The sequence below is a fragment of the Artibeus jamaicensis genome, unplaced genomic scaffold, assembly GCF_021234435.1.
Source record: "Artibeus jamaicensis isolate MK-2021 breed Jamaican fruit bat unplaced genomic scaffold, CSHL_Jam_final contig_777, whole genome shotgun sequence".
Classification (NCBI taxonomy): domain Eukaryota; kingdom Metazoa; phylum Chordata; class Mammalia; order Chiroptera; family Phyllostomidae; genus Artibeus; species Artibeus jamaicensis.
This window is the reverse complement of record NW_026521966.1, coordinates 1607421-1816878: the sequence shown is the minus strand read 5'-3', so window position 1 is coordinate 1816878 and position 209458 is coordinate 1607421. Positions and strand designations below refer to the sequence as shown.

The 209458-nt window shown below is 52.5% G+C and overlaps 3 protein-coding genes and 1 long non-coding RNA gene across 8 annotated transcripts; 3 read left to right on the top strand and 1 right to left on the bottom strand.

Annotated features, from left to right (window-relative positions):
- The first annotated feature begins 11935 nt into the window (after positions 1 to 11935).
- On the top strand, positions 11936 to 97535 carry PITPNM3 (PITPNM family member 3). 4 transcript variants are annotated; one of them, XM_037126743.2, is made up of 21 exons: positions 11936 to 12085; positions 24302 to 24436; positions 25027 to 25122; positions 38827 to 38934; positions 53952 to 53999; positions 68927 to 69003; positions 69446 to 69681; positions 72639 to 72828; positions 73334 to 73456; positions 73888 to 74072; positions 76569 to 76741; positions 77952 to 78122; positions 79421 to 79615; positions 80125 to 80273; positions 82675 to 82791; positions 84578 to 84694; positions 85033 to 85181; positions 85441 to 85590; positions 88532 to 88715; positions 91934 to 92062; positions 93462 to 97535. In XM_037126743.2, the coding sequence occupies exons 1-21, from the start codon at positions 12064 to 12066 to the stop codon at positions 93762 to 93764; spliced, it is 3057 nt and encodes a 1018-aa protein (XP_036982638.2). In that variant the 5' UTR covers positions 11936 to 12063; the 3' UTR covers positions 93765 to 97535. The 4 variants fall into 4 exon arrangements, with proteins under 4 accessions (XP_036982638.2, XP_036982639.2, XP_053528595.1 ...); XM_037126744.2 differs by lacking the exon at positions 24302 to 24436; XM_053672620.1 differs by lacking the exons at positions 11936 to 12085; positions 24302 to 24436; positions 25027 to 25122; positions 38827 to 38934 and adding an exon at positions 46975 to 47031.
- A 173-nt stretch (positions 97536 to 97708) lies between these two features.
- PIMREG (PICALM interacting mitotic regulator) lies at positions 97709 to 102657 on the bottom strand. The gene is made up of 5 exons (XM_037126740.2): positions 102580 to 102657; positions 101727 to 102052; positions 99846 to 100141; positions 99234 to 99329; positions 97709 to 98632 (listed from the first exon to the last, which is right to left on the bottom strand). Exons 2-5 carry the CDS (start codon positions 102015 to 102017, stop codon positions 98599 to 98601), a joined length of 717 nt encoding a protein of 238 aa, XP_036982635.2. The 5' UTR covers positions 102018 to 102052; positions 102580 to 102657; the 3' UTR covers positions 97709 to 98598.
- A 5011-nt stretch (positions 102658 to 107668) lies between these two features.
- On the top strand, positions 107669 to 116879 carry AIPL1 (aryl hydrocarbon receptor interacting protein like 1). The gene is given in 7 exon segments (XM_037126741.2): positions 107669 to 107717; positions 107858 to 108036; positions 108635 to 108814; positions 114349 to 114537; positions 115346 to 115522; positions 115608 to 115749; positions 116463 to 116879. Coding segments are annotated over 6 exon segments (1131 nt in total). The 5' UTR covers positions 107669 to 107717; positions 107858 to 107940; the 3' UTR covers positions 116810 to 116879.
- Positions 116880 to 130134: 13255 nt separating this feature from the next.
- Positions 130135 to 137020, top strand: LOC128628480 (uncharacterized). 2 transcript variants are annotated; one of them, XR_008392876.1, is made up of 3 exons: positions 130135 to 132825; positions 133947 to 134109; positions 135242 to 137020. It is a non-coding gene; the product is annotated as an uncharacterized LOC128628480 (long non-coding RNA). The 2 variants fall into 2 exon arrangements; XR_008392877.1 differs by lacking the exon at positions 135242 to 137020 and adding an exon at positions 134537 to 135213.
- Positions 137021 to 209458: the final 72438 nt, after the last annotated feature.

The window sequence follows — 209458 nt, the reverse complement described above, 5'->3', positions numbered from 1 at the left end:
AGTTAGAAAGTGGTTGTCATTATGTCTGACTACATATTTTGCCCTTCCCAGTATACCGCAGCGGCTGCCCTGGGCCCGGCATCCACCCCGCTGCAGCCCGGCTCTTCCTCCCAGCGCCTGCCACCTGGGGCTGGGCTCGCCTGTGTCCTCGCCTCCTGGGCCAGGGCCATGTGCTGAACTGGATGCACATGCTCGTACCAGCCCCGGTCCGGGCGGTGCCTGGGCTTGCGGGGCCTGCCCAGCCCCGTTTTGCAGATGGCCTCTGCTCCATGCAGGCCAGCCTTGGGGGTAAAGCCAGTGTCCCGGGCCCTGCAGTCGAGTTTCCTCCTGTCTCCTAAAGGCACTGTTCTCTGGCAGCCCCTCCCCACAGGGTGGCCAGCTGGGCCCAGCAGCCCGGCCTGACAGTTTGAAATTCCGCAGCCACAGCAGAGAGAAGCCCCTCACTTGCAGGAGGATCAGCCAGTGCCACTGGCTTGCCGTTCGTTGGTCTTACCGGCCCAATTTGGGCAACAAGCCTGGCCCAGACCTAATCCCCGTGCTCTGACTGGTCAGACGTGAGACACATGCCCACCCCTGGTATTCAGGTTAGATCAGTAGCGTTTAACCTGACTGGACCGAACGCAGAAACTCAGGCCAGGGTACCTGAAACGGAGTGAATACTGGACAGGCAAAACCTGCCGGTGTGTGCCGCACAAAGTGGCTTGTCTCCTTCAGACTGGGTGATAAGACATATTTTAATTTGCACTAATAATCATTTAAGGTTCACTACATGCTATGAAAATGTAGAGACAGTTAAGTAATAGACCCTTCTGAGGCAGAATGAAAACAAAGGCGAAATAGAGCAAAAAGCAACCTCATTTTTACCGAGTGAGGATTGCAAATTTTGGCAGTCTTCCTGGAGGAGGTGGCATTTGAATTACACCTTGGAAGATAATTGAAACTCTGCTAATTGAAGAAGAGCGGGGAGGACCCTTCAGGCAGAAGGCACGGCACAGACAAGGCTAGAGGTCTTGAACGGGGAAGGGTGTGTGTGTGAACACAAGGTGCTGGAGGGGTTGAGCCAAAGCTCGGACAACCTCCCCATCATCATCTTGGTCCCCAGGCAGGTGAGGAGAGCATGTGTGCCTGCCGGGGACTGATGCTGCTGGGGCGGTGAGATGGCTCTCTGCAGCTCATTGCCCCTCCCAACGCAGAACCTTTGTCCAGCTTCAAGAAGATGCCCTTGAATGGGAATAAGCCGATTTTTCCATCACCACATCCACCCTCCCTTCCCTTGAAAGAATGATTTGCCCCAGATTGCCCTGCTCAGGCTTCCTGATCTTTATTCTGTTTCTGAACGGGGGAGTCTGTGGGGAGCCCCGGGTCCCTGCCAAGCCCTCCATCTGTAATCAATCCCGCCTCTGAAATCCAGTCCGTCAAAAATCCCAGCCTCGGTAAATGGTAAATGTGCCTAGCGGTCTGCAGGGACGAGCCTTTAGAGTGAATGAGAAGCAGCATTGCTGCCCGAACTATTGAAATGAGAACAATGGGAATCGGAGGGAGGGGCTCCCAAGAGGGCCCGATCCTGAGGCCGGAGCAGCTGCGGTGGGGCTGTGGCTCCCTGCCAGCACCTGGCCTGAGCAGCCCTCTCAGCCAGTGGTCTCGGTCCCCAGCCTGGCCCCCATGCCTTTATTAGCTCTTGGTAATGGATTTTATATCTGCTCAGTGTGACGGAGGAGTCTTGGCAATCTTCAAAGACTTGCAGAATTTCCTCCGGGCCTGCCAATGGGAAGCCAGCAGCCTTCGTCAGCCGCGTAGGTGGCTCTCCAGCCAGCACTTACTTTAACGTCAGAAAGAAATCCCAGGCGTGTTTGAAACAGCTGCGAGGCCCACTGAGCGGTGGGGTCTTCAGGAGGACAATCTGAGCTGGTCCTGGCGTCCAGGCCTGGCAGACCAGTCCCTTGCTCTGTGCTGGGGCCAGAGACCCATGTGGAGCACAGCTGCAGCCCTGTGACCTGTGGCATGTGTGACAGAAGGCCACCTGCCTGTGGGAGGGGACAGAGATGCTGGCTTGGCTCTGCCATAGCGTTTAATTAACTAGGATAATCGTTCACAGCTTTAGACACCGACAAGCCCCAGACTCCCCACGCTCACTTAGGGGGCCTGTTTCCTGTCCACACACAGGGATGGACTAAAATAGCAGTTCTTGCTATTTTGAAGGGTCGAGATCTCTTTCAAAATCTGTAAAAAGCTGTGGATCTTTTCCTCAGAACACACACTCGTGTGCACACACCCACACACGTGCACATGTGCACAATGCACAGGTATATGGACGCACATAACACACACCTGCATGTACGCGCACGGGCACGTGTGCACACACGTGCAGCTCCACACCTGGCTGTGGGAGCCCCAGGACTTTCAGGTCCAGTGGGCCCGGACACCAGGCGAAGGAGCCCTGACCTGAAGGGCTCTGAGGCCCCGCCTGGCCTGGCCCCTGCTGTGCCCCCTGGAGTTGCCTGTGCACACAGCAGTGTCCCCACCGCAAAGCACCGCCCAATCCCTTGCTCTGGGGACTAAGAGGAAGATTGTTACCCCCTTATCCACAGATGAGAATGACACAGGACATCCATCAGAAACCAAAGTGGGTCAAGACCCCAGGGCCTCTCCGGCCCCATCTGGAGCTCACCGACTCCAGCACTGTTCTTTCTCCCTTTCCTTAGGCCAGGCACCCTTTTCTTGCATGAAAAAAATCTTATTTCCCTCACCCCAGAAATTTCTAATAGCTCTCTGTGGGGAGGAGAGCAGAAATGTACCTCTCAAGTTGGGGATCCTGTATCAGAGGCTGAGAAAGCATTGGCTACATTTTATTTTCTATAGCTTAAAATATAATTTGAACTCTGAAAATTGTAGTTGTTCTTATTTCCTAAATATGCAATATCATCGTGTTGAAACATTGCAAACCGTACGGGCCTGTGGCAGCCCCAGCGAAAAAGCCTCCTCTGGTAGTGTGGCTGTCGGTCTAGCCCCCTGCAGAAGTTGCCTGGGGTGGGTGCCCCCGGACCCTCACACACTGAGGAGCGCCCACCACAGAGGCACTCAGGAGTGCCCCATTCACACACCCCAAAACAGTGGACCGCGGCACTTTCCTGGAGGTTCCTGCAACCTTTACTTTGTCAGGCGCTCAGGAGTGAGCTTTGCGGGGAGGGAGTTGCAGGATCTGTGAGATGATGTAGCTCCCAGATCTAAGTAATTTGCAATTCCATGATGCAGTCAGTCGTGAAAATTGTCCAGCCCTCGGAAGTGTCTGAGACTCTCAGTGCCCTGAGAACGTCGTCCTGTGGGTGTGGGAGCCCACGTCCTACAGCACGATCCTCCGAGGCCCCTCGCCAGCTCCTGGAAGCTGGGGCACGTCCAGGTGCCCCAGGCGTGGCCCATTGGGCCTGACTGGAATGAGTGGTGCGAAGACAAGCTTCCTCTAGAATCCATTCTGTGGTGGGGGTTTCATGGTGACCAGAGAGACCATCAGGCCAGTCATTCTGCTACAAGTTAGTTGTTGCACTTCATGGTTCTTGACCTTGAGCCACCTCAGGTCTTGTCTGCTCTGCAAATCTGTCCTTGCAGCCTCCTTGGAGTCTCTGAGACCCCTGATCGCCTGCCAGTAAACTCCCTTTTTGCTTAATAGAGCCCACGTCTCTGCTTGTTACAACAGGAAGCATCCTTATTGCATGCACAGTGTCCGAACCTTGTTTCATTTCTGCGAGCTGGTGCTGCCCATGGCCCCGCAACACTCACTGCTTCGCAGGGCGGTCAGCGGGGCAGGCCAAGGAGACAGAGTAGAAGAGACTCCTTGCCATGAGCCACCCTCCATGGGAGGGTGCAATGGGACAGCCCTGGCCAGGATCCTGGAGATCCCCTTTCAGCACATTCTGTGCCACCAACATCCTATTTTGGATGCCAGGACCCGGGGCCCCGCCTCCCTCTCTATGTAGTGAGGTGCAGGGTCCACTGAGCTGGAGCTGCCTCTTGCTAACCCCAACAGATCCCGAGTCTATATACACTTCTAATTATTTCACTTCCTCATTGGCATAAGGAAGCTCCCACCCACACAAAAGACGCTCCCCAGGGACTCTGAACTTGACAACAAAGAGCCGCCGGTGCCCCCTGCCCAGCATCTTTTCCATCATCCTTAGCGCTGCTCCCGGTGTGCCCGCCCCTCCCTTTCTCGGCCATTTCAGGACTGCAGACAAGGCTTCCCAGGAATGCTGTCCTCCAATCTTTTGCCTTCCTGCCTTTGGAAATGGATTTACATAAAGTAATCGGAGGGGATTTCTAGAGCTGCCTCTTTATTCACCCCGCAGCCCTTCTGGGCCAGGATGTTTTCTTGACGGACTGTGAGCAGCCGGTAATTTAATTGGCCCCTGCCTGGTGAAATGTCTGCCACTGAGGCTCACTGGGAGCCGCTCTGAAAGGGATGTTTCTCTTGTCGTGAAAGGCTGCGATGCCTGGAGTCCCCAGAGTGTCCTTACACTCAATGAATAATCTAGCATATCTTTAATAAGTGGAGTCAATTCACTTTCAAAACCCTTGTAAAATCCAGTCTTTTAGTTATTCTGACCAGAAGCATTCAAATTCCAGTACTAACCGCCAGCCAGAGCGGTGCAGGAGAGCTGCCCGGGGGTGGGGCGGAGTGGGGGGCTGGGTTGGCAGCTGGGGAGGAGGGAGGCGTTCGTAGCCCCAGGGGTCCTCTCGTGGGATGAGAGCTGAAGCATCTGTGCCCTGGAGAACCCTGCTGACTCAGCTGTCTACCTGCCAGGACACCTGGCAGGGAGCTTTGGGAACCTGAGGCTGCAACCGAGCTGCAGAAGCTTTGGGCAACTTGCAGGTCGCGGCAGCCAAGGCAGCGCAGCGTCAGGGCAGGTGGTGCATCGTTCCAGGTTGCACCCGGGGATAGTGGTAGAGCCTGAGCTTCAAGTTACCAGTGCCTTCTGTTTTTACTTATTTTATAGAGGGGAAGTGGGGGAGAAAGAGAGGGAAAGAAACATCAATGCATGGTTGCCTCTCTCATGCCCCCAACTGGAGACCTGGCTCACAACCCAGGCATGTACCTTGACTGGGACTTGAACCAGTGACCCTTTGGTTCACAGGCTGGTGCTCAACCTACTGAGCCACATCAGCCAGGGCTCCTGCGTCTTGTTTTTGTCTTATTTTTCTTGTCTTCTTCCCTCTGTCAATTAAGGAGGGATCCTGTGCATCAGAAGACTTGGGCTGGCACACTTGCTTCACCACATATTGGCTATGTAACCTATAGAAAAACACCTAGCCTTTCTGACCCTCAGTTCCTTATCTGTCAAATGGGAGTGGCCAGAAGAACGCCTCCCTCCTTATGTTGCTTTAAGTATTAAACGAAGTAACATGACAAGCGCTTAAAACACTTCCAGGCACATAGCAGATATCTATTACTGTTCCGAGTATTGTGCTGTTACTGCCGTAGGAGAGACCAGAGCAGACACAGGAAGAGCTTCCCAGCTAGCCTCTCTTGTCAAGGTTTTAGCAAAGCCTGGAGGCAGGAGGATGGAATGAACAACCCTTCCTTAGGGGTTCCTTCCCCCCAGTGACTCGGTCTTGGCATTTATTCAGCAGCTGCCTGAGCCCAGAGCAGCGTGGGGTCCTCGCTGGGGAATTAAGACTAATACACTGTGCAGAGCTGATCGGGAGGAGGGGGGAAGGGGGGGCTGTAGCTGAGCTTTCATCACACGTGGGCCGTGGGGCTGCCAAGACTCATCCGTGTAATCCGTGTAGTTGCCTTTCCACGCTGACTCCAGGTCACGCCTCCCACCTCCGCTGCTCTCTGCTGCCCCCTGGGAACGTTTGTGGTAGGTACCTCTGCACTTGGCTTGGGAAGAGAGGTCTGAGGTTCTGGATCCCTGAGGCGACAGCTGCAGGGCTGACTCCACGGGAGACTGCCAGGAGCCCCAGGAAATGCGATGGAATGTTCTGAGCAAGCAGATTCCTGGCTGGAAGTCAGAACACTCAGGTTCTGAACTAGGACAAAGTCACTGCCCTGCGTGGGCCTCAGCCTCACTGCAGTCACTCAGCTCTCAAGAGCAATTTGGCTTGTTGTATTTAGGGGAAGGTGCAGTTCTGACAGGTCCAGGGTCCGACGCAGAGTGAGCCCCAGTGAATCCCTCCCTCGGGAATACAGGAAGCACCGGGATGTTTGTTGTAGCGGCGCCTGTGGCAGCCAGGAGTGGTGAGACCGAAGGGGCCATGAAGAGGGACTAGGAAGGAAAGATGGGGGGCTGCCACCCTCCGTGACTGCCCAGGTGTGTGGGAGATGTCAGGGAGTGAGGAGTAGGACAGTAACACCTGTGATGTGCACGTCTGGTTAAAACAAAATAAATAAGAAGATTTAGGTCTGGAGCAGGGGTGGCAAACTCATTTTCACCGGGGGCCATATCAGCCTCACAGTTGCTGCCAAAGGGACCAATGTAATTTTCGGGCTGTGTAAATGTAACTATTCCTTAACTGTTAAGCAAGAACTCAGAGCTGCCACCGGATAGAAACAAGGTGCCGGGCAGATAAAACAAGGTGGAGGGCGGGATTCGGCCCGAGGGCCTTGCGTTGGCCACCTGTGGGCTAGAGGCGCCTCGGGACCTTCCAACTCTGCCATCCGGTGTTTCAGTGTGCTCAGCCACCACGGCCAGAGCTGGAAGCTCGCTGGCGTCTGGAGCAAGGACCTTGCCTGAGCAGGAGGCACCTGGGGCAAGGCCGGCTGTACCTGAGGCAAGGTGTGCAGGAGCCATCCCGGTGAGACTGTATCCTGGGTGCAGATTAAGCCACAGTCTCTGTCATAATCGGAACAGGATTTCCTGCCCTTGTCAATACGGCTGCATTCATAATCAGGACCACAGGTGATTTTCCCTGCAGATCTGTTGCTTTTTTAGTGCTGTATCATCTACAACTGTTTGTTTTTGTGAGTTCTGGCATCTGCCATGAATAAACAGTGTTGTGTGGGGGGCTGGGAAGGGGGGCCGGGGAGGCTGACTCCAGCCCCTGGCGCTGACCAGGTGTCACAGACAGCAAGGGCTACCTTTGATGCGGAGTTTTCAACTGTCACCTAGTTTCTAACTTGTATTGGTCTAAGTATAACTTGAAGACAACTGAGTTTGCTTGGGGCCAATCTCAACAGTCTTGACATCAAACAAACAGAAAACACAGCTCCTACAGCAGAAGCTGAAGCCGGGGGAGGAGTAAGTTGTTGCAGCTGGCCGTGGGCAGTGGCAGGCCAGCGGCCCACTCTCCGGTACGTGGCACGAACCACTGCACAGCCTCCCTCCTCGACCAGCCCTTCTGCACGGTCCCCTCCTCAGAGCGGCTGCTCTGTCACTACCTCCACCCAACCACCCCTCGGCCTCTCCAGACCCTCCCTCCCAAATTCCTCGGGTAAGACAGAGAAGCCAGCGAAACAGCAATTGATCACATGGAATCTGGGCGTGGGGCTCAGGGCACCTCAGCACTCAAGCAAAAATCTGATGAGACCCGTTTAACAGGTTCTGCAAGGTGTCCTAAATAGCTTTTGAAAACACTGAGCATTGCCTGGATTCCGCAGCCTGCCCTGGCTGCCGAGCAGAGCAGGCGGCTTGGTGGGCTGGGGGTGGGGGGGTCTGCTTTGGAGGGGGGGGGCCCTTACACATGGGTGCCTGGGGATTCCCTTACAGGTCATTCGTTGATCTTAAGGGAGCCTTCCTGCCTCTGCAGGAGACCACAAATGAGCGCCCCCTTTATTGCATCTGCTGTGGGCACGAGGCCATGGTTGACCACGTAACTGCCGGGAAGGGGCTCTTGACAGAGGGGATGAGGACCGGCAGGGTCCTAACCCATGTTCCTGTTGAAGGTGGAGCACAGGCTAGATTAGCCGCAGACTCCAGCCAGGAGGAGAAGAAACGCCGTGCCCAGGGAACGGCCTGTTCCACCCAGCGTCCTGGCTGGTGGGCAGAACTGGGGGCAGCCTGGGGCAGGAAGGCAGCAGTGAGAACACACCAGGCACTTCAGAGCTATTCTGGAAGGCTCCAAAGAAGAGCATCTGTTTCTGGGGCTGCTTTTGTGATTGGAGGTGAGCCCCCTGGTAGTGCACAACCACCAAGGGAGTTTAAAGTGTGGGAACCAGTGAGAGGGGCTGAGAAGGGTAGAGAGCCAGGCCAGGGACACTGCAGGGTGGGAGGGCACCTCCAGTGGCTCAGGGGAGGGGCGACAATGTGATGCGGGTGGAGGCCATGGGACTTTGCTGTCACGGCATCTTTTGCTGAAGTGCTTGAGTTGGTTGGCCCAAGTCCTGCCCAGGCCCCCTTCCCTCAGCAGTGGACGGGACAAGTCCCTTGACTGGCAGTTGTCTTGTTCCTGAGGCTGAGGCAGAGGGGTGAGCCAGCACCCCCATTCCAGGAGAGGGGTGACCTGTCAGGGCAGTGAGGAAGAAATCCCACCTTTGGAGCCGGGAGAGTCCAACAGAGCTGGCTCTGCCCGGCCCTCTGGGCCACCTTGAGGGAGCTATTTCTTTGAGTACCTGTGTCCAGATGTTTTAAAGAGGGAGTCACATTTCCTACTTCCCAGGGTCCTTGTGCGCGTTGCCTGGTGCACAGTACAAGCAGTGAGTGGTCCCTGCTATTGTCACGGCAGTGCCCTGGAAGGCGCTCCGTGCCTGGCAGTTCAGAGGGTCAGTACCGGGGAGCTGGGCAGCAGCCACGCAGGGCCCAGTGGGCAGGGCGATTCCTAACCCTGCCAGTCGTAATGTGTCCAAAGAAAAAGTGCGTGCGGCCTGGCATGGTCGGCTTCCCACGGGGCCATGTTGGCTCCTGTGGACTGTCACTTCCCTGTCCAAATGCTTGGGTACTACCTGTCCAGGATTGATATCCCGGCCTCAGGTCTGTTGCATTGAGGAGTCATCCCAGCTAGGGCTTGCTACCTGCCTGGAGCTCCCCCATCTGCCCACATCTGTGTGCACACTCTACCAGATAATAGCACTGGCTTCTGAGCATTTTCCCCCCAGGTTCTCTGGGCTGTAATGCCTGGCTGGGCCTGGGAGCAGCTGGCCACCTGGAGGCAGAGACAGAACAGACTGCGGTCAGAGGAAAGGGCCTGGGCCGCCGGTCCCAGAGAAGGTGTTTTGTCTGGAACCCTGACACTGTCACTTTCATCACAGAGCTGGGAGGCCCAAGCAACACCTGCTGACTCCTGCTTCTCTCTCCTGCAGTCAGCCGAGGTCAGCATCTCTAAATTGCTAGTTATTCTTTTCTTCAATTAAGGGAGATTCTACTGATGCAGGAAGTTAACTCCCGCCGGTTGATCTAATGGCCTTGAGTCCTGACGTATTTGCTCTGTCCGAAGGCAGGGCTGGACTTCCTTGGCAGCCCGTGACAGCACATTCAGGAGCTGCCTTGGGGGCGGGGGTGGGCCAGGGCCCCACATTCTCCGCATCCACACAAGGTGACTGCATTTCCCACCAGGCTGGGCCGGTGGTGATGAGCGGAGGGGAAGCAGTGGTGGAGCCTGGAAGTCCACTGTCGGTGGTGAGTCCCGTCTGGCCTGCTGTCTTCCCATCTGAGAAATGAGGGTGTGGAAGGGGTCTGGCTAGATGGGAACTCTGCAATTCCCACCACCTCGCACCTCCCCTGGACGCCCTCCCCCCCTCCAAGGGTTTGTGGTGACTGGGCTGAATGGAGGGGAGGGGTCTCCGTGACCCCCTCAGGGTTCATCTTCCCTGAGCAAGATGTGTTTACCTGTATGTATAGGTGTGAATACATGTGTGTGTGCACATACAATACACACACAGACGTGCCAAGAAATAGCAGGGCCCGGGCCAGGCTACGGCCATTGTTGCTGCCATGAGCCCCAGGCTTGGGGAGGTGCCCAGACCCGGGTGTGTAACCTGTGAAATAGTATATTGCTCCTCTGTGGCCACTCACCCACAGACCAGGTGGCCAAACCTGGGTGTATTCCAGGTGGTCCGGCCTCTGAGCCCCACCTGCAGGGAAGGGTGAGGGCAGGACTCAAAATCTAACACCGCACATCCACAAGCGCCAGGCCTTCTCGGCCTCTACTTCCCTACGAGTAAACTGGGGGTGATACGGTGGACCTCAGGAGTGCCTGAGGGTGGAATGACAGGACATGTGTACGTCCGCCAGCGCCCTGCCTGTCCAACAGCCATGCGCTGCTATTCCCATCCCCGCCTCACGCTGCCCTGGGAAGGCAGGGACCCATTCCCCTGTCTCGGCTGGTGACCAAGGGCACACACTGGAGAACAGCTCTGGCTTCACAACCCCAGACCCCCTGAGATTCTGTCTGCTGGAGTCAGCGCTGCCGTTCAGAGTTCTAGGGGCTGCAGGGTTTCCTGGAACGTGGGACTTCCAGGATTTAGGCCAGCACAGTCTCTGGCACACCAGGATGGTTCACGAAGCCACACTAGAGATTTGGGACAGGGCCCTGGGGAGCCTCGGATTTGTTGGGTGAGGCGTAAGAAGGACTCACAGGTCATTAACAGAGACAGAATTCAGCTCAGTTGAGGGGAAACATCCTCAGAGTTGGCACTATCTGAAAATGGAAGAACTCTCCTTTGAGTTGTTGAGCTCCTTGTCCTCGGATGCAGTCAGCCAAGAGCTGAAGGGCCACTCGGGAGGAGTTCTGTGGGTGGTGGACTCGGAGCCCTAGAGTGGGTGCCAGGCTAAATGTCCACTGAGGCTCCTTTTTGCCCAGTTTCTGCAGAGGGGCTGACCGAACCCAGGAATCAGGACCGTGGCTAGCCCCAGGATGAGAGGATCTGACGGACTTTTGCCAGGGAATGTTGCGGTGGGACAGGGTGGCTGGGGTGACTGGCTGAACATCGTAACTGGGCGTTACCCCTTACCAAGTCTTCAGAAGGAAGCAGAGGTCACCTTCTCCGGGGAAGGCTTGGTGAAAAGTTATTTTAGGAGTAACTACCCTCTTCCCTTTTCTGGCTTGGGGTGGTTTGGGACCTGCCAAAGCCTGGTCAGATATCTGTAGGGCCCCCAGACCTGGCATGGCCCTGACCAGGGAGAGGACTGCCCTCCCCTGGGGCCTCTACCTGGCTACCACCCACGCAGCACCAGAACAGCCTGCCATCTGTTGCTCCCTGCTGGGGCTGGACTGTGGATCCCTGGCTGCAGAAGCCACAACCTCCCCCGGGACTGTTCACCAACACATCCCGCGTCCCAGGTTTGGGAGGTGGATGGGGTACTGCTCACAGCTAGGCTCCTGGCCTCCCCAAATTCTGCTCCAGGCTGGAGTCCCAGGGGGATGTGCATACATTGTACATGTTGCTTCAGAGTTAAGGGCATAGACATCTCTTCCCCTCTGAGCCCAGGTCAGCCCCCAGAAATGACCCAGAGTTCTGGGGGAGGGCCTGATGAAGGGGTCCATCTCTTTTCTCTCATCTCTGGAGCCACCTCCTTCTTGGCCTCGTGGGAACCTCCCTGTGTCCCTTCTCCCTTCCCCTCTCCTCATCTCTGCCGGCTCAGTTACTCTCCTGGCGCCAGGCTCTGTGTTTCTAGTCTCTGAATTTTTATCTCTGAATTTCTCTCCCGCTGGCGGTTCAGCCCCAGGAGGGTATCTCTAGCGCGGTGTCTCTACACCCCTGGCTCCCAGTTCCCGTCCCCATCTCAGTCTGGACCGCAGTATCTCGTGTCACTGCGTGGTCTCGCTCGTCTCTGCACCGGGCCGGGTCTCGGTCGCTGTCGCGCCCTCGCGCTGCAGTGGCTGCGCGGGCCGGAGCGGGCAGGAGCCGCGGCTGCGGCCCGGGCGGGGTGCGGGCCCGCGGGGGCGGGTTGGGCGCCTTCCTCCGTCAGTCCCTCCCCGGCGGCGGGGGGGCCGGCGCGGCCGCCGCTCGGCGCCTTTAAGGGAGCGGGAGGGAGCGGCGAGGCGGTGGCTGCGGTGGCGGCTGGCGAGCGCGCGGGGTGGGGGCGCGGGGCGCGGCGCACGGAGTCCACTCGGGTCGGAGGCGGCTCTGAACCGGGGCCGAGCCCCGGAGCCGTGAGGAGCCGGGCAGCTCAGCCGGAGCCCGCCGCCCGGGACATGGCCAAGGCGGGCCGTGCAGGTGAGGGCGGGCGGGCGCCGGGAGGGCAGGGCCGGTGGCTCGAGGGAGGGACCCGCACTGCTCCGGGAGGGGCTGCTGGCCCAGGTGAGCCCCTCGCGCAGGTGGGCGGAGGTTCCGGGAGGGCTGCAGTGGGCGGTGTTGAGGCCGGACCCCCGGCGCGTGCAGAGAGGGTTCCGCGAGCCCCGCGTCCTTCCTGTGCCCAGAGTCACCTCGTGGGACACCGTGTCCCCCTCGCCGTGGCCCCACTGGAAAGGGCCAGGGCTGAGGCGCCCCTGCCCAGTCAGGCTGTGGGAGTTCTCACCACCCTCTGCAGGCCCTGGGCAGACCCAGGTACGGGGACCAAAGGGGCTGTCCCGCGGCTGCCGCTGCGTCCCACGCCCCCTAACCAGGACGCGCCTCCTGGTCCTGCCTCTTGCTCTATCCAGTACGCAGCAATCCCCCGCCCCCAGGTCAGGGAGGCGACAGAGATTTCTTCTTGGCAGGGAGGGGTCCTCTACACCCCACCCGCTAGTGACCATTCCTCCTCCTCCTCCCCCGACCTGGACAGAGAGGCAGAGCCTCAGGTTCTGAGGTCTGAAGGTGCGACCTCTTCTGGGGTCCCGCAGACTCTGGCGGCGTAGCCTGCGGTGTGAGGAAGTGGGCGTTAGTCATCCGCTCATTCATTCATTCAGCCAGCCGTTCATTCACCAACATCTGCTCGGTGCTAGGTCCTGAGCTGGGCACTGGGCATCAGGGTATGGACCAGACTCTGCCCTGTTTGCCCCTGTGGGCCTGCTGGTGTCTTGGGGGGTGCGAGTGGAGGAAAGCTTAAAGGGCTGACCATGCAGTGGGGGCAGCAAGCCTGGTGTCAGCAGGGCTGGCTTGTGAGGCTGGCACGTGTAAATAAATCTGCCATGAACTCATATCCAACATGTGACATTGGCAGGTGCCATGCCATCCCCTGGGACTAGGCATTGGCTTGGTACAAACTCCACCCACCACTACCCATAAGCGATGAAAGTGCTGGAATGAGTGTGAATTCACGTGTACACACACTGGGCGTGAATTCCACTGGGCTGCGTGTGAGTACACTGCCACCTGACAAATGCTGCCCTGGACCCTGAACCGGGTTCAGACCCCCCTGTATAGGACCTGGGTATATGATTCAGGTGCCTAAGAATCTATTTCCATTCTGTCCCTGCGGATCCTTTTGGGGTGGGGCTGATTGTGTGAGACGCGGCAAGCACCGGAACACATCCAAACACCCCCCTTCTCACTTCCCTCCCTTCTGCCCTCCCGGGGGAGGCACAGTGACATGACACCATTGAGGCTGGAAAAGAATCTCTCTCTCCTTCCCTGACTGAGCTGGGTCCTTACTCACCTCCACTCCTCCCAAAGGGCACAAGACACGGTGTGTGCCCACCTGCTGCCCCCTACTCTGTGTGGGCGTGTGCGTGTGTGTGTGTGTGCCCACCCCAGGCACGGAGCGCCTTCCAGGGCACTGCCGTGACAATAGCAGGGAACACTCACTGCTGGTACTGTGCACCAGGCAATGCGCACAAGGACCCTGGGAAGTAGGAAATGTGACTCCCTCTTTAAAACATCTGGACACAGGTACTCAAAGAAGTAGCTCCCTCAAGGTGGCCCAGAAGGCTGGGCAGAGCCAGCTCTGTTGGACTCTCCCGGCTCCAATGGTGGGATTTCTTCCTCACTGCCCTGGCAGGTCACCCCTCTCCTGGAATGGGGGTGCTGGCTCACCCCTCTGCCTCGGCCTGTGGGTCCTTTGGTCCTCAGCTGAGAGTCCGTGGGAATTTGTCCAGTGGCAGGTGAAAACACTGCCCTGCTCCGAGCATCAAACAGTTTGTCTTTTGTGCTGCAATTTCACGCTTGGCCCTTCCCCTCAGGGCAGTGCCGACTCCCCTCCTCTGTGGATGGAACGGGCCTGGCTCTTCTCTTCTACTCTCAGCTGCCACCCCAAGGAGCCCTGGGGATTGACCACAGCAAAATCCGATTACTCCTTTTCTCAGCTCATCCAGGCCACTTTGCATCTTGCCAGTGTCCTTCTTCTTCAGGCTCTTAGAGCCGCAGAAGTGAAACCGGCCTGCAGTGTGTATGGGGGTCACACCTCCCCACTGGCTGGGTCTCCGCAGGGTAGACTGGTGAGCTTTAGAGCAGAGGGGGGTCCTTAGAGAGAACCTGAGGCCCAAGGAAGGGATGTCACAGAGAGGGGTTAGCCATTCAGGGCCATCTGCCTCTCCCGGACAGACTAATGGTCAGAAAAGAGTGGGTCTTCACCCTGGGGACCAAGGGGTGCTGATGGCCAGGGGCAGAGACTGTGGGAGCCTGGCCTGTGAGTGAGGGGTCTGCTTCATGCTTTGTGAGGCATTCCCTCTAAAAACTGGCAAGGGACCACCTGCTAAGGGAAGACAGAAGAGTTTGGGCCCCAGGGCCACCGTGGTGCATGATGCAGGGCCACCCCACTGCAATCTAGTGGTTGGTGACCTCAGGCTTGTGCCCCAGCAGCCAGGAGCCAAAGGGGAGCAGCGAGAGCACCTGTGTGTTGCCCAGAGACCCCAGGTACAAGCGAACCTGTAATCAGGTCCCAGAAAGTGTTGGCTAGCTCATGTAGGGTGGGCCCCAAGGGCTGCTACCAGTGTCCATCTCTGGGGAGATTTCTGTCACACAGGCCAGGGTCATTATGGGAAGGAGAGCCCTTGCTGTGGCCCCGAGGGAGTGCTTGGTCTGGCAGACAAAGGGGGAGACAGGGCCTGCCTCTGGGATGAAAGGCAGCTAGCCTTAGGGACCTGGGGGCCGGTGGGGAAGGATCCAGGAGGTCCACTGTGCCATGGTCACTTACAAGGAGAGCTAGGCAAGGGCAGGCCTCCGTGCAGTACAGACAGAGAGGAGGCCAGTGGTGGCTTGAAATGGAGAAGGCTGGATTTCTCTAGGAATTGGGCCTCAAAGACTAGCAGGGTTTAGACAGGAAGTGGGGGAGGGCGGGCTTCTAGGTGGGGCTTGAGCAAAGACTAGGGGGTTGGAACAATAGCTTGGTCCATGCGCTGCTGCTGGCTAGGAATGAGGTGGGTGGGCAGGAGGTGCCCGAGGGTGCAGAAATCTGGCTGACATAGAGGCTTCCTAGATGGTTGCCGAGGGTTGAAAGGCACTTGGGAGAGCGTCGCAGACGGAAGCAACACGGTAAGGTTTGGGTGTTTCGACAGGTCCCTTCGACAGCTTCTGGGAGGGTGGAAAGAAGAGGCCTTGCCAGACTGGGAAAGGTTTGTCCTGGTTCTTGCCAGCTGCTGCCCTGCCCCTCCCTTCCTCTCCATGCCCCTGAGCCCACCCCATTCCCCCGCCCCTACACCCAGCAGGACGGCTGTGGTGTCTGCCAGCTGCAGGGCAGCGTAAGTGTGAGGCACCCCAGCCAAGCAGGAGTAGAAGGAGAGTACAAGAGGGTCTTGGAATCTCTCAAGCTGGGGCAGAGCCATCTGGAGAGGCGGGGCTGGGGCTCCAAGGCTGGGCCTTCCAGGCTGGAGAAACCAGTTTATTTGCTCCCAGGTGTTGGCCTCTGTTCTGAGGGGAGGAGCCAGCAGGCTGGAGGATATCAAACCCAGTAATTTGGGTCAATAAAATACTGATCCCACAGGGACAGGGCTGGAGGATGCTCCCAGATACCCATTTGCAAAGCCCTTGTCAGTGGGAGGCCCCCGGAGCCTGGAGAGGGGAGGTACTCCCCCAAGGCCACAGAAGTCGGTGGTGGCAGAGCTGAGCCCGAAACCTGCCTTTTCCAGAGCCTGTCTGGACCTTGCTCAGCTGAGTCAGCTGCCACTTCACCATCCCAAAGCCAGACCTCCTCCTGAGCCCCCTGCTCCTTGGTTCCAGAGCTGGGGACAGTGGCCCCGTCTCAGCGGAGGGGATGTTTGGAAGCGAGGGAAAAGGACCAGCACGGGGATTCTCAGCACTCTGGGTTGGTGCCAGGGGATTTGGCGCAGGACTCTTGAGAATCCCCCAGGCCCAGGGCATCAGGATTGCTTTGGGATGTATGTTGGGAAGATCACCATGTTCTGCCAGAAGGCTGCAAATTCACCTTCTCAGGTGCTCAGGGGAAAGGCTGGGGCCCAATCAGATGCCCAGGTGCCCCCTCAAGGACTTCCAAAAACACTGCTTCCAGGAAGCCTTCTGGACATCCCTGCTAGGGCTCGGGCAGGGCTCTCATTCCTCAGATGAGTTACTGGTCACAGCAGACCTGGCAGACCACAGCAGGCCCTGGTGTGGGACCCTGTACTGCCTCGCAGCCCCTACTGTGGTGTGGTTACATGACTTAAAGACAGTGCAGGTCCCACAGAAGCCCTGCCTCAAACGTGGGACTCTGAGCCCAGAATCCCATCCCCGCTGGAGGTCCGGTGACCTGGCTGATGTTTGGAAGTCCAGTGGTAGATGCGGAGAGCTAGACCACGCCCCCTACCCTGCCCCCACCCCCACCCTTTTAGGGCATTGTCTGTGTTGCATTGGCTAGGTGTGATGTTTTCTTGTACGGTATATTGTGATAGTTCATGGCTGAGCCTCTGAGAGGCTCAGAGGTCTTCCAATTCATCACACGGGGCGGGAGACTGAGGCCAGAAAGGCAAAGCCTTCTTCTCCGAGGTTGGTGCCTTTGAGGACAGAGGCTGTGAGCTACCAGAGACCAGTGAGACTCAGGACCAGGGACTTCCTGGTAGGACCCGGCTGCCTTCTGGGCATTCTCTGGGATTCCGGGCTTGTGAGAGGGGGTGCCAGGTCAGGAATGAGCATCCTGAGGACAATCTGGCTCATTTTTTTTTTTTTTTAGCAGTCCTCAACATGCTTCCCTGTCCAATGGATCGACCGCATCTCTTTGGGGTAGGGCCAGCATTGTCCCATTTTATGGGTAAGAGAACCGGGGCCCAGGAAGGTGAAGGGTCTGGCCTGGAGTCACACATGATGTGAGAGGCAGAGCTGGATGCAGCACTTGGGTCTCTTCTACTCCTGGAGGCAGCTTTTCTAAGAGTTAAATAGTGTAACAAAGAAGAAGCAGCCTGGCTCTGTCACTGGTTGGCCTTGAGCTGCTCCTCTGCGCCTCAATTTGCTCATCTGCAGAAGGGGAGGGGCAGGGGGAGGTAGGGGTCAGACTGAGCTCTAAGTCAGCTCCAGCTCTCACCCTGCTCCCCCCGCCCCCCACTGGCTTTACTGTGTCTTGAGGGGATCTCGCTTCCTCCCATCTCTTACCCCACGAGGACCCTCCCAGAAGGCTGGCAGGGATGGGGGAACACTTGGGGCGCTGAGGACTGGGACACGGAGAGCACCTGCCCCCTGGGGGTCCCGGACCTCAGCCCATCATCAGGTCTCCAGCCAGGAGCCATGTGGAAGGGGGTGTCCAGAGCCCCCAGGGGAAGGGCTGGGGGGAGGAGGGGCAGGAAAGAATGTGTAACAAATGAATTTGGAAATCAAGTGAGGTCTGAGCTCTGAGCTCCCCCCACCACCCCTCCGCCCTCGAATCTCTCTACACTCTTGCTTTTAAAATTCCTGTCTTCTAAGGAGAAAGAAAATGCTAAATTGCACCCCTTTTCACAAAGGAATGGGAGCCTTAGTGAGTCACTCCGGAGGTGAATGCCACCTCCAGGGCCCTGCGTCTGCCTGCGGGGCCTGCCCCTGCCTGCGGGGCCTGCACAGCTGTGTGGCCTCCGGCCCCCATGGAGATCACGCGTGGAGAGGGAGGCTGGGTGGAGGACCCTCCTGCCTGTCAGTGGTTCAGGGGTGGGGGAGCTGGGCCCTTGTAGGGGCCCCACCCTGCTTCCTCCAGGCTCTCTCCAGGGCTGCGTTTGTGAGGTTCACTTGGGAATGGTGAGGTTCCCCGGGGCTCAGGCTGGGGCCAGGCTGAGAGCCTGTGTGGCCAGCTCAGGGCTTGGTTCAAGACTCAGGGGTGGCGTGGAGGGTCTTGGGTTGTAGCCTGTCTGTGGGGTGAATTCAGGACACTGGAGGGAGGCTTTGAGGCCGTGGGGAGCAAGGTCAGTGTGTGCAGCCAGGGCTGGCAGGGAGCAGGTGCCTTTGCATCCGGAAAACGGAGTCCTCGGGGGTCAAGCTGTTCTCTGTAAGTGTCTTAGCGCGGCTCCTCTCCAGGGCTGGCGGTCAGGCGAGCTGGGAGCTGAGGCTCTGCCAGGGGAAGGGGCCTGGGGTGGGGGTCTCGGGAGCCTTTTCTGCTGGGAGGGTCAGCCTGTTTATTTGCAGGCATGGGGCAGGGGACGCCAGTGGGGAGGTGTCTCTCCTCCCCCAGACAACCTGTTATTCGGAGGGAAGGGACGCAGCCAACAGTTAGCTGGGGATGCCGAACCAGCGCTGACGGCAAAAATAGAAACGCGTCGGGCTCTGCCCGGGAGGGGCTCCGAGTTCTGGTGGATCGAGAGGCCTCTTCTGAGCCGGTTGCGGCTGATGCCATGTTTGCTTGGCTCTCAGTGTTTGCCGAGCGCCTCACGCCCTGTGCTCCGGACCTCCTCTCCTGAAGAGAGACGTAGGTGTGCGGGATGCAAACCCCAGCCCTCAGGGGCTACGGCTGCTTTGGCAGCCTGCCTTGGAGAGGTTTGGCGCATCCAGGGCCGCCCATCACTCACACACTTCTGACCTTTTCTGTGCTGCTCCAGAAGGTTCGGATCACTGCCCTCCTAACCAGAGCTCCCCTGGGCCTCCGCTAGCCTGTGGCTTCCTTCTCCTTTCCCCACCCCCACTTCCCGCCTCCTGCCTTCCTCGAGGCCGGTCCCAGCTGAGCAACCCTGGAATCATCCCTAGTGGTAAAAAAAAGCTATTTTCAGCTTTCCCATTGCTGCCCAGTGTGGGGGAGGTGGTGGTGCTTACCCCTTGCTGCCTGTTCGTTTCCATCATGTGCAGTGTGGTCTGAGGCAGTCAGGAGAGCATCGTGGAGCCCCGCTGCTGGGGGCCCCACTGGCTGCTGATTCTCCATTGCTGGGGTTTGGAACAAACGGGGAGCCTGTGGACAGAGGCAGCCCAGGCCCCATACTTGTTTCATAGCAGCCTGGAGTGGCAGGTGGTAGGAGGGTCCAAGAGGAGTCCTCTAAGGCTCACTGGCAGGGGCGGGGGGTGGGGTGGGGGGAAGCTCTCCTGCTGCTTGCTTCCTGGAAAGCTGGCCCAATCATTGAGGTAGGGGGTCTCTGGAAGTGCCCCCAGCATCCTGCATCAAATCTGTGACCCCAGCTAGGCCTCTCTGTTGGGTATGTGGGTCCCTAACCTCTGATTTGCACTTCCTGCAAGGGGTCCTGGAATGGTCAGGAGTGCCTTCTTGTGGATGCTGAGGCGCCTGCTATCCCCTCTTTTGGGGCTCCCCTTGCTCTCAGCTGCCCCTTGGAGGAACCTGCTGGTGGCGAAGCCATCAGTGGCAGACGCTATGGGAACTCCCTTTGGAGGGATGAGAAAGTTTCTCCCTTATGGAGCAAGAGTCTGGAGGGACGATGGGGACATCTGGGGCTCGGGAGAATTGTTCCAAGCAACTCAGAACTGTCGGGAGCCAACTTGGCAGAGCAAATGAAAGTACAATAGATAGCCAAAGCTATTAATCACTAATTAGTTCCTAAATGAGGGAAATAATGGGTGTTTAAATGCCATATTTATGAGATACCAGCAGGCAGGTCTTCAAAAAGCACATCTTTCCCAAAGCAACTGATTTGGCCAACAGTGTCCCGCTGGGAGACCAGGATTCTAATCCCACTCAGCTTCTGCCCCTTCCCCGCCCCTGGCCCAGGAGCCTGAGAGCGGGCAGGTCGGCCTCCTCCCTCAGCTTCCCTTTCTCACCTGCAACCAGGGACCAGGGCCCTTCTGCCCTGACCTCACTGGGCTGTTGTGAAGACAGGAAGAAGTGAAGGCCATGGGAATCCCTGGTAGTGGCGGAAAATGCTGCACAGAATTGAGTAAGAGCCCTGAAAACATCCTTGAAGTGGTGAGATTCGGCCCCTTGATGGCACGCAGTGCGATTTGTAGCTGGGGCCAGGTGGAAGCTGGAGCTGGAGCTGGAGCCCTTGCTCGGCAGGTGAGGGGTTTGCACTGGGGCTGTGCCTGGGTAAAGGCTCAGTTTTTGGCTTGGTCTGAAATTAGCGCCCTAGCTTGGTTTAAGATTAGGGTGGTCACCCGGGCTGCAGCTGGGTCTCAGCTTGTCCGGTGATTGTGGCTGTGACTGGGTCTGTGGTGAGCTCAAGGTTCAGGCTGTGACTGAGGTCAAGGTTGGTGGCTAACCTCAGGATAATTGACAGCCTGGAGACACAGCCTTAATCCTCAAGTCCAGCCCCGGACTCATGGAGCTGCCTGGTCGCCTCAGAAGCTGGATTTCTTTCGAGCCTTTCTGGACCTGGGCTCCAGGTGCTGGGAACCCCAGCAGGCAGGCCCTTCTGGGACTCCTGGCATGTCCGCTGAAACAGCCTAGCACACAAGCTCATTAGTGGTGCATATACCAGTTTGGGAGATAGTTAGGAGGTGTTTCTATAGCAACCAACCCCCAACCAGCACTGGTTTTCTTCAATAATGCCTTTTTCTGGAAGCCGTGTCTGCTGGCCTCTCCGCCCTCCCTGGGCTGGTCCCACAGTCCCCTGAAGCCTGAGCATGGGCTGGTTGGCCTGGGTCGGTCTAGCTCCCACACTCATCCTGACCCAGGGAGGGGGCCCTCCTGAGGTCTGCCCCGTGTGTGCAGGACTGTGCTGAACATAACAAGAGCTCTCCCCGTGCCCCTCCCTGGACTCTATGGGGCTGCGGGCCTGGGGGTGGTCCTGCCAGGCACTTGCCGGCCTTCAGGGAGCCCGCAGCCCAGTGGGGCAGGCGGGCCTGGACCCGGTCTGGGGGTAGGTCTGGGGGTAGACACTCTGGTGAGCACAAGCAAAGGGCGTGTGGCAGCACGAATCCAGGTTTGGGGGCACATAGGACATGGCCCCAGGAAGCTGTGCTGGGAGAGAGGAGAGGAGGACTGGCCTCGAACCAGGAGCAGCCCGTGGGCCCCGGGGGACAGACACTCCCCGCCTCAGGAGAGGAGGGCGGTTCCAGTGTTGCCCTCTGAGCTCCCATTCCAGGGCCCTGAGGAGGAAAGGGGATCACCCCTGGGAGCTTCCATATAGGGAAGGACCAAGGAAAGGCCCGTGGGTTATCATGATAATTTGTGTTATTTAACAAACCCTCTTATAGCCTGAGTGCCAGGCGTTATGCTAAGCCTTTTTCAAGTATTCATTCATTTAATCCTCATAGCAACCCTATGTAAGGACTGTGATTACTCCCATTTTACAGAGGAGGAAACTGAGGCACGGGGTAGTGTAGAGTGACATTTACTGCGATCATCAGTTGATCAGTGGCAGAGCTGGGATTTGAACTAGCTGCAGGTTGGGGTGGGAGTGGCCCACGTGAGAGAGGATGTGGGCCAGGCGTTTGGAGGAGCGGTGGAGAGGAGGAGGGCCGTGGGGTCGCCCTGCCTGCAGGAGCCTCACACAGATGCCAGGCAGCTCACAGTCCACATGCTGCGTGTGGGCCGCTGGGATGCCAGGCCGGACTTGGGAAGCAGTGAAGTGTGATCTGAATGTGCGCTGTGAGGCTGTGGATAAATGTGTGTGTCTGTGTGTGAGGTTCTTTGTGAGGCTGTGCGTGAGCTTGTATATGTGCTGCGTGAGGTTGTGTGTGTGGCTGTACATGAGGCTGCGTGTGTGAAGCTGTGTGTTCCAGGCTGTGTGTCTGCATGTGAGGCTGTGTGTGCGTGTGTTGCTGTGTGTGACAGAGACAAGAGAGGAGCTGTGGGGCCTGCCCGGAGGAGCCTGCATGCGAGCAGCCCCGCGCTCTTCGCCCTCCCAGCACCGATCCTCCTCTGACGCACACATCACTTGGGTCCAGCGGGCCTGCCAGGATGTGGTTTCCGACACAGCCTCAGGCAGGGCCCGGCACAGAAGCTGTGGCCACTGTCACAGGGGGCAGCCTAGCGTGGGACACCCAGCGTGGCCCCTTCAGAGGCACCTTGTGGCCCTTGGCGGTCTGGGAATTGGTGGGTGTTACCGGAGCCCCTCAGGGTTGTGGCTGTCACAGAAGACACCCCTGTTGCCTCCCTTGCACTGATGAGCCAGGCTTCTTACTTTACTCTCAAGGAGAAAGTTCTAGATCCAGCTTCTCCTGGAAGTGACCTGATTGCTTTGACCTGTGTCTGTTCTCGCTTCCACCCTGCCCCAGCCTGGCCAACCCTGCTGGCCCTTTCTTTGAGGCTCAGCTCGCCCCCGCCCCCGCCTTCCCTCTGGCAGGGTGTCTGCCCAGGGAGGTGCCATCCCCGCCTGTGGGGTGCAGGGTGTGTGTGCCTTTGAGCTCAGGGGTCAGGCTGTCTGCTTCTTATCTGTCCTGTGCTCTGTGCAGGGGTGGCACAGGACTGGGGCCCAAGGCTGGCACCCCAGGGGCAGGGACTGATCCAGTTCAGCTCTATTCCCAACTCTCTCCTCTCACACCATCTGGCCCAAGGTCTGGCCCAGGAAGAGTCGGCCAATCCCTGCATCCCCCACTCTGCTGTGCCAGGGCCTTTCTCACTGTGCCGGAGCGGTCCCCTCAGACTGGACTCCTGTGAGCAGGCTGGCGGCCTCCTCCTGCTGAGGCTCTGGCCCTCAGGCTGGGGCTTCCTGGGGTCCTGGTCCAGGGCACAGCAGCCACTGTAGGCTCCTGTCCGCTGGTCCACCTGCCTGTTCCCATGTGCCTGTGTGCCAGGGCTGCGTTGGGGAAGGTGGGCATGTGTGGTGGGGGGCCTGGGCCAGGACCTCTAGCTGCCCCTTCTGTGGGTAGGCCCAGGCCTGTGACCAGGTCCAGGAGACCACACTGGACCTGCAGGCGGTGGGTGCGTGGGCCAAGAGCGAGAGGGGTGTCTCCAGCTTGGAGCTCCACGGGAGATTGGAGGACCGTGGGCTGGGAAGGGTCATTTGTTTCTTTCTGGACTGCTGGTCAGGGTTGGAATAGTCCTCTGTTTCTTTTATCCTGATTTTTGAGTTTTAAAAAAGTGGGGTGGGGAAGGTGGGACAGAAGGACAATCTGCTAGAGGGCGGAGCTGGACCTCTGAAGGTACAGAAGGAACTGGAGCCGTGGGGCAGGCCCGCGGGGCGCAGGCAGCCGCCAGAGCCCTGCCTAAACCTGGATCCTGCAGCTGGCGGGGGGGGGCGCTGCCGCCTCCCGAGTTCCAGGCAGTGCTGCCCGCTTCAACTTCCTAACAGTGAGGCGAGAATTAGGATACCTACTTTACAGATGAGAAGAGCAAGGCACAGAGAGGTTAATTGCCTTCGGGTCACAGACTAGTAAGTGGCAGCCTTAAATCCAGGTTTGTGTTGCTCGAAAGCCCGTGTCCTCACTTTTCTGCTAAATTTTCACCCACGGCCGGCATCTGATTTGTGTGTGTGTGTGTGTGTGTGTGTGTGTGTGTGTGTGTGTAGAAGAGCGGGGATGAGGGAGAGAGTACCTGGGCATGTGTGTGTCTCAGGGGTGGGCTTTGGAAGGGAAAGGGGTGGATTGGGGAGGCTCATACTTGCTAAAAAATGTGGACACACATTTGGATTTTCACACAGATGCCAGGATAATCAGACACTAATTTTCAGACATGCCGGGTGGATGGTTCTAGAACTGGGACAACTGCCTCCCAGGGCGAGGGCTCTGGAGAACAGCCAGGGGCAGACCTCCGGCCCCTTGCCCAGCTGGCCAGCAGCAGGTGGGAGGGTTGGTTTGGCCAGTAGCGGGGAGGATAGCTGGGACGCCCGTGCGGAGCAGCGATGCAGAGCGCCCGGCACGGCGGTCCTGAGCACAGACCTGCAGTCAGGCGGATCTGGGTTCAGATCCTACCTCTATCACTGACTAGCTTTATGACGTTGAGCAAAAGACTTCCCGTCGGTGAGGCTTTGTCTCCTCAGGTGTGAGATGGGGATTCATGACATCCAGTCCAGAGGGCTTGGTTAGGATAGATAATACCTGTGAAGCAACGGGCAGAGTGTACTTACCCAGCAGATCATTTTTATTAACTTGCTTGTCTGCCAAAAACACTTCTTGGCCCTATTCCCGCTGGGGCTGCCAAGTGGACACAGAAGAACCAGAGAGATGGAGGGCAGGGGCCCACCTCAAGGGGACTGAGCTTCTGGACCTTTCCCTTGCTGCTTGGGGATTGTAGTGCCCACCTTTTCTGATGCTCAAGACTGTGTGTGGCCTTTAGCACACCTGACCTTGTCCCCTGCCCCTCAGGAGAGTTCCTGACCCTCTTGGGCATCTGTGCAGCATTTTCCGCCACTACCAGGGATTCCCATGGCCTTCACTTCTTCCTGTCTTCACAACAGCCCAGTGAGGTCAGGGCAGAAGGGCCCTGGTCCCTGGTTGCAGGTGAGGAAAGGGAAGCTCAGGGAGGAGGCCAACCTGCCCACTCTCAGGCTCCTGGGCCAGGGGCGGGGAAGGGGCAGAAGCTGAGTGGGATTAGAATCCTGGTCTCCCAGCGGGACACTGTTGGCCAAATCAGTTGCTTTGGGAAAGATGTGCTTTTTGAAGACCTGCCTGCTGGTATCTCATAAATATGGCATTTAAACACCCATTATCTCCCTCATTTAGGAACTAATTAGTGATTAATAGCTTTGGCTATCTATTGTACTTTCATTTGCTCTGCCAAGTTGGCTCCCGACAGTTCTGAGTTGCTTGGAACAATTCTCCCGAGCCCCAGATGTCCCCATCGTCCCTCCAGACTCTTGCCCCATAAGGGAGAAAACTTCTGCTGCCCCACTGAGCTCCCTCAGAAAGGTATGGGGGCCGAAATGAAACCACAGCTGTGGGAGGCGCTGGGGGGCGCTGAACCCCAGGAGGGAGAGGACAGGAGTGTGCAGGACACTGACTGACCCTCGGTCCAGGGGCCGTCTTGGTTTACCTCCTTTATGCCAGGACAAGGTCTCAGGCTTGGTTAACAGATGTGTTCTTTTTGGCAGGTGGCCCTACCCCGGGTGGCGGTGCCCCCTGGCACCTTCGAAATGTCCTCAATGACTCAGTGGAGAGCTCGGATGATGAATTCTTTGATGCTAGAGGTGAGTGAACACCATCTTCCCATCACTGGCTGGCTGATCTTTCTGGGAGCCCCAAGAAAGAATCCCCACTGGGGGTCATCACGTCTCCCTGCTCAGACACTGCAGTTCCACTCTTCACGCTTGTTCAGGCTGGGGGCTCCCTGGCGGCTGGGGCTCAGCGCTTGCTCCCGCACTCTCTGGGGTGTTTGCTGAGCCCCCAGTATGTTCCAGGAGCTTTGCGAGGCGTGCCTGGTACTGCAGTAAACCTGTAGGCACCCTCCGCACCCTCGTCCAGCTTGTAGTCAGGTGGGGGGAGAGGCAAGAGTTAAACAGGTACCCAAAGGGGGATGCAATTACATATGAGGAATGACGCCACCGAGTAACAAGTACTCGTAGAAAGAGTGAGGCAGGGGTCACCTAAATGTGGTTAGGGTGGGGACATTGTCAACATCCTCTCTGCAGAACGGAGGGAAGGAATTGGCTAGGTGAGGAGTGGGAGAAAGCGCCTTCTAGACAGGAAATAGGTAACATGGCGCTGAAGCAGGAAAGATGGGGGCATCCCAGGAACTGAAGGGGGCCCTTGCGGCCGAGGGGAGAGGAGAAATGAGGGTGCCTGGGATCCAGTAGGTGACTTCAGAGGTGAACTGTGACAGAAGTGGGGAGCAGTTGGAAAGGCTGCCGCAGCTGCTCCGTGAGAGAGGATAGGATGGTGGGCAGGATGTCCGCTCTGTGCCCCCGGGCTGAGTCCCGGCCGGCACAGAGGACTTAGCCAGGGGCACTCTTTAAGTGGCTATGGAAGAACAAGAAGCGCTGTGGAAATTGGAGGTCCCCAGTGGGGTGCTGCCAATGGGGCAGAGCAATCAGCCTGAGCAAAGGCTCTGAGGGGAGAACATGCAGGGCAGGGGGTGGGGACCGCGGGAAGCTGAGTCGGTGTGGAATTCAGGAGGACCCTCCCGGCTGTGCTCCCTGGGCTGTGGGAGTGGCTGAAACGAACTAGGGCACCCGCTCTCTGACCCAGGAGGTTCCCGGTTCTCACTTGGCTGGCTTGTTCACGCTCTGGGAAGTCGACCTATTTGGGAGGTTCACGTCCTTCCGAGGCAAAGCCAACTTTGAAATGCCTGTCAAAATGGGGTCTTGAAAGAGAAACAGACTGTGCTGGGGAGACGTCTGGACCCAGAGAGGCATGTGGGGACATGGGCTCATCCACGCCATTGACTTGTTTGTGATCTTGGGCAAGTCTTTTTCCCTTCTCTGGGCCTCAGTTTCCCTAGTTGCTCTACGCCTCCAGAAATGGAGAATACCCAATTCAGGTGATTTTTGGGAAGCACAGCTGGATGGTAGGATGCTGTCTGGCTCCAGCCTCCCTCATCCCTGGCTCTGAGAAGAGAAGCCCCTCCCCAGTGCCAACCCTGAACCAGCCCACTGGGGCTCATTTGCTGTCTCCCATTGGAGGCTGCCAGGGCTGAGTTCCTCCATAGCAACTAAGCCACAGTGTGACAACAATGGCTCCAATATTTTGATGCTTCGAGCACATTCATTTAAATATTTGTGCAGTTCGTTAAGGCTCCTCATTCCCAGATGATGGTGATGGCTCGCTGCGGGCGGCCTGTGTGGGTGGCACGGGTCAGCCCCATCTCCGTGCCTGGGGCTCTGCTCACCTGCTTCCCCTGCGAGCAGCTGTGGACACACATGTCTGCTCTCCTCCCTGCTGACGGCTGCCTCCTTGGGCTCTCTGTCCTCCCCTCCTCCCGTGATCTCAGTGCTCGGTCTGCGGTTCCCAACTGACCTCATCCCTCACTCCTCTCTTGTTGGAGGCCCCACCATCTCCCTCCTTTTATTTCACCTCCCATGCCCCTCTCCACCTCTGGCGTTCTTTCTCTTCACTGTCCCAGGATTCCAGGCTCTCCTGGCTCTTTCCCTACCTTGTACCCCTCTGCACTCTCCACCAGCCTGGAGTCTCTGCTCCCTCCTCCCATCTCATCCCTTCCAGAGCATCGGTGGCCCCCAGCCACAGGAGCTGCTCCACAGGCTGCTGGAATCCTCGTTAGTTCCCAGTTGCCAGCTCCAGACCCTTGTCTGTTCCATGCGGCCTCCCTGTGCCAGGCCTTTGTGTGTTTTCTTGGCTCAAGGCCGTAAGAGGTGAAGCAGCCATCTTCCTCTCTGCTCCCAGGAGTTGGTACAGGCTCCACCCTCTTTCAGCATCAGGACTGGGTCATGGGTATCCAGCTTCCCAAACATTCTTTGAAGGGCCACCTCCCTGGCCTCTTTTCTCTGGCCAGGCTGAGCCCCAACCCTGGCCGGGGGGGTGGTCTCTGTCCCCTCTGTCCCCACCTGAGCACGGCCCTGCATCTTGTGGCCTCTGGGATTCCCACTCCCGCCGTGATGGAGCTGCATGGTAAGTGTCGGCACTGAGCCGGTCCTGGAGCAGCGTGTCCTTCTCCTCGGTGCCCTGCTGGGGAAACTGAGGCCAGGCCATGGAAGGGACCTCCCAAGATCACACATCAGGGTGGAAATGAAAAAGCTGGAACCCAGGACTTGAATGTTCAGGTCTTATTACTGAAAGAAAGACTTTTTTCCCCGTTCTTTTCTTTTTAAAAAAATTTTTTTTTAAACTTATGCACTTTATTATTTTTTTAAAGATTTTATTTATTTATTTTTAGAGGGGAAGGGGAGGAGAGAAGGAGAGAAATATCAATGTATGGTTGCCTCTCATGAGTCCCCTGCTGGGAATTGGCCTGCAACCCAGGCATGTGCCCTGACTGGGAATCAAATCTTGATTGTGTGGTTCACAGGCCCGTGCTCAATCCAGCTACACCAGCCAGGGCCTTTCCTTTCTTTCTTAAGCACCAGCCTACTGGCCCAGCATTGGGTTTAACCTGGTGATATGCGAGACCCTCATGGCTCCTGATCTGGCAGCAGAGGGAGGCTCCGCGGCTCTGGGGCTCTGGCTGTGTATGGAAGGCGGAGGTGGGGTGGGGGTTAGTCAGGCAGGAGCATGGAGCTGTCTGCATGATCGCAACCCCGGGCAGCATGCTGGCTCCTGAGGCCGAGGCAGCAGGCCTGGGGCCTCAGGGAGGCTGACTCCCCTGGTTGGGTGCTGCAGGGCGGGCAATGGGGTCCAGGGTTTGGGGTCCGGACTCAGAAGAGGTGTCACTCTCCCTCCTGTCAATGTAGCAAAAGGACATCTGGGGAGCCATGGCCTGGTCTACCAAAGTTGGGGGCAGAGTGAGTACACGTGCCTCAAACCCAGACCATGTCAGAGCTGGGGGGCCCTCAGGTTTTAAGTTCAATGTCCCATCCCATTTACAGGCTGGGAAACAGGGACCAGAGAACTGGGAACTTGCTCAGGGTCACACAGAGTCAGAGGGAGCAGGGGCTAGAATTCCGACTCTTTCATTCACTCGTCAGGTGTTTGCTGTGTATCTGCCCATCAGGCATCAGGCAGTGTTCTAGGGGTTGGGGATCCAGGGGCCGAGAGCTCCGGTCCCAGCCCTCAGGGGGCCTGCCGTTCAGTGTGATGGGTGGTGGGTGGTAAGATAATGCCCAAGTACGTAAGTTATGTTGATAATTACTATAAATAAAATAACATAAAGGAACAAACATCTCAACAAAGAAGATCTATGAATGACAAAAAATCAAAATAAACTCAACATCATTAGTCATTAAATGCAAATTAAATGCAATTAAAACCACAGTAAGCTACTACTACACACCTATTGAACAGCTAATTTAGTTAACGAATCAGGATATGGAAGAATGGAACTTTCAAACTCTGTGGATGGGAATGCACAATGGTACGGCCATTTTAGAAAGTTGATTTTAGCTTCTTAAAAAGTTAATCGAAGTTGCCCAGGCCAGGTGGATCAGTTGGTTGGAGTATCGTCCCATTCACCAGAAGGTCATGGGTTCAGTTCCTGGTCAGGGAACATACTAGGTTGTGGGTTCAATCCGGAGTCAGGGTGAATACGGGAGGAAACTGATCGATGTCTTTGTCTTTCTCTGAAAGATCAATAAGTCATATTTTCAGGCGAGGATTAAAGAAAAAGAAGTTAATCAAAGTTAAGTAACACATCAGCCAGCTCTCCACTCCTAGGTAATTTACTCAAGAGGAAAGAAAGCATCAGTTCACCTGAGACATGTCCATGAATGCTTATATAGCTGCTTTATTCAATACAGCCCCAAACCGAAAACAACTCAAATGTAATCAAGGGGCGAACAGATAAACAAACTGTGTTATATGTTCATGCAATAAAATACTACTTGGCAATAAGAAGGAATGAACTACTGATACAGGCACCGTGTGGACGGATCTGAAAATAAGCAAGCTGGATAAGGAGTCAGGTGGGGAAAGAGTACGTGTTGTTTGGTTCCAGTTCCGTACGGCTCTAGAAAATGCTGATGAATATGTAGTAACAGCTGCAGGTCAGTGCTGGCCGGGGGCAGGAAGGGGGGCAGGGAGGGGAGAGGTGGGGCCAGGAGAGAACTTCTGAGGGTCATGGATACACGTTCCCTGTCTTGATTGGGGCGATGGTTTCACGTGTGTGTACATATGTCAAAACTTACCAAACCGTACATTCTATGTTTTATTTTATTTTTTAAATTTGAAGATCTAATTGGTTTTATTGAACAATTCATGAATTGGGCAGCCCATCTAGTAAGTAGGAGAGAGGTGCTCCCTCAAAGTGTGTGTTTTAAATATGTATACTTTACTGAATGTCGATCACATGTCAGTAATACTGTTTTAAAAATGGAGGACCTCCCTCCACTGTAACACAAGGGAGTGTGGTAGACTGGTGACTGTGGGAGGCCCCCAGATGTGGCCTTGAGCAGAGAGCTGAATAACAAGAAATGAAGCGTGTGAGCACCTGGGGCAACCAACACTGTTCTGGACAGCGGGACCGGCCAGCACAAAGCTTTCACCAGGAGTGAGCAGGAAGGCGGGTGTGCCAAGAGTGAGCAAGGGGGCGCCCACTTAGTGCTGCTGGCCCGCCGCCCCAGTAGGAGAGAGAGCAGGCCGGACCCACTGGCCTCAGCGTATGCTTTCCTGCCCAGGCTCAGGGGTGGCCCTGGGAACCCCTGCCCTGCAGGAGGCCAGACTCCGAATTCAGGATCACTGGTGCAGGAGGCGCCTGCACAGTGGAAGCAGGCCTGAGCCTCGAGGAGCTGTGTTCTCGTGGGTGAAGATTGCCGGGTGACAGGTGGTCTGGCCGGAACCTGGGGAAGAAGAGCGCGTGAGCCGAGGAGGGTCAGCCCAGGCGGCGTATGGTTCCTGGCCGTGAAATGCTGAGTTCCAGAGAGAGAATGAAAATGTCCTTTAAAAATATTTTATTTATTTACTTTTGGAGAGCGGGGGAAGAAGAGAGGTAGAGAGGGAGAGAAACATTGACTGGCTGCTTCTCACAGGCGTCTGGGAACCTGCCCCGTAACCCAGGCGTGTGCCCTGACTGGGAACTGAACCCATGACCTTTCCGTTTATAGGATGATGTCCAACCCATGGAGCCAAACCCAGGAGGACCCTCCCCCTGCCTTTTTTTAAGATAGTTTTTTCAAATATAAAGCAATCCATTTTTAAATTTTTAAATTCCTGACATTACAGAACTAAACTGGAATTTATTAACATTCCACTCGTACATTTCTTATTTTTTAAAGAATTTATTTATTTATTCTTAGACAAAGAGGAAGTGAGGGAGAAAGAGAGGGAGAGAAACGTCAGTGTGCGGTTGCCTCCCATGTGCCCCCTACTGGGGGACCTGGCCTGCAACCCAGGCATACACCCTGACAGGGAATTGAACTGGCGACCCTTTGGTTTGCAGGACCGTGCTCAATCCACTGAGCACACCAGACAGGCCTCCACTCATATTTCTTATCAACAAACAGAAATAGAATTCATGAGCCAAAAACCCACAACAAAACTAAAAACAGAGGAAAGCTTATAACAGTAAATTTGGATCCTAGCATTAACAGCTGAACAGAGAATGTGAGTTTTAAATTCTTAGTGGATGATAAGTTGTGTAGAAGCTGAACACTTACAAATTATTTTAAACCTGGAATCACTGACCAGAAATTACGCAGTTGGATCATGGGAAAATAGCAGAAGGGGTTATGAGTGGACCTACTGTGTTCTAGCTACACTCTATGCCCTTCTCCTGTGGAGTCACCATCCCTACGAGGGTGTGGGATGAGGCTGAAATGACGACTGTGGCGTCAGATGAGTGTACATGACCTGTTTCTATAGCAATGTGTGTGTCTTATGCAGAAAATATCAGGTGAACCCTTCACTTTAACCTTCTACTTAGATGCAATAAGTAGTTCAGTTAGAGAAATCTTGAAAGTCACCAAGCATCTGAGTTTAAACAAAGGCTCTGCTTTACCATGAACTCAGCTGGCAGAAGGCAGTGTCAGTGGGAGATGCCTTGAGCTAGCAGGCCAGACACTTGAATTCTTGTGACCCAGGCAAGCTGTCAAGTGAGGATGCTGGACTTTACCTTGATGGCTCCTTTCAGCTCTGAACATTCCAGGAGGCTCCTATTGGCTTTATAAGGACCTGTTGGCAATAGTGCCCAGGACAGTTTTCTGCATCTAAATAACAACCTCTGGGAATATGCATGAGCAGACCAGGACCCTCATCCCTCCCCCCACCCCCCACCACAGGGGGGAATGTTGGCGGGGTTGAGAATAGGGGTGAGGAGGGAGTGGGGGGCACCAGGGTTTATTTTCAGGGCACATCTGGCCCTGGACAGCTTGATAGAGTGCAAAGCGTGGGGGTCCCTCCCTTGGTGGGGGAGGGGAGTCCTCCTGGGTGGGAAACTGGAACTTTTGGGCTGTCCTGTCCTCTGCGTCCTTTGTTCTCTTGCTCTCTCCAAGCTCACCCTGCAGGAGGCTGGGGCCCAGGAGCTAGTCTCTGTCTTGCGGAGACTTTGCTTCTCACTCCAACTCCTCAGCTGCCCAGAGCAGCCAGGAGAGGATGAAGCATCCCAGTTTACAAAGGCGCTGAGGCAGGGCCAGCCTCTGAGAGAATGAGGGCTCATCCCAGCTCTTCTCCTCCTGTCTGGGCTTTTACTGTGATAACACGGCTTCTGGAACCTCACAGGCAGGGGAGAAGAGGGGAAAGCAGTGCAGGTCACAGGGTCAGAAGACCCAGGTTTTCATTAGGGTTGGGCTGCTGACTGACTGGGCACTGTCTGCCCTCAGGCAAGTCGTGAGTCTCTGGGTCCCGGGGTCCCTAACACACAACCCGAGGTAGGGTTTTTTCCTCTCGTGGGTGGAGTGGGAGGATGTCCCTGTGGGAAGCTGGGCATAGGAGCCCTCACTAAGGCTAACCACAGGTGTGACCCTGCTCCTGGCCCTCCCTCTCACTGAGGGTGGGGAGTGGAAGAAAATGGCATGGAGCAGGCCCAAGGGTTTCTGGGAGTGGGCTGAGTGGGGACCCTCCACTGTGTCGGGGCCAAAGAATATTAAAACTTTCCTCCCATCTTCTAAGTTTTTCCAGGCTGGACTAATAACCAAATGAACAGGAGAAAGATCAGAGTAATCCATGTTCATGGAGAATTTACGTAGGCGTGATCATCCCATGAAAATTCCAAAGACAGTGAGGCAACACTGGGTGTAGAAGACACTTTGAACAAAGGAAACAGGGGGGTGGGAACAGAGTATTGGATGCAGAAGTGAGATTGGGTACATGTGCATGTCACTGAGGGGGAGTGGAGCACATGGGACAGGTGCTTCCTTGCTAGGGGCTTAGGAACAGTGGGCCACTGGGTGTCTGGCTAACAGGCACCTGCCTGAAGCCTTTGTTTACCATACTTAATGCAGATTAGGCTAGGGTGACATCCTAAACTCTCCTCCCAAAGTAGGTTTGTCTGTCTGAATCTCTTAGGCAGGAAAGGTGGGTAGGTCAAAGGTTTTGTCTGCATTTTGTTTAACAGTTTAAAATCAATACTCCAAACAGCAGCTTCATTCACAGTTGGTCCTTCACCTGCAATGAGAAAGGGTGGTGGTGGTGACTGTCATGGTGGGTGGGATGGGATGGGCCAGTGTTAAATAGCACCAGGGGAGGGTTAGCATTCTTGTCCCCAGGGGCCCCAGAACTAAGCTAATCCAGGTCCTTGGAAAAACTGGCATCACGGGCTGGATGCCAAGGGTGATGTGCAACATTGTGCCTGCCAGCTGCAGAAGGAGCCATGCTCTCAGCTTCATGGGCTGGAGGCGGAGTCTTCCTGATACAGGACAAGGAGGTTCTCTGCTCTGAAGCCCCATGGATCCTGCAGAAACAGAGGCCCGGGGTAGGAAGAGAAACTTTTCTTGAGGTTCTGGAGGTCATGCTTAAAGGGGTGTATCCAGGCTTTGGTCAGGGTCGCAGTCAGTCTGGAGTCAAGGCCAGGGTTGTGGTGCCTCTGGGTGGAGTTCAGCCTGACACCTAGCCTGGGCAGGGACTGGGGCTCAATTGGGGTGATGTAGATGCAAAGTCTCTGTCCACACCAGAGGTCTCAGGGGATGAGAATTAGCATGCAGGAACAGTCACCAGAAGTTGAAGAGCAGAATCAATAACCAGGACATTTATTCGAAGAAGCCCTTCGTGGCCTCTGTGGGCCCTGATGGGAGGCACATACCACTGTGAGGGGAAGTCGAGCAGAGAGCAAAAGTCTGGTTTGCCTGAATGACTCCAAAGGTGTGTGTGTGTGTGTGTTGCCAGAGTGAGAATCTGAAGGTTGAATGTTGAGAGCCGGGGCAGAGGAGAGGCCCTTAGAAAGCATGTCTGGGAGGCGGGGGGTGGGGAGTAGCTGGAGAGCAGCAGGGAGTGCAAGGATGTCAGGGAGAAGATGAGAAGGCAGAGGGAGAGAGACCCAGAGAGGATGGGAGAGAGGGGCACGTACACACACCCAACAGAGACCCAGAGAGAGTGGAAAGAGAGGCGGTGAACCAGGAGAGAGAGAAGCCCAGAGGAAGTAAGAAAGACCTGTGTGGATAGAGGGGTCTTGAGGGGCAGGATACGGAGAAAGGAAGAGAAACCCAGAGAGTGGGAGAGGTCAAGAAAGAGACTTCTCTGCCCAGAGAGAGGAGAGACACCAGTGCTGGGATAAAGAGAGAGGGAGAGCAAGAGTGTGGAAGCATGACTGAGACCCGCCCAGACAGAGGGACGGATGTGGCTGAGAGCCTGAGAGACACGAGAAATACAAGGACCAACAGGGACAGAGATCAGTGAAAAAGGGATCTGGCAAGATGAGATCTGAGTGGGAAAGGGCCAGATGTCAAGCACAGAGGAACACGATAGGAGTCAGAGAGGAAAACACATTTACTAGAAAGAGAGACAAAAGACCAAAAGAGGAAGATGGAGGAAGGTCATGCCCAAAACTAGGAAGAGAGGAAAAGGTCAAAGATGGTGCAGAAGTAGGCGCACTCAGACTTCAGAGCCTGAAGGGACCCTCGGGGCTCTGATAGCCTCATGTGCACCCCAGGGACAGGGCTCACACATTGTAGAAAAAACAGAAGCTAGGATGTATGAGCACCTGTTGAGCACCTGCTGCATACTGGGCACTGGGCCAGGAGCCCCTGCACACTCATCTTCTTGCATCAGAGTTGTTTACTGTTGTGTTTTTTCACAAATCTTTATTCTCTGAGAATAGAGGTGAGGTTTCAAACTGCACACAGTAAGTGTTCAGGAATCCATTCATTGCAGAATGAACTTTTGAATGAACAAGTAGATAGCTGACTGCTTGTGCAACTGAGCCAGCAGACACAGGCACTCAAACGTGGCCTACAGGCTGACCCTGACTACCCCACTCTGGAGCAGGGCCAGAGTGTCGTGGGGGTGGACAACAGCATTAGTGGTGAGGGCTGGGGCTTGGGTGGTGGGGTCATGATGGACCGTCACCTTAACATTCTGTGATCATTTTTCCACTTCTGTGATCATTTTTAAAATATATTTTATTGATTATGCTATTACAGTTGTCCCATTTCCCCCCTTCATTCCTCTCCACCCTCCACACCCCTTCCCACCCATATTCCCCCCTTTGGTTCATGTCCATGTGTCTTAAGTTCTTTAGCTCCTACACTTCCCATACTACTCTTGCCCTCCCCCTGTCTATTTTCTATCTACTGTCTATGCTACTTATTCTCTGTACATTTTCCCCCATCTCTTCTCCTCCTGTTCCCCTGTTGCTAACCTTCCACGTGATCTCCATTTCTGTGGTTCCGCTCCTGATCTAGCTGTCCTCTTAGTTTGCTTTTGTTTTAGGTGTGGTTGTTAGTAACTGTGAGTTTGTTGTCCTTTCACTGTTCATCTTTTTTATCTACTTTTTCTTAGATAAGTCCCTTTAACATTTCATATAATAAGGGCTTGGTGATGATGAACTCCTTGAATTTGACCTTATCTGAGAAGCACTTTATCTGTCCTTCCATTCTAAATGAAAGCTTTGCTGGATAGAGCAATCTTGGATGTAGGTCCTTGCCTTTCATGACTTGGAATACTTCTTTCCAGCCCCTCCTTGCCTGTAAGGTCTCTTGAGAAATCAGCTGACAGTCTGATGGGAACTCCTTTGTAGGTGACTGTCCCCTTATCTCTTGCTCCTTCTAGAATTCTCTCATTTCTTTTAATCTTGGCTAATATAATTATGATGTGCCTTGGTGTGTTCCTTCTTGGGTCCAACTTCTTTGGGACTCTCGGAGCTTCCTGGACTTCCCGGAAGTCTATTTCTTTTGCCAGATTGGGGAAGTTCTCCTTTATTATTTGTTCCAATAAGTTTTCCACTTGTGGCTCTTCCTGTTCCCCTTCTAGTACCCCTATAATTCAGATGTTGGAACATTTAAAGATGTCCTAGAGGTTCCTAAGCCTCTCCTCATTTTTTTGAATTCTTGTTTCTTTCTACCTTCTGGTCCATTCCATTGATTTGAGTCCCAATTTCTTTCCCATCACTATTGGTTCCCTGTGCATCTCCCTTCATTTCAGTTAGTGTAGCCTTCATTTTTTCATCTAATTTGTGACCAAAATCAACCAGTTCTGTGAGCATCCTGATCACCAGTGTTTTGAACTGTGCATCTGGTCGGTTGGCTATCTCTTGGTCACTTAAAAGTATTTGCTCTGGGGCTTTGATTTGTTCTTCTGTTTGAGCCATAATTTTTTGGTCTAGTTGCACCTGTTAGGTATGAGGGGTGGAGCCTTAGATGTTCACCAGGGCGGGCAACCCAGTCACTGGGTTGTGATGCTGTATGTGGGGGTGGGGTCAGAGAGGGAATAATGGCATTTGCTTCACTCTCTCTCGGATTTTAGTTCCTTCTGCCACTTCCCACAGGCAAAGTGGCCCACAAGCAAAGGGCCATGGTCCCTTCTGGTGCTGGTTCCTGGGTGGGTGGACTTGTGTACATTCTAGGACCTTGTGGGTCTTTCCAATGGATTCTCCTGTGAGGCTGGGAGTCTCTCTTGGCACCTAACCCCCCCCCCCAAGTTTTTTCAATCAGTGCTTTGAGGCTTTATTTCCCATTACTGGGGCCGTGGTCTGTCTCACTGCCTGTTTTGGCCTGGTTTATCTGTCATGAATGTGTGACCGAGGTCAGCCAGCCGCCTTGCACGCACCTTACTGGGTCTGACCATTGCCACCCCGTGCCTGGGGTCTGCCAATGGCCACCTATGCACGTGGGTCTGCCAGCCGCTGCTTTTTCCTTCTGTGACCCCTTTTCACTGGCCGCTGACTCCGCCCCTCTTACTGATCTAGATGAGTGATTGTCAGACTTCTGTACAGTTTAATTTTCTGTCAGTTCTGGTTGCTTTTTTTGTTTCTAAATTTTTTGTCCTTAATTTTGATTGTGTGAGTAGGCACAGTGTGTCTACCTATGCCTCCATCTTGGCTGGAAGTCTCCACTTCTGTGATCTTATTGGATGTTAGTCATGCTTGCAAACACTTTACCTTCATTGCCTCACAGCAATCCTGTGACATAGCCATGAGTATGATCTCATTTTATAGAGGAGGAAACTGAGGCTCAGAAAGCATAAGTTACTGTCAAAGGTCAGATATCTAGCGGGACTGAAGAGTCAACATAACACTAGAACTGAGCTCTTATGTGATCCTGTTTCCTCCAGAGTAGTGGTACCTGGTATTTGTCCATGGCATTTTGGCTGCTGTGGCTTTTGCAAATGTAGCATATCATTGTCCTCCTGACAGCTTACTAGAAAGAGTTGTAGGACCAGAGCTGTTATTCCCATTTAAGAGATAAAAAACAGGAAGAATGGAGGGGTGTGTGTAAAGCACATGCTCACGTGGAGCAGACTCCCAGCTGGAACCCGGGAGCTTAGCCCAGAACACAGTGCTGGTAAGAGATGTCCACTAGTGTCTGGATGGACCACACCTCACTGAGAAAGTTGTCTGGGGGTGAGTGGTGCCTGGCTGGAGCCAAACAGGATGCCCAGGGAAGGACATCAGGAGGACAGATTTCAGGACTCTTGAAATAGTGTATATGAGTTTCAACACGGGCCCTAGACATTGACATTGGGCAAGTTACTGAACTATTCTCTGCCTAAAGTGGAGATAATAATAATTGTATCTTTTTAGTATTTTATGAGAATTAAATGAATTAACATTTCTAAACCACTTACAACAATCTCAGTGCGTAGTAAGAATTTGATGTGTTGTTAAATAAATAAGTGAAATAAGGCAGGAACGATGATCGTCACCATCATTATCCAGAACCCAGCCAGGAATGGGCCCTGGACTACTGAGCTCTAGAGGAAATCAGAACTCTGGACAGCTCCCCGAGCTTCAGCTCCACCCCATTGGTTCACCTGTCAAGGTCTTTGGCAGTGAAATGGATCCCCTCCCTTTACTTCTGGTTGTCATAAGCTTGAGGATTCTCCTTACCATTCTTTAATGTCTATTCTATGAGGGACGACACAAAGCTGTACCAGGAAGCCCTTCAAAGAGAGAGGAGGGCACATTCCTGGGGGGATTGTTTTTGAGGAAATACCTCTTTCTGGGGTGAGAGACTTCACCTGATGTGTGGGACTGAGGGGCTTGTATTCAGTTTGGCTAGGCAACGTGGCCGGCCCCAATGATTTCTCTCAGAGTAATCACTAAGCTCAGACTGGGAAAGAGCCAGGATGGAGACAGGGGTGAAGGAGGGTTAGGGGAGGGGAGTGAAGGCATTGATAAGTTCATAAGATTGCAATGTGGGCTAAGGGTCCCACAGAGCTCGGGGCTTGCTTAGAACCAGAATTCTTCTGCTCTTCCAGTTTCTCTAGAGCTGCCCCTGCCCCACAAAATCCTGGCCACTTGGTACTGATGGCAACTCCCTTCTCACATGAGGAAATAACCATGCTGTCTCTCATTTATGGCCACCTCCGTGCACCAAGACCGTCATACCCATTATTTCTTTTAGTCCTCACAGCTCTGGGAGTGAGACATTTCCAGTCCTATGATAGAAAAACTGAAGCTCAGAAGGCAAGTAACTTACTCAAAGAGACATTGCTAGCCGTGGAAAAGATCCCCCCTGCCCCAAACACACTTCTTTTTAAGAAATACTGTTCTCAAGGATAACAGTGGAAACTTCTGTGGGTTTTTTAGCCTCTCTCATGACTTTACTGCAGTGGAAAATTCCTGAATATCTTTAAAAACCTGTCATAACTATTGACGCTTCAACTCAAAGAGTGAAATACGAACTTTCTCGGATGTAAGCTTCTGTCAGGGCTTCCTGTACCCAGCCCTCCCTGTTCATGCCCATCTCTGCTCCTTTCCCCAGAGGAGGTGGCTGAAGGGAAGAACGCCATCCTCATCGGGATGAGCCAGTGGAATTCGAATGACCTGGTGGAGCAGATGGAGACCATGGGCAAACTGGAGGAGCACCAAGGTGAGGTTCTGCTTCTGTCATGGCCGGGCTGTGTACACGTGTTCCTTGCAGGGCGGGTTGAAGGGCTGGCCATTTGGTGCTAGGACTTGGGTCTTCTATGAAGAGTCATTTGTCTGGGCACTTCCCCTCCCTGAGCCTGTGACCCCTGAATTCTGGGACCTGCAGGAACCCTCGTGGGGACCTCTGTGGGGTTTTCTGTGGCAGAACAGTTCCAGGGGACTTCAACAGAACATCCTTTGTCTCTAGGAGCATGAGTAACTTAGGGTGGGTGGTGGGATCTAAGCCCTGCCAGGCCGATGATGTTGGAATCTTTATTGAAGTGAGGTGGCAACTGGAGGAGCCTTTGAGAGGGCACAGAGGAGGGAGGCAGCAGTGGGGGTTGTGGCTTTTGGGGCTGAGTTGGTGAAGAGGGAGTATGTGGCTGGAAACTAATCCCTGAGGCTTTTTATGGAGAAGAGTCTTGACCAGGAGATTAATCAGCAGACAAAGCAGGCATATCCTGTGAGGCACCCACCCATCTGTCCATTTGCCCACACTGCATCACTAACAGAACGTCTGTTCAGGATCTACTGGGTGTAAAGTGCTTGTAGGAGGGACCAAGGGTGACTAAGCCAAGACCTCTGACATGTGATGTGTCTCACAGTGTAAGTCAAGACATAAGGGAGTTGGGCTTCACCTGAGGGTTATTGGGCCCAGAGGGGAGAGGCAGGTATTTTGGAAGAAGGGAGGAGAGGGGGACTCAAGGAAGGTCTTGACAATGAAGCCATAGACCAGGCTTTGAAAGGCAAGTGGGGGATGTAACTGAGGTGACATATGGGGAAACTGAGGCTCGGAGAGGATCTGTACATGATTGTAGTGCACCTGGAATGAGGCACAGAGCTAGGGCTAGAACTGCTCAGGATCTAGGGTGCTAACCTCTGTACGTGCTGTCCCAAGGCCAGTTTTTTCTCTCCCTCCTCCCCACCCTGTGTATCACTCCTCTCATTTCTCATCTTCTTCATCTCTCCTTTTCTTCCTCTCCTGGCCCTGTAATTCCTCAGTCATGGTCTGGGAAAGGCCAGCCTATCAGGAGCTGTTCAGTGAGACGGTCCGGGCCCAGCCCAACAGAGAGACGCATCTCGATGCTGGCCCCCTGGTTGCCGGCTGTCTTAGCTGTAGGCTCTGCTTCTTTCCTCACCCCCATCCTGCCTCCTTGGTTTTCAGCCCTCCCCACGCCGAAGCAAGTGCCCACGCTGAGAAATGGACAGGGCGGGGATGAAGGTTCCATTTTACAAATGAAGAAACCCAAGGCTCAGAAAAACTCTGTCTGGCCCGAGGTCCTCCAGGTTGGTGGCAGCACCATGCTGAGATCCCCCGTCTCTTGATTCCCAGACCAGGGCTTCCCCTCCCATAGTTCTGGGCCCCTGCAAAGTCAGATCCAAGAAACCCAGAGTCTTCAAGGAAACTCTCTGCAACCCCCGGCCACTGCCACATTCAAAGGAAGGGCAGACTCTGAGTCCGGTCATCAAGGCGAGTCCAGGAACAACTGCCCAGTCTTCACAGGCACATGTTTGCAGATGGACTCTTGTCTGCTCTTTCCTACGCCCCAGGATCCCTGGAAAGGGCCCAGAAGGGGTGCTGAGTTCCAGGTGCTTCCCCAGAGCGGTGCCTGGTAGCCATGAAAAGACAAACCCAGACTTGTATTCGGCACCCATCTGGTCATCCATTTCCCACCACCACCCTCACTTGTCTGCCAAAAAATGTCTGACTCAGACACAGTGTTAGATAAGGAGTGGGTGATGGAAAGGCACTGTGACTGGGAGAGCAGGCGGGCAGGAGGCAGAGGGAGACTGTGGGAGAGGCTGAACAATGGCAGCTTTGGAATCAAAGAGGTCTGGGTTTGGAGGCTCACCCTGTCAGTCTGTGGCTTCAGGGCCAGGGAAAGTCACAACACCTCCCTGAGCCTCAGTGTCTTCATCTGCAGAGTAGGGCTAGTACAAAAGCTGTGAGAATTTGAAGAGCTAAACTTGCAAATTGCATTCGATAACAGGTCGTTAGAATGCTGGAAGAGGGAGAGGAGAGTGGACGGTTGTGCACAAGTATAATTCTAGCAGATGCTTCCTGGTCCTCATGAGAGGTTGGGTCAGGGGCTGCGCTCTCCTGAGCTGAGAACTGTGGCTGTTTCCTCCCAGCATGGAATGGGGAGCAGGAGGGAGAGAGAGGAGAGTGGGAGAGGAAGAGGGAACCAGAAGTGTTTCCAGCTCCTTCTGAATCTCATTCCCTGGGGCATTCATAATGTGAATTCCCACAACACGACGGAGCACACACATTAATTTCATTCATTTCAGCAGTCATTTATAGAGTCATGACAGAGGCTCAACCCTGTGCTGGAAGTGGAGTGGGGGAGAATAAGCAGGAGTGGGCTGGCATTGGCACTCTCTCAGGAGCTCACAGCAGAGAGGAAGACGATGTAATCAGGCTGAGGAAGGGGCCCAAGGAGAGGCTCGGGGGCTCTTTGAGGGAGAGGAAGGTCTGCAAACACTTAGTGGGAAAGGCTAAAATCAAAACTGGTGGTGTAGATAGAGCTCTGCCCCTGCCTCCTTCAAGTTTTCTCCTCTGAAGCATGGGGCTCGACGCTCTTTTATGGCTCAGGCTCTGGCCCATCACAGCCCCTTCGGCACTGAAGCCCAAGCCCGTGTCCGGCTAAGACCTCTCTCCTGGGTCCTGGACTTAGATTTCCAGGATCCTCCCACTTACCTTCACCTGGGTGTTCCAAGGACTCTTCACGCTCTACAAGTTCCTGCTAAACCCTAGTTATATTTTAGTCCATCTTTTATATCCTCAGCCATTTAAAGCGTATGTTAGCGTATGGCGCTTTGAGACTGTTCTGCTTTCCTCAGTTTTGGAGGGTGCTCATCCTGGCTGTTTGTGTATGTGTGTGTATGTGAGTGCATGCTGTGTGTCTTGGATTTTGTTTCACTTTTGTATTGTGAGCTCACCCAGGTCCCTCCTTTGTTCGTGGGAGTCGCGTGTGCTCTAGGGTATGGACGCGTACTTCTAGGAGACTGGCCTCGTGTGTCTGCTGCGCCCGAGTGTCTCTCTAACCCTGGGTATGCTATATGCTCAACTTACAGTTTAGTGTTTCCATTCTAGAGGAGGGCTATAGATTTAGACCCCACACCCGTATGTGGCAGAAGCTTAGGGTTTTAATTACTCACGTGTGACTTCTTTCTTTTTCGCCATCTGTGAGAAGTTTCTTTGCTGCATCCCCAAAGGAGCGGTACTTTTCTGAACTGCCTTTACAGATGGAGCAGACCTTCAGCAATCCCTGCTGTTCTGGGGGCTGCACTTTAGCTCCTCGCCACCTCCCACAGGCTGAGGCCCAGTCTGTGGAGTTAACGGTGTGGGTTTCAGCCTCTAGTCCTCAAGCCTCTGCCCATCTGGATCTTCCATGGGTCTCCTCCAGCTCAGCTCCTGCTTTCTTCCTGGGTAGCAATTCCCTCGTTGCTTCTGGCACTCGTATATGCTCCATTCATTATTCTGAGCTTGGTTATATATTTTACATTTTGGAGTAATGTATTTCCCAGTGTACGTGTGGTTTAATGAAGGGGATCCTGTAGCATCGGTTCAGTTCATTTTATTTATTATTTTACAATTGCATGTGTTGTTATTTTTATTTAATGTTTTTAATTTGGTAAAATATACACAATGTAAAACTTAACACTTTAACATTTCCAAGTGCGCAGTTCAGGGACATTAAGTATATTTATCTTGTTGTGCAACTATAAATCATCCATTTCCAGGACTTTTTCACCATCCCAAACTGAAACCCTGCACTGCTGAACGTGAGTCCATTCCCTACTCTCCCTGAGCCCATGGTTCCTGCCCCTCCACAGTCTGTCCTATCACTTTTACTGCCCCGGGACCTCATGGAAGGGCAGTCGTCCAGTGTTTATGCTCTGAAGTCTGGTTTGTTTCACTCAGCACAGTGTCCTCAAAGTTCACCCATGTTGTAGCACGTGTCAGAATTTCCTTCCTCTTTAAGACTGAATAATATCGCTTTGTGAGTATCTGCCATAATTTGTTTATTTAGTCACCTACTGGGGGCCATGTTTCCGCCTCTAGCTATTGTGGATAATGCTGCTATATAGTACACACTAGTGCACAAATAGTCACCTTATTTTTGAACACAAAAATTCTTACTGCAAACAAAGTCTCCCTTCTCTACTTTCCATTTCAGACCTTACTGCTGAGTTTAGCAACGTGGAGGGTGTCTCTCTAGCAATAAATCGTATTATGTGTTATTGCTGCCACTTGGCTTTTATTTTTCATTAATAGTAGATTTTGGAGAGCTTTTCCTGTGGACATATAGATTCAACTCATTCTTTTTACCTGTACTATAACCTCTACAATGGATGGACCACCATTTATTGAACCATTCTGTAGTGATAGACATTGGAATTTTTCATTATTTAAAAAAAGCTAGGTGGGTTGAAAGCATAAGCATCGGCAGCTGTAATAGATACTGCCAAAGAGCTTTCCCTGGAGACGGTGCAGATTCACGTTCACACCAGCTGTGGACCAGGTTAGCCATTTCTCCACGGCGTTGCCACATTTGATCTCATCACATTTGAACATTTCACCTGATTGGTGGGTGAAGATACTTTTCTGTTGTTTTGTTTTGTCTTAGTCCGATTGCTAGTGAGATTGATCATCTTTTCATAAGTATGTTGAGCAAACGCCTTTTCTCTTTTCTGAATTTCTTAAACATGCTTTTTTGCTCGTCTTCTGTTGGATTATGTCTTTTTCTTATTGCTTTTTTAGGAGTTCTGTACATATCTCCTGGATATAAATCAGTCGTCTGCTATATATTTAAAATATTTGTCTCTTAAGTCATGCCACTTGGCTGAATTTTTCTTAGGGCTAATAGTTCGTCAGTTGGCTGTCGAGTTTTTCGGAGTGTCGTATCGTTCTCAAATCTTCACAGTTCTATTCTTGCCAATACATGCAGTGCTTGCTTGTTTTTCTTGTTAGATTGCATTGCACAGGATCTCCAGAGAGATGCTGAGTAGCGGGAATGACAGCAGGCTTTCTTGTTTGATCCTGATTGTAATGCTGCAATCCCTCCCTCCTCCTCCTCCTCATTCTTCAGTTAAGCATACTGAGGTATATGAGTTACATTCCATAACATTTGCCGTTTTTAGTGTATAGTTTTCACTGCTGTTTCTTAAATTCCATGACCTCCTCTTGGGTTTACTTCCTCTTTGTACTAGACTATCTCTTTTCAGATATTCTTCCAGACAGGAACTGTGAGAGTAACTTTCCAAGTCCTTGCATTTCTAAGCATGTCTATATTTTGCTTTCTCATTTGAATGCAAATTTGCCTGTGTTCATAATCATGTTCCCAACTAGCTCTAAAATTCCTCACGGCCCTGGCTGGGTAGCTCAGTTGCTTAGAGCGTTGCCCCCGTATGCCACGTTTGTGGCTTTGGTCTCCGATCAGGACACATATAAGAATCAGCTGATGAATATATAAATAAACGGAGAAACAAATCGATTTCTCTCACTCTGTCTCTCTCTCCCTCCCCCCACTTCTTCTCTGTCTCTAAAGTCAATAAATACAAATTTCAAAAAAGATATTCCTCATGGCCTTCTTGCATTTATTGTTGTTGTTGAGAAGTCTGAGGTAAATTTGTGAGTAAACTGATTTTTTTTCTTTTCTTGAAGCTTTACATTTTAAAATAGTTATTCTTTTTCTGAAGTCACCAACAATGTTTGCAGATGCGGTTCCATAGCTTGTGATGCCTGTATTAGGTGGACTGTTTCTTTTTGTTTCTTCACATATTTCTGTATGTTTCCTCCTTCCGAAACTGACCTTAGTTAGACGCTGGAACCATGTCTCACCCTGCCCCAACTGTTCTGATTTCTCGTCCTTGCTGCGATCTAGAACTATTCCTCTTTTCTAACCTAACAAACTGCTCATCAGTTTTCTCCTTTTCAGCCGTTTCCATGCTTCTGGTCAGCTCTTCTGTGGAGGGTTTTGGTTTTTTAAAACAATCTTTGTGTGTGGGTAACCAGCTGTACTAGCACCATTTATTAAATGGCTATTCTTTCCCCCATTGAATTGTCTTGACGGCCTTGCCAAAAATCAATTGATCATAAACATATGGGTTTATATCTGGACTCTCAGTTATATAATCAGTTCTGTGCTGCTGATTATATATGTGTATATATATATATACACACACATACATGGATATATAGTGATATATATGAATATATATGATATCCATATATATATCTCCTTCTGTCAGTACCACATAGTCTCGATTAGGCCCTACATGTAGTAAGTTTGAAATCAGGAAGCGGGAATCCACTAATTTTGATTTTCTTTTGCAAGTTTGTTTTAGCTACTCTGTATTCCTTCCATTTCCATTTGAATTTTAGAATCAGTTTGTCAACTTCTGCAAAAAATCATCTGGGATTTTGATAAGGATTGTGCTGAACCTGTAGATCAATTTCAACAGTATTGCCATGTAGACAATATTAATCTTCCAATCCATGAACATTGGATGTCTTTCCATTTATTCGTGTCTTGTTTAATTTCTTTCAGTGATGTTTTATAGTTTTCAATGTATAAATCTTTTTGTTTTGTTAAATTTATTCTTGAGTATTTTATTCTTCTTGATGCTATTTTTATTTGAATTATTTTCTTAATTTTATTTATGGATTTTTAATTACAAGTTTATAGAAACACAAGTGATTTTGTATGTTGATTTTGTACCCTGAAACTTTGCTGAATTCACAATAGCATTTTTTCATTTTTTGGAGTGAATCCTTAGGATTTTCTGTATGTAAAACCTGTCATCACCCTGGCTAGTATGGCTCAGTGAATTGAGTGCCGGCCTGCGAACCAAAGGGTTGCTGGTTCTATTCCCAGTCAGGGCACACGCATGGGTTGCAGGCCAGGTCCCCAGTAGGGGGTGTGCGAGAGGCAACCCCACATCGATGTTCATTTCCATTTCTTTCTCCCTCCCTTCCTCTGTCTCTAAAAATAAAAATAAATTAAAACATCTTTTTAAAAAAGAGCCTGTCATCTCCAGATAGAAGTAGCTTTACTTCTTCTCTTTCAATCCAGGTGCCTTTTATTTCCTTTACTCACCTACTGGCTAGGTCAGCAGGTATAATATTGGGTAGAGTGAGGAAAGGCAACATCTTGTCTTATTTCTGATTTGAGGGGAAATGGCTTTAGTCTTTCACCTTTAAATACTCTGTTAGTTTTTGTAGTTGTCTTCCATCTAGTTGAGGAAGTTTCCCCTTATTAGAAGATTGTTGAGTGCTTTTTAAAAAATTTCTCACCTGAAGGATATACTTATTGATTTGAGAGAGAGAGAGAGAGAGAGGAGATAGAATGAGAGATATTGATTTGTTGCTTCCTATATACACCCTGACTGGGTATCAAACCTGAACCCTAGGTATGTGCCCTGACTGGGGATTGAACCTGTAACATTTTGTATGTTCCGTAACATTGGTGTATGTAACGACATTCCAACCAATTGAGCCACCTGGCCAGGGCTGTTGAGTGCTTTTATCATGAAAGGGTGCTGGATTTTGCCAGATGCTTTTTCTGCATCAGTTGAGATGATCACATGGCTTTTGTCCCTTAGTCTATTAATATGATATATTGCATTGATTAATTTTGGTATGTTGAACAACCTTGCATTTCTGGAATAAATTCCACTTGTTCTTTGCCATGTCACTAATCTTTTATGCTCAGGTTTACATATCTCTTCCAGAATAATTTATACTCACAGTCTATGAGCTGTCACTTATGGGACTATTTACAATCAGTGCTCTTCTCGTTTTTGAAACAGTCAAGGCCACATTGTCATTGAGGAGAAGGAAGCAGCCACTGCCTAGGTGTCCCTGATCATTTCTTCTGACTTCAGCTTTCCAGAGAGCTCTTTTTCCTTCATTCAGCCCCTGACTCTAGCTTATGTCCTTGTACCTAGATACGTGGTTCTCAAGGAGTGGTCCCTGGACCAACAGCATTGTGTCACTCCGAAACTTGTCAGGAATCTAGACTTTGAAGCCCCATCCCAGTGAATTAGAAACTCCGTGAGTACAGCTCTGAACCTGCATCTTACCCAGCCATTTCGGTGATTCTAGTGCTTGCTAAAACTTGCCAATCAATTATTATGACGCTAAGTTGGTTCAAGGAATCCACAGGTCCATTTCCCTGTGCTCCCTTCAGTCATCAGGTTCAATCTTCCTCCCACAGTGTTGGTTTTCCTTTGCTATTTAGCAATATTTGGATGTGTACTCCACTTTATATTTGCAGTTCCTTTTTAGTCTATGTCTGACTGATGTGATGTGTCTGTTCACTGCAACCTGCTACCATCTAATTATTGGGGAGGGTAAAAAAATTACTGGGTAAGGTAGAAAATGGTGCAGGGCAAATTGAGTCATTAACTCCTGCTTTATTCCTCTTGGGTATGTTCAGCCTTCCGGGGTGTCCCGCTCCTCAAACACTCATCCTTTCTCACACCTGGGGACACATGCCTCTGCAAAGAGGACACAGGCAACACAAGCCTAGCACAAGCGAGGGTTGGGGGAAGGGCCATAGCACCTGGATCCTCTACAGTGGAAGCCCAGGCAGTTTCGAAATCTTCCTTTGCTCCTGTATGGTCTCCACCTATGAGCCTGCTGTTCCTTCTGAGCTATGCACACCTTGGGCACAGACCTTCCTATGCAGGGTGGAGGCTATGGTTCTCTCTCTCTTGAGTTGGCTTTATGGGCACTTGACTTTGGCAGTCACACAAGGCTCCATACATCATGGGGTCTCACACTTGCATTTATGTTCTGCCATCTTAAATTTTTTAAATAATTTTAAGCAAGGGCTCCACATTTTCTTTTTTAAAATAAAATGCCTTCTGCCTTCTGCCATTTTTGGGGATGCCTTATAATTTCTGGTCTGCTAAGGATACCCCTTTTTATTTTACAATGCTACAAAAGATGAACTAATAGAAAATGTACAATGTCATTTTCTAGGGATTTGGGGCAGGAGAAAATGGCTGGATCAGGTTACAAGTTTGCCATCTTTATCCAGCCCTAATACTGGAATGCTTCTAAAATGTACATGTAGTCAGATCATTCTGCTATGGAGTTTGTAACTAGGTCTTGATTGCCTACAAAGTGAAGTAAAAATCCCCAGCCTGGCATGAACCCCATCACAATAGCTCTTTCTTCTAATACTTATAATTGCCCGGGGACAATTATAAATTAAGTTTGGCATCACTACAAAAATCAAACAGCCCCGGAATGGCTACCATGGGGATATTATCAAGGGTCTGTCTGATCATTGCTAAATCCAGTGATCCCAAGGTTATCGCTGACTCTGGTATTCATGACTTCTGGCCCATACCTCTCCTCCTCTTCTGTTCACCCTGTGTGCCAGATGAATGCCCAGGGGCTGCTTGCTCATCTTCGGGCCCACTTGAGCTATTCTGTTTTCTGCCTTCACCCTGCTTTTCTCCCGATTTCATCTATAGCCCTCGCAATCCTAGGCACTTTCTCAGGGAGCGCCCTGATACCGCAGCCTCTTCCAGACCAGCTCCTCCATGCCGAGCACTGCTTAGTTGGGCTGTCCTCTGTAGTGGCGACCTACCTGCTCACAGTTTGTCTTCCTGGGTGTGTGCTCTGCCTCTCTTTCTGAACCTGAAGAGGTGAGGGGCTCATGGTGCATCCATGCATGCATTCTCTCCCTCAATTACGCATTCAGTGCACACGTGCTGCTGCTTACTCTGTGTCAGACCCTGTGCCGGCCGGTGTTAGGGGCGCATCGATGACTCAGAAATAGACTCAGAATTGACCAACTCCCAGACTCCGGGGCGGGGCAGATATGGCCCAGTGAGCAAATCGTTCTAACAAGAGTGGAAACAAAGGGTAGAGGGATCCAAGAGGATGTGAAGCTTGAGCCGAGACATGAGGAGTTAAAGAGGCTTTCTGGGTCTCCAGAAAGACCCATGAGGGTGTAGCAGGCAGAGAGAGCAGCAGGTACAGCAATGGAGAGGGAGAGACGAGAAGGCAGGAGAATTTGGGGAACCACACAGAGTTCATCTTGACTGAAGTTGGGGTGCGAGGTGTTGGCCTGGGTGTTGGTGAAAGGGGTGGGGAGGTCAGGGAGAAGAGGAAGAGTGGGAAAGCTGAAGGTGAAGGCCTTGGATGTCAGGCAGAGGAGATGGGCTCTTCTCAGGAGCACCCCTAGGGATCTACGGGACAGTGCGAACAGGGGAGTGACAAGTCATTTTTTATTTTCATGTTCAAAAAGACTTTATTTATTTATTTTTAGAGAGAAGGGAAGGGAGGGAGAAAGAGAGGGAGAGAAACATCGATGTGTGAGAGAAACATCCAACTGGGGACCTGGCCCACAACCCAGGCATGTGCCCTGACTGGGAATTGAACCAGTGACCTTTCAGTTTGCAGAATGATGCCCAACCCACTGAATCACACCAGTCAGGGCCAAGCCAGTTTTTAGAAAGATTATTCTGGAAGCCAGTGTAGAAGATCATAGCAGGGGCCAGAGAATGAGTGTAGAGGGGGTTGTGATGGGCTGGGTGAGGGGCGAGGAGGGTGACCCTTGACCCTGCAACTCAGCAGGGGCTCAGTGTTTGGGGAACAGTCTGAGCAGGGGGCAGTGGGGGTGTTCCCTTATCAGCCTTACTCCATGAACTGAGCTAGCAGGCTGGGCCAGAGCCTGGCTGGCTGGGCTCCCGGAGGCCTGCAAATCCTGGGTCCCACTACTCCCATCCTGCCAGGCATGTGAGTACCTGGTATATCAGGGGAGGAGTCCCAGTTTCTTCTTCCTGAATTGCTGCCCCAGCAGCCACCCAGCCCGCCCTTGGGGGCAGGAAGATGCCCCTGTTTCAGGTGTTTGGTGAAAGTGCTTCTGATCTTAGCTGCTCATTTCGCCTCTTGGGTAGCTCCGATTATTGGAAGGGGATTGGGAAGAGGAAACATGAAATCGCCCAGGAAACCACTAGAGGAGATGATGCGGCTCTGATGCACAGGGCTGTGGGAGTTTGGGACATGCAGGATTAGCGGGCTGAGCCTGGGGCAGGCGACCAGGGCCCTGCCCCCATTCCCAGCCTTCTCTGTGTAGCTGCCCTGGCAGCTTCAGCCTGTGAAGAAAGCCCCAGCTGAGGCGAGGCTGTGGGGCCCAGAGGCCCTGGAAAGTTCCAGATCAAGTGGGGTCTCATTTAGGCCGTAGCTGAGCCAGTTGCACATTTGGTTAATCACCCTCGTCCTGGGAGCCTGCTAATCAGAAAGTCGGTTCTTAGCTGACTCCTCCGCTCACTCCCTCACTCCACTCAATTGCTGGCTGGCAGCTGGAGGGAAGCTCAGGCTGGAAGCACGGCTGGGGCTGGGGCTGGGGCTGGGGCTGAAGCCGGGCAGGGAGGCAGCTTCCTGCTGTGCTGGCTCCACACTCACCTTGTCAGCCAGCAAGTTCCTTCCTGCGCAGTTGGTGGCCTCAACAAGGGGGGGGCAGCCCTGCCATCTGGATGCCTGGCCCAGGCTTCACAGCAGCAGGGACGGAGCTGAGGAAACACAGGCCAGTCCCGGCCTCAGGACGCATGTCACCGGCACTCCTTGCAAGCACCCCCGTCTCCACACCCATACCCCCCGCTCCTCGGCCCCTCATCTGCCTCCGTGACTCCCCAGTTCAGGAAACATGGCCCAAGCCTCCTGGGCCATCCCAGGGAGCCCTTGCTCTGGGAAGCTCCGTACCCGCACCAAATAGGGGCAGAGGCGGGGTCATGGGAAGCGTTCTCGGCAGAGTTGGGGGGTCACAAGGGGCTGGATCTAAATAGTGGGTAAGTGACTTTGTCCTCCCGGGCCTCCGTCTTCTTACCTGTGAAGGGGCCTCTTCTGCACAGGTGTGAAATCGCAGGGACCCAGCAGTGGAAGCACAGGGGGACATGAAGCTCCCACATGCCATAGACGGCCTTGCCTGCTCGCACCGCTGCGCCCAGCTCCTGGGCCAGCACCCAGCCTGCTTTCTAACGTGGCCCCTTCTGTCTGTGTAGATGCCGCCGTGTGAATCCTGCACACTGACCTCACAGGGGCACTCCCTCCTGGCTCCTTCCTCGGAGAACTGGGGTCCTTGGAGAAGCCACGGACACCTACATGTTTTAGGGAAACTCAAAATTGCTGAGGAAGCTGGGGAGGCCCGACCTGGTATCTGTAGATTCTTCAGAAGAGATGGTGTTACGAGGCAGGAAGATTTTATTTGTTTTTATAGAGAGGGGGAAGGAGGGAGAGAGAGAGAGAGAAACATCAGTTGGTCGCCTTGCATATGTGTGGCAGAGTTCAGCCTCCACTGGGCAGGTGTGAATATTCAAGGCCCAAAACATGCAGTGCACTGGGACCAGGCCAGGACTCCTGGTCCAAGGGGCTCCTTCAGGCTGCCGGGCCTTGAGGGGCTCTGACGGAGCTGCTGACCGATCGAGTTCCCAGTGGCTGGGGTCTCGTGAGGGGGGCGTCTGGGGCCTTCACTCCTTAGAGTCCAGCCTCACTGTGGACACAGGGAGCTTTCTAGAGGTTTGGGCTTAGGTCCCTTTCTGAGGTTCTCAGTTGGGTGGGGTGAGCACCAGGCGGGCATCTGAGAGGGAAGGGAGCTGACCTTCATTGAACCTGAGTCTGTGCTGGCCCTTGGGACCCAGAGCTGACTTTTGAGGACAGGGGTCCTTAATATTGAGGTTTCTGGAGAGGAATTAAAACCTCATGAGGGGGGGGGGTGCCAGGGTTGGTTCTGAGCCCAGTCTGCAGGATACAGTGAATTCGAAAGAGGAGAGTGGAAGGAAGAACAGGTAAAGGTGGGCAGGCTGTGCTGTGAGTGCAGATCCAGAGACATGGGTGTGGCCACTTCACGGGGATGCTTGCTTGTCAGGCTGAGAATTTAATGACCGGGCTGCCCTGGAGTGCTAGGTGTAGAAGGATTGAACTGAGGAAGCCAGAAGCAGAGAAATTCAACAGGCCAAAGTAAATGCCAGGGAGGTGAGTATCTGTAGATTACTGTACTTATCATTTGCTGCGGTGGGTGTGCAAATCAGAAGGTATACCTCACAGGAAGCAATCAGGCAACATCAGGAAGCCTTGAAGGTTCCTGTCCCTTGGTGCGGAATTCTCCTTCTGTGGACGTATTTTAAGGAAATAATAGAAAATGCAAAAAGAGCCCCAACCACAAAGATGTTCAATGAAGCAGTAATTACAATGGTGCAATTTAGAAACTTTCCACCAGTGGATAATTTTAAAGTCAGCAACCCTGCCTTGTGTAGCCCAGTGGCTTGGGCACTGTCCTGCAGACCAAAAGGTCACCAGCTTGATTCCTGATCAGAGCACATGCCTGGGTTGCAGGCCAGGTCCCTGGTTGGGGCACATATGCCAGGCAACCAGTTGATGCTTCTCCCCCTCTTTCTCCCTGCTTTCCTTTCTCTCTAAAAATAAATAAAATATATTAAAAAAAATTTAAAGTCAGCCATGATGTAGCCACTCCATAGCAAATGATGTAGCCACTGGAATGATGTTTTAAAGGTTTTGCAACTTTATTAGAGAACCATTTATGCTTCGACTTGGAGTACAAAATGTGTATTTTGTGATTCTTCATTGTATACGATGCCTTCCATGAGTCAGCTGTTGATCTATTTTTTGGAAATGCAGAACATAAATGACACACGGTTGCTGCCTGCGAAGAGCTGATATGATCTCAGCAGGCCCCAGAGTGCCCACGGAAAAAAGACGGAAGGAACGACATAAAGTGGGATCAGCGGTGGCATTATAAGGGATTTTCCTTATTAATGTTTCTTACTGTTTTCCAAATCTTCAATGCGAAGCTTATACTACTTCATAATTATAGGAAAAAAGCTTCCCATTAGGAGGAAGAAGCTATTCTGATACTCCAGGGAGATAGGACGCAGTTCTGTATCTGGGTATGTGCGTGTGTATACGCAGTGTGCCGCTGCGTATTGGGCCCTGTGTATGTGCTCCACTCATTTATTCACTCAACAAATATTGGGAGGCACTGTTCTAGGCCCGGGACACGGCCGTGAACAACACAGAAGTACCTTCCACTGTGCAGTCTGTATCTTGTGAAGAGGGAGGGGGTGTTGAGGAGAGAGGAGGCAGACCCCCAGCACCCTGTGACTGATCACACGTGGGGGCAAAAGAGGGAAAGGGCTGTGGCCATCTCCTAGGCAGGGGTGGGGCGGGGCGTGGGAGTGGTGTCTTCATTCAGGTGGGGCCTGGGGAAGAGGGCAGCTCCAGACCCTTCCTGGGGGCCTGGGGAGAGTGAGCTACCTAGAATTGTCCAGAGCGGATGCCCAGGAGGCAGTGGGGGGTTTGGATCAAAAACTTAGAAGAGAGGGCGGGACCAGAGATGGAGATCTGGCTGTTGTCTGCATGGTTATGGTGTTCAGTGCTGCCCGCTGTGGGGAGAGCAAGTGTGCAGAGGACAACACAGGTAGGCAGCTGCTTCCTGGAGGTGGGAAGGGAGGAGGTGCCGGAGAAGGCCGAGGAGAAAGGCAGCCGGTCCCCACCTCCCCAGGCAGTGGGGTCACGGTGCTATGCTTTGTCTGGCATGAAGAACCAAGAGCTTGTCCTGGCCGGTGTGGCTCAGTTGGTCGGAGTGCCGTCCTGAAACCAAAAGCTTGCGCGGGTTTGATTTCAGGTCAGGACACAGACCCAGGTTTGGGGTTTGATCCCCCGTCAGGGTAGGTATAATCCTGGTCTCGGCATGTAGAGGGAACAACCAGTTGATGTTTCTCTCTCTCCCTTCCTCTCTAAAAGCAATGAAAAAAAAGTGAGGATTTTAAAAAGAACAACAAAGAGCTAAGTGTGGCAGAATGGGACAGGTTATTAGAAGGTGGGAGACGCATTGCCCACCCCCAGCTCGGGGAGCGAGGGTGTGGAATGGAGGGGCAGAGGCGGTGTCTGGCCAACGGTGGTGGGGCGTCTGCTCACGTTTCTTTCTTTCTCTGCAGGAGAAGGGAGCATGCCGTGCACGTCCAGCATCCTCCAGGAAAAACAGAGTGAGTTAAACCTGTCCCCAACCCCAGGCGTCTTTTCTTCCCCTTGGATGGGTCCTAGTTCCATGGGCCTGGGGCCTCTCTGTCCACTGAGAGCCCAGGGGGTGGTAGGGTCTTCACCGCTGGGCCTGCAGGCAGGATTGGCGGGCCTGGGGCCTCTCTCTTCCCCTGCAGCTGAGCCCCGTGGAAAAGTACCCACACACTAAGGCATCTGTGCGGCAGAGCCAGAGTGAGGGCCTGAGGCCAGTGGCTGGAGGCTGAGCCCAGCAGAGCAGATGGGCCCTTGGAAAGCCTCACGTGTTGTTGACATGTGGGTAGAGCGAGGGGAGAACGGGAATGGAGAGCAGGCCCTCCGGAGCCTTTGATGCCGTCTCCTTCGGTGACACAACTACCAGGTACCACTGACGGCGACACTGTGGTGACAGGTCAGGGGCCCCTCACTGGGGGTTATGCCGGGGTGAGGTCCTTGCATCCCATCACTCATCCCCTCCCAAGGCCTTGTCATCGTTCACGTCAGACAGATTTCCCCAGGCTCCTTCCGCCTGCGTTTTCTCAGGGTGACCAGTGCAGTACTCACGCAGCAAAGACTTGGGGAAGTTGTCCGTTCGCTGGCACAGTAAACTCAGGACATAGTTCTGGAGGTTTGGGATGAACGTGGTGGGCACCGAGGCAAATGTCTTTGTTCTGGGCAGAACTGAGTTTCACGTGAAGCTGGGAGAGGGGTCTGTGCGTGTGTTTGGGAGGAGGGTGCAGGCTCAGAACTTCCCTTACTTCTCTCTCCTATTTTGATCTGTGGTTGTAGCTTTGGGGGTAGAGAAGAGGAAAAACGGTTTCCCTTCTGCCCTTGTCAGTTCTTCCAGCTGGACTAATGATGAAATTGACATGAAACAGATCAAAAAGAAAAACTGACCAAATTTATTACATATGTACCCACAGGGCATCCTTAAGAATATGGGACCCCAGGACACACTGGGCAGTTGAGGCTTATATGCTATTTTGGACTAAGGAGAGGGAGGCGGGGTCTGGGACTTTAAAGGGAAGGTAGGCAATTCTCAGGCAGATGATAATGAGCAAAGGTGTGGTGAACAAATTCTTGAATTCTTTCCGGACCACCCAGAACGGGGGGGGGGGGGGCAGGGACTTGGCCGGTTCCTCCCTGTCTCCCACCGAGTTCGCACTACGCTGAGGTGATGGCTCTCTCCCTTTAGGCAGGTTTTCTATTTAAATTCCTTTAGGCAGGTAAGTGAGAAGTAAAAGGCTCTTTCTGAGTTTTTGTCTCTTAAAAATAACCAGCTTAAAATAATCAATATCCCAAAAGGTATATTTTGGGGTGGCAAACTCTGCTTTTCCTCAGGGGGCCCAGCCCGCTCTGCCCGCCCCCTCCCCCCAGGTGGGGGAGGCCTTCCTGTGAGCTCTCTGTCCCTCTGGTGCAGGAGGGCCACCCGCCCCGCCAGCCTCCCCGGGCCTGGCCTCAGCGCTGAGTAGGTGCTCAGGCCTCCTAAGGAGCTTTCTCTGTGTCGAAGATCCAGTGGTGACTCAAGACAAAGCCCCTCAGGGGCTGGAAGGCAGGACTGTCGGTGCCCCGGGCATCGCCCCGGTGCAGGGCACAGGCTGCAGGCACACTGTGTCCTTGTGGGGGGGGGGGGCTGTGTTCAAACGTGCAGTGCCCTGGGATTTCAATCCATAGCAGCGACTGAGTGGCAAATCACAGAGACCAATGCCATTGAAGAAATTTATTATGTACAGTTCCCAAGTGGAGGGGACACGCCCTGCCATGCAGGGCCCCGGGGAAGCGTGAGGTTTGGTCAGCAGACAGAGGAGTGAGGGGAAAATCAGAGCCTTCGTTGTGTTTTCCAAGGGAAAGGAAGGTTGGGGAGAGGAAACTGCTTGGCACTGGCTAGTTGGGATGACCCTGAGGCTCCGGCCTGCAGGGGTGGTAGTCTCTAGTTGTCAGATGCCTGGCCCTGGGTGATTTAGGGCAACTTGGCTTGGCCTGGGAGAGTCAGATAAAGGAGGTGAATTGGTCAGTTCGCATATGAAAGATGAAGTCCAAGTTTATTGCCTCTAGGAAATAGCATGCTCTGGGAGGGGCAGGCTCCCCTTGGCCAGCTAGGTGTCCCCACGATGCCAAAACAACATAAAATTTAAAAATGTGGTTAATACAGGGGTGTCGGGAAAGGAGCCCAGATAATCCCTCTGGAAACTCTGGGAGCTGCAGCCTCAGCGGGGAAACAGCCGCCGTTCCCACGGGGCCGAGCCACCACTCCGTTTGCCACAGGCATGACTGAACTTGACCAGGTGTCTGGTGTCTTCTGGAGCTGGCTGAAAAAAAAAGCCTGTTTAGGTAGAGGCAAACTGTTTGTGTTTTTTTCACCATGGGTACGGATTTTAGTTAGGATTATGTTGCTTAAGGGTATTCTTATTTAGTAAAGAGTAACAGTAGGAGTGTGGAAGAGTTCTGGAGCCTCGGCGCTCACGAGTCAACGGTCCCCAGGACAGACCCATTTTCAGCGGTGAATGCCGAGCGCACTTGTCAGGAAGACCGCTTTTTATTCCTGCCTGCAAACCGTACATTCAAATATTGTCTTCTATGAAGTGATGGTGGTAATTGATGCTGATTTGTTTATTTTTATTCCAAAATTGGTAAAAATAAAATTCTGTAACCCCTAATAAAAACAGAGTAACAGCCACGCCTGATGTTAATAATGGGATTTACTCTTTACAGTCACATCCCTGGAGACCATCCCGATATTCCCCCTTGGTTTTCAAAACCTCACTAAAAACAAGGTGGGAGGCCATACAAATTGCCCTGGGGGAGTCAGAAATCGCTGGGCCTGGGTAAACTCCGACAGCATGAAATCTCATGCCATCTGGGCTCTGCCGGTGTCAGGCTTGGGGATGAGGCCTGCTCCTTCCTTTACTTGCTGTGCCACTTTGGGCAAGTTACCCCTTGTCTCTGAGCCTCGGTCTGCTCTGCTGTGGAGGGATGACCGTAATGGCTACTTCCTAGACTGGCTGAGGCGGCAGAGATCGTGTATGTGGTGCCAAGATCTGCACTTCTCACGGAGGAAGCATTTAATGGTCTCACTTATTATTGGCTTTTGGATGAGACCTGGGGACTGGAACTCCTGGCTCAGGTGTGGGGGTGAATCTCGTCACCTCACAGAGCTTGGTCTTTTCTACACTCGGCTGCTGCTGTGGCTGCGGCTGTCTCCGGGGTCACTGTCAGAGGTGTTTCTTCAGGAGCCCGAGTCCCCAGGGAACCCTTCTGAACTGGCCACAGGAGTTGGGGGTGCCGGGGAGGAGGCCTTCCCCGGTCCATCTGCAGGGCCTTGGCGGGGGGGGGGGGGGGTCGTCCTGGAATCCTCCCTCCTTTGTGGCTGTCAGGTAGTCCCAGCTCTCATCTCGCAACTGCTTGGGCTTTCTGTTTGAAACCAGAGTGGAGAAAGTGTGGGGAGCTATTGCATGTGGGGGGCTGGGTAGCAGGCCTAGGAGAGAAAGGGCCAGGTGGGGGTGGTCAGGAGACCTGGGTCCCTCCCACTGACTTGCTGTGCAGCCTGGGCCCCTGCCTGTGGCCCAGCCCGTCTGGCTTGTACTTGGAGCCCCTTCTAGCTGCTCTGGTGTTTTGGCGCTACCTCTTTGTCTCCTGCTTTCCTTGGTCTGCATGTCTTTCTGTCCAGCTCTGATGCTGCTCCACAGCATAGCAAACATTTACAGAGCACTTCCAGCCACTGCCGCAGTGCTGGGTGCTGCCGCGGTGCTGGGCGCAGGCACTGGAGGAACTCCGCACCTGCTTCTCCAACCTCGCTCCTGTCCCTCCATCCGAAGCAAATGGTACCATTTTCCACAAACTCAAACTAGACATGTGGGGTAGTACTAGACTTCTCTATTTCTGTCACCTTCCAGAGCCAGATCAGACCCCTGAGAGTATCCACTGTACCTCCAGCAGACCTCAGTGCCTCCGCTGCTCTCTACCCCCATGCCTCCTGTAGTTGAGGCCATTATCTTCTCTCTCCCAGACGGGCTGCATGCTGCCCTCCCTGCCTCCAGTCTCCACCACTCCGGTGCTTCCTCCAGTGTCAGAGAGACCTTCACAGGAGTCAGATTTGTCCTTGTGGTCTCCAGCTGCCCCGCTGGGATCGTTCTCCAGGACAGGATGAATCTGACCCACCTGTTCACTAGCCCACTGGCTCTCCCCCCTTGCTGTCCACACCGGCTTCTAGAAGGAGCATGGAGACTCTAAGCACCGTTTTCTCATAAGCTAATTGGGAAGCTTGAGCATTCCGTCCATCCCTATGGAGGGGACCCACGCGGCCCCCTTTGCAGAACATTGTAGGAAGGACTTGGGTTTCCAAGTTGCTCAGTGGTGCAGTAGCTCTCCTTCCTGGGCCCCCCAGGCCCAGCTCCAGGGAGGAGCATGACTCTCCCGGGAGACTTGTGGCTGCCTCACTGTCCCCTTCTCGTCACAGCAGCCCTACCGTGTGCAGGTCCCTCTGACTTCCACAATGACCTGGGAGCTGGGAAGGGCTACAGCCTTCACAAGCACATCAGGAGGAGAAAAGGAAGACCCGGAGTGAGCAGCCTCCTGGGGAGGGTGCGCAGACCCGGTCTCTTTGCTCCTCCATCTCCAGACCTTGGTCCCATGCTGGTCTGAGCTCCCACTTTCCTGCAGTTTCTCCTTTCCTTGGCCACCCAGGCACCTGGGGAGGTGCCCCTTTGTCCCCCGTGTCATGCAGGTGCCCAGGTCCACTCCACCCCCGAACACCCTGGGGTCCAGAATGTGCACAGGAAAGTAAGAACTGAAGGGGCTTCTCCTGTCTCACCCCCACCTGATGGGGGAGCTTCCAGGAGAGGGGCACTTACTCTGGGCCGGCCCAGCCAGTGCGGAGTATGTGACCTGACACGGGGGGCCCACCTCCTGTCTGCCAAATGGCTTTTCCGGGGCCAGTACCTGACTTGGGGGTGGGGGGGTGGAGGCAGCAGGCAGCTGCCGAGAGTGTGGGAAGGGTCGGCCCGATGGCTAAGGCTGCTCATTAGAGTGGGGTGCTCAGTGGGACTCTGAACTCTCTCTTGTCCCAAGACCAAGACCCAACAATGGTGCAGACTGAGTCCCGATGGTTCCAGACTGAGCCCGGACCTTCATCCCCACCGAGTGGCTCACCTTGCCACCCGTGGAGCCCTGATTTGTCCCAGGCTGTGTCCTGACTCCAGCCCCAGGCCCTGGACCGAGCTCTGCTTCTTGACCAAATTAACTGTCAGACAAACATGTGGTTGTCCCCAAGGGAAACAGAGAGAAGATGGAGGTGCTCAGCATCATGTACCCCATTGTGGGGCTGTGATTCGACCCCTTGTCCCACTGCCTTCGGTCGGTGACCGGGGCTGTGAATGTCCAGCCATGGACAGGCTTCCTTCCTGCACACGCTGAGCCCTGTGCCTCCCTAGGGGCAGTGTGGGGACAGTGCCCTCACAGGGACGGTGCTGAGCCCCTGGCCCACAGCTGGCCTCCCTGCTCCTCTGCCTGGTAACTGGTGTCTTTTCCCGGCCTGTGTGGGCAGCTTGCTGAGCACAGCTGCAGACGAGCTATATTTAGCCAGCTTTAATGAGCTCAGGATGGCAGACGTCTGCCTTGGGAGCACTTTTCTTGCGTGTGTGTGCGTATGTCTATGCTTGGCACGGCCCGTTCTAGTGTGTATGTGCATGTGTGCCTGTGCATGTGTGTGTGTGCATTAGCGTGTATGTCAATGCCTCAGTGTATGCATGCACATGAAGGTGCGTGTGTGTCTATGTGAGTCTATCCGTGCAGTGCCTGTGCTCTGCTGGGGACATGTACAGCTTCTGACACTCACAGGGGTGCAGAATGGAAACACATTATTTGTTCATTTATCCATTTGTTTGAAAAGTGTTTAATGAGTATCTTTTACATGCCAGCACCTTGACAGGCTCTGGGAATACAATGCAGCAGAAAGAGCTGCGGCCTTCACTCTCCCAGGTTCCCCTTGGGGTGCCTCCCCCCGGCCAAGCCCAGCCCAAAGCAGGGGAGTCTCTACCTCAGGCCCTCACTGGGCTGGGAGGTGTAGGAGGGTCTGGAGAGGCAAATGGAGATCATCCTGTACAATTCACTGCTTACCCATTAAGGACCTTTCCTTCGTTTTTCTAGACTTCAATTTATAATTTTCTCTCTGGTTACCCATGCAGCTATGCACGTGAACTCCCCACCTGTGGTCCCAGGGGCTTCTCAAAGCCCTGGGCTCTTCCCCAGCACCTGCAGGGGGTCAGTGTGTACCCTGGTGCAGGGGTGTGCCCTCGTGAGCACCGAGCATCTGGGCCCCAGCCTGGGGGTCCCTTCTGTCCTGGTTTGCAGCTCTTGGGCCAGAGGGTGGCCAGGCCCCCTGAAGTTGTCCGTCTTCCTGGAGTTGCGATGGCACCCCAAGTTGGGAGGGTGCCCCGCATTGGTCTCTGTCTTCCTCTCAGTCTAGGGTGGAGGTAGGGATTTCTTTTCAGCTTAAGAGAATCCCTATTCCCTCAAATCCTTTTCTTCCGGGAATAAAGGTGCTTTTGGAAACAAAAACCAGGGAGCTCTGCCCAAATCTCCCACGGAGGCAAAGAATCCAGAGCCAGGAGAAAATTGATACCTCAGGGAAAAAATCACCCTGCCACACGCCCACCGAAGAAGTTCTGAGTTTTAATCTGTCTTTGGGTAGGTAACACAGGTGCGTGGTATAGCACTTAAAGGAACGAAGGGTGAGGCGCGTGCCTTCTCCTCCCGTCCTCCAGCTCCCCCCGCCTCTCTCCCCGGAAGCAGAGGTTATGACGAGTTTCTTAGAGACCACTCCAGAAATATTCCCTGCGTGCGGGAACATCTCCATAAATATTCATTTGTCTATATTTTTATGTACACCCCACACAGATGGGAGCAGACGGTGCATTCCACCTTGCTTCCCTCAGATGAACAACACTGGGGTTATCTTACTGTCTCAGCGCACCCAGAGGCCTGGGCCTTCGCAGCGGTCAAGTCTCACTGCAGTGTCTTCCAGCAGCGAGCTCCCCTGTTGGCAAGCACTGAGGTCTGCTTTCTGGCCTTTGTCTATATTATCAATACACTGTGGCAATGGTCAGCATTGTACATATGTCATTATGCACGTGGACTTGAACTTGCTGGGTCCAGGGCATTTGGTATTTTGAATGGCATCGTCAACTTGCCCTCCCCAGAGGTTGGACTGGTTCTCGCTCTCACCGCAATGAATGAGGAGGGTTGTTTTCTCACACCCCGGGTAGCGTGGGTTTGATCATCGCTAGTCTGAGAAGTGAAAAAAAGGGTGTTTTAGAGTAATTTCAGTGAGCGTTCCTCTAGTTAAGGGTTCCAAGGTTGAGTACAACTTCCTGTATATTTAAGAGCCGTTCCCAACCCCTCTTCATTTGGAACCCACGTCCCACTTCTGGAAACCACATTCGTTTTGAGGGGTTACTAGGGTGAGAGGCAATGTGTGGGTTGGAGTGGATTATTGTATTTCTTCGTTTTTATTCCAGCTTCCAGGCAGAGCCAGGGTGGGCTTGACAGAGGTCCCCTGGTGGGCAGGCCAAAAGGTCCAAGCAGGTTCTTGTTCCTGATAACAGCCTCTGTCCCTCTGTGGTCCCTGCCACTCTGCAGGGCAGGCGGTGGTGTGGAAGCATTTGAAAGAGTGCTGGCAACACCCTCGTCTAATACCTCATCTTTGTGGGCACTGCTGCAGGAGGGTGAAAGAGCCCTGGCCTAGTGACCTGGCTGAAGTCCCTCTTCCTCACCTACATATAGAGATAAATCACTTAACCTTTCTAAGCCTCAGTTTTCTCATCTGTAAAATGGGGAGAGCACTCTGGCCTCTCGGGATACATGTGAAGATTGCCCGAGACACTGGATGATGATTAGAAACTCAGGACAGGTCTTGGGAGGGCTGCCTTTACTACAGAAGAGTCACCAGACCAGGAGGTGCCAAGCCCTTGTGGCATCACAGTGCAGTGCGGGGTGGGGGGGGTCCTGCAGCTGAATCGAATCTCTGGACCCTTCAGTGGACCTGATGGAAGGTGGTGCTATTCCTGATCTGAGCTGGCGTCCAGGGGAAGCTGCTCCCGGGAACTCTCCTGATGCTCACTGTGGGTGGCCGGTGGGTTTTCGAGAGGCAGGACCGGGGCTCAAATCCTGGCAAGGGTCAGGCCTTAGTCTGTGTCTCTGTGGAGGGCTCATTGACTCACTGGGGTTTTGGCCTCTTAGCCAGGTAAGTCCAGGCTGACCTGATTGGATGTTGACACTGAAAGGGTTAAGGAGCCAGGGGAGGGGCCTCAGCCTCTAGATCCCCCAAGCCCTGTTGGAAATTCCTGCCTTAGCCTCCCTGCTGAGTGGCAACTTACATAACTTGCTTGTATAACCTGGTGAAGGAGAACTCCCTGCCTTCTCCAGGCCGGTGGGTTATCCTGGAGCTGTTGGAAACATTTCCTAGGTTGTGTTGAAACTTGTAACTTTCCAGACACCATCCCACACCCATTTATCCTGGCTGTGCTCTGTGCTCCTGTGACCTGAGCAAAGCCCTGCAGGGATCTGCAGGCAGCTACCATGGCCCCGGGAGCCTGCTTTTCTCCAGGCTGGGCCCCCTTCCATACCTTCCTGCCCCATTACTGGTCTTCACAAACACCCTCAAAGTGGCCTGAGGTGCAGAACAGAGCAGGAATGTCTCCTCCTTATTCCAAACAAAAGTCTCTAGTGCATGCAGCCCTAAAGGCCGAGAGGTACCTTTGGCAGCCCTATTGCCCTAGCTTAGGCTGTCGGCAGCCTTTGGTCATGTGTCTGAGGTGTTTGTCACGTGACTTGACCTGGATCATGTGACCTGAGGCACCTCCTGGGGATCCTTGAGGTATGCTATATCTGAGTCATCTTGGTGTTCTCAGCCCTGACACTAATTTGGGCAATAATCAATAGAGTAGGAATTGGCAAGTGATGCCGAGATTTCTTTTTTTAGCTCAAACCCAGGATTGTAAGTCACTCAGTGTGTTTTGCGTGTATTTGTTCCTCGCACAAGCCTTTCTTTTCCTTTTCACATTCCCTCATTAACCTGTCAGCTCTGAGAGGGCAGGACAACGTTTTGCTTGTAGTGTTCACAGGCAGTAAAGTAGGGGCTGTGCTGGTTTAAACATGTTCCTGTCGTCACTGTGACATGTGCTTGTATTGTATATTCAATAGATACATTCATAAAAAGTGTTAAAGTATGTACGAATGTGGGCTCACTGGAGAAAATTTGGAAAATAGAGACCAATAGAAGGTTTTAAAAAGGTATCCTCTATGGTCCTATCATTTAGAGAAAACTACTCAGTGAATATTTGGTGTGTTTCCTTCAAATATACAGGCCCAGCCCCCTACCTCTGGACTTAGCTTGCTGGTTTTCACCAGGGGGTGGCTGGGCCACCGTGGAGAAGGGTGATGAACTGGGTGACGGCTTTTTGGTCGTGCTCTGGGGCAGGGACTGCAGATTGGGCTCCTGAAGAACATTTTATGGGCTCAAAGAGTTCCCTGTTTTTAAAAAGTTTTGAAACAGTCAGACGAGGCCCTGTCCTTCCCCTGCTTCAGGCCATGCTGCCCGCGTCCCGTCCTTGTGCTGCCCAGTCATGAACTGGTACCCTCGAGCTGCTGCGAGGGCTGTGCATTCCCTCCTAGTCTGTCGTTCTGCTGGCGTCTCCCTCCTCCCCAGGCCCTTGGTGCCCTGAGCCCTCGGTGCTTCCTCAAGTTCCCAGGCCAGTGACCCTACTCGACAGGCACTGAAGCGGGGCTGGCTAGATACATTGCGAGTGAAGCTATCAGAGCTCGCTCCTTTCTTTGCCAAGGACTCCCCAAACCCGTGTTTGTGAATTTGCACCAGGACTTGCATGGACATTGACGCCAAGCTCCCTGGTTGGAACCGACTGCTTTGAAATCCAGGTACCTTTTGCGACCTGCAGTTTCCTGGCTCCTCCTTCTCTGGCCATAGCCCTCAAAGACTCTTGCAGGTCTGCGCAGGCCCGAGGGATGGTGCTGCGGGGCATGGAGGCTGGAACTTATGCAGGACAGGGTCTCCTCCTGCCTGGATCTGAGAATCTCCCACTGCCCGATTCAGCAGAGGGAATGTAGGCCAACCCCTTACTCCGCAGTGGTGCAGAGAGGCTGTCCAAGGTCACCCTCTGCCTTGGGTCTTCATTTCCCACCGTGTGACTCCTCCCATGGCCCACCTCCTCCAGTGCGTATGCCCTTCTCTGTGTGGGTTTACGTGGGGGCTCTGAGACCCCTGCTTGCTGCTGAGTGAGGCTCTAGATCTTCCCAGATCTTCCCAGGTATGTCTCTCACTTCCCACATCAGACCAGTATAGCAAAGTCATTGGGTTCAAGCACGAGATGTATGTCTGCACCAGGGCCTGTGCTCCCGCCTGGTCCCAGAGGATTGGACACTTCTGTCGGTACTGCCCAGGGCACGCCCCACGGCCTCAAGCTGGGCCCAGCTCTGCTCGGTTGACCCCGGTGGGGACGAATGGAGATGGGGGTGCCGCTGCAGGGGCTGGTAATGTGGAGGGTGATACTGAGTGATCAGTTTCAGCTAGGGGGGACCCCTGCATCCACCCCTCCTGCGTCCTGGCAGCAGCTGGCAAGACAGAATAGAGACCGCCACACCAGGTGACTCTGCTGAGGGTGCGTGGGTGATGACCTTGGCTTTTGTCTCCAGAGCAGTGTGGTGCATCAGTAATTAAGAGGGATGATCATGATTTGTGCCTTTCCAAGGTGGTGATTAAGCAAAAATAGCCTCCATTCTTCAGTTGCCAGGAGGAGCCATGGCGCTCCGGGTGGGCCACCCGGGCCCGTGCCGGGACTGGCAGGGGCGCTGGAAGCAGGCACTGTGGTAGCTGGCCTGCCTCAAAGTTTGTCACAAAACGTTGTCACAAAAACAGCTGTGGGCTCCCCCATCCTGTATTATCTGGGCGTGACAGGGACCAACCTGAATAGGGTTACTCAGACAGAAATGAACAGGAAGCGGGCCTGGTATGTGGCTCCCCACCAACCAGGACCCCTGCCAGTGGATCTCGTCACCAGAGGCTCATGGGGGCCTGTAGACATGGAGCCACCAAGTGCAGGCCAAGCTGTTCCAGAATTCCCAGAGGTTCCCTGATACGGTTTCTGCGGGGACGTCTAAGAAACGTGCTTCCCAAGGGTGAGGCCCCCCAGAACCGCCTGCTCCCGGGGCATTGGCCGCAGAGAGCTGTCTCACAGTCGCTGAGCCCTGGGTCTTCACTTGCAGTGAGTTGTCATCAAAATGCCACACAAAGCCCCAACAGCCCCAACCCTGCTCCCAGGAGGCCACAGTCTGATGGGGAAATTGACAAGTCACCTCCCAGCAGGGAGCCAGGCCCTGCGCAGCGTGCTGTGGGGTAACCATCTCTAAGGAAGTAGATCTGAGAAGGCTTTCCAGAGGTGGTGACGGCTGAGCAGGGTTTTGAAGGACAGGTGGGAATTTGCCGGTCTGCGAAGGGAGGAAGGGCTTAGCAGGCAGAGGGCTCAGGATGAGTAAGGGCACAGAGGAGTGGAAGAGTAATGTCTTGTGGATGAGTCAGAGCCGTGGCCTTAGTCGTTGAGGTGATGATGTCTGGTGCTTGGAGAGCAGGGCCCTTGTGGGCATGGCGCCTGCGGGAGCCCCCTAGGCTGCCTCTCTGCTTGTCTATGGAGGGTCCAGCCAAGACCAGAGAGTACCTTTCAGTGGGGCAACTTGGTCCTGTCAGTTAACTCTCTAGGGGCCAGAATCTAGATCTGGCTGGCTAGGGCTCCCCTCTTCCCTTTCCCAGCGCAAAGCATCTCTGGCTTTTGTTCACTGAAAGGAAGCAAGGCTCCTCCCCAAACAGCACAGGAGGCCAGACCCTTCCCTCTGCTAGGGAAGGGGGAAGGGGTGCTGAGGACACCCTGCCAGTCTCCCATCCCCACTGAGCCAGGAGCTGCTTCAGCATAACTTATGGCCAGGATACAGCCCTTGTTCACTGATTTGATGCCCAGAGCATCGCGCAGGCCCCTGGGAAACTGGCCGCAGGTGGATTAAGGATGTGGGGGCTCCTTGGTCTGTGTAATCAGAGGGGGTGCAGGATGAGGCCCCCACCTAATGGAGGGCTTGGTGCCCGGGAGATGGCAGGACCCACATGTCTTCCCTGCAACTTATTTATAGCCTTGCTATGGTAATTTGTGGCAATCACAGTATTTAATCCTGTAATCACGCTGCGAGCAGGCTCCCCGGTGCAAGTAGGCACCCAGCCCAGCGAGGCCGGGGAGCCTGCCAGGGCTGAGAGAGGACTTGGGGACAGGGCCGGAGAGTGTGGAAGCGGCAATGTCCCCAGCAGCCTTGGGCCAAATATTATCATCTGTGGCCCTGTGTCCCTCAGTGTACCCTGGATGATGATGAAGAGGAGGAGAAGGAGGAGGAGGGTGAAGATAATACTTATATAGTGTCTACTATGTTCCAGGTCCCATTCTAAGCCCTCCCTATATATGAACTCATTTATTCTCATCACCATTCCAAGAGGTGGCTGCGGTAGTTATCCCCATATTCCAGATGGGGATACAGAGCTGCAGATAGCTGATAAGAGCCACAATTTGAACTCAGGCATTCTGGCTCCAAAGTCCCTGGTTGGTACTTGGTCCCTCTGAGCCCCAGAAGTCAGGGGCCTTCCTGGCTCCGGATCCACGGACACGGCCCTGCCAGCTCTGGGTTCTCCTGGCCCACCAGCCCCGCAGCAGCACACGCAAAGCCCTGCTCGGCTTCCCTCCTGGACGCTCACTTTCCTGCTTGCCACCTGGTCTCCATGGCAGACCTGGACTTCAGTCTATTAGAGGTCCCTCATCAATCTGCCCTGTTTCTTCTGCAGAATGAGGATTTTTGTGTCCAGTTCCCCAGGAAGCTGCGGAGGTCGGGCGGATAAGGGAGCACTTTGTCAAGCATTGTCTTCTGTTGAGTGTGGGGCACTCTTACCTGGTCCCTGTGCCAGCTCACCAGTCTGCTCATCTGTGTTGCCTGGGCCCAGTGACTTAGGTTGTGTGGGCCTCGGTTTTCTCATTTGTAAAATGGGGTTAATAACAAGAGGACCAACACTCAGAGGCTTCTTGTGGGGACCAGATGAGAGGACACCTGTGCAGCACGTAGTGCCCGGGACACGTGCACTCAGTAAAATGGAGCCATCTGTTGTTGTTTATTTGGATCCTGCCCTGAGGGCAGGGCCTCTTCTAGCCAAGTCCAAGGCAAGGCCTACAGGATGTCAGCAGCAAGGCAGAAAGCCTGGGCTGCTGGAAGGAGAATTGGGAAGTGCTGGGCAGAGCCAGGCCTCAGTACAAGTTTTCCCTCTTCCTCCTCCAAGCCAGAGTCCTCCATCACTCAGGAAACGATTTCCTGTCTGTGTGGGAAGCAGCTGCGAGTTTATCAAGCAGTTACCCTTAGACCAGGGTTGTGTCTGTGAGGACAGACGGTTTCAGAGATGCGCCCCCCTGCTGAGGAAAGCTTCTCACTCGGAATTCCTTCAGAGGCACCCTCCCCTGGGGTCAGCAGTGGCCGAGGGCTGTAGACTCAGGCACCCGTGGGCCAGGGCTCCCACCCACACCTACTGCAGGGTTGCCTGCAAAGCCTGTTGGGAGAACCCTCTCCCAGTGGGCTTGCTGGCAGGGTGCAGCGGGCACCTGGCAGGGGGTGGGTGTGAAGTGAGAAGAAGGAAAGGGCCATCCTCACCTGGAACTGGCTGCTTTAAGAGATGAGTTCCCTGTCACTGCAGGCAAACAAGTGTTTTACAGTGTAGCTGTGAGGTTTAGCCACACAGAGAAAGTGGTACCCTTCTCATGGGCAAAGAGGAGAGGAAGCAAGGTCAGCTCAGCTGAAGGGTTCCTCACTTTCTCATGGTGGCAGCATCATTGGGTAGGCAGTGGGGGGCCATCAAGTGTCTTTGGGGTCTCTCTCCATCCGAGAGTCCAAAGCGGCCTTGCATCACCTGGTCCAAGTTCAAGTCCTGAGCTGTTGCTTGACCTAGGTCCCGGCTGCTGCTGGGGCTGCCAGGTCCCAGAGAGGAAGCCTCTGGCCATAGGTTTTCTGTGGTGGGAGAAAACTCATCATCTTTGATGACAGGCCAGGTATTAGATCGGGGTCAATAAGCTTTTCTTTAAAGGGCCAGATAGTAAATATTTTAGGCTTTGTGGGCTATAAAAAGTCTCTGTGATGCATAAGCAGCCACAGATAATGCGTAAATGAATGGGCATGGCTGTGTTCCAATAAAACTTTATTTACAGAAACAGGCAGTGGGCCAGATCTGGTCCATGACTGTAGTGTCTGTGTTGAAAGAATATGAGCTCAGGGAGGGTTGGATGCCAAGAAGCACTTCCTGGAGGTGGAGGCGGTGAGCCCAGGCAGCTGAGAGAAGCGAGAAGAGCATTTCTGGCAGCTGGCTGGCCTCGCCCCAGGGCTCGAGGGGGATGAGTGATGAGGAGTGCGGTCCCAATGCCCGCCGTACCGCTGAGGGCCCACCTTCCCCTGGATGGGGTGCCTGTAATTCAGAGCCTCGCTATGTCTGATATCTCGTAAACATATTGAGTGATTTTTTTAAAATCTGGCAACTGTAGTTGTTGGATGCTTGGCCCAAATTTCTCCCATTACTGGAGGTGGAAGCCGTTCGACGACCCTTGTACTGTGGCCACTGTTGAAGGGAAGCAGGACCGGTCCTTTCTAGGATGCGCCTGCTGGCCCCCAGGACCGCATCCCTGATGGCCTCATCCCGCATGTCTTCTTTTTTTAGGCGGAGAAAGGGTTTCACGTGGCTGAGTCTGGAGGCAAGGGCCCGGCCGGGTGCCTCCACAGCTCTAGAAGCTGTCGTTTTGTGGGCCGTGCTTCTCGCCAGCTGAGTTCCCCTCTGTTCCCACCACAGGAGAGCTGTACCGAGTTTCCTTGAGAAGACAGAAGTTCCCGGCCCAGGGCAGCATTGAGATCCACGAGGACAATGAGGTGGGCTGGCTTCCCGGGGTCGTGGGGGCCCCTGCTGCGCTCAGGGTTTTAGGAAGAGCCCGGGGTGGGCAGGCTGTCTGGTTTCCATCCAGCTCCTCCTCTGACTTGCTGTGTGACCCTGGGCAGCGTCCGGTCCTGCTCTGGGCTTCTGGCTCCCATAGGAACAAGGAGGGCCTCTTGGGACCCCTCCTGCTGGGACACTGAGGGGCTTCCCTCCTGGCAGTCTGTGTCCCCATTCCAAATGCACAGGAGGTCCCAGCCCATGGGGGCTGAAGAGGTCCCCAAGGCTGGGCATGGTACCTGCTTCTCTGGCCACATCGTGTGAGTGTGTGTGTGTGTGTGTGAGTGTATGTGTGTGTGTGTGAGATTCACTGTGCTGCTCCTCCCCCACCCTATCTCCCTGCTGCCTGGGTCTTTCTGTCCCCGCTGGCGTCCCTTCCAGGAAGTCGGCCCTCAGCGCTCCTGCAAGACGCACGTCCTGCTGCTGGTGCTGCACGGGGGGAACATCCTGGACACCGGCTCGGGGGACCCATCCTGTAAGGCTGCCGACATCCGCACCTTCAGCTCCGTGCTGGAGAAGGTCACGCGTGCCCACTTCCCTGCGGCCCTGGGTCACATCCTTATCAAGTTTGTCCCCTGTCCTGCCATCTGCTCTGAGGCTTTCTCACTGGTCTCCAAGTGAGTCCCTTTCTGTTTGCTGGGCCTGAAGGGCACTGGTGGTCGGGGCACTAGGTGGAGGGACTGTTCCTGCCGTATGGGCACCTGGTGGGTAGGGGCGTACCTGTCCCGCCTCTCTGACCTTGAGTGTCACCGGTGGGAAGTGGTCAGCAAGACGTCACCAGCACTGTGCCCTGAGTTCTCCCCGGCCTGGGACCAGGTGGTGCCCGGCCCCTGTGGCAGCTCAGATCCACTTCAGTGCTCAGAGGCCCTGGTCTCGCTGGTCCAGGTGAGGGAGCTGGGGCCCTGCGGGATGAGTGGGGTTTTCTCCAGGGTTATCCAGCAACTGGCGCCAGGGGTCCCGCCCGGGCAGCCTCACTCCCAGGCCACATGATTATGGCCCAGGAGGCCAGTGTGCTCCGACGGAGCTGGCACAGGGTGCTGAGGACACTCGGGGCCCAGGAGGCTTCCCGGAGCAGTGACGTGGTGTGTGCTGCGAGAGTAGCAGAATGAGGTGAAGTATGTGTCAGCCTGGATCTGAGCTCTGGCTGTGCAGCCTGGGGGCAGCTATGTAGCCCTCCCCTCTGTTTCCTTGTCGGTGAACACTCAGGAGGTAACCGCCTCCTAGAGGGTTTTGTGGGGTTTTTTTTTGAGGATTCTGGGTGCTAGCCTATGGGAAGCACCTGGCATAGCGTGGGGCACAGAGAAAGCACCTCGTGGGGATTCTCTGTGACACCTCATTGTCCTCACAGGGGAGAAGGTGCTCTCTCCATTGGGGGACAGGGCTGGGGAGGGAGGTGTTCCTGGTTTCCAGTGGAGAACCTGGATGTCAGGGGTGAGGCAGCATGCTTACCACGTCCGGGTTCTCCATCCAAACCTGCCCTGGTCCCTGTGGGGGTTAACTGGGAGACCAGGGGCCCCACCAGCACCTGGGGGCCCATGGGAGACCCCACCCACTGCTCCAGGATCAGTGGGCTCTGTGCTCCCCAGGTCCCTGACCTCTTAAAATAGCCGGGAGCCAGAGGGGGATGTCAGGAGCCAGGGGGAGCCCTGGCTGCTCACAGGTAATGAGGGCAAAGGAGGCCCGACCCCTGCAGAGGGTGTGTCTCAGGGAGCCTGCGGCAGACACGGGAAGACTGGAAGCCGGGAACTTTCTGCAGTTAGGGAGGAAAGGGAGGCCAGAGACACCTCTGTCCTGCCCCTCAGTCTCTTTCACGTCGACATTGCCAGAATCTTGAGGCTTCGAAGAGAGGAGCCCTTATCCAGGTGGCGGCTGGGGCAGGGTACACAGGGCGTCCCAGCTGTGGCCATGGACAGGACTCAGCATTGCTGGGGGGGGGGGCAGGTGCAGGAGGCCCATCCTCAGCTTCCTGCTGGGTGGGGGAGCTCAAGTGGAGGGCCCGCCAGGCCTCACTTACTTTTCTGGTCTGTGAAAGGAAGGGTTGCCTCTGCCCAGGGAGCAGAGACCTGCCTGCGGTTTATCTGTGCCCCAGGCCACAGGCAGGACAGATCTCAGTCGGAGCTGGAAGCAAGGAAGGAGGTTAGGTTAGTAGGTCCCCAGCCTGGCTAAGGGCCCAAATGCCAATGGGATTCTTGTTAAACCACAGGGCTGCAGGCCTCACCACTAGGGTGTCTGCACCGGGTGGGGCAGTCTAGGGCCAAACCGCCCTGAATGCCTGCTCTCGTCTGAATTGGGCAGGGTGGGCAGGGCCCTGGAATCTGCTTCTTATCAGGTTGATCTGCTTTGTGTGTCTGCCCTGCAGCAGGATTCGGGAGCTGAGCTGGTGTGGCTCCAGTCCCTTCACACTCCAACAGCCGGAGTCAATTGGGCTCATTCATAATCTGTCTCGGGATCCCCCTAACGCCTGGCCCCCGGGACATCTGACTCCCCGAGCTGGGTCACCCAGTCCAGGCCCGATCTCTAGGAAGATGGATGGCCTGACCACTGAAGGGGACAGCGAGGGGATAGCGGGAAGGCGCGTACTCTCCCCCAGGCAGAGCCTTGCCAGGCCATCCGTCAGCCCTAATCACTGCTGGGAGGGAGCTCTTTCTCCGCTAATTAAAACCTCTCAGCAGCAATGGAGGCCTGTTTCCTCTAATTTGTGCTCTGTGGAGACGAGGAATGGCTGTTAGGCTGGCCTTGAACACCACGAGGTCTCTGTCACCTGCCCAGGGTCCCTGAGCCCTGTCACCTGAGCTTAGGCTGTGGGGAAAGGGCAGGCTCTGGGCAGAGGTTGGGCAGTCTGTCCCCCTGTGGTCCCTCCTGGCCAGCAGGGTCTGATGCCCTAGGGGACACAGGTAGGACGGGTGAGGCGGGCAAAGGGGCAGGCGGCTGGGAGCTGGGCCCTGGTGCGTCTGAGCCACCAGTGGGGAGGCAGGGAAGTGAGGGCGGGGGTGCGTGCAGGGGCTGGACAATCCACGAGTGGTGGGAATGGGACAGGGCAGGCTCTCCTCGTCCTCTCCCGAGCCACAGATCTTCCTGCAAGTCCCCTGAAGGCTCTAGGTCCTGGTCCCAGAAAGACGGGCACGGTGCCCAGCCACAGCTACACGCCTCCTGAGACTGCAGCACCCCTGGCACACCCTCCCCTCCTTCCCACTTTCCCCACGGCCTTCCCTGAGGCCTGGTTCAAGCCCCACCTCCTCTAGGAAGTCCGTCATGACCCCACGTCCCCTCCCTGATCCATACCAGTGGCTTCCCCCACGGTCGGGGTGCTCTTCGGCGCCACGCAGAACAGGGCAGGAGAGAGCTGCTGTCACAGGGACTCCAGAGCCCGCCTTGCGGGCTGGTAGGAGGTGGACACGAGGGAGTCAGCACTGGCTCATCGCCCCATGCCTGTGCTTTGTCTGCTGACTGGGTCCTCAGGAGGGGTCCGGAGCGGACGGCCCAGCTCCCTTTTGCCCAGTCCGAAGGCCCAAACCCTCCCAAACCCACTGCCGTGCTGACCCCAGTGGGGCTCACCTTGGTCCCCTGTCTGCAGCCTGAACCCCTACAGCCACGATGAGAGCTGTCTCAGCAACAGCCAGGACCACGTCCCTCTGGCCGCGCTGCCCCTGTTGGCCATCTCCTCCCCACAGTACCAGGATGCAGTTGTCACCGTCATCGAGCGAGCCAACCAGGCCTACGCAGAGTTCCTCAAGTCTCCTGATGGCATTGGCTTCAGTGGGCAGGTAGGACAGCCTGCTCCCTCCACCTCGTCTTGGCCCCACCTGGAGAGGGGCTTGGATCTGCCCAAAGGATCTGGACCTTTGGATCTAGACCAAAGGATCTAGGCTGTTCAGGATCCATGGTTTCGGAGGCCCAAGGAGGCTTTGGCAATCTTTGGCTTTGTCCTCGTTTTACAGATAGGAAAATGGAGCTCAACATCTCCGTTCTGATTGTCAGCCCAGACTGGCTCCCTGGCCCCCGTCTGACCCCTGACCCTGGCCTGGCTCCTGTCCTTGGGTTGACCCTGGCCTTAGTCTGACCCCAGCCCTAGTCTGACCCTTGACACCAGCCTGGCTTCTGTCCTCAGGCTGACCCTGGCCCCAGAATAAGCCCTCTGCCCGCTGCAGGGGCTCTCTCAGGCCTCCTGGGATAGGCTCCTCGTTCTCCAGGTGACCTGTGCTCTGGATGGGTGTGGGGGTGAGGGGTCAGCAGAGGCCAGGCCCGCAGTCCCAGCCGTGCCTTCTCCAGGTGTGTCTCATCGGGGACTGTGTGGGGGGCCTCCTGGCCTTTGATGCCATCTGCTACAGTGCGGGGCCCTCAGGCGACAGCCCAGGCAGCAGCAGCCGGAAAGGGAGCGTCAGCAGCACTCAGGTGCGGCCAGGGAAGGGTGGGGATGGGGGAGGGGTTTGTCCTTGGGAGCAGGGGCCTCTCGGGGGTGGTTAGTGTTAACCTTTAACACTGGCACCGTGAAGTCCAGGTTACAAAGTGTGGCATCATGATCTCACCAGAGGAGCAAGAGATTACTACCACAGTGAGGAGAGCGAGGCCCAGAGGGGCTAATTTGGGGTTGGGCCCCCAGACAGCTGCCCCGGGCCCCACCGAGTCGCTGGTCTCTGGGGATGCAGGAGACAGCCCTGTGACCAACCTCAAACTGCGACTGTGTTGTGGCTGTCATGCTTCTTTTGGAAGAGGTGTCGTCTCTCACGTCTAGAAGAAAGGGGTCACTTGTGACTGGGGGAGGAGGCAGGGCCCCAGAGTCTGCAGTGACTGCAGTGCCGCCCGTTCTCCCCTCGGTCCCAAAGGACAGCCCGGTTGTGGGGGAGGAGGAGTGCAGTCTGGCCGGCAGCAAGCGGCTCAGCAAGAGCAACATCGATGTGTCCACCGTGTTGGAGGATGAGGAGCCCAAGAGGCTGTTGCCACGGAAACAGAGTGATTCTTCTACCTATGACTGTGAGGCCATCACCCAGCATCACGCCTTCCTATCAAGGTAACCACTCCCTGTGTCCCACCGTCCTGCAAAGTGTCTAGAGCAGAGAGCACCTTGGCTTAGAATCACATGAGTGGCTTAGGACCAGCCCTATGTCCCGAGTCCTTCTATGGGAGCTCCTAGGCAAGTGCTGAGACCAAGGCCACTCCCCATGGGCCCTGGGCTGAGACCCAGGACCCTGCACTCTGTCTCTGCTCGCCCAGCTTTCAGAGAGAGGGGTCAGTCAGTCTCACATCCCCGAGCCTCAGTTTCACCTTCTGCAAAATGGCAAATGCTGCCCAGCCTGCTTCACTGCTGGTTTTGGGAAACTAGTGAAAGAAGAGGTGTGTTGTAAGTGCGTTTGTGAGCTACTCCAGGTGTGTGTTCCTATTATTTTCTCGGATGAGGCAATACAGATGAGCTAAGTCAGGACCCTTCCTGGGGCCACATAACCAGAGCTGGGACCAGCACACGCACACTTGTACTCGAAGACCAGGCAGGACCCTCCACGGAAAGTCCACTCTTTAACCTCCTGAGGAGACTTGCTCACCAATACGGGCTACCTGAATTATGTGCACATTCATTCAGGGTGCACAGGGGCATTGGGCCTAGACCGGAACCAGAAGGGGTGCCTCCCAGTTCTGTCCCCCTCCTTTCTCACCCCGGCGGTGAGCACCATGAGGTTGGCTCTGCATGTGGAAAATAGACCATCAGTATATGTATTTTTTACATGCTTTGCATTTCGTTTTGCTTAAAAAAACCCTTATATGGTGATCTTTTCCTCATATAATTAAAAATACTTGGTAGATATTCTTAACAATATTTTGTTGAGTAAATGGAGAACATTTGGACACTTTGGCTGTTTCCCGTTCTTCAGAACTATAAATAGCACTCTGGTGGCCATCTTTGTGCACAGACACGCACGCATGTGTCAGGGCTGTTCTGTTTGTGTGGATTTCCGGAGGAGGAATCATTAGGTCAAGGGCTCTGCTTGGTTAGATCTCTGACTATTTGAAGCCCCTCTGACAGACTGTTCTTTAGAAAAGTGGCCACATTTCAAGTCCGGGGTGCAAGGTGTGATCTCCACATTTCTGGTTCGTCCTTGCAAAAACCCTTTAAGAAAGCCCCAGATTTGGGTAGTGACAAGAAGTTGGAGGCTTTTAGTGGCAGGTCCAAAACAGCCAGCTTTCCCTCTGGTGAAGGGACAGATGGCTGTTTCTTTGGCAATTAAGTAGTTGGCGTGTGTTTGGGGACCAGGCTGTACACGAAGTATGTATTGTTTAACACCAGAGTCATCACCCTCACGAGAGATGCTCCCACCACAAGGGGCAGAGGGGGTGGGATTCAGGACCCTCGCTCACACACCGTTTTGATGGTGATTTCTCCCTTTCCTTTTCTCCTCCAACTGGAGTGTGCTAGTTGAATTTGCTTTTAGTTGATTCATAAATCATGCAATCCTACCCTGGCTGGTGTGGCTCAGTGGGCTGGGTGCCAGCCTGCAAACTGGAAGGTCGCCGGTTCCCTTCCCAGTCAGGGTACGTGCCTGGGTTGCAGGCCAGGTCCCTGGTTGTGGGCGTGTAGGAGGCAATTTCTCCATGTATCTCTCACACATTGATGTTTCTCTCCCTCTCTTTCTCTTTCCCTTCCCCTCTCTCTAAAAATAAATAAATAAAATCTTTAAAAAAATTATGTAATCCCACTGGATTGTCTTAAATTCAAATGCCAGTTGGAAGGTAAGGGAGGTCCCCAGTTTTTCTGCCCATCCCAGGCAGCTTGGTCCCGGCCTGTGGCTAAACATCAGCATGAGCTCTCTGGGGCAATGGGTGCCTGGGATGTGAATGACTGGATCTCCATGTCTTGTCATTTTCTCTTTAAGCTCTGCTTCATCTGCAGGCTGGCGGGGAGGGAAGACCAAGCTGTTTGCATCTGTGCCTGCGGGTGGCCTGGAACATCAGTTACAATGAAAGGCCTAATCCTGGCAGGACTGACATTACCCAGCTGGTCTGTGTATTGGCCAGCTGGGCTTCTGTGGTAGATAATGCCGGAATCCCCAGTGCGGCCATCACAAACCCAGCACGATGGGGCAGGCCCGACAGTGTGGAGGACGCTGAGGTGTTCTCGGGTTCTCAGCCGGTTTTAGTAAATCAAGCTTTACTGGCCATGCGTAGTCGTTTAAGTATCACCTGTGGCCGCTTGCGTGTTACACAGCAGAGTTAAGTAAACATGGTGGGGACCATATGGCCCTCAAAGTCTAAAATATTTACCACCTGGTCCTTTATGGAAGACGCTGGCCGCCGACCCCTGCCTTAGCCAAACGTTGGCCAGGCCTTGGTGGCCAGTGTGGAGATGGTTGCCGATGCGTATGATGGTGTCCAGCGAGTGGACTGTGGCTCTGGGCCCTGCCCACAGAAGGAGGGCTGGGCTCTCTGCACCCAGACTTGAGGCCCCCTGCTCGGTGAGTACTGCATGTCCGTGGTCCTTCCCTGACGCGCCCCCTGTGTCCTCCCGCTCCCGCAGCATCCACTCGAGCATGCTGAAGGACGAGGCCGAGCCCCCTGCGGCGGGGGCGCCCCAGCTCCCTGAGGTCAGCCTGGGCCGCCTGGACTTCGATGTGTCTGACTTCTTCCTCTTCGGCTCACCCCTGGGCCTGGTCCTGGCCATGCGGAGGACGGTGCTGCCAGGGCTGGACGGTGGGTGTGGCTTGGCCTGGGGCCTGAGGGGCCTTGTGTCCTAGGCCTCTTCGTTAGCACCTCAAATCAGGGAGAGTGGGGGTGGGGGCAGGTTCGGGGAGGGCCCCAGAGTTGGGGGTGGTGGACGGAGAGAAGAAGAAGCAGGGGGAGGGAGAGGAGGAAGAGTGGGGTAGTTTCCCCAGGTGGAACAGAGCTGAGCTAGCCTCTGGTAGATTTCACTGTGAGTGTCATGTGTCCCCGGACGGTTTGTGGCCCTCTTCTTCAGCTGTCATGCTGTGCGGGAAGAGGAACTACCAGCATTTACCCTGTTGTACCCACCCCTGTGTCCCCAGTGTCCAGGTGGGCACACTGCAGCCCGGCCTGTGTTAGTGACCCTGGCACACAGCTAGGCTCACGCTGTGCCTCTGCTTGGGCAGTGCCCGCAGCCCTGAGTGCCATCCTCCACCCTCTAAAATGCACAGAGGCGATCTGCACCAGCAGGCCGTTAAGCAATGATTCTGAGAATGCAAGAGTCTGGAGGCACCTTGGAGATGAGCGGACCAGGGCTTCTCAAACTTGTACCGCAGCTTACCCGCGGCTTACAGTACAGAACAGAGAAACAGGGAGAGGCTCTGCTTGAAGTAGGGGGAGGAGGCAAAACCTCGCCGCTGCCCCCATGTCACTAGGGAGCCCTAGGGCTCCCTGGATGCTGGACAGTCCAGTCCCCAGAGGCAGAGGGACAGAGAAACGCACTGGTGAGGTGCCTCAGTGGAGACACCTGCTGGTCTGTGAGAGAAGTGTACTGCCGACTCAGGCAGAGACCTCTGCTGCTGGCCTAGGAATTGCGTGAGGGCTGGAGGAAGGGGCAGCTGATCTTGACGGAAAGACCTGCGGTCGGCTTCAGACATCAGATAGCAACTAGGTGAAAGCTGGAGAATTTATAGGAGTTTGACCAGTGGAGAGAGTGGAAGAAGGACCCACTGGAAGGAGGGGCAGTTTGAGCAAAGGCACAGGGAAGGGAACACAGCAAGATTGTCAGGGCGTGTTGGACGGTTGCCAGGGCAGCAGAGCTGGGTGCATAGGCTGGGAATGCCAAATCGAACCTGATGGTAGCAGGGAGCCATGGCATTTTCGAACAGAGGAGTAGGCCACTGAGAACTGCGCTAACAGAAGCCTTCTAAGGCCAGGGGAGCAGGTACCAGCAAGGGGCTTCCCCTGTGTATTCTCCCAGGATTCCAGGTGCGTCCCGCCTGCAGCCAGGTCTACAGCTTCTTCCACTGCGCAGACCCCTCTGCCTCACGGCTTGAGCCACTACTGGAGCCCAAGTTCCACCTGGTGCCTCCCGTCAGCGTGCCCCGCTACCAGAGGTTCCCACTGGGTGATGGACAGTCCCTCCTCCTTGGTAGGCTCCCAGGGGTGAGGGAGAGTGTGCTGAGCTGGAGGCTGGGCCCCAGCCAGGAGGCACTGCAGGGCCACCACCTCTGGTCTAGCCTTTCCAAGCTATCAGCCGATGGGGTGACTAGACCCAACTGAACAGGGGCCGTGTGCTCTGGGGGGCCAGAGCAGGCAAACAGCTCACTCACCTGCTTTCCGAGCAGCCCACCTGTGTGAGCACCTGCTCTGTAGGGGGCTTCTTGGGGCTCAGAGACCTAGGCTCTGCCTCCGGTGAGCTCCTGGCTAACCTCTCAGCCAGCATAATACTTGAGCTGTAAGACCTGATTGAGAGCCAAGGGGTCTAGCTGAGTGCTATTGCCCAGTGGCTAGCCTAGATTCTGGAGGTGCAGAGCAGGGAGTATCTCATCCTGGTTGGCTTCAAGGAAGAGGGGGCTTTTGACCAAAGCATTTGGACAGGTGTCGAAGAGCTGGAGGATGGGGGTTGGGGAAGATCTTCTAGGTGGAGGGAATAGCAGAAGCAAGAGCAGGTGGGTTTAGGAGATAGCCAGTGGCTTCTGGGGCTCAAGTGGGGTGAGCTGGGCATAAACTGGGATGAGGTAAGGGGAGGCCCCTAACAGACAGTCAGGGCTTGGAGGTGAGAGCCTTGGCTCCATGCACCAGAGCCTGTTCAGAGGTTTGGGGCCAGATTGCTGGCAGAGGTGGGGTGGGGGATGTGGCTCAGGATTAAAAACCAGCCCCAGCCCATTGTGATGAAAACTTAATTTCCAAAGTTCTGCTTTGTCAGGAGCCTCCTGACAAAGGCTTTAAAACCTCCCCCCCCCCAAAATGGGCCCCCGTTTGCTCAGGACACTCCTCTGCTCCCAGAGAGCACCCCGGCTCCCGGGCGGAGTCCCCATTTGCTTCTGGGCTCAGCCACAGTCCTTCGTAGCATAGGAGGGAAGTTCGATACAAGAGCACATGGTTATGGGCCACCCTGTAGCCTCGGCTAGGCCTTGAGGACACCCTCCCAGAGGCCCCTTGGCAGCTGTGTCAGGGGTAGGAGTGACGGTAGGGACCCCGACTTGTGCCTGCATAACCCACAACACAGAGGATGTGGAACCCAGCAATGCACCATGGTGGGTTCCGGAGGTGTGAGAGTGGGCAGGTCGCCTGTCAGGCAGGGGAGTGAGCAGGGCCGGGGGTGGGTTGTCTCTGAGCGCCCGGCCTCCTGCCCAGCATGGGGCTGGCACGGCATGGGTTGGGGGGCAAGGGGTGGCTCCATAGGAGGCGTGCTATTCAGTCCTGACTGTGAGATTCCCCCTCCAGCTGATGCCCTGCACACCCACAGCTCCCTCTTCCTGGAGGGCAGCTCCCAGGAAAGCCCGCCGATCATGGACGCCCCTGCCTCGCCCCCTCAGGCCCCGAGGTCCCAGCGCCGGGGGCGGAGGATGAGCCAGGGCAGCTCCCACAGTGATAGCTCAGAGTCCTCAGACAGCCTGGCCCCCGCTGGAGCCTCCCGCAGTGAGTGAGAGTCTTCTGGGGCCTTCCTTGGGACCCTCCTCTGGGTGGCTACTCGTCCACTGCCAGAGCTGCTGAGGGCAGGGGAGGAGGGCTAATGGAAATCCAGGCTGAACTCTGACCTCAGAGTGAACTTTGACCTTTGACTGTGGACTGAGCTATGACCTCTCCGGGCATAGACCAAGTTCTGACCTCAGCCAGAGCTGTGATCCCAATATTCAGGTTTCCCACTGGGAACCCTGGCCGACCAGCTGCCCTGGGGTGAGACTGTGGGTGCCCCCATGGGTCCCTGTTCCTGGGGACGAGTTGACAGCACATGTCCCCTCCTGGGGTGGGGCAGGAGGTGGGAAGGAAGCAACTTAGGTCCCAGAGCTCATTTTGAGCTGGGTGCTCAAACTCGTACCCCGAGCGGGACACCCACCACTGTGTCTGGTCAAGAGGGTCCTGCATGGCCCCTTGGGTACGGGCCCCAGGCTGGCTGCTCTGTCCTCACCCCCCTCTCGGCCCCGCAGTCACGGCCAGGTGGTGGGGCACCAAGCGCATCGACTACGCCCTGTACTGCCCTGAGGTCCTCACAGCCTTCCCCACCGTGGCGCTGCCCCACCTCTTCCATGCCAGCTACTGGGAATCCACGGACGTGGTGGCCTTCATCCTGAGACAGGTACTCGGCCCTTCCCGGGTTCCGCCTGCAGGGCCCCTAGGCAGGGCCCGGTCCTTCCGTGTCCGGAGAAGAGGCTTGCTCTGCAGGTCACGTCGGCCATTGGGAAGTCACTGGAGTCCTCAGCCAAGTGTATGTGTTGGGGGAGGGTTGGCACAGTCAGACAGTGGGTTTCATAAAGAGCACTGGCTTCCGGGTAATGGCCCGGTACTTTCCAGAACATTAAATAGAAACTACACAGGAGAATGTACCCATGTTTCAACTCGAAGACTGGAGTAATAAATGTCTGCTCCCCCGTGAGTCTCCATGTCCTCCGCTGTGAAAGGGGGCCAGTGACTGAGCAGAGCCTGGGGAAGAGGAGAGGTGCGGTGGTGGTGCAGCCTCCACGGCCAAGGTCAGGAGTTTGTTGTTATGCGGGGTCCAATCAGAAGCTCTTGCAGGATTTTGAAACAAGGAACAGATATCAGCTTACACGGATTTTTACAAGGAAGGCTCACTGCCATCTGGGGGAGAAGACATGAAGCCCGTTATAGGAAAGCATAGGAGCCCAAGTTCAAGATGGTGGCTTGGGCTGTTGTGCTGGCGGTGGAGGTGCTGAGGAGCTCGAGCTGGGCGAGGGTTTGCGTGGTGGTGACAGGACTCATTGGTGCCTGAGCTGCAAGGGAGAGGGGAGGCCAGCGGGTCCAGTTACACTTGAATACTTAGGGCCAGGAGAGAGCAGGGCTGGGGCGGGTGTGGCAGGAAGGTGAGATGCTGTGAGATGTTGAGAAGGAAGGTGAGTGGAAAGTCTGAAGCTTGGAGGAGATGCCAGGATAGAACGTGGGGTCATTGGTGCTTGGATCACATCTAAAGCCAGTGACGGGCACAATGCTCCGATTTTGACACCAGTTCCGAGGTGTGGCTTCTTCCCCACACCGTGCAGTTCAGCACCACCAGCCGGGTGTCTTACAGTTCAACTCAGATCCCACAGGGTAGTGGTTTAGACCCACAAGTGTGACCCCACCCCCCTCAGATGGCAATTGCAAGTCTAGGCTGTTACCCGGGCTTCTGACTGAGCGGAGGTTCCGATATACCCCCTCCTTGGGCTTGATAAACTTGCTAGAACTCTGTGAGCTGCTCTAGCAAATAAGGAGCATAAGGAGAATAAGGGGAAACATTTTCCTTGTTAGATTACTGGTTTATTATAAGAGGATGTAGCTCAGGAACAGCCAGATGGAAGAGATGCACGGAGCTTCCCTGACCTCTCTTGGGACGCTTCTCTCCCCGAATCTCACCTGCTCACCAGCCAGAAGCTCCGTGAACCTCCTTTTTGGAGGGTGTTTTATGGAGGTTTTATTACCTAAGCACGGCTGGTTAAATCCTTGGCCACGAGCGATGGGTCCAGCCTCCAGCTGCTCTCTGCTCTCTGGAGGTTAGTGGTTGGGACTGAAAGGTCAAACCCTCTCTTCACCTGATTGGGTCCCTTGGCAACCAGTCCCCCAAAATTACCTCATTAACATACCAAGAGACACTTTTGTTGCTCTCACCACTTAGAAGATTACAAGGGTTTTAGGAGCTCTGTGCCATAAATGGGCAAAAAACCCCCCCCCAAATATGTATTTCTTATGATGAATCCTAACACCACACCTAGCGAGGAAATTTCCATTGGGTAGAGAAGTTCAAGGATGAGCCTGCAGCCCCACAGGGAGACAAGAGTAGCACCAGAGGGAGGCGCCAGTCCCCCAGGGTCGGAGAAGACCTGAGGGAGGACGGATGGGACTGGACCTTTGACGGGCAGAACGGAGTCTGGGCGGGGCTGTGGCTTCAGTGGAGCCGTGGGGACAGAAGTGGGGACAGAAGCCCGACAGGGGTGGGCAGTGGGGGAGAGGCAGGTAGGGAGGGGGTGGCTGAGCTCGGCGTAGGGAGAGCAGAGAGGGGCGGTGGTCACTGGAGAGGCACTGAGGGTCCCAGGGAGGGTTTTCTTTTTTAGGGTGAGCACGATCACTGCATATTTTTATGCAAGCGAGAATGGTTTGGTGGCAAGGGACTAATCTGTCCCTTCAAGGGAGAGGGTAATGCTGCAGGAGCGATGATCTTGAGTGGGCAGGAGGGGCTGGGGTCAGGGCTTCAGCTGGCCTTCGGGGAGGGTCACCTCGGGTAGCGGGAGGGAAGGCAGAGAATGGGTACTGACTCAGGGAGCTGTTAAGTCTGGGTGCCAGGGCCAGAGTGCATTTGTGGGACTGTGCTCTGGCCCCGGCTGTCAGGACAGGTGGGCAGGGACGTGGGTCCTGGGGTCTCCAGCCTCCTGGGAGGTGGGGAGGCTCAGAAGAGGGCCTTCTGGTCACAGGCGGGTGGGCCCGACACCCTGGGAACGAGGGGAAGGGGCTGAGGTGGCCTGACCTGGAGCCCTGCCCGCCTCGGTCAGGTGATGCGCTACGAGAGCGCGCACGTCCAGGAGAGCACTGGCCTGGATCCCGCTGCACTGAGCCCCGCTAACCCCCGAGAGAAGTGGCTTCGTAAGAGGACCCAGGTCAAGCTGCGGGTATGTGCTGGTTGGAGTCACCTGCTGGTTGGGATGTGGGCTGGGGAGGTGGGGCTGCGCCTGGGGCAGGCGCAGGCCCTGGAAGGGCGAGGGGGATGGGCGCCCTGTGAATCGACTCTTTCTTTTGGATACATATAGTGAGATATAACTCGGGTTTTAATCATACAAGATACTCATTTAAAATTCAGTGGATTTCAGTGTACTCGCAGATGCACGCACCCTCACACCACAGTCAGTTTTAATGTTTCCATCAGCTCAGAAAGGAAGCTCCCTTCCCTTTGGCTGTCATCCCCGCCCCCGCCCCCGACCCTGAGCAACCAGTGATCTACCTTCTGTCGCTACAAACCTGCCCGTTCTGGACGTTTCATGTGCGTGGAACAACACTGACCACCTCCGTCGCCCCAGCAGTGCCGAGGGCCGGCCTTCCCCACCCCCTGGCCCGCACTCACCCCCCACCTCTGATTCCAGTCACCCTCGTGGGCCTGGGATGGCATCGTGCGTGCTTTTGGTTGGCATTGCCCTGATGACTGCTGAGGTCCAGCACCTTGCCACAGCTTTGCTTCCACGAATCAGCCCCTCCCGCTCCGTGTTCCTGCAAGGGGGCCGGTGTCCCGCACTGGACAGAGCAGGGTCTCCAGGGCAGGGTCAGTGACTGGTTCCTCTATGTCTACAAAGCCTGGCAAAGGGACCTGCAATGAGGCGACTGCAGATGTGTGTGGACTTGCTCCAAAACACCACAGGGCGGAGGGGAGGTAGAGCCCCCTTTGGGGGGCCCAGGCAGCGTTTCTGGGGGGACAAAGCTGAGCCAGCTCCCGGTGGAGGGGCTGAGTGCGGGTGCAGGAGGCCAGCAACGGCATGTGCAGTGGGGGCCCGGTGTGCGCCAAGGCCTGGGCGCTGCCACTGAGCCGGCCTGAGAGGCCGGAGGGGCTCCGAGGGCGGCAGCGGAACAAAAACTGAAAAGGTCGTCGGCAAGTCTTGGGTGCTGAGCTCGGGATTTGGGCTCCAGCCGGAGGGCGCTGGGTGTCAATGGCTTTGTGCTTTGTAGAGATGATGGGTCTGCCTTGGGGTCCGTTTCTGAATAAGGAGCTTCATTAAGAAGCTGTTGGCAGAGTGCAGGCAGGAGGTCACACAGGCGTGTGGGGAGATACCAGGCGGGCGGTTCTGTGAAGGAAGGGCCAGCCGAGGCCTTGGAGCCGCAGGTGAATTGAAACCAGAAGTGAAGAGGGGCGGGGGTGTTGGGATGGTTACAGGTAAAGTGAGGCGATGTCCGATGTCTGGAATGGCTCCAGAATCACCTGGGGTGGGGCTGGCGCGGGGACTCAGCAAGGGCAGGATGCTGCAGTGGCCGTGAGTGGCTGAGCGGAGGGGCTGGTGTTGGGCACACGAGACGTGGTTACACTGTTCCCTCTACTCTTGTACGTTTGAAACCTTCCGCTAAGAGCAGGCGGGTGGCAAATGGCTGTCGGGTGTGAGTAGGGGTGTGGAGGGAAGAGGCGAGGGTGAGAGTCGGTTTCCGGCCCAGGGAACAGGAGGATGACAAGCTGTGCAGACCAGAGGCTCCCCGGGGCCGTGGGGGAGAATCGAGAGCAGAGAACGGTCGCATTAGGGTCTAAGGGTCTGCTTTTCTCCCAGGTTCCATGGGCACACGCCTCAGAAGTGCTACAGGAGGTTAACAGGAAGGCATGACCAGGCAGCTCCACGCTGCCCGCCCCCCCAGTCCTAAGGACAGTGTAGTGCAAATGCAGGGCCCCGTGTGCCAAAGCTGAGCTGCTTTCTGTGCTTCTAGAACGTCACTGCTAACCACCGGGCCAACGACGTGATTGCTGCTGAAGACGGCCCCCAGGTCCTGGTGGGGCGGTTCATGTACGGGCCCCTCGATATGGTGGCGCTGACAGGAGAGAAGGTACAGAGGCTGGGCCGTCCCCTCCTTGACTGACCACAGGTGCACCGGGTACCGCGTGCCATGGCGGCGAGGACTCTGGGAGGGCCGAGCTGGGAGACACTTGCCTGGCCGGGGCAGGCCAGGGAGCGCACTCGGGGAGCAAGGGATGAACTCGGTGTGTGGGGGAGGCCGGTGTGGCTGCAGGGGAAAGAGAGAGGATGGGAGGGGCCAGGAAATGTCAGGCAGGACCCCACGCTCTGGCAGAGGGTTCCCTGGCCGAGCCCCTAAGCCAAGCCCACAGCCACCCACCGCCCCCAGCCGTCAGTGACTCAGTCCCCTGGCCACCTTGCTGCCTCCAGGTGGACATTCTGGTTATGGCGGAGCCATCCTCGGGCCGCTGGGTGCACCTGGACACGGAGATCACCAACAGCAGTGGCCGCATCACATACAGCGTGCCTCGGCCCCGGCGCCTGGGTGTGGGCGTCTACCCCGTCAAGATGGTCGTCAGGTGAGACCCAGCATACCTCTCGTGGTGGTCCCACCGTTTTCATGGCCCTCCCAGCCCAGCCTATCCAGACCACAGCATTCTTGGCGCTCTCTGTGGGGCCTCGTCCTGTCTGTGGGGACAGAGAGAAATGGACAGGTCGTCACCAGATTCTCTTCGGCCCTGGGCCCCAGACAGAGCTCCGCCCCCAGTGGTGCTGACCTCTGGCTTCAGGCCAACACCGGACCCGGAGCGCACGCTGACCCTGGGTGGTGCCTTCCAGGGGCGACCAGACCTGCGCGATGAGCTACCTCACGGTGCTGCCCCGTGGCATGGAGTGCGTGGTGTTCAGCATCGACGGGTCCTTTGCAGCCAGCGTGTCCATCATGGGAAGTGACCCTAAGGTCCGTCCAGGGGCAGTGGATGTTGTCCGGTGAGTGCTACCCCCTGCAAGGGACATGTCCCCCCTGAGCAGGGGCCAGCAGACCCAGGGGGCACGGCTGTGCTTCCTCTGGCTTCCTCCAGGAATTCCACTGGCCTCTGGGCCAGGAGTGGCGAGGCCTGGCTTCATCTCCGATGTTAAGTTACTGAGCATCCTTGGGGTCCAACCCGCCGCTTTCTAGACCCCGGCTCCTCATTTATTCTAACACTAGTGGAGCTCTCTCTGCAGTGAGCCAGTCCTGGTCTCTCGCATTCTGACCCCAATCAGGATGAAGTCGGCGTGTTCTGATGATCTCTTGCTGTGTAACAAATGGCTCCAAACTTAGCAACTTAACATAATAATTTATTATTCTGTCTCACGGTTCTGCAGATTGACTGGGTTCTTTGGAAAGGTTCTCATGTGAGGTCTCTCTAGCAACTTCAGTCAGAAGGGGGTCTGGGTTGGGGATCAGCTGGGCTCCACTCGGCAGGGTGGGTGTTCAAAAGGCCTGGCGTCTGAATGTGTCTGTTGGTCCTCTGGGTCACTCTGTCTCTCCCTGTCTCTCCACACGGCTGCTCCCTGGGCCTAGCCTGGGAGCTCTCAGACTACTCTGACATCCCCTGGCTCCTAGACACCCGCGTGGGAGCTGCAAGCTCCCTTATGACCCAGTCTCGGGAGTCACAGTGCCCTTTCCACCATGTTCCATTGGTTATAAGCTAGTCACAGGATCAGCCCAGATTTAAGGGCAAGGGGCCACACACAGGTCTGAGGACCTGTGGCTCGCTGAGGGGCCATCGTTTGACTCGAGCTAACGTGCAGTGCTAACTGAGAGATGAGAGCTATTCCAGCTGGTTGGAGAAAGCAGAGTGAGCTTCCTGGGAGAGGTGGCATTTGAGATAGCCCCTGAAGGAAGAATCTATATGTACGTATTTTCAATCATTCTATTGTACAAATATGAGCAAATGGAGAAAGGTAAAAAGGAGAACATTGATTGATTTAGACAGGCGGAGAAGGAGGACACAAGGTGGCAAGGTCAGGGAAGAGCAGAGCATGTGTGGGGAACAGGTGGGACAAGCTCAGGGAGGTTGGGCTTTGGAGGACAATTTAAGGCAGGGCAGGAGTGTGGCTGGAAACACAGCCTCCCAGGCTAGTGCACTGCCGAGAGGGGGAGGGGTGCAGAAGGTTTTGCCAACAGAAAAGCAAGAGGCGCCACTTTAGTTCCTCCTGCCCTCCTTGCCCCCTCTGCCCCTGCCCCCATCTGCCCCTTCCTAAGCCAGGCTCTGTGCTGGGCACTGGTGCAGAGAGAGACCCCAGTAGGAGGACTCTTACGGTGCTGAGGGGAAAGCAGTCACAGGCGTGGGAAACTGATCCAGGATTCCACGTGACCCGAAATCCCAAAACGGGACGGATCCTGGGTCCTGGGAGCTCCTGGTGCTGGGTAGGGCTGTCCTGCCTCACCCAGTCGTGGTGATTGCTCTGGGGAGGGAGGACGAGCCTGGCCAGGGGCCCCTAGGAGGCTGCTGACCTCATGAGGCCCAGTGGCCCTGTGGGGACAGGTCATGGACAGGCTCAATCTCATCTCAGGGGTCAACTTTCCCCCTGTAGGCTGGGCCGTTTATTCCCATTACAACATCTTCTCCCAACCCCTCCTGAGTCAGCAACCACAGCTGGGAAGGGAGGCTGTGGCTGGCCCTTCCTCTCTGGGGACCCTTCCAGTGCCCTCATCTCCTTCCTGTGGGCTCCTGGGGCCACTGCAAACCGTGCTGCTCCTCAGAAACTGCTTTTTGTCACCACCGATCACTGGACCCCACCTCGGAACTAACCAGGATCCCTGGGGGTGACACCTGGGCCTGTGCATTGTTACAAAACCTCCCCAAAGCTCTCAGGTCATCTTCTAGATTTGGAAGCGCCCACTCTTTAGTAGCTGGTTGGTGGCTAGTGCCACAAACTCCCAAACAGGTCTGGGCTTATCTGACTTCTTGCAGCCAGGATGCTGCGTGACGTCATCAGAGAGCACTTCCAGCCATGCTGTAAGAGCACAGAAAAAAGGGGCTGATTCTGCTTGGGAAGCAGGGAAGGCTTCCTGGAGGAGGGGGCCTAGAAAGATGGGAGGATGGGAACACAGGAGACAGAGCCATGAAGGCTGTCTAGGGGAGGCGTGTGCAGCAAGAATTGCACCACCATGCAGCTCCCTGTGACTGGGGTGGGGGTCAGGTTCGGGGACACAGCATGAGGAGAGAGTTTGTGACCTCAGGGCACCAGAGAGCCAGGGGATAGCTTTAGGCAAAGGAGTAATCCTGTTAGATTTGTGATTTACAAACATCACCATGGAAACGGTACAGGGGGTAATAGTAAAGCAACTGAATAGAGCACAGCATGCCAGGGACATTTGGGATTAATTCAATTCCTTCTTAGGATGACCTGCCTGGTGGTTGCTAGTATTATGCCCATTTCACAAAGGTGGAAACTGGAACCCTGAGGGTTGAGTAACTTGCCCAAGGTCTCAGGCCCCAGGTTGGGTTGCAGTGGGGGGAGTGGAGGCAAAGGGGCCTGCCAGGAGGCTCCTGTAGTGGCCCGGGTGAGGTACGGGGCCTGAGCCCAGAAGGGATTAAAGTGAGCGTGTGGAGGACAAGAGTAAAGATCCTGATGGGGAGGAAAGGGGAGGAATCCAAGGCGCTCACCGCTGGCTCCAGGAACTTGAATTCCATGGGCTGCATCACAGAGAAGGGGACATGAACAGAGGGGGCAGGAGTGGGGGTGGCAGTGCCTGTGTGCTCCAAGAGAGACATCCAGGACCCACAGGGCCCACCTGGGAATGTGGGTTCGAGGGTCCCTCTGGTTGTCCCTAGTGCCCCTTGGAGCAGTCCCTCCGGCTTCTCAGGGAGGCAGCTGGGCAGTGGGCAGCTGGCACTGGGCTGGGGCTGGGCTGGATGCTGCAATGCCCTCTCACCAGGCACTGGCAAGACCTGGGCTACATGATCCTCTACATCACGGGCCGGCCGGACATGCAGAAGCAGCGGGTGGTGTCGTGGCTGTCCCAGCACAACTTCCCACAGGGCATGATCTTCTTCTCGGATGGGCTGGTGCATGACCCACTGCGGCAGAAGGCCATCTTCCTCCGCAACCTCGTGCAGGAGGTCAGTGTCCGGCCCTGGGGTGGGGCTTCAGCCTGGGAGGGCGTGAGACCTCCAGGACACCCCTCCTCACTCCTTCCTTCCTCCCGCAACCCCAGCGGGCCCTCATCCATTTTCCCACCATCTCCCATCGTGCAAGCAGTGGCCAGTGTGCAAAGCACGTTCAGCAGATCTCAGTGGGCCCTTTATGACCCTCAGGGACAGGTGAGAAAGGTGAGGCTCACAACTTGCCCAGGATCTCAGAGTCAGACTTTCATCCTTCATCTCCCGACCCTGAAGCCCCCTCTTGTCTCTGCATTTGGTTGTTTGTTCAGCAGACACCGAAGTGCCTGTTGTGCTTTATGCCCTGTCCTCAGAGACAAACAGAAGGAGGCACATGTTCTTTGGAGCTTTGACCCAGAGCTGTGGTGTGGTTCTCACACTGTGTCCCCAGGCCCCCAGGCGCAGCACTCCTGGGAGCTCATTAGAAACGCAGATTCTCTGGCCCTCCCTCAGATCCACTGAACCCAAACCTCTGGGGAGGGGCCCAGCAATCTGTGTTTTATGCAACCCTCCAGAGGATTCCGGTGCTCACAACATTTTGAGAACCACCGAGCTAGAGCAGGGGCTGACAAACTCTGGCCTGGGGGCTAACCCTGGCCTGCAGCCTGTTTTATATGACCCCAAACTATAAGTGGTTTCTATACTTTTAAATGGTTGGTGGGGGGGGGAAATCAAGTGAAGAATAATATTCCCCGACATGTGAAAGATAGATGACACTGAAATTTCAGTCCATAAACAAAGCCTCGTTCCAGCACAGCCGTGCACATTCACTATGTGCTGTTCGTGGCTGCTTTTGAGCTGCAGTGGAACAGGTGCGGATCTGCAGCAGAGTGCTGAGCCCAAGACATTTATTGTGCTATCTGGTCTTTCACATGAAAAGTCTTCCAATCCCTGATCTAGAGGAGGAAGGACATGTAAATCCAGTGTAATTAGAAAAGGCCCATGGGCAAACAGGAGAAAGGACCTAGCTTTGCCTGGGGAGAGCAGGGAGGGCCTCTGGGAGGTGGGAACTTGTGAGCTGAGTGTTGAAGCACGAGTATGAGTTTGTCAGGTGGCCAAAGAAACAGCATGTGCAAAGGCCCTGAGGCAGGAAGAGCCTGGGATGTTCTCAGAGCTGTAGGATGAGGTGCAGGGTCAGACCCAGGCCACTTGTGAGCTGAGCCCCAGAGGTCTTCAGAGATCTGAGGTTGGCAGGTCTTGAAAACCTAGAAACCCGGCCCAGATCGTGAACTCTCTGCTGAGGGCAACAGGCAGCTGTGGAAGGGTTTACAGCCCCAGAAGAGCTTAAAGCGGCAGCGTCTCATTCGGGCTTTAGAGAAAGCCCCTTGCAGCTGTGCAGAGACCAGACTAGTGGGAAGAGCAGAGGCAGGGGGGTCAGTTAGGCAGCCTCTGCCCAGACAAGGGACAGGAAGATGAGCATCTGGGCGGCAGCCACGGGGTGGAGAGGAAGGCATGGGCAAGTCCAGGGGTAGAATTGTCAGAACTCCCCAGTGGTTTCGTGGAGGGAGTGAGGAGCTCTCTCCCTCTGTCTGGAGTAACCAGGAGGAGTCGAGGTGCTGTTAACCCAACTGACCGTGGTCTCCATGGAAGCAGAGCTGGTGTCTGTTTTGCCATCAGTACATTGCCAGCATCTCAGGCAACAATGACACAGGATGGGCAGCCAGAATACAGTGAACGAAATGAAAGGGGACCAGGCTGGAGGCAGATGGCCTCATTTGTGGACACACTGAGGCTTGCATGGCCATTGGAGTTGAGCTACGCCAGCCCCAGCTGAAGCAGGTCGATGGAGCCCTGGGAGGGGCAAGAAGGGGCTGCGCTGGGCCCCCAGGGAGCCAGAGGTGGAGTTGCACAGGAGCCACAGCTGGGTGGGGGGAGGCCAGGAGGGAGCAGCTTCCAGGTACCAGGGAGGAGGAGATGAGGTTTGGTGAAGAATGGTCTCAGGATGAAGGCTGGATGCTGATGACCTCAGTGAAGAAGGGTTGCCTCAGGGGGCTGAGGGGGCAGAAGCAGTGGGGGGCGGGCAGAGAAGGTGGGGCTCAGAGGGCAGTGTGGGTGGGACTGGACTCACAGGATGGAAGTTGCTGGAGTGAGCTGGGGTGAATCGGGGTGGGACAGAGAAGCTGCTCCTTCCTTTGGGCTGAAGGCAGGTTGGGGACGAGCTGACCAATGAGGAGATGGCAGGTGGGCCGAGGAAGCCCTCCCTTAGCTTGGACAACCAGGACTGGGTAGCAGCTCAGGGAGGGAAGTGAAAGTCGGGAGAGGTTTCTTTGGAGGGTTGGGCCAGAGCTGCCTGGTTCTCCAGAAGCTCCCTGCAGCCAGTTTATAGAGATGGAGAAGGCGGGTGTGGAGGAATCCCTGGCCGGGGTGGGAAGCAGGAGAGGGGCTGGAGAATGCAAGATGGAGGAGAGGGGACACACGGAGGCCTCGGGGAGGCCAGGCAGGGTGAGGAGGGGCGGGCCAGGAGAGGTGTGCAGGGGTGGATACCGCTGGGGAGGCTGGAAGAGACCCGGGAGGGAAGGAGCGGGGTCAACGTGGGAAAGCAACCATTCAGAGTTCAGAGGGGGTGGTACCCGGTTCAGTCTGGGAGGTGAAAGTCCCTGTGGACTTTAAAGAAGGTATCCTGGTGACGGTGGGACTTAGGAGGAAGCAAAGCTGTGACTTGGGGCCAGAAGTCTCCAGTGAACTTGGGGGAATGTGGGTGGGAGAGAAGAAGATGACATTGATGGGGGGGTTCACAGTGAGGAGCCCAAGATGGTGAGCGCTTTAAGCGAGATGGGGTTCCACCCCAAAGGTCTGGAGGTGACCCTGGAATGCCGGGCAGTTCTCTGAACTGGGACGAGGCTTCTGAGGAGGCACCAGGCTGGTGGGGTGTGCACAGCGCAGGGTTGGGTTGGAGACCAGACGTCCTGGCCCTGCGATGTGGAAACCTGGCACTCAGGCTCCTGGTCCACAAAGGGACGCTTTGCCCCATGGTTACATGACCTATGATATTGGACATCCGTGCTGGTCAGCTGACAGTGTGGGCTGGGGTGCAGGGCGGGGGTGGAGAGGGCAGGCCACTGCAGGCCAGGCCCCCCCTCGGGTTCTTTAGTGTGCAGTCTCCCGCGGGGCTCCCTAGGGGCCCTGTGGGGTGGTTTGACAGGCCTGCCTGTCCCTCCATGAGCTGCCCTGTGTTTCAGTGCTTCATCAAAATCAGCGCTGCCTACGGCTCCACGAAGGACATCTCTGTCTACAGCGTGCTGGGGCTGCCCCCCTCGCAGATCTTCATTGTGGGCCGGCCCACCAAGAAGTACCAAACTCAGTGCCAGGTGGGTGGAAGCTGGCTGGGGCTTACCGCAGGGGAAGGGTAAGAGGGAGTAGGTGGTTATTCCTTAATTTGTTCATTCCTTCATCTGCTTCATTCATTCAACAAATACTACGAGGCACCTGACTCGAAATGGGTTCTGTATTGGGAGCAGGGGAGAGAGAGTCCCTGGTGGAATCGGGTGTCATGTCATCCAGTCTAGTAGGGAGATGGAAAAACCTGTGGACAGTGACAGCACAGTGTGGCCAGAGCCGTCATAAGTGACAGGGGAGTGCAGAGGACTGTGGGGCCCCAGCCAGGAGCAGCTAAGCTGGATGCGGGCAAGGCTTGCTTCCGGGACTGTGAAGGAACTGTCCTAGAAGGGCCCGAGGTTGGAGAAGCAGTTATGACAGGCAGCAGCGAAAGCAAAGGTCAGGAGGTGACAGAGAACGTGTATATTCTGGGAACTGCAAGTGACAGCTTGTCTGAGTGTGATGTGGGAGGGTGCGGTGGGTGGTGGACAGCACTGAGCCCAGCTGGGACTCTGAGTCTCTGTGATGCAGAGAGGCCCTCAGGCTGCAGAGGGGAGGGGTGGGAGGAAGTGGCAGGGCAGTGGAAGAGAGGAGAGAAGTCGGAGGGTCTGCGGGGCATTTTCAGGCAGGATGGGCTGGATTTGGTCCCTAACGGGTCAGGTGTGCAGGATGAAGGGATGGAAAGGCAAGGATGGCACCCTGCTGCCGGCTTGGTGACCCGGTGCCATTGTGGACATTGAGAAGCAGCCTGAAGGAGATTGAAGGGAAGGTGATGATCTTTGAGGGCATGTTGAGTGTGAACTCAGAGTGACCAGCAGGTGAGGGTCAGAAGAGGGAGGAGCCCAGGGGGGGGATCCCTGGAGCAGCGCTGACCTCACACTTGAAATGCGCTTGCTTGCGGATCACGTGGGACCTTGTTTAAACAGAGATTCCAATTCTCTAGGTTTGCAGTGAGGCCTGGGTGGGAGTCTGCCTAACGGTGGTCCAGATCCCCACTTCCGGCAGCATCCGAGCACCCAGTGGGAAGGCGTGGCAAGCAGGGCGGCTGTGGGGGCCAGGAAATGGCTAAGTTCCATGGAGTAGAAGGTGGATGGTGGACGGGAGAGACTTACTTTATGGAATTTCAGTGAAAGTGACAAGGATGGGAGTTTCAGTCCCGTCTACAATCAGAGAGTCCTGGAACAACCCACGGGTACAGACAGAAGTGCTCAGTTGTCCAAAGCAGGAAGGGGAGGCTAGAATGCTAGTGGCTTTCCAGTTTCCTGGGGGCGCCATGGAGCATCTGGAGACCCCAGGGTGGCGCGTTGCCGAGAAAGGGTGGTGTTGGGGTGTGGGCAGCGGGCCCAGAGGCCTGCCCCTGACCTGCTGGCCTGACTCCTGTTCGCTCCACAGTTCCTGAGCGAGGGCTATGCTGTCCACCTGGCAGCCCTGGAAGCCAGCCACCGATCACGCCCCAAGAAGAACAACTCGCGGATGATCCTGCGCAAGGGCAGCTTCGGTCTGCACGCGCAGCCCGACTTCCTGCGGAAGCGCAACCACCTGCGCAGGACCCTGTCCGTGCAGCAGCCGGACCCGCCCGCCAACCCCAAGCCGGAGCGGGCCCAGAGCCAGCCGGAGTCCGACAAGGACCACGAGCGGCCCCTGCCGGCGCTCAGCTGGGCACGTGGGCCCCCGAAGTTTGAGTCGGTACCCTGAGGGCCGGGCTGTGCTCGGAGCAGGGGGGCCCTACCAGGCTGCTTGTGGGGACCAGAGGGGCTGCCTTCTCCCCAACACAGGCCTTTTCCTGCTTTTTCCCTCCCGTGTCTGTCCAACAGTGTCCGACCTCAGTGGGGAGGGACCCTACCCGGCCTTGGGGGGCTCCTTAGGCTGCAAGGAGGTGAGATGCCGGGGTCTCAGTGCAGCCACTGCTGCCTCCCCCGTGCCTGCGACTTCAGGCCCCAGTCAGGGCTGACGTCAGTGTCATCTGGGGTGCAGGCCTGCCAGGAGGTTTGACGAGTCAGTCTCCTTTCTGAGGAGTCAGCCTCCGGGCTTCTGCAGCAACGCTAGGCAGGCCCTAAAGGGAGAGGCCCCAGCCCAGGGGCCCACGGCGGTCGGCTTCCTGGCTGACAGGTGGAGAGGCGAGTGACGTTGGTGACATCCCGAGTCACCGTCTTGGGCCTGACTCTCCTATGGCAAAGTGGCCACTTTCTGGGAGTGAGAGGACGCCCCCTGGGCTCGTCCTGCGTTCAGGCGTCTGTCCACAGCCCAGAGTGGGGCGGGTCTGGTGCTGGCGGTCCATCCTCCCAAAGTCGTTCGTGTCTTGCCTTCTTGTCCTCAGAATCTTCACCATTCTTCTGTGGCCCTGGAGGACCTCTGTTCTCTCTGGAGTCCTGCCTGGGGCCCTCCCCTGTGAGGCTGCACCCTGGGCTGCGGCCTGGCTGGGCTAGCTGGGAGCCCTTGAGCCCATTGCTTGCTCTCTCTGGGCCTCACCTTCCTTATGTCATCCAGGGCTCTCTCCAGCTGCAATTAGATTGGTGTGAGTTTGTGACTCCTAGACTGTCCTGCTGGTCTACCCTCTGAGGCTTTTCAGGCCTAAGAGCTCCTCCGAGAGCCCCGTGAGCTCCACCTCCCCCACAGTCAGGGAGGTGGGCTGGGGGAGCAGTGATTGCCCCGCCACCTCAGAGGAAGCCCCTGGAGGTACGGGAAAGGGGCCCCGCTCCATGGACAGATTTATTTTGCACTGATGCCCGAAACCAGTGTCCCAGGGACAGAGATGTCCTCCCAGCGCGCACTGACCGGCTCCTCCTCCCCAGCTCTACCCAGACCGATTTCTCCCTTTTGGCACCTGGAAGATATAGAGCTGAGGTCCTGGAGTTTTGGGGGTTCATGTAGTTTTGGCTCAAACTGTTGTATTCTCGTTTCTTCCCTCCGCCACTCAGCTTGGTTTGGTGCCCATAACTTCCTCCTGGGCCATCCCGAGGTTGGTGGGGCTTAGCTCTCCTGGGGACCTTCAAAGCCTGTCCAGTGTCCTGGGCTTTGTTCTCCTGTAGCCCAGGCCAGCCTCTGAACCCCACCCCCAACCCTGAGGCAGCCTGGTTCTTTCAGCCCTGGCTCTGTGTCATGGGCCAGTCTGACCATGGGGCCCAGACATCTGTACACACAGCAGGCACCTGTGTCAGCTCAGTGTTGCTTCTGCTCAATGTCTACCTCTTGCAGTTCCCATGTGACCAGTGTCCTCCTCCATGGCAGCTGCTGGTGGGGGCGGCTGGCACCACTGGCAAATGGGGCACCCTGCCAGGGCCGGAGGGGTTCGGGCTCCCAGCCCCCAACCCTGCTCTCTCTACAAGAAATGTGTCTTCTCCAGTCTGCCCGGTCCTGCCACATCTGCCTGACAGACTGGTCCGCCGGTCTATGCTTCACTGTCAGTCCTGCATCTGCATCACAGCAGCGCCCAGTGCTGCTGGGGAGGGGCGATTGCCGGCCTCCTCTCTGGTCCCGCCTCCTGGTGGTTCGGTCGGTCTTTCTCAGCTCTCTGTAGGCACTGCTCATGTGGCATAGCCACCTCACCCCGAATCCTTCCCTTCCTTTCCGAAATATGCCTGGAATTACACCTGGGCAGACTTAATCTGATTCTCAGAAACTCCACCATCTCCTTTTTGCAGAAGCCACTGATGTGTTACTCTCTAGTGCTGAAATAATTAGCCTGAGATACTTCTCCTCTCGTCCGATCCCCTCTGCCTTTTCTGAGAACCCCAGGCTTGGATCAGGAGAGAGAGAGAGAGAGAGAGAGAGAGCGAGCACGAGCACACCAGGGCCCTGGGGAACTCTGAGTCCACAAGAGCAGGATTCTGTGATTGTGGGGGTTGGAGCTGGGGTGCAGGGCCTGGCAGGGGGGCCACACCCCTTCCCTTCTGGAGCCCTGGACTGGGGTTCTAAAGACTCACACCTGTGAGGCCGACGGGACACAGTGAGACCCTGTGAAGGTTCGCTGCAGATGCATCAGTGGGTGTGTGAGTACGCGTGTGCAGCTCTGTGCAGTGACTGGACTCAGAGCAGGGTTCAGGACTGCTTTCATGGCAACCGTAACCAACATGCACTTTCTCTGCTACTGGTTTGTTCAGTTCTGTGCGTCCGGTTATGTTGGAGAAAAACAAAGTCGTGTTGTTTCCTGGACGGGCTGCTGCCTGTCTCCACGCGGTTCTGTGACCCCGACTGGCTGTCTTCCAGAGGGCCCTTCCTTGGGAGCTGGAACACAGACCTCCCCGCCTGACCAAAGCCCCCTGTTTCTCACGTGGCATGTTTGTTGTTCTCGCCTGGTGGCTGTCCTGCAGGAGGGCCTGCCTGCCACCTCCCTCTCCGTTTGCCCTTTTGGGGGTCAGGGTGCAGCTGCAGCCAGTGCCTGCTCTACTGGCATCCTGGGTTTCTCCTGAAGAGCTTAACTCCTTCCTTAGGCTCCACAAAATGTTAAAAGTGAAAAAGGAGACTTTTCATGTATTTGGGTGAATGGTCCTCCTGCCTGGATAGTGGGCCAGAGAAAACAAACATGTTAGGGTCCCAGTATCCAGAAATTATGGGGAGTGGGTGGGCTCTCTGAAAGCTGGAAGGTGGGGTCTCCTGGCTTTCTAACTCCTTTGCCCACTTGGAGCCCATGCCCATGCCCAGAAGTGTCCTGCAGACCAAAGGTGGCACCAACGTTTAATGACAGCTGGGCCAGGGGCAGAGTCCAGCTGTGGCTTGGTTTTGCACAGATGCTCTGTGGCCCAGCCCAGGTGCAGCCCCACCTGGAGGGTGTCGCCCCAACCCCACCCCACCCCTGACTAACTGCGAAGGAGCCTCGCAGCTGACCCCGCCTTAAACAGCCAACTTTCCTGCCCAGCCCCGGGGGTTTGGGTGCCAAGTGCGCTGGAAACCTACTCTCTTTAGCTCAGCCACCAGAAGTCACCTCCCTCCTTCCGCTCCCTCTGGGCTCGGGAGGACTTTCTTAAAAATTATACTTAGGATTATGTGCAAGCAGCAAGGCCTGGTCTGGGTCCTGCTTTCTTTGCTAGGAAACCAAGAAGGTGGTTGGGAGAAATATCAGTTGAACCCCACTCTCGTGGGGGACAAGGAGTGGCAGGCGACACCAAGGAGGTGCAGGACAGGAGGGTGGTTCGCTCATGGGGACCCCTGCCCTCGGACCCCATGTCTTTTCTTTGTTTACTTGGTGGTGGCAGCCCGTCCGGTCTTGTCTGTGGTCTGACTGTTCCTAAGTGTGTGACTCTCAGTATTATCTGTGGTGGCTGGTTCTGTGGTGAAAAAGGTTTATTATATTCTTCATGGCTGCCTTGTACAAAATCCGTTAGAAACGAAAACATGAAATATCAGATTTCTAACAAGACAAAAACAGCATTATGGAGTTCAAAAGATTTTTACAACTGGTCTTGATTTTGATGTGAGCTGGTTTTTAACTCTCAAACATTGTCACCGAAATAAAAACCTTATTTGCCTTTAAAACGTGCTTTGCTCTGAATGAAGCTGAGAAGACTTTCCTGTCCCTCCCGTTCTCTTGGAGCTGGGGCTGGCTGCCTTGGATCAGGGTGGGTGAGGGGAACGGGCTTGGCTCCACACCGTAGACCGGAGCAGCGTGGGGGGTGGTGGTGACAGAGAAGAGGTGCCAACTATATAGAGAGAGTCTTTATTATGAAAAGCAAAGCTGCGGAGGAAAGTTACACACTGGTTTCTTTCTAATAAAATGACAAAGCAGATTTCTTAAATAACTTACGAAGGGCAGAAGCTGCTGTTGAGCAGAGCTGCTCCTCTCTGCCACCCACGGTGCTGAGAATAGAAATAGGTACCCGTGGGCCTCGGGTCCCAGAGCCGGAAAGTCTTTCCCACCCCTTCTTTTGGTACGGGGACATGGGCTGGCTCCCAATAGCCTGGGACACTGGTGAAACACGGAGTGACTCCTTGCAGACCCCATTCCTGGGTCCACAGCTCAGCGCTTTCAAATACCTTCTGTAGCCTGCACTTCGTGTTGTAAAAGGGACAACCATGAGGCTCAAGTTTGGGGTGCATCTCGAAGCTCAAAAGGGGAGCAGGATGATCAATCCCCCTACCCTTCCTGGGCCTCGCTGAGCCACTCTTGGGCTGGGGCAGGTGGTCGCTCTGGGCTCAGATGTGGCCAGATGTGGGGACTTCCTTCAGGAACTTGAGGGGAGCATGGACCCTAGGTATGGGGATGTAAGGGTGAGGTATGGCTTGCTTCCTGTAAGACAGAGCTCCGTTCATGCCCCTCATTGTGCTCAGGACAGGGGAAGCGAGGACACTTCCCCCCAGATGAGGGGCCGGAAGGTGGCGGGTTGGTAAGGAGAGCAGCTCCGGCTCCAAGGTGGCGGGAAGACTGAGCGCTTCCAACTCTGCTGGCCATCAGCTCTGTGGGTTTTTCCAGAAGACTCAGTTCTTTAACATGCCTCTAAATACTTGTATGCGCTCATGTAGGAGGAGGAGAGGAGGAAGCAGAGGACACTGAGAGAGATGCTCGGGTGGAGGGCATTACCTGAAGGTACTGTCCTCAGTCACGGATGAGAGACACGGTCATGTCACCGCTGGAGATGGGAAAGCAGGAGAGACAGATGCCACTGGGTGCTGCAGGCTCTGAGGGGCCCTCCCAGCTCAGGCCAGACAAGACCAGACCCGGCAGCATGGTAGGAACTTGGCACGCTCGCGTGTAGTCAAAGCTGACAGGGCCTGCCTAAGAGCCCGTTGCGGCCATGTACAAATGGCTCCAAGATAGGGCAGCTCTAGACCCAGGCTCTGCCCTCAGGAGGGGTCCTGGGCATACAGACCAGGAGCTGCAAGCAGCCATGCAGCTTCTCCCAATTCCATTGGTGGGCAGGGCATAAGGGAGCCATGGGGGGCACTGGAGGCAGGGCAGGCCTTTCAGGAACCAGGTACCCAGCCTGGTGAAGCTCCGGTGAAGCACAGGTGGGGGGTGGCCCAAGGCCCCGAGGACCACATGTATCCAGGGTGCATCCTAACCACTGCCCCGATCTGGGTCTTTTGTGCCTCCTCGTGTTGCAGATGAAGAGACGGAGGCTCACAGAAAGGGAGGGACTGGCCAGGGCCGCACGGTGGGCAGAAGCCAGAGGCCTGCCTGAAAAAGGACCCTCCCCACCATCTCGCTTTGAAGCCTGGGAGCCAGCTTACCTCTCTTCAGCCACGATGGCTGCATCTAGCTCTTGGGACAGCTTCTGGAGATGCTTGATTCCTGCCCCCACAGGCTCCAGGTCACTGTCAGACTCACTGAGCAGAAGAAAAAAGCCACAGGCACCAGTGATTAGTTGGAAATCTGTGGCAGGAGCCCCTTCCAACCCAGCACTGCAGCCTGGGGTCTGTGGGGGCTGGTCATCACCCTAGAACCTCTCTCCAGGGAGTAACATCAGAGCAACTTGGAGCAGCTGGCAGAGGACGGATGGATCAAGGCTCATGAGGTAAAGGTCAAGGGTAGGTGACCTTGCAAAAAAGTGAGCCCTGCTGTTCCCCTCTTGAGTCTCAGCCTCAAGATGGCTCCCCAACTGGCTCTTAGGCTCATTAGGAAGCTTGAGAGATTGTGACACAGCAAAGCTAAGCCCACCTCTTCCTTTTATAGGTGGGGAAACTGAGGCCCTGAGGACTTCCTCTGGTCCCTGACTAGCAGGGGACAGAGCTGGGACAGTACATGGATGTGACTGAGATCAGGGTGCTCCAGCAGCCCCAGGAGATGCTCAGAAGCCCCTGAGGCCTGTTCATGTTTTGGGGGCACGGTGCTCTTCCACTTACCTGGAGGAGCACAGGGGCTCTGTAGAGGAGTAGGGGCTCCGGAAGGCAGCCTCCCTCCTGGACCTCCGCAGCGGGTGGGCACGTGGGCCCACCTGGGTGGAGAGGCGGTGATACTCCCGATTCCAGGGGCCAGGAGTTGAATGGCCCAGGGTGGGGCCGGACAGCCGGCTGCTCCTCTGGCTCAGGCTGCGACCTGGGGGGCTGCTGCGCTTCTGTGTCTCTCTCTTCCTCCTCCTGCCTTTCCCCTGGGTTCCCACCAGCCACTTGGTGCCACTTTGGCAGGACTCCTGGATTCTCTGAGACAGGTACATGGGAATGTGAGCACAGACAAGCCAAGGGTGAGCCACTCTGGTCTCCAAGCCATCCCTCGGACCCTCCACCTGTCAGCTGTCCTACACACACAGGCAGCTTTTAGTTTCCAGGGTGAGGGGTGTGGGTGATGCCATGTGACCTGGGCTCACTGCAGGGACCCCGTTCAGAGCCTCAGGGTAGGGGTGTAGGGGTCAGCAGCAGAACCACTCTGGCTCGTAGAGACTCCTTTTGCCTAAATCCAAACCCTCTTTTGGGACACGGACTGACCCAGAGACTTAAGGGCAAAGCCTACCCCCCAGGACACTGTGAGGTAGGTTGTCCCCTGCTCCTGGTCTTACTCTATCCCATCCCCCACACTGATCAGGGATCCTTCTCAGGGGCTGTTCTGATCACGAGTCAGCTGCCCAGTCCATGGTTGCTCATCGCCCACAGGATCAAGGCCTAACTCTTGAGCCTTTCGCAGCAGCGGGGTGGCTGTGAAGGCTCTTCCTCAGTGGGGCTCTGGGCACTGGCAAACCAGAGTCCAGAGTCCTTACAGCAAGACACGGGTTACCCTGGGCGAATGATGTGACCTTGGACAGGTGACCTTGTCTCATCTGTGACCCCTGGGGATAAAACAGTCGTAAGGGTTCTTCTGGACAAGGGCTAACATTTGGCTCAGGGGCCAGAAACATCTTCCTCCTCCTATTACTTCAGATTCCCAATCAGACACTAAGGAGAACCCGCCTGCTGCCCCCAGTTCTCTCCTTGGAGGTCTCTTCACTCTCACGGCCCCTGTCCTTTCTAGGTGACACCTCCATACATCCCCTACTCCAGGTTCAAAGGCACAGCCACTTGGGAGTCCGTCTGCTGGACACTTCTCCCTGCCCACATGTCCCATCTGACACCAAACCCTCCCAAATCTATGTTCTGAGCAGCTCTTAAAGTTGCTCACTCCTCTGCAGTCCAGGCCTCCAAACTCTGCTCAGGGGAGAATCTGCTTCTAACTCCTTTTCCATCAAGTGGCTAAAGAGCAAGGTCTGATATGCTAATTCGACCTGATTCCTACCCGGTTGTAAGTTTTCCCACTGGCTCCCAAGATGACCAGTATCTCTTGGGAGTGTCTAAGCACCTTGGGCACGCTGGACCCCTCTCGCTGCCCTGCCCTGCCCTCTGGCCACTCCCAAACGAAGCTCCTGCTGCTCTCTTCAGTTTCTAGCGCTCCCTCAGCTCTGGGGCTGGACTCACACTATTCCACCTGTCTCACATGCTCCGCATTCTTCCCCTTTCTCGAGTGAGTTCCACGGAATCACCTCATCTGGGAAGCTTCACTGACTGTACTTGTTTTGGGGGCCCTCCCACCATTGGGTACTTGCTTGCAATTTCATCTGGGGATGATTTTTCCATGACACTGTTTTTATTCACTCACTCAATGATTTGTCGAGTGCCTACTAAATGCCAGGAACTATTTGTGGTGCTGGGAACACAGCACTGAACAAATAAAGCCCTTGTCTTTATGGAGTCTATGTGCTTGGGGGCCCCTTAGGGCAGCACTTGTCCAGCAGTTGACCTGGACGTGGTCAGCGTTACCTGGGACACGGCACCGAAGGCATTCTTAGCTGAGCGAGCTGCAGCTTGGAGGCCCTGCTGCCCTGGCTCTGGGGCTTCTAGGCGTTTCCAGGAGGGTCCTGCCCTCAGGTTGAGGCTGACTGTTCTCAGGGGCAGCCTCCTTTGAAACTGTCTGCAGAGAGAGCCTAGGGTTCCCCGGGGGGTCTCCAGATGGCCGGTCGCGGGCTGCACCTCATCCTCCTCCAGCTGCTCCTGGTCCTGCAGAGATCTCCTGCGAATGGAGGCCTCCACGCCTGGCCACCGAGAGGCCATCTGCCTGGCCAACGGTCTGTTCTGTCAGGCCGATCCTGGGGAGGAAGTCAAGAGGCAGGTCAGCAAGGCATCCTCCACCCCTTTCTCAAGCTCCACAGAGACCCTGGGTACAGGGGAAACAGGGTGGGGGTGCCCTTGGCAACTGTGGGTGTGAGGAGGGTGCTTCCTGAAAGGTGGGGACAGTCAGCGAGACCCAGAAGAGGGCAGAGGTTGAACAAGGCTGGTCAGCATTTTCTGTGGTCCCTTGCCGTGTCTAAAACATCTGTCTCTTCATCTCAGCCTCCTCTCCGACTTCGCCTCAGGTGGGGAGGGAGGCAGAGTTTGGATCAACCCCTCCTGGAGCCTCAGCAGTGAGCCCAGCAAAGGATCAGCGTCTTTCACAGCTCTCCCTCACCCAACGCGCTCCCGCCCAGACCCTGGCCGGTTGGCCAGAGTCCCCGATTTCCTCCTTGCAATACCCAGACCCCCCACATGCATGCCTGTCCTAGCTAGACACCCACTCGCCCCCGCGGTCCAGGTCTCTTCTGAACAGAAGCTGCACTACGCCCCGGCCTGCACTCACCCAAAAACTCCCACGTTCACCAGACGCCAAGCACAGATGCGCCTTGCCCACCCCAGCCGATTTTTGAAACTCTGTGCGGTTCCGCCCCCTGACTCTGTCCTCATAGCTGATTGGCTCCGTCCCCGCCTCGCTGTCACACCAGGGATCCCATTGGCTCTCTGCTCCTGCTGCGGTGAATCCAGCTCTCAGATTTGCTCGGTTGTTCCCATTCATCCCTTTTACTAAAGGATGTCCTCTGGGCTGGATGTCTCGTGACTAAGCCTGCCACTCAGCGTCCCCGGGTCCGCACTACTGCCGGAATCCACCGTCCCCCTAAGGCCATGCCCTAGCGCCACCTCCCGGACACCTAGTCCCAGACCGCCGGGCCCCTCCTGGAACTGCGGAAGGTTCCAGCTGGTCTTACTGGGCGGGGCGGAGGGCGGTCTGTTTAGGGACCCCCTCCCATCCCGCCTGAAGGTCTCGGTGGTTTTGTCACAAAGAACTCGGGGCCTGAGTTCCCGGGGAGGTTTTGCTTCAAACTTCCCTCTTGACCCTCTGCCTTCCTAAGACAAAGCTTCATGCTTCTGTGTTCCCCATACGCGCCACCCACGTTCTGCCCCCTAAAAATCCGTGGGGGAAAAGGGGACAGATGGGAGTACACCTCCGCACCCTCCCCCAATTAAGCACCGACACTGATCCCTTCCCTCTCTCCAGTCGAATGCCTTTCTCGCTTCCCTTTGCATCCAAGCGAGCTAAAAAAAATATGCCCTTTAGAAAGCTTCCCCCTCCCTGTTCCTCCTTCACGGAACCTCAGAGCCACGCTGGCCACTCCTCCCCTCGGCGGCCTCTGAGCCATCTTCCTCTGGTTTCCCCTCTCTGGCCAGTCTCCTGCTGATGGGCTCCTTGAAGCTCTGTCAGTAACCTCTTCATCTCTCGGTGATCAGACCCACTTCTCTGGCCTCAGTTCCCCCTGTCCCCAACATGCGCGGGGTGGTGAGAATCAGGAACACGTTACGGGGCAGTCACTAGGCTCCAGATGGCTGTGTCAAGCACTTTATATCAGGAACTCCTCTGACCCTCTTTGCAGCCTGACCTAATGTGGAGACTCGGGTGCAGAGAGTTAGGTTTGCTCCCAGTCTCCCTCAGTCAGGGAGTTAGCATGTACCTACAGCCTGCCACTGTGGGGTGGGTCCGTGTGTCTCACCACCACACCCACTGCCCTTCCCTGCCTGCACCTCTCCCAGACAGGTGCACTGCACCTGCTGCTGGATACCCAGCTCCTCCTGGGCTCTGCATCACCTTAAACCAACAGCCCAACAAACGTCACCCTGGGGTCTCTCCCAGGCCCTCATCCTTCCCATGTCCCTGCTCTCGGGCCTTCCCAACACCTCCGGGTGTCTGCTAGATTAAACACTGTGGTAAAAATGGGTCACACTGAAGTCAGCAGGATGGGTGCATGCTCAATGTCACAGCGCGCAAACCCAGTGTGTGGGGAGAGATGGACGTTGCTGGGTCAAGTCACAAATAATCAAAGAAAATTATGACACTAAAGTTATCACTTAAAGCTGAGCCTTAGAGAATGAGTTAACCAAGCAAAGGATGTACACGTTTGAGTGTGTTTGTGTCAGTAGGTGGGGGCGGCGTGCCCCGGGCACGGGGGTGTCATGCTCCAGGGGACCTGTGCCCAGTGACACCCAGCACACACACACACTCGCATGTGTGACAGAAACCAGCATTTCCTGGAACAACACTCCACGATGTGTAATGTCCTTTGATATTTTATCTATTTTATTTTAAAAAATACGGTGGCCACTTACTACATCGACTTTCAATGGCTCACCGCTCCGTTTGCCTGCTTCACTGTGGTCCCCTCGTTGAGTTGTTTGTTCCCCGTGCATTGCAAGTGTTTGTTCCCGAGCCTGTTCACAGCAGCAGTGTTTGTTCTCACACTGAGGGAATTTAATTCATGCTCTTTCCCAGTGAAATACGAGGGGTGGAGAGCAAGGGTTGTTATTTTTAGGAAAACTGAATTGAAAGTGAGGGAAGGGGAAACGAGTCTCTCAAATTAGATCGTCTTGCCACAATTTTCTCTCAGTACCTGTCGCAATGCCTGGCACTTCCCATTCATCGACACAACAGCTTATACCGTCCAGCCCTTGTGATGCGTGTGCTAAGTGTATGGTTTTATGTTTCTTTCACCCTCAAGGCAACTCTGTGAAGTGGACGCTATTTTTATCCTCCTTTCAGACAACAAAACTCAGAGTCCGACGGGTGAAGTGTCTTGCTCAGGATGGAAGGAAGAGTCAGAGCAGAACTCTAAGGCCTGATGTCTAACTCTAACACTGAATTCTTTTTATTATTATTTTAATCCATTTTTAAATTTTTTATCCTCAGCTGAGGACAAGGAAAGGAGAGAGAGAGAGAGAGAGAGAGACAGAGAAAAACATAGATGAGGGAGAGAAACATCAATCAGTTGTCTCCTGCACTCACGCCGACCTGAGACTGAACCTGCAACCTAGGCATGTTCCCTGACTGGGAATCGAACCTGCTCCAACCAACCGAGCCACAGTGGCCAGAGCTAACTCCTGAATTCTCAACCCTTGGTTACGTGGTCTCATCAAGCATCAGGAAGGGATGAGTGAATGCCCTCCCTGCTTGTGGCTTTTCGCCCCCTTCCTTCAGAACCATAACTGACAGGCTAGGTGGAGGAAGAGCCGTTTCCATGGCAATGAGAAAAAGGAGGAAAAAACATTTTCTGCTTAATGAAAAGGCTCTCTCCTGCCTTTGCGTGGAGTCGTGAAGCTGTGTGTGTGTGTGGGGGGGGCGGGGTGGAGGATGTGCTGAGGTGAGCAGGCTGCTAGTTGGGGGGTGGAGGGTGCAGGGGCTCCTGCTCCTTTTTGTAAGGAGAAGAGCCAACCAGCTGTTCCGAGCTGAGGCTTTCTGGGGTCCAGCTGCAGCCCTGCCCTGCCCTTGGGGCTCCATGTCCAACAGTAAAGCTTCCACCTGTTCCCTGGTCCTCGTGGATCTGTCAGTCTGAGGGAAGCAGCAGACATGACACCGTGCGCAGTGCCACGAATGCGCAGATTCGGGGCGTGGCGCTGGGATAGAAAGGGGCTGGGAGCCACCCCTGAGCTGGGGCTGGAGCAGGCTGCCTTTAGCCGAGGAGCTCAGGGGACAAAGTGAGGGGACCAGGCCGATGCTGGGAGGTCAGGGCACTGCCAGGTTCCAGGACAGGAGAAGGCTGAGCCAGACAGAGAGGGCAGGGGCTCGGCTGGGAAGAGCCAGGAGCTGCGGGGCTCCTTGGCAGGAAAGGAGTTTAGAATTCATCCCCGAAAGCAGTGGGACACCTTGGCTGAACTTGAAGAGGGGGGTGAGGTTATTAGAGTTGCATTTTAACGAAGTCCATTAGGAGGTTGGTGTGGGGGCCAAGTGGTGGTGAGGGTGTGGGGAGGGGGTTCTGTACGGGGGCTGTGGCCTGAGCACCTCATTCTTCTCAGCAGTGAGACCGAACCCACTGACATCAGCTTTAACACCCCCTTCCCCTCACATCCCGCACCTCCTCCTCCTGCCACCTGGGGGATTAGTGTCTCATTTCCACCTCCTCTCAATAACTCTGCAATCCCTGCATGTGCCCTTTGACCCTTCTACAAAGGGAAGCAATTGAAACAATGGGAGAGTTTAAGTGTGAGATGTGATTAGATCTTCCTCTTCCACTGCGAGTTACATCACGGACAGAAAAATGGTTAAAACATGAAGCTTAGTGTAATGGGCATTTGCCGAGTGAACACCCGTGGAGCCATCGCCCAGATGAGCAAACAGAGCATAGTTGGGGGTCCAGAAGCAGCCCCACCCCCACTGCGTGTCTCCCCTCCCTGGACTTTGTGGTAATCACTTTATTTTTCTCTGTAGTTGTTCATCTGGGGATTCATTTTACTTCCTATGCGTGCGGACAGCTCCAGGTTGCTGTGTGGCCAGAGAAGGGATGGGACAGAACAGGCGGACCTCCCCGCTGATTCCCTGCCCCCAGAGAGCCGTGGAGCTGGGTTCTTCTGACAGAAGAGGAATGGGATGGATCCCCTCCCCTCAGAGAGGGATGAGCACCCAGGGAGGGGCTCTGGAGGGGCCGATTTGCTGCCGCAGCCTGGGTTCTCTGGGCCTCCTTTATGCTAACAGCAATTTATGGGAGACTTTCAGGGGTTCAGGGTTTCGAGGTGCAATTCACTGCTCAAGAGAGGCCTCTCAACTTCCAGGAGAGGGAGGTAGGAAACACTGATTTTCCCATTTCAGTTGGGAAGATGGTTGGAGTTAGGGACAGGTCAGGAAATGAAGTGGGGTCAGCCTTTGAATGAAGCTGTATCTGGTTCCTCCAGTATTCTCACCTCTCCCCGGGCAGATTCTGTGCTCCCTCTGTAGGAAACAAGTCAATCTTGGGTCAAGAAGAGAAAGGTTTTGTGTTCAGAATCCTCATCACCCTCAGGATCTTGGAAAGCCCCGGCACGCGCGCGCGCGCACATGCACACGCACACACACACACCCCCAAACCAAAAAACTGAACTTGCCACAAGGTGGCGCCAAACCCCAAGTCTTCACACGATTTTCTCTACAGACCTGAATGAGGATTTGTGATGCTACGTAGCTCCCCCGAAGACCCAGGGCGGAGGGCAGACCCTCCAAGGGGGACGGGAGAGCCCCGCTGCTGTCAGCCAGACCTTGTAGGGGAGGCAGGATTGGGGCTGGGGTAGGGCTCCTCAACTTTCCAAGCCTGCCCCCCTTCTCATATTCCGTTTTAGTATTCTCCCAAGCTAGAAACTGACAATCTTTCTTCCCTCCAAATGTCACATACTCTTGTGTGTGGATAGAGTTTGAGGAGGAGGAGAGGGGGAGGGAATAGGAAATAGGGAAGGCAGGAGTCACAAAGGCCACAGGGCCCCGGCCTGGGGTTCAAAGGCACTAAAAGTTTGAGACCTGGGCTGGCACCGGGGACCAGGCAGGGCAGAGTGGCTTTGGGTCTCTTCTGCGGCAGCCTGAGGCGTCTGTACTGCCTCCTGCTGGCTTCCTCTCCTGTCCTCTTTAACAAAGCTCCTGCTCACTTCCCGTCTTCTTGAGGTGAGACAAAACCAAAGCTGATGCCATAATGTCAGGCAGGGCCTTGCCTCCAGGTGAGAAGCAATGGACAGGTGGCAGAGAAACTCTGGCGCTGGCTAGATTGCTGGGAGTGGCCCTGACAGCAGGCTGGGGCCAGCTTGGGGCACTGTCCCGCTTTTTGCCTCTAATTCCCACCCCTCCCCCACCTCTGCAGGGCAAATCTCTGTCTGGGCCTGAGTACCTTCCTCCCAGTGGGGATTATCTCAGCCCGGCCGGACATCTCCCCGCACCGGAGCCATGGACGCTGCCCTGCTCCTGAACGTGGAAGGGGTCAAGAAGACCATTCTACACGGGGGCGTGGGGGAGCTCCCCAACTTCATCACCGGATCTCGAGTGAGTGGGACAGCCGCCAGACCAGACAGGGGCCCTCCACGGCAGCCTCTGCATCCCCCTGGGCCACGGGGCGCCTCAGGCAGGTTTTGGCCTTGCCAAAACACGGCCGGGCAGGGGCTTCCTGGAACTGTCAATGCCGAGGCATCGGGGCAGCTCTAAATGGGTGTCCTGTCACCGAGCAGGTGACACTTTGGTACTTTGCAAATTAAATTGCAGTACAGGATGGGGAAAGGTTTGGGGAATTTTCTGGAGTCCCAGATGTTGTGTGAGAAGGAAGGGCCCTCAGGGGTCACGGTGTTTGGCCACAAACCTCAGGTGGGCTTCCCCGGGGGAGGGATGGGTTGTGTCTGTGTCTGTTTGCGGAAGGACGGCCTGACCCACAGAGCTGTCAGGAGTGGGAGGGGTCCCATGGGAGGGAATGGGCTCCTCGTCGCTGGGGCAGTGCAGGCAGGGTGGGGCTGGTCAGGGCGTCCCAGGCACCAGAATGGGGGTGGGTGAGCCGACCCTCGGGGACCGCCCTGAGAGTCGGTGACAGTGGGGTGGCCTTGCTGGGCCTTGCGAGGTGTGTCTAGACCAGGGTGCACTCTCCTGTGACCAGGTGACCTTTCATTTCCGTACCATGAAATGCGACGAGGAGCGGACGGTGATAGACGACAGCAAGCAGGAGGGCCAGCCCATGCACATTATCATTGGGAACATGTTCAAGCTGGAGGTCTGGGAGATCCTGCTGACGTCCATGCGGGTCAGCGAGGTGGCCGAGTTCTGGTGCAACACCATCGTAAGTAGGCCATGCCGGCCCAGCCCCTGGCTGTGCTTTCCACAGAGCCCACCCACCCACACTGCAGTGCTGCTGTGTTTCAAGGCAGTACAGATAAGGAAAATCTCTGGCCCTGGCTGCTGTGGCTCAGTGGATTGAGCGCCGGCCTGTGAACCAAAGGGTCGTTGGTTCCATTACTAGTCAGGATGCATACCTGGGGCGTGGGCCAGGTGCCCCAGTTGAGCGCATGTGAGAGGCAGCCACACAATGATGTTTCTCTCCCTCTCTTTTTCCCTCCCTTCCCCTCTGTCTAAAAATAAATAAATAAAAGTTTTAAACCCCCTGCAAGGCAAATCCCACATTCTCACTCCCAGCTATTGTGAAGGTGGAGAGGGATTCATCCAGAAGAACAGGCCCTGAAGTGACAGTGAGTGCCACGGCCGGCCGGCGGGACACAGGAGCATGGGGTGAGCCGGCCCACCCGCAGCCCTCACTTCTGTGCGGGGTTGGTACAGTGTAGAGTCTTTTGGCCACTGGTCCTCCCCACCGCCTGCCCCCGCTTCTACCAACACTGCAAAATTGTTCTCACATTTACACATCACCCGCACAGGTCAGCCTTCTGTTCTGTGGCTCAGATAGAAATGGCAAAAGTCGCTGACCTTTAAACAACATTTCTTATGAAAACTTTCAAACACATAGAAAAGTTCAGAAGTATCCTGAACTTGCAACAGTCCGTCACCCAGTGGCAGCCACCGGCACCCCGCGGCCATTGTGGTTCGTCTTCCCATCCACGTCCCCCCTCACCCCACATGGGTACACCTTCCTCCAGCCACCACACCGCTTCTTCTGTAGACACTGAAACATATCCCCAAAAAGAAGGCTACTAAAAAAAATGACCTCAGTATCATCATTACATGGGTTAAAAACCCCAATAATTCCTTAGTGCCAACCACTTTCCAGTCACTGTTCAAATTTCCCCAGCTGTGGCCTCATTTACCCTTTGTGCTTGATTTGTTCACATCAGCATCCCAAGTCCAGGCACAAAGTGTTGCCTTGGACTCTCCTCCGCTTCCCCCCCAGACCTGGGTTTGTTGGAGGAGCTGGGTCACTCCTCCGTAGAAGTTCTCCTATTCTGATTTTGCTGGTTGCTTCACTGTGGAATGATCATCTAACGCGTTCCTCCGTGTGCACGTATTTTCTAGAAATTGTGCCGTGTGCTTCCCACTGGGAGGGGCTCCACGCCGCTCACCTCTCTTCCTGTGACAGTGGGACTAATGGAGGGGCTCAAAGCTGGGCAGCCTGACCCGGCTGCTGCAAAGCCCCCTCTGACTGTCACTGAGTGGACTGAGCAGCCGTCGATGGTGGATGCCCAGGCTCACTGTTTCACATGCTTCGAAAAGCATTTAGGGGAGGGAGGGGGTGGGACGGGGAGACAGAGAGAGAGAGGGAAATGACAACCGAGTTGAACGCTGCTCTGTCTTTATTAGCTGTGTGACCCTGGAGAAGTCCTCTGTCCCTTCTAGAAATTTAATTTCTCATTTATGAGTAAAAAGTCCCTAAGTCAGGGGCCTGTGTAGGGATTACGAGATATGATGTATATCAGGGCTCATCATGGAATGGGGCAATCGAAAGGTAGAAACGATTATATTGAAGTAGAAGATTTTTAGAGACCAACATTCTCATTTTACTGATGAAGAAACTTAAGGCTCAGAGAAGGAAAGTGACCTTCTCTGGGTGGAACAGTTAAGGGGTAGAGTCAGGGTGGGGACCCTGGGCTCTTCCCTCCTTCCCTCCTGGGTTTCTTCATGACTAGTAGAGTCTGGTTGCAGTGCCGTCCTCTGCCACTAGGGGTTCCCATCCAATGCATTATCTATTTCTTCACTGAGTGGATATTAACTTAGCATTTTTCCTTTGTACCAATCCCTGTGTTGTTCTTCATCTTGATGTTTTAGTTTTTTTTAAAAGATATTTTGTTTTTAACAAGTCAAGCCTTCAGAAAATTGGCTCCTTTGTGGTTTCAGTTCTTTAAAAATGCTGTCTGTTGACTTAGCTGACAATGAGGAGCTCCTGCACTTTTCACACCCACATGCACCTGTAAACTAGGCCAAATGTAAGAGGCTCAGTCATCACAAGGGCCCCCTTCCCTATATGAATAGTCGGTACCACGGGACTGCTGGGTGCAGAGAAAGTGGGTTCTTCATTGGCTGATTAATTTGTTGTTTACAAAGCCACAGCGGCTGCTGTTCCCACAACATGGGCACGACTCTTAGTTCTGTGGTGGCTGTGTTCTTTCAGCCACATCAGTAGTCGCAGGAAGGCGCGGGCATCTCACAGGCTGGTAACTATTTTTATGCCACAATGACCGTTGGCTTTGCCAGTACCCCCACATCTCCTCTACGCCCACGGCTGCCGTGATCCTGCCGGCGCGCACACGCACACCCCTCCCTTCCTGAGTCATTTACCTTCTCACTCATCCCCGGTCAACCCCCTGCTGTGCATCCAGGCATCCAGGTCCCATCACCCATCCCTTCTTTCAGCCAACGTTATTCACAATTCAGTCTTCCGTCATTAAGCATCTATCTATCTATCTATCTATCTATCTATCTATCTATCTATCTAACTGTTTATCTATCTATCAGATATTCACTGAGCCCTGGGTTTGTCCTGTTCTGTGTGTTAGGAATAAAAAAGATAAAGTCCTTGGACTTCAAGGAACTCTAATTGTGGAGGAGGAGCAGACACCTCAGCAAACACAGTGAAGGACGGCCAGGGCCACGGCGTGATTAAGTAAGGGCAGGGTGCTTTGGGGCCACAGGAGAGGAGCACTAACTGCTTTGGGGGCTTGGGGGGACTTCTTCAAGAAGATGACATTGAACTGGGTCTTGAAGGATGAATAGGAGTTCGCCATGTCTAGACAGGGGGCCCAGAGGCAGTGTCCAGGCCAGGAAGTGTGAAACAGCTGGCCAGCTCTCACTTCGTTGGCCCCTCTCTTTATGGGGCGTCTCTTCACTTCCGATCTGAGCTTTGCAGGGACTCAGCAATCAGTGGGGCAGACACGCACCCCCCTGTGACAAAGGACCTGGGAGGCCTGGTCTCCCTCGACGGTTGCTGCTTGTCACCGCCTTTGAGTGCTCTGCTTGCACAGTCCTCACAGGGTCACCTGCAAGTGTAGGTCTCTGCAGGAACAGGGGCCTTCCCCCTCTCTCCCCAGGCTCCAGACCAGAGGGACAGACTGAGTCAGGGGCTTTGGGACCTTCTGCCCTGAAGTACACTGTCCCTTTCCCTCCCCGCCCCCCGCCCCTGAGGGAGGACACTGGTCTCTATGTGGAAGTTTCTGCTGCTGCTGTTTCATGAGGCCAGGGTTGCAAACTAAACTTCCACAAGAGGCCAGAACGCTGGTCCACTGGAGGTCATCTGCCCCTCAGCTCCCACTGGCCTGTGGCCATGTGACAGAGGCAGGCCCACTGGTGTTTGAGACAAGCCAGAAGTCTTCATTAGGATGTAAAATCTCTCTATGTTTAAATGCTGGCTGCTAATTAACAAAAGCCCTCACATCCGAGGGATGAAACGTACCAGTTTGTAACCTCTGGCACAGATATCGCCTCTCAGACAGAGCCAGGCTCTGCCCTCCAAGGCCCAGGGAGGGACAATGGTTGTGGGCGCTCCCTGCCCTAGTCACAGCCACGCAGGCTGAGGGAGGTCCCTGGGCTGGAGTCGAGCTGCAGGGAGACTCTGCTGTGACTGGCTGCCTTGCTGGCTTGTAGCTGGGCGAGCGGGGCCACAGGAGGAGGCACAGAGCTGAGCTCTCCACCCTCCTTCCTGCCTCTGGGGTGCTGCCCAGGGGCAGGTGGGATTCTGGAGTTCTGCCCCTTCTCTGGCCTTTATCTTCCTTCCTGAGATTTCCCTGCTCCTGGTGGCGCCCCACAGTCTGCCACGCTGACCGGGCCCTGCCCCTGTGTCCAGGCTCGGGCAGCAGGTGTCCAGCGGCACGAGGCCTTTGAGGGCATAGCCAAATGCCACCTGACCTTGGGGTCCAGAACTCGAAGGTGACTTGCCTCTGACCTGTAGCCAGCTGACCCTGGGGCCTCTCCCTCCCGCAGTCCAGCCTTAATCCCAACAGGCTTAACCACCATCTGGTCACTGTCTCCCAAAGAAGCTGAGGGCATTCAGGGCTCATCCTGGCTGCTGGGGGTAGGGAGAGGGTGACCTTCATCCTCATGCTGGTGACTTGGAGCCAAGCTGAACCACTTCTACCCCTTTACGTCCTAATAGCGTGTCTTAAAAAAAACTCACCCAAGGATATGTTTATTCATTTTAGAGATAGGGAAGAGAGGGAAGGAGGGAGGGAGTGAGAGAGAGAGAGAGACAGACAGACAGACAGACAGAGAGAACCATTAATATGAGAGAGAAACATTGATTGGTTGCCTTCCATATGTGTCCCGATGGGGGATCGAACCCATAACCCAGCTGGGTGCCCTGACTGGGAATTGAACCTGCAGACGTTTGGTGTATGGGACAATGCTCCCACCAACTGAGCCACACAGCCAGGGCCCGGTAGTGTGTCTTTACTGGAGTTGCCACTCGGGAGCCTGAGATGGGCCATGTCAGGACCCAGCCCAGGGAGTGGGGCTCTCGCTCCATCCCGTGGAGCTTTCCGGCTCCCAGATGGGGCAGTGGAGGCCCAGCACCGCACAGGCCTGGCCTGAGGCTGGTTGTTGCCCATATTTGCACCATCTTTTTTAAACCCTGCAACAGCCTGCTAGTGGGCAGGTACAGTGGGGGGAAGGCTCCGAGGGCAGGGGGACCTGGGCTCACTGCTAATCGGCAGCACTGTTGGGAAGCCAACCTGGTCCTCTCAGGCCTCAGGCCTCCCCTCCCACTGCTTTCCTTCCACGCCTCCCTCCCTGCGAGTCACAGGCCTGGTGCGGTCTCCTGGGGAGAGAAATGCATTCGAGTCGACTCCCAGGGCCAGCAAAGGGCAGCCTGGCATGGCGTTGTGGCCAGTGTGTGGCTTCTGCAGCTGGGTTTGAACCCTGGTTCTGTCATTTCCTAGCTGTGTGACATTAAGCAATTTTCTTAACCTTTCTGGGCTCCAGTTTCCTCATCTGTAAAAGGGTCTTCATAGTAGTGCCTTCCTCGTTGGGTCATATTAACCAGGGGTCCCCAAACCCTGGCCACCAGCCTGTTAAAAACCAGGCCACACAGCAGGAGGTGAGCGGTGAGTGAGTGAGCAAAGCTTTGCTCACAGCACCACTTGAGCTCCACCTCCCATCTCCCCCTCCTGTCCCCTATCTGTGGAAAATTGTCTCCCATGAAACCGGTCCCTGGTGCCAAAAAGGTTGGGGACCACTGATCTTAGGGGCTGAAGGAGCTCACAGACGTGGACTGCTTTGCCTGGCACAGTGATGCACAGGTCTTAGCAGGGGCCTGCTGGGGACGATAGGTGGCCACAGCTGTGGGGCAGGTGTGGAGGGCAGCAGGGTACTGCTGGGGACTCTTTGAAACCCAGCTGGCTCTGAGCAGACCACCCCAATGGATCACCGCCTTTCCCCCAGCACACGGGGGTCTACCCCATCCTGTCCCGGAGCCTGCGGCAGATGGCGGAGGGCAAGGACCCCGCCGAGTGGCATGTGCACACGTGCGGACTAGCCAACATGTTCGCCTACCACACGCTGGGCTACGAGGACCTGGACGAGCTGCAGAAGGAGCCGCAACCTCTGGTCTTCGTGATCGAGCTGCTGCAGGTGGGGCCCAGGGGTGGGCGCGGGGGGCGGGCTGCCCCGCATCGGGGGGCCTCACGGAAGCCAGACGCACTGGTACCTGGCCACCGCCCAGAAAGGTCCCTAAACCGCAGGAGGGTTGGAATCTGAACGCCCTTCTGCCTCCCCACAGAAGGCACTTTGCTTTTTCTAAAGGCAAAGCCCCCTTGCGACCAGCTTTTAAAAAATGTCATTTGTTTTTATTTTGGAGACATTTTACGTCTACTGGTTTTCTACTTCTATTTCTGTCTCTGAAAGGTTAGAATTGCATCCTCACCCCCAGTCCCTGGGGTGTGTGGGTCAGGCCTGGTCCTGCAGTGTCGGGGTCCCCCCCAGTGACTGATGGCCAGGTTTATGGGATGGCGGGGAGGGTCAGGTCCGGTCAGGACTCAGCAGGAGGGCCGCGTGGGTGAGTACAAATGAGAGCTGCTGTGGCCTAGGCGGACGTGGTGTGTCTGTGCTTGTGTCAATGCAGTTTGCCAGCAGATGGCAACACCGGGTCTTGTTCCAACACCCGAACACCATGGAAACTTTCTGAATCTTGGAAGTAAAGTGTGTTGACAAAGAGGTGCCTTTTCCTGACTTGCACAAAAACGCTGGTTGAGGGTTGGGCCCCTGGGGCCTTGTTGCTTCCTTCCCAGTGTCTATGTCTTTGATGAGCAAGCGTGGTTTTGCCCGAGGAACCTCACCCCGGGAACTGCAGAGCTGGCCTCAGTGCAGTGTGCTGGGGTCCCTGCCCGCCAGGGTGCAGGCACTGGGGCCCCACCTCACTGCCCCGCTGCCCCTGGGCCAGGTGGAGGCCCCGAGCGAGTACCAGAGGGAGACCTGGAACCTGAGCAACACGGAGAAGATGCAGGTGGTGCCCATCCTCCATGGAGAAGGAAACCGGCTCTTCAAGCTGGGCCGCTACGAGGAGGCCTCCACCAAGTACCAGGAAGCCATCATCTGCCTGAGGAACCTGCAGACCAAGGTGGGAGGCGGCCGCCATCGGGGATCAGCCCCACCTGGAGCCAGGCAGCAGCCTGAGCTCACGGCAGCTCTTTCTCCTTGGGCAGGAGAAGCCCTGGGAGGCACAGTGGCTGAAGCTGGAGAAGATGATCAACACCCTGGTCCTCAACTACTGCCAGTGCCTGCTGAAGAGGGGGGAGTACTACGAGGTGCTGGAGCACACCGGGGACATCCTCCGCCACCACCCAGGTGCGTGCGGGTGGGTGCGGGTGGGGGTCGGGGCTGGCTCAGGGCTGCGGACTCATGGCACAGCCCTCGTGCACACTTCAGACGCCGCCACCCAGCAGTTGTCCAAGCCTGTGCCCGTGTCACGGGTGATGGGCGAGCAGTGCTTAGTGTAGAGGCATTCTAAGTTAATGTGCATCAGGGCAAATCCATAAGTAGCTCTCCAAACCTGTGACTGTGTGGAGCAATCAACAGAATTTTTAGAAAAGGGGCCATGGACACAGAGAACATGGTGAAGTTAATACGTACCGGTATCTGTGATGCCCAGGTCAGTCAGCACCAGGGTGCTGTGTGTGAAGGGGGTGCTCGAATGAGTAGGAGCAACACCGAACACTTGCGTGCAACAGGCACCGAATTCTCTGCATTTGTCCTGTCACTCCTTCATGGGATCGCTGTGCGGGCCAGGTGCAGGGGGCAGAGCCTCTTGTGAGAAAAAGGCTACAAAGTGATGAATACAAAATCAGTTATGAGGCCTTGGAAGGGTCTACACAAGGGTGGGGAGATACAACTGTTGCTATTATCATTCCCGTTTTACAGTCAAAGACACAGGATGGGGAGGTACAGAGTAGTTCAGGTTCATGGTCAAGGTTTAGGGCTTTGTAAGCTGGTAAGGGCCAGCCAGTGGTGGGGCTGCCTCTGGGCCTGGGTGGCGGGTCCAGTCAGATCCTTTCTGGCAGGCATGGTGAAGGCCTACTATGTGCGGGCCCGGGCTCATGCGGAGGTGTGGAATGAGGCAGAGGCCAAGGCGGACCTGGAGAAGGTGCTGGAGCTGGAGCCGGCCATGCGGAAGGCGGTGCAGAGAGAGCTGAGGCTGCTGGAGAGCCGCCTGGAGGGGCAGCGGGAGGAGGAGCGGCTGCGCTGCCGGCACATGCTGGGCGAGGGCGGCGCCGCCTGACGGCCTCCCACGTCCCTGCCTCCCACCAGGGCTCCCGCCGGACGGACGGCGGGCCCTGGGCGCCGGCAGATGGCCCGGCCCCTTCTGGTTCAACGGGCCAGGGGGGTGGTGTCACATTTTACAATTTAAAACCAATGTTTAAAGTCAAAATACTACATATGCGTGGTAAAAATAAAAGCCTGGAAGGGCTTACGAGTAACAGAGAAGTTTCCCGCCCCGTTTCCCATTCCCAAGCCAGAGCAGCCGCGGAGCCTGCTCTCACCCCAGGCACCCTTCTCTCTCCCCAGATAATAGGTTGACATCGCAGTTTCCCCACGAACCCTGTACCTGTGTCAGTGAAAACTGAGAATTTGATGCTTTTCGTTCCTCCTTCCCCTCCCCCAATGTGGGATAGTTCTACTTTCAGTTCTCTGCTTGGTTATTTTTTACATTTTTTCCACTTCCTGCAGAACTCTCTATCAAATCCTGCGGACTCTCCTCCGTGCAGGTGGGGGCGGCGGCCACTGCGCCCTCCCCGCTTCCCTCCGCCTCCCGCCTCACAGCTGGATGCCCCTTCCCTTTCCATCCTCCCAGCTGTGAACGTCCGTGCTCTGCCTGTGTCCCAAACTCAGGCTTCTGTGCTTTGGCCAAAGGCTGACTCTAAGATTTGGAAGTCAGTGACCGGCATTGACAGGAACCAGGCCCGTGAGGTGCTTTCTCTGCAGTGGCGCTGTGACGGCATTTCTATTTCTGTGGTTCCAAAGTCGTGCCCCCTGGGCCTTGGCATCAGAAGTGTAGCAGCAGGTACTTTAAGGGGGGAGTGCTTTAATTTTTGTTGTCTTCCCTGCTTTGGCCGCACTAGATTTGAGGTTTAAGTCCTCCTCTTCCACCCTGGAGGTAAGAGGGGTCACGTCCAGTTGATTCTGGCTCCGTGTTGAGTGGACTATCCAGGTGTATTGAGCGAGAACCCAGGGGAGGTTTTAGAGGCGATTAAAGGAAGGGGGCTCCACCTGTGACCTGCAGAAGCAGGAAGAGAGGGTCCTAGGGCCTTTACTTGGAGTGGCCAGCAGGGGGCAGCAGGAGACATTCCGCACCCCACCCCCATCCTGCCCCCAACCCGGCTGGCTCCTCAGTGTCCTTCCAGGGGCGAGCCATGCTAGGCTCCGCCCTGGCTCAGAGGGAGACAAAGGGCATTATCCGAGGACCAGGAACTATGGCCTGCAGACTCTGCAGCCTCCACCGTCCTTTCCACCTTTCCATGCTCTGTCTGCAGTATTCCCACCGGCCACCCCCTTTCTGAGCACAGCAAAGCTCTCACACTCCATCTGTGGTCTTTCCAGCAGGACTGACGCCTGAATATGTCCCGGGACCCTGCTCGGTCCCATCCGACTCATCCTGTGGGCAAGTCTCTGCTCCTGATGCCACAGGACACTCATGAGCCCAAGACTAAAGAGGGGTAGGGGCCAGCACCCCTGTGGAGCCTGGCGGCAGGAGGGCTTGAGGAGGTGTTGTAGTACCTGGAGACCCCCTTCCCTGTCCCTAACTGGGGCAGTCGTTAGGGACACTTCTGTTTAACAGAAAGCCCCAGGAATTCCTTCCTACACGCCATCCGGGGAATTGAAGTGAAGCCATGTTTTGGTTCAGGACTCTCCGTGCCAGCTTTGCTCCAGCCTCACCGGGCCCCGCATTTCCAATTACCCGTCTGTCTTTTCGGTGGATGTGTAGGATGCTGAGGCTTCGACAGCCCCCAGCTTCCTCATGGTCCTGCACAGTCCCTCTTCTTGCCCCAGAGGCGGCCCTCTGGAGCCTTGCCGGTGGAATTCTCGCCGGTAATTTCTGCCTTGTCAAGCATGCTTCTTACTTATTCATGCACTTCTCTTCCAGAAATGTATGTGCGTGAGTGAGAGAGAGAACGGGCACCTCATCTGATCGTTACTATCACCCAAAGGCAGAGAGCAGGACAAGCCAGGGTGTTCCACGTCCTATCGGAGCCCATTTCACTAGTGCAGAGGAGGCGGATGCCAGAATGGGGACCCCCAGGGCCTCCAGCAGGCAGCCTCCCTCCCAGGCCTCTGGACCCCGCCCTGGTTTCCTTGTGGGTTCTGACAACAGCCTCCAAGGAGGTCTTGGCTGGCCAGGTCTGGGCAGGGGGATGCAGGAGGTTGCAAGGGGCATCTCCTGAAGGTCCCTATCAACCACTTCCAAAGGATCTAGCTGGAAGACTTTGTTTTCTGCGTGTCCAGCAGGGGGCAGCAGAGAATAAGCAGACTGTGGCCCATGCCCCAGGAGTTGGAGGTTGGTCAGCTGGACCTCCCTGAAAAAGCTTTAGGCTCTGAAGGTGGTGGCTCTCCATGAACCCTGGACGCCCCTCTTCCAACAGGGTAGCCTGGCTGGCGACAGAGAAGGAGGTGTTTAGGACCCTGGAGTCAGAATGTGGGTGGGCTAGGGCCTCAGTCCTACCTCCTTGTGCAGGCGACAGAGCTGAGGCTCTGGAAGGTCTCTAACATCCTAGGTCCTACTTGAAAGCCGAAGTAAAGCCAGGGTTAGTAGCATCCGGGTTAGTAGCATCCAGGTTAGTAGCATCCGGGTTTCCAGACTTGCGGGCTGAGGCTGTTGGTCCTGCACTGTGGCACCGTGATGCCTCCCTCCCCAGACAGTCCCTGCACGGGCATAACGTATTGCCAGAAATACATACGTAAGTACAGAAGAGGAAGGAGCAAAGCGGGAGCCTTTGAGCAGGGAGCCACTCAGTGCACGTCTGCAGCCTTTGTCCGAGAGCTGCCGTTTGCCCAGGCAGGAGACACTCTTCTGACGTCTGTCTTGCTGGAGCTGACAGGGACCTGAAGGTTGGAGAGGAGCTGGGTGGCCCGAGGGGTCCCCCTGGGAATTGTGCGGGTGTCTCAGTTCCCTAGGGCTGCTGAGGAATCGCCACACACTCAACGGCTTAAAACAGCAGGGGTTTATTCTCTTACAGTTCCAGAGGCTCTAGGGGAGAGTCTGTTTCCTTGCCTCTTCCAGCTGCTAGAGGCCCCTGGCATCCCTCAGCTTGTGGCGACGTCTCCATCTTCAGAGCCGGCAGCGTGGCATCTTCCAGCCTCTCCCAGGTCCCCCTGCTTCTGTCTGCACACCCCCTCTGAGTGTCTGTGACCCTTGGCCTCCCTCCTATTAGAAGCTGTGACTACACTGGGCCCACTGGGTGATCCAGGATCACCTCCCCAACCCAAGACCTTTCATGGAATCACATGCGCAAAGTCTCTTCTGCCACGGAGGTGACCTACTCACAGGTTCTGGAGACCAGGATGTGGCTCCATTACAAAGCCTGCCACAGACAGCGAGTGTCCCTGGTCCCGGGGTTGTTCTCTGGCTTGCCCTGTGCCCTGAGGGATGCCATGTGTGCTGTGCCTGGGCTCCTGGACCCCTGGGCTCCCTGCTGGGGCTGGCAGCAGAAGGCTCCAGCAGGACATCTGTGTGGAGGGCGAGGCCGGGCTGAGGCTTTGCGGGGTTTGTGCTCTTTGACCTCTGGTCACACAGGCGTTGGGCAGCCCTCCTGGGCCACAGCCTGTGGAGCAGCAGGGCCTCCTCGGGCCCCTGAGGCCTGGGTGTGGCCGTGACTCCCACCCAGCTCGTCCTGAGTGCACCCCATTCCTCACTGGTCCCCTCAGCCCCATCTGCACCTTCTTTCAGCTCTTTCCACAGCCGTCCCTCTCTGGATAGCTTTCTGGACGGCAGAAAGCAGGAGTAGGTCCTGTTTCCTGCTGATCAGGTGTCTGGTCTCCTCCAGGCTGCAGGGAAGAAAGGAAAATGGAGAGATTGACAAACATGGGCGAGGTCTCCCAGCTGGTCAGTGGCAGGGGCAGGGGCAGAATTTGAATTTGGGCCCAGATGCCGCAAAGGGGGACTAGAGTCAGCATTTTTTTTGCAATGCTCCGTTGGGGCACGGCCCCCTCCCAGAGGTGAGGACACCCTCAGGTCCAGGCTGTGAGAAGGGCTCAGCCAGAAGTGACGTCTGAGGGTCCAGCGAGCACCCAGAGGCTGGCACCCAGAGGCTGGCCGTGGCAAACACCTGCTGGCCCACGAGAAATGGCCAGCAACCTCAGTGGGACACCTTCAGCCAATAGTTCGACCTTCTGCAGTACACGATCTGCAGGAGGCCCGGTGTGAGCCCCGAGTTCTAACAGGCACCTCCTTTTTGAGTGCCCCTTGCCCACCAACCGCTTCACCAGTGGGCGGTGCTGGCGCCACTTGGCCGAGGAGCTGTCGGCGGAGGAAGCACATCTGTCCGGGTCAAACGGCTGTGGGTGGCTGAGGCCCGGATGGAAGCACGCGGTTTGGATCCCGAGCTCAGGACCCTTTCTCCGGGCGCCTAGTGCTCACTGAGTGTCAGCGGTGAGGAGGAGCCGAACCACACAGAGCAGAGCCGGCGCTTCTTTTAAGTTCCTGCAAGGCCGTTGCTCCTGTGGAGCCCTGGCCGCGGTGAGGGTGGAGAGAGCTGGGGCGTGCGGGGCTACCTGGGCCTTCCCCAGCTCCCGATTTTCCCCAAGCCCTGCATCCTCAGTGGGAAGGCGGAACCCGGCCCCACCATGGCAACTGCTGGGTGATGGCCACGTGGCGGTCCAGGGGTGGGGCTTCTCACAGCCGACATCTGGAGGCTTGGTTGCCCTGCCAGGTTTCATACCCGAGACTCAGCCTTGAATTTCGCCTTGATTGAGTAGTCCATGAGTGAGGGGCTGTCCTGGCCACCTCCGAGCGCCTGCTGTTTGGGAAGGGCTGCTCCCGGCTCAGCCCCTTTCCTGGCCCTGCCTGCTCTCAGGGCTTTGACGGAAGGTTAGGTTCAGCCCGCTTCCGTTTATGGTGGATTCGAGCACGTAGTTCCTGGCCTAATTACAATTGCTCCGTTACTTCAGGTATTCTCATTAGTGTGGGCATCTGAGGAACACAGAACCTCGCCTTTCCTCCTTCCGCCAATGAAAATATCACTTGAAGACACAGAGGAGCTTTTGTCTCTCCCCAGCAGTCTCAAGGCTGGCAGCTGTTAGTGAGGGTGACAGTTCCTCCGTTCTGTTCACTGCGGTGTCCCCAGCAGCCAGACCAATGCCTGATCTGGACCAGGGGCTCAGAAAGGTTGGCTAAACGAGTCATTTCTTTATGACCAACATCTCAACTCTTACATGTGCAGCCACCCTCCGAAATCATCTAGTCCAACACCTTTTGCAGATGGAGAAACTGAGGCTCAGAGACAAGAACGGACACGCCCGTGGTCACAACACTGAGTCACCGACAGACCCAGGGCAGGGACAGGATTATCGACTCCTAACCGGGGTTTCACTTGAAGTTTGCAGCTATTTTCACCAAACTTTTCCTTTCTGCCTCACCCATCCTTTCCTCTGCCCGCGGGGGGCGTGGCAGCATTCCCCCTTCTTGTTAAACTTCCACCCACGCTCTGGTCTTCTCCACATTTCTCAGGAGGCTCCTCACCCACCCGCTGGCCAGCCCTGGCCCCCAGCTGGGGCTGCCCATCGTCCTGGCCTCCCTAGCCCCTCAGGAAGGACGAGAGGGGGACCCACGCTCCGGCATAGCTGGTCAGCACGAGGCGGGACAGGACCATGGACAGGCCTGCCTGCTCCTTCTTGAGGACTCGGGAGAGAGACCCCCAGAGACAGAGGCAGGGCGACCTCGCCCCAGGTGGGAGCCTGGAGGCAGCTTGACTGGGGGACGGTGGGCTGCGGTCTTTCCCCCTAGTGGTGGGAGAGAGGACTGAGAGAGCTGTGCAGAAAGGGGAGGGAGGGAGGGAGGGAGAGGAGGATGAGGAAGGAAGATAAGGAAGAGGAAGAGGGAAAAAGAAGGAGAACAGAGGATTTTCCCCTGTGTGACACCTTGGTACCCTAAGTGACACCTTCGGCTGAAGCTCTAACTGTCCTAAGTTCTCCTTCAAAGAGTTGCTGGGAGCAGCTAGTGGGCTGATGTCCAGTCCACGATGATCTAATGCAGAGTGACCTTGAGCCCGACGCCAAGGTGCTGGGCAGGAAGGGCCGAGAGTGGCACTGCCCCATGGGAACCTGGAACAAACTGCAGAGGTAATTTAAAAGTTTTCCAAAAGCAACATTAAACATAAAAATGACATAGGGGGAATAACTTTAAACCAACAGGGCAAAGACATGATCACTTCGTCATGGGATGAGTTTGAAGTGACTCACGAAATGTGCTGCTCTGTGCCTCAGACAAACACAGAGCGGCCACACTGCCGGGCGCCGCAGTCACTGGAGGGTGGTGGCCGCCACAGTGACAGCACGGGTCTCGAACAAACCCCCACCCCCACCGCGCTCCGACCCCAGGCGGCCGTGCACTGGTTTTATCCACTCCCGAGCTTCTTATGAATGTAATGCAACGGTCCATTCCTTCTGTGTGCTCATGAGGCAATGGGTGGGAAGCCCAGGGTGTTCGTCCAGAGGTGTGTTCCCGGTGGTCTCAGCGGGGAGGCATTGACGGTAGTTTTTGTGGTGTCAAGAGACACGGACAAGGAACCAAAACAGCCCACCTGTCATTACCATCGTTCCAGTTGTGTTGAGGGACCCATGCAAGGCTTTGGGGGGCTACCTAGTTCCAGGGGACCCCTGTGGACCTCCTGGTCATCTTAGATGACTGTAGTTATCACAAGCTGCCAGTAGATGGCAGGAGAGCTTCTTGAGGACGGGAACCTTCCCCTAACTCCCACCAGTGCAGTGCTGGCTAGTACCCAGCTGTAGGCTTCAGCCGAGTTGCCCGTGAATGTCGGTTCCCGAGGGCAGGGCCTGAGGACGTCCACCTCGGACACTGGGCGGCATCAGCAGGCCAGAGCTGAGCCAGGGGTGCCAGCCGGCCCGGCGGATTCCTGGGACTTGGGGGTTTCTCCTACCCAGCGGAAATTCATCCTCGAACGGTGTGGCATAAGCGAGGGGTGGCCAGGCCGGCGCTGGCGGGTGAGGCAGGGTGAGGGCGGTGGCATCGGGGAGGGTCACTGGGCAGACTGCCCACAAGGGCGGCTGCCAGGCTGTCGGTGGACCCACGTCCCAGGCAGCCCTGGGAGGATTTCCACCCCCTGCGCCCCAGGCGTGCGTCTGTCTTCCTGGGGTTCTGCTCTGGGGGGGGTGGGTCTCATTTCCTGGTGGGAAGGCAGGACCCTGAGCCTCCTCCCGACTCTCACGAGCCCCCGAGGCGGCCAGCACGGCCGTGCAGGGCGGCCCACGCGCCCGCTCTCCCCTCTGCCCGCGGCTCCGCCCCTCCCTCCGTCTGCGCCGCCCCCAGAGCTGACCTGCGTGGACCAGCCCTGGCTCCCTCGGCTTCTCCTTGGTCTCTTCCTACAGAAGCCCTAACAGGACACTGGGGGCTGGTGGAAAGTGGGGCTTCTGTTCCCTCAGCTTTCTCTCTTGGGGGTCCCCGGGCCTGACTGACCAAAGGCCACAGCCCGCTGCCCCAGGGTTTCACTGTGTTAGTTTCCTATGGCTGCTTGCTGTTCAGAAATCACCACAGATTTGGTGACACTGACAACACCAGTGTGTCACCTTCCAGCTCTGGAGGCCAGAAGTCAGAAATGAGTCTTATGGGGCAAAAATGAAGGTGTCATCAGGGCTGTGCTCCCTGACAGGGGAGGCCCCAGGGGAGAATTCGTTCCTCACCGCTTCCTGCTTCCCAGGCCACCTGCGTCCCCCGGCCCAGGCTACGTAGGGCTCCGATGTCCTGACGTCATGTCTGCTCCAGTTCCCCTGGGTCCCCCTGTACAGGCCCTGTGGTCACACTGCCCCCCCACCCCAGACAGCCCAGGGTCATCTTCCCATCGCAAAGTCCTACCCACCTTGGAAGGTGGTGCCTTGAGAGGTGCAGGGAGGAGGGCTCGGACCTTTTGGGAGGGCCGTCTGCGGGTCACCCTTGATTTTACGGTTCCGCTAACCGCATCCTTCCCTTCCTGCTGGGGGTGGACACGGTCACTGGTCAGGGGTGTGGTGCCGTTAGGGCTCATCTGTATCGGGCCCTTGTCCTAGCGCAGTGCCCTGTGAAAACCTTCCCCGAACAACCCAGACCGGGGCCGCTCCTGGGTGCCTGCTGAACTGCGGCTCCAACCCCGGGGCAGGTAATGGTCAATTTTCCAATAACCTTTGAAGTGGATTTTCCACTTTCCGTACCCCACCCCCTTTTTCCCCGTGAGGACTTTGAGGGCTGGAGAGGTTCAAGGTCACCAGGCCGGAAGGGGATCTGGGCCCGAGTTCACCCCCCTCCCCCACCCAGCAGAGCGCTCATCCTGCAGCCACTGCTCCTGATCCAGGCCCGGAGAGGGTCCTGTCCGCCAGGCCCTCACCCGCTGGAGGGTGACATCGCAATGGTTTTCAGGGGACTGTTCCTCAGTGGCCCTCTCGGCTGCCCTCTTGCATAGGACGTTGGGGCCATTACTGCCATTGGTTTGGTTGTCACCCTAAAGCTGACCGTGTCTGTTACCCACTTGCTGTAACAGTTCCCTGGAGTCCCTCAGAGATCATCTCAGTGACACTCACTGGCTCCAGGGCCGCACCAGAGGATGGCATAGAATAAAGGTTAAGAACAAGGAATCTGAAACTGCACAGGCTTGGATTCCCAGCCCGGCTTGGCCACTGACCAGCTGTGTGTTGTTGTGCACGATGCTTAACCTCTCTGAACTGTGGTAGCCTCAGTTGTACCATGGAGGCTAAGAGGGCTGTTGCCCAATTGGGTGGTTGGAGGATTAAATTAGTTGATGTACAGACAACCTTAGGAAGGCCCGCCATGGGTGCTCAGCACCCGCTGCAGCTGCTTTCATGGCTGTGAGCCCTGTGCGCCCTGCCACACAGAGTCACCACCGCGCACGCCTGGCCGTGCCCAGTAGCCACAGCCTTGAGTTTGCCTTCTGCAGCCCTGGGCTCCGGGGTCCCCTGTTTTGGGCAGAAACCCGCTCCTGGCGGCTCTGGGTGAGAGAGGATTTTCACAGTCTTCTTGCAGCTCCTGCCACGGCGGGAGTGAGGGATGTGCAGCCCCGGGAGCCAGCTGCCTATTTTGCGCCAAAGTGAACAGCGCGACCTTTTGTGGTGTCTCTTTTTTGTAACGAATCTCACAAACGGCCGACACCAGTCTCCAGCTCTTTCACAGCTGCTTTTCAGGACCCCTTTGGGGACTTCTGAGCAAGAAAAGTGACACCGATCTCAAAACTTCGAATCCATCCTGCTGACGATTTTGCATCTGTCTTTTTAGAAATGCCTTTTCCCTCCCCAGGACGTGCCTGGCCGGCCGGCCCCTCAGGGCTGCTCTGTCAGTGCACGGCCTGAGTCAGCAGCCTCGTCTCCTCCGGGGCTTGTGCGTGGCCCAAGTTCAGATCTGAGGGAGGCACCTTTGACCCATGGAGGGGAGGCTCAGTGGTGGGCTAGCCCCGGCAAAGAGGGGTCCTCTGATTCAGTGAAGCCATCAGCTGCCTCCGCAAACACTCCTTCCCCTCCATGTCTGTTTTGGTTAATTTAAGAACAGCCGCCCTCAGTGGGAACCGTTCCTGGCAGCGTGACGAAGCCGGCTCCCAGGAGAGCTGCTGCGGAGGGAAGGGTGGTTAGCAGGGTGGGGGCGGGGGGGGCAGGGTGGGGCTCCCCGGAAGGGGCGGGGCACCGCGATGCTTCCTCTGTGAGGAGCCTCTGTTGTGCCGGATGAGCAACCGAACGTGGTTATTTCTGGGGAGGGTTAAAAGCAGCAGGAGAACGGATACCTGTGGTGGAAGAACCTGTGACGGAGAGAAGGGATAGTCACCAAGCCCTGCCCTTTCGTCCCTGGGCACACTCTGCGGTCTGCCCCCCACCTCCCCCACAGTCAGGGGTGTGTGTGCCTGACTGCGGCTGGCAGAATGCGGGTGCAGTGGTGGGCGACACTTCCGGGCTTGGCCCCGCGTGTGGTCACCTTCCTGCCTGCTGACTGACGATGCCCAAGTGTCACTGAAGACAGGGGTGTGACGATGTGAGACCCTCGCACGGAGGGAGTCTGGACCCACGGAGAATGATCCGTGAAACTGTAACATGCGTCAGGAAGAAGCCTGTACTGTTTTCAACAGCCTTTGGAGAGGTTTTAGAATAGTTGGCCAGGCCTGATGAACGCAGGTGCTCACGGTCAGCGAGTCCGAGTCTGTCACTGGAAGATGTGGGGGGACAGACGGAGAGATGACCCTCAGGGACCAAACCCGGCAGAGAAGGAATTACTCGGGGTGGTGACACGCCCGCACGGATGACGGGCGTCCCCGGGTCAGACGTGCCACAGCACTCGAAGGCCAGGGTCAGAGTCACGTTCAAGGACAACGACGCTTCCCTTACGTGAAACCAGACGGTGGTGACCCTGGAGACAGATGGACTTGCTTTGGGGCCGTTTGGGATGAGACCAGCTGCAGCCCCTGCAGGCGGCGGAAACGGTCTGCAGTCCAGAACCTGCGGTCTCACCGCAGTTTACAGGAACCTCTTCTGCACTTGCTGCAACCACTTAGGAGTCGTTGGGCTTCCTTTCTGACCCAAGGCCACGAGGATTCTCGCTGGGTCTGAGCTCCAGTGCTGCCCTGGCCGGGCCCTGAGGCGGCTTCCCTCCACCCAGGCCTGCTCCCACCTCTTTTCGGGGCGGCGATCTGGCTGACAGGGCCCGAGGTCCTCCTCTGGTGAACTCACCCCCTGCCCCCTGGCAGGCAGAACTCCTGCAGACCGAGCAGGCAGGCTGCTACCCCTGGGCTCCTCAGGGAAAGGTGGGGGTGAAGCCCCATGGTCAAGGTCCCTGGCAGCACGAAGCAGGTCCTATTATTCCTGGCCCCTTCTTACAGGGTCACCTCCCCACACGAGTGAGTCATTCACTGAAAGGACTTCGGGACAACAGGTCTGGGTGGGCATCTCACAGGGCCGTCTGCTGGGCGATCACCTGGCTCTCCTCTCTAGGACATGGGGGACCCTCGTCAGCATCTCGCCCACCTGAGGGGGCTGGAGTGGGACTTCAGCATGCAAGCCATGGGCAGTGGGGGTGGACTAATGGGGTCTTTTGTTTCTCTGTTCCTATTGGTCAAAGCCCACACTGCTCCAGGTTCCCAGGCTCTGAGCACATGGAGGTGAGTGAGAGGCGGGTTGTCTCCTGACCGCACTTGAGTTTGTAACTCTGGCGGGGGCGGGGGGGCTTGTTCAGTCTAATGCCTGGTGTGGAGGACAAGGGGCCTTCTGCCAAATCAGGCTTGTGGGGCGGCCAGGGAGAGTGAGAACTACAAGGCCACTGGTGACCCTTGAGTGATCAGTAGCTCAGTTTCAGACAGGTGGTAAGCTTAGGAGATGGAACGCAAACACTGATCCATGAGAAAGGGGGGCCAGGGGTCAGAGGGGCTCTCCAAGGAGGAGCGAGGCAGGGCTGGCCATGGAGGTGCCTCCTGGGGTCCAGCACATGCATGCTCGTTCGCAGCCGGGAAAACAGGGAAGGACACAGACATGTGATGTGGGGGGGTGGGGGAGGGAGAGGGAGAGGAGGGAGAACTGGTAAGTAGAGGGATGAACCCTTATGAAGCAGGTGACCTCCCGGAAGCATGGAGTGGCTGCCGTCCCCTCACGGCACACGGTGGGGTCATTATTATCCCAGTGTTCAGATGTGACAAGAAAACTGAGCCTCATTGGTTAGGACAATTAAGTCAGTGACTAGAATAAACATAGTGAATTGTGCAAATACATTAGACCTTCCAACCAGTTGGTTTGCCTTGTTAGTAGGGGAATCGGTGGTTAGCCTGGTGATACCAAGCATTACGCTCCCATCACGTGGATGTGGACACTGAGGCTCTGAGAGTTAAGGTAAGAGCATAAATATGTGTCTGATGCTTTATTCCTGATTGTGAGAGACAAGGTGTTGAAAGAAGGGAAGAAGGCTTTGGGGCAGTTTAAATCCATCTCCTGCATTTACTCTCTTAATGCATTTACCATTTTTAAAACACTGACTTTAGAGAGAGAGAGAGAGAGGAAGGGAGAGAGAGAGAAACATCTATTTGTCGCTCTATCTATTTATGTATTCATCAGTTGCATCTTGTCTGTGCCCTGACTGGGGAATCAAACCCACAACCTTGGTGTATTGGGATGATGCTGACAAGCTGAGCCACCTGGCCAGGGCCCTGCCTTGCTTTTCTGTTTTTGTGGTGAATTCCATGGATTAGGAGCTTACTAGACAGTGTTTTCATTCTTGGAAGCAGCTCCAGGACTGGCCACCAGGAATATTGTCCAGCTCAACATAGGGCTCAGCTACTTCCTTGGGGGCCCAGCCCCTGTTACTGAAATTGCCAGGGAGGCATGTGCCCCGCCAGCATGTCCACGTCCTAACTCCAGGATGTGTGACTGTGACTGTGTTGAGGTCACACGGCAAAGGGGAATTAAATTTGCAGGTGGAATTCGGTTTTCAAATCAGCTGACCTTAAAATAGGGAGCTGTTTCTGGATTATCTGAGTGTGGCCAATATAATCACAAGGGTCCTTAAAAGTGAAAGAGGGAGGGGAGGACCAGGGAGGGGGCAGTGTGAGAGGACTTGGCCTGATGTCACTGGCTTTGAAGACAGAGGAAGGGGCCACGAGCCAGGGAATGTGGATGTCCCTCTATAAGCAAGAAAAGGCAAGGTTCACCTGTAGAATTTCCTGGCGGGAGCCCAGCCCTGCCCACAGTTTGACTCGAGGCCACTGGGACCCGTTTTGGATTCCTGAACTCCAGAATTGTGCGATAATGTAGTTTGTGTTGCTTTAAGCCACTAGGTCTGTGGAACTTTGTTACAGTAGTCGATGCAGTTGAGTAGTGCACACAAAGGTTACGGTCAGTTTCAGGAATGTGAGGGTAGATTTCAGGCGTAGAGAAATGTCCCTGAACTCAAGACAGCTCAGCTCCCAGGTCTGCTACAGCTTCTGGAGGTCAGAGACACTGGGGCCAAATCAGGGCACAGGGTGTGGCCTGAGCTTCATGCCCAGAGGAATTTCTCGTCTGGCCCCAGTTCCTGCGGGGACCACATAACCAGGATGCTGCAGTGTTGTAGACCACTCTGTCTGGTTTTAGGAATTGTATCTCTACCCCCTGTGGCTAAGGGCGAGGGACGACCTCTGGAATGCCAGCGGCAGGAGACAAAGCCTGTCTCTAGTAGCAAACGCCGCCTCAGTTCCTCTCCCTGCCTCCAAAGCTTGGTCGGAAGTCAATGATGGGTAAGACCCCTCACAGCGGGGGGCAACCTAGGCCAGACTCGATCACCTGGGAGGCCTTCATGGAAGGACTCGGGGGGCTGCAACAAAGAGCAATGGACTCTCGCCCCCCGGCTTTGACAAAGCCCGAGTCCCCATGTTCTCTGGGAGAAGCACTTCCTGGCTCTAATCCCCTTAAGCCTGAAAACCTGATGGGAAGAGGTGCAGCTCCTTGCCTTGCTAGTATCGGGGAGAAATCTGGCATAAGAAAGAATTCCTAAAAATCCTGTGAAAACTGCTTTGATAAGAGTGCTTTCATTCATATGTTAAGGGTCCGAGCAGGAAATTGAGTATGTCTTCCAAAGTTTCTGCAAACCCCCTTTCTTGACAGAAACTGACTCAGACTAAGCCCTCAGATTTCTTTGTAATGTTATGTACTGTTTGATCCTTACTGCCTGTATTCCTGTGTATGACAACATAGTAAAAGGCTATGGAGAAAGGTGCTCGGGGCCTTTTTCTCCCCTGAGAAACTGGCCACAGCCCACGCCTCCTCCTCCCCAAGCAGATCCAGCATCTTTCGGCCATATTTACTCATTCACGCATGTCCGCGGCACCAGGGGGACTCTCGAAAGAAGTCGCCCCCACACTGCAGTTCACTTGACGTCTTTGCCTCTGTCTCTCAGCCTTCCTACATTTTTATCTTCCTTCTTATCCTTCAATTTCTCGATTGTCTCCCATAAAATATCTTACCCTTTCGGCATGAGATTCCTGACTTTCAAACTCTTCAAGATGACATCATCTGAGGAGTCCATCTGTTCCCACCCGCACTGCCAAGAATTGGAATAGCAAAGCCAATGGCATCCCAGAGGGGCCCGTGCCCCTAGGATGGAGAAGTGCAGGTGGCACTGGTCTCGGTAAGTTAGGGGTGACCTGCTGGTAACACTACCTTTCCGTTGCAATTCTGGGAGGTCCTTCCTAATGTGAAAAAGTAATTCCTGGTCACCTTTGCCACCACCCGAACATTTGAAGTCAAGAAACATAAGCACAGCTGCTTAGTATTTCTCAGTAAGCTCTTACGCTCATTCCGAGCATAAGAGCTCAAGTTTGCAGGAAAAGCGCCCCTATGCCTGTACCCCGACTTCACGTTTTGTGGGGCTTCCCCTTGCAGCTTGCCTTGAGGAAAGCAACGTTCCGTAGTGATAATCAAATTTGTCCATTAGAATTCTTCCCGCTAAAACTGAGCCAGTGCTGTGTGCCGGCCTCCGACAGGGACTGCAGCTAATTAGAATCTCAGCAACGCTGCCCAGCTCACTCCCACATCTGCGGCATTATTCCAATCAATTTTATTCTTTCGCTAAGCTGCCAATTTAAAAATGCGTTTATTTGAAAGGTACACAAAGATTAGCTTTCAATTTTCAACTTCAGCCTCAACCTTACATTCACGGAGCATCTTTCACGGGTGGCTTCTCTTTTTGTCCCTGCAACCTTCGGCAGCTGCGTTAAAACCTACTTGGAGAAGCAACACCCATCCTGGCTTCAAGGAAAGAAAAAGTAAAATTACTAAATAAAGCACAAACTATTTAGAGAGACACGTGAAGGTGGAGAACAGCAATGAGCGAGTTCACCTGTTCATTATCAGGGTGGATGTGCTGGGTCACAGGTCTGTTTCCCATGGAAAAAGAACCCGTCCAATAAATGGTTTACAGTAATAAAACCCGAAACCACATATCTCCTTTCATCGGAGTGAAGGTCCAATTCATAATAGCATTTCACATCAGATAATTCTGAAGGTTCTTTTTTTCCTTCTGTGGAACCATTTTTTAGCTGAAACATTGTAGTCTTGAAAAAGCACAGAATTACAAGAGAATCTGTACGTATTTCAGGAGTGAGCTTCCTGGCAATCAGCATGTAATAGAAGAGCATGTTTAACATGAAAGCACCTTGAAAACACATATTCCAACATTAATTTCCATTTCATTATTTAAACTACATGTCCAGTAATGATATCGGGCCATGGAGCAGGCACAAGGCATTTCCAGAAACCTGCCACTTACCAACTGAGAGCTGTCCTGCCTCCCCCCCCCGCCCCAGGGGCCCAGCCATGCGGCTGAACAGGGCCACGGGGAGAAGGCGAGGGGAGGGCCGGCACCGTCTCGGGGCAATTTCCAGTCTACGCTGACCCAGGAATCATACACTGCTGAGTCTGGACTAGAGATTTCATACATTGTCTGCATATTGCCTATTGTGAATCTTAAGCTTTAACACCTTAAATTCAATTGAAGTCTTAAATCTTCCCAACGCAGTTAGATCGTAATTTTGGTTGAATTAATACTTTGTGTTCGTATTATCTTGACTAGATAAATGTGGTTTGCTGTCCAGCCCGGGCGGGGTAGGCACCAGGCTTCCTTGCATGTCCTCGTTTGGGGCTTTGCTTCCACTGTGTCTCGTTTAGTCCCACCCCGTCTCCTCCACGATTTGAGTATTGGGAGCGTACTGGCCACTGCCTATTCCGATCTTTAGTCCAGACCTCTACCTTGACCTCCAGACCTCTGCACCCAATCTCCTTCTCAACACCTCCTCTTGGATGTCCAATAGCTCTCAACCTTAAGGTCTAAAGCACAATTCCTTAGGTCACCTTCCCCACCCTGCGCATTCATTGCACTGTTCCCTGTGCCAGTTACCAGCCACTCACCCCATCCTTCCACTTGCTCAGGGTAAGAACTGGAGGGGCTTTCTGATGCTCCCCATCCAAACTCAGCAAATTCTGTTACCTCCACCTTGAAAATACGAGGTCTGTCCAGGAAGTATCCAGCCATACAACATGAAAAATAGTGACATTTACTGAAGAAGATACAAGAAACATTGTGCATAGGACAATGACATCTCAGTCCCCTTCAAAGTAGACATCTTTGGACCTCACACAGTTCGCCTGTCATCTCCTTCACTGTTCAAAACACTGCAAAATTCTTTGTTGGAATCTCCATCAGCTTCTCTGGTATGTTTTCCCGAATCTCATTGAAGGTCTTGAAATCTCTTCCCCTTCAAGGTGATTTTAGTTTTGGGAAAAGCCAGAAGTTGCAGGGCACCCAATCTGGGCTGTAGGGGAGCTGAGGCACCTGGGTGATTTGATGTTTACCCAAAAAACTCTGCACAAGACATGATGCATGAGCGGGCACCTTGTCGTGATAAAGCTGCCAATCACCGGTCGCCCACAGATGCAGCTGTTTTCATCCCATTGCATCTGTCAACTGATGGAGAACACTAAGGTAGTTAGTGCTCCTTATTAGTTGTTTGGCCTGGAGGGGTGTACTCGTGATGGACAACATCTTTGCCATCAAATAACACCGTTAACATGGTCTTGATCTTGCTGCGACTTTGCCGCACCTTCTTCAGGTGTGGAGAACCAGGGGACTTCGATTAGGATGACTGGGCCTTCATTTCTGGATCACAGCTGTAGACCCACGATTCATCTCTGGTTATGACCTTCTTGAGGAAATCTGGTTCATCGGCAGCCGTTTGAATCAGGTCATTAGCAACTGCAGCGCACTGTTCCTTCTGCTCTGATTGCAGAGGCCGTAGGACAGATTTTGTCACGACACATTCCACGCCAAGATCCTGCGTCAACAGCTTGGACACAGTAGTGTTTGGAATCCCCAGATCAGCTTCTCACGCTGTCAGTCGCTGATCTCGTTCACTGCAGCCCGTACACATTCAACATTCTCAGGTGCTCTGCTTGCTGCAGGCCTTCCAGAATGTGGGTCACTGTCAACAGATTCTTGACCATCTTTGAAGTGTCTGTGCCACACTTGAATTTGCACTCACTCATTACATCATCTCTGAAAGCCTTCTGAGTAGTTCCCACAGAGGAAGGTTCAAACCTAAGGCAAAATCTGATGCAGACTCATTGCTCTACTTGCTCAGTCATTTTGAATGTGATGGCCCCACAATGCACATGCTCACTCAATGGCGTCTACCACCCCCACTGACTAGCGCAGTGAAGCCATCATTGTTCACGCATGCGCATCCCAGTCCACTCTCCTTGGCTGCCAGGTTGCATTGATGTCACACAGACTCTTCTGGTTGTATTAATAATGGCTGCACTTTTTTTCTGGACAGACCGTGTGTACCCAGAATCTGTTTCTCGCCACCTCTCTCTGCCATCACCGTCGTTAGCCCACATCCGATGCCTGCAACATGCCCTGTAATTGGTCTCCCTGCTTCCACCATTGTTCCCCGACAGTCAACTTCAACACAGCAGTTGGAGGGATTCCTTTAAAAGGTAAATTAGATCAGGTTGCTCCTCCACACACACCCTGCTGTGGCACTCTCCATCCAGGTTCAGGCTACTCCCGCCTCACAGGTCTGGTCAGCGGTCCTTGAACACGCTGGGGGCACTCCCTTCACAGAGGCTTCGCACTAACTTTGCTTCTGATCCCCCCGGAATTCCACGTGGCTTCCTCCCTCCTCTCTTTCTGGTCTGTTAGCTGAAAGTCAGGGATCCCTGCCTGGTCTCTCTGAAGTTGGCCCTCCATCCCCCCCGGACTGCCCATTCCCACTTCATTTCTCCCCACAGCGCTGTCACGGTTTGAGACTGAGTGACAGATCTTGTTTCTCTGTGGCTTAACACCACATATCCCAGGTGGCTTATTTAATTGTCATTTCCTTTGTGAATGCATTATTGTTTTATTTCAGTATTATTTTCTAAGGATCTGCTTCTCCCTGGGCCTGTGGAGATTGCTTTGAACCAGGGTGATCAAATGCCAGGCAGCTGCGTGAGAAGAGAACTCAGGGCTCAGGGGAGAAGGAACCTGGAGACTCGGAAACCATAGACAAAAGCCCAAAGAATGCACCAGAAACAACGCCACCCTGCCAACGAAGCCACGGCCAGTGAGACTAGCTGAGGCCCCAGCCCGGCACTGACATTCCTCTCTGTGGGGGCTCCTGGGGGGCAGAGAGAACAGCTTGGCAATGCAACCGGGACCTGTGTCTTCTAGCCCAGCAGCCCGAGTCCCCACCACGGCCTGCCGCTGCCAGGCACCCGTCTCCAAATCCAGCTGATTCTTTCTGCAGGAGTCCAGTGCAGGCAAAAGCACGGGCTGGGAGTCGGATGGGTCTGAGTCTCAGGCTTGGTTCTGCTCCTCCTAGCTGTGTGATCTTGGCCTTCATCTCCCCAAGCTGCGGTCTGCTCATCTGCAGAGCAGAGAGAGTAACAATGCCTGCTGCAGATGTGGGGAGGATTCGAGGAGGTCACGCATGAGCACAGCGTGGGACACACGGCAGCTGCTCCGTTCACCAGCTGTCGGTGCCATTTCTCTGCGGGTGAGGGGAACCCTGAGGGCCACACCTCCATAAATGTCGTCCTTGATTAAAATTCATGCCATTATCCACCGTTGTTTTCATTCTTCTTTCAGCAGCCTGAACCCAGGTCTTCATGGGCTTTTTTTACCACCGGCTGCTAAGATGGCCCCTTGATTGCCTGCCTATATCCAGCTGGTGGTGGGATGAGCTCCTCATCTCTGGAAGTGAGCAAGAAGCAAGAAGCTCCCTGATGAATTCTTGCTGTGCTTCAGGCCCTGGACTGGAGGAGTGAGGCCAGGTGGTCAGCCTGGATCCCCTCATCAGTTTCGGAGGAGAGGTTTTCATTCTGTGAAACGGTGAGCCCCAGACTCCGTGTGTGAGTGTGCTGCCTGGCAATTAAAATCAGGGGAGTTTAATCTGGAGAGAGTTCCAGCTCCGTTGTTTGCCCTTTTAATCTTGTCTGTTGCCATGGGAACGGCAAGTGATTGCAATCACCACTGTTTGTATTGTGAGCTCGCTCCCATCGATGTGGCTTTTGAAAAATAAGAAATACGAATCTTGACTTCGACGTGCCACTCATTACTATTCAGAACAAACCTCGGAGAAGTTCTGCCCACCGCTTGCTTCCCGGTGCACGGGGAGTTTGGAAATTCCCAGCAGCCCAGCCTCAGGTCCCTGTGTCCCTTCGCCCCTCTCAGCCAGGTGCCTCTGCAGAGGGTACACTCAGAGCCTCGCTGCTTCCCTCTCGCGGCCACAGCACTCCATTTCAAGCTCGTTGTTATTACGTTAATGGCTCATAATCACAATAATGATCACTTTCTGAAGATGGAGGGAGCAATGCTAGCAGGTCCGCGGCCTTGCAGAGGGGTAGCCTGGGGAGAGCAGCTTCCGTGTACCTGCCACGTCTGAGGGGCCCAGGAGATGTTCGCTCTCGGGCTTGGCGGCACCCGACCTGCCTTCCCTGGTCCACACCCGACCTGCCTTCCCTGGTCCACACCCGACCTGCCTTCCCTGGTCCACAGAGCTCTTTGGGGACACGCCCATCCAGAGGCTGCCTGGAGGGCCAGCCCCCAGCTTTCCCACATGCTTCTGAATAAATCTGAAATGCCTTTGCCTCCCCCTTAGCTTACAGACTGGGATATTGAGACAATGTGAAAATGTTGGCCTAATGCCCGGATATAATTGATTAGACCATTTTTCTTTGAATAGGAAAAGACTCCAGAGAACATCTGATCCCACCTGCTGTGTAACAACTCAGAATAAGCTCCTGAGTGAGGCCCTGGCTTGCCAGAGGTCACCTAATAAGAGACTGCCTCCCAGCCCCTGTCTTCTGGTTTTCTGTAAATCTGATCTCATTTGTGAGATACGCCCCAGGGCATTTCATTTCATAAACTTTACACAATTAAAACTATCTTGTAGTTGAAATACACACTTGCCTTAGATGACTTTTCTTTAGGTAAGATGCAAGTTGGTATACAATTTTTAAAAAATGAGTTTAATTATAGAAATCGGACTATGTTCTCAAGTCAGAGCCGCAGGCCAGGAGCAGAAATAGGCCCTCACTGATTTCAGAATCAGCCCTGACCTCCAGGCCGTGGCTCCAGGGTTGTCTAGCTGTGTGGTGCTGGGGGACCTGCCTCACGTCCTGGACCCTCAGCATCCTCTTCTACGAAATGGACAGAATGGGGCTTGCCCTGTCCACCTCCGATCAGTGATGAGGTTATGGATATGGATGTATTTTGTAAAGTATAGAAATTGTACACGATTAAATTACGGTGATTGTTGTTACAGACTCTTGGAGTTAGGTCTTCTGGCTCCAGACAGGAATGCAATTCCTCTTCTAGACCAGAGGTCTGCATGATGGACCTAAGATTTTACTCTTTTTCCTTGGATTACAGGCCAATCAAGTATGAGAAGTATACCCAATACTAAACCCCCAGCCTCTAGCTCAACAGATGAGCCATAGACCCATTCATTCAGGCAAGTCCTGGCCCCTCCCTGCCGGCGGGCCCTGAGCTGAACACAGGGATGCCACCGTAAGTAAACAAAGATGGTTCCGGCCTGGTAAAGCCTCTCTGAATTCTCTGCCTCTGGCATCAGCATCTCGGTAGGACCAGGGTTTTTAGCCCGGCATTTGGGGCATTTGTTTGAAAACCAAAAGCCTCAGAAAGGACGCTGAGGTCGTATCTTTAAAAAAACAAACTGTGTTTTTAGTTTGAAGTAAACTTTGATTCTTCTAGTGAGGGAGGTGAGGGAGGGGGAGGAGGAGATGGGCAGGGCGGGTCCCCCCTGGTTCAGACCTCAGGCTGGTCCCTCAGGAGGCAGCGTGGACACACCAGAGGGTCAGACCTCCCACCCCCACCCCTGGACTCAAGAGTATAGGCTCTCCAGACCCTGGTGGTACTGGCCACCACACGCTGTGGGCGGCAGAACTTCCACAGTGAGGTGACTGCTGGCTGCAGTTCTTTAGAGCGGACCTTCTCTGTATAGGACCAGGAGGCAAGCGTTTCCTGCTTTACGGACCACGTGGTCTCTGCTGCAACTGCTCCACTCTGCCGTGCTGGCGCAAACACAGCCACAGACAACACATAGATGAACGGACATGGCTGCATGCCAATCAAACTTCATTTGCAAAGACAGGTGGCTCTGGAGGATGTGGCACTGTGAGCCATTTGTAGCCAGCTCCCACAGCACTGGCTTGGAAGGGGATAGAGAAGGTACAAATAACGTCCATGTCTTCATTAGCTACGTGGGAGAAACTCCCGCACTGGCTTCCAGAAAGCCGGAGGCTTTGACCGGGGCCTGCCTGCTGGGCGGGCCCCGCTGTCGTGCACACTCGGGAGAGGTGGATACCGCCTTCCCTCCAAGAGACAGGCGCACAGTAGGTAGACTGAGCTGGGGGACTCTCTGAGCTGCTTCCCAGAGCAGCCCTCAGCATCCGGAGCTGGCAAACCAGGGAGCAGACACGGAAACTAAGGAGCCCCAGCCCCGATCATCCAGGCTCTGTGGGCGCAGCGGGGGAAGGGCACGCAGGGGCTCTGAGAGAGAGTGCTGGGAAGCAGGCACTGCCGTTCGTCCTGGGGGAAGAGCAGGACTGCTGGCTTCAGCCTCTCTGTCCGAGGCAGCGTGGCACCTTCCTCGCTGTTAATCTCAGAGTTATACGTGCCTAGAAGAAGGCCACGGAGACAATTTGTTGTCAAAACGACCAGGTTCACTTTGGGCATATTGAAGAAAAAAAAGCTATTTTCTAGTGTCTAAATCTCATTAAAAAAGCAATTTTGTAATCAATTACAATGCAATTTAGCCACTCACTGTTTAATTATATATATAAAAGAAGAGACGAAGGGGCAGCAGAAGTGAGTTTGTTCTTCCTGTCCTCATATTTCTGAGCCAGGCCGAAAGAGCCTGTCTCCGAGGACGCTCCGGAGCAGGATGAGTGGCCGGCGTGGCCCAATTACAGTCCAAGTTAAACTTTCCAAGTCAGTATATCACGGCGGCCTGCGGAGGTCGCCTGGCTCGGAGCACACCAGAGTGGGAGAGGCTCATTTTTCTGCCAGAGCTCGGACCTTTCTTACTCTGTCATGCACTATAAAAACGGTATCATTCTATGTGGATTTTATTAAGGGAAGATTATTTCTATAAATTATTTTTTAATGCTGTGGAAGAATTTGCCTTCCGGAACCATCTCGGTAAAAGTACTGGGGGGTAAAAAGAGATTGGAGTCTGCAGAGCGCTGGGGACTCAGGGCCTGGGAGCGTGTGCAGAAGGTGGCCAACCGTGGGTGGCCGTCCCCATGGGGAAGGGCTTGGAGGGAGGACGGGGCACCTGGAGCCACAGGGTGGGGAGGACACTGACACGTCCCTTACTCGGAGGCCGAGGGGAAGGGTCGCCCCCCGGACCCTGTGCACTGTTCCTTCTGCCGCAGCTCCCGTCCTGGCTCAGGAACACGGAGAACCCAAGGCAGAGGCGCTGGCCGAGGCCTGTCCCCTTCCGAACACCCCTCCTCAGGCCCATTCCGGCCTGCGGACCCACGGCTCCTTCTCTTTGCTGCTGGCCCACGTTCGACTGCCCTCTCCTCCTGGACACTGCTTTCCAGTCGAAGCGCCACAGCCACCAGAACCACGACTCCACCTTTTCAACCCACCTGGCTCCCTTCTTGCCAGGGAGGGGTATTGGCTTCACAGAACCCGGATAGCCGGGTCTTTGGAAACATTCAAAGGAGGCTTATTTTTGCTTTTCTTCTGCCTGTTTGGAATCACGAAGGTCAGGGGGATGCCTGTTGAGGGTGTTTTGGGGGGCATCGTGGGCTGGGCAGAATGTGCTGGCTGCAAAAGATAAGTCACCAGCGTCGGTACTCTTGTTTCAGAAAACGGCTGCATCAATGTCGAATGTGGGCTAGAAGCTGCATTCACGTCCTGAACTAAATGGTACGTTCCTGCCCTTAGCGCATCAGCTTGTGGTTAAAGCCCAAAGCCCACAAAGCTTCAGCCGTGAGTTATGTTCACAGAAATCTTTCAACTTCACAGCAAGAAATCTGTTTCTTGTCCTCAGGCCGAGTTTCAGCTCTGGCCCAGTGTGGCCCAGTGTGAGCCCTGGGTTCTGGCTGCAGGAGGAGGACTGACCCCAGCTATTATTTGAATTCTGGCTCCGTTTTCAGACTGAGCTCTGGTGCTGGCCAAAGCTTGAGGTCCAGACGCTAGCCCCCGACTGAGCGTGGGCCTTTGCGTGGTCTTATCTGTGAGCCGGCTACAGCCAAGCGTGAGCCCTTCATCTACCAACAAATGGCGTTGTCACAGGGAAGTCCCCCAAAGAGCCCAGGCTTCCTCCCATGGAGGGGTGGCACAGCCAGGCCCTGCACCCATGAGGCTTGGAGACGCCCTAAGGGCAGGGAAGCTGGTCAAAGTCCCTCAGACTGTAAGTGCGGCTGCTGCTGTCCCTGTGTGGAAGGAGGTCCCTGGGGGAGATGAAGAATGTGAGCATTTTACCCAAACCCCAGCTGGGCTTGGTACCTGCTCGGCACCTGCTCGGCAACTGTGCCCATTAGAGATGCCACAGAGGTTTCTAACGTCCCCCCTGCCATGGACCGATTGTTATGTCCCCCACCCCAAGTTCATTTGTTGGAACCCTAATCCCCAGTGTGATGGCATTTGGAGGTAGGGCGTTGGGAAGTAATTTGAGGTGGGTAAGGTCAGGTGGGTGGGACCCTCACAATGAAATTAATGTCCTTATGGAAAGAGGAAGAGACTCCAGGTCTCTCCTTTTCCACCACATGGGAACATAGTAAGAAGGTGGCCATATACAAACCACGTAGAAAGCTCTCCCCAGACACCCAATCTACTGGCACCTTGATCTTGGACTTCCAGACTCCAGAACTGTGAGAAATAAATACTTAAGCCACCTGGTCTCGACACTATTTTATTACGGCAGCCCACGGGCCCTCTCCTCCACCCCATCTCAGTTCCAAAGGCTCTTCACTCAACTTAGCTCACGAGGCACTGTCTCTGGGATAAAACAAATGATGATGATGATGAGGGCTAGTACTTACACAGTGCCTACTGTGGGCCAGGCTTTGCGTTCATGTTCTGTCCACTTGATTTCACAGAACCCTCACGAACAACCCTGTAAGATCAATATTCTTACCTGTCCAATTAACAGAGGGGGCCAGTGATGTGCGACCCAGGCAAGACATGAGCTCAGCCTTTGCTGACATCATAGAGGATGCCTGTAACCCTCATGCTAACTAAGCAGAGTAATGACAGGTCATATTTGCACAGGCAGATCATTTGGATTGCTGAGGCCCTGGGGTTAGATGTGAGAGAGAAGAAATGGGGGCCTGGACACGGGGCTCAGCTGGGGAGGCTGCTGCAGAGTCCGGCCCTCTGGAAATGCAGCAGCAGATCCTCTATGGAGAGAAGCTGACGAGCCACCACCTTTGTTCTGTCTGCTTGAACTTCTCCCAGGACATGGCCGCTTCGAGTGGAAAGGCTGGGGGACCCACGAGGTGGCCACCGCTGCAAGGCCTGGTGGCTGGACCTTGGACAGCTCCTGCCTCTTCGCCAGGGTGCCTTCCCGGCCTGCTTGACCACTCAGTTTCCACTTATCTAATTCCCAGTCAGCCTGGCCGTGAGCCATGCTATGTAGACAGAACGCATAATTACGTATCGATTTTCTTCCAAAGACACGTAGCCTAAAGTTAAAGTGGCACTTTGGTGGCCCTGCATAAACACAATCTGAGGAGAAAAGAGGGTTCGATTTGGGGAGGGTGTGAAAGGAGCCAGATTCCTGGGTGAGGGGCAAGGGCCCAGCGTGACCCAGGAGTGGGAACTCCCACTGTCTGGGCTTTGGGGCTGGAGGAGGCCCCATTGCCGCCTCATTGGGATTCAGATGCTGCCAGGGCTGGATGTGGGGACTGGCCACCGTTGGGGGGACAGAAACCTTCTCTCCACCTCATCAGTGGTAAGGTGAGTTGAGATTCGGTCTGTCCGTTTGTCCATCTATGCAGTCCTCCTCCATCACTGCCGTTTTCTGCGAGTTCCCTCAGGTGATTAAGTTTCATGGTGCTTCGCCAGATGGCATATTCTCTCCCTTTGCCAGTCCTCCAGGGACTGTCTGAAACACAGGCCAAGCACTCTTACCTCAAAATTATATTAAGGAGTTTAATTAACAGAAATGACTCCGTAACCCATAGATCACACTGGGAGTGGGTGTGCTCCATGCAGACGCACACAGGCTCCTGGCTGGCTCCAGGCGTCTGGGGGCCCAGCCACGAACTCCACAGCTATCAAGTCAACCCCTGCCCTCCCCTCCTTCCCCAGGAAAAGCTTCAGTGGGGAGCCCTAGGTCCTGAGGTGTCTGCCTGCCCTAGGGCCCCTCCCCAGGGGCACCAGCTTTGTTCCTCTGTGAGGTCCAACAGAAGCAAGTTCTCAGGGTCAGCTCCCGATGTCGAGGGTGGGGGCGGGGTAGACGATGGCCAGTCTGCCACCGTCACACCCTCAGGCTGGGGTCTATGGGCCACAGGGTACCCGCACCCTCAGGCGGGCTGCCTGGCCTGTCCTCTTTCTAACGGCCACATCAGTGTGTCTCCTTCTGATTCAGATGTGAGCGGGAAACAGCGCACTCGCTTCATCACCTGTCGGGAGGCTTTACCTGCTTTTTTTGTATCACCCCTTCCTAGGCACCTCCTCCTTTTCTTCCTTTTGTCTTCAGAACCTCACAGGTGGTTCTCCAGGGTGCTTTCTTATGCCTCCGAAGATGCCCAGGGGGCTGTCCACTCATGCCTGTCTGGTCCACAGCCCTGATATAACAGCCAGTTTTCAGTCAGCAGTACGGATCCCAGCAAACTGCTGTGATGGGGCCAGAGATGGAGGGTGTGCTTCGTTGTCCTACAATGTTCTCAGCGAATTATCCTCTGTCCTGCTGGACTTTGCATGTCCAGCCAGACATTCTTGTAGGTGCCAAACTTGTTTACATGCATGGAAACCTATAACATGAATACTTTTCGGCTCAGCTTTTAAGGTGCGCCAAGCAGTCCAGGAATGTAACTATGATGTGCATCTAGGCAGTTCTGTAGTGTGCGTTGCTCTGAATGCTGCCAACAGTTGTTCTCCACTTGGAAGTCATTAGTGATGGTAATGATGCTCGTAATATCTGAGTCACCAATATAACACTCCTGTATGACTCGGCATGCACGGATCTGCATATAAATGTAAGAGGCTGATTAGTTCATTATGTTTTCTAGTGCAATTATGCCCAAGCATTTAGTTATGGGAATATGGATTGTGTTATTATCCTTTATTTTCTTTCTCAACCTCCTTTATTTTATGGGTAGTGAATTATTTAGTTTTTAAAAAATTTAGTGTAGGTCGGTTCTATTTTCATTTTAAGGATGGTAAAGGGTGCTAAGGTACATTGTCACCCAAGTGTTCATGTCCTTTTGCAACGTGACATTGCCACTCCTCTAATTCATAAGCGAAGTTTATTTCTTTGCTCCTTGAATCTGGATTGGCCTTTCAGCTTGCTTCGATCAACAGATTATGGCAGATATTATGTGACTTTCAAGATCATAAAATGCTTTGCAGTTTCTGGTTTCTCCTTCTTAGAATACCACCCAGAGACCACCGGGCCAGGAAGCTGGTCGAGCCTACAGGAGTGTGGAGGGGAACTGAGGAGCCCCGGCTGGTGGCCAGACCACAGGACTTGTGAACAAAGGCATCTCAGATATTCCAACCTGGCCAACCTGTCAGCTAATGCAGGCCCATAAATAAGCCCAGTAGACAAACATTCCAGCCAACCCATAGAAACATGAGAAACAATACATTGTTGTGCATTAAACTACTAAGTTTTGGAGCAGTTTGTGATATACCAATAATGAACTGGTACAATGATTAAGGATTGAGGGCCACTGGCCTGATCAAACCAACATGGATTGAGTACCTGGACAGAGCATGATGAGTCACGTTTCTGAGGCAGAGACTGGCAGGCGTGGTTTATGAAGTTTAGACCCAAGGGAAGAAGATGGGTAACCTGTTGCTGGAACTGATAACTCACAGAGAAGGCTGGGTTTTGGGATGAGACAGAAGCTGTTAACTGAGCAGCAGATCAAGTCTGTACCAGCAGCACGAGAATTCATGGCTGGGAGAGAAGGGACCACCTTTAATCCCACTGGACTCAAATGAAAATGTCCATCAGAGTCTGGCAACCTTGAGTTGAGGAGGGAGAAGGGGCAGAGGCAGAATTTGTTCTTTGGGGAATCAAAGACTGACAAATTCACAAAAACTTCCCTCATGAAATTTGGAATACAGCAACACCGAACCCTAAAATAAGTGCAAACAAGTCCAATAAAGTTTGATTTCCCTATAGCTACCTTTATCCTCTTTCACAATAAATATAAGAGATATTAATTATAAAGTAAAAAATTCATTGGGACTGTTTCCAGTTTTGGTCACTGTGGGGTGGTCTCTATCAGAGCACCTTCCCTACAGGCAATAATGATAAATCCCAACAACTGTGGAAGGCAACTGCAGGGTGGCCCCAAATGCGTAGACAATGGAGGGAACTGTACCCTTGAAAGAAAGGAACCGCATGAGGTAAGATGTACATTTCCATGGCTCCCCCTAGTGGCATTCCCCAGCCCGGGCTCCCCGGGGCTCTGGCAGAGGGCCACAGTCATATCGGCTTAGAGTTTAGGGCGTTCGGAGTGGGTAGAGGTTGAAGGCATGAAGGCTGAACAGGAAAGGTGTCATAGAGGGGCCTCTGAATCGGCACATAGCCCCCTGAAATCCTTGGCTACTCTCCGAAATACACATGTGAAGCGAAGATACTGGGGGCCTCTTAAAAAGCAATAGCTACCAGGCTAAAGAACTGAACACAGATTTTAAGGGAGACAGAGTTTAAAGTTCGAATCCTATCGGGTTGCAGAGGCTTGATGGACTCTTGGGTTTCCCACTGGAATCCCAGAAGGGCCACATACCAGAGGGGAGACTGTGTCCCCAAACCAGGGGTGTGCTCTAGTCCTAAGGGCATAACCGAAATGGATCTGCTTTAGCAATGTATAAAACCAAGACTCCAAGAGCTCAAGGTGATCAGCTAGTAATCAATACTCATCATGAATGAAAATACAGAATTCATAGTCTCTGCAATGCATTGTACACAATGACCAGTAGAAAAACATTTAAAATTTGCTAGACACAGCCCCCCCCCATCCCGGAAAATGTGAGTAATAGTCAAAAGAAAAAACAGTAGAAATAGACTCTGAAATGACTCAGATGTTGGAATTAGCTGACCAGTCTTTAAAAAAGAAGCTATTGAAATATACAAAGACTTGTTCATAGTGATGAGCAGGTGGGTGAAAGAAGATAAATATAAGAACCAAACAGAAATCCTAGAATTGAAAAGTGAAATATCGGAAATGAAAAATTCCTAATGGGCTCAATAACCAGTTGGAGGTGGAAGAATAAAGGGTAAGTGAAATTGGATATAGATAAAAAAAGATCCTATCTTAAGAGTAGAGAAGAAGGATTAATTGAAATAAAGCTGGACAGTCTCAGTGTCCTGCGAGACAACATCAGGTGGTCTGTCGTACGCGAACTTGGAGTCACAGGGGACGAGGAGGAGGACCGGGGACAAAAATGCAGGTGAAAAACAATGTCCCAAGTTTCCCCAAATTTTGTAAAGATATAAATTTATGGATGCAAGAAATTAAGCAAACCCCACAGCTGGATAAATACAAAGAAAACTGAACCTGTGTCCATCATTATAAAACTACTAAAAGCCAGGGAAAGGGAGAAGCTTGAGAGCAGACGCAAAACACCACAGACCGGGGGACAAGAGCCCAGTGAGAACGGACTGCCAGCGCAGAACAGTGGCGGTCCTGGGACGAAGGGACCGCGTTTAGTGCCCCTAAAGGGAAAAGCAGTCAACTCAACATTCTATATCCAGTGAACAACACTCTTGTTTTTGAACAAGAGTTCAAATATTTCATGTGAAATATTCCTTTCACATGAAAAACGCAGGCAAGAGAAAGACATGTTCAGCTAAATGAAGGCTGAGGAGACCTGTCCTTCACAAAAGCCAAAGGTGGTTTTTCAAGATAAAGGGAAATGGCACCACATGGAAAAACTGGGATGTTAAAAAGAGGCTGAAATGTGGCTAACTATAAGAAACAGTATTTTTTCTGTTTTGTTGTTAGAGGCAAGTGACTGCTTCAAGGAAAAAGTATAGCATTACGTTGTGAGGTTTATAATGTATGAAAATGGAAAACATGTGATGAGAACAGCAGAAATTATGAGGGTAGGTGAATGTAATTATACTACTTGATGTTCTAACATAAAAAAAATACTTTGAGTACCTCAGGTGTGCAGGTGTCCCAGGTGCGCAGGTGTCCCAGGTGCGCACTTAGTCTGAGTGATGGGGACCAGCTGTGGAGGGAGGAGGAGAGAGGGGGAGGGAGCCAAGGGGTCCGGAAGCCCCCACAGCAGATGTTCTGCTTGGGATCAGAGTGGTGCTTAGGGTAGACCTTTGGGGTCACTAAGATGAAAGGGGCTCAGGGTAGGAGCCACGTGGCCACCAGGAGAAGCTAAAGGTCCTGAACTTTCAGAGCTGAGGGGAAACTTTGGAATGAGAATCTCCTCCCCATCTTGACTAAGATGCAAGAAGAATCTCTTGCATCTTCCAGATGAAGAGACTGGGGTGGGAATGGTGACCCGGCTCTATGTGAAGAACTAGCTAGTGTATTCGGGACTGGAGCCCACGCCTTGCCTTCGGGTCCTGAACTCTGCTCTCACACCTACTTCCCCGAGTTTTTCTGGGGCGGCCTGGGGTGTGTGGGGGAGAGGGGAAGTGCGTGGGCCACTGCGGAGGTGCTTTAGGATCACCCCTGAATCCTCAGAGGAGAGACTGCAGGACTCGTGATCTACTGCCCCGGAGAGCAAATGACGTGCTGGCATTCAGGGAGGAAAGCATCCCTCAGGGCCCCAGTGCAACTAAGAAGCCAGCAGGGAGCCCTTATCTTGTTTCCCTCCTCAGGACCCGTGTGGAACAGGAAATTAAACTTCTCCCCGGCACCTTATCACTAATAGGATGAGTCGAATCAGCAGGGTGTGGGGTGTGTGGGAGGGGGGTGCACCCAGCATGGCGGGGAAGATGCTGTTACCGTGGCTGTGGCTCATCCGGCTGCCGCCACCCCTTTGGTCTGCAGAGAAGCTTTGTTGGTCAGTAGGTCAGGAGGGGAGAATCGTCCGTGGTCACTTTTCTCTGAGATAGGCCCTTCCCAGCATGCTCCACTGCCTGGAGGGGAGAGGGGATCAGGCCCCCACTTATAATCTTCGGTTTCAACTAGCTGGGGAAGGTCGTACGGTCAGAGCCACTCAGAGGCCCCTCACCAAGGCTTTCCCCTCCTTACTTCTACGTGCTTCTCCCATCACATGTAACGCTGATATGAAATACAGAAATTTTTACTGTAAATACATTGAAAGGATAGTTATAATTTCACTTTTGATATCACTTGGTCACAGGTAACTAATTTCACTTAGCGCTGGCCAGGCTTTCTCAGATGCCCTTGGGAATGCTCACATGTTCTTGCCAGGTGACAGAACCTAACCTACACATTGTTTTCAAATGTAAGGAAACGTTTTACACATTTCTAAATTTAGCCATTAATGAAGCCAACCTCCACATTCTGTTTCAGAAACTTTCAAAATTTTATTTACTTTGGTTTTGCAGTTTTCATATTTGGAACCAATAATTCCTTTTTGTGCCTGGAGTGTTTCCCTGGGCACGAGGCCCTCTCTCTCTGTCACACCAATGGACACAATGACCTGTGGAGGGGAGCAGCCTGGACACCTGTGGCTCCATCTCAGTCCCGCCACTCGTGAGCCGTGTCCCCCTGGGCCAGGGTCCAGCCCCTTCTGAGCCTCCGTGGGATGGGGAGGAGCGAGAGGAAGCAAGCTGGATGGCAAATGTGGACAATCCAGGTGAGTCTAAATCTTCCACAGCCCAGGAGTGGTGGCCGGGTTCCCTCTCCTGACAGGTGACAGGTCACTCAGGTGGGAACCCAAGGCCAGAGCTGAGAAACTGGTGCCTTCTCTGTGCTGGGACTCGGACATGGGCTCTGTGAGTGGGCTCTGGCCGCGGTCCACTCCCTGCCTGTGAGTGACGCTGGCGGGCAGTCCAGGTCACAGTGCAACTTTGCCCGCCTCCAGCCTGGCTTTGGTGTCTGTGCCCCGGGAAGTGACTGCCCCCCACGCCTCCGTGCTGGGATGGCGCCCGTGGGAGGGTGGCAGCTGCCGAGTGCCCCCAGGGCTGCAGCTCCCGAGGGTTAAGGGTGGGAACGTTCTCCAGGGCTGTCAGAGCCAGAGCTGCCTTCGGACCCTTCCAGGTTTCTCCGGGTTTGCTGGACGTAGCCCCACTCCTTAGCCTCGTCACAGCCCCCGGGAACCTCCACCACCCAGTCCCTCCCCAGATACTCTGTGCTCAGCTAGGCAGAACTTCTCAGCGATTCTGTAACGTCTACTCTCCTGTTCCCATGCTTGTGTTTATACCAGTGCCCCTGCTTTCTTCTCCTGGGACTGGACTTTTGAACGCACCCCCTCCTCCAGGAAGCCTCCCTCCCCTCTTTGCCCCAAGTCCCCATGCTCAGCCCTCGGTCCCAGGCCTTACCTCCTGTTCAGCCCTGTCTTATCTCCCCTGAAGGGGGTCTTTAGAAACCTTCTGGGTCCCGGACAGCGGAGCGTATTGCTGTTCATCAGAACTAATTTTCCTCTTCTTCTAGGACACACAGCTGGACTACACTTCCCAACTTCCTTTGAGATTGGCTTGACCTTACAATGAATAGTTTAAACCACTGGAGTGTGAACAGAAGTTACGTGTGCACTTTCTGGACTGAGACTTCCTTTCTTTTCTTGAAAAAAAAATCAGTGTTATCGAGGTATAATTTAAATACAGTGAAATGCACTCTTTAAAAGTGTACAGTTTGATGTATGTCCCTACAACCAGATTGATACATGTCACCACCACAGTCAAATTACAGGGCATTTCCAGGGTCCCAAAGGGTTTTCTCATGATCCTTTGCAAGAAGTCCCTCCCACCCCCAGGCAACCACTGATCTGCTTTATGTTGCCATTGACTGGTTTTGCATATTCTAAGATCGTGTACATGGAATCCTAAAACTTGAACTCATCTGGGCTGGCTACTTTGCTTAATATAATACTCTGAACTCCATGCACGTTGCTGTGTGTATCAGTAGTTTGTTCCTTTTATGCCCAGTAGGGCTCCATTGCATGAATATGCCACACTTTACCCATTCACCACTGGTGAACATCGGTTTGTCTGTCGTTTAGGCTGTTAGAGATAAGGCTGAAATGTGCATTTGAGTCCAGTCTCTATGTGAACATGTATTTTTTATTTTTTTGATTACATGCCTAGTAGTGGGTTTTCTGAGTCACATGAGTGCGTGTTTACAAGAAACTGCCGAATTGCTTTCCGCAGAGGCTGTATCATTCTACACAATGTATGAACATGTCTTATTCAACGTTCTCACTAACACTTGATCCTCTCAGTTGATTTAATTTTAAACATTTGGGTGAGTGTGTCCTGGTATCTCGCTGTACTTTGACTAAGTATTTCCTTAACAACTAATGATATCAAGCATCTTTGATGTATTTCTTGGTCATTTGTAGTTTCTTTTCTGAATGTTTTAAAAACTTTTGCCCATTTAGAAAGTATTTTTGTCATCTTATTGAGTTTTAAGAGTTCTTTTTATGTTCTGGATGCCAGTCCTCTATCAGAGGTATGGATTACAAACATGATCTCTTGTGGCTTGTCTTTTCATTTTGTTTATGGTGCCTTTTGAAGGGGAGACATTTTTTCACTTTGATGCAGTCCGATGAATTGGCTTGTCAATTTTTTCTTTGGTGGTTTGTTCTTTTTGTGTCCTAAGAAATCTTTGTCTGTTCCAAGGTCTCTGGGCCAAAAACTTAAAACACACAAAAAAGGATGTGTCTTTCCTGCATCCTTCTTCCTCTTCCCCGGGCTGGAAGCAGGTGACAGCAGGCCCGAGGGGCTAGAGAAGCCATAAGGTGACAGGCTCTGGGATCTAGCCACTGCTCGAAGCAGCCACCAGCCTGACCTCCCACCTCACACCGGGAGCAGGAGGCGGAAATGAACCCCTACCGTGTTCCTGCATTAACACTGTGAAGCTCAGCCTGTGGAGCTTCTGTTTTCCCAGCTGCGCGGACACTGTGCTTTGCCCCCCGGGCACCCCTGGGAGGGGACTGCCAACACTCACAGGGCAGCCGCCACTCAGCGCTCCTCTTCGTTCCCAAACTCCCACAGTCACCTTCTGCAAACAGGCCGGCAATGAACTCAGAGGAAGGTATGCATCCATTTTCATCGAAGTATTAAGATGTGGTATCTAAATAGCATTGAGCTGAGTGAGGCTGGGAGAAGTGAGAGGCTGGGCTGCCTTCCTCCCTGGTCCACCCGCGGGACAGAGGCCCGGGCTTTCAGCCAACCCATCACTCCCCCCCTCGCTGCCATCGGTCCTTCCTGCGGCCGCCCGCTGGCCTTCATCTCTGGGGGCTGACTTCCAGCTCTGCCTTTGGTGCCATTGCCAAGCTTTTTCCGTGGGACTCCTCTTACCGTGCCAACTGCCCAGGCAGTTTGTTACTGAGCTGCGCGTTCTTATCAGGTCCACCTCAATCTCTTTGATGATGTCCTTTGTTTATTTGAAGTTATTTTTATTAAATGTAGGGTAGAAACAAAATACCATTTATAAATTATATGAGGAGGACCCCCCCACCTGGAATTTATTTATAAAAATTATGGGTTTATTCTCACATGTTTAAACTTGAGGCACCTTCCAAGTACATTGACCTATTGAGACTTTTTTTCCACTGCTCAAAATACTTTTTAAAAGTGTCAGTTTTGATGGCTTTTAGTGTTTTCTGCCTTTTTGTTTGTTTGTTTCACCTCTTCCACGTCAGCAAAACATTTCCCTTTGAGGACTTTTTTTCATCCAGGAAACAAAAAAAAGTTGCTCCTGGTGAGATTGGTTGAATAGGGAGCGTGGGGCCCAGGGATCAGGCTGTTGTGGTCAAAACTGCTGGACACTCGGCTCGGCGCTGGCACGGTGGGCTCTCGAGGGCTGACACCTGATACAGGGAGACCGCCGCAGTGGCTCTGAGGTTCTCTGCGGGCCCTTATCACTTCCCTCTCCCTCCCTCCCCCTCGGAGGTAATTCACTCTCATGAATTTTATGTTTATTGTTTTCTAGCTTTTTAAACGATTTTACCACATGATTGTGTCTTTAAATGGTAATATATGGCTGATGTTTCCATTAGCAATGTATGCAGTTAATGAGGAATAATTTACATGTCATTAGAATTCACCCATTGTGATTGGTATAGTTCAACAATTTTTTGAACTGTATGCAATTGCGTAAACCATCATCACACGCAGTTTTAAAACATTCCGTTGGCTGTCATTTAGAAAATCATGCTAGTGAGTATGAAACTCATCTCCTTATGTTTTTAATTTGCGTTTCCTGATAAATATCCATACTGAGCATTTTTCAAGTCTGAGCGACCATTCATCTACTTCCTTTGGGAAACCTTCTTTTTAAGACATTTGCCCATTTTTAGAGTCGTGTTGCTTGTCTTTCTGTGGTTGATGCTAATACACATGGATTCCTCATGTGCCCTGTGGGTCCTTCTCAGATATATATGTGTGCATTGCAGATATTTTCATCTGCCTGCAGCCTTATTAATTTGGTTAATATTGTATTTGGATGAGCAGAACATTTAATTTTGGTTAATTCCATTAGTTAATTTTTTCTTTTATGAGTATTGTTTCTATGTCTTTAGAAATCTTTGTGAGTAGGAAAAACTTACTGTTCCTCCTTCGGTTCCTCCCTGTCTTTTTACTCGCACAGAACACTAAGGTCACCGAATGTGTGCGGGGGGTCTCCTGCACCAAACAATTCTCTGCAACACCTGGGGGTCCTTACAACTTCACCCCACTCGGACTCTATCTACTTGGAGATCGAACCGGGTCCCACGAGTGAAGGGCTCAGTCCTCCAAGCCTGCCGTCCCCTGCTTCAGACACCAGTCGAATGTCGAGGTTGTATCTGTGCTTCTGACAACTGCTATACATTGGAAGTTCCTATGACCCCCTCCTTGGGTTTGATTAATTTGCCAGTGTGGGCTCACAGAACTCAGGAAAAGAGTTTGCTTACGTTATCAGTTTATTATAAAAGGATATATATATATAACTCAGTAACCACCACACAGAAGAGATACATAGGGCAGTGTGTATGAGAAGGGGCTTGGAGTTTCCACGTGCTCTCTGGGCCCACCACCCTCCCAGCGCCGCCACCTGTCACCAACCCAGGAAGCTTCCGGACACTGGTGTTTTAGGGACTTTTATAGAGGCTTTGTTAAGTAGGCCTGATGGATCATTAACTCAATTTCCAGTTCCTCTCCAGAGACTGGGGAGGTGGGGCTGGAAGTTCCAAGCTTCTGATCTGTCTTTGCCTTTCTGGTGACCATCTCTATTCCAGGAGCCCGCCAAGGGTCGCCTCATCAGAGCAAAAGGCATTCTTGTTGCCCAGGAAATTCCAAGAGATTTTAGAACCAACGTGCCTGTTCCTCCCAAAGCTCCCCCTGGATTGGGACTGTGATCTGTGGATCAGCTTGTGGAGAGCCGATGTGTTGCTATCGAGTTGTCCAACCCGTGAGCGAGCCACATCTTTCCATCTATTTAGACCTTCTTTATTTCATGTCAGCGGTGGTTTTCAGTGTTCAGCGTGGGGTTTTGCTCCTTGAGTATTAGATTTCTCCCAGGTGTTTGCTTTCATTAATTCTATGGCAAGTGGCACTTCTAAAAGTCTTCTCCTTTCCAATCTTCCCAGTTTTTTTCTTGCAAGTATATAGAACAGTAATTGTTATATAGTGACATTGAGTGCTGCGAAATTGATAAACTCAATGATTCTAGTGTTTTTGGTAAATTCCGTAGGGCAGCCTAACTGTGTATGCACATTCTTTGTGAATAATAATAGTTTTGCTTTTTAATTTTGAACATGTATGATTTTTATTTATTTTCCTTTTCCTACTATAGTGTCTAAGGTTTCTAGGAGAGTGTTGAAGATAACTAATAACTTTGCTATTGACTTTATAGGAAAAACACTCAATTTTCTGCTGTTAGGTAGGGTGTTGCTAGCTTTGGATGCTTAATACCTGCCTTTCTGAGATTAAGAAAATTCTTTCATTGTTTCTTTAAAAAAAAAACCATAGTGGGTACTGAATTTTGTCTAATGCTTGATCCGAATCACATCTCATATGAATTTTTCTCTTTATATAATCAGTGTTGTTGAGTCTCATTTTACTTATTTATTCTGTGAATTTTGTGAATTTCATTGATTTTTCCCTAGCATTTCCTAAATGTTAAATTTACTTGCATTTATGTGATAAAGAACGCTTCCTCATGATGGTTTACCCTTTTATGTACCACTAGGTTTAATTTGCTAATAGTTTGATAAAGGTCTTTTATCTCTCTAATTGTAAGGAATATATGTCTGTACTTAACTTTTCTTATAATACTCTTGCTAGTTTTTGATGTCAGGGTTATTCTGACTTTATTACAGTAGTTGAAAAATATTCCCTTTTCCTTGATTTTTGTGAAAGAGTTTGCTTAATATTGGTTTTCTTTCTTCCTTAAAAATTTGACAAAATTCATTGGGAAATCCATTTGGTCTTGGAGTTTCTTTGTGGGACAGCTTTTGATTATGAATAAAAAAGCATTCAACATATACAAGGTTGTTTAGATCTATGCTTTCATATTATGTTAGTTTTGGTGAGTTACCTGTTTCAAGAATTCGTCTATTTCAACCAAGTTGTCAATTTATTGGCATCAGGTTGTTCATAGTATTCCTTATTGCTATTTGTGTAGACATCGAATCTCAGGTAACATTTCCTTGTTACTTCCTAGTGTCAGTGACGTGTGTTTTCTCTCCTTGTTTCGGTAGGCCTCCTCCGGGAGGCCGTCCATCTTACTCGTCTTCCCTGAGAAACAACCTCACCTCGGCCGGTTCTACTGCTGTTTGTCCGGTTTTCATATCCTTGATTTTCTCTCTTCTCCCTATTTCCCCCTCTCTGGAGTTTCATTGGCTCTTCCTTTTTGCATCTATAGGTAGAAGCTTAGATAATCAATTCTGTGATTTTTAAGCCAATATAGGCATTTAAAGGTCTAATTTTTTTCTAACCTCTGCTTTATCTGTAGCCTACATATTTTGATGAGTTTTGCTTTCATTGTCATTCAGTTGGAAACATTTTACAGTTTCCCTTTTTATTTCTATACGATCTCTGCGGGTTATTTAAAAGGGTTCTTATTGAAAGGGTCCTGATATTTGGTGAATTTTTAAGATGGCTCTCTGTTATTATATTTTAATTTAATTCATCATATCAGAGAATAAGATTGTATTGGCTTTTATCTTCAAATGTTTTTTGAGACACGCTTCCTGGCCAAGTACAGGGCCTGTCTCGATGGACAGTCCTTGTCCACCTGAAAAGAGTGTGCGTTCTGCGGTCGGATGGAGTGATCGCCAAATGCCGATTAGGTCAAGCTGGTGGACAGTGCTGCCCAAATCTTCTGTATTCCTACAGGTATGATGAGTGTGAGGATGGATGGGGAGAACATCCTCTATTTCTGGGGGGGCGGTTAGCTGATGAAAATTAATTTTTAGGAAACTAAATTTTGAAATAACACTTACTGAAGGGTTCAGAGTTTATCTAAACCAGCAGGTGAACAGACTGAGTCTTGACTATCGTTGATAGGTTTGTTTAATTCAAGCAATTCCATGGACCTATCATGTGTCTATTCTGTCTCTGGGGAGCTCAAAAAGAGAGGGTAAGTTTTCATCAGCAGACAGTGTACTGCTCATGACCAAGCATCCCTAGTGCCATCTTTCTTTAGAACTGAGCATGCTCAGTGAGACAGGATTCACTGTGGTGCCTTAGATGAGAGTCTTAATTGCCTTGGCACCGAGCATGCTCAGTGGGCAATTCACCTAGAGACTGAGCATACACGTTCTTTTTAACTGCTCAGCTTCAATGCTTAACGCTCCTGTAGGAGACAAGGAATTGTTAAACCACAATGTGGCAGACTTTAGAGTTATCAAAACCAAACATCCATAGTTCAGATGGGGAACCTGGAGCCCAGAGAACAGTAGGGGACGGTCAAGGCCACACAGTTAAGTCCATGTGGGTGCAGGAATAAGAATCAGGTCTCTGGTCTCCTCTGCATGGCTTGGCCTTGTACAGTGTTTCAGCCATGGGTGGGGATCTAACCCTATTCACTATGGTGGGTGCTCAAAAAGGAGAATCAAGGTGAAGACTTTCCTCTGGCTTCCCCTCTGGAAAATGTCTTTCTTTTCAAGATGGCTGTTTGAGAGAAGAATGGCTGTGGCCAACCTTGCTGTGTCTTGGTGGAGTTTGCACCTTGATGAATTGTTTCTGCTCAGGGTTGATTTAATCAGGGCTGAGGTCATGTTTTTTGAGTGGAAGAAGCACAGGGGATTCCCAGGTGGAGTGGCAGAATGGCCTCCAGTGACTTGGAAGCACGAGAAGAGAAGGAAATACTTTAGAAGGGATGGGTAGTTGTTTGTGTACAGCAGTCATACTGCATTTGTTGCCAATGTTGGCAAACTGTTATGTATTGCTGGGTGAGCCTGTGTGCGTGCGAGTTTCAGGTACAACATTTGGCCTGTCTCCCAATCTGTCAGAAAGTCGTGTTGCCACGAGGGCCTGATGGTTTGTTTTTTCTGCTTAAGCAAAATGTAAATTATCTGGCCCATTAATATCCAGGCACTTTAATCTGTTATTAGAGGAGAAAAGTAAAAATCCCGCTCCAAGATGAATGTTTGCTTTTAAGGTGACAAATAATGCGCAGCCCCCAGCACATTCATCACTCTGCCAGTGGCCTCCGCCGGGAAAGCAGCAGGGACGCAGACTGGGGCTGTGGGCCCGCTGCTCAGTGCCTCACCTGGGCCACCGTTTCATCATTTCCCTGCCTCCAGAGCCTCCACTAGCTCCCTACTGCCTTTGTCATAAAAGCCAAACTTGCAGCTCTCTCACCCTACCTGTCTTCCAGAACATCTACTGTGTGTCCCTCCCTGCACCGTGGGGGAGGCCGGAGAAGGAGGGAGGTTGGGTTCTGCCCTCAGAGAATTCGCTGTGCGTCAGGACAGAGAAGAATCGGTGCCCACCATGAGAGAGTGAGGACTTGGGTGTTAGACAGACAGGGCAGCCTGTAAGGACTGCCAGGGCCAGGAAATGGAGAAGTTAGCCTGCCAGGCTGGGTGGTCAGGGAATGCTTCCTGGAGGAGGTGGGCTACAGTCGGGTCTTGGGGAATGAGAAATCTGTGGCTAATCAGTCATAAGTACTGATTATTGAGCACTTACTCTGTGCCAAGCATTGTGCTGGGAGCATTTTGTATATTATTGCTACTCCCTCTCACAGCCTTGTGAAGTCGGCATTTTTATTGCCTCTTTGTGGATGAGAAAACTGAGTTTCCGAGAGGGGAAGGTGCCCGTTTGTGTCGCACCCTGAGGGTGGAGCCGGACCAGCACTCGGCACTGAGAGACTCTGGAGGCTGAGTCTGACCCAGCGCTGTCTCACCACTACCAAGGAGGAAGAAGAGCCCGAGGAGCAGAGAACCTGCAGGGGTGTGGAGTAGAGTGTGGGGAGGGCCTATGTGGGCGGAGACTGGCAGCAAGAAACCTGTAAGGGTTGGAGTTGGGGCCCGGTGGGATGTAGGGCCACATGGCGGGACCTGGAGCCAAGGAACCCAGGCTGGTCTCCCACCGGACCTTGCGTTACCAGGCAGCCCCCCACCCCTGGGTGTCCGGGCTTTGTCCTTCCACTCTGGGGAAGAGCATGTCTTCTGGCCTTGTCTCCACAGCCAGAAGCTGCAGCAGCCCCAAGGCTCATTGCCCCACGGACACCCGCCCACCATGTCCTCCTGGACAATCCGGGTGAGAGGCAGGCCTGGCTGGGACAGTGCTCTGCTCCCAGATGCAGCAGTGCCCCTTCCCACGGCACAGCGTCCAGCTGCCCAGGCCCTGCCTGCCCACGTCCTCCTGCTTCCTGCTTCCTCTTTCGGCAGTCTGCTACCCCACTTTCTGAGAGCTTCTATTCGTTCCTTAAGGCTCACCCCAGATGCGTTTCCTTGGGGAAGTTCTTCCTACGGGTATAAGGAACCACTCTGCGATGACCAGGGGCCTCCATCCTTCCCAGCTGCCCGGGAGCCTAGTCCCTTCCTCCAAATGTGGTGGTTGCCCTCATGGCTCCTGAACCCAGAGGGAGTGGTGGAGACTGAGCAGGTCTGGTCCACGTGGGGGGCCGCAGGACACCGTGGTGATGGTAGACCCAGAGCTATGGCCAGTCCTGCTGGCAGCATTCTATTCAACCATCTAACAGGTATTTGCGGAGTTCCCATTTGTGTCAGACTCCAGGCATTGGGACACAGAGACAAGAGACAGATGTGTCCTGCCTTCACGGAGATCACAGTCCAGCAGAGGGACAGACCTGCAGCCGAGAACGGCTCCCCTTCTCAGGGGAGTGGGCTGAGCTGTGTGTGAACTGGGAATAGAGACAGGACTGTTGGGGATAGGTGTGGGCCAACCCAGGGCCTGTCTCTGAGCCTCGTGATGCCTCAACCCAGTGACAGAGGCTCCTGGAGCCTGGTGGAGGGCCGAGCTGGAAAGTTACAGCTGGTTCTGCCTCAGCCCGGGTCTGGAGAGTCCATTCCTTGCCTGTCCTGTTTGAGTTCAGCTGCACTGTTTGTGTGGGAGGAGTTGGTCCTGCCCGAGGCTGGTGTGCCCCTCTGCTGCAGGATGCTGTCTCCCCTGCTCTCAGAGGCCCCCTGGTTGTGGGTCTCCAGGAAGCCCCAACATGAACAAGCAGGAGCCATCTCAGAGCCACGGCCTGGGAGTCAGTGTTAGGGCGCTTCTGCACTGAGAGGCAGACGCTGCTCATTAAGGGCAGACCTGCAGGTTGCATGTTTGTGATTTCCCAGGGAGTTCACTACACTCCGCTAAGACCTAAATGAACCTCCCTGTGCCTCTGGTGGGGTGAAGTCCAGCAGGTAAGGAACACACCACGAGAACAGTGGGAGGGACCAACAGCAAAGCCACATGTTGGGACAGAAAATGTCTCTTCTCACTCCTTCCAGTGACGAGACCTTGGCTTCTGAGACCAGGAAGGGTGGTTTCTCTGTGGGGATAACCTTTCAGGGAACTCTGAGCAGGTAGAGGGGATCCTAAGGGGCCTTCTATCCGGGCTTGTGGAAGGACTTTGTTAGCGAGGAGGCACGAACGACCTATGCAGCTTGAAGGTCAAGAACCACTCACATAGCTGCACGGAAGTTCTAAGGATAAAAAGAAAGCAGACGTGACAACTAGACTAATGGCTACTGGACTGAATATTAGAAACATTGTTTGGAATGTTTTTAATTTCACTGTATTATATTATTGGCACCATAGAAATGCCTTCCTTCTATTGATGCAGCTCTCCTGCCCGGTATCATAGATGCCCCTTGCCTCTGTCTCCAAGTCGGAACGCTATCAGGCCTTCTGTGTGAATCAGGCGCCCCAGGTTGCGGTTCTCACTGATCTCAGTAAAGGCTTGTCTGCCTCTCACTTTGAAAGGCCTTTCATTTTTGGGTTAGTACTACCAATAATATGAAGGAAGGTATAAGATATTTTGAGAAGTACTAAAAAAGGATATAAAATCGTGTAAGCAAGCTGAACTTACAAATGCAAACTACTGAGGAAAGGACAAAGAAACTATGGAAATGTTGCCAGGGGCTTCTGGGTGGCGACATGATGGGTGACTTCTTTAAATGCTTCTGAAACCTCAAAATTTGCTATGACAAATGCGAACTGGGGGAAATTTACAAATCCCTAAGACTATATTGAAAGTATTTTTATTAGTAGGTTTTAAATATTTAAATTATATATGATTACTGTATAATACATTTTCTACTCCCTTTGTAGGTATCATGTTATAAGCACTTCAAAAGGCCACTGTGAACTCTTTGTCAATATAAACTTTTCTGGTATTTAAAAGTATTTAAATACAATTGTGTTTATGATGGGACCCCTACTACATCTCCAGCCACATCCCACATGTTGCCTTTGCCCCTGCGCACCCACGATCCCGCCCTTGGCATTTCCAGAGTTCACGTTGGCTCATCTCAGTCACTCCAGATAGAGTCTCCCCCAGCTACGCGAGTGGTTCTGGACCTTCAAGCTACATAGGTCATTTGTGCCTCCTCGCTAACAAAGCCCTTCCACAAGCCCGGATAGAAGGCCCCTTAGGATCCCCTCTACCTGCTCAGAGTTCCCTGAAAGGTTATCCCCACAGAGAAACCACCCTTCCTGGTCTCAGAAGCCAAGGTCTCGTCACTGGAAGGAGTGAGAAGAGACATTTTCTGTCCCAACATGTGGCTTTGCTGTTGGTCCCTCCCACTGTTCTCGTGGCGTGTTCCTTACCTGCTGGACTTCGCCCCACCAGAGGCACAGGGAGGTTCATTTAGGTCTTAGCGGAGTGTAAAGTGAACTCCCTGGGAAATCACAAACACATGCAACCTGCAGGTCTGCCCTTAATGAGCAGCGTCTGCCTCTCAGTGCAGAAGCGCCCTAACACTGACTCCCAGGCCGTGGCTCTGAGATGGCTCCTGCTTGTTCATGTTGGGGCTTCCTGGAGACCCACAAGCAGGGGGCCTCTGAGAGCAGGGGAGACAGCATCCTGCAGCAGAGGGGCACACCAGCCTCGGGCAGGACCAACTCCTCCCACACAAACAGTGCAGCTGAACTCAAACAGGACAGGCAAGGAATGGACTCTCCAGACCGGGGCTGAGGCAGGACCAGCTGCAGCTTTCCAGCTCGGCCATCAGCTTTTCGGGACACGATGTTGCCCTAAGCCCAGTCCAAAGGTTATTTTGCCCTGTTTTTAACATTGGAAGCTCTGAGGTATAAGACGTGTAAGACAGTTTCTCTGGCATGGCAGCTCTGGCTCCATTTTAAGGTGGCTCCATTTAGATTACTGTTTATAGTAGTTTAAATTACTTTTTCTCCAATTATGAGCCCTCGGGAGATGCTCTCAATGCCTGATATTCCTTCTTTTGTTGCTTCATTCTCTCAGACCACTGGGGCTCATCCTTGGCCACCTATTGGAATCACCCTTAGGATGCTTTGACAAATCCTGGTGCTCAGAAAGCACCGAGACTGATTAAAGGAGAAACTGGGTGAGAACCAGATGTCAATGCTTCTTAGAGATTCCCCAGGTGATTCTAACACAGCCGAGGCTGAGAGCCATTGAGTTAGAAACAGTCTTTTCCGTGTGGCCATGCTGTGTGTTCACCTGCTGGACGGCTGAGGTGCTCAGACCCACCACACTGGTGGATTTAGTGTGACCGGGGACATCAGGTGTTTGAGGGGGAATCTAGTGACAGAAAAAGATGGAGGTAAACAAAATCATGATAAATAAATAATGCCAGGACCACCATGACTTCCATCATTCTTCAGAAACCCCAGTATGGTGGATAGCTCTTGGTTTTTTTTTTGTCAAAGACTTTTACCTTCACTGGGGAACTGCTCTTCCCATGCAGTTTCCATGGGAACCGTCAATCGCAGTGCTTCCTGTGCTACTGCCCACAGGGATTGGTCTGAAGGGAGGGCATGTGACTCAAGCAGGACCAGTAGGATTTCTTCCATCTAGAGCGTCAGATAAAATATAGGATGACCAACACACTTTGACTTTCAGATTAAAAGAATAAAATAATAAATAATATTTTAGAATAAGCATGTCACAAATATTACATGGGGTGTACTAGAAAACTGTTGTTATTTGAAATTCAAAGTTTATCGACCATTCTGTAATTTGTTTTCCTTACAAATCTGGCAACCTTACTGACCTGGGGTTTGCTCTATGGGTGCTAGGGGAGGCAGGATCTCTCTTTCTATTAGACATTTGAGCTATGTGAGTTCCCAGACCACCTTCTCTAATCAATCTCCCCATTTTTTCTCTATCCTCTTTAGCCCCTTCTAGCACTTTTGCACTCTGCAGGTCTTCTATGTACCCCTTTGGATATCGGTTGATTGTCTGGGTGCTCTGATGGGATGTGAGCTGCAGCAGGCGAGGACTCTGTCTGCACACACCGCTATCCATTAGCATTTACTCATGAGGATTTTTGAGGCCTCATCTGAGGGGGAAGTGGCTCTGGAGAGAATTTCTGTGTGCTTCTGCGATGCCTGAAAGCATGATGGGAGGTTTTTTGGACCTCACAGGTGTGTGATTGTGGGTCTGGAAGTTTCGTAAGAAATGATTTGTGTTTACAAGAAGTTTCCCCCCTCAACCAATGTCAAGGCCAAGGTAAATGAGCTTCCTTCTGTCTTTGTGTGGCGATTATGTTTGTTTCTTATTTCTTTTTCAAGCGTGTCGTTTTTGAGTCTCAGCTTGTTGACACAGGGATTTCACCTCAGACCTCCTGCTTTGGGACGTGGTTGAGTTTAATCTCCTGTCCCCAAACCTCATGTAGTCTTCAGTGAAGGATGTCAAAGTCCCTAGGATTTAGCAGAATCCTCAGGGAGAAAGCAGACTTTGTCACTCATCTTTTCTTCCCCCCAGACTTCTTATTTCACTTTGTTTTAGGGCTTTGCAAACTTCTTACTTTTGTGCCAGCTCAGTAATGCATTTAGAGAGACTAAAAATCATTTGTCCTCCATTTAGTGGTTTTACTCAGGAGTGTCCTTCCTGGGAATCAGACCTACAGTGCTGCTGGAAACAACCATATGTTATTTTTAAAAATAAGCTCAACTTAATTCCTTATTAAAAGCACCACTGGCTTTGTCAGCTCGGAGTTCCTCTCTTCTTTCCTGCCTTGGATGGGTGGGAGGGGCTACGTGGAGCCAAGGCAGGGGCACAGGTGGTTGTGGTCCACCTGAATCTCTCAGGCCACGAAACATCCTCAGCCTGGTGACTCTCATCAGGAGTTTGTGCTACTTGTGGAGGCTGCAGCGGTTCTTCTCCGGGGCCTGCACCGTCAGTCCCATCTTTGAATGGCCGAGGAGCAGTGGTTCCTGCAGGGCAGGGGTGGGGGCTGCAGGGATGTGTCACTTGTCCTCCTCTAGTGACTCTGACGTGTGGCCTGGCCCTGACCCCCTGGGCTCCAGGGCACAGGGTGGACAGGGGCAGCCTTGGCTGTTGGGCTGCAGCTGAGCTGAGAAAGTCTTTGAGGAATTGAAGGTTTGCTCCCAGGGCCTGGGGGTCAGAAAGCCCATCCTGTGCTCTGGGGCAGGAGGGAGGGGGCTGTACCAGAGGATCAGGCATTGTTGGTTGGAGCAAACGAGGGAAGAGTTTGGGATAACTGAGGATTTCCGTGGGCTGGGAGAGGCTCCTTCAACCAGTCTGTAGGTCTCTTTGGAGACGGATTCAGACTTAGGGTGGCCTCATTCTTCCCCGAGTCCTCTTTCCCTTTCTCTCTCCTTCCCCTATTCCTTTCTTGCTGCTTTCCTTTAAACTGAAACAGCCGCTGTGTTTTTCTTGACTTAGAAAAACAAGCTTCAATTGTGTTTTATCTATAAAAGTAATGCATGTTCATTATAGAAAAGTTGGAAAATGTAGAAAAGTGCAAGAAGGTAATGAATGTTCACCCACAATCCCATTGACTATTATTTCTATTTTCTATATATATATTTATATATTTACCTCATAAATGAAAAGAACATACTTAATAATTTATGTTATAAAATTTGTCTGCTGCTCTGTGGTATTATCTTATAGAATGGATTTTTTCCAGTTAATGATCTATTATGAACAATTTTATTATGCCAAGCATACTTCGAAAATATTATCTTTAATGGCTCATGTAGTCCATCGTATAGATGAAATACCAGCCATTCAATCCAGTATTATGCATTTGGATGTTTAGATTTATAAATCTAACTTTTAGACTTATAAATAACATCTTGATGAACTCACTGTGCGTAAACTTGTATATATATTGCTGATTTTCCCCCATGTATATTTTCCCCCAACTACTGCTGTAGTTGCTGGTTAATTTTTTGAGGCTTCTGATAATCATATGAAGTTGTTCTACATGAATGTGATACGTATGTCATAGAAAATGCCAAAAAAGATTGTGTTCTGCAAAATTATGCTCTAAAAGTGATATGACTTATTGGAAAGGCATATTTAAGGCCAATCACTCAAAATTTATGGTATATTGTAACCACAACACTAACAAAAATAACAATCCCAATAAAAATGCTATTTAAAAATTAATTAAATTAAAAAAAAATTTTATACTTATTTTTAGAGAGAAAGGAAGGGAGAGAGAAAAAGAGAGAAAAGCATCAATGTGTGGTTGCCTCTCACATGGCCCCCACTGGGGACAGGGCCCACAACCCAGGCATGTGCCCTGACTGGGAATCAAACTGGCGACCCTTTGGTTTGCAGCCCGTGACCAATCCACTGAGCTATACCAGACAGGGCAAATTAATTAAATTTTAATAAATAGAGTAATAATGGCATTACTTCTAAAAGTAGCTTGCCAGAAAGGGTGCAGGGAAGATGTGGAGATGAGATGCGGAGTTGCAGAGACAAGGACAACAGAATGCACGCAGGTGGAGCGGGACCATGCAAGGAGCACCCTGAGGGCAGAGCAAGCAGCCACCCTGGGCCAGAGGAGGAGCCCCGGTGGGGGCAGTGTGCACTGTGCTCCACTAGGGCTTCCTGGGCTCAGCTGTGGGAGTGTCCTTTGGGTTCAGCTGCTGGTACTGGGTGGCTTAAAACATAAGCTTCTGTGAAGAATTGCCCATGAATCAATGTGACCTTGGGTTTTAGGCAACCTTACCTTTTCTTTCTAATTACATGTGGCCTCATTCTCATTTCAGAAACACATGCTGTAGCCAAACAAACCGGAGTGTGAGCCCGCTGTCTAGAAATATGGTTTAGGTGTATTCCCACCATTAGTGTATACGCATCCCTAATTGGGCTCTACCCAAGACGAAGCGTTTAGGCCCTTTTGAACTTTGCCCATTTGATAGGTCAAACATGGGATCTCCTCTTAGAATGAGTGTTTTAAGGAGAATGACAAGTGAAATTGACTACTTCTCACATGTCCTCTGTGAATTGTTGGGGTCTGTCTGTTGCCCATTTTTCCATTAGGATGTTTGTGTTTCCTTATCGATCTTTATATATGAAGGTAATTAATCCTTTCTCGGTCATCATGTTTAATATTAATATTTTTTTCTTGGTTTGTCATTTGTTAATCTTGTTTATGATTCTTTGGAGGTAAAGAACTTGAAAATGTTGTCATCAAATCTATAGTTCTTTTCCTTTACTATTTCTTTCATTGCTTTGACTTAGAGAATTATTTCTTAGTCAGTAATCAAATATATTTACACCTAGTTCTCTTCCAGATTTTAAAAAAGTTTCTTTTTCACATTTAATTTTTAAAATTATTTTAAAACTTACTTTGATATATATTTTTATTTGATGATTTAATACTTTATTTCCTCTATATTCTAATTTTCTCTAGTATTTAAAAAATTGTATGTCTTCCTATAAGCTTCTGATATTACCTATAGCATGCATTAATCTCTTATTGTTGTAAACTAGGTCTACTTAAAAGTGACATATCCAACTTCATTGATCTGTATGTGAATATTTTCCCTATTTTAGTTGTTGTGGATTTATGTACTTTGTATATGTAAATATGTTAAGGTATAATTTTTCCTTATTCTTTTTTTTTAAAGATTTTATTTATGTATTTTGACATAAAGGGTAGGGGAAGGAGAAAGGGAGAGAAACATCAATGTGTGGTTGCCTCTTGCATGTCCTCTACTGGGGACCTGGCCCACAACCCAGGCATGTGTCCCAACGGAGAATTGAACCAGCAACCCTTTGGTTTGCAGGCCGGCACTCAAAGCACTGAGCCACGACAGCTGGGGCACCTTACTCTTTTTTTTTAACCCAAAGTTTTTTAGTTAAAAATTTTTTTATCTGTTTTATCTGCCAGATATGCTTAAATTCATTTATTGGGATTTTTAATTAGGGTTATATTAAACCAGGGCTTGGCAGTTTTTTTTTAATGGCCTAAATACTAAATATTTTAGGCTTTGTAGGTCACAGGTCTCTTCTAATTCTCCTCTTCCTCCTCCTTCTTTAAATTCATAGGCTCTAGGAAAACAGCCTGTGGGATGGTCTTGGCCTGCAAACTACAGTTTGCTGACTCCCAGTTTAAACCAATTGTACTGTGTAGCTCCCCAGGGCTACTGTAATGAAGTGCCATGAACTGGGTGACTTAAACCAATGGAAATTTATTGTCCCACAGTTCTGGCTGCTGGAAATCCAAACTTAAGGTGTCAGCATGGCCAGGTCCTTGCGATACCTGGAAGGAAATCCTTTGCTTCTTTTAAGCTTCTGGTGATTTGCTGGCAATCTTTGGTGTTCCTAGGCTCATGGCCGAGGAACTCCAATCTTAACCTCCATCATCACGTGGATTCTCCCTGTATCTCCGCCTTCACCTGGCTGTTGCCTTATAAGGACAGCGGTCTTATCGGATTAGGAGCCCACCTTATTCCACTATGACTTCATCTTAACCACCTTGCAACATCTCTATTTCCAAATCATTTCACCTTCTGAGGTACTGGGAGTTAGGTCTTCACCATATCTTTTTTTAGAGAAAATACAATTCAACCTGTAACACAAGTGAATAAATTTGAGAAAAATACAAATTGAATAGAATGTAATTTTTCAATATTTAGTGTTGCCATTAATATTGCATATGTTCTATATTACTTATGTTGCAATAATAAACCATTCTTGCAAACTTGGATTTGTGTCCCATGCATTCATCAATGTAACTATAAATTTGTCTTGCCACTATTTGCATAGGAATTTATATCCAGCTCCCTGAGTGAGCTGGATCTTTAGTTTCCTTTCTTTTTTTTATGCTGTGTTAAGTGTTGTCAAGACTACGCTTGTTTCACAGAATGAAGAGCTTCGTTCCTACATTTGTCTGTATGTGGAGCAGTGGATACTGTATGGGAGTTAAAGCTTCCTGGAAAATATGAAAAAATTCACCAGTAAAGCCATCGGATCCTGCGGCCTTTTTTTTTTTTTTCAGGGAGATAATTTTTGTATAACTTTATATTTCCTCCATGGTTACTGCTCCCTCCCTCTAAGTAGAGATCTGAATCACTGGAACAGCTGACGCAGAGTTCTCAAAATGCCCTCTTGCCTATGGAGGCTTGAAAGGTGCACAGCTACACTTGACTCTGAACACAGGGAAAGGAATCAAGATCAAGCCAAAGGCTCTGATGCAGGCAGTTCTCTAAGCAGAACAAGTTCTTTGGTGCAGGCTCTCAGGAGTTGGCCTGCAAGGTCAGTGGCTGTCTGTTGCCAACCTGGATTTGTCTGTGTGCACTGCAGTGTGTGGTCATAATGAGAGGGAGAGGATATGGGAGAGCAAGGTGCCGTACTTTGCCAATGGATGGTGCCTCTGGCAGCCGGTGAGGTGGTGAAGTGGGGCCATGTGCGGCTGACACAAGCTCTACATCCTTTTAGCCTTTGCAAGAATACGGTGACTCAGGCAGCCATCTTCCCAGCGTGGCCGAGTGCCTGAGGGCCCACCTGTCTCTGTCTCACTCCTCACTGTGTCCCCGTGCTCCCACAAGGCACAGAGCACACCTGCTCACTCTGGGCACCCACAGGCAGTACCGTGTGGAGCTGTCCATCTGAGTGTCAGATTTCAGCCACTCTCTGGAGCTGCTGCAGTCCAATATGTTTCCCCATATGCTGGAACCTTTCTGCAATTCTCCCATCTGTTTCTGGGAAATGTGAAAGAATTTAATGATCTTTTCTGGGGTTATTAAACCGACAGCTGTTGTCATTAATAGAGGACATTCTTAACGGCGGCGAACAAACACTCCTCATAACTCCAGCCTGTCGTATGCGCTCTCATTAATGACTACAGCGTTTGTCTCCAGACTGGGGTCACGGATGTGGGGGTTCTGAGGCCAGCTTTGAAGATGATTCATCTTCAGAGTGTGAACGCCCTCATTTCTTTTTTATACTGTAGGCAGCTTTTGAGGCAAAATGTGTAACTGGCAAAAAACAAAATCCAATCTGCCAGCCGTTGGCTTTCTTTGAAAATGAAGGAGCTTGAGTGCTAAAAGGGAAAGATTACGTTTTACTGTGTTTCAAATTATGGTTCATTTTCTGGTAGAATGTGAGGAGCAGAGAGAAACCGACTTTTGTAGTTTGAATTGAGGGTTATCTACACTGTCATAGATTGGGGTCTGGGAGGCCGGGCTGAGCACACACAGGAAAACAACAGGGAGGAGAGGGTGAGGAGCAGAGCAGTTTTGCTGTTGGGCTTAAGGATGGATCTTCTGGGTTCAGATCGCCTGGTAACACCCCATAGCAGAAGGGCGGGGGAACCTCTCCTCTCACCAGAAAAGACTGTAAGATGCAGGAGGTGGTAGATGGAGTGGGAAGGGTGCAGAGTCTGAAGACAGTAAGTCCAGGGAGAGAGCCTGCTGGTAGCCGTCTACAAGTCTGCTGGGTTCTGGCAGAGCTGTGGTAGGCGAAGCCTGTTCAGTCCGCATTCCCGCAGAGCTGGGGTGCAAATGACTAGTGATTACAGAAGCAACCAACAAGGCCGCCTCTATGAACGTGGTGCACTTGGCAGTGGCCCAGGGCCCCGGTGCTCCTTTACTCCCACCTGCCATTTAGACCCATTGAGAGCCCATGTGGTGGAGGGGGGCCTTAGCAGTTTGCTGTGGATCCTGGATTAGACCGGTGGGGACCATCTGGGGTCTGAGACAGGAGGCCTGGAATGTCAGGAGAGTGAGCCTGCTTAGTGCCTGTTGTGTGAAGGTTCTGCTTACTCAGGGAATGAGTTGTCAAAACCCACAGAAGAAAGCTGAGTAGTTGGGGATCAGGAGACAAAAAAGGCGGGGGAGGGAGGAAGCAGACAGCTGCCACCACAGGGTTATGGTTCTGCCATCCTGGGGTGGCAGAGTAAGGCATGCACAGGGTGCTGGGTGGCACACAGTGGGGACAGCAATAATTGCTGTCTTTGTGTATGTCAGGGAAGCCTTCCTGGAGGAGGCAACATCTCAGCTGGGTACAAAGGGACAAGTGGGACTTAACCAGTCCACGGGGTGGGGAAAGTTCTGCACAGACAGGGCAGCTGTACAAAGGCCCCGGTGAGCTAGAGACTGGTGCTAGCATGTAGGGGAAGAGCTGGGAGGAGCCAGAGACGAGGCCGAAGAGGGGGAGGTATGGGAAATAAATTCCTGAGGATGCTTTATGGCTAATTAAGCGTTCCCCAACTTTCTAGGCTCACGGATTACAACCATGTTTATAATGGCCTCACTGATACATGTGCTGTGATTTTCCTGTTGGCTCCACACTGCCCTACACGACAATTAGAATTTAAAATGTAGCCAAGTAAAAATATAAATGGGTTGTAGGATGTTTGCTTATGAACTGGCTGCTCTGCTAAGAGCTTTAATAACTGCACACAGTGTCTCAATATCTTTCTGGAGACGAAGAAAGAAAAAACAATGTCCCTGGCACTGTTGCTTCCGTTGCCATCAGCACATTGAGGAAAGCGGACCTGTCCTTTCGGGACAGGCTCTCGGCATGAAGGGGTGTGTCCTGTGAAGAAAGTTCACACCCCACGTTTTCCCGGAGTGACGCACCCACCGTGGTGGCCTTAGAGTGTGCTCCTTCTCAGGTTCCCAGCTGAGATTATTCTGCCCCATGCCCCTGGAGCTGGGCACGAGCAGGAGCCAGATGGTTCTGGTTGGAGGATGCTGGTTTGCCGTCTCTGGATTGCACGGGGCAGAGAGGCCCCTGAAAGAACCACCCACGTGCTCCCGTGAAGAAATCAAAGGGGCTTGGGAGGGGCTGGGAGCTAATGAGCCTGGCCTGGCAAACCTGACACCAAATAAAACATTTCTCTCACCTGAGTAGTACTTGGATGCCCTTTAAAATAAAAATATTTTCAAAGAACTCTCCCCCACTCCTACTGATACAGTAATTCTTATTAAATAGGCACCAGTAGGAAAGCTGGAGTAAAGTTCCTTTGCTCATGGCTCGCATATGCCTATGACAGCAAAGCAAATGGATGGTTCATAGAATGGCAAACTGCAAGATCAATAAAATTCAAATTAACAACCTTAGTTTAATGGGATGTCGTTTCACCAAACCTAAATCACCACGATCCCTGTGGGCCTTCACTCTCCGCTGCTCTAACCACCTGGGAGGGATGGCTTTGGCCTTGTCCCGACCCACGTGTGTCAGCTCCAGAGCACACACATCTCTGTTCCCTTCTTGTTAGCCTGCCACGGTGAATGGAAGACATGGAATGTGGTCCCTAAAAGTTGGGGCGCTGGGTTTTTAAGCTCTGCCCCCTAATAGGTTTAGGAGCAGAAGAGTAAAATGGGGAACTAGCCAGACATATGTTATAGGACTCACTGTAGCCGTGCCGTCAAAGACTGAGTGAGGGCTGGTGACAGCCAGGGCCTTTGCGAAGGGCCAGGCGAGAGGTGACTTGGACTTGGGTGGTGGCCATGGAGGTGTTTAGATGAGGTTGGATTCTCAGTATGGATTCAAAGTAGAACCAACAGGATTTGCTTGTAGCGAGGATGTGAGGAGGAAGAGGAAGGGAGGCGTGAGGGAGACGCCGAGGGTTTGGTAGAGCAGAGCTGCTATTACCTGAGATGGGAGACTGAGGAACAGGAGGAGAGTAGGAGGGAGGGGGCGTCGCTGCTGCTCTCTGTTGTCAGGGCGGGCGGACGAGACGGAGTGTGGAGGACCCGGAGCCATGCAGAGCTGGGTGGGGGGTGAAGGTGGCCCCCAGTTTCAGCCGTGGCTACGAGCTAGGGCTAAGCTGTGGAGGAAGACCCAAGGGCCAGCCCGGCCTGCCAAATCCTGGCTTTTCTGTCTGACTGACACCATCCCGGCTCCTGAGCTGAGTTTCGGAAGGGGCGGCAGCGAGACCTCTGTTGGCGGTGTGTTCAGCGGTCCCATCTGCACCCCTTCTTGGGGCAGGGTGAGGGCCTCATCGATCGCTCACTCCGTCTGCCCAGAGGTTCGCTGATGTTAACCGTAGGTAACATCAGAGGTATGGCCAGGTTCTCGCATCCGGGGCAGAGGGACTGGGGAGGGCATGTCCTTAGGGCTTCGCCATGTACTAGGCTGACCAGGTATCCGGTTCACCTGGGAACCAGGATACCAGTTCACCAGTTCTATCACTGGGCACCCCAAGCCCTGGGAAATCCTCAGTCTGACGTAAACTGGGGCAGTGGTCAGCCTACCCTCTGCCCTCCTCCTGGGCTGGCTCGTGGTCTTGTTTAGCACTGTTTCCCCCAGAGCCTCTTTTTAAAAAGACTTTATTCATTTATTTTTAGAGAACGGGGAAGGAAGGGAGAAAGAGAAGGAGAAAAGAGACAGCAGTGTGGGAGAGAAACAGCGATCGGTTGCTGTCACACACGCTCTGACCTGGGACCAGGCCTGCCACGCAGGCATGTGCCCAGAGTGGGAACTGAACCGGCGACCTTTCGCCCTGCAGGATGACACCGAACCCAGTGAGCCACACCGATCAGAGCTCCTCCGAAGTCTTTTTATTGCTCTCTGGACAATTGCATATCAACACACTGCCTCGGAAATGTTGGTTTAGAATGAGTGCTTCCCCTTGCCCAAACAGCTTCCTTCCCGGCTGCACCTGTGGCCCGCTTTCTGGGATGGGGTACGGAATCAGGGTCACTGGGCTCCCAAGGAGGGACAAGTTCTGCCGCGTATCTGAGAGCAATGTAGGCCAACCGCCAGCTGGCCAACCACCAACCAGCGAGGCTCATGGGTCGGGCTGCCCTTGGCTCCGACCACCCTAATGACCACAGGGTTCTGGCAGCACTGAACCTGGAAGCAGACAGACTGTATTTGGCTGCAGAGGACGGTCACAGTGAAGCCACGCTCCCTGGTGAGGCCCGTGGAATTCATAACACTCCTCTGTGTGGGATGGGTCAGACTTCCCAGCTCAAATCAGACCCAGGGTGTTCTGTTAAAAAAGAAGCAGAGACTGATATTGATTGCCCATGTTTTGCAATAACTAAAATCTAATGATCTACCTTGTTTAATTTAGTGTAGAAGGAAAAAAATTCCCAGTGTAAATATAGGTTACAGGAGACAGAGGAAAAAATTATATTGCAACATGCAAAGATGCTAATTTGGTACGTTTGTGCTATAAATACTGTAACATCACATCGGCCTAGAATGTGGAATTGCTTTTCTCCCCATCATTGGACTCAATCCTTCTGCCTTCTTGATGAAGGGAGACTTTGAATGAAAAACAGAAATGCGACCAGAAGAGGAGCTTTCTTTTCCTCATTTAAAGCTGCAGAATAAAAACATAACCTAGTCAAGGGGAAAGCAATCTACAAATGATCTGTATTTAGGAGATATGCAGTGGAGGCATCTCCGTCCTGTGGTGCTGCTAGAAATGGCAATTGGAGACATCTTCAATTAAATGAAATCTTCTGTTCATTGGAACAGGAGGAGCTCAGACGGGTAGTTCTGATCAACCCCCAACCCCGCGTTGCACGCGGCGAACCAACCGGGTGGGGGCTGCATGGCTTTTCAGAGCCCCGCACTCCTCGCCGCGGAGACGGAGAGCGGAAACACGCCTGCGACCCAAAACACTGAAGTGTGAGGCCTCCAGCGCCCTCCCCCTTCAAGGTGACAGCGACCGAAGGACGGCACCACGCAATCCTGGCGTTTATAACTCCGCTGTGGAAAAGGTCAGCTTCTTTTTGGATGTGCGTTGGAGCCGGCGGGGGAGGAGCTCTGGGATGTGGCCTTACGTGTCTGATGTGTTCAGGGATGCTTTGATTAATAACAGCGTTAGTTTGCCATATATAATTACAACCCCCCTACTCCCCGCTGTGCAAAACAACAGGCTCCAAAGAAATAAAACCATAGTTTGCCCCACGGAAGGGTTGGAATGGAGGCCCATGAGAACTTGGGGGAAAATGTCTCCGTGAGGAATACACTCTCCTCCATGTGGAGCTGCCAGGGCTTTCGGTCAGAGGGTGTGGGGCTCAGCGGGCTGGACTCGGTCTGCGGGATGATGAGAGGCCCATGGCAGGAAGTGTGGCTGATCTTTTGAAGGTTTACTCTGGTTGCCGTAGGATGACAGAGTGAGGGTGGGGTGGGAGGGGAGCAGATGGAGGCAGGAACCCCAGTCAGAAAGAAGAGGGGAGTGCAGGCTTGCACAGAGGGGATGGCGTGGGGGTGGGGGGGGAGGAGTTCACAGGAGACACACTTGGGGGCCCGGGTCAGCACATCTTGAGAGTGTGTCGTATGTGGATGAGAGTGTTGGGGGTGACTCTGAGGAGCTCCCTGCTGACCAGCAACCCCTAGGTTTTTAGGAGATTGCGAACAGCAGCACCTACTTGGATTTCTGTGCAGAGAGATGGAGTCAAAGCTGTGACTGCTGATGCCAGGTTCCTGCAGGTCGAAGAACAGATTTCAGCAGTTGTTCTGTGCCTTGGGTCCCCCAGCAAGAGAGCGTGCCCAGCACGACCGTGTACTGGCAGGTGTGGGCCCAGGTGTGACACCGGCTGTTCCAGGGCTTAACCACCCCTGGGGCATGGGGTGAAGGACCCCCACAGGCTGCTGCGTGGGAGATGAGACATACCCCAGTCACGTGAAGAGAAACCATCTACTTTCACACTGGAGCCACTTGTGACACAGTGTGTGTTCCTGGGATGACGAGGGCGGTCAGGGCTCTGTATGTTTCTGGAGCCCAGATTCAGCTTGAATCAGAGCATAGAGCAATCTAGGGCTTAGTCCTATGGTCAGGGTCAAAGTCCAATGTCTGCCTTGAGACGAGACTCAGTCTGGAGCTGGGGTCAAGGTCAGTATGTGCTTTGGTAAGTGGTGGGAGCAAGGACCAAAGAAGTCAACTGCAACAGAAATGCAAATACACAGATACTTCCTCACAATTTGCCTCTAATGAGGCTGAGCCACTGTTCTGCTGTAGGGAGGGTTTTCTTTCTAAGTTTCAAATTACAAAGAGAGGAGAGTGCATTTGATGAGCCCAGCTTGGGCGGGTGCCCTCTCCTCTGTGGGTCAGTCATCTGTGGCCAGGTGAAGAGTGGGGTCTTCTAGTGTGGAGGGACTCATGGTATGGTGGCCAGAGCAGGAGCAGAAGCAGAGAACGGACGACGAGACGTCAAAGCTGTCACCTCCCAACTTCTGCAGCTTAAAAGATCTTGATTCCTGAATGAACTCCCAGTTTGTAAAGGGCTTTCCAGGACCCTTGGGACGCACACAGCTCGTCATGCCTGAGAGGCCTGGCCACGAGTCAGAGACACCTGTCTACTTCATCGCTACATGTGTTCCTTGGATAGGTCCTCATTTCTCAACGTGACTGGAGTCTCTGCTTTTTGCATCCAAGAGAAGGAGAGTGGGTCAAATGGTGAACTAAGCACCTGTTTATCTTTTTGCTTCAAATCCCTAAACATGGCAGAAAAGGTATACACAATTCATAATGACACGGGAAAACAAGAAGCATGCCCTTGGCTGGCCAGACATTATTTTTTAAAATCTTAATAAGCTGACAAGCAAATGGAGTAGAATTAACATCAGGAATTGCTGCAAAAATATGGGGTGTCCTCTCTAGGGGTGTACAAAGTTCAGAGAGAGCTGGTGGGGGCCAGGAGAGAGCAGGGGGCAACCGCCAGGGCGAGTACTGAGTGGGGAGCAGGCCGGTGGCTTGGCTCGTCTCCCGGTCACCAGTTTCCAGGCGGGAAGTGGTGGGTGTCGTTGTCTGGGCCCAGAGGCAGGGCTTCAGTATTTGGGCTTGGTCGCAGGAGGGTTACAACTAATGCGGGGATCAGTGAGCTCAACAGTCAGGCTGAGCAACCCTCCCCAAACATGGTGCTCAGGGACAAGACTCAGGCACTGAGTGACCTCCAAATCCCCATACCTGACCAACAGGAGGTGGCAGTGAGAAAGAAATGAAGCAAATTCTGTAAGAAATAGTAATAAAATCATTTCCAGGGCTGAAGAAAAAAATTTTTTGTGGCACCATTTTCTCTTCTGTAAAATGAGTATAATGATAGAATCTAGCACAGGGTTGAAGAGTACAAGTGGGCTGGCCATGTGATCAAACTCAATGCCAGCTATTAACATTACGATTATTATATTCATTAGAAGATGCCAAAGGACCAAGCATGTTGAATAAAAAATGCAGGACACCCCAATCACTGAAAAAATTTCATAATACCAGGGATAAAGAGAAACATAAAAGCTTTCAGAACGAGCAGATGTCAGAAGAGAAACAGATTCCCTGTTCGGTAACAAGTCTCAGTAACACTGGACACAGAGAACCATGTATTTATTCCAAGCTCTGAAGGAAAATAATTTAAAGGTGGAGTTACATATCCTGCCTGAGATGCCCTAGATAGTAAAGATATTTTCAGGTCGGTGAGAACCTAGAGAGCTTACCTCTTATAGTCCGTCCGAAAAGGTTAATAGAGAAATGAAAGGTGACCCAGAGAAGACATTGGAATGCAAGATGCAATGGCATGCAAAAAACTAGTTAGATTCAGGGATAAACGTAAATAATCTTTGATCATTAAAAATAATGGCAATCTAGAATCAAAATCCCATAGGCTGTAAATATGGGAAGAGACAGGGGAGGGGTAGGAAGAGGGGAGACATAAAAAAAGAACATTTAGAGTTTTTTTATCTGTTCAAGGGGAAGATGTGAAGACGTGCCTTCTAGCCCTGGCCTCTGCAGCCCTGTTCATTGGAGCATCGTTCTCTAGACTGAGAGGTCGGGATTGGATTGCCCATCAGAGTCCATGGCTGAGTTTCGGGTTCCATCCTGGTTGGGGTGTGTATGGGAGGCAACCAATTGATGTTTCCCTCCCCTCCACTCAAATCAATGAACACTGAACAATAATACAATAAAATATTAATAAAGACCAATTTCTTCTAGATGTTGATAGATATTGTAAGTTTAAATATGGACATGGAGTATTTAAGAGTTTTCTCTGGAAAACTAGAACAAGGATATTAGAAAGGGAAATATTAAATATTAGGCAAGAACAATGCGATGAAGAAATGTGGTCCACTCAGTAACAGGTGGGAAGTGGGGTGTGGATGGAGGAATAAAAAAGCAGAGTAAATAGAAAACATAAAATAAAATGGCAAGAATCAGTGTAAAGTAACTGTGAGTAACTCAAATTACTAAGAGAAATCTGTGCCTGCTGAGAAAAATCTCAGGTTAGGTTTAAAAACTTAGTTCTACACAATTTCCAGCGAGTGCCATGTAGAACAAAAATAACACAGGGACACGGAAAATGAAGAGATGTTAAGAGACGTGTTGAGCAGATACTAACAATAACAAAAAGCAGACATTTCTAGGTTGACATTAGATTACACATAATTCAAGACAAAAAGCATCAAAGGGATAGAGAGGGGCAGACGGTACAGCCACCTCCAGCCTTCAGTCACAACACCACGGCTTCAACGTGCAGCCAGCCAATGGTGGCAGGTGACGCGCAGGCAGAGGCTGAGACACCTGTCGCCAGCCTTGAACTCTGTGTCTCCAAATCACCAGATAAAGGAGATAAAAAAATAAGTCAGCATACAGGAGATTTTAGTTACGTAGTTACTAGCTGATTATCTCTAGTTGTGTACATATATATAGCCATATGTACAAAGTTTTTTAAAAGTTTATTTTGTTGTTCAAGTACAGTTTTCTGTCTTTTACTCCCATCTCGGCCCACCACCCCCCAGCCCTCCCCGCCTCCCTCCCATTTTCACCCCATGCCCCCCAGTTTTTGTCTATATGTCTTTTATACTTGTTCCTGTAAATCCTTCCCCTTTTCCCCTGAAATTCCCTCCCATCTCCCTTCTCCCCTCTGATCCCTGTCAGCCTGTTTTCTATTTCAGTGTCTTTGGTTATATTTTGCTCATTTATTTGTTTTGTTGGTTAGGTTCCTGTTAAAGTTTTAATCAACAAGTAGATAATACATATATTTTCAAATACACACGAAACATTAAACATTCACAGAAATTGGCATGGATCAGGCTGTGACGGGAATCTCAGCAAACTCCAGTAGGTAGAAGTGACACAGCCTAGACTTCTGCCTCCCCAGGACTGTGACCTTACTGCCCTTTGAAAACAGTGCTAGAGAGAAATGTGTTTCTTCCTTAAATGTGCTAATCAACTGGAAGGAAAGGAACGCTGAGGTCTGAGACTTGGGGAAGGCAGGCACCCCCCCAGCCTTTGCATTTTGCCCTGAGGGCATCTGCTGGCCTGAATGAAACCGAAATTCGATTCTGAATGGGAGGCAAAGACCAAGGCCAGGTTGGGGTGTACCAAGAAATCCTCATTTTGATTGTCAGGGGTCTAAAACTAACCTCTGATTTTCACTGTAAGGGAAGTCACCTATCTTTAAATTTGGTAATAAGCAGAGGAAGAAAGAAATTTCCTGGGAGCATTAATCAACACAAGTTGGCTCTTCTTGGAACCTGACTTCAGCTCTCTGTGCTTTGAAATATGCCCGGCTAAGGAGGTGCCTGGCTAGGTTTTCCCCCTTCTCATTCCAAGAAGGCAGCTGGGCCATTTAATTTCTTGAATTTAGAGCTTTTGTAGGACTAAAAGCAGAAGCTGCCTGAAGACAGCTCTGCTCCCTGTCATTGGCTGTGTCCCTGAGTGGGGAGGAGGAAGTGAGGGCCCCAACCTGGAAGGCAGCCAAGGTGGGCACTCCCACCTCATGCCCAGGGACTGTTAGACCCTGGGAGGGTGGCCTCGTCTGCTTCAGTGGTATGGTGGGGTCTGCAGTGGGCTTCAGTTAGATTTAAGGGAAATAAGTAAATGTAGTATTTCTTGGACACTTGAGTTGTGAATGACAGTTCAGACCAATTCACTCTCAGTCAGAATGAATCTCTCTTGCCTTATTTACCAAGGTTAGGGCTCCTCTAACTTTAATAAACATCATTTTGTAGGTCGGGGGCAGGACACAATAGTTGGCTTTTGTAACAAGTGTGCCCTGCAGTTCTGATGAGGGTGGTCCTTGGACTTTGCCTGAACTGGTGACTCTGCACCTCTGAATTACCTGGGAGCTCTTAAAGGTTTCAAGGCCCAAGCTACACCCCAAGTTGCTTAAACCTGAGCATCTGCAGATGGGATTCAGGCATCAGTATTTTTTAAAAGGTCTCCAGGAGATTCTTATGCGCTGAAGTTGAGAACCACTGTCCTCAACTGAGGTCTCTGGGGGGTGAAGGCTGGAGACTTCTGCATGTCTGTGTTACGGAAGTAGTCTCGTAGCTGTCCATTTACCTGTTCATCCCCACGTCCGACCATCCATCCGTCCACTCAACGAACATGTACTGAGCCTACTTAGTGCCAGTCTCTGTTCTAGGCACTGGAGATGCAGAAGTGAACAGAATGGGCAAAAATCCCTAACCTTAAGCAGCTTTTATATTTCAACAGTGTAAGACAGATCTGATAGCAAAGTCCGGTGAATGAATAAATTGAAAAGAACCCAAATGCCTGACAATACAGACTGTTTGACTACAGAATATTATGCAGCAATCACACACTTATAGATGTATAAGGGACAGACCCAGGCTAAATCCCAAGCCTACTATTCCTGGGCTGTAATGTCCTTAGGAAAATTATATAATGACTCCAAGCCTAAATTTCCTCATCTACAAAACGAGTATAATAATATTACCTCCCTCAAAAGTTTTCTTTACTCCAAAGAAGATGTACAGATGGCCAATAGACATATGAAAAGATACTCAATGTGGCTAATCTTTGGAGAAATGCAAATTAAACCACAAGGAGATATCACCTCCCACCTGTCAGAATGGCTATCATCAATAAATCAATAAAGAAGTGTTGGAGAAGATGTGGAGAAAGGGGAACTCTCTGGAAATGCAGACTGGTTCAGCCACTGTGGAAAACAGTATGGAATTACCTCAAAAATTTTAAATAAGAATTGCCTTATATCCCAATGATTTCACTTCTGGGAATATATTCAAAGAAACTCAAAACACAGATTTGAAAGAATACATGAACCCCTATGTTCGTTGCAGTGTTATTTATGATAGCCAAGATTTGGAAGCAGCCCAAATGTCCATCAGTAGATGAGCAGATAAAAAAGCTGTGGTACAGTTATACAATGGAATATTACTCAGCTAATATTCCATAAAAAAGGAGGAAGTCTTACTTTCTGTGACAGCTTGGATGCACCTGGAGAACATTACGCTAAGTGAAATAAGCCAGTCAGAGACAGACAAGTGCCACACAATTTCACTTATAGGTGGAATCTAATGAACAAGATAGAAACAGACTCATAGATACAGAAAACAGACTGGCAGCTGTTAGAGGGGAAGGGGGTTGGGAGGCTGGGTGAAAAAGAACCTCAGACACAGACACAGTGTGGTGATTACCATAGGGAAAGGGGGGTGAGGGGGTGATAGCTGAGGGTGAAGAGGGGGAATAAATTATCACAAAAGTTGACTGGACTTGGGGTGGTGAACACACCATACAATATACAAATGATGTATTATAAAGTTACACCTTTGATTCCTATAATTTTTTAAACAATGTCACCTCAATACATTCAATAAAAAAATTAAAAAGATGTATTTATTTATTGAAATAAATGAGATAATGCATAAATAACTTAGTGGAGGTCATGGCAGAGGGGAAACCCTAATAAATGTCAGCTGCTACTGTTTTTGTTGCTGTTATTTTTGTGATTGTCGGTATGCATATTTATAGTGAAAAAAGTACCAGGTTTAGAAGCAGAAAGCTTGAGTTCTATTCCTAATTATACCACTTACTCTGCTTGTGATCTGGTGCAAGGAACAATTAGGAAACATGTCAATTAGAATCTCATTACGTCTCAGCTGTCATAGTTAATGACTTGTTTCTTCCTGTTAAGAGGCTCTGCTCCAATTACTTATGCTCCTCAGTGCTCTTTAAAAATGAAGGTGTTCAGGTCTCCTAAACTCCACTTGCCTTTTATCATCTTGTTGCTCACACAAGGGCCCTGAGCCTCACCAAGAATATACTAAACAGGAAGAGGAGTGGTCTACCCAGCAGAAGGTTGAGAGGAGGCCAGTTTGGGAGCCTGACTGGGGCGGATCCTGGCCAGCAGGATCCGTGTATGCTGTGGCTGCTCGTGAACAAATACACATGGACAACAGAAGTCCTGTGGAGAAAGAGGAATGGCATGGCCACTCTCTGGGAGAGAGAGGGGGCAAGAGGGCCAGAGAGCTCAGTCCCTGCCTGGACAAGCTTTTATTGCTTCTCTGGGTACATTACATGGAGGGTAATCCTCATTTACTGTGCACAGGTTCACTGCAGGGGATTACCTTTTATGGCTAACAAAGGAAAGAATGTTGCTAACTACTTCAAAGAGAAGGATGTTGCAGATCAAGGGGAAAAGTGGTTTAACAGGTCACACTCCATACTTGGGAGGTTTAGCACAGACTTTAGGAAGTTGCAGTAAGCCCTTGTGCCTCAATTCAGGGTGAGGGAGTTTTAGCAAAAGCAAGTCTCATAGCAGTCTAGGTACAATGCAGGCTTGATTCCCCATGGGAGAACCTCTCTGGGGGCGTGGGTCCTGTGTGTCACTCGCTCCCCAGTGGTTTTCCGCATGAGTATTGAACTATATTTTCACGACACGTGAAACTGTTCCCTACACCTGACAATATTGTTCCTAGCTGTGGACTTTAGAAACCCAGTTCAATGCATTTTAGATAGGTTTTGAAAATAACCAAACCAGTGAAAACGCACGCAAGCCTGGATAGAACTACACAATGAGTCCCTGTGTGCCTGTCTCCATCTTCAACAGCAGTCAGCACGTGGGTGGGATGTCATAAGCTAGATCTTTAAGTGTGATCCAAAGGCCATGGGTGTGCCATGTCAGGAAACTTAGTAACTCCTGGGATCAAGAGCAAGGCTCAGCCTTGGTGCTGAAGAGTGTATGAGAAACTGACTGGTATGTAGAACAGCTGGTCACCTGCTGAGGAGGCATGTCAGAGGACCGGGGCCTAGCCTCGATGGTCCCATTTAGTGAGCTCTTATCCTCAACTATACGCAGGGCTGAGTACTTAACTTCCATATTCTTAGTTATTCTTCAAAAAGCCCCAACAGGTAGGTGCTCTTCTGACTTACAAACTAGGAAGGAGAGTTCCATAAATTGAAGGCCAAAGAGCTGGTCTAAGCCCAGACTGGGACCTGGGTCTGGCACCCAAGTCTGATGCTCTCCCTCCACCTCCTTTACCACCTAAAGGAGGTCTCAGGCAGGCTGGCAGAGAAATACAGAGTAGGCAGGCCCTGAACCCACATGTGTCATCACCACCACTTGCCCACAGAGGGATTGGGGAAGGTGAAAAACTACCATTGTGACCTGTAAGAAGAACCATTTGGAAGCTTGGTATGTTTTGTACAGGGTGTCTGAGCCTGTGTTCAATATGGGGCTCATGCTATGTCTAGAGCCCTGGTGACGTGAGCGTCCTCTCTGGGTCACGAGGCAGGGTCTCTCCTCTGTGCATTATCATTCAACTTGGCTCTCTGTCAGCCTCCTTGCCACAGCCAATGTCCCCCTTTGCTGCAGCGTACAAAGTCTGAAACGACCAAATATTTCAATAAGAGCCCCAGTTCAGTTACACACTATGGGAGAATTAATACCATGTTTATTGACTGAATTAATTATCGAGTGAGTTCTGGGGTCCATACATAATGATTTAAGCATTGTCCTTATTAATGGGTTCCTCCCTAGGAATCGCAACTGCTATTCAAATAGGTTACCCTGTAGCAGCTCCTGGAATTTCAGTGAAGGCTCATTATTTTTGCATATTTCCTGCTTCATTTTCTGCTGAAAATGATCTACATTAGCTAATTGTGGCTGTGTTGTTCAGGTCACGGTTGCGTGGTGTGCACCCTGTATGGGAATGATGAATCTTGCCTCTCCTGGGATCAGAGACGGTACCTCCAGGCTGCGGTGGGAGGGACGCCATTCGAACACCAAATGCCTGGGAAGGGAAGTTCTTTCCCCCCTTGAATGATAAGTGTAAAAGGAAGCCACACTCCAGCATAGATCCAATGAGAGCTTGCAGACATGGTTCAGAAATATGGCAAGTCATGCTCCCTTCTCCTCCATTGCTGGACACCTTGCCATTTCCTGTGGAGAGCTGTTCCTCCATGACTTTGTTTCATCCTCACGATTCTCTCTGGGGTCTGGTGGTCTCTTTATCCTCCCACCACGTTTGAGAAACGTAAGGCTCTGTGAAGGAAAATGTCCTGTTCACATAGACTCAGTAGCAAACTCAAGTCTGCAGTCTGCTTCGGAGCTGTGAGGAGCTGATGCCTTCCAGTAGTGTAACACGACCCCACACCCTCCTACTGGGTTAGTGTAGTGAACACAGGTCAAAATTCTGACTGCTCAGCGTTGCTTTGGGTGGCTCCACCTCCTGCGCTCCAGGACTGAGCATGTAGCCCAACTCGGCCAGTTAGACCAGTCCATGCCCTGGACCTCAGTGATTGGTCCAGACATGGGCGTGTGACCTACGCTAGGCAAATTAGAGCAAATTTCTGGGACTTTTGCTGGAGCTTTTGAAAAAGAGGTTCTCTCCTTTCACTGTTATTTCTAGTTTTGAGGAAGATGTAGGCCTGGGGCTGGCACTGAGAACACACTGGGCACAGAGGGAAAGGGCATCCTGTGTGGCTTTGGGTTCCTCGGGCTCAGTCGTGCCTACGGCCAGCTGAGCCCCTGCAGCTTCCAGTTACCTGAGTCACTAGATTCCTGTTCCTTTCTCAGCCTTGCTTTTTTGGTGGGCACTGCTTTGGTTTGGTTTTCCAATGATTGTAATGGAAAGAACCCCAACTCCTACAATGGGGTCAGTTCAATTCATTTGGGCATGGAGGCCCGCAGGGCTTCTCTCAAGCTGGAGGACTGTCCATCCCCCTGGGGCCACTTAGCTCCTCTTCTGCCCGGGGAGGTGCTCAGGTTGTCACTTGCAGAGGCAGATACTTGAAGTGGCATCTCTGTGGCTTGGACCATTGCAGGCTTTCTCAGCATGGAGAGGACAGACAGCAGAGCTGGAGGCTCTGCGCACAGAGTGAGGGGTCTGTGCTCGTTGTTCGGTCTGAGGTTCACACTGGTGCTACAGATTTGCCTTCCTGTTACACGCCTGGCAAGGATGGGACTGCAGTGAATCGATGTGTCAAACTGGTGGTCTGGCTAGTGTTTCAGACATCTGGGAAATGAGCTTGATGACCTTTATAATGTCACTAGGATCCAGCTCTGTCACCTATGGGTTTGAGTCAAAAGTAAGTGACACATCACAGAGGTCGTCATCAGGACAGTTTGAGAAGGTGACATTTGAGTGATGGCTGAAAGGAGGTGAAGGAGTTTGTTCAGCTGACTTCTCAGAGAAGCCTGTGGGAAGCACCAGCACAATGCCTTCAGGTGGGTGTGGGTCTGGCGTGGCCAAGAAACAGCAAGGAAGCTGGAGGATGTGGGGTGAGCAATCGAGGGAACACATTGTGGGTGATGAGGTCAGAGAGGTGGGGGAGGGCCAAGTGACGATAGATAAACTTATAGAGAGGGCAACAATGTCCTGGTCTGCTTAAGTCGGTGGCATTTATACCTACTGATTAGTCATAATTATTCATTGCACCCCATGTCACTCTCAAGAACATCTCTGTTAATATGGTACAGTATATGGTCACTCTATCCTCAGGCTATTATAGGAGTTTGGTTTTTGTCTGAGTGAATTGAAATAAGGCTTGCATGAAAGGGTGAGAAGGAACATGAATAGGCACAGAAGGAAGAACACAGGAAGAGGAAAGAACTTGTGCAAAGGCCATGTGGTGGGAGAGAAGGACCGAATTTGTCTGGGTTTTGCAGTGTCGTTCTGGGTGGGACATGAAAAATGGGTGGGGCAGGAGGGGGCCAGCATGGGCATGGGAAAAGGACAGCCAGGACCCAGGTGAGGAATAGGGCTCATTTATACGTACGTTGCTGAGCACAGCACCTCTCACCTGGAACAGGAAGTGCCCAGTAAATGTTACTGTTATTCACCAAGAACCCATGTATCCCAGGAAATGGAAATATGGGTCCCAGTCCACTACGGTTCTGGCCAAAATCAGTTAGCCTGACACCTTCTTGGTAAATATATTTTATTGTTCTTTATTTATTTTTAAATATTTTATTTACTTATTTTTAGAGAGAGGAAGGGTGGGAGAAAGAGAGGGAGAGAAACATCAATGTGTGGTTGCCTCTCATGCGCCCCCTACTGGGGACCTGGCCCGCAACCCAGGCATGTGACCTCACTGGGAATTGAACCAGCAACCCTTTGGTTCACAGGCCAGCACTCAGTCCTCTGAGACACACCAGCCAGGGCTAGTGATTACATTTTAACCAGAAGTTACTATGGTTTTGGTACCAGGTCCCCTGTGGTAAAACAGCAGATAGCGCCACTTTGGCATGACGCATCACTAGACCAATGTCTCTATTCAGTTTTAAAAAAATCAATCTAATACATTGCCTTCTTCTAGAGAGCCAAACTAAGTATTAATTAATAAGTAGGTGGTTAATTTCTCTTCCTTTGTGATGCTGTTGAATTCTGTCACACTTACAACATAAATTTGTATAATATCACACTCTCAGCAGGACATAATGAGGGAAAAAGTGGTTTTTGACACATAATTATGAACTGATCTGAATACACAGAGCTGTTAGTGTGTGTTGAGCAGTGTGTGAAGAGTGAAGAGTGAGTTCAGGAGGCTCTTCGAAGGTCTGCTCCCTGTCGACGGCACAGACGGCTGGGACTGACCTTCCTGGGCTACTGCAACACTCACGCTCGTGAACCTTCTCCCAGGAGGTCATTTCCAACTTGAAGTTTCTTGCTATCTGGGGAGGCTTCCGACTCTGCTATGAGCTTGGTGGTGGGACTGGGGCAGGGGTGTGATGTGTTGCACCAACCAGACACGTTCTCTCCTGGGTCCATAGCAGAGACACTGCACAACATCTAGGAGACCCCTGGGTGGGGTCCGGGCTCAGCATTTAGCCTGGACCAAGGGTCAGCTTGTTTGGGACATCAGATATAAGTTCACACAGAATGCATGTGGCTGAAGGGTGTAGACTTCAACTAAAGAATTGGTTAACATCCTCTGGTGGGGATCAAGGAGGCAAGAGCAGTCCTGTTTGGAGGAAGGCTAGTGAATGGCTGACAGCTTGATGGAGCTGTGAAAACCTTGTCTGATATCAAGTGTGTCCTCAAGTGTGTGACCCTCCTAGGCCCAGCCTGTTCAGGCCTCTCCCACTTTGTGGGCCTATCACTGCGTCCTCACCACAGCCTTCTTCTGCCAGGGCTGGAAGACAAATTGAGATAGAATCCACCTGCTCCTCTCCAACTTGGTTGCTCCACCTCAGACCACAGCACCATGGTCTCTTCCTTGGATCAGTGCATACCTTGAAAGCCAGTAGCTTTGCTGAGTTTTACTCTCATTCTTTTGCTTGGCTGAACCAGACTCTGTTTGCAAGTGTGCATGCATAGCAGTACATGAGGCAAGTGTACACGGTGCAGGCCTGTTGTACACCTGATGGGTTCTTTCCTTTTTCTGAAGATGCCGTGGGCCTTTCCATTCCTGTGGCCATTATCCTGAGTTGCTATATGCTCTATCATGCTAAGTGTCCCCCAGTATCCATCCTCTCCTTCCTCTAAGTGCTAGCTGGACACATGGCCACCAAGGCTGAAGACTACATTTCCCAGACTTCCTTGCTGCCAGGGAAGCCAAGTTACCCATGTGACCAAATTTGAGCCAATAGGGGGTGAATGAAAGTGCTGTGTGCAACTTTTGGGTCATCACCTTAAAGACAAAACCACTTGACCCTTTTGTCACCTCTTGCTTGTTGGAAGATGGCAGTGGTGGCAGCAGACACCTTGGATGCAGTGATGGAGGCTTTAGGTTGAGGACAGCAACACCAGCTGGCCAGCCTGGGTCCCTGAGTGACCTTGGAGAGTGGGACCTTCTCTCTTTTCTAGATTCCCACCTGTGTGTGTTTGAGAAACAAGCTGTCTTATGTAAGCCACTGTGTTCCTGAGTCTCTGTTACTGTGGTGACCTGTGCTCTAGCTAATGCCCCACCCTGCCCCTGCCCATGGGCAGTGACGCCTGCAGCCCCCCAGAGGATCTTCAGAGCTCTCATCACATCTGATCTTAACAGCGGCCCCTGTGTGTCAGGGAGGGCATGTGGCAGCCACTGTATTTTACGGATAAGGAAACTGAGGCCCCAAGAAGGCTGGGTTTTATCCAAGGACACAGGTGCAGAGTGGGGGGGACAAGAAGCTGGGTCTTGCCTCCTAGTGTGGCGTCTGCTTCCTGTTCCAGGCTATTGCCTGTAACACTCTGAATCAAGACCATAATGTTGTTATTAAAATATTTACTTGCATGAAAAATTTCTATTACCTGAAACTCATGTATTATAGATGGAATCAGTAGCTTAGAAGGAAATAAACAAGAAGAATCACTTTAATAACAAAAGCTATGCAGATAAATTCCTCATTTCAGCAAGCTTTTGGCGGTCCCAAATAAATATATCATTTTTATCAGGCAAGTGCTCTAGAAATAGCGTCTTCAGGAAATATGTCAAAATAATCTCTCTGGTGGGGCTATGTTCTGGAGGAAAGGAATAATGGCGGCAGCCGGAAGACCGATGAAAAAGCATTCCGTTACTACAACACAAAGCGTCAGGAAGGAGGGTGACGTGCGGGCTGGCGAGGCTGATCTCCGGGTTTCTGTGTGGCCTCACCGGGCGTGGCTGAGTGCTGGGCCGGGAGTCAGGCCTCGCTTCCTGGCCTCTCAAAGCCTCCACTGGGCTCCCTCCCAGGGGTGTTTCGGCGTAGAAATGTCTTTTTTTTTTTTTTAAATTTAAAAAAAGTTAGGATTTTAAAATTTTATTTTATTTTATTTTAATTGTTCAAGTAGTTTTCTGTCTTTACTCCCATCCCAGCCCACCCCCCAAGCCCTCCCCAACACCCTCTCATTTCCACCCCCGCCCTTGTTTTTCTCCGCGTGTCCTCTATACTTGTTCCTGCAAACCCTTCCCCTTTTCCCCTGAAGTTCCCTCCCCTCTCCCTTCTGGTCACTGTCAGCCTGTTCTCTATTTCAGTGTCTTTGGTTATATTTTGCTTGTTTGTTTGTTTTGTTGATTAGGTTCCTGTTAAACGTGAGATCATATGGTATTTGTCTTTCACCATCTGGCTTATTTCGATTATCATAATGCTTTCTGGTTCCATAGGCATGGAAATTTCTTATCAAATTTGGAGTGCTGGTCACTAAACGTGTGTGATCCCATTTAGCATTGCATCTGTATTTATTGTCTGAGTCATGGGTGGGAGGTGTAAGGGCTGAGAACCCCAGAGGGGCCGGGTCTCTACTGGGTGAGGAGTGCTGTGTGCCCTTGCACACTCCTGTCCATGCCGCCCCGTCCACTCGGGCCTCAGTGGTTGGACGGCAGTGCCCCCTCTCTCAACTCCTTGCTCTCCCTCCCCTTTTGTGAGCCATCGGTCCCTAAGCCCTGCAATGTCTATGTCCTGAATCCCTGTTGCCCGCACCACCTCCTGTTCTCCACCCTCGCTGTTGGTGCCTTAGATCAGCACGCATCACTCCTGATGACTGCCTCAGCCCCACGTGGAGCTCCCTGCCCCAGTGTGTCTCCACTCTTGCTACCTGTCTGAGCTTCCCAAGGGACGATATGTCACTCCTGTGCTTGGAAACCTCCCATTGCCTAGAGGAAAAAGTTCAAATTCCTCACCTTGACACCTGAAGTCCTCGGTGCCTTGTATAGCTGCAACGCTGCCCAGTCCTGTCAAGTGACTTGGTAACCTCAACTGCTCCCACATTGGCTCACACTATGCTGTATCTGCAATGACCTTTCTCTTCTTATTCTGGGGCTCAGCTCATTCTCCAAAGTGGAGCAGCAGTGTCTCCTCCGTGTGAGCCTTTCTGGACCATCAGGGACAGAGGCCAAGGCTTTCTCTCCTGCTCTCTCCTCATAGACTCCTGTCCGTGCATCTGAGGTTCCAGCCTCATCCCCTGAGGCACAATTATCCTGCTGTGTGTCCCTCAGGCAGGAAAGAGAAGAGGAGCAGCAGCCCTGCCCACTAGTGAAACATGGGCTCTGAGCTTGGGCAAGGCTAGGAAGTGAGTGTGCAGAGGCAGGACTCTGGGAGGAGGAGCTGAAAATGCCCCTCTCCCTCAGCAGGAGTCTAACAGTTCAAGTCCAGGCCAAGAAGCAGACCCTTCCCTTTCCTCTCACATTGCAATACATTCAACGTCGTCTGCCTGATTTAGTGACAGCCCACTCCCATAATAAACCCCATTCCTCTATCAGAAAACAAAGGAAAAGAAACATTATCTTTTGGAATCCTACCTGACATTCTCTGTTCTGGTAGGCTCCTGGCATTTCTGGAAATAAAACATCTGATGATTAGTTGCGAATCAGTTCTTTATGTGTCTGCCCATGGACTCTCCATATGAAAGGAAAGACAGTCTCCAAATGAGTACATATATCTTTGTCACAAAGAGTAACATTGAAGGATCTGAGTGCTAACCATGTTCATGTTCCCAGCCCCAATAAAGAGGCTGTTAATACACAGGGGAATGCAGAGTGGCTGTGCCTCCAGGTAAGAAAATGCCTGAGGTATGAGGTCTGAGACTCGAAGCCAGAGCTCTGGACTTTGGTGCTATTGTCCTTTGCATAACACCTGTTTGTGTGAGAGTGCACTCGTAGGTATACATACCTGTATGTGTGCACACATGTGTGTGTGTGATATGTGTGCATGGATCTACCTGCCTACAAGTGTATACTTAGTCATTTTAAGCCAATGGCCCACAAAGTCACAGAAAGAGCTGATTTCCATTGATACTGCCAGGGTACCTTGAAAACCAGCCTGCCAGAGGCAGGAGGAACTTCCCAGTGGTTCCTCTCCAGCCATGCACCTGACAGGGAGGAGGGACTCGGAAGTTGTCAGCTGCGCCATCGGAGTGCCCAACAGAATGGTCCTCCCAAAGTGACAACTGTGCCGTGCACAACACACCAGTAATTAACCTTGTAAACTTACTTTTGAACAGCCCTCATCTATATTTTACAATTAATTAAGGGATCCACAAGGGATTGATTTGAAGAAGATAATTACGCCTCTTCCCAGGGTTATATGGAGCTCCGCTAGTCAAGAAGCCGCTTATTTTCCCCGGAAAATTAAACCAGCCTTCATTATCAGATTGTTTCTAAATGGATAAAGGACTGGATTTTGACATCGTGGTCTCATTTCGGCAAGAAAGAGACAAACCGACAAGCTGTTTTGTCACATGCTTGTTTGAGCAGAACATTTTGAGAAATATCTCTGGGTCTGTTTGGGAAGAGGAGCTGCCTGGGAGGAAAAATGTCCAAGATGACCGAAAGTGACGAGGCTATTTGCCAAGTAATCACCCCACGCCGGAGCCCGGGGAGAGGAGGACATGCATTTCCATTTTCTGCTCTCGAGCCGGAGTGGGGCTTGCTCAGGGTGCGGGCCCGGAGTACATCTGGTGAAATACGAGAGTGCTCTACAGCTGTGGGTGGCGGTGTACAGAGTGATATGAAGCCAGCCAATTCTGGGGGGCGAGATTTTACTCGTCAGCAGTGGGCCCCTCTCAGGTTGGCCTTCTAGCTCACACAGCTCTGCCCTCCCCAGGAGCTACCTCCTGCCTCAGTGGTCCCTTTGCCGCCCCTGCTGGCCCCGACCAGAGCTGGCTGGTCCAAAAGGGTGCAGTTGACCTGAGCAAGGCCAGTCAGGTTCTCTCCACCAGAAACTGTGACTTGGAAACCACGCAGAACCTGGGAGGCCTCTGCCTGAACGACACTCAGTAAGGCTGGTTCCAGTGATGAGCCCTCCTTCTTGGGGAAGAAAGGAGGAGAAGTGAAAACACGGGGCCGGGCTTTGGAGTCAGACATTCCTGGGTTCGCATCCTGCCTGACTCCTGGGTCTGATCCCAACCTTGTGACCTTGGCCTCTTTGGCTTAAACTCTTCGACTTTCTTTTCTTCCTGCAGAAAAGAGAAATTTGGCAAAGAGAAAAAAGTTGTTATTTAAAACAACTGTCATAAAGCTGCTCTTGCTGGTTGTGAAATTTCTCTGTAGGGTAAATAGACTTTGCCTAAAAACATATTGATAAAGTCTTAGGGTTTGAAAACAAAGACTTGAGGATATGACTGGACATTCATAGGCTAAGAGGAAGAGAATCACTTTGTCCTGTACGACGAGGGAAGAATTGGAGAGCTTCTTAGCAGTGGACTCAGGGGAAGAGGCGGCTCCTCAGGGAGTGAGGGAAGAAGGGGCAAGCTGGGACTTCCAGAGCGCATTGCCAGGTTCCCTTCTCTGACGCTGCTCTCACAGAACCCAGAACCCTGAAGCCAGCGAGAGCCGGGAAGACGCTCTCACACCGTCCTCTCCTCCCAGGAGCACAGGCAGGGGCCCTCAGGGGTGGGCTCTGCCGGGAAAGACAAGCCCAGTCCTTGGCAAGCTCCTGGTCCTCGATGGGCCCAGTCTGGCCCCTTTCAGAAAGAACTTCAGCCATGAAGCGAGTCTGCTTGATGATCAGGCCATTACACTTTCCTGGTGAAAGAACATTCCAGAATCTTTCAGGGGTCCTCCTTTCTGGGGGATGTGGAATCATCCTTCAGTCCCATAACTCAGAGGAGCCTCCAGTCTCCACAGCAGCAGACAAATTTAGGGGCAAAGCCCTGCGTGGTCTGTGAGTCACACAGACAGGAGTTGCCTTTCCCTTTGTCCCCACCCCCCACGGCGTCACCTCCTTTGTCTCCTCCAAATTCTCCAAGCTAAAATGAAATCTTTCAGATTCTTCTCACACCCCATACTTCCATCTTCCTGCTCCAGTTCTGATGGGATGTTTCGTAGGCACCCCACGGCAGCCGTCCAAGGACTGTCCCCTGGAATGCTTCCTGTGTCATGACTCAGTCCCTCGTTTGCCCAGAGTGCCCCTCAAATGACTTCCTCAGAAAAGGCATGTGGGAGGTAAATCTTCTGAGTCCCTGAGTATCTGGAACTGCCTTCGCACTCTCCTGGCATGTGGCATATATTTTGGCTAAGCAGAGAATTTTAAGATAAAAATGATTTCCCTTCAGCACCTTGAGGGTGTTTTCCCATTGTCTAATGGCATTCACTGACACTGGTGAAGTTTGTGATGCCAGGCTGATTTTGTTCTTTTGTAGGTGAACTGTTGGGGGCTGGGATAAGCCTGAAACAGGCTGATACAATCCGACCTGAAGGTTGCACCTGAATAACAGGATGCTGCGGTTAGGAGCCATAGAACTCCCCCTCCTGGACATGCGGGTGGCACACCAATCAGTGACTTGATCACGTGCCCGCCATGCACCCCCCGGCCAATCGCAGGCTAGAGCACGCTTTGAAGCCACCTATCCACTGCACTTCCTCCACTGCCCTCCTCTATATAACTCCCTCCATTCTGAAATAAAATTTGCAGCTTGATCAGAATCCTTTGTCTTGCTGCCATTCTTCGCGCCTCCTGTCCCATCCCCCTTCATCCGTTACAGGTACATCGGCGGACCCCGTTGACTGCCTCGCGGGCCGAGGCAGTGAACTGTTATCTCTTTCTGAAAGTGTTCTCTCCAGAACAAAGGTCAGCATTTTTGTTGTTGTTAATAAAGGCCTGACAGTAAATACTTTTAATTTTGTGGGCCATATGGTTTCCGTTACAATGCTCAGTTCTGCTGTCGTAGCATGAAAGCAGCCATACATAGTATACAAATGAGTGGTCATGACTACTTTCCAACAAAACTTTATTTATAAAAACAAGTGTGGGTCAGATTTGGTACATGAGCTGTGGTTTGCCAAATTCTGCTTTAGAAAGTCAAAGGGCATACTTTTCATCCTGGACATTTTGAGATTTCCCTAATGAACTGTTTATTGATTATTCTTTGTTTTTGTTTTTTTCCATTGATTATGCTGGGATGCCTGGTGACACTTTCAACCCTGGGACTCATGTCTTTCAGATCCGATAAATTCTACAGTTTTCTTAAAAATGTATTTTGTTTCTCCATTTTCTGGGAGTCCCATTAGTTATCCAATATTTGTTGGATGTCCCAGATTTCTTCACTATATTTCTTATTTTTTCCCCTCATATTTTCTGTTTTGCCTTTGTTCTATTTTCTGAGTTACTGATTTTGACTTTTTAAAACAGTCCTCTTACATTTTCTTAAAATATTTTTGGCCTTATATTTTAATTTCTAAAAGTTCCTTCTCATTCTTATAATGTTTAAATTTTGTAGAAACATTTTATTTTATAATAGGTGCAATATCTTTTGGATTTTCCCAAAGATACTGTAGTTTTTTTTTTAATGTCCTCTATTTCCTGAATACTTTCTTATCTATTAGGGTCAGTTTTTCTCTTTAATGTTGTTTATTTCTTCTCTTTTACATTACACACTTTTTCCTTCAGTATCTGGTTTTCTGCTTGACAATTTATACTTAGATTTATATTTAGAAAATTTAGCCCTGGCTGGTGTAGCTCAGTGGATTGAGCACGGGCCTGTAAAACAAAGGATCACGATTCGATTCCCAGTCAGGGCACATGCCTGGGTTGCAGGCCAGTTCCTGGCAGGGGACGCATGAGAGGCAACCATACATTAATATTTTTCTCCCTCTCTTCTTCCCTTCCCCTCTAAAGATAAATAAAAAAATCTTTTCAAAAATTTTTAAAAAGAAAATTTACATTTAGAATGAGCTATATGAAGTTGTTTGGTGATTTATGAATATGAGGAGAGCTTGCTAAGTAGTAGGATTTAATTTAAATATGTCAATCAAGGAGTTAGATTTAGACCTGGGAGATTCCAGCTCTATTTTTCTGGAATATGGTAGCTTTATAATAGGTCTACAAATTTTTGGCATGCTACCCTTCAAGAGGCAGAGCTAAATCGCACTCTCCTTGAGTGGGAGTTGCGCTCAGTGACTTGGTTCTAATGAACAGAATATGGCAAAGGCAACTATGTGCGACTTTTAACATTAGGTCACAAAAGTGATTGGTTTCCTCTTTGTTCTCTCCATTGGGGAAGCCTGCTGTCCTGCCATGGGGACTCGTGAACTGCCTATGGAGAAGTCTAGGTGCTATAAGTGGCAAAGTTTAGGGGTAATTTGTTATGCATCAATAGATAACTAATATACGTTCCAACAATTTGTCTTGAGGTTGGTGCTCTAATATTTTATGAAGATATATACACCTGGCTGCTAAGTTTAGCTATAATGGGTTCAGATTTTATTTATTTAATCAACTTAACCACTCTGCTTTTAGCTCCATATCTTATTTTCATTTATATGTGAAACATTGAGTCCCAACTCCAAGGCTGTGGAGGGCAGATCCCATGGCCATGGGTGCCCTTGGGTATGGGGTTCTCCATGCTGCCTCACCTATTTCCCACAAGCACCCACTTTCCAGCTGCTGAAAATTTACTTGTGTTTCTTGTCTGCTGATGGATATCCTTCTGTTGTCTTCATTGGTGTGGGTTTATATTTTTGCAGGTCTTTCACTTTTATTTTAATGAGATATCAGATGAGGAAGGAAGAGAATGACTGTGATTAACCTATAATTCTTAATCCCACCTTTCTAGAATTGTCAAAGGTCTAAAATTGGAACCATATCAAGAAGATACATGGAAAAGTCAAGATGATAAAGCTTCTAACTAGTTTTCACATCACAAAGAGCCAATCAGCAAATCATAAATTTTGTATGTTTTCATGCCTAGCCCCAAACCTTACAAGTCTTGATTACCTCGGAGCATGGGCTGTTCATAATTGTGGAGCGTACATTGCTTCCCCTGAAACCTTTTATTTCAAATCCACAATCAAATGCACCAGCCATTTCCATATGACAAAACTCTAGATGAAGGCTGGGAGACTTAATGAACAAATAATTAGTTTTAAGAACACAAGTTGACACGAAAGCACAACTAATGCCTTTTTAATTGCTTTTGCTCTCACATCATTAGCAAACATATATCCCTACTGCCGGCAGAATCATGGTTATCAGAGTCTGCAACTCGGGCATTTGGGGGAATGGAGGCTCCGAGCTGAGAGAGAATGCTGCAGGGCAAAGCCCCCTGGCTTTGACCATCCTTTCTCTACCCTCAGGCCACCCCTAAAATTCTAGGGCAGGAAGGCTGTTCCATGGACTCAGAGATGCTTATAAAAATGGGCTCTTCTGGACCAGAGCTTTAAAAAACCGAGGGCACAAAATACCTAGAATTTTGAGGGTGCAGGAAGGATGAACACAATGAGGGATAACCGGAAATATCTTTTGTTACTCCTTGGTTGAAAAAAATTATATAAAGTGCGATCTTGAAACTTAGCCATTATCTATATGGAGTGAAGCTCATTTTCTTTGCTCTTTATTTTCAGAGTTAAGACTATATTCTCCTAGGGTGATACAGATAGTGAACAAGTAATATGATAAAAAAAATAAAGTAGTTCTACAATTTGATAAGCTTAGGAAGTGGGTGGAAAGGGCCCTGTGACAGAGAATAATGAGGGGCCTTCTCTGGGAGATGTGGGTGGGAGACTAAAAATTGTGTATGAAAGAATCTGGAATTTGTTCTAAAGGATGGAATTATTTCTTAGGGGGTGTTTCACTTTCTATACTTCTGAACTGTTTCATTTTTTCCTCAAGAATATTACTTTTGTAATAAAAATAAGAGAATATGCATTAGTGGGTGTGACTCTTTGGATTGAGTGACAGCCTAAGAACCAAAAGGTCAGCAGTTCGATTCCCAGTCAGGGCACAAGTCTGGGTTGCAGGCCAGGTTCCCAGTTGGGAGGGTGCGAGAGGCAACCAGACATTGATGTTTCTCCCTCTCTCTATCCCTCCCTTCCCCTCTTTCTAAAAATAGATAAATAAAATCTTTAAAAAGCAGAATATTTCCATTTTGGGGGGAAAAGAAAGTATGTTGTTCCAAAGCCTAGTGTCTTCTGTGTACCTGACTTTCTTTTGTCCATTCTTTCAGTCAATAAACATTTTTTAAACATTAACTTTATTCAGGTAACACTGGTTAATAACATTATGCAAGTTTCAGGTGTGAAATTTTAAATAAATTTAAAATAAAACATCACCTGTATATTGCACTGTGTGCCCACCACCCAAAGGCTAGTCTTCTGTTGCCACGTATTTGATCCCTTCGACCCTCTTCTGGTCACCCCTGTGTCTGTGAGTTTGTTCGACACACAGTTCCAACGCACGTGCTCTGTGTCTGCCTTGGGCTGCACTATGAGCAAGGAGACTGAAAGAATCAGTTCCCGGCCTTGAGAGTCTTCCAGTCCAGAGAAGAGCCCAGCAAATGCCTGGCAAAGAGCAGCTGCTCACCAACTTTTGGCTGAATGAATGAACGAGTGAGTGAACAGATCATATTATTTGCAACAGTACCGCTATTTAACTGGCTTTTCCTTTGGTCAGTGCAGAAAACTGTAAGCAACTTGAGGGCAAGAGCTTTGATCTGTTTTGGTCGCCTCTGTGTCCTCAGCATCTAGAACAGAGCTCGGCACATAGTAGGAACTCAACAAATACTTGCTGCTTAAACAAATGCTTTTAAACGTCTCCGTCATAGGTTGTTGTAGGTTTATACTTTGCAACCAAAGAACAAGCTGTTGGTTGTCCTGCAGTTCCAATGAGACTTTGGACGTGCCGCTAAACTTCCTAAGTCTTCATTTCCTCACCTTTACAGCGGAGACAACCACGTTTGTCCCGCAGAGTTGACACAAAGATGAATTGAAGGGAAGCCTTTTGACGCTCTGCTGGTGTCCGGTCCCCAGTGAGTGGTAGGTAAACAATCGTGATGGCCGTTTAGCTTGTTTTCAGCCTTTTACCTCCCAGCAAAGACATGCTCACACTTTCCCAACTATTCCCTTCAATATGCGTGTATGCGTGGAACTGCTGAGTCAGAGAGCACGTGCATTTTGGTTTTGATTCATAGCAACAGGTCGCACTTGGGAAAGTCAGTTCCACTTACAACCCTGCCAGCACTGCATTATCATCTTTTCCAGTCTGGGGGTTCAGATGACCTCACACTGTCATGTTGTCCTGTAGTCCTTTGGTCTCAAGGGTGGTTAAACTTTCTCCATCTGTGCAACCCATGTGAGAGACGAGGCCCCATGGCCCAGCACGGGGGAGCTTGATCAGAGAGGCAGGGACAAGTAGCCCCAGGTAGTTAAAAAGGAATCAGGCTTTACTTGTGTCTATTAAAGAACATTCAAGGGGCTCTAATTCATAACTTAGAAAGACTCTTCTCAGAAGCTATTTCCTTTCCTCCCCCAACCTCTCCCTCCTGCAGACAGAAGTGCTTCTAGAGAGCTGGGGGTGGGGGACATTCTCCAGTTAACAGCTGTGTCCTTGTCACACATATTTTTGTGAATTGCTAGTCATGCCTTTGGCCCTCTTCCTGTTGTGACATTTGCAGCTTCCTTATTGAGTTTGACAAAGCTCTTTACATGTCTGCTGGGGGAAGGTCAAGTAGGGGTGACCCTCCTTCTGACAGATGGGTGGTCGCCCCGTGTCCTTGCAATACAGCCTGCACTGAGCAATGAAGAATTCTTGGGGCTCTAGAAGAGTCCCTTAGACCTATAAATCTTCTTTCTGACTTCTTCCTACCTCTACTCCCTCTTGCAGCCTATTAGGGCTCTTTGTGTATGGATAATGATGGAGTTACCATGGAGACCCAGGCTACATTAAATCATATTAGTGAGTTGTGGCCAATATCTTTTTTTATTTTAATGAACCAGAATAGAAAATATCAGAATGCATCACAAGCAGTAAGTAATTTTTAATGAGACATTATATATGAATATGCTGGGTCATGCTGTAAGAGTGATTCTTACTCCGGGTTCTAGAAAAATACCTGAAATCCAGTGGATCAGGACTACTGGCATTAGGCTAAGGGTTTGGGGCTCCGACTTTTAAAACCATGTTTGTTGAGGTGACCTGCAGTTAGCCCCCCTTTTCCTGGTCTCATGGCCAGACCTGTAGCCTATTTCTGTAAATCCCCCTCTCCACGTACCCAGATCAGACCATGTCACAAGACCTGTCGGTACAACTACGGCCATTGTCCCCCCTGTGGCCCGGGCTCGCTCCCCGGCCTGCCACTGGCATCCCACCTCTTGCTCACACCAGGCCTTTGCTCAAGCTCCCATTGCCTTGAGCTTCGAGGTTTTCCTGAGGTCTCTCGAGAAACCTTCCTGCCTACTTCTCATCTGGGCCCGTGTCTACTTCTTATAGGATCGTGAGCCATTTTATTTGTGCACTGACCACTTTTCCCTCCACCCATTCCACACCTCTCCTTCCACATCTCTGTCTGCTGCGGACACTGCTGTCTGTGGCGGCGCTCAGCCATGGACTGAATGCCTGCCTATGTTTGCCCCGGGTTCACATGTTGACACACAACCCTCGGTGTGATGGCGTGGGCCTTCAGAGGTAATTAGGTCACCAGGCAGTGCCATCCTAAATGGGATCCGTGCTCTCAAAAGCCACCCCAGAGGGCTCCCTCACACCTTCCCCCACACAAGGACACAATGACAAGACAGCTGACTCTGAACCGAGATGTGGGTTCTCATTAGACTGTCTGCTGGGCTTTGATCTTGGACTTTGCAGCCCCTGGAATGGTGAGAAATAGTTTCTGTTGTTTATAAGCCACCCAGTGGGTCATATTTTTGGTACAGCAACCCAAGCTAAGAACAGGCTCTTATTTTTCTATTTCTTTGGTCATTTCAGTGTTGTTTTGGGAAGTAAAGGTAAATCCTTGGGTTGAAAGTAGAAGCTAGATTTATAAAAATTATGTTAAAGGTCACATTACATAAAATGAGCCATTTTAAAGTGAAAAATTCAATATCATTCTGTGAATTTACAATGTGCTCCACTACCGCCTTCATTTAATTCCAAAACACCCGTCACCCCAGAAGGAGATCCTGTGCCCAGTAAGCAGCTGCCCTCCACGCTGCACCCCCTCCCCCAAGTCCCTGGCAACTACTAATCTGCTCCTGTCTCTATGGACCTACCTATTATGAATATTTCATATAAACGGGATCATATAATATGTGACCTTTATGTGTCCAGTTTCTTTTACTTAGCATGTTTTTTAGGTTCACCCACATTATATTATTCATTCCTTTTATGGCTTAATACTCTTCCACTGGATGCACATGCCACGGCTTGTTTAATCTACCTGTCCATGATGGACATCTGAGCGGTGCCCAGCCAGCCTCCAGTGCCGGAGGGACCCTGGGGGGTTCGGGCTTATCTTTCGCATCCCTGAGGACCCCGCCCCCTCTCAGGTCTCTTGTCATGTTTCCCCTGGCCTGTGGGTGCAGGAAGCATCCCTGGGTTTCCCAGCCCAAAACTTGAGCCAGCAAACAGCACAGGAGCCTCTGCTCTGCTCAGATGCTGTCTCTCCTTTCATTGAGAGGGAGCGGGAGCTCTCCTGTTCCTTTTCGTTCCTCCTCTGCTCGGGGAGCAGGGCTACTGACGACTCAGCGGCACTCCGTGGGGTCCTCTTCTTTCCCTCCAACGCTCCTCTCTTCCTCTGATGTGAGCCTTTCTACGTAGAACAGGGCAAGGATGGGTGCTTGGGAGATCGGCTTTGCCGGAATCGGTTGGCTTTCCAATCTCATCTCCCTTGTCTCTATCTCAGAAGCTGGAGAAGTTGGTGCTGGTCCCAGAAATTCCCGTTTTGAAGCGAATGACCCCAGGTCTCATGTCTAAATGGGGGCGGTCTCTGTGTGTGCAGGGGTGGTGGAGGACAATGGAGCAGTGTGTCCTCCTTGATGTCCCAAGTTTTACTCCACGTCCCTTATCCTCTAGCCTTTGCTGGCTTGAAAGCAGAGGAATAAACAGATGGCTGTGGCTTCTCAGCACCTCTTGTCCCTGGGGCAAGTCCAGCCCTAGGGAGAGCAGGGTCAGAGTGGCCCCCGGATGAACCTGCCATGGAAACTCTATCCTGTTGCCCGGAAATGGCCTGGGGCTCTGACGTAGAGGAGCTCACTGGGAAGACAGGTGCCCAGCGTGGAGCTCCTCGGCCTCCGCCTCCGTCATCGAAAGCACTTTCTAAATACATCTCTCGGTTACTCCGGCACCGAGGCTGTTCAGTGCATGCTCAATTTGGGGCTCACGGCAGATGGAGCGGTGGGCTCCCCCGTGGGTCCGGAGCGTGGGTTGCAGAGAGTGCTAATGTTTCTCAGATCTCCTCTGCAAAGCGCCAACTGTGGCAACACTGTAGCTCAGGCCAGGAAATGAAAACACACCGCCAGGTGGTGGGACAGGCTGCTTCTTAATTAAGGAGCCTCCCCGGCTTGGGAGTGACGGTGTGGTTTGTAAATAGTTCGTGCACCTGCTGCGTCCACGTGCAGTGGGAATGCTCCTGACCTCGTGTAAGTGGGGTCCAGGCCTCTTTCCCTAGAATCGTGGTAGAAATAATATGCCTTCACTGAACATTTGCAATCCACCAGGCCCTGGGCAGCACTAGGCACTTTACCTGCATTCCCATTTAATCTTTATAACACCGTTGTGGGCAGGTGCTATTATTAAGGACATTTTATAGAGAGAACATTGAGGGCAGGGGTAACTCAGTCATTGAAGCTCATACAGTTGGTATGAGTGAATAAGAACTCAGGACTTACATTTAGACATTTCTGAGCCTCAGTTCATCATGTGTAAAATAGGGTAATGTTATGTACTTTATAGATTATTGTGAAGACTGAACGAGGTTAGGTTGACAAAAATCTACCAGCCTAAGTTTACCATTTAGTAATGAATCTGTAAATGTTTAAATGCCTATTGTTTTTTTTTAAGATTTTATTTATTTTTAGAGAGAGGGGAAGAGAGGGAGAAAGAGAGAGAAGGAAACATCAAAGTGTGGTTGCTTTCCACGTGCCCCCTACGGGGGATCTGGCATGTGCCCTGACTGGGAATTGAACCAGTGATTCTTTGCTTTGTAGGCTGGCACTCAATCCCCTGAGACAGGACAGCCAGGGCTGAATACCCATTGTGATGGTTCATTTTATATGTCAACTTGGCTAGGCCGTGTTATTCAGATATTTGGTCAAACACTATTCTAGACGTGTCTGTGAAGGTATTTTTTAACAACGACACTGACATTGAAATAAATTGACTTTGAGGGAAAAAAGTAGGGAAAATTGACTTTGAGGGTTCCAAATGTGGGTGGGCCTCATCTGAGCAGTTGAAGGCCTTAATAGAAAAAGAAAAAGACCACCCTCCCCAGAAGGGGGAGAAACCCTGCCAGCAGACCACTTTCAGACTCAAACTGCAACTCCTCCCAGATTTTGGACTTGCCAGTCTCCACAAATGCAGGAGCCCTTTCCTTAAAATGAATTTCTCTTCCACCCTGGCTGGTGTGGCTCAGTTGGTTGGGCATTGTTTCCTACATTGAAAGGTCATGGGCCCTGGCTGGTGTGGCTCATTGTACTGAGCGTGGGCTGAGAACCAAAGGTTGGCCAGTTTGATTCCCGGTCAGGGCAGATGCTTGGGTTGCAGGCCAGGTCCCCGGTGAGGGCCATGTGAGAGGCAACCACACACGGATGTTTCTCTCTCTCTTTCTCCCTCCCTTTCCCCCCACTCTAAAAATAAATAAATAAGTAATCTTAATTTTTTTTTAAAAAAAGAAGGTCATAGGTTTGATTCCCAGTCAGGGTCCATGCCTGGGTTGTGCTTTGGTCCTGGCTGGGCCACGGGCAGGGGGCAGCTGATCGATGTTTCTCTCCCTCATCAATGTTTCTCTCCGTTTCCTTCCCTCCTTTTTCTGAAAAAGCAGTGAGCATGTCCTCAGATGAGGATAAAAAAGTTTCTCTCCATCTCTCTCCCTCCCTCCACATCCTATTGTCTCCATTTCTTTGGAGACCTGGGACTAACACACCCATGAAAAGGTGTTTTAACCATAGATGGGTTGTCTAAATGAAATAATAGGTGATTGTTAAAAACAACTCAGATTGATGCACTTTGATCTAGACAGATATTGATTAATTTTTTTAGCTTACTAAGTACGTGCTTACATTTTATTTATTTTTTATATCCCAAATATCTTCTCTTTTCCTCAGCATTGCTCATTTCTCATCCCCATATTTGAACTAGATGTTGAGTCAGACTAGATCCAGTGACGTTCACTACGGACCTTTCTCTCCAGGTCCCTCATTTCAGAACATTTGGAATGAGCTGTTCAGGAGCACGTGGTAAAGAGCAATTAAACGTCACTCTGCATGCTCTTGCTTAATTACCTAGTTAGGGACACAGGGTAGCTCATTGCATCTAAATGCAGATGTTCATATTTGAGATTTTTATTGGCTTGGCAAGTCACATGATTGCTACTTCGTATGGAAAGGGGTTGTGGCTGATTAACTATAGGCACCCACGTGAGCAGCAATGAGAAAAAATATTCCTTCCATTCATTTAGAAGAGATACCCCCACCCTGCCTCACTGTGTGGTTGCGTTTCCAGTTGCTGAAGAGGGAGGTGGGGACAAAGAGCACTTTGGAGAGCACACTGCGATGAGGTGGCCACATGGCAGGGCAGGGCGCCTGGCCCCAAGACTGGTGCCTGTTGAGCCTGGGTGCCAGCCTTCGTCACAGTGGTTTTCACACTCTGGACCACATTCTGCAGCATCGCACACAGGAGGTCATGAGACGGCCCTCTGTGTTCAGGAGCACAGGGAGAGCTGCTGACAGTGGCCCTGAGGGATGGTGATGGCGGCTGTGGAGATGTTACTGGGATCAGCAGGGATATTCACTTTTTATTCCTATAGTTTGTTATTGATTGATTTTAGCATCAGTATTTTTGTCATTAGAAAGGTAATAAAGCCCTGGCTGGTGTAGCTCAGTAGATTGAGCACGAGCCTGCGAACCAAAGGATCATGGTCCGATTCTCAGTCAGGGCATATGTCTGAGTTGCAGGCCAGTTCCCTGCAGGCCAGCAGGGGACGCACAAGAGGCAACCATACATTGATATTTTTCTCCCTCTCTCCTTCCCTTCCCCTCTAAACATAAATAAATAAAATCTTTAAAAAAAGTAGGTAATAAAGTAGGTAAATATAATATACAAATGTGCTGATTTTGAATCTTCCTTCCCACTTGTGCCTGCAGGCAGTAGGGACAGCATAGTGTAAGGCTGCCTGTGTTCCCTTAGGAGTGCTCTATGCCAAGGAGACATCCCATCTGGCTGGAATGCACTGGGGGTGGCGAAGCCTGCTCCGGTGACTGTAGCTGTGCCCACACAGTGCCCTACTGTAAATGGGTGTCTAGGCCAAAGTGGTTTTAAAGGAATCTCCTCCCACACTTCCTGACCGTGGCTTTGGGGGTCTGGGTGAGTTTGCTGACCCTCCGCATGCCGCAAGGGATGCCAAAGATCGAACTCCCACTGCTGGAGGGTGCTAAAGCGCAAGCCCTCCACCCCATAGCTCCGCAGGTCACAAACAGCTCCCAGCGGCACCGCCGTGCCGGGCGCTGTCCTGGGTGCTGAAAACTCAACCATGGCCAAGTTTCCGCTCACTGTGAGTTTTGGCTAAAGGTTTACCAAGGAGGAGCAGTTCTGGAAGCCTAGAGGAGTGGGAATGTCATGTCAGAATGGCCTGGATTTTGAAATGTGGCCGCTTCAACATTATCAGAGGCATGTCAGCAGCCTGGCCCTCTTTCCTTCCAACTTTGGCAGGATCAATGCATGGTGTGTTCCTTCCGCCAAGAACAGCCTCCCACCTCGACATCCAGTGCAGACAAGGGGTCACCAGAAAGGGACTGCCACCATATAGTCTGGAATGTGCAGGTTCTTGACTTCGTGCTGGAAAGATTTCATTACGTGAGTCCAGGTGACATTGAGAGTATGTTTATCAGAGCTGAAGACAGTGACAAAAGGAAGGTGGTAAGATAGAGGAAGCAAGGTTATTGCAACAGGAGTGAGCCTAGGCGAAGCTGTCTTGGCCCTTGGAAATGTGAGAAAGAGCTGAGCCTAGGCAAGGCTACCTTGGCCTTTTAAAAAGAAAGTCACAGAGGCAGAAGAAGTGAGCCAGCCAGGCTGTGTGGACTCAGGAAACAAGTTACAGAGGCAGAAGAAGGGCTGTTGGAGACAGGTTCAGGGTTAACCTCAACAAGCTGCTGCTGTCCATTGCTCTTTGGCTTGAAAGTCTCTTGAGAACCTTTGGAGCTTAGGGGAAAGAGAGCAAAGACACATGGGTAAGGAAAGTAAAAATGGGGCAGGCATGGCTGTGCTCTAGGGAGTGTGCACTAGCTCCTTTGTCTTAAGGGTTTTTATCTGTTTTCTAAAGGTGGGAATTTTAGGGGAGGTTTCACAGGATTATCTTAATAGACTATTCATCCATTTTCCAGGTATATCTTTAATATGCTGATTCATTAAAATAAGTGGATAAGGTCATTTTCTGGTTAGTTTCACCTTCAAAGAATGTCACCAAAGAGGGACCAGGACTGAGGCAGGTATGCCCCACATGGTCTGGAATGTGTAGCTAAGTGTCCTTGCTTAAGGAAGATAAGACCTTGAGTCTTACTATCTGGCTGTAAATTGCTCAGCCATTTAACAATCTACCTCAGTTTCCCCATTGCATTTGCCAGAGAATTTTCCTAGCTTTTTATTATCCTGTCTCATTCTCATCTGGGACTATGGAGGATGCCAAAAGGAAGTGAGGGCTCCCCAAGCCAGGCCACCTTGAAGCAATTCAATCCAGCAAATGTTCACCTGAATATAATTCATTGTTGTCAATTACAGGCAAGGCCCTGCTCAAGGATCCTGGTGTGAGGAGAGTCAGACAATCCAGGCAAATGGAGGATCTCAGCGCATGCGTAATGAAGAAGGGGCTCTCCGTGGAGAACCACCTGAGGAGGTCTAGCAGATGCAGATGCTCGAGCCAGACACCTGAATTCCTTTCTAAGTCCTGGGTGAGAAGCCCTGTGGCAGTACTGCAGGGCGGTGTCTGTTCTGTTGGTCATGCCCTATTTCTGAAATGCCGGGTGCAAAGCAAGGAGGAGGGAGGGCTGCGGCTGACACACCAGCCGTGTCCACATGGGGCTGGCTCTCTGCAGGCCCGGATGCAGTGGTCCCTAACAGGTGACTCCTTGTGTATTCCACATCTTGTCTGAATCTTGGGGAAGAGCTGATGAGAGAGTGACAATAACCAGTCCACTGTAATTATCACCCCTGTCTTAGAAAAGACAGGGTGTGTCTGGGTAATAGCAGGAACCCTGGGTGGCATCTGGGTGGCTGAGATGCAGAGCAAGTTCTGCACCATCACTGACCTGAGGGATGACATGTGCTGGGATTGGTCCCTCTTTCCCCTAAGTGTGGAGGGGCAGCTGATGAGAGCTGTAGCTGGGGGCTGCAGGTCATGCAGGCAAGAACAGTGTCTGGGCAACAGGAGACCAGGGCCACTTGCCCTTGCTCTGCTTTGAGAGACAGGTCAAAATGCCTCTCCTTGCCCTCCCATCCAGGCTCTTCTGAAAAAGTGAGCGAATGAGGCCAGGTGAACTCTTTAGGTTCTCTTCCGGTTTTCATTGTTTGCAACCCTCTGAACTTCATGCCTGAGTAAAACCAAACCAAACCAAACCAAACCACTGTATCTGAGAACAGCTAGTTTTTATGTAATTTTTAAAGTTACAGAACACATGCTCTTTATATTCAACCAACACAGAAATACGCAGATTGCAGAATAAAGCCCCTTCTCCCCAATCTTGTTCCCCAGAGGCAACAAGTACTTACAGCTGGAGGCTGCCCCTTCCACAGCTTTTAGTATAACATTTCTATTTTTTTATTGTGAGCTTTACCATTGAACTCCGAATTTTAAGTACTAGAAGACTAGGTCGACTTGGAATTCAGATTTCAAAGACGCTCCTTGGTCTCTCCCCCTTCTGTGAGGACATGGGTCGGGCAGGAAGAGCCAGGAGCCTCTGGGCTTTGTCTGGAGGAGCGCAGGTGGTGGGAAAGCTTTACCTTGAGCTGTGACAAAGGCTCCTGGCTGGGTGGAGGGGCCAGAAGTGCCTGCCACATTCCCTTTCAGAAAGACATTGATTGTGAGTTACACTCCATTAAGCTGGAAATTGTATTTGCATGTTAATTCTTTGAGCTTCAAATCTTTTCATCCTGGCCTCAGGCTCTTGCACAGTTTGCTAAAGAAATTCTGTCAATTTACCTCATTTTATCTGCCTATGAGCCATGGCTGGCTCAGTCAGGTTTTTCACGGTGTCAGTGGGTGTGCGTGTGTCTGTTTGTGCGTGTGTCTGTGTGTGTGTGTGGGCAGTGGACTGAGATAGTATTGTGGAAGAGAACTGCTTCTCTTGGCTTCAGCTGGCTCTCATGCAGGGTGGTGTCCCAGGACCAGGTCCACGGAGTCTGGAATGGCCTTCGTGATGGCTGAACCCCTCAGCCTGGAGAAGAACAGAACCTATCCTTTTCTTTTTATGTGTGTGTGGGGGGTGGATTCTCAGGAGGGAGTGAGCTTTGACCGCAGTCAACATAGAATCTGCCTTGACTGCAGGGTGTGAGGGGAGAGGCCTGCCCACAGGTAGTGTCCAGTGTCCAGTGGGCTTTCTGTGGCTAGTCACCAGCCATACCCCTCAAAAGCCAATTGTTGTGGTGCCGATGTGCTGTGGCCCCAGCTTTACTCTTGCCTCCAGATGTGGCCAGACTTAATGTGGCCACATTAATTATTGTTACTTTTTTTTACACAAAACAGAAATATACTATACACATTATGGTACATATTATTTTTCCCTACCCAATATTTTTGCATTTTTTGCAAGTCAATACCTATAGGTCAATTTCATTCTTTTTAATAGCTGTCTAGTATTCCATAGAATATAAGGTCTCGAGAGGTTTGTTTTTCTGGTACAAACAATTCCACAACAAGCATCTTTGCTCATACATCTTCTGGACTGGTAGTTTTATTTTACTTGGAGAGATTCCCAGAAGCAGCGTTGCTCTTGGGTCAAAGGGACTCCATATCTTAAACTTTAATAAATCCTGCTAGATTACCTTCTAAAATGGCTGAAATAATTTACAGTTACACTAGCAGGGCTTGTGAATGCCCCCTTCCTCACACCCCTGCCGGCACAAGATATTATCAATCTTCTTAAATTTGGAGGTTAAGACATAGGGACACATTTTTATTTTCATTTTCATTTCCCTGAAAAATGAATGAGGTTTCCCTTTAATTCTGAATTGTGCTCTATTATTTTTGCATTGATGCATCATTTTCGCAGAAGAGTTGGGTCAGGGTTGCATGTAAAAACAGAAGATGAAGACCTCCCAGAAGGCCAAAGAGATTGGAGAATATTGGGCATTTCTTTCAGATCGTTCTCCAGGCCACATGGGGGTCCTGGTAGTGTTTGGTGCCACCTCCTGCATACAGATGAAAGGATGGGGCTATAGCACCAACCAGGGCAGTTTAGAAAAATGGACTCAGGTTACTTTCTCCACAGTCTGAGTAGAGTGCAGAATGATGGGCCTTCCTGGAATAATTTAAGCAGGTATCAGAAGATCATCTTCTGTTTATTCACTGAAGTTAGACTGGTGAATACGATGGGCAGGCCTCTGCCTTCATTGGTCTCAGAGTTCAATGAGGAAGTCATGTGCTTAAATAAATGGTCATACATATGTGATCTGCCCAGAAAGTATCCAGCCAGGTACTATGAAAAATAGAGACATTTATTGAAGAAGACATAAGATACAAGAGACATTGTACATAGGGCAGTGATGCCTCAGTCTCTGTCAAAGTAGGCACCTTGGGACCTCCCACAGTTCTTCCAGTGTCTCTTCTACTGTTCAAAGCACTCTGCAAAATCCTTTGTTGGAATTGTCATCAGCTGCCCCAGAGTATTTTCCTGAATCTCATTGACGTCTGAAATCTCTTCCCTTTCAAAGGTTATTTTAGTTTTGGGAAGAGCCAGAAGTCTCAGAGCACCAAATCTGGGCTGTAGTGGGGTTGAGTCACCTGGGTGATTTGATGTTTCACCAAAAAACTCGGCGCAAGACGTGATGCATGAGTGGGCACGTTGTCGTGATGAAGCTGCCAATCACCAGTTGCCCACAGCTGTGGCTGTTTTTGTCGTATTGCATCTCTCAACCAATAAAGAACACGGAGGTACTACTCTTAATTGTTTGGTCTGGAGAGACATATCTGTGATGGACAACACTTTTCCAATTAAAAAAAACACAGTTAACATAGTCTTGATCTTGCTGAGACTTTGCTGTGCCTCCTTTGGGAGTAAAGAACTAGATGACTTATGTCGTCTCATCCCCAAAAGCCTTCTGAATCATCTGAATAGTTTCCACAGAGGAATGTTCAAGCTTAGTGCAAAATCTGATGCAGATTCGTTACTCTGCTCTCTGTCATTTTGAATGGAATGGCCACACAGTACACATGCTCACCCAGTGGCATCCACAGCCCCCACTGACCAGTACAGTGAAGTTGTCATTATTTATGCATGTGCATGCCAGTCCACTCTCCTTAGCGGTCAGGTTACATCAATGTTGTGCAAACCATTCTCTTTATAATACCAATGACTGGACATTTTCTGGACAGACCTCATATTGTGTATGTTTAATTACAAAAGTGATAAATGCTAAAAAAAAAGTGCAGGGGAACCTAACTTAGTCTGTGAAGTTGGTCAGTTGGGAAAGACATCCCTAAGGGACATTTCAGATGAGACCAGGGGGTGAGCAGGAGCTAGCCAGAAGGAGGTGGGGTGGCAGCATTCCAAGTACAGAGCACAGCATGTCCGAATCCTTGGTTGGAGATGTCTGCCTTGTACAGAGCTTGAAGTAGGTGACCTTTTGGCTCTTGAGGAATTAAGTCCTTGCCAGTGTGAGCTCCACCAAAGGGTCCCAGCACCTCTCTCACAGGTGCTGGGCTGGCCCAGTTGCTCACTGGCTGAAAGGCATTTAAAGGTCAGGGGCCCCTGGGAGAGTCTTACTAGGTAGCCTTCTGTCCTCTGGCATTGTGAACAATACATTTCTGCTGTTTAAGCCTCTAGATTGTGGTCATTTGTAATAGTGGTCCCAGCAAACTCATACAGAGAGTATTGAAGGTCATCAAAGCCAAGATTGGTGGGAGACTGGAGTGAGGTGTGGGAGGAGTTAGGCAAAAAATTGAACCCTGGAGCTTCCCAGGCAGAGTACTGAGAGAGTGTGAAGACAGACAGCACCAAGAAAGGAGACTTTAAGACATGGTCAAGGAGAGCAATGTCTTCTGCCCGGTCTGCCAGGGCTTGTGGCCAGTAAGCTCTCTCAGTCGACAGGCCAATGATGGAGTAGACCCTGATGATACAGCAGACTCTGTAAACCCACCTGGTTGAACTGTGGAGATGTCTAGCTCCTATGTTACTCTGGGTGCAGAATGACCAACTGATCCTGTTTGCCCAGGATTGGGGGTTTCCAGGAGATGGACTTGCACAGCTATACCCAGCAAAGCCTCAGGAAAATTGCTGAGTTGGTTCATGCTACCTGGGAGTGTCCTCAAAGGATGCTGCTCCTTTGGATCCATATAAAAAACCCAGGTGAGATTCCCACAAAAGGGGGTGCTGCAGGCTGCACTCCAGTGACACCACGGTGCTGATGGGCTGCACCAGGCACAAGGAGGGTGTGGCAGTAACTCTGTGCTCCACTAACATTTTATACATCTCAGAACAGAGGCCAGACCAGGATCTTCCCTAAGTGGGAAACCCCCTGGCGTGACTTCTCCCTTCTGTCCTCCAGAATCTGCTCAGAGAATCTGCAGCAGGTGGAATGGTGCTCCCCCCACCCCAAGAGATAGGCCCATGTCCTAATGCCAAGAGCCTGGCAAAGTTAGGGATCTTGAGAGGAGGGGTTTACCCTTAACCACCAGAGTGACCCTACATGCCATCACAAGTATCCCTGTAAAAGGGACTTGGAGGGAGACTGTACACAGACACACAGAGGGGGAGGCACTGTGGTGATGGAGGCACATCCGGGTGATGCAGCCTCAGGCCCAGGCATCTGGGGCCACCACCAGAAGCAGGACCAGGCAAGGGATGGATGGTTCTCTAGCGCCCCCAGAGGAAGTGTGACCTGCTGACACTTTGATTTTTGACTTGGGGTGGGGGCGCAGAATTGTGAGGAAGTAAACTTCTGTTGTTTTAAGCCTCCAAATGTGTGGTAATTAGTTACAGCAGCCCTGAGGGACTAATTGCAGCACCCAAGATCTTAGCTTTCTGGCCACCAGATGAGAGAACCCACATCTGGGTTCTTCCCCTCTGACCAGGTCCACATCTCCACCTAACAGGCTGTTGCTTAGAGTCTGTCATGAATGAATGACAGGGACCTGGCTTGGGGGTGACTGCCTGCAGGGCATGGAGTGGGGAAAAGTCTTATCAGAGCTGGCTGAGCCCAGCGCTGGTCACAGGTTCACGGGAACCCACCTTCCGCTGTGTTTGGAATCACGGCTACTTCCCCTGCAGTTGAGAACTGGGTTTCGCCAGGCAGCTGGTGTTTGGTGGGAGGGTGCATGGGGGAATAGGCATGCAGGGCTCCTGGCAATGTGATGGGGAAAGAGACTGGTGGCAGAAGAGGGAGCGCAGGGAAGGCTTGGCAGCAGAGCTGCTGTCGATTCATTCCAGCAGCCTCTCCATTGGTTCAGCCTTTTCCAGCTTTTATATTGGATCCTGGCAAGAGCCCTGGTAGGTGGGCAGGGAGGGCTGCTGATGTATTGGAAAGACAAGGCCTTGATAGCTAGGGTGGGTGTTGCCTGGCCTGGGCCTCACAGCTGTGAGCAGAGGAGGCAGGACCAGCTGCCTCAAACCCTGTGCTCATTCCTCAGCACTGGGGGGGCTGGTTGTTGAGCTCAGGCAGGTGCCACCAGTCAGGCAGGACATCTGTTTTGCCTTGGGGAACAGTTCCTGAAATACCCATTGCTTCTGTGCAGGGCTGTCTCAGGCTGAGTTCCCCAGGACGAAAATATGAGCATGTTCATAAGGGAATGTTGGGGTGTGGGGACTGTCTATGGAAGGGAGGAGAAGGCAGTGGGGCTGAGCACAAGGAGAATAGTGAGCTGCAATAAATACCATCCTCAAAGATGGCCTTGGCCAGCCCCACAGAGAGCTCTGGAGCCCTTACTTTCAGATCAGGGCTCATCAGAACCCCAGAGCCCCCAAAAGCCAGAGCTGGAAGGAACCTCAGACATTGCACTGTCCTATCTTCTCATTGCAGGACAGGGATACCCAGGCTCAGCTGGGCAAGGGCATGGCCAAGGCCACCCGGAAGTGTGACACTGCCCATCTAGCGTCCCACAGATGGATCTTGGCCCCCCCCCCTCACCTGAACTGATCCTCTTCCAGGCAGCTACCCCGATCAGCCCACCCAACTCCCTCACACATTCACGTCCATCCTGTAGCAATCACAGCTACACTCACAGTGGGTACTAACTGGGAATTGGCAAGCCCCAGAATTTCCGCATCCCCTGTGCCCCTGAGAAATTCACCAGGTCTGAGGCCAGTGGTTCATGTCCCATCACCACTGATGGGTGACCACATGCAAGCCCCTTTCCTTCTCTGAGCCTTTGTTTTCCCGCCTGTAAAACTATTAAAGGGACCAGAAGTACCTTCTGCAGAAGGTTGCTGTGAAATTAAATTAAATCATAATTG

Excerpts from the sequence above, each read along its gene's own strand:
- PITPNM3 (XM_037126743.2), top strand. The coding sequence starts at position 12,064 with ATGGCCAAGGCGGGCCGTGCAG. Across the intron at positions 69,004-69,445 it reads AGATCCACGAGGACAATGAG|GAAGTCGGCCCTCAGCGCTC; the intron begins GTGGGCTGGCTT and ends CGTCCCTTCCAG. Across the intron at positions 69,682-72,638 it reads GCTTTCTCACTGGTCTCCAA|CCTGAACCCCTACAGCCACG; the intron begins GTGAGTCCCTTT and ends CCCTGTCTGCAG.
- PIMREG (XM_037126740.2), bottom strand. The coding sequence starts at position 102,017 with ATGGCCTCTCGGTGGCCAGGCGTGGAGGCCTCCATTCGCAGGAGATCT. Across the intron at positions 100,142-101,726 it reads CCTTCGGTGCCGTGTCCCAG|AGAATCCAGGAGTCCTGCCA; the intron begins GTAACGCTGACC and ends TACCTGTCTCAG. Across the intron at positions 98,633-99,233 it reads GCCATCGTGGCTGAAGAGAG|CGGTGACATGACCGTGTCTC; the intron begins GTAAGCTGGCTC and ends TCCCATCTCCAG.